Source organism: Mustela lutreola, chromosome 1 (assembly GCF_030435805.1).
Source record: "Mustela lutreola isolate mMusLut2 chromosome 1, mMusLut2.pri, whole genome shotgun sequence".
NCBI lineage: Eukaryota > Metazoa > Chordata > Mammalia > Carnivora > Mustelidae > Mustela > Mustela lutreola.
Window position 1 is genome coordinate 91,036,972 of NC_081290.1, and position 262,436 is coordinate 91,299,407.

Sequence of the window (262,436 nt, forward strand, 5' to 3'; positions counted from 1 at the left end):
AACTAGTCTCATTGTGCTTCTCTTCTTCACTTTTTTTTCTATGAGTGACTACAATATTATAGAGACAGTTTACATAACTTCATGTCCTTTTCTTTCTTTCTTTTTGTATATATATAATAGTTTATGCCTTTGTTTTATTTTATGTGAAATAAGTTTTGATTACTTTATGTTTTCAATCCCTCTATTTCCCTGGTATTTTGAACAGCTTGAAATAACAGAAGCTGATTTTACTTCCCAAAGACTCATACACATAAAACCTGTGAAAAACAATGACTGGTTTTATTTATTTCTGAAAACATGGGTCCCCACATGCTCTACTTCTGGCTGTTTCCAGCATGATCCTGAGTCATGCTTTAAGAAGAATGTTTCGTGCTCAGCAACCCAGAGTTCAGTCTGGCATTGTTTATGTTGGGATGTAGCATGTTTTTAAAACAACAGATTCCTGTCTCCACTGCACTCCTACGAAATCCGAGCCTCCATTTGTGGGGGTCAGAGAATGCAGTTTTACAAAACTTAAGTTTTAGCTTTTGGGACAAACTTCTCTGGAAACAGCTGAAAGAATTAATCACTTGGCTGAAAATGGATGAAATGTTGAAAAAGACTTTGTAGAAGATATGTGTGTGTGTGTGTGTGTGTGTGTGTATATACACACACATATATATACATATATATATATATATATATATGTATATATATATATATATATATTTGCCCTTGAAGGACACATCAAATATTTGCCTGATGAGGAAGACTGGGGCAGGATATTTTGGTCAGAAGGAGTAGCATGAGTCGAGTGAGACTCTGTGGCCATCTTTGAGGACTGTGAATGGTCTAGTGTGACCAGGCTGATCCTCAATATAAGAGGTGGAAGTGAAAGAAGATGGGTCAGAAAAGTATAGTAGAACTAAATTGTGAATAGTCTTGAATGATAAGGAATTGCATGTTATTTCATAGGCAACAAAAGTCCCCAAAAGATTCATAAACATGACAACAACGTAGCAAGATTTTCTTTTGATTATATAATCATGGCAACAATATGGAGGGTGAATCCAAGGGAAAAGAAATTGGTGAGGGTGAGACCAATTACAGATTATTAGAGTAGATTAGAAGAATGATTATAAGGCAGCAGCCAAAAACAGGGAGAAGTGGGGCATAGATTTGAGATTATTCATTTACTCAGTAAATATTTGTTGACTATTTATGTGGTAGGCCCTGTGCTAGCTGCTAGAAAAATAAACAAAACAAACCAAACTATGACTGTTCTAAGACAAATAAAAAATATGTAGTGTGGGTGTGTGCATGTGAGTGTGTGCATATATGTATATGAATAGAAGAGCTATTTTTAAAATAATGGCATTTTCTTTGTGGAAGAAATAGAAACAATTTTGTTTTTGTTACACATTATTGAATTTTTGGAGGTGCCTACAATGACAATGAATTACATTTTTTAAGTGTTATAATTTTTTAAAAAATGTATATATTAGTTTGCCTCCCAGAATAGTGTGAGAAGATAGATGTGTGAACAAACAATTCTATAGCTCTAAGATAATTGTTATAATAGAGAGATGTTGACAAATTAACTGAAAGCATGTGAGCACTAGCATCGAAGTGTGCCGTCAAGAGACAGGAAGTCTTCCTGAAGGAGGAAGCATTTCAAGTGAAGCTTTTAAGATCTGTGGGAGTCCCAGAGAAGAGATACTCCACACCACGGAAATAGCACTGGAAGATTAATCTGAGTGAATTGGAAAAAGTGTTTTTGCAAAGTGTTCAGAATTGATCTTATACAGTATTATGAAAATGGAAGCAGGAAAAAGACGCAAATGTTCAAGCCACGAATGTCATTCAGGCCGCAGTATGGAAGTTAGGTTGAGGTGATGTAGACTGTGGGATGAAATTAGAGGCAGGCAGAAAAATCAGTAACAAGACACTTGTGATAGTTTAGGTGATAATTAAGAGGCAGTAGTGATTTAACTGGTTAAATAGTGTGTGGGTTGGGGGGGTGTTATGCATGACGCTTGTTTGGTGAGTAGATGATCAAAGGAGCAGAAAAAACTTATGAAGTCTATCAGATTACTTTTTTCCTCCAATGAGGGGAAAATGGTGTTATTCACCATAATAGGATAAATATGATTAAGAGACTGGTGGGAAATTATGGTGATTAAGATGCATGTGGGATATCCAACTGGAGAATTTTAGTAGGCAGATGTAGATATGAATATAGACCTCATGAAAGAAATGAAGAGGTAAAAAAAATCTATAAGATGTGATGCTTATATGCAATCGAGGGGGTGGTTGTAAGACTGCCATCAGTCAAGTTTTTGAAATTTAATTTTTAGTTGTTCAGAAATAAAAGATAAAACAAAGAACAAACTTTTAGTTGTTTCTCAAGACAGGGTTCTGTTGTGTCCATCATGACCATGAGGCTCTCTTGTTCTCTTCCAGGTATGGTAGATTATTTTGGATTTCCAGGTGGGGTAGTTGGAAGACACCTTTCTCATTGAAGTCCATCATCACTTCCTTTTTCTTATGGTTAAGCAATGCAGACCCAGAGGTGAGCCACCAAAGGGAAGTGGACGCCTGGAATATGACACTGTTTAGCCATATCCTCTCAGTTGCTATGAGTCATATTGGTTATATCTTTTAGTTTCTTAAGAAAAAATGCAAGGAAATGAGCAGTTCAGCTCTCAAAGTTTTCTTGATCTTGTGTTCTTAGATACAGGAGATGAGTGGATTTTAAGAGAGACAGTTGGATAAATGTTTAAGGTGTTTTTTTTTTTTCTGAAATAATAAATGAATCATATGCTCTGATTATTTATTTATTTATCTTTTTAAAAGATATTATTTATTTACTTGTGTAAGAGAGAGAGAACACAAGCAGAGGGAGTGGTAGGCAGAGATAGAAGCAGGCTCCCTGCTGAGCAAGGAGCTTGATGAGGAACTCGATTCCAGGAACTTGGGATCATGACCTGAGCCAAAGGCAGACACTTAACTGACTGAGCCACGCAGGGGGTCCCTGGTCTGATTATTTAAATACCTGTCTCTGGTAATGATAAAATTGCCAGCTGACTCACATATCTTTTCAGATTCTTATTCTTAGAACTAATATTTATGATTGTCTATTCTTTAGGAGTCATGGTTCTAGGTTCTTTGCATATTTTAATGAATTTAATGTGCCCAACAGCTCCAAAGATGAGGTAGGTACTCTTACTGCATACCATTTTATTGATTAAAACATTGAGAAATAGATAAAGCAATTTGTTCTAGTAAGTGGCAATCTGACTCAAAACTTTATGAACTTAATCCTGATACTCTGGTGTGTATTAATTACTTCAAAAGAATTAATGAAAAATCATGATAAGGACTATAGATGCATTTTTTTGGGTTATAAGTATATTTTTAAAGAGTTTGTCTCATTATATATCTTTAGTAAAGGGCATACAAATTCATTACAATTTTTATAAAAGTATTTTACATGTCATTTGATATTCCCAACACCCTTATGGGTAAAGCAGAGAACAATCCTTTTGTCCCCATTTTCTTTTTTTTTTGTCCCCATTTTCAAATGAGAAAATGAGGTTCAACAAGATTAAATGACTTACCGAAGGTTGCATGGCAAATAGTAAAGTTGGGGCAAGAATTTACATTTATCCAGTCTTTTTCCTTTCAAGCCATCTTCCTACTTTCATAAACAGTAATCCCCTGGCACCTTTGCAGGGTAGAGGAAGTGTGGAGTAAAATGTGACGTTTTTTGAAATGGTTGTTTTGCTGAATCATAGAAAAGTGCAAAGTAAGGTAAACATCTACTATTGGTACAGTATTTATTTATTTTCTTTTTTTTTCAAGATTTTATTTATTCATTTGCCATAGAGAAAGATCACAAGTAGGCAGAGAGACAGGCAGAGAGAGAGAGGGGGGAAGCAGGCTCCCCACTGAGCAGAGAGCCCCCATGTGGGGCTCGATCCCAGGACCCTGGGACCATGACCCGAGCCAAAGACAGAGGCTTAACCCACTGAGCCACCCAGGCGCCCCTTGGTACAGTATTTAATACCAAATCTGAATTTCAAGTGAAGAATAGCTAAATCATTTCATTCATTTATCTAAATATTTATCATCTATATATCTATCTACCTATCAGAACTACAAAATCCAATCTTACCAATCCAGTTTTAGAAATGACAGTTTCTCAAAATGAATATTTTAGGAATTAGGCTATCTTCATAGTCCATTGGTCTTTTAAATATCTTTTCTTATATAAATTTAAAGTGTTGCTGAGAAGAATCAAAAATTTTATTTGATCTTATTTAAGGTTTTTCTAAAAACCAATCTCTCAATGTTATTATTCACTGAAAGGAGTTTTGAAATAATTAGTTGTGATTGTATTATAGATTGGTACAGTTTATCCCTACTGATTTTTTATTTGTTTTTAAAATTCACAATATCTTTTGGCGGTTCATCACTTTGCTCTGCTACACATTTTGCATTAATAAAATCATATGTTTAGAACATTCTAGAGCCATCCTTTCCAAGTTGCTACTTCAGTTCAGTAAACCATGTTTCCTTCCAGGCATAGTGACTTTCTGGAACTTACTCTGAGAGCAAGAACAACAGAAATTGTTTGTTACAAATCTAAGAAATAACTATAGGAGGAAATTTAGAAATGAGATATATAGGAAAACAAATTAAGGGAATGAAGGAAAGTAGAGAGGGAGGTGGTGGCATAGCTGAAAAGTCAGGACAACTTTTTTCTGTTCTTACTCTTCCTACAGAAAACGTCTAATCACTATGCTTTCAAACAATTTAAGAATAAGCCTTTTGGTTAGCAGCCATGTGGTGGAAACATTTGTTGCTCATCATCCTTGAGTTAAATTTTGTGTACAGTGAAACAGACCAGATAATGAAGGAAAGGCTGGTTAATGAAGTCACATAAAGTTGGTCTACTTGTTTTTTTGTTTCAATTATGCCAAAGTTATTCCCGGTATACCGAGAATCAGAATGGTTTTACAGGAAATAAAGCCTTGGGTATGAAGTATGGAGCCACATTCAGTCATGTAGACAATGCTAGGCATTGCAGCACATGGAAATAAAAGGTAATAGTGGCTTTTTTTTTTCTTTTTAAGATTTTATTTATTTATTTATTTACATGAGAGAGAGCACATGTGCACACAGGCTGGTCTGGCGCATGACAGGGGTGGGAGAGGAACAAGCTGAGCCCAACAAGGGGTTTCGTCTCACCACCCTGAGGTCATGACCTGAGCCGAAATCAAGAGTCGAACGCTTAACCCATGAGCCACCCACTTGCCTTGTGACAGTGGATTTTTAAGTTGGCACTCTAGTGTCCATGTATATAATCACCCCATAGATTCCCTCACTTTGTATCATGAATGGGAAAATCCTCTTTTTCGCATATACTTCTCAGCATGCAATCTTTCTTATTCTGATGGCTATTTTTTTCTCTTGACTCTATCTCCCGTACCAAAACTGTGGTTGTTAACAGGTGGGGAAGATGAGATAGTACAGCTGCTGGTAATGGAAAATCCACCCTTCCTTGTCCCTGCCCTTCTATAGATAGTCTTATATATGTCTTCCTAGAAGCCAAGGAAATTTTCCATTTTCTTATATTATATTTAATTTTCTCTTTCTCCTCTATGTTCTTACAGCATTTAACTCATGCTTCTGATATGTAATCTGCTATCTAATATATATGTTTTATATTTGTCTCTACTGCTTGATAATAGCAATCATATTATATTCATCTTGTATTGTTCTGTAACACCCAGCAAAATTATTCCTTGTACATTGTAGACATTTAACAATTTTAAAATAAATCAATGAAATCACTATTTCCATATATTTTCTCTGCTTTTATTTTTTTTTGCAATGCATAAGATATGTTTTTTTTTTTTTAAAGATTTCATTTATTTATCAGAGAGGGGGGGCGGAGAGCGAGCACAGGCAGACAGACTGGCAGGCAGAGGCAGAGGGAGAAGCAGGCTCCCTGCTGAGCAAGGAGCCTGATGTGGGACTCGATCCCAGGACGCTGGGATCATGACCTGAGCCGAAGGCAGCTGCTTAACCAACTGAGCCACCCAGGCGTCCCAAGATATGTTTTTATATCTTACCTCTTTAAGAAAGAAAATTAGATTTTGTAATTTGAAGAATGTGCTAAATCCTAGATAATTCCTTTCTTGATGATCAGGTTAATAGTCAGCCAGCAGCAAGCTCCTGAGAGATTTTTAGAATCATACCAGAAGCAGATACCAGTGAATCCAGATGTACATTAGGAAGAAAAGTCATCATTAGTTGATGGTCACTTTTGGCACAAGGTTTGTCCTGGTCCTGTTCTTGTAAGGTCCTGTAAGCCCTGTTCTTGACTGGCACGTTGGTTAGCCTTCATGCTGTGGCTATGGAACAGGGATAGTTACTCATGGTGACAATGATAGCTATGATAGCTATGGACATACTAGCACTGTACTCCCCACATGCATTATTACATTGAATTCTATGGTGCAGACACAGAGAAGATAAGTGATTATCCTAATATCACACATTAGTGAGTAAGGGAGCCTGGCATCCAAGCCCCCACAGTTTGCCTCTAGCCCTTAGACTTAATCACAACATACTCTGTTCCTGTCAAGTTTCCCTTTCTGAAAAAAGAAAATGAATTGAAATAATAAATGGAAAATTGAATTTTCTCATGAAAAAAAAATAGTATAGGGTATTATTTCCTATGTATATTCAATGACCCTTGACCAGATTTTTAATAGAAGTGACTATGAATGTATCTAATCTGTTGATGCAAGTAACAATATATGTATGAGAATTACACAGGGCAACTAAGTAATGAAACATTGTAAATTACAATAAATGTGAACTGTTTCATTATACTGTTTGGAAGAGTTCTTATCTTCTTAATCTGTGTCTTATTTTCTACAAATCAGAAGAGGAAGTTTTTATTGTAACTGTGTAATTCAGAAAGAATTTGGAGAGATATTTATAGACATTCTCAAGGAGGATTTTGTGAATACTGAGTCACTTCATAGATTTTTGCAGTTTTCCTTTTCATTCAACAAAGCTTCCTACAGAAAGAACAAACAGAAGATAAAATTCTTCTTTATTATATATCTTTCAAAATGAAGATATTTCTACTTTTATTATTTTTTAAAATCTTTCTGCTCTTGATCTGTTATTTCATTGTGATTCATAACTTTATCTTGGAACCCTAGCTGAAATTTGAATTATTTAATTCTTTACCACAATTTCACAATACAGTTGACCTTTGAATATCTTGGGAGTTAGGGGCACCAAACCCCATGCTGTCAAAAATCCCTGTATAATTTTTGACTTCCTCAGAACTTAATTGTTAATAGCTTACTGTTGACCAGAAGCCTTACCAATAACATAAACAGTCAATACATATTTTGTATCTTATATGCATTGTATGCTGTATTCTTATAATAAAGTCAGCTAGAGAAAAGAAAGTTATCAGGAAAATCACGAGGAAAAGAAAATACATTATACCACTGCACTGTAAAAAATCTGCCTATAAGTGGACGTGCACAGTCCAAACCTGTGTTGCTCAAGGGTCAGCTCTACAATGACCCTGAAATCTGTGTGGTTAATGGTGTTCAAACTGAAACAATTCAGACTGAATCTGAACCCAGAAACATGAAACTCTTGATCTTGCTTTCAAATCCTACATTTTTTTTTCCTGATTGTATATAATACTAGTTTTCAATGGGTAATTTTGCCTCCCCAGGGAACATTTGACAGTGTCTGGAGATATTTAATTGTCAGGACATGGGGTGCTACTGGCATTTAGTGAATAGAGGCCAGATTTGGCTGATGATCCTGTAATCCACAGGACACCTCCACCCAAGCTATCCCATCCAAAATGCCAAGAATGGTGAGGGTAAAAAAACAAAAGAAAACCTAGTTTATTGAAAACCTTACTGAGTGCATTGCTTTGCTACCTTTTCAGGTACAGTAAAGGATTTTTAGGCTCTGTATGGAAGAGTTAATAGGTCTGATTTATAAGGGAACTTACACATTCAAACAAAAGTTTTGCTTCAAAGTCAAAGAGACATAAGACAACAATGAGAACCAGACCTTAGCTTGAGGAGCTTGGGTTTTTTGTTTGTTTGTTTGTTTGTTTGTTTTTTGTTTTGTTTTTCCCAGGAGAAGGGAGGTTTTCCCCTAATGAAAGCAGGAAAGAAGGAAACAATGGTTGAAGGGAATTTTAAAGATGTGGAGATATAAATTTCCAGATGTTTGTATCAAATGTCTTCTGAGATAAGAGGTGAGATCATCTGTTGGGAGAGAGAGAGAGCAGCAGTAGCTGAAGACCTTTAAGAAATAAAAGTTGAAATAGCCACTGTAGAGAATGGGCAGTGGCTTTGTTTGAAGTTAAAAGGACAGGTGCATCATGATTCAGAGAGCTCATAAAGTTTGTGTGGTAAATAACCAGGGCGCATTTCTTGCTGAGTGGAGAGTTCTAGTCGCAGCATGGGACTTCAGAAACCAGTAGAAAACTAAGGAGAAGCACAGTTAAAATGGCTGGACAAAAACAATGATAATTAAGGGAAACAATTGTATCTTGATGGGAACAGGATTATGGTGCAAGATCGATTCTTAGTCCCAGCTGCAGATGGGACTCGTTAATGTTTCAAACATTAGCTCCACAATTCCTAAAATAAAGCCTAGCATGTTGTGGATGCTTAATCCACAATTCAATATTTGAATGAATAAAAGCCACATACTTTACTAGGCACTGAAGATATATACATTGTGGAAGAAAATGGTCTTTTCTTGTATAAGCTGGTTTGATTCATATTTGTTGGTGTTTTGAGACCGAAAGATATACATGATACAAGAAACAAGCACAGTGTTCTCTAGGACCCAAAGGAGGGTCATCTAACTCAGTCTTGAGAGCTCAGAGACCTGTTCCCAGAGGGAGTGAGCTTTGTCTAACATGTCAAAGATGAGGCAGAATCATTTTTTGTAAGAATGGGTCTACGTGGGTTCAAGCAGAACTGACATGGAGAAATTCACCCCTTTCCCTAAATTCCTTTACCTTCCCCACCAGAGAAAAGTTGTTGCCAGGAAAATACAACAGAAGCTTCTAGTCCAAGGAAGCCTCATGCTCATTTCAATCCTTACCTTATGTACTTAACCAAGTACCGTATGTATACATTCCAAAGTCAAAAATCAAAGACAGTGGATTGAAGATAGGTGAAAGTCCTGAAATCTGGGGAGGAAGACAAGGAATATAAGTTTGGGGTCATCACTTGAGTAATGTTACTAACCGTTGTTGGAGAATTGTTAAATATTGCTACCTCGGTTTCCTTTTAGGTAGCAAGAAATTTGTATTGTCTCTCATGTGATATTAATCAGTACCAAAAAAAGGGGGGGTTCAGAATTCTCTGAGCAAGGAGTTCTCAGAAAGTTTATCTTCTTATTCAAGATACATATTCAGCTATATTTACCAGAGAACACATTTCTTTGTACTAATCCATAATTTAGGTATTAGGTTATAGAACAAAACCAGCTGTATTTTTCTGATGGAATAAAATAAAGTTTTCCTCCTTCAGGCTTACGTTTTAAATTACTGGACCTAATTCTGGCTAATGTGCCTTTTTTACATTAGATGCAGTGTACATGCTACAAATAACCTGATAGTTATTCAGCTATTTCCCAAGAATCTGATGCAAAAAATGGGGCTGAGGGAAAGACAGTCCTTTGTTCATTTGTACCAGATTCCAGAAATCTACTAGTTCTGAGGAAAAAAACAAAATGTATTTCTAAGTTGTTTTATGTTTTTCAAGATACTTTATCATATATTAATTTAACAATTCCACACAACAGGGGCACCTGAGTGCTCAGTGAGTTAAGCCTCTGCCTTCAGCTTGGGTCATGATCTCAGAGTCCTGGGATTGAGCCCTGCATCAGGCTCCCTGCTCAGCAGGAAGGCTGCTTTCCCCCCTTTCTCTCTGCCTGCCTTTCTACCTACTTGTGATCTCTCTATCAAATAAATAAATAAAAATTAAAAAAAAATAATAATTCCACACAACAATTCTGTGAGTAAAGTATTATAATTTTACCCACTCTATACTTTGAGAAAATAAGGATGTTAAAGAGCTTGACCTAAGACCCAAGAGTTACTGGGGTAGTCAGGCCACTGGGGCTGCCTCACTCGCAGAATTGGTGTCTGTGCTAGCTACTTTCTTATGGAAAACTGCTTCTCGACCCTCACCTCTGATGTGTGTTCTGTCTGGGAGCTGCCTCATCTTGTGACCTCAGTCCCCTGGGCAACACTAACTGACCTTGGAGTAGTCACTTGACCTAAACTACTCTAATAATAACCCTCCCGTCCCAGTTCATGAATACATGAAGGGAGCCTAGGCAATTAGAATTTTTCCTCACATTTTTTTTTTTTTTAAACCTGGATGAAGAGAGGGATGGAGGAAAATGAGGGAGGTGATGTGGAGAGAGATCCTCTTCTCTGGCTGGGCAGCTGTTCCTAAGGGAGCTAGAAGAAGCCGCTGGAAGTTGTCATCGTAGGCACATCGAGAGTGCCGGTCCAAGAGAAGGAAGCTGACCTGGCAGGACTCATGTGCCTGATCCAGTTCTCCCTCATGACAACTGTTTTTAACCTGCTGCCTGTCTGGTTTCCTGAGCCAATAAATACCTCCTTTTCCTTTGACTAAGCTAGTTCTAGTTGGGTTTTTGCAACTTCCCACAAGGGTCCTGACTCACACAACTATGAAGAGGCAGAACCAGAATCATAATGGGTTTTTTTACAGCCATCTCCACGCTATTTCCACCAAACTATAATATCTATCATGCCTTTGTTCTGGGGTTCTCAGGTTCTTCTGGATTTGACATTCATTTATATTGATAAGACTAGATAGGTACGTTGTGCCAGGTGCAAGTTTCTGACTTTCTCTCTTGGCTCTTATGATTTATGCTTCCTGAACATTCCAGAGTGGTATTTCTGGTAAGAAAAGCTAAATAGCCAGGGTGACGCAGGAGAAGCTAAGTTCTGGGCTGAAGGATGTTGTTCAGATTTTGTACATTTAAAACTGCCTGGAATTCTTTGCTATTAGGTCTCTAATCCCATTTTCCCTGTTTCAATAATAAAAGCCAAAAAAAGTGAAATGTGAGGGGATTTTTTAAAATCCAATGTGGATGGTGATGGTCTCCCAGAAGAATTAGTTTTAGAACTATAGCCAGATAATTTGGTATAACTATAGCTTTTGCTCACCATATTCACTAGAATAAGATGGCCTTTCTTCCTGAATGATAGGAAGTAGTTCTTTACTCTTCTGAATTCATTATGTATGTTACCATTGCATATGCCAACATCATTTGAAATCTTTTTCTAATCCATTCCACTTGCTTTTTTTCTTAAATAAAGATTTCATTTATTTATTTAAGAGAGAGAGAGAATGAGCAGGGAGGGAGTGGCAGAGGGAGAAAGAGGAGCAGACTCCACACTGAGCAGGGAGTCTGACGTGGGGCGAGATCCCAAGACCCTGGGATTGGACCTGAGCCAAGACAGCTGCTTAACCATCTGAACCACCCAGGCGCTCCTCCCTTTCACTTGTTTTATGGAAAATCTTGGCTATTTGGATGTCATGGAATCCTTGACCCAGATTCTTATTATCAAATAACATAAATATAGATTTACACTAAAAAGCCATGTGCATTTATATACATATAATGCATGCATTATATATGTAATAATATAGAATTTATCATTAACAAATTATAAGATTTTTTGGCATAGAAGTAGGATACTCAATTAAATGATTTTTTCAAGCCTCATAGTTCTTATATCTTTTATAATAACTCTCCATGATCAATAAGTCTTTTTAAATTTAATTCAAGTTAGCAGTGAAGAAATTCATGTAAAAGGATCACATCATGTTCTCGATAGTCATAAATTAATATATTCATAGGATATATAATTTATGACAAGAGAATGGCTCTGCTTAGTTGTCCTTGACCATTTGGATAGGGCCATTTTCATGGAACTAATTGGCATGATAGCGATGACTACAGTAACAACGATAAATATTGAGTCAACAGAAATATTCAATGAAGAATATGAAAGACAAAACCAACCTGCGAGCCATAATTTAATTAAGAGAGTGACCAAGATTACAGCGGAGGAAAAAAAAATATTACAGTGGAGAGTTATAGAAGGTCAAGTCAAATTCTGCTCGTGTTCTCACTGACCTGCAATGCTGTGTGACAGGACTCAGTGCCAAGTCAGTTTTAGCTGTCTCTCTTTTCTCCTTACCACGCTCACGGCTTCTACTGCCATCAGTAGAGGTAATAAAAGGCAATAGAAGCCAGAGGAGATAACAATAAAAGGGAGGCAGACCCTTGCTTGTTTCCAAGTTACTCGTCATCCTGGTTTATGGACTTACCATGAATATGGATGTGATTTCTTTTTCATTGTCAAGTCACCTGATGTCTCAAGTCCTGGCGGAGGAAATGAGATGGTCAGGGAGGCCTGCCATTGGCTCCCAGAAAACTGTTTGTTACAAGTGCCGTTTGTTGTTACATTCTTACTGGACAAAGTATAATGTGCCATGTAATTACAAGGCTTGATTGTTTAGACTCTGAGGTTAAAGAAGGTAAAGATTAGTGTTTCTATTTTTTTAATACCCATTTTTCCTATAGCAGTCCTGCTTTGCTACATTCTTACATTCCAAGATATGATCTGCCAGAGCAATGACCAACATTTTGATGTCTGATGCACAAATAACCTCTCCAGAATAACTGGAAATTTTAATATTTGGGGGATCTGAAATAATACATAGAGGTAAGTTATAGAATTTGGAGTAGAGAGGAAAAACACTAAGTGTGATACCTACTTTAAATTTGGTAGATGATTTTGAAGAATTTAGGAAATCACTTCTTCCTAAATAATTTGTTAAAGGCTCTGAGTAGCTGAAAAGTCAACAATAAAATTACTCTCAACTACTACATTACGTGGCTCCACGTTTTCCTCACTTACAAAAACCAAGTTGAATTTATACATCAGATATATAAAAAAAGATATTTGCATTAATTGCTATATATGTAATTTTTATATGTATTTTACTTGTTGAAACTTCACAGCAATATGCATGGATTACGCATAACTACCCCCATTTTGCAAATGAGAAGTGGGACTACGCAATTAAGTAGCCTTCCCTCACCTACAGCAAGACTACATACTTAACCCTTACGTTACACTCTTTCCTTTTTGGGGGCTTATTAAAAATAACAATAAAACAAATTTTAAAATTTACATTCTAAAATATTGTGGAAAGGAGATCTGCTTGGAGCCCTAATTCTTCCTCATCACTAATTTGCATCTTAGTGAGGGCATTCTTCCCGAACTAGAGCTCTGAACGTATGCTGGTTTTATTTTGTGAGAGTTCTTTAATTAACTAGGATTTAAATTCATGAATATACTGTAGTAATTCAAAAACAGACCCTGGCACAGCTACTCCCACCTAGATAAAGAGCCACAGTTTGAAAACCTGTTTATGTGGACATCATTGAACCCCATCTCTTGAATTAACTATTACAGTGCCTGTGTTAGAATAGCTCAAAAAGAATGTTTCTAGAGGACATATTTGTAATGTGGTGGTAGAGATATTCTGATAATGAGTGAATTACTTTTGCCTTATGGATAGTTTCTTTTTTTTTCTTCCTTAGTAGTAGTCACCTACTACTATTAGCTGCTGGTAATTATAAGTGAGAAATTGTTTTGTCTCATATTTTTAGGATTTCTTTGTATCAGATCATTGTTTCTAGATAGAAGGAAGTTGAGTGTTTGGAACTTAAGTGACTTACTCAAGATTTCAACAGAGTCAGCCAAAAGAGAATAAGAAACTTCCTGGTTATAAGTGTTAGATACTTATCTGCCTTTTTGCCAATGTGCCACCTTCAAACCCATGGGCTTTTCATGCAGGGCAAATAGGCTTGTTCTGACCACCACTGCTGCTCTCTGAAGTGACATCACCTTGAATGAGGGTTTATTTCATATGGTTGGCATGTAAACCTCTTGGTTTTATTATGAGATGTCAAATCTAAAAGTGAAGGTTCATTGTCAGTTGCTAATTTCTTTGGACAAACTTTGCCTGAAGAGTAGATTGCTCCTGAAGAACAAAGGTTTTAAACTTCAGGCAGTCTTGAATCAAGCTATAAGTAAGCATAAGGAATGAGGCATCATGACCCATTGTTCTCTTATTTAGAAACATAGTTTTCTCCCCCAGGATATCTACCTGCTATGATGTAATGTTTCAGGAAGGGCACTGTTAGCGCTGACTCACATAAGTATCACTGTTGTCTGGGCATGAGTGATTTCTAGAATTCATTTATCGTGAAATTATAGATATTAATTCTGTGTGTGTACTGATTATTCTTAATCATCCAGTTGATTTTTCTCTGTCTGTTCCCAATTCTCTATTATCATATTATTCCCTGTCTTTATCGTAATTTTTCTCATGAGCTTTAATTGCATAAAATTTGCTTTGTTGGCTTATAGTTTGAAATGGGGCAAGCCAGAGAGGGCACCAATGGAGCTGGAAGGGCAGGCCTCTTTGTTGGTTTCTCTTAGGACAGCAGGCATTGATAGTTTCACTTTCCTGAAATATCACCTTTTACTTCCCCTTTCACAGAACACTGCAGGGTCTCCATGGAGTGACAATATTGCTGATGAAATAAAATTTAAACTTCTAAGAATGTTTCTAAAACTCATTTGGTCACTTCTTACCTTCTTTGGGTGACAACGCTCACCTCACACCAGCATACATGTTCCCTCTGACTCCTGCATCCAGGTCACATGGCATTTCTCAAAGCTGTTGCACCATCCACTAGTCATTCCTCTGCTCCTTTAAAAATGCTATAAAATGTCCTTCTGTAAATTTCTTATTTACTCTCTATAGTTACTGAACTTACTGTCTTCAGCAGGTAGCGAACAAAAATAAGAGGTGGTAAGTGTGCTAAGTGTGACCCTACTTACCAACTTCCATCAGTGATCAGAAAAAACACCAGTATTCCCCCAACCATATATGTCAAGTTACTGCTTCTGCAATGTTAAATTTTGCCTTCTTTCCTATTATAAGAGATTCTTTGTCCACACTCCTGTTTAGTGTCAAGCCCTCCACTGGAGCCCTGGATCCCATCCTGTCCAACAGCTTTGCTTCATTCAGGTTTTCTGCTTTGTTGTCATGAAAAAGACTTTTTCTAACCATCTAGAATAGCAGCTCCTCCTCACCATTATCTTCTATCCCCTTGGCCTGTTCTACTTTTCTTCAAGCCATTTATAATGACCTGAGATGATATTCTACATTTATCTGTTTCCTCCACTTAGAACAGAGGTTGGCGAACTATGGCCTGTGGGCCAAATCAGTCTGCCATCTGTTTGAATAAATAAAGATTTTTTGGAACACAAACATGGCCACTTGTATGTCTTTCGATGACAGCTTTCCCACATATGAGTTGAGTAGCTGTGACAGAGACTATGAGGCCCACAAAGCCTAAAATATGTGTTATCTGGAACTTTATAGAAGATGTTGGCCAACCTCTGTGGTTGTGGGAATATAAATCCCACAAAAGAAAGTATTTTGTTCTGTTCCCTGTCTTAACCCCCGTGCCTAGAAGAATGGCTGGCACATAACAAGAGTCTCAATAAATATTTGTGGAAGAGAGAATGAATAGATGGATCCTCTCTGGCTCCATCTTATCCTTCACCCTCTCTGATTCAGTCTTCTGTTTTTTATTATCCTTCCTCCATTTTCTGTAAACTCAGTCCTCTGATTTGTTTCTTCCATTAACCTTTTTCTTCATATTCAACAAATTTCCATTTGGAGGAAAAGTCCTAAAAAAAAGCTCAAAAAATTTTGGAAATAAAGGTTAGCTTAAAGGAATTTTTCTTTGGCAATACTACCAAAAATGTGTCCACTGTTTCTTTCCTAGCATCTGTATCATTGTGTTCATTTTGGAGGAGAAACTCTGTCAGCAAGAAGCAGTATTTCTTTTATTAGTTATTTTTCACAAATAGTTACCTAGTATACTGCTCAATACTCTTGGTAATGTTTGCTAATAATGTTGACATTCTTTACCATTCTTTTATTTCATATCCTATGGAGTTCAATTTCTGTAGAGTAACCCCCTTTTATATTTTGTTGACTGAGCATTTTACTTGTTACTATTAATTTGTATTATGCTTACCCTGTCTTAGGTTTTTGTTCATGAGGCTTTATCCAAAAAGTAAACACTCCCGATACATGCAATTCTTTTGATTTCACAACTTATCCATGCCAGAGATACTTTCCATACAAACTTTGATTTCTTGCAGATGTGGAATAAAACCCATACTAAATAAATGAACTTTCTGTGTCTATTCTTAAAACAAAAGAAAACAAACAAAAATCTCTGCTGGATCTGATTTCTCTTAGGTGACTAAAAATTCTGTGAACCTGTGGAGACTGGAATGTACTGGCAGCAAAGAGCCTGAGTTATCTATTAGAATCTTGGATTGTGTTTTGAAATAGGAAGTTAAAATGCTAATGTGTCCAAAAATAATGTCAAGTGTATGTTATTATTGTTCCCTTAGAGAGAAATTCACAATTGCATAATATCTTAGAAAAGTAAAAATGTGACTCTCAATATGCAATCATTCATGTGTTATGAGTAGATGCATCAAATCTGATGCATCAGAGCTGTCCTGATGTGATCATTGCTGTGATGGGGTTCTAATGCCCAAGAGACTTTCATGGTATGTCAGTCAAGGTGATTTGCTGCTGTCTTATTATGAGTAGTGATGATCCTTGTCTCTGTGTCAACCTCTGACCTCATTTAGTTAATTGAGTTTTGAGATTTACTCTGGGTAGGTCTCCAGTTCACATTCAATCTCACCTGTAGCTCTAGTTTCTTGGCTATAATTTATATGTCTTTTAAATTGTGATAATGCCAGAGAAGCCTCATGAAAGATACTTAAAATACTTATTTCTAAATATGTAAATGAATTTCTGTTTATTTCAAAATGTAACATATGTAAATAATAAGAGTTTTATCTTTAATAATGATGGCATCTCCAAGTAAAGTTGACGTATGCTAGTTTTCTACATACTGAACTAGCAAGGACAACCTGGAAAATAAAAAGATTAGCCTATCCGATGCAGTGGAAAGGTTTTTTAAGCTGTTGTTTTTCATTGAGTATTTGAGTTCCAGTAGATTGTTTTTGTTTTTCACAAATCTCTGTTAGGAGGTGTGCAAAATAAACGAAATCTATAAAATCTACCAAGTTTATTGTGCATGTTTCTCATTTTCTGGTAAAACAGAAACTACATAGTATATGACAGCATGGTAGAGTTGAATCAGTTCCTAGGAATCAGGAGACCCAGTCCTGAAATAGTTTCTATTGTGTGATGTTCAACAGGTCACATAACTGCTCTGGGATTTGGTTTCCTCATCAGTAATGGAAGAGGGTTGAGTTAGTTGATCCTCTCCCCCCTCCCAGATTAGTAGTCTCACCCTCTATTTTAGGGCCTCTGGAAAGGCTTTGTGTTGTGGGGGGAAAAAAAAAATTCACAAACTGGAATCCGGGTATATATTCCTACTTCCATTTTTTATTACCTATTTTCAATATTTCCTTCAAAATGAGGGTAAATTTTAATTTATTTAGCATTTTCGTCTTTTGTTCTTCCAAAGGCACACCCGATCATGGGATCAGTGAGAAAATGTTCAAACATTTGTAAACAATCAACTTTGCTAATGTGAAGGCCAACCCTCTGGAATCTTAAACAGGGCAAGGCAATGAAAACAGTCTAAGCCCTGGCTTGGACTCCTTTAAGGGCTCCAAAATCCAGGCTCTTTGTTAACTATATCTTCTTCAACACGGTTTCTTCTACAACCATGTTTTGTTGCTTCAGGCAAAAAGAGTAGAAAAAGACAACACACCTGATTCATTGAAATGTAAATCTTACCATAAAGATTTAAACACTGTGATGCTGTATTAGGCTAATCACCAAGCAGGATCATCAGGTGACCTGATTCATTATTAGACTGCACAAGCTGTGAAGGACAACCTGGTGTTTTGGATGCCCAGACTGAGCCTGTTGCTAAAAACGACTCACAACGTCAGTTGACAAAAAGCCTTGATTGTATTCACAAGCTGGAATACTCGGGCTGTGAATTAAATGAAGGTGGGAATGAATCCAGAGAGGTGAGCAAAGGACATCATTTGAGGGCTTTTCCTGACCTGGATGAACCTCAGGGTTAATTTTTGATTCTTTGCAGTTTTATGGGGATAGGAAAGGAAGCTGAGGGCTTGCCTAACCTGGGAAGCTTAGTAAGAGGCACCCCCCCACTCCATAAAACTGGAACACCAAAGGATTGTACTCTAATTAAAAGGGCGAACCAGAAATAAACTTGCATGTACCATGCACGCTGCCCCTCCCTAGGTATTTCAAGAAAAAGTACCTGTATTAAACCTTGACGATAAGCTGAATTTAAAAAAAAAAAGTCTCCCGAGAATTTCTAACCATAAACTAACCTTTATATGTTTTTTCATATGTTTGAAGACAGAACTCCCACTACCAGTGGTGGCCTGAAACATCTTAAGTCAAGTTAGTTTCAAGTGATCCAAGACTAGTAGTGCTAAGGCACTTGGCAGAAACAGGTGGGAGTTTCTTTCAGACACACCTTAAAGAGTACCCACTGATAAAGGCCCAAGGGATAGGAGCTTCTCATTAAAAAACAACAAAACACGTAAGGAAACAAAATACCAGGAGTGAGAGCTGACAATCAAGAGGCAGAGATGTCTGAGAATATTTTGCAGTTAATAGACACATATCTTATAAGAAGTATGAATTATAGATTTTAAGGCATAAAAAAGAAGAGTTTTTAAATTAGAAGTAAAAAGCAAGCACTCATTGAATTAAAACAGAATCTAATCAACCAGAGCCTACAAAAATAAAACATATGAGTGAAGTGAAAAATTAAATGGGTTAGACACAGTTCACAAGAGAATTAATACGCTAGACCTGAAGATATTGTCAGTTCAGTGAGTGAATGAGAAGGAAGGGAAAAAGGAGAGGATGAGAGAAATGGAGGTTGATATACCTAAATATATCACAATGAAATGCTAAGATTTAAAAAAAATTCTTAATAGCAGCTCTGGGCATGGGTAATGTTGGCGGGAAGGATGGGGCAGCAGAGAATCATAAATTGCAAATAGCAAAAGGTACAGAAAAATCCAGTCGTGAGCATTTTGAGGCTTTTGAACTTCTGGGGTAGAGTAATAATGTGACTTATGGGAAAGGGGTGAGTAGGGAAGTTTAACAGGTTTCCTATTTACCAAAGCTCTGCTATGAACCAGGAGGGTTTAGTTGTACCACTTAATTCTCTGACAGTCTTATGATGTAGATATAGATATCTTCATCTTATAATAAGAAAAATGAAACTGAAAGACATCAATTTTTCAAGATTATAAAGCCAGTGAGTGGTGAAAGTGAGTTTCATACCCATGTCCATTTGCCTCCAGAGCTTATACGTTGGGGGTGGGGGTTGCTTTATGGTTATGAAGGACAAGAGAAAGAATGGAATAAATTCACAGTGGCATCTTCTATGGCTCCCCGGCAGAGTCACTGGGAAGAAGAGAATTCTGAAGTTAACCGTGACTTGGATGAACTTTATAAAAGCACAGTGAGTGGATCCTTAGCCCTAACAGATCTGGCATTCCAGTTTTCTGACACCTGAGACTGGCCACGAAGTCCATGACATCTATGACTTTATAATGAGGAGAGTCAATACTAAAACCTTTGTTGATCATTCATTCCTTAATTCAACGAATAGATACTGAGCTCCTAACTGGGTCAAGAACTGTGTGGGGGGTTAGGGAGGCAGCAGCCCCAACCCCAGTTCTCACAGAACTTAGGTTCTCCTAGAGGACATGCAAAATAGGAACCGTCAATGGACTATGTTGAGTGACAGGTGAAGTCATGTGGTGGTGCTAAAGAAAACAGGCGGGAAGCAGAGGGTTTTGTGGAGTGTGGGAGGCGGGAAAGAAGGATCACAACAGTTTGAAACCTGAAGGACCGTGATGAAACTTAAATGCACTTGGCAAAACCCTGAGTTGTCAATAGCAAAGTTGCTTTGGAGGGTTAAGATGGGAAGAAAATAGACCAGCATTTTTGTTTCAGCGATGGTTAAAGCTTCGTCCCCGCTAGTCATCTCGGGCGGAAGGAGAGCTGGCCTGTCTGGAGGCTATTTCATGAGAGGCTGAGGGGCCTGTTGGTGCAGGGTTGATTCTGAAGGGCTGGTCCTTCTTCCCTTTCGCTACATAAAAGCAGATGGTAGACAAAGGGCACCCAGTGACAAAGCTTTGGTCGTAATGGGCCAGTGGGTGTTTTGAATATGAAGTCACATCTGTGACTTGTGTAATAGGAATTTTTGTTGGTGTTTGTAACGCCCACCATCTTCCAGGGAGGAAGGGTACTGGTAATGGAAGAGAGGTACAGTGAGGCTGGGCGCTGCCGGGAGGGGAACTTTTGCTAGTTACCTGGTCAGAAAAGGGAAATCTAGAGAAGAGAAATGGAAAAATGTCAACTAGGAATTTTCAAGCAGTCAGCTGTAGAGTATGTGCTACTCCTTCCCTCCTCCTTTTTTCCCCCATAAAATCTTGTATAAATTCCACAGTTCTCAACAGTATTTTGGGGGAGAGTGGATTCATTAATTTTTGGGGTGGAGGAGGAGGTTGGGGAACTCAAAGAGAAAGACCAGGGAACAGAGGAAATTTGGGTTACATTTGCGTACGATCTCTTAATTTAAGCCCCTAAGGATACTTTTTCAACCAGAGAGGAGAGGGTGGGGAAGACAGAATGGGCTCTGAGTAAAAACTAAAAAGGCTGCTTTCTCTAAAAAAAACTCAGAATGGCATTAGGGTAGTATGGCTTAACCCACATGCCAGAGTAAGACACAAACCAGAGAGAGAATCTTCCTTCCCTCTTGGGCCAAAGTCTAGGCCTGAGCTGTGGAGCCAGCTTGCAGCAGTCTCTCTGAGCCCACCATCTCTGCTCCTGAGCAGGTGCACGAGCCCATCACAAAAGTCACACCAATAACCCAGGCATGTCGGGAGACCCTATGGGCATAAGGCCTTGCTATTGTGAGCCTGGTTTTAAAGACAGGAAATCATAGGACAGAGAACTTGGGAAACTTGCTCAAGGTCCCCAAGCAAGGAAACAACAGAACTGAGATTTGAACCTGAACTGTGTAACTGCAGAGTCATGCTCCTCACCAGCATGCTAGATTGTGATTGAGAGGGGAGGTTCTAGAAACCAAACATGTGGGCTGATCCCAGGCCCCACCACCACGGAAGTAAACTGGACAAGGTAAGGAGTCTATCTGCTTTGCTCATCACTGTACACTCAACAGCTGTTAAATGGTAGGTATTCCGTAAATATTTTAAGACTGAGTAAAATCAGATGTATCACTGCATACACAGGATGTCCTCTCTCATCCAGACTAGAACTCTCTACTCTGTGCAAGTCATTAGGATACACAAGCCAGAGCAGAAATATTTTAACTTTTTTTTTTTTTTTTTGAAAGATTAAAGAGAACTCCAAGGGACTCAGGAATTAAAGGAACATGACATACCAACTTCATAGATGAGTAATCAGACCCAGAGTGGTGAGGGACTCTCCCAAGGTCACACCATCAATAAGGTCCAGGATGGTGTTAGAATAGGCAAAACCAACACAAAACAGGGAAGGAGAAAGTCTGGCTGTACTCAGCATGTCCAAAATGTGAAGATCCCAGAATCTAGAAAAATAGCATAATTTCAGCATACAGGTAACTTACGTGTCACTTAAAAACATTAATATGAATTACAGAATGAGAGCCATGGTGGCCCCATAGTCCTCTCTGTGCTTGGGCCTCGCAGTGTGAATCCTGCTCAGGCCAGACCAACAGCTGGACTCAGATCCCCACCCCCAGCTACCAGTCTGCGTCTTACTCTTCCTATTGCCACACGGAGCTATTGTGCCAGGGCCTGACTTTCCTGCTTCTGCAGGAAATGCTGAAGGAGGGGTGGGGTAGGGAGAAGGAATGCGTAGGATGGGTCCCAGCCCATTATTCCTTTCTCCATGCTCAGGGAAGCCACAAGTGGCCCAAGGAAGAATGGGGCTCATTAGTCACATTCTTCGCCTTTGTCACATGTCCTTCCTCTCTTTTCCTCTTGCCTCCAACTTCCCTCGTCCCTTTGCTTCCCAGCCACAACAAACATGTTTTATTCTGAAACGATAGTCACGCCACAGGATCCTTATAAACCTGATAACACTGAGTAAGCTGGAGTGATACCTTTTCTGTTAGTAGCTCAGAACCATGGTTTTCTCCTATTTTTGAAGTATTTATTTTTTTTTCTTTTTTTAAAAATATTTTATTTATTTGTTTTTGAGAGAGAAAGAGAGAACACAAGTGGGGGAGAGAGGCAGAAGGAGAAGTAGACTCTCCGCTGAGCAGGAAGACAGATGTGGTACTGGATCCTAGGACCCTGAGATCATGACCTGAGCAGAAGGCAGACACTTAACCAACTGAGCCACCCAGGTGCCCTGTTATATTTCTTTTTTCCCCTTGTTCTCTAATTCACTCCTCTTTTATGGATGGTGGGAGGTAGAAGGGGAGGGAGACTGTAGAAGACTCTGTCAGAGGTCGGTCACCATCCTGCTTCACTCCAAGGGACTCTGACGGGGAGGCTTTGAGTCACTCCCAAACACTCAGGACCAGCCCAAGAGAAAACCTGTTCCACCACCCACCAACCCTCCCCAAATCACTATTGACTATTCTTTAAGCTTTGTTTCCAAAAATTTCTGACCACAGTCCTGGAACCAGGGATGGATACATATTGTGGGGGACCTAAAATGCATACAATTTGGGGTATCCTTTAAGAAAAAATGGCCTAAAATTTAAAAAATAAAATTAGTACAGGATAAAAGAGACTTCTAAAAATCAGGTCCCTTAAACTAGCTAAAAGTATATTAGCTTCAAGGTAAATCCTGGGAGAACTTTGGGACTAAAAGGTTTTATTTTATGGCCATAAATAAATTATGAAGGCAAAAATTGTTTTATTTGCCTTTTCCACTTCTCCAACATTTGGCCACAGCCCTACTCATGGTGGATAGTAAGCGTTGGTCAATGAATTGTGTTTGTGTTGAGGAAACAATCGTGCCAGAGCGATGGGACGAGGCATCGTGCCAGACTGATGGGATCACCAGAACAAAAGCGCGCTGGAAACGGTCTGCCCTGGAAGCAGTGGGAACAGAAAGAAGGAAAAGGTCAGTTCTATTTGGGGCAGAGGCACAGTGATCCCAAAACGCTTCAGAGACAGGTCTGTCTGTGAATTGAGACTGGAAAGGTGAGTCAAGTCACTTTAAGCCGAGAGCAGCGTGAGCCGAAGCAGGGGGGTTTGAAGCCACATTGGAATTGTAAGTAGTCTGGTACGGCGGGAGTGTGAAGTGCAGGAAGAGGAACTGTTAGCAAGAGGAAGGATTGAAAGGCAGGAAAGTAGGAAATACTGGAGGCATACACAGGAGTTTGGACTTTAGCCTGAGAACCAGAGGGGCCATTGATGGCTTTAAAGGCAGTAACACGATATGCATTTTTGTACTGTTCTTTTGACACTTGAATGAAGAACAGATTGAGGATGTAGGACCATACTGCAGTCATCAAAGTATAAGGTCACGAGCGCCTGAGCAGATGCTGCGACGGGCTCCAGGGAGGGCCAGGCGGGTAATGAGAGATGCTGTGAAGAGGGGGGTTTCACAGTTTCATGATCGAGGTGTCGCATAAGGGTTCAGGTGAGGAAAAAAACGAGGGCAGTGCGTCCAGTCCCACCGTAAGCAGTCAGTGGGGTGGCTGGTGGCACCAGGGAGGGAGGAGAGGAAGCCGACTCGGAGCAGGAAGGGAGCGAGGTCTCTTCTGCAAGTGTTTAATCAGGGGTGTCCTGGAACCCCTCAAACAGTGAACTCTAATGAGCAAATAGACTCAGGGATGGAGCCAAAGAGATCATTCAAGTCAGGTTTGGATACAGACTGTCCCCCGTGTGGAAGTGCCAATGACTTAGGTGGTTGTCTGTTGGATCACCAGGAGAGGACCTTCAGGGAGACAGAAGAGCGGGCGGCCTGGGATGGAGCATGGACGTTCACAACAGGCATAGGCCACTTCCCCATCTGCTGCGTTGCAAGTTTTGCAAACCTGCTACCTGTGCCCAATGGGACAAATACTCCTGCACCATTTCCACCGTGCCCTACCTGCTGCTTCACTTCTCAGGCTAAGAAATGTTGAGCTGCTTCCTGGTTTAATTCTACCTCCATTTTCAAGTTTACCCTTAAATCTGATTTCGTCTAGAGGATTGGGTGCTCCTGCCTGTATCACAGTTATTTTCATTGGTGGATTGACTGACTGACTCGTTTTTGCCTCCCTCTCCAGTCAGAAGCTCTCTGAAGTCAGAGTCATAGTCCCATAGTTACTCCAGTCCCTGACTCATAACAGACGGTTGGTAAATAGTTTCTCAAGTGACAACTATGGATGTCAGAGGGTGTCTGCAGGTGATTGCCTCCAGGCAAGAAAGCTAGATGGGGAGCCAGTTAACTCCACTGGGAGAAGTCATTGCTGATTGATTGCTGCTGGGTCCTACACCATAATGTCATTTCTATAAGGGCATCCATGATAAGAAATGCTATTCAGCAACAAAACTGTCATTTCTTAAAATCGGTGTTTAATAAATCTTCTCATGTAATATGTGGAGAGTTGTGTTCGCTTCCTGTTTGGTCTTACTCAGAAATAAGTACAATTTCCTGACTCTGGGTCATTTGTTTTGTTGTTGTTGTTGTTCTGTTTTTGTTTTTTGATGCAGAGAATAAAAGCCCAGGCTCTGAAGTCAGACTTCCTAGATTTAAATCCTGAATCTCCCACTTACAAATGTGAGATCTTGAGGGTGTAACTCGACCTTTCTATACTTTGCTTTAGTTGTCTATAAAATGCAAGTCGCTGTAGTAACTTCCTTGTAGGTGATCGCGGAGACTATATAACTTAATATGTAAACCAAGTCTGGGACTGAGATGCCTAAATTATAACCATTACCGCTATTTCTGCTTCTGTACCTTCGCTTGCTAACCCATGAGGAGATGGAAAAATACCAGCAGACTTTCTATAGGCACTCTGTAACCACACAGCCCCCGCCCAGAATTGAACCTGGCAGAGTGGCTGCTCCGGGACCCCCACCCGGCTCTGGGCTGAGAGGTAACAGTCATCTGGCACCAGAGAAACCCCCACCCAGAATTGGACGTGACAAAATGACTGCTCCAGGACCCCCCCACCCAGCTCTGGGTGCAAGAGATAATAACCATCTGGCACCCCGCGGCTTGACAGGGAGACCCCGGCCAATCCTGAGATGACACATACCCTAGCGGTGCCAACCAAGCAGTTTGAAGAACGACAGCCCTTTGACCTAACCAATAATCTGTTCCCCGGCTTTTCCCGCTCTGTAGTGCGCCAGTCATATTATAGAGTTCCTTTTTGATTTTCCCACAGTATGTGGCGATTTGCTACAAGATACTATGATGTGTGATAAGTCCCTGCCTCCCCAAAAATAGTGTATAAAAAGTGTTGTGATCCTGAGCTCCGGACCTCTTAGCATCACCGGCAACGAGTGCAAGGAGGTTCGGATTCGAACTCGTAATAAACGACCCTTGCTGTTTCGCTTTGACTCTGGACTCTGGTAGTCGTCTTTGGGGGGGGTCTCGGAATTTGGGCACAACAGGACATGTTGAGCAATCCCAACGGCTCTTAGCTATTATTACTGTCATCTGGTGACTCTTTTACTTTAAGAACAGTTTTCCACAGGAAAGCTTAAAATGTCCAGACTTAATATCATATCAATATGTCCAAATATAGAACTTTTAATTTTCCCTCCTAAATTTCCCACTTTAATCTTCTTCATCTCAGTAAAACATAATGCCATCCATGCAATGGTTCAAACCATAAAATCTAAAAATAAGCTGTAACACCTCCCTTTCTTTTACTGCCCACATCCAAGATGTTTCCAAGACCTGGTGAGCCTATCTCCCAAATAAAATTAGAATCGGTCTGTGTTTTTTTCCATCTCCAGTGACTCCACTTTAACCACTGTTTGCCTGGACTTCTGTAAGAGCTTGCTGGCTGGGCTTCCTGCTTTTATCCTTGACCTTCAATCCATGTTACTCATTTTTAAAGGCATTAGGTGTTAGGCTAGAAGGTGAGCAAGTCATTTTCTCTTTGTTCTTTCTCCTTTTTCTTCTTCTTCTTCTTCTTTTTCTTCTTCTCCTTCTAAGATTTTATTTATTTATTTGACACACACAGAGAGAAAGAGAGAGAGAAAGAGAAGGAGAGACAGCGAGAAAGATAACAGAAGCAGGGGTAGTAGGAGAGGGAGAAGCAGGCTTCCTGCAGAGCAGGGAGCCTGATGCAGGCCCCCAGTCCCAGGACCCCAGGATCACGACCTGAGCCAAAAGACAGATGCTTAACGAATGAGCCACCCAGGCGCCCCAGTCATTTTCTCTAATATTGAGTATAAGTGAAGGATTATGGAAATGCAGAGGAGGGAGTGACTAGTAATTTGTAGAATGAAATGCTTAAATGAGTGATATCTGAGCTGCTTCTGGAAGGATGAACAGGTTTATAGGCTAGAAAAGATGGGTATTTTAGACAAAGGGAAGGGCATGCTCAGACACATAAGGAAAGGATCATGACCAGCCAGACTGTGGGAAAGAATTGCTGAGCAGCCAGAGCGGCGGTGGGAAGCAGAGCTAGAAGGATAGATTGGTGCTTGATGAGGCAGAGCTGGGCCTTCAGGGAGAAGGTAGGGAAAAGTATTTTGAAGAGTTAAAGTCATTCAACATTACCACACACGAGTTTTAGAAATATAATTGGGTAGAAAAAAGATGGAACTGGAGGCGGAGAAACGTGGTCGGACATTATTTTAATAGTTCAGGTGACAGGGGATGAGGACCTGGACTTGGAGAGTGGCACAGGGACAAAGTACTTCTATACTGCATTGGGGGACCTTGGCCATTTGGTCCTAGCTAAGTCTCAGTTTCCTTCCTAGAAAATGACAGTTTGGCTAGATAATCTCTATGCTCACATTCAGCATGATGATCCCATACATGCCTTACGATGTTTCTTTTGTTATAAATGTATCGGTCTAGTTTCCCAAACGTGGAGATACCAGGCCATCTATATCTTTTTTATCATGTGTATACAGACAAATCTATATAGAATGGACTGTAGAACAAGTCAATTCACACCCCAGATCTATACTTTCTAGTGGTGTGACTGTTATTTATGCATTCTGTGTCTCAGTTTCTTCATCTCTGAAATGGGGAATAATAACAGTATCGACTGCCAAAAAGGTGAAAAATTAAATGAGACAATGGAGTTGAAGTATTTAGTATAGGGTTTTGGTACACTGTGAGTACCTACAAAAGTGGCTATGACCACCATCATCACCATTATCATCATCATTCTTACTACTAGTGGATTGCTTGCTACCTAAAAAGCATGTAATACATTCTTGATTAGTGATTGGATAAATGCAGTAAATGAGAATACCAGTTCGGGTAAATTACTTCAAATAAATCTCTGCTTAAGTTTTTCCTTGATTACGTAAATTAGATTTGTGATAATTCTATGAATGTAGATTAGCAACAATTAAGTCTCCTGTGCAAATCTTTACCTTGTTATATTTAGGAAGCTTCATTTGGGGAGGTGTATATGATGAAGTCATAATAGGTCAGAAGATTATGTAGCAGAATTGTCTGTTTTTTAATTTTTTTATTTTTATTTTTTAAGAATTGTTGGTTTTGGGAACCTGGGTGGCTCAATGGGTTAAGCCTCTGCCTTCGGCTCAGGTCATGATCTCAGGGTCCTGAGATCAAGTCCCACATCAGGCTCTCTGCTCAGTGGGGAGCCTGCTTCCATCTCATTCTCTGCCCGCCTCTCTGCCTACTTGTGATCTCTTTCTGTCAAATAAATAAATAAAATCTTTTTTTAAAAAAGTTTTTTAAAAATTTTAAAATTAAAAAAAATTGTTGGTTTTCATGACATTCTAAGATTTTTTTCTGTTTTTGAAAATCAACAATCACTACATTTTTACAAATTTCTATTTGTCATAATTTTTTCACATATCATCCTGTTAAAAGATTTTCACATCATTCTTGAGCTTGAACTATTTGTGTGGGTATAATAGCCTGGCAATTTGCAGATTACATAGCTGCTTTAGTTAGAATGAGTTGCTATTGTAGTCAACTCTGGCTTATTCTGCTTTACTCTTTTAGAAGTACATATTATTATACATCTTCCATTACTATGTTCTTCTTCACTTTATGGTTCTACATTTTGGATGGATTTCAGAACAGAGATAATGACATAGTGCCACATAAAACTATCCCATCAATTGCCAATGACATCACCTCTGTCTGTAAAACAGGAAGGGAGGGGGGGATGTTGACATGGGCCATGTCTGGAACAACATAACATTGGCTCAAGTCTATAAACATCAAGTGCCTTAAGACCTTAAAATGAAATTACTAATACAACAACATTAACATTTGAAAATGGCATTGCACTGAAGGTAAGATAATATTGCCATCTTAAATCTAGCAGATATTGGGTTAAAAAAGCTCTGTAATCAGTTCTTTGAAGAAAGAACACAGCATCAAAGGAAAAGAGAACCTGGCACTTGTTTTGGCTTTTTAAAATCCCTCCTGTATTTCATCACACAGTCACTAGGTCCCCTTCCAATTTTAATGGTCTGTGAGTGAACGAACAGGACTGATGCCATGTTGGAAAATCTGCCATGAAGACTTACCTGATGACCTGAAGCCTTGAGCACAGTCCTTCTCCCCCACTAACACACACACACATGCTTTTTGTTTAACCACAGTCTTAAGTACATCCTTGGGGTATAACGTCCTCAGTGTGCTCTGGAGATGTGACTGTGACATATGACTCTTCTCAAACATCTCCTCCCAGGTGGTCTACCAGGACATACCCCCAGCCTCCAGGGCTATACAAGTGCATCTTATGGGAGTGGATTTGCTGAGATCTGGGATTGTGGAGATCTACTGGTCTTGCAGCCACCCAAGACAAGTTTCTGTCCACAAATCCCCTTCATAAACCGTTTCTTGTCAAGCTGGATTTACCAGCCTTTTTCTTTGGTCCTATGGCTCTTTCAACCTTTGGAGGTATTTTGCATAGACCTCCCTTTCACAGAAGAGCGAATTTTGACAACCTCCCTAAGATATTCCTATTTTACTTAGTTCTTAATCTCTTGAAAATTATTTTCCATTTCAGGACATTTTTGTGACACGTTTGATTTTAAATGCTTTGAAATCCAGATTATTTAGCAAGGGATGAAATCTTCAATCATGCTACAGGAAAAGAAGCTAATCATTTTGGTTTTCTGAGATGGCATCAGTTCAACTGTCAAATACAAACAAACAAACAAAAGGCTATTATGGCTGTCAACAAGAAAATAACTGTTGTGAAGATTGTGACCACATCTGTAACACATATTGATGGCTTCCAGGAATTGGGCCATCCTAGCACTCACTCAGCCATCACCATCTTCCCAGAAATTAGGGAAGTGGGTTGCTGGGAGTCACTCTTTCCACACAGTTCCCTCTTGTTTGCTCGGTTGGAAGAATTTGAAGGAGGAGGCCAACTGGCAGCCACAATGTGTGCTTGGGACATGGGTGGGAGGAGGAGGCACGGTGACAAAGAGAAGGACAGGTAGCCATAAGGGAGGGAAGGGACTCCTCGGGGTGGTTTAGAGTTGATGAGTCATTGTAGTGTGCTCCAGCAGGCAAACCCTGCCTGCCTTTTCACACAAGAAGATTAGACAGCTCTGGGTCCTCCTTTCCCTTTGTCCTGCCCTCTCAGCTCTATCTTCCCCAGTGCTGCCAGAATAAACTTCCTACCAAGAAGGCTAGGTCATGCCAGTTCCTTGTTTAAAATCCTTCAATAGTGCCCCATTGTTGCCCTACAGCAGGAATCAGCAAATGACCGCTGAGGGCCTAAATTTGGCCTGACACCTATTTTTGCACAAACAGTGAACTACAAACAGTTTTTCTATTTTTAACGACTTGAAAAAAAAATTTTAAGAATATTTCATGACTTGTGAAAATTATATTGAAGTCCAATGACAATGTCCACAAAAAACGTTTTATTAAGCCATGCTCATTCGTTTCATATTAGCCACGGCTGCTTTTGCAGAGTTAAGTTGAAATTGTATGGTTCTGTAAGCCTAAAGTATTACCAAGTGGCCTTTTACCAAAGAAAGTTTAACCTTCCCAGTAAGATAAAACCCACCTTATTATTCAGGGATAACAAAGAACTGCCGAGTATACCCCTCGGTCTGAAATGGCCTCTCTTGGCTGCACTCAGTTACTCCCACTCAGCCTTAAGATTCAAGTCTGCCATAAGCTCTTCCAGAAAGCCTTCTGTGAGGACCCTCCCACACTCAGGGTTGCATTATTTTTGTTCTTCTCATAATACTCTGTATAATCCTATCATTGTTCTTGTCTCCTTACACTATCCCCTCCCTTAGAACTATCAGCTTCCTGGCAACAGAGGCCATGTTTTATTCAATAATATATCCCACATCAAACACTGGGTATGGCACAGTGATAAAGGATAAAGGATTATTTGTTTGATAAATGAATGAATCCATCTCCCCTTAATAGTAATTTCTGGAGCTGCCAATAGAAGGGCTGTATGTGCCTCTGTCAAAAGTAGTGCATTCTAGAAGAATTACTAAGGGTCTACCGATCGAGACATACCGCTCTCCATTCTAGGACTTTATTGTCAAACTGCGAAGAGTCTATAGCTATAGACTGTGGTGAGCCTATTTATGTTAGCTCTCCACGTAGGGAGAGTATTTGAGTTTGCTGTCACTTTAAATCCAATTCTAGGTATATTCATTGTGCCAAGAAAAAAAGTCCAGGGCAGGAACTGAAATGCCATTCAATGTTAATTAAACCTACTAGCTGCTCACACTGATAAAATCTAATATTTCCCCTTGTCAGAGAAATTAAAAATCAGAACAAGCATTACCTGCTGACTTTAATTCTGATGTCTTCATGAAAGTCCCAATGTTGTCATTGCTAACTTCAAATAATAATAACTAAGGGAAAATGGGTAATCAAATGCCTAAAGGGAGAGTTCTCTTTTTTTTTTTAAGATTTTATTTATTTATTTGAGAGAGAGAGTGAGAGAGAGAGCACAAGCAGGGAGAGGGGCAGAAGGAAGAGGGAGAGGGACAAGCAGACTCCCCACTGAGTGGGGAGCCTGACAGTTATCAGACTTGATCCCAGGACCCTAAGACCATGACCTGAGCCAGAGTATATGATGCTTAACTGATTGAGCCACTGAGGTGCCCCCTAAAGAGAGATTTCTTAAAATGAATGCAATGCACATGTTTTATGGAAAGATTTGTGTCATAAATGTCAATGTTGGGGCACCTGGGTCACTCAGGGGGTTAAGCCTCTGCCTTCTACTCAGGTCATGATCTCAGGGTCCTGGGATCGAGCCCTGCATGGGGCTCTCTGCTCAGCCTGCTTCCTCCTCTCGCTCTCTCTGCCTGCCTCTCTGCCTACTTCTGATCTCTGTCAAATAAATAAATTTTTTAAAAAATTAAAAATAATTTTAAAAAATGTCAATGTCTTCATGGTAGTAAAAATATCTGTTTTATACTTATGGATAAAATTCACACACATACCCCCTTTTTTTATCTTGGAATGGACCTCTTTTAATGTGCTTTGTTTCAAGAATAATTTTATAGCAGAGCAATGGTGAAATAAAAATGTGTAATCAATTCTTCTGAAAGTTCCTCAGCCAAAATATGTATAAAATGCATTCCTACCTCTGATTTTTTCCTCCATGATAGCATTTTAGACCTGGAACAGTATTTCTTTTTCTTTCTTTCTTTTTTTTTTTTTTTCTTAATGTCTTCTCTGTTATACAAATGAGAAACCCAAATACTTTGCTTATTCAAACATATTGTAGAAGAACCAGTTGAGTCTCCACAAAGAATGATTTTCAGACACCGCCACTGGTGAATATTACAAGACATGAAACCTCTCCCCTCTTTTTTGGTTATTTTCTATTTCAAATTCATGCTGGACATGGAGCTTGGCTTAGCTGAGAACTGAAGTTTGGCTGTTTTATCACAAAATCAGGTTCTTTTTCCTCTTCCCAGCTCTCCAGTAATTATCAACTTCAATAACTTATAGGCACTTTGTATTGCTAATGATCAGAGCTGTAGTTGTTGTAGTTAGAAACCAGAGAAAGATCATCTGAATTCAAGGATAAAGAGACATTTAAATGACATAAGGGCCCAAATAATACCAAGTTATGAAGAAATATACAACCCTCTACCCCTTTTTTTAATTTTAAAAATTTTATTCTTTGTCTTTGTTAGGTCCCCCCCAAAAATGGGTCCGTGATTAAAGGAGCGAGACTGATATAAAGCTAAGGTCAAACAAAGCTTTGTTCCGCGCCAAGCATCAAGAATCAGACCGAACGTTCGGGGACGTACCTCTTACAAGAGAGGGTACCTCTTACAAGCTGCACAGTGATGCTAGGTGAATTATAATTTACCCTATCGTAGACATTTGACCCAGCCTATCACCTTGGTTAGAATTGGCGCCCAAAAGGCTCCCAAAGGGTGGGGCCCATACTCCTTGGTAGCTAGGGAGGCAGTATGCATCCCCCCACTGATCGGATGTCTCCACCTGGCCTGACCCACCCTTGTATCTGGGCTTTGTTACCTGAGGTTGATTTCCGGGACTTGTTTTTAAGTAAGTCCCGTGGGGGAAGGGGAGCAGGGATAGTTTAAGGGTTAAACACCGCTATTGTTTTAACCTTGATGGAAGCCTCTGACTAAATAGGTCCTTACAGTCTTATGTATTGGTCTGGCAGAAAGCTGTGGTATGAATATCATGTAGATCAACAGGAAAAACAACCAAGCCAATCTCTTGAAATGAGGTTAGTCCTGATAGGTCACGGATTAACCCCAGGAGCTGCAAAAGTTCTGCTGACTTCCGTTTTGGTTCTCTTTTTCTTTTTTTCTTTTCTTTCTTTCTTTCTTTCTTTCTTTCTTTCTTTCTTTCTTTCCTTCCTTCTTTCTTTCTTTCTTTTAACATTTTATTTATTTATTTGACAGAGACATAGACAAAGGCAGAGAGCACAAGCAGAGAGAATGAAAGAGGGAGAAGGAGAAGCATACTGCACTGAGCCCAACGTGAGGCACCATTCCAGGACTCTGGGATCATGACCTGAGCCAAAGGCTTTACCGTCTGAGCCACCCACGCACCCCTGGTTTGGTTTTCTACACTGCGTTGGAAATGGGTTGCTTCATAGAAGTGGTAATAGGCAGTGCAGTGTCCCTTCTCTAGTTTAAGGATGGCTTTTTACTTTCCAACACATGCCGTACACCTTGTTGAGGAAATATCCCTGCAGAATACACCTATAGCTCAATTGTCTAAATAAATAATTTTTTCTAGAAAAAGCGGTGTTGAAGAAAGGCTAAGGAGGGTCTTATCTCTACTTCTAAATGTTCATAGAAAGGTAGACAGGATTCTTCAAAGGCAATTTGAGCTTGGATAAGATTTTGCCTTTGTCTATGTTGTCAGGGAGGAAAAACTTTTCCCTGCCCTTTAAAGTCCTAATTGGACTAAGAATCGAAATGACATGAGACCTATTAGGAGGAGAAAATCAAATTTAATTTCATACATGAGAGAAATTCACACAAGCATGAAATTCCAAAGACAGGAAAAATGAAGTATTTTGTCATTCCTACTTTAAGAGATGGGATTAGGGATTTGGGACTTCTAAAGGAAGAAATGAAATTCACAGGAAGATGAAAAAGAGTAAACTTTTGGTAAATAAAGTTCACTGGGCCACACAGAAACAATGGGACACATTTGCTAAATTCCTCCATGTTTACCACCCACTCGGTTCATATCATAATGTCGTTAACTGTGGTGATCAGTCTCTTCCTGGAGTGGGCCCCCTACCTCCATTATCTCTAGGCAGTTGAAGAGGAGGTAAAGAACTTGTTCTGAATCTGCTGGTTTTGTTTGCTTTTAACTTAAAATAATCTTCATGCCAAAGTGGCCCATCATGAGGGTGGCCTGCCCTTAGTTCTTACAACACACCCCATTATAATTTCTTTGGTAATTTAGGGGAAACCTCACACATATTCAAATCATCATGGTTTGGCAGTCATGCTTTATAAAAGCTTTTTTAGACTCTTAAGTAAGAAATATAAATCATGATGTGATGAGCCCTGGATGTTACGTGTAAGTGATGAAGCATTAAATTCTACACAGGAATTTTACCAGATATATATATATTCACTAACTAGAATTTAAACAAAAACTTGACATAAGAAAAAGAAGTATAAATCTTAAAATCCTTGAAAACGTGAATGAAGCTTTTTCCTCTTGGGGAAAGTGGAAGTAAAGGAAAATTCATGAACGCTGGTGACAGAAAAGTAAAGGAGAAAGAAGTTACAATATAACAAAGCTTCAGTACGACTTTAGAGAGAAAAAAATACTGTAAGGACCTATTTAGCCAGAGCAGCTCCATCCGGTTAAACAGTGATTTTGTAGTTTATGCAGTAAAACTTAAACTGACCCTGCCCACCCCCCTCAGGGAACTTACTTAAAAGTAAGTCCAGGAAACTAGTTCCAGGTAACAAAGCCCAAATACAAGGGCGGGTCAGGCGAGGTGGAGACATCGATCAGTAGGGTGCGCATACTGTCTCCCTAGCTACCAAGGAGTGTGGGTCCCGCCTTTTGGGCACCGATTCTGACCAAGGTGATAGGCTAGTTCAAATATCGACTAGGGTAAATTATAATTCAATTGGCCACCCACGTGTGACCTAGCATGACTGTGCAGCTTTCTCTGTGTTTTACAATCTCATTGGCCACCTGTGCGTGGCCAGGCCCGACCACATGGCCTTTGTCCTTAAAAGCTAGTCTGTAAGGTAGGGAGGGGTCGCCTCTTTGCAAGAGACGGCGCTGAACAGTTGGTTTGATTCTCGATGCTTGGCACGAAATAAAGCTTTGCCTGACCTTCACTTTGTATCAGTCTCGTTCCTTTGATCATGGACCCAACGAATACCACAGCAAGATTCATTGGAGGCCATTTCCTCTTTAAAGGCCCTTTTTTTATAATTACTTGATTTTTATAGCTAGATTGCCAGATCCTTCCTAGAAATATAAACTGTCACATTTTATAAAGCTGTAAATAACAAAATGCCCCTTCATGGAAAATACTGTCTTATTAAATTTGAGAAGTCACAAATTGTGTTGTTTTCCAGAACCTCTGAGGAAAAAGGAGTTGTTTGTACTAAGTATTTTTGGTAGTAAGTAGACCGGAGAAAACTGGCTAGTTTTAAAGCAGCTCTGTTGTGTTCTTCCTAATAAGGAGCCAGGGAAGTGAACTCCCCTTGCCTCGGGCTGTCTGTCCGCTCCATGTGGAAATGATATTACCTACTTCTCAGTTTGTTTTGAAATTTACCGTCACTAAGCACTAGGAATTCCTCAGAGAAAATGGGATTCTTCCAGGGCAGTAGCATCTTAAGACAGTATAGTGTTAGTACTCTTAGGTCATCTTCATCTTTAAAAAAGTCCTCATTTTTGAAATATGTTTCCAGTGCTTGCCCTTTAAAAAATATGTATATATATTTTTTCAGAATACCAAAAATAACCATTCTATTCAGAATTTATGAAACAAAGCAAAACAAAAACCGGTGTCACAAAGCTGTACTATATGATACCAACTAACCAGGGAGCTTGAGTTCCAGCTGATAGTTTTAATATCATGCAGGAGGAGCCAAAGTCATTTTTGGAATCACAAACATGACTGATTCTCTGAATCATTCCCAACAGCTTCAGAATTACAACCAAGATGTTATCAAGTCATATTGCCACTGGTTATTCTTAGGCTTAGGAGTAATTTCCAATATACTATGAAGGAAAATATTAATTTATGTTTGGACCCCAAATGTCTTAACTTACATGTCAAAATAATCATATTTTTAGTTTTTTCTAAAGTTTTTAAATGTGACAGTTAAAATGTTGCCAATCAGCATGAAATTCTTTTGATGTGTCTGGAAGCTAATATTATAGAAACTAAAATTCAAAAATATGTAATAGATAAGTTTAATAATCTAATATATCATACTTAATAATATAATGTATATAATAATATACATCAACTTCTGGATTTGGAGTATATCAAATCCCAGTTCTTTGGGGTAAAAACTAATTCAAAATAATATTTTACAAGGAAAAATGAAAACACTCTTTAAGTTGATTTCCAAGTTACTTTTTATTACTAATACAAATTTGGTTTTTAATATGCATCTTTCAAATACAGTCTTTTGGGATAAACACAGTCAGAAATGTCAACCTAACTAGCTGGAGAACATAGTCATTTTTAATAGAAAAGTGTGGCCAGAGTAAATACTTCTACTTTGAACAGAAATCAAATGTGAAAATCTACTTTCTCTTAAAAAACAAACATTTCTACAAATTCTCTCTAATTATAATAACTGAGCCTATCTAATACAATCTGTTATCCAAAGTTCCAATTCATTAATACATATATATGCTTGAGCCCTAATAAGGTAGCCCTTTCCAATGTGAGTGATGGTGCCAAAACATAAAAGAGACATATTCAGAAATAAATGGACTAGAATCCATGCATTTATAAAACTTAAAATTCCAACTCTACATCATTTTAATAGGGAACACTTCACACACATGTAATGATGTGATATTTAAACTCAAGATGGAGGAAAGGTGACAAATTAGTGTCCCTGTGACTGGCATACTGTAACATTTTAGGGCATGCTTTTTAATCCACGGTGAAACAGGAACTCTGTCTACCTATGTGATTGCTACTAGTAGAAAAAAGTCTTCACGAATGTGGGATATATTTACAAGCAACAGTCCTTCTAAAAATGCTGATTTTATCTTACAGATAGAAGGTATTCTCACCCATAGAAATCAGATCTCAGCGTGACAAGTCTCCTGTCTCAAACAGTAGCTTGAATGCAAACAATCTAACTTTGCTCATTTTTAAGTAAACTGGAGATTCTATATCCTCAATATGTTTTGTGATGATTGACGTTGGCACTCCTGCTTTTCAAATTATATCTGCAATGTATGACTTTTGAGAACATCAATTTCTAATAAAACTGTGAGATGTTCATTTCTTTGTGGGTGAAAAATGTACAACTTTCCTGCCATGTATTGTCTTTCTCTTGATGTCTAGAATCAATTCAAACAAGTTCACATGAATGATAATTTTGTTCTAGTAATGCAAAGGAGATGGCTGTTTTATTATTACAATATTTAAGTTTACAATATCTGCATTTTAAATTTTGAGTCCAGTGAAAGTTTTAGTGAATAATCTAATATATATCAATTTCTAGAGTTGGAGTATATTAAATCCTAGGAGTAAGGAAAACCACTACTAGCATTTATCAAAGAAAGCCACAAAATAGGATCTGGTCCTGTCAGGCAGTCTTTCCTGCTAAATCACCCTTATCTTAAGACACTGACATCTAGAATTATTTAGGCAATATAGTAAAGTTTGAAGCACGTAAGACTTTAATGCAGGGGATTCCTGAGAATTTGCTGACGTACTAATCAATATACAAGACATTGTTTTTTAAGATTCCATAGAAAGTGTTTGGAGTCAATGTTTATATTTTATAATTTGAGAGAATTAAGAGTATATAAATTTAAGGGAATTTAACCATGTAACTTTAGAAGTATTTATCTTTTCTTTTCTTTATAACTAAATATTAGTAACTGGTTGGGTCCATCAATGAGAACTTCTTGGGATTTCTTCACATTTTTGATCTTCTACTTCCAAGATAAGGGATCATTTAGGCCCTGGAATTTTTTTCTTTTTTAAGTTTTATTCTGTGAAAGATATCATTATAATGATAAATTCAAGAGTTACAGAGTAAAACAGAGCAAAAGAGTCACATTTAAACATCTAAGAAAGTTTTGAACACTCAAAATGTTTTTTTTTAAGATGCTCTCAGTTCTTATTTATGATGTTAAATGCTTTGAATTTTCTTGTACTGAGTACTTTGTGGGTATAGTAGTCAGGAGCATGATTGTCTCATGGTCGTGCTAACAAGGCATGGGTCATGAAATTGACCAAGCATCTGTTCAGCTTCCTTTGAACATCCTAATGATGGCTTTGTTTTCTGTAACTAAATAAATGGTCATAACTTACAGTTGCATAATAACAGACACATTCATCTACCACTTCCTTAAATCCATTAACAGTTTTATTTTTTCTCCACATCAACCCTCCCTTCATGTAACACATAGCACAAAACCTGTCTCCCAACAATTCCTTTTGGACCTTTAATTATACATGTAGTGACACTGATGACCTAACCCACTCCTAAATTAACCCTGCGTTTATATCATGAGCAACAAAAATGAATAATGCACCAAAGGTCATTCTACCAATGAAAGAATCTCAGAATATCAGAGCTATTGAGGATATAAGAGATTAAATAATCTGATCTTCTCATTTGACAAATGAGAATACCTGAACCCAGAATCCATTCCTGTCTCAGGCTGCTGGCTTTAAATAGATTAAAAATATATTCTATGCCTAAATCTTTCTATTCCCCATACATTACACAATTTGCCTCAAAAGTCCTTCTGAATTGTATAATTATCTTTCTGCCGAATATTTCTTTCTTTCTGAGAACACCTGTATTTTCAATTCTAAAAAACTGAATTTCATTGGATTTTTGATAATGTTTCAGAGAAATGCTTAAAATAACACCAAGGAAATCCTTTTTTATATAATTATTGTTCAATGGCATGCTTTCATGGAAAACTTCTCCCATGTTCTATTCCTTGCTATTATTGCTAATGACAATTAGCACATCATATTTCTTTAATTCCTTCCTGGACTAAGACACTTAGAAGAAAATACTTAATTTCACTTTAAATGAGCAGTGTTTAGTTGCTCAGACTACCTCATATTAATGGAATAAATGGAATTAAGATTATGAATTAGATATAAGTGCCAACACATCAATGCAGAAAATGAATTTTTTCCTCAAAGAAATTCTCTATCATGAGCAGATAAGAAAGAGATCTGTCACGTGTGCGCACACACACACTCAAATAAATGACTTCTGAGAATAAGCCAAGACCAAAAGTGAATCAAAATCTACTGGAAAAGTGAAATGCCTTACAAAGGAACATTTTAACAATGACTATTGTAGATGGCACATGATCAGTTTTTCTAACATTCATGTTTGGCGTCTCCATCCTCTTGGGTGTGGGTTGTAGTTGTAATCAGCTGTTGAAAGACAGTAATCGGACCTAGTTTCCATGGACATTATTTCAGAATCATTTCTGGAAGGCTGCCTATAATATGCGTATGGCAACTGTGAACCATACTGGGAGTTGGTAGACATATTATTATTAGGTAAAGATGCAACATTATACTCTTGCCTTGCAAATGAGCTCACATTGGCCTTCTGGGCCTGAGGAACATAGGACAGTCTCTCATTCCAATCCTCTGAGCACCCTGGAAGCACCTTCCTCCTAGCTGCTGAGACCACATTTGCCACAATGGATTCCTGGATGTTTCTGGGTTTAAACGCATCATCCACTAGACCCAGAGGAGACTTCGTTGCTGCTTCCCAAGGAGTTAGTCTCTTGTTTGCCTTCTCTAGCTCATCACTTGGTTTGCTAGAGTAGTTATAAGCAGGCTGGAATACCCAAGGAGATGTTGTGGAGATAGTGGGTGGGGCTGGTCTTCCAGGAAGAGAAAGGGAGTGTCCAATCTGCTAGAAACAATGAAAATGTTAGTATATCTCATTCATTTTTGTTGTGCCGATTGACTGTTATTCCAAAGTGATCTTGGCAACATTACTGAGCGCTGTAAAAATGAAACCCCCAAAATACTTAGTGCTAAAGCCAACACAGGCTGCCTTTATCTGGTGTATTGTTAGCTCTGGCCTGGGACTTGCTCCTCACTTAGGACTTTCTTATTGCTCTCCCTCTCTGAACCCATAGTTCCAATCACTACCATCTCTCTTGGGCACAACTACCGCTGCTAGGACTCTGTTATCACTGGGAGCCACCCTCACTTATCTGCCCTCCACATATTCATATCCATATCTACAGCCCACGCTCATTCAGGTCCTGTTTTTGTGATACAAAATAAACAAAACATCGACTATCCCAGAAACAGACCATGAGCTACTGGGCTTTTTACTTTTCCCAAGTGACTTCCAACATGTTATCTTATTTTGGTCCACTGAATATAGCAAAATATTAAAAATAAAAAAATAATAAAAAATCCAAGAGCTATTTAGATGTATTTAATTTTGCTGATCTGATGGAGTGGGTGGACTTTTTCTTTTCAAAACCTATTTATAATCACTGCAGATCATGTGGCTCTTCACTTCCTAAGCAGAGGACATTGCCCGTGTCTCAGATAAATACTCCTGCCCTTTGTTTCATTTGAGATTTGCTTCTTTTTATATGTATTACATTCTTTACTTTTTTGAGATTTTGTGTCCTTGTAATCCTCTTCCGTGTACGTGAACTGTTTGGTTTGTCAGTATGCAGAAACATAATTTATTGAACGCTCTTGTATTCTCTCTCCTTCGCCCCTTTTTATTTCCAGGAACCCAGAAGACTCGTTATCCACATCACGTCTTCACACTTTACCAGCAACATGAAACTCTCTTAGACAAACTTCTGGCAAAAAGTAGCAAATGTACACCTAGGGGAAATAAGTCAACTTTGAAAGTATTAGAACATTGTGTGTCTCTGGAACAAAAAGCATTGCCACACTTAAAAATGCATCCACATTTTATAAACGGTTCCAACAGCTTTTCTTTCTTAAGTAAGTCCTTAAATTTAAAGTGAATACCAACACCTGGATTTGACAAACTATCTTAGGTTCAGATGTTTTGTTTTGTTTTTTTTTGTTTTCCATTAAACACACAAAGAGGGTAGGTGGTCCATGCTTGGCTTGCATATCAAGAATTAGGTCAATATACTGAATCTTGCCTCTTTCTTTGTTATCATTACAATTTCAGTAATACCGGTTGAGTCCTAAGAAATCTTGTTTTCATTAATCTCTTTATCCTAACCTAGATCTAATAATAAGTTCTCTGGTCTATATAATCAGAGAGGGGAGAAAAGCCTAATTTTAGTTACCGTTTTGGACTTGATTTCTATTTCATGTTATTTATGTGCTGGTTTCATTCATTTAACAAAAATTTTATTGAACACCTGCTACTTCCCAGGCACACTCATCAGAGTCTAGACATACAAAGATGATTTACATGAAGTCCTTGCCCTCAAGAAACATGTAACACAGTACTGCTATTAACTTTGCAGTGGTAAGTTAGTCAGTCATGGAAGGTCACTTTAGAGACTCGACCTATCTTGACAGGATCAATAGGGAACTTTCCAAATTGTGAGAAGTATTAACATTCAATATGATAAAGAAATACTCAGCTCTTGTTTCCCATAGTATATATCCATGTTTTCCTTTGGTCCTTACTAATGGAGGAGAGAGGACGTATTGGTCTATAGAGTCCTTGGGCAGTTTGCCAATTCCCATGAAACCTGCCTTATGTGGTCTTTGATCAGATCTAGCACCTCAGAGGGCTATTTCAGTCAGGTCTTTAAAATATCAAAAACTTGAAGAGATGTTAATAAAGGGATCTAGGCCTCTACAGAAACACGGGACGTGATCTTAAATACACATACAGGTGATTAACATCACTGGCTAGCAACTGGGAAAAGAAATAATTATGAATTTATTTGGAAGAATTAAGTGCAATGTGAATGCATACACTTCAGTGGTAGGGTGTCCAAACACTAGATGAAAGTGAAAATTTTATTTTCCATTTTTTCCTCTCCCCTTCTTCGCTTAAAAATCTCCAGAAGAATAGAGACTTAACAGAAATTAGCTCAAAAGCATTGCTGAATGATATTCTATTAATGAAGAGATCAGAGATTTTATTTAGCTAAGCCATAAATGTTAATCAGTTGAATATGCGAGCAAAAAAAAATTATGAAGTATAATATTGAAAGATTAAGTCTCTCTGAGGGAAAAAATTGTTTTGAGGAAAAATTTTAAATAGCATCAAAGTTTTAAAAAAATCTCCCATAGAATACAAATTTGCCAAATATAGTAGCAGTACTGGCTGTGAAGGAAGAGAGCAATTACCTCAGTGGACAAAATGACTATTGCTCTCCTACGGATTCCTCAGTCCACCAAACAAGCCTTCATATTCCTTTAAGTGCTAACAATAGAACATAAAGGTACAAACTGTCAGAGGCAAGAGATGCAAATGTGGTATAAATAAATACTTCTCTAGGTACATTGTTGTTACTGTTTGTGCCCAAAATATTGCAGGCCTCTGGTCCCTGCCTGCACCCAAACCTCTAATTTTAATGTATTTCCCCAAAGCAATTTTCGCATCTTGTTCTTTGGTGCTATTTCCTTCTGTCAGTCTCTGTCCCAAGGCTCATGCTGTTCTTCGCTTGGCCAGCGAGAGGAAGCCACGTGATACACCCCGAGCCAGAAATGACCAAAGGGACCTGAAAATAACAGAGGTGTTTCTTCTATTTTGGAGTTTGAATGTCTGATGGTAGAATCCTAGCATAACATGGGTTGGATCCTTGGTTGCTGTTTTTCCACCGTGGGTTGTATTATTATCTAAAGAATTTAAATTTCTGATATATGAGCACTTAACTGTAACCCATATGTTAAATTAGCGATACATAACAATGTGTCATCAAATTGCTTCTTTCTTTTTGTCTCCTGAAACCCTTTCATTTTTTTAATGAAAGAAGTTTTTTCCACCGTCACTAGATGAAAACAGAGCAGGTCCTGTGGTACTCTGCTTTCTTTTAGGAATAGTCCTGTGGTCACTTTAAGTTTCCCAACCTAGTTCATTTCAAAATAGAATATTCTATCCCTTGCAGTAACAAGAATTAAATCTCTTCTCCCCGGGGCCTGTTTCAGGAAGACTGTCTCCCTTCAGGGAAGGCACTGTAGTTGGCTTCTTCTTGCTCTCTCTCTTCTCTTCCCTCAACTTGCTAACTGGGACTTCACGCTCCCTGGACTTAGAGAACAAGAATGGAGAAGAGACAAAAAGCAGAGGGGAATTTTTACTTGATTTGGTAACATCATATTCTGGCTTTTCACACTCAGAGCCAGGTAGGCCCAGACAAGAGAGCTTTTCACAGGATCTTTGGAGATTCCTATCACTGGGGACATTTTGCTTGTAGCCCTCAATTCATGCCAAGTCATCCCTATTCTAACAGGTTACTTGTGACTCATTCTTTACTCCCGAGGAAGCTGAAGCTACAAGAGGGTCCTTTTGAAGAGACCTCAAGACAACCCCATCCAGCTCTCCTTTGCTCCTGGCCTGCTGGGGACCACACAGAACACTCATCATTTGCCTTTGGGATGACAGCAGCAGATTTCCTAGTGTTTTGCCAAAACAATTTGTGAGCCCATGTCTCACCTTCCAGATTTCTTGGGAGAGTGTCAGATCCCAATCTACTCTGCCTTCTTATCCATTCTCATGCAGACATCTCATAACAAGCTCTCTAAGAAGCCACTTTTTAAAAAAAAAAATTTTTTTTTGAGACAGAGAAAGTGTGAGCAGGGGGAGGGGCAGAGGGAGAGGGAGAATCTTATGCGGATTCCACACCTAGCACAGAGCCTATGATGTGGGGTTCAATTGCATGACTCTGAGATCATGACCTGAGCCAATATTAAGAGTCGGGTACTGAACCAACTGAGCTACCCAGGTCCCCCTCTAAGAAGCTCTTCTCTCACACGGGTGGGGGCGAGGGGGTAGGACCTCCCCCTACTCCAAACCCACACCCCAAGATCTATGGCATCCAAATTCTTCCTCAAGAAATCCTCTTTCCTTGCCATTCTCTGATCCCTTTTAATAACCTAGACCTGACCGGAGGGTTCTGGCGGGAGTGGCTCCTGCTGTGCTCTTCGTAGAGTCTGTAGTTTCATCTGAAATCAGAGGACAACATCTCCAATATTAGAGGGCCTCGGGGGAACTTTTGTTTTTATACCCTGTCATGTAACATTACCATTTTCAGTAGTACACTAAGCCTTTCTCTCTTTATTCTTTTAACATTGAAATATAGGCTAAAAATAGAATGAAAAAATTTTTCTAAGGATTAATTTCAAGAAATTCAAATAGTGTTAAGAGTTGAAACCTCATACTTCACTCAGGCCTTGCTCTAGAGAAGGGGCTCACATGTTTTCAGGGCATCTTGGTCTATCCTTGGGCTTTAACTGTTGAGAACATCCTCCTTACATTGAACCAACTTTCGCCTCCCATAACTTTTACCCCTTATACCTGCTTCCTCTTCTGTATGTCTTTCCTTCACATATTCCTAGTTGCTTCCACCCTCTTTGAACACCTTCACCATCCTATTTCTATCCCTCATTTTCTGACGAGGGAGAAATAACATCAATGGTGGTCATTCTCTCAAGTCTGCATCCTTCTGTCTCAGTTTGTTTGGTAAGGTTAATGCAGACACACGATCCTAATCTTCCTGAGTAGAGGTATATCCAAAAACACAGACCCCGAAAGCATACCAATGAAGACGTCAATCAAATTGATGGAGGGAACTTGTCATCTGGCAGATGGCACAGTACATACGCATGTAGAACATTCGGTCTGTGTGTATTTAGGATGGTGCATTCTTTAAGTGTTCAGTGCAAGAAAGGACATGCTACTTTTTCACCAGTCCAATATAATGCCTACAGCAAAGGATGCAAAGATTCCCCCGAACTCACGAATCACCTGATGTTAGATATTCTCACCGAAGGCTAAGCATAAACATTTTCCTACCTCTGCCTTTAATAATAGCCAACACTACCAGCTCATACCATGTGCCAAGAGGTGGCTACTAGTCGCCTCACATAGAGTATTTCACATAATCCTCAAAACAAGCCCATGAAGCAGGCCCTATTATTGTCCCTATTTTCAAGGACAAAGACAAGGAGAGTGAGACTTAAAGGGGGCAAGTAGCAATAGATAAATAAATAAATAAATAAATAACTTCCCTAAGGGCAGAAATCTTGTAAGTGCTGGAGTGCAGAAGTTGGTCCCACACAGTTTCACACCAGAGTTCTCAGTCAAGTAGTAGACTATGCTTGGTCATGAAATCGCTTTGTGAAAATGTCTTTTGTTGTTTGTTTTTTTTAAGATTCAAATCCAAGCAAACTAAATGAAATGAGATCTTAGAAATTTTGGAAAGACTCATTTAAATTTTGACTACGTTAGGATTAATTACTGCTGCCATCTTGCTATTTGTCACAAGGAGGAGTCAGTGGCGGGTTCTAGGGCACCTCTCACATTTAGAAGTGCTCGCTCCCTTTCTGTGAAGGTGAGACACACATGGGGCTCTGCTCTCAAGTCCCCTGTAAAGCTCAGAGGAGCAGAGAGCCTTTCCCAGCTTACCTTAACCGACCAGCTATGTCAGTTCAATGCTGACTTACCCACAGAAAGCAGTTAATGAAGCAGCTTAGTTAGTTAGCTTCCTTGCTAAACTTCTGGGGAATCGATTTAACTGGCCGGAAACACTTGACATTTAAAAAGGAAGTGAAGTCTGAGGTTTACACAGGACAATGAAGTGAATTCCAAAGCAATGCAAATAGCCCTAGAAGCCAAAGAAGTTTAATAGGCTGTATTCTGAAGTTCAAACTATTTCATACCATAAACCTGGAAAGCCAAAAACATTCTCTTAACTCAATCCCTGCTTAAACTGCTGTAGTCGTGGAAGTGTCCTCAACAAATGTTGTTTCCAATGTTATTTCAGCTCCTTCAAATGATATTTGGACTCCTTCGACAACTTTCTCTCTTAAACACATGACCAGTAAATATTCATCACAAATATATATTTTGTCATAAGCAGATTCCAACAGAGACAAACAGAAATAAAGGACATTTCATTTGCCTTTTAAGTCATTCATAAGAATTTCTAAAAAGCAGAGGGCTATGAAGAGGCACATGAATGGAAAAAAAACGCCAGGCGTTCTCCAGCTTCCCATCTGTTCAGGTCAGAATCTTGAAAGTCATTGTTGACTCTTCCCTGTCCCTCGCACGCCACCTGATCTGTCAACGCTGATTTTAAAATGTATCCAGTCTGTCACCATTTTCCATGCCTCCACTGCTGCCACCCTAAGGTAAAGCAGCATAATCTTGCATGGATTATTGTTACGGTCTCCTAATTGATTTTCCTGGTCCCACCCTTACTGCTCTAGTCTACTCTCAAATGGTAACCAAAATTACCCTGTTAAAACCTAAGTCAGATTATGTCACTTAGTTCTCTGTTTAAAATCCTTCCTTGGCTTCTCATTTCAAAAAAGAAAAATCAATGTCCTTTCATTGACCCTCGAGGCCCTGTAAAATCTGCTTGCCCACCTTAGTCTCTGATTTCATCACCTTCTGCTCTTTCCCTTTCACTTGGATCTAGCCACACCAGCCTCTGCTATTTTTGAATACACCAGACATACTCATGCCTCAGGACCTTTACACTTGCTGATCCTTCTGCCTGGAACACAATACTCCAGATATCAGCACGATTCCTGTTTCTTTTCCTTCATGCCTTATTCAAATATCATATGATCACTATCTGACTATTGTCTATCTATCTGTCTGGATCTCTCTCTTTCTCTGTCGAAATTACCCATTCTTTGTTTTAATCTCCCTTTAAGCTTATGTCTATTTAACATAATAAATATTTTATTTACTTTGTTCATGTGCTTCTTCCCACTAGAATTTAGCTCCATGTAAGAGTAAGAGTTATTGTTTCATTCTGTTTTTTTCATTAAGACATCTCTAGATGAAAAACAGTTCCTGGCAAGTAGATGCTTAGTAAATATTTGTTGGCTGAATGAATAATTAGGAAATACCTGTTGGTTGAATGAATAATTAGTAAATATTTGTTAGCTGAATGAATAATTTCTATATCAGACTGCTATAATCAGGAATCTTGGTTAGCTTCACTAAAATTTTTCATCATGCCTCAAGATGTACGTAGCCCTTCTCACAACACTTACATGTAGTGAGGGACTCACACAAAGAGACTTATCCCACTGCCCTCACTCTACACACACCAATCTGCACACCAACCCATGTTTGTCAAAATAAAGAGGATGAATCAATATTTACATTCAAATCAACTTTTCTAAGCCAGTAGAAGATTTTAATGTGCAAGTAAAATCATTTGCATTTTTAGGGCAGTGCAAGTGTGAGGGCTTCAAGCTGTTCTGAATCCCCAAATGAGAAAAGTCCTAGACTTATGTATGAATCCTAAAGAGAGCCTAAAATATATTTGCAAGAGTGGAAAAAAAAAAAAATAAGACCTAAGAAGAAAAAGATAATGGATCTGTACCCCCATGGCGCTAATAATACATTATATGTTTATTAAAAAAATTATTTAAAAAAAGGATAACAGACATTGGGATTAGTTAGATTTGCAGAAGAAGGGGTGCCTGGGTGGCATAGTCCATTAAGAGTCTGAGTCTTGCTTTCGGCTCAGGTCTGATCTCAGGGTCCTGAGATTGAGCCCCATGTCGGACTCCACGCTTAGTGGGGAGTATGCTTGGGACTCTTTCTCCCTCTTCCTCTGCCCCTCCCCACTGTGCGCTCTCTCTCACTTTCTAAAATAAATAAATCTTAAAAAAAAAATTTGCAGAAGGGAAAGCTGAAAGCTGATTTACCATTTATCATGAGACTGCAATCAGGTGTAGGAAATGACCTTTTCTACTAATTTATCTCTTGGGGCCACTCCCATTTTCTTGAGTCTTGGATTAATTTTCCTGATAGGGAAGCAGGTTAACAGGAAAGATAATTCTCCATGGAGATGCAGAACGCTTATATCTACAGATCCTTAAATGTGGGATAAATGTTCCTTTGAGGTGAATCACATACAGTCAAGCTTGACATCAAGGAATAAGGAGAATTTTAAGGTCCTTTTGTCCTAGTCTCTTAATAAAATAGTGTCTATCTCCTATTTTCTGTGATCTGCCTTCCTAAAGTGAATCTTAAGTTTTCCCCACCTGCAGAGTTTTTGGAAATCCTGTGGTAACACTCTCCTAACAAAATGGAGGAGGGTGTCCTTCTTTTCAGACAGCAATGTGCAGCACTGGGCGGCTCATCAAGAATAGTGCAGAGAGTCAGGACCAATCAGTCCTACTGTTGACTAGGGAAGTAGCCAAGTAACCATACATTGCTTCCATACGTGAAATAAACATACTTGGGCCTCAGAAAAAGAGATACCATCTTGTGGCTAGTGCTTCTCATCTGGGCTCTGCCCCTGCTATTCATCTGTATTCACTTTAGATTAACTTTTAGATTAAATTTGGGTTCTAGAACAATGCACGCTTTAAAAGCTTATCTTATTGTTTGAAGGCAATTCCTTGGCGAGAAAGGGTAAGGGTTATAAATGACAATGGAAGCGAGCGTGATATGCTGGGAAGAATAACTGGGATGTCACACTGACCCGGGGAGTCCTGCCTTTGCCTCTGGTGACCCGTGTGCGTCCACGTCTCCAGCCCTATTTTCCTTGCTAGTCAAATGGTAACAATGCCGGCTACCGTTTCAGGAGCAGGGTTAGAGAGGAGATTTCGTTTAGAAATCAAACGCCCCACAGCAAAACAAGTGGTGATTATGCTTGTTTTGGGAGAAGAGACTGTGAGGTCTTAGAAGGTGTCAGAGACCTGGCAGAACCTTTTGTTCAAGAGGCAACTGCACCGGCAGGCTGCCGACCCAGGATAAAAATAGGAGGGAGCCTTGCCTTTGAAGTGGCATTAGCACCACAGGCCTCAGATACCGCAGCGTGGCTTCCCACCCTCAGAACGTCAGAACCCAGGCAGCAGCACTGGCCAGAAACACGCACTGACCTCACCTCTCTGCTAGCTCCGCGGTGGGTGTGGGAGTGGGGGGGGGGGGGCTGCAGATTTCTTCATCTTTCTTAACCCTCTGTTATAAAGAAAAGAACAAAAGTAACCACATTCAATGTAAGATTATGAAGCCTGACGTTACGAGGAATCTGCATATACTTCTGCCGTCCCTTTTCACCTTAGATAACAAAGATAGCAAGACCTAAAACGTATAGAATTTTTACTGTGTACTAATCACAGCACTGAGCAAGTTTTTCTGTTAACTCACTGAATCCTCTCAACAACCCTATAATCCCAATCTTGCAAATCAGGAAACTGGAGCATAAAAATGAGGTAATTTACACTAGGTCGCACAGCTGGCATGTGTCTGTATAGGGAAATTTAAAAATTAAAGTCACAGGTAATAAAATTGAATCTAAATCATTTTAAGGCACTGAATCTATTAATGAAGAGAGATTAACAACACAGCAATATTTTACCCTCTCACCTCCCTTAATCCTCAAAAAGGTATGCCATTCTAAAAACTATAGCCTATGAAAATACTCCTATTATATACTGTATTTTAGGGGTGCTTGGGTGGCTCAGTGGCTTGGTGGTGCCTAGCTCAGGTCATGATCCCAGGGTCCTGGGATCAAGCCCCACATAGGGCTCTTTGCTCAGCAGGGAGCCTGCTCCCCCCTCTTTCTGTCTGACTCTCTGTCTACTTGGGATCTCTCTCTCCGTCAAATAAATAAAAATCTTAAAAATATATATATACCGTGTTTTATTTAAAAAGCTGGAATTGCCATTTAAATTTTTTGTATTTCTTGGGGAAAGGCCTAAAATACATTTGATAGACAAAGATTACAAATAGTCAAAGAGGCAGGCAGGGAGAATGGAAGAAGCAGGCTCCCTGCTGAGCAGAGAGCCTGATGCGGGGCTTGATCCCAAGACCCTGGGATCAAGAGGCTTTAACCCACTGAACCACCCAGGCACCCCCTAAAATACATTTTTATAAAAATCTACATTATTTGGCTTGAACGTAAAAACAAAATTTTAAACACAATTCAAAATATTTTCTGAAGAGAAAGTTCTCTCGTCTTTGAAGATTTAAGCAGTAAAAGTCATATGGATTTCCATGATAGAAAAAAAATGAATAGCATATTAAAAGTTCCAATTTCATCAGTTTCTATAGAAAAAAACAAAGAAACTTTCACAATAAACAAAGGTTGATGATCCTATATGAAATAAATGAACTGTTGAACTTTTGAAAGACTTTTGTAAAGAAAGCTGTTAGTGTCTGGTATGTAGTAAGTACTTAAAAAAAAAGGGGACTCATCATTACTAGTATAAAATTATTACCTACACGGTAAAGCCTACTTAAAATGTATTTCACTATCTGAATATAGCTGTAGCTGTGCATTATATCCTCAATACTTTTTCCCTCATTCACAAAAAAGAAAAGTCACCACGAATGTACACTTATTCCTAGGGAAAAAGTGGAGCAAAGAGAGGTGTGTTTTAAATATATTTTACAGATTATGTGCCTGCTATTTGACATAGAGCTAATACCCCTTAAGCAAACTCACTTCCCAAGTAGAATGGCTTTGATTTTCCCAGAGGAAAATTTTATCAGATAAGAGGTTAAGAAAAGGAATTCTTAAGAAATGTGTACATAGGGGCGCCTGGGTGGCTCAGTGGGTTGGGCCACTGCTTTCGGCTCAGGTCATGATCTCCCGGTCCTGGGATCGAGCCCCGCGTCGGGCTCTCTGCTCGGCAGGGAGCCTGCTTCCTCCTCTCTCTCTCTCTGCCTGCCTCTCTGCCTACTTGTGACCTCTCTCTGTCAAATAAATAAATAAAATCTTTAAAAAAAAAAAAGAAAGAAATGTGTACATAGCATGCAACAACCTTGATTGGGCCTTTGACATGAAAACATTCTACAAATTTCTCCCCGGGATGTTTTTAAGTCATTCTTCTATCACAACTCTTAATTACATTAAAAAGCTGACAAACCAACGCTGGTTAATGGTAATGACAAGGACACATCAACAACTAAACATGTGACAATATTATTTCACAAGAATGTGGAAAACACAGTATGAGAAAAATGACTTATTTGGTCTTTGTAACTGTTTTTCTGTCCATTACGTTTTCTAAGCTTATGAAATAGATCCTTTGATTCATTTCCTGGTCCCTGGGGAAAATGTTTAACCTACTGTTCCTGGGAAATTTAAGATTTACTGCCAAAATCATATTTATGTTTCCTTCGTCAAAATCATGGCCCCAGAGTGATGTTTAAAATTAGGAATAAAAAAATATAACTCTTCATCCGGGAAGTAACCAACAACGTATTTTCTTAAGCACAGAATAGGAAAAAATTTTGTTTAACTGCCTTACCACATCTCTCTGGTGCAAGTGGTAATTTTTATTTCATATCTTTCTTGTCTGAGGGATTTATGTAGTAATTCCACGTATGTCATTTCATTTTATAGACACGAGGATGCCATAAAGTAATGAGAGTTTTCAAAGGAATGATTGTTTTTCTGAAATAGATAAAAAAGGCCCCTCAGGGGGAAATATAGATTAAAGCAGAGTATAGGGTGATAGTCATGATGGGGTACTTTTCAAATACAAATGGAGAACATGAAACATCTTTTTATCAGTAGTGTCCCAGGAACATATCTTCAAAATGCGAAGCATTTACTTCATTTGAAAATACTAACCACAGGTGTATCTGTAATCCAATTAATGGTTCAAGGAGGTATCTCAGGAGGCATTAGTATGCTTTAATTTTCCCCTCTTGTTAGCTATTATTACAGCTTTTCCTATTGCTATAGCTTTCTTAATGTTCTCACAAAACTCCAATGTCTAATTTCTTAGACATGATATTGGATATTAACACTATAGCAAATTTTGCGATGTGGGCCACACATTTATTCAAAGGATCTCATTCCTTATCATCCCCTGACTACTCCTGTTTCCCAAGTTCACCTTCATATTGATATGTTAGGTAGTTTTAACTATCAATTGCCAAACGACTTTTTCCTTTTTCAATATTGATTCATGCAGATAACACAGGTGAGTTAACAAAGCCCTGTGAATTAGCTACAAACACTTCAACTCTCTAAGCCACATTGGCTGTGTAGTCTTAGCCCAAGATAAAAGATAAATTCTTCTGGAGGTACTAAAATGTCTAGATCCTTATAAATAGGCATTTGAGATGGAGAGTAGGGACCCTTCTGTTAATATGTATGCCTGAAGTTCTTAAGCAACTATCCACTAAAAAAAACAAAAAATGAAAAACTCTGGGGAAGGGATAGAAAAAGGAATGTCTAGAGCTTATCTCTTTGTAAAAAGATTCCTAAGTTAAACCCATCAAAAATTTCCTCTCTTTGTTCTGATCTAGTTCTTACACATGATGAGACACTTTCTGATAGTGATGTGCAGACTTTTCAGTTGCATCCTTATCCTTAACTTGGCCTGTTTTGAAATTGTTACTTCTAAGGCAGTTAAGTTCTTTCCAAACTTTAAATCATAGGCCAGCAATCACTGGCCATTTGGAATCACACATGGCTGTGACCTAGGCTAGAGCTTTTGTGTGTGTTTAAGCTGGGAGGAAAGTTATCTCCAAATTCTTTCATTTAAAGGGCCTGAAGGAGGTGGGCGGGGAGACAATGGCTTACAATTTATCACCATTGGTCAGGTATTCTCAGGTGAAATGCAACTTTGATGCTATAACAAGTTGCTAAATGAAGTTCACTCTAGATCAGTACTTTTTTTTTTCTTTTTGCAAAAATTTGAAGTCTACATGAGACCAGATGAAGTCTGACGATGCAGTCATCCCCAACAATACACTGATAATTAAAATTTATGCATCATTCATAAGATAGGATTTTCACTTTGACCATGGTTGACAGTGCTAGGTAGACTATTACAGAAGTTTAAAAAAACAAAGCAGAAGGACAACAAAACAGAGGTTGAATACTGAAAGCAAAGAAGATAAATGCCGAATGGTTTTTTTCTTATAGAAGATTGCTTTCTGTATGAATGCATGGTACATCTGATATAATTCTGTACAATGGAACATGGGTGTTTTGACAGGGAAGTGTGGAGATCTCGTGATGCAGGTGAAATGACAAGGAAAGGGAACTGGAAATTCTACTTTATAGCATTGCCAGCTGTTTCTCACCCACCTCGTGGCTCCCCGAGGCCTAGCACTTCCTCTGAGCTTCACAATGCTCCCGCTTCTCAAGGAGTATCTGTGTGTGTTTCAAGAATAGTCAGAAGGCATTATAATCATACTTACAGACACTATAACTGAAGGAAATCATTCTACTCATGGCTTGAAGAAAAGAAAAAAAAAATTCTCCCCTAAGCTCTGTTTTTTTCTTATTAGAAAAAATGATTATTTAATTTTAAGATGTGTTTTCTACAAATATCCTGGAATTGAAGGGATAAGGAACAAACAAATTTTGTCTTGTCAGGTATTAATCTGACCTTGCTTTTTAAAAAGTATTGAACTACACCAAAATACAAAACTTTTTAACCCGAAATTTTTTTAGAAGACACATATATAGCAAATTATAAAATCTCAGAGGTGGATGAGATTCGAGATCTGTAATCAGGTTTCAAGTAGGTGCAGGAGTGTCTTTTACAACACACCTGATAGGCATTGTAGTGAGAAAAAGCACAGGCTATGAAAACAGATAAACTCAGTTGGCAGGTCTCCCACCTTAGGACTAGCTGTGTGACTTTGGGCACTTTTCTTAACCTCTCTGAGCTCCAGTTTCTTATCAATTAAAAAAATGATAGTTTTCCACCAAATAAGGTTGTTATGAGAACTAAATACATGTATTAAAGCTCTTAACACCTTTTGTGTGTCCAACATATATGTTAATTCCTTCTCCATCTCTTCCCCACAAGATTTTGAAGTTTTATGTTAAACTGAAACTTACTGTTTTGTAACTTCTGTTGATTACTCCAAACCTTTCTTTTTCATCAATAGATACATTTACTCCCTCATTCACAATATTTCACAAATATCTAACTCTCCTATCTCTTGTTGGTCTCTTCTCCTCCCACTGGTAAATGTACAAACATTCATCTCATATTACAGAACTTCCAGACATCACCATCCTTTTTGTTTTAGCAATAAACTTTAGTGCGTCAAAGATCTGAAAACAATGGTCTTGCTGGGATCAAAGCTGCTACTCAGTGGGTCTACCTGTCCCTTTGTTCTGTACATTCTCCTAGTATTTAAGCAGCCCCTGACTGATTGCAGTTTGTCTATCTATCACACCATATGATCATCATAATGGAAAGGCACAACAAAAACACTGGGATCTCCCCCAGTGATCCTTAAAGTACATGAATTTGGGTGTTTTTTAGATCTGAAAATTTTACAGTCATACTTGTTTTCCCTTTAAGAGGCTAATTAGCACTCAAAGTGCTCCAAAATTCTCCTTAAGCCTAGATCCCAAAATAAAAATGTTTTGATTACTGCCAGAGAGATTTAAGTTAGTTATTAGTAAGAACATTTTTGATCAGAGATAACAGACTCTATTGCCCTACAGCCAAGGGAAGTCATACAATCCCTTTCCCCAGAGATAAGAAAAGACGGCCAAGGAACTCTGTAGAGTCCCTTCTTCAGATGATAAAACTGTATCATTCTCTTCCTAGAAGTATTTCTTCTCGTCCTTGCTTAGAAGCAGGAGGCCCTACAAAATCACATCTGAAGGCCCTCTTTATTCTCCTATTTTCAAAAATAAAGAAAAAGAATGTTCCGAGAAAATTATTCCCAAGTTTGAGAGAGGCTGCCTGCGAAGCCCTTTTGGAGCGGAAAGAGGGTTTGCTGCCCCCTGGTGGACCTCTGAGATCATGCCCGCAAAATCCGCGCACCCCCGCCGATCACTGCTGACAAGGCCTCCAAACAGTGGAAAACAGGTGCAGTTTACAAGTCTGGCTGTGCCTGACTGGACAAACTGGAAAACTATTTATGGGTTTTAAAGAATAAGGTTGACCTAAGTGTTTTTTTGTGTTAGAAAAGTGTTTTACAAAGTGTGGTGCACAGCCATTAGCATCAGAATCACCTGGGTTGTATGTTACAAGAACAAATCCCTGGGCCCCACCCAGACCTACTAAGTCAGAATTTCCACGGTGGGGCCAGGAGTGGGGATGGGGGGAAGGTCTTAATTTCCCTCTGTGAACAAAAGTTGGAAAACGGTGTGTTAGAACCCTCCGAAGACAATGGTTGGCTAAAACTAAAGTGCTCTACGTAAAGGAAATCTTGTTAATTGGTAAACTTAAATGCAAAATTAAAACAAAAAATTCTAAGTGATCTCTTTTGCTTTGCTTTTTATTTCAATAATAGCACCCACCCTGAGTTGTAACATTTCGCTGGCTGTTTCATAATGGAGAATTCAAAATCTAGTTAGTTTATTTTGGTTTATATGAAGAATGATAATTGACACCATCTGATAAGCATTAACAAGCAGTCAGTGGACCAGACCACCAATTAACTCTTGAGTGTGATATAAAGGGGAAAAAAAAAAAACTAACAATGGAAGGATTGGTATGACACTTAGCACTTCATTTATATTAGTCCAGCTTATTCTTTGGTGATATTGAGCTCTAGAGGACAGTTTTGTGAATATTTCTTTACCAATCTGAGACATGTCAGAAGAAAACAAAACTAAGGGGTATGCCATTCAAGAAAAAGATCTAGTTGGTTTTTTTACTTTCCAAAAAAAAAAAAAAAAAAAAGTAATTAGATGGTACAAAAGGAAAAGGAAAACAGAACTAAATCAATTTAAATGTATTTAAAGCAAAAGCGATTTGGGACTCCGATAAAATTTTCAGCCTCTCAGGTTGTTTTGATTTTTTTTTTAATTTCTCTTCAAGGTTGGTCCCAACTTCTGCTTCTGACTCAGTAAGATTCTAGAGGCACACCAGGAAACCCACAAAAATTCCCTGGGTTTGAAAGGCAGCTGGAATTCTAGGTTCCTCCCTACACCAGGCACTCAAATTCTGAGAATTGTTTTTCATCCCTTGCTCTGTGAACTGGAAGTTTGCTCTGTTCAGAGAGAGGGTTCACCCTGTTTTTGGAAACCGCTCATGCTTCTCAGGCAAGGGGATCAATTACTCTAAAAAGGCCAGGTTGCTGACCCTTTGTCCTGGGACAGCGCTGGGAAGGAGGGGTAAGAACAGCTGTCTGCAGCACCTTCCGGGGTCAGCCAGGTTCTGTCAGAGCCCCAACTGTTGCAGTCTGAATTGGGGTGGCCTAGGCAATCAGGTGGCCAGCTGTTTTATTTTCTGTGGGATAGGCCTATTTAAACTTCAACCATCCCACCAGAACCCTCCTCAGGAGACCAACCACCCAAATTTGAGACTATATTTAATTTACAAGCATCCCCCTCGTAAGAATTCTCTGTATATTGCTAAGGTCCCCAAACTTGTTTTACTAACATTGATACTTTGAATTGAACACAGTCCCTTTATAGTGGAGTCTCAAAGCTGATGTTAAGGAGTTTTTTGTTTGTTCGTTTGTTTGTTTTAAATATTGTACCATCTCTTTGAATCCTAGTCTCATTTTGTATACCATTACAATGCTAAGAAAGTAGACAAAGAAAAAGAAGAAAGAAATTGTCTAACAGGCTGAAGAGAGAGGAACATAGACATAAAGTTTCAGTAAGAAGAAAACAGAAGAAACAATGACTTCTCAGTACAAGCCTCTTGAGAAGAGATTGCTTGTGTCAGTAGATTTATACAGACATTGTTTCTGCTTTTTCTATTTTTGTTGTGTTTGATCCCTAAAACTGGGATGCACATTCACAGAAAAAAGCAAAAGAACTTGTCTAATGGTTGTGTGTGTGTTTTCCTCCTTGGAAGTTTTTGAAATAGTAGCTATGGTTTGTTAAGTAACCTTTGCGATAATACTAGCAGGTAACACCTGTCGAATGCTTGCTATGTGTCAGGCACTGTTCTATACACCTAACACCATGGACTTATCTAACCTGCACAAGCTGTGAGGTGCACCCAGGATTGTCCTCATGTCACAGGGAGGGACACTGAGGCTTGAAAAGGTGGAAGCATCTACCTAGAGCCTCTTTACAAGCCAGAGGTGGGTCTGGAGGCAGTTGTAGACCCCTCAGCCCAGGTACACATTTGCCCATTGCAAAATGTGCCTCTGTACACTTGGGGTTCGCGTGCAGGTTCTCACCTAATCATAGATGAGTTTCATTTAAGAAATGGTTACCTTTTGCCTCCCCTAAACCAAATCATGACTTTTAAATTTAGAAGTTGGGTGAGGGGGGCAGTATTTTTCTGCATATTGTTCTTAAAATTTGAGAAATTTTTCTTCATCGCTCTTTTTTTCCTTAATTTACCTGGTGTAAATTAAGAGAGCCCTAGAAGTAATATATGATGCTAGTTGGCTGGAAGTGGGTGTTTGAGGAGTTTGGTCTAGTGCAAATTCTGGTCAATGATAACTAGCAAAACGTTAGGCTCCCCCCTTCCATGTATTGAGTTATAAGCAAATAGGCCGACAGAAAACTACAGCGTTTCTTTTTGCCTTGTACCTGCTTACAAGTATCTATCATTTGGGCCTACCAAACTTTAAGTCCTTTTAATATTTCCTACTTTGATGTAGATGATTTAAAGTAACTTTTGAGGTATTTCTGTGACCGGTAAAGCTTATCGCTCTGGCAGACAAGTTCTTTCAACTGTGACCTTTGTCTTGTGATCAAGAGAGGTAATGTAGACTTGTGGATAGTCAATGGCTCTGGTATTTGACTGTCAGGTTTTGAGCCTTATCCTCACCTCCTTAGAAAAGTTCTTTAACTTTTTTTCACCTCTGTTTCTCATCTGTAAAATGGGATGATCATAATATCTACTTTATAGTCATTTTGTGATGACTGAAAGTCAATGTTTGTTAGGTATGCATCTAGCATATAGTAAGTCCTTATGATTATAAGTCACCTTATTAGTGGCTCTATGATTTTTAAATTAAGGCAGTGGAGCTCTGCAAATATAATGGGGTGGGGCTTACAATGAACTTAGAAGTTCATATCTTCTCTCCCTTAAGTTAGTGATGGGAATGTTCAAATTCCTGTTTAGAATCCATTAAACCAGTTCCTCAGGAGATGTTTACAAAATAACGAGACATTGCTGACGAAAAGAAAAAAAAACTACTGGAAAAACATAAGGTGTAAAAATGTCCTTGTTGGGAAGACTTTGACAGAAATAACTGTTGAGAAATCCTCCACTGAGGACACTGTGGCTAGAAAGTTCTTCTGCCTTGGGCATATCCAGGAGAGACTTTATGGAATTCTAAGATTCCAGTGACAACTATTTTTTAGATTTGAAACACTGAAAGCCCGTGACTCTCTCATTATTATTCTGTTTAGGATTATTCTTGTTGAAATGTCTTAAATTATGGATGTAGTAATAAGCCAAGCTGGGTACCATTTCACTATTTAACAAGAACATTTTCTCAATCACGTGTAGTCAGAATGACGTGAAGCCCAGAGGAACACTTCCTTTTATGTAGAGATTCCGATTTTGCTTTATTTAATTTTTTTAAGTGACATTCCTCCCCAATCTCAGCCCATAAATATCACCTATTCATCCTGAAATAAGAAAATAAGAGAATTTGGGTTACTAGTACAAAATCACTGTCAAATTCACCTTTTTAAACTTATAAGACAGATGCTTCTTTCTCAGAGACTGGCTTTCTCTTCCAACATACTATCAAAGCATCTGATTTTCTAATGTCATCAACATGGTCAAAGTCACCTATAAAGTCTATCCAGAGCAGGTTCTTGCTAAATAGTTTGGAGAACACACAATTAATGGGTCTCAGAGGGTAGTATTCGGGGGTCTAATGAGACTGTGGAAACCATGCAGTATGGAAGACAGGGTTCAGGCTGGGATATCAGAAAAAGACCTAGTTTCAAGCCTAGCCTACAACTCATAAGCTTAATGACTGTCCGACAAGTGGTTTAGCATCTCTGAAGTTCAGACACCTCGCCTATAAATTGGGGATAATACCTTCTTTTCAGCGTCATACAGAGGAGTAAATGAATTCACAGTATAATCAGTTAGGAGTGCAAGCCCACATTGAATCCAGAGTCCACTAATTAACACTGTGTGACCTTGGGCAAGTTATTTAGCCTCTTTGTGCCTCTGAATCCCAACTATAATCTATTTACTGGGGATAATGATACTATCTATTCTGTAAGGACTACTGATTAAAAGATACAATCTGTGGTGATCACCTATGGGAATGGAGGGAGGTGTGGCAGAAATGAGTGAAGGTAGTCAAAAGGTACAAACTCCCAATTTTACAATAAAGAGTGTAAGTCTGGAGAATATAATGTACAGTATGGTGACTATAGTTAATAATGCTATATTGTATATATGAAAGTTGCTAAGAGAGTAGATCTTAAAAATTCTCATAAGAAAACAATTTGTAACTGTGTGGTGATGGATGTTAACTATGCTTATTGTGGTGATCATTTCATAATAAATAAGAAATACCAAATCCTTATGTTGTAAACCTGAAACTAACATAATGTTATATGTGGATTATATCTCAATAAAAGAAAAGAGATAATCTATGAAAGATACTTGCCACAATTCAGGGCCCAAAATTTGTGCTCAGTTAATGTTAGCTATTTATATAACTTATGGGAAGCGTTTAACACTGTTCTTGGCACATAGTAGAAACATAATGCATGAATGCCACCCCACCCCCGCCCCCCACACCCGCTTTTTCCTCGGGCCTCACGAGGTTGTTGGAGTGGCTGCCCAGCTTCCATCCCCGTCCATGTAATCCTGCATTGGATCACAATACTTGAGTCCAGGTCTTTGTGTTGTCTTGAAAACAGATTATTGCATCAGGTAAAGATATCAAAGATTCCCTGACTTCTAAAATGTCTTCTAAATAACAAAACACTTAGGTGTTTGATATTTACTTCCAAGAAGAAAAATTTTCTGTTTATTCCTAGATCATGCACTACTTTTCAACTCAGAGCTCGCTTCAATCCTTTGTTTTTTTGTTTTTTGTTTTCCATGAATGAATCATTAACAGTTATCAAGGAGCTCAAGAAGTGGAGGCTGTGAAAGCAGGATTCATTCATGGCACATATGAATGTTATTATTTTGAGTATTATTAGTGTTATCAAGTAGAGGAAGGAAGACAGGCTGAAAAGTGGATCCTTGGAACTATTTTTATTAGGGACCCTGAATGTATATTTCAGCAGTCATAAAACACACATAATTTAGATAAACATGCCAAGAATGAGGTAATGGGGTAAAAGAAATTCTATGTATTAATAACAAAAAATGATTTAAACCATAAGACCCCAAAATAAGCCTAACTTTCTTTATACTTGAAATATACTGTATTAGCTAGCAAACTTATATAAAATCAGGAGTCTGAGAAATGTCTGACAGGATTTGGTATTTTCAATTTAATTTTTTTTTTCATTCATTTGCCTCTGAGTAGTAAGCTCTGTGATTTCCAAGTGCCAAGAGGTAATCTAGAGTACAGATATACATACCATAGAAACATATTAATTTTTTGAAAATTTAATAAACTGGCTATACCTGATAATGTTAAGGAAAGAATAAGTGTGCTTTGGGGGCTCTTCCAGAAACTGATTTTTATTGGCCTGTTGCTCCATAGAATAGACTATAATATTTGTACTTTTTTTTTTTTTTAACCATAGAGAAGAACCAGAGATTGGCCTCTTGCAGTGATTTTGCCTGGTGTTTGGGTCCTGTGGGAATTTGCGAGTTTGCTTTATGGCCTTTGGCCAGAGCTGGTGGGAAGTCTAGAGAAGAATTCAATTCTGCTTTTTCCCAGAATACTTGTTGACGAACTTAGTAGCACTGAAGTGTTACTTGAGTCTTTGTGTCCCCCAGAGTCCAGCAATAAGGGGACATGCGACCAGTAAGGGTCAGTGTGTCTGGGAATATAATGTTGGTTCTTAGCTTTTATATATCTTTCTCATGAACTCTTAGCAATCTTTAAAACAAACTCAAAACTCTGATTTTAGGAGGGAGTGAGCATGCTCGCTGCCCACTGTTTCCCTCTGGAAGCATTTTAAGCATTTAGCTGTTCAGAAAACAATCACGTCTTTTTGATAACCATGACTTCAAATACCCTTCCTGCCAGGCCGGTTGTGACTCATAAAACAGCAGTGGATTTCAGGAACTCACCCTTAGAATACGGGTCCTTGCCACTTCTCAACTTTGTAAGTGGATAAAATGATACTCAGCAAGGGCTTTTGTCAGAAAGGTTAACTCCACACTCAGACACTAACAGCCCTGTGTCTTCCCAGGCTCTTAAGAGGCTGGAGTTGCCACGCAGTGCCTGTACTGGATACGCCTGTCAGCCGCACAAGGACCTTCAAAGTTCTCTAACCTAGAAGCTGTAAACAGGACAACGGTCCCACTTTTGCGAGTCCACACCCTTTAAATGCAGATCATTTGTTTTTGACATCTCAGATGTGACTCTCGCTGCCAGGCTAGAATTTAGGCTGCGTGAAAATACTCAGCAGCCCTGTCAAGAAGCCCTCTTCTCGAAAGGGGTCAGTGTGATCTGGAAGAATTGAAGAACCCTGGCTTGCTCGAAAGAACTATGTGTAACTTGGATCGGTTTTCCTGTACTTAGATGAGCTGGTTCATATGCGGATTAAATGAGATATCTAACCATTAACAGTCATGCTGGATAGATTTTGAAGTACAAACTTTTACGTGCTCCACAATGACAACCCCAATGTGTCTTATAAGACGTATTCCTAAAAACGTATGCTTTATGCTACCAATGAGCAGTCAAAATGCAGAAACAGTGTGATTCTTCCTCTCTCAAAACAGAATGTTTATTATCGAAATATTAGCAACAAAATCGTAAAGGTTTTAAGGTGGAAGTGGCCATGCTCAGATTCCCAGTCTCACCAGTTCTGTGATTCAGTCTATTCTCTGACGAGACGGAGAGGCTCATGCTGTGTTTAGGTTCACATGGGCCTCTCTTCCTAGAATATCTAGTGTTGTGCATACTCCTCCCGGCACAACGGTCCAGGAAGAGAGGTTTGAGACCTTGTTAAGGGGAAACTCGTGGGGGAAAAAAACTGCATGAGATCCTGCAGCAAGTCAGTGACTGTGACTACATTTTATTTTATATCTCAGTGCCTGTAAACCATGCGGTGGATTCCCTGGGATAAGATACATAAGGCACCGAACACAGGTGCTCAGTAAATGATCACTGCTATGGTGTTGACGATGACAACTGGACTTCATAGGTGCTCTGCCCAGTAACTAAGCTAACAAAGGACAAGAGAAAAGGCAAGGTGCTAAAAAAGAAACAAAACCTGCCTCCTCATACCCCACAACCAACCAATCCAACGTCTGCTACCACAACAAAGCCAACAATACCCAGATTGCAAAGGGAGTCTCGTGGGTGGGGAGCTGAGGTCACAAGTACCCAAGGCTCCCACCTGCCACACTGATGTCATTCCTGTAACTCCAACCTGGAAGGTGGTACTTTCAGCTTATTCTGCATGCAAGTTCTCAGGAGGCTGTCTGGTTGAGGAGAAGAGTCAAAGGGAATCCCTCTTCCTCCAGGGTGCTGGCTCAGTCCTCTTCCCTCCCACTCCCCCATCCTCATGGTGTGGTGACGCTCTGTCACAGACACAGTTTGGGAGGGTACCCGGGGTACCCACCCATCCTCCATAACATAGGACCATCCATACGGTTCGAGATGAGACCAATGCTTCCACTCCCAGTCGAGGTTGGTGGATGCTTTGATTGAATGCCTCGCATGTTTCTGAGAAGCTTTTTGGGAACCTTATGACACGCCCAGTTATGCTAGTGGTGTGTTTAGTCATTGACTCCAAATAGTAGCTCTGCTAAGATTGCCACCTGTCCTACAGGAAATGGACTGAAAACACTTCTCATTCCTACATACCACAAACCACTGGACAACTGGGAATACTTGTGGGTCATTACCAGCCCAAGCTACATTTGAACTGGTGATCTCAAATTAACTACCCTGTGTTCCATTATCTTTCCTCTACTTCATACCATTCTTTAAATGTTATGTCAAGAACGCAAAGTTATAAAAATGATCTCCTTTCCTGCTTCACCTTAAGAAGCCTTTTTTGGTTGTCCTATTAGAAAAGAATGCAAAATGCACAGCCTTTGACAGACTTCCTTTGCAGGGAACAAGTAATACAAACAATAGTGTTATATAATGGATAGAGTGCTTTTTCCTTTACCCTGTATTAATCTTCCTAATTGATTTCCAAAAAAGGCAAATGAGGGACTGAGCGGCATCCTGTGGTTGTAACCTCTAGGTAAACTATTATCAAAGTCAATGGAAGATTTTCCAGGAAAAAAAAAAAAAAAGGCAAAAGAAACAGCCCCATTGTCCTGTAGCTGACCTAATTCTTTTTGTGTGTTCTTAGAGTTTTGCAGCGTGCAGACAAATGAATATGCTCACAAAAGGAAATTCAGAGGTTTTTGGAGCAACAGAAGAGAAATATCAGAGATATTACTTAGGTCAGAACAGTCCTACAGGGTAAGATTACTTTTTAAAATATGTACATTAGACAGATAAAGAAGGAAATGATATTTTAATAGGATAGTGAAAAATATCGCAGATTGACAGTGACGGCATTAAAAGAACAGGAATACAGACATTTTCAGAGGGTGAAAGTGGTACCATGTACCCTCAAAGTAGGCAAGTTTTTATAAGTGGTCTCTAAATGTGTCTCCTGTGCTAAGTAGATGGTTCTCCTCGGAGCTGTCAAAAATGCTCTGCGGTTCTCTCTACATTAATTCCTGTTGAATATTTTCCATGGTTGGTCAGATTGGACTTAAAATAGATATGAGAAAGGTCTTCAGGTTTACTGTCAGTAACATTTTTAACTTCATTGCCAGCTGGATGACGGCATGGTGTGTGACCAATCCAAATTTACAAGGTAACCTTGCCTGAATCCTCCTGGTCCATCACACAAAAATCACAAAGTGAAGCTGAGAGAATCAAATTGCAAGGAACAGTGGGGGAAACAGTGGGCGGAAAGCAAAACAAACACAAGGAAAGCCATCTGTGAGGTCACTCAGAAATGATGCTAGTAATTGTGTGTTCTCACCCTATGGCCTCCACACACGCGGGGTTCCTCGTGCTTCACAATCAGCCCCTGCAGTCGGAAACCCTTCACGCCTCAATCGCGTGCTTTCCCAAGGGAAAATAATAATCCTAGCTACCTTTATCTGCAACCTGCTCACCCTTTTTTATGTTATTCCTTTATACTGTGCTCTACCACTTGCCCTGGCTGAGGAACACAAACTTACACTTTTCAGGGGCAATCGGAGATAACACTTGCTTTGTTTCTTAAGTAATTGGGAAGAGAAGATGGAAATCGGTCTCTAAGGATAATTAGCCTTCTTGCCCTGTCTCATTTACTTTAAGGGAGTCTTCTGAAATGAGTTAATACATAGAAAACATCTGGTGGAGAACCCAATACATAATTAGTGCTCAGTTATCACTGACACCCTCTTCCTTACCCTTCTTACTAAATATGTACATTTCAGCAATCCCCAGAGTCGTCCTCTGCACTATCAAACAGGTGGCTGAGGTTGACAGACCAGAGCTGATCCCTGTCCTCAATAAATGTTTTATCTCTTCACACCCGTTATAGAGATAAAGCACTACCTAAAAAGGAACTCAGTCGATACATGTATCTTCTTCCTGCATCTGAACCTCTTCACCACAGGAGCACAGTAGCTGATACGCTACACAAAGGCTGTGTGCACTGTCTGCTAACACTAATCACTGTCTTTCTTGGGACTAAAGCGTAAATCCTAAGCATCCTGCTTACTTAATATAATGGCACATGTCGATTTTGGGGTGCTCCCCTATTTTTGCGAAAAAGCTAAATATGTTTTAAGTCAATCTGAGTTAGATTTTTGACTCATTAAAAATATTACGCTCCTTGGACCCAGATTGGGAAGTGACATCTGAAATTCTAAGTAAGTTGAGGACTCGCTAGGCATTCTCCGGGACTGGAGCAACACTGCAAACAGCTTGTTTCAAACAAAGTGGACACTCAGCTTCGGCTACAAGATTACTCTTCCGCGATAGATGGTTTCCACACCTGAACTGGGACACCACTTTTCTTGGCTGAGAACTTCGGCCTCGGCGCCACAAAGTAAGACGCAGAGGCTGATTCTTGCTTCGGGGAGGCGGGAATGCCCACGGGCACTGGGGACGCGCTGATGGGTGAGGCTGCCTCTGCAAAGAAGGCGGGCTGAGAGCTGTAGGCCGGCGCCGAGTACACAGAAGACGCCTGCGCAGTAGTGGGCGAGCCAGGGTTCAAGGGCCGGGGAGGGAGAGCTTGCTTCATGCCCGGCACCGGGCTGACCTTGGCGGATGACTTTTGGGGGAGGCCATCCTTCGCATCTGGAGGTTGGAAAGTAAACAAGGATGCGTTTAGCTGATACGGTTGGTGCTTCATGACGTCCAAAGCATTGAGGGGTTTTTTGCCCTTTTTCTTGCTTGTCTTGGACGCCTGTGGGGCTGATGGCTGAGACTTGAGAGCGGCCAGAGGGTAGGAGGGGGAGTGGATAGGATTGTAGGCCACAGGAGGAGGGGCTCGGACGTTGGAGGAGTACTTCCAGCCGGCCGGTAGAGACGGTGTGGGAGACTGGGCGCGAGCGGCATGGGCCTGCACCGTGTCTGAATCCACCACGTACTTCTCCATCCTCGACTGCCTCTTAGCAAAGAGCTGGGCTCCTTTCCCACTCATTCCTGGAAGCTCATTAGATGGTCCCGCTGCAGCAGCGTGAGCAGCGTTTACTGGTGGTGTGGGAGCCGCTGGCTTGGGTGTGTAGTTGGGACTGGCTACCGCTGCTTGTGGTCCTCTGAAGGGACCGGCCAGGGTCAGAGCACTCGCGGGCCGAGCCGGAGCGTAGGAAGGCTGGGCTATTTTGATGGAGGAGACAACGGTGCCCTGCGACGGGCTGGACGCGGGGAAGGCAGGAGGTTGGGTTGGAGCCGCTCCTGGGGACCAGACCGGAGAGACTGGAGTTACCGGTTGGGAGGGCGAGGACTTGACTGCCGGCTTCGGAGCCACCGGAGGCGGAGTCTTGTGTTTCGCAGAGGAGCTCTGCATGAAATTACAGGCCTCGGCCCCTAAACTGAGGTAGTCTTCTTCGGGTCCGGAATCGCCTCCAGCTCCCGTGCCCTTTTTGCCCTCCGAATTTTGAAGAAGGGACAAGAGTTCGGGATTTGGGCTTACTTTGGGCTCTTTGAAGGTGAACATGGGCTTCGTCGTGCTTCTCCTTTTGGCCTCCTGCAGTATCCCCGTTCTCTTGGCCGGCACCGCGATCCTTTCATCCCGGGAAGCTATGCGCTCCGAGGCGTCTTGGAAGGCCGGCTGGGCCCACGGGGCGGGCTGGGGCCACGGAGGAGGCTGCGCGGGGCCCGCTGGGGGACTTGACATGGCTCTGGAGAAGGCTTCAGGCGGAGGCGTGACCGCGGAATAGGGCGGAGGCGCCGGGAAGTCCGCCATGGGACTTGCCACGTTCCGGGTTGGGGAGAAGGGGGTCGCCAGCTGGTTCGCAGACCCCGGGAAGGGTTTGGCTGTTCTGTTCATAGGAATCATCCTCGGTGCGTCTGCGGTTTCACACGCCCCACTGAAGCCGTTCTGTTGGGGCACGTGGCCATGACCGTGGCTCACCTCGATGTAGCTTCTGCTCACGGAGCTCTGCGTTCGGACCGATTCTTCCTCCTTCCTTTGGTAGGAAGCCACGGTTCTCAGGCCGTCCGTCTGCGCAGCTTCGGGTTCTCTGCCGGGCATTCCCCCCACCCTCTCCTCCTCTTTTTGGGCCGCGATCTGATCCATTCGCTCCCTCCTCTTGGCAAACATGAGGGCGCCCTTGCCTGAGGTGTCCGGCAACATCTCCATCTTGTCCCCTCTGTTCAGCTTCTTTTCGATGTCCACGAGTCCCGAATCCCAGTCAAAGTTCACCACTTGTGCGCTGTCGTCAACGTCAGACGATAACTCTTCATCCACCTCCGATTCGCTCGTGCCCAGAAATGCTACTTCGCAAGTATCTTCTCTGTCCCCTTCTTCCTCCTCGTCGGCCTCGCGCTCAAGTTCGCCAGTGCCGTAGCTGACTAGGGTGTACTTCTTGGCCCGCCTACGGCGCTTCTTAAACATCAACACCCCCTTGGAGTTGGGGTTGGGGGCGTCTGTAAGAAGGAGCGCAATGCTTTTGCATTTAGATTTCGCTTCTTTCACCTGCTTTTCTGATAGGCTTTCACTCCTCCTGAGCCCTAGGGAAAGTACAGAAATTATACTGAGTTGATGAATTCCAAGAAGCCCTCATAGCAGCCCAGAAATCAATTCTCCTGGGGGAAAGTAAATATGGAAAAAACATGTTTACAATCAGCCACTAAGTTTTGAAGCAATCGAACTCATTTCTCCTTCTTATTTCTTTTAAAATGTATACTTTTATGATGATCTACAAGATATATATAATTCTACACAATGCTTCTGTTTCACTTGGTCATATAAATACATTTTTATGTATGGTGATTGGACTATATGTAGCACATGGATCTTAATACCTTAACAATAAGCGCTAGCTAGTAAATGTCAGTCAATACGATATAATCAAAACCAAAAAGGAAATAATTTGAGGACAGAGTATTTTCTGAAAAACAAGGTAAGACATACCTTGTACTTCCGTATTTAAATAATAAAATATCAATATAAAACTGTATCCAAGCATTTTTTAAAAGTGGGAGGGGGGCAAGAAATTCTAAGTGTTTCTGTGTAATGAATTTAAATAATTAAGTTTTCTTCTTTTCTTAAACTTTGACATCTCCCCAAAGTCCTTGTATTCATGGTGACTGGATCAATATAAATTCAAAAAAACTGAATGAATAATAATTGAAGGCACTGAATCAGTGATTGCTAATGATTTAGAACACTGGATCATTGTGAATACATGTAAGAAATTCAATCTACAAAGCTGTCTACATAAATTTGTTTGAAATGGATTGCTATTTTGAAATATAAGTACTTCAGTCACAGCAAGAATAAATGTAAATCTTGGGGATATTTAAAAATGATGAGACTAGTGACCTCTTAACTGTGGGTAAAAGCTGATGCAGAACTTAAGTCATTTAAAATGAGAGTTTGACAGTTTTAAAGTAACATGCATATTTAATTTTTTCCTTTATCATTATTGTTACAAGAAAACAAATTGGTGGCAAACTAATGTATAGCATTAGCTAATTGTCATCATATATTTAATGATAATGAACATGATTCACAAGCAAGTTTCGAATTCTTCAAAATAGTTAACTGGAAATTTCAGAAAAACTTCTTGAATATTTCATGATTGAAAATTAGGGGGGGGGTTTTGTCCCTGGGAAAAAAATCGGACTCATGATTCTGTTTTTTTTTTTTTTTTTTTTAAATAAAATAGAATCAGAGTGAATGACTTTATGACAAAATTAGATATTCCCTGGCATTTGGATTTTATTTAGAGGAAACAGTTAAAAGCAAATTCATTATTGAATGTAACTCCTTTTTTTTGACTAGTGTTATACAACTTACTATTAAATTGACAGTCACAGTTGCACAGTTGTTGCTTACTTCACAGCCAACATGTAAAGTATGTGAGTTAATACTTAATACACTTAATATGCCATAAATGTGAAGGTGGGTACAGATGCTTCAAGTATAAGGACGATTAACAGCACTTGCCAATAAAACTATAAATGCTTCTGCTAAAAATATGCTTGGAAGGGAATAATGAGAGGTTAGAAGAATTAATATAGTACTTTGAGTTCATTACCGTTGTATATCATTCCTACCTTCAAGTGTTTTTGCTAGTCAGCTTCTACCTCCTCAAATGAAATTCTAAAATTTGTTTTAAAAAGGAAAAAAAAGAGAGAGAGAACGAGAAAAGAACAAAAATCATGCAACCTAACTGACATCCTTATCTTCATTCTCCTTTCTCTAGTCACTCCCCTAGAGAAAACAAAACACCATAAAGAGCCTTGAATGTAAATATATTTTACATTTGGGGACACTTAAATGCCTCCACAGGGTCTGGGAGACTGACCCGTGTGTCTAGAAGGTAGATGAAATGCTTTGCAGTCGAGTGAAGACATACAAAGCCGAGAGGATCATGTAACTGCTCAGTATTCCACATGTCCTTGTCTGTCAAACTCACTTCTGCAAGCATCATCAAGCTGCACAATGATTTTTTTTTTTTTCCAAAATGAAGATCTGCTTTTAGTGTCAGTAGTGGAGCCTGTATTTTCAAGACACCTCTCAGCAGCACACTCAACCGTTTTTGACATTTAAACTCGGGAGTCCACCCGACTTCAAATACTCTTTTCTGCAATTTTACCTGAAATCTGACAACATTCTGAGACAAGTCAAAGGGACACATTAACCATATCATTTTCTTGAACAGCTCCTGTGCCTCTGGGGATCAAAGAAAATGCCTTAAATACCTTCAAATCTACGACAAACTTCAAACTTATTGCCTCCATTTCAGAAATTGGTGTTCTCCACAATTTCCCATTTGTTATTCTGTGCATTAATTAATTTCTTTTTAACCACAGAGAAAGACATAAGAAAAGTCTTAAAAAGAAAAAAAGAAAAAAAAAAACCATGTAAATGAAGCAGCAGCGAAATGCCCTTTAAGCTCTCAGGCCCCTTCCAATAGCCCAGCAGTGGCCCTGGGCAGGACTTACGTGCGTGGCGCGCTCGGTGCTTGTGAGGTCTGCTGTGATCCCTTTCCGAGCGTGGATCTTCTCCCTGCTCTGTGCCTTCTGATGAGACTGCAAAGGATACCAGAGAAGGAGGTGCTTCTGACTGCCCTCCTTCCACTGGAGAATCCACACACCCCTTTCCTGCCTGAAGCCTGCACCCTTCCGTCTTCTGCCTGTCCAAGCAGTCGAGTATCACTTCCACTTGGGGCAGCCCCACGTCTCCTGCTTCACATCCCCGGGTCACTTTTAACTCTTTGCCACTGGAGAGCTGGATTATCTTGCTGGACCTCAGAGAAGGCTCCCCTTTCTCCCTCGTGGGGACTGAATTTATGTGGACAATTCCGCAGTGTTGTACATGAGGATCTGGGTCAGGAGACTTGGATTTTTCAGCTCCCAGGAGAGCCACCACGGGGACATTCGTGACCTTGTGTCTCTCTTGTGAAAGGGACAGTTGTAGTTCAACCACAGGGCCTGGCTGCCCGACTTCTGGCTTCTCCCTTAAGATGATCTCCTCTGCTAAGTGTCCTGTTTGGGAGTCAGGCATATGGGGAGCGACATGGTAGCTCAGGCCTGTTTCTTCTTGTATGCTCCCAGAAAAACCAGGACCACTCCCTTGGTCCCCAGCTAGAGGAGCCCCACTCCTGACCGAGGCAACGTACAGCTCTCTGTTCTGGTTCTTTGTGGCTGGTTGAATTTGCAGGATGGTACTTTCCACGGGCCCCTCATGGGTGAGATGCTCAGGGGTTTTGTTTTCCGTTTCAGAGATGGAACTCTCATTTACTCCACTGGATGGTCTGCGCACAGGAAAATCAGTCCAGAAGGTTAAATCAGAGTGTTACACCTGCCAAAGAACTTTCTGACACTTTTAGGATACATGATACAGTCAAAATATTTCCTCTTAAATGTCAAGTGCAACATATTTGAGAACAGAAGTTGGCAGCATGTTGATATTATTATTTAAAGATCTTCCAAATAAACTTTTTTTTTTTTTTAAAGCAAAGCAAAAATGCTTACAAAAGATTATGGAACCTAAATCTACCCTAAATTCAGCTTTGATTTTTTAAAAGCACAGGTTGTAGCTACATGGATGTCCTTTATCTGTAATTATTTGGGTGTTTTCAAATAGCCATGTTTGTTCTAATATGACAAAGCATTTCAATGTCTTACTGATGAAGTATAGGTCTGAACATTGTAAAGTCATGTAAACATATTCAGCAACTTCAGAGTAATATTAATATACAGATAATTCAAGTAGTCCTTTTAGAGGCTGTGCTTTCTTGAAAGGAATGAAATAGAAGCTGTTTTTCAAGCTCCAGGGAGCATGTGTTTTGTAATAAATGGACCCCAGCCCAGTACTCTTGTGTAAAGAGAAATCCTTTCCATGCTGCAATGAATCATTGAGTCATGGGGTATTTATAATTGGAGATGTCTCCCCTTCTCCCATTTGAACCTGTCTCTTGGAGCATTTCCTTATAGGATCTCTGAAGTCATACCATTCCTTTATCTGTCAACTAAGAAGCCCAGCTCTGCTCACTACCATCCTTTGCTTTTGACCTTAGCCATTGCCAGCTGGTTTTGCAAACCTGGGTTTGCAAGAAGCAATGCCAGTTTAAGTGTCAAACAACTTCTTGCTAAAGCTCTAATTTAAACTCAAACTGCTTTTAGAAGAGAAGCATCACTTGCAGAACAGCTGTAGGAGATGCCTTCATGTCTCACATGTGTAAGTTTTTTTTTTTTTTTAAAGCAGCAGTGTCTATCTCTGCCCCTTTCCTCCTCCTCAGAATGCCCCCTGATTAATGCCAGATTATCATTTGATGAGAGTGAATGAACCCTACTCAAGGGGCTACCCCAAGGAATATACCTTAGAATCTGTCTGATGGCATTTCTGACAAATGTTCAAAATAATCGCTCCTAACTTTGCTTTTGTCTGCAATTAGTAAAGCAAAACTAAGCAAAACAATAAGAAAAAAACTAATAGTCAAATGAAATGCAGCTTTCTCTAAGGAAGTAATCTGTAAAGCTTCCTGATAATTAAAAAATATTATAGCATTTTAAAAACATGATGATAGCAAATTAGATCTTTCTTATATAGGAAATGATTAATACACTCTATGCAACCAAATTTGATGGCACCAAAAGGTCAGAGAGTTTTAATTTAGGAAGGCCTCAGATGGAAGTAGATTAAATCACTTTGAATTATGTTAGCAATCAATTATGAAGCTGAGAAGAGAGTCATTTGAACTTTTTCCAGTCTTACAGAGTGTAATACAGGCAAATGGATCATATAAATGTTAACATTTACTGGTAGCAGAAGTAAAACAGATATACAGGAATACAAATCATAAAAGCTCTAAAGGTTAGAGAGTTGTATCTTAAAATGCTCATTTCCTTTCAGTCTACATAGGTACAATGTTCAGATACCCAGAATGGTGATGGTAGTGGTGATGATGATGGTCTTTCGGCTAATTTTAATTTGAGATTCCATTTCAATCTCATCCATTAATTATTTATTTTGCAAAAGTCCAAATACTTAAGAGAAAATCATCATCATCATATCTCCAGTTATTGAAAGTAACAGAGAGCTAGTTCATTTATTTCTGAAAGTAAACATGTACCTAACATTCAGCTTTAAATCACCAAGGATTTTCCCAGTGATAGTCATTGTAATCAAAACAAGAACTAGCAGGGAATGTCCCAGACCACAAGTACGTTCCTAAGAAATTGGCCTCGTTAAAAGAGTAAAGACACTAAGAAGGGAATAAATTAGAAAAGGTTTTCCCCCTTTTGGGGATGTGATTAAACCTTTAACAAAGATGGAAGTCTTCAAATACCTCAGAGATTTATGCACGATAATGGCAAACACCCCGTCCACACTTGGCAAGACTCCTGTTAGTTTGCTTTTAAAAGCAAATGGCGGCTTCTTAATGAAGTAGGATCCTGAAGGCTTAAACATTGGGCTTGATGGGTAAATATTTAGATGGGAGAGTCTAAGAATAGTGCTACATTTCTTTTATTTTCACAAGATCATGGCCATGTCGAGTTCATGTGTGAAATGGAATCAATAGTGAATGATTATCAGAGGGGTGATGCTGCACATCGTTCAACCACAGAGTTAAGACAAAACCTGGAGGGCTTTCAATTCTGTGTGAGATTGTCCTCTGGCATCCTCCCGAAGGCTGCTCTCCAGGAAGCCAGAACTTTCCTTTCTGGATTCATTACAGTGTCATGGTCAGAGGCTCACTCGCAAAGTCAGTATGGGTTTGTACAGGGTCCTGTGATTTGCACAGGGCTGTAAAAATGTGGATGCTGTCGCATTTTTGTGATTGCCCTTGTTGTTTTCTTTTGTTTTAATGTTTAAAGTTTACTACTGCATTTTTAAGCAATTAGGTAGGGAGGGTGGTATTTGGGGAGATCGAATTAACAATGATTTCCATTAGTAGTCCAAAACCTATATTCTATCCGTCTGCTTTTTTCCATACACAAATGATTTTGCTAGAGGTCCTGACAAGCAGAAATCGAGCTGCTTTTAGGGTTTTATGTGGTTCTTTTCCTTCTCTAGGCATTCTCTTTCTATAAAAAAAAAATTATTGTACAGGGTAATAGTTTAACACTTAAACATTTTGTAATGGAATTGATTGCTGTTCTTTTTTAAATTTTTAATTCCAGTACAGTTAACATGCAGTGTAATATTAGTTTCAGGTGTACAAAACAGTGATTCAACACTTCCATACACAGCCAGTGCTCAGCACGACAAGTGCACTCCTCAATCCTCATCACCCATCTCCCCCTCCACCACCACCCACTACCATCCCCCCACTGGTAACCTTCAGTCTGTTCTCTGAAGTTAAATTAAACATTTTTAACTCATCGGTGAATAAGGTAGTGATCCTGATGCACCGCAAAATCTTGACCTAGAAGTATTAAATTATGTCCAACATAATGAGCTTTCTAAGGCACTTGTCTAAAATACTTGAGATTTTCAACAAAGCTCATGATACAAAAATTTTCAAATTAATTCTCAATTAACCAGAAAATTAACTGCCATTTCTCAAACACGGTGGTTCTTCTGTTTAACTATACTAACCTTCCACAGAGCAACCCCAATTTCCCCATAAATGACAAATGATACATTTAGTAAAAGCTATAGTCATTCCTATCTAAAAGATAGGGATCTATTTTTTCTCTTTCAAAAGAAAATATATACCCCAACAAATCTTCTGTACCTTTTGATAAGCATTTGGAGAGAGTCCCTTATGCTCTCCATGAGCTTGATGACTTGGGGGTAGGTGAGGTCCGCACAGGGGTTGCCATTGATGGAGATGACTTCATCTCCCTCACAGAGCCCAGACCCAGAGGCTTTGCTTTGGCTTCGGATCTGAGTGGAGTGAAAAAAGAAAGGAAGACTTAGAATCATATCATTTGTAAAAACAAAAACAAAACACAAAAAACCATACCACCATCTCTGAGAAACATTTATTTGGGAGTTAAATAGTTCTGTAATCTATAAAATCAGCCCTGATTTTTAATCCAACCGTTGACCTAGAAGACCACTTAAACCCCTCTTACCCCTCTCACACACACAGTGTATAATGCACCATCATGTCAACATTTAATTCATAGCATTGTAGGTGAATGGAAAAGGAAAGCAAATCTATAGTAAATGAACTGGAATCAAAGAAATAAAGAATAGAGAAAAGTGAGGGCTGACATGTTAAAATAATGATGTTTACATTGAAAATAACTGTCACACTGTGAAGGATGACCCCAGTCAGAGAGTGACCTCTCACATTCAAAAAAGTGTGAAAAGCCTTTCCTATTGAGGAGATGGGCTGAACACTGGCTGTAAGAAGGAGCTGTAAGGCAGGACAATGTAAGGAAAGAGATGTACAGCTAAATGAACTAGTGAAAGCCATCCCAGCGTAATGGGGAAGTTAGGCAGCAGGATACTAAGAATTATGTCAAAGAGAAAAATCCTGTATTGAAATCAACTATTCAAGTCTTGGTACAAAGCAATGTTTAGCAAAAAGGGAAGGAAAAAAGGGATGATTTTGCAAATAACAAAAACATCCCTGCTATAACCATTGCCTCATATTCTTGCCCAGAATGATATGGAACAAAAACTGAATAAAAACCTAACAGAGAACTTTCAGAACCTGGAAAAGAGAAATTCAGAGGAGTAGAATAATGGCAGAGAGTTCTCACCAGCTCCTTAGTGAGGAACACTTGGAGGTTTATATCCCATATAATTCGGAATATGGCAAAATGTTATGCTGATTATTCTCCCTGTGCCCTTCCAGGTTCATTCTCCTCCCTCCTCGGTGCTGCATTGTGCCAGTGGGGGACTGGCTCCTAGAGACTGCATTGGAGGACCTCCCTGTGCACTATTCCTGACTGGATTTGGTCAACAGGAAGGCCCAAGAAGAGATCAAAGAGCAAGAAGAATAAGACATCAGGTAGACAGATGTTCTCCTGACTGAATGTGCTGGGTCATGGTTTGGCAACGGTTCTGTTCCTCCATCTCGAGAGTCACAGCTCCTGTCCGTCTGCCCCTCTCTTTTGCCTTCAGTCTTTTTATATTCCAGTAACACATACCATCTTCTTGCCTCTTCAGGACTAACAGTAATAATAGCTTCCCACTTTCTATCTCCAGGTACTTCATTATCATTTGTTGGTTCACCTAAACCTGTCTTTAGTCCCTACATTCTAACATCTTTAATTACTCCTTTGAGCATGCCACCAATTTCCTGCTGGGACCCTAAGTGATACTAATGTGTTTAGATGTCATTTTATGGTGTGAGTCTAATAGTTCCCCATGAACCATGTAACATGTCATACAATCTGAAACTTAACATACTTTAAGATCCTATTCTAGATATTTTCCACCAAGATGATCCCTTTCTGACTATTAAAATCAAGATTCTGAGTTCAGAGAGATTAAAGCCTGGTCAGCAATACTTCCTGAAGAATGTTTTCATAGCCAGACTCATTTCTGACTGGGCATGAAATGTATGTCAACTTACCTCCAACAGCGGCCCACTACTCAATAATCGACAAGTTGGCTAATACAAGTTAAAGTTTCTATTTCCAGGTGCATTTACAGGTTAAGTGGCACTCTTGAAAGTAGAGTGCCAAAATGATGACACTAGGGAAATTTAAAGTGATTCAGTTAATTTTGCTCTGGGAAGGTCTGTCCTTTGACTGTCAGAAATTATAATTTACAGTGGTTTCCCATTTTCTGACAAAACTATCTCATTTTTATTTGTTTTGGAAGAACATACTAGTTCATTGCAAAATATTTGCATGGCTATAAGAAGCAATAAAAGTAATGAGAAAGAGAATATGCACCCAATTTTGAAAAATATCTATTTACCTGCCAAATATATTTGTTTCATTTTGTCTTGCATATAATTAAGATAAAGAATCACAAGAGAGTTGTTAATAAGTCAGAATAAAATGATATGCAACAATGAACATTTAAGCTACGGTTAGAGTTAAGTCACATTTCAGTGACTTAAATTTATTTATTTACTTTTTTATAAGGTAAGATGAGGTGGATGATAAAGCATTATTTAAAGCATAAACCCATTCATTCAATTGAGTCAGATGTACTAGAACACAGACAGGAAATTTATCCTTTGAAGGATCAAAGAGGTTTTATGTTTGTAAGACAGCTGTGTCATTATACCCTGTAGCGCTCAAGGCCCAATCTCAGCGGTGGGGAGAGGGGGATTCCCTTTTATCGGCAGTACATTGTGTGAATTTTAAACAGCTTCATGGGTTTGTGGAACAAGATGAAAAATTGATCCTTGGATGAGAAATAAACTCCAATTTAACAGACCTGTCTCTCATGTAAACATGTGTTGCTTGATGGGAAGCAACACAAGTCAAGTGGAACTTTTAATGGTATCCGGATAAGCATACTCATGAGAGGAGTAGTTAGCATCTCCTCAGAGCACACATTCTGAAGCGAACGTTCAGAATCAATTGCGGCAGAATTGCAATTCCTGAACAGCAGGAAATAATTTCCTCAAGAACCATGTTAAATGTGGTGATATTGTTCCTGCCACAGAGGTTTTTCTGAAGGACTACTCTTCCTCCATTTCTAATAGGACGACCAAAACAAACAGGATGGTATGACAGTGTTCCTTATGCTCAGACATATCCTTTGCAATCACCAACTTTACCAATATGGTTCATTTATTAGCGTACAAAAGATCCTCACTTTACATTATACGTAATCAGGTATTTTAAAATGTATATATTTGTGTATTACTACGTATGTGAGTAAAAATTCCAATTCCTGAAAACATTCTTATTTGTGAAAATGAAATACTACTGTCAGTAATAAGTCTAGATATGCAGATCACTAGCATTGACAATGCTAAATCTCAGTAAATTTTTTAAAAAAGATTTTTATTTATTTATTTGACACAGAGAGAGAGAGAGGCAGGCAGAGGGGGAGGGGGAGGCAGGCTCCCCGCTAGGCAGAAAGCAGGATGTGGGGCTCGATCCCAGGACTCTGGGATCATGACCTAAGTGGAAGGCAGAGGCTTTAACCCACTGAGCCACCCAGGTGCCCCTCAGTGAATTTATCAACCAGTCTTCCTCTTAGGCCATTAGTCCTCGATTCATAAAATACACAGTGGGAGAGAATGGCAACTCGGAAGAAAGAGAGGTTTCAATTGTGTGGCTCCAATGATTACTAGCTGACTGAACTTAGGTAAGTCATATTACATCTTTGAGTTTTAGTTTTCTCAAGTGTAAAATAGAGCTAATGAATTTTATTTCTCTAGATGGTTAAAAAAGATTAGAAATAATATGTACTAAGTTCCATTACCCACATACAGCTCCTACATGTGCACGAGAAGGGGCAAATGGATAAAAATGAGTGGGTTTCCCATACATGTGTGCACACACACACACGAAATGAACATGCCAAGTAAAAAGAAAAGCTATAAAATGGTGGTGCTTTGTCTATGAGATGTTTTAAAACATCCGGATTTATTTTCAGTTTTTATGCCTATATTTGGCATCAATTCATCATAATCTAAAGATAAATGTTGTATATGTCTTTTCCTCAGTAAGTACACATTTTATAACTGAAAGGCGGAAGAAGACAATCCTATTTATTGTTTCCTGGTAGAAATAACAATACAAATATTTAAAAACTAGTAGCTTATCTTCACTGAGCACTTACTATGCTAAGCCCTCTACATGCTTATACCATGTATTCCCATAGAACTTCAATAAGAATATGTACACTTCCATTTGTGAATGTTCAGATGGACTACCTTACTTCCATTTTATAGATAAGAAGACAGTGACTCAGAAAATTAGGTACTTTGCCTTAAATCACACAGCAAGAATCAGAATTTCAACCCAGGGAATCTGACTTGAGAGCGTGTGTTTTTAACCATTACACACATTGACTCTGTAGTTAATAGTCTGAATTCTCTACCATGAATCTTTTAAAAAAAAAAAATTCATTTGAGAGGGGAATGGGGCAGAGGGAGAGGGGCAGAGAAACCCAAGCTGACTCCAAGCTAAGCATGGAGCCCCACACCGGGCTTGACCCCACAACCCCGAGATCAGACCTGAGCCAAAACCAAGATATGGACGCTTAACCAACTGTCCACCCAGGCACCCCTACCATGTATCTTAAAGAGAGAGTGGAGTGTAGCAACAATTAGCAGAGGCTGTAAAGAAAGTCAGGGAGGAAATAAGAACTTGCCAAGTCAGTCCATAACTCGGGAAAGACAGATTTTGCTTTATTTGACTTTGTTTTGTCTTCTTTTCTTTTAATATTTATATTTAAGATATTCTTTAAAGATTGGAAAATACTCGATATTATAACCCAATATGTTAAAAATTCGAACAAGTATAATTATCTTTTGCAAACTGTGATTTGACACAACATACATATATGCGCGTGTAATGCATAGCCTTTTTCTAGAGAACATTCCCTTAGACATTTCATTCCACATCTAATACATTAGACAGATAGGAAGTTTCTATCCATAAAACACTGTATGCCCTATTAGCAGTCTAATCAGTCTAATCAGACCACAGAACTAAGAGTACTGGTAATGTAAATATTTACCAAAGACTGTATTTTTTTGCTTTCTGCAAGAAAAGCAGAAAAAAGCTTTCTTGATCCATAGGAAGAGAGATTTATTTTATTACAACCAAGTGAACATGGAAAGTTAGAGCTTCTCTGGGAAATTCAACATTATTTTCATTTCATAGAATAAATCTGAGAAGTTTCAATAATGCTAATTTGGTTTTAGGAATTAATAATTCCCTGGCAAAATGCAGAAAGTTTCTTTTTCTATTCTTTTATTATCACTTCGTTTCCAAGTCTTCCAGAACTGACTAGAAAGCGGGTATCAGATTTGAATTCACACAGAACTTTGTAGTTAAACTATTCTGTCTTGTGTAAATAGCGTATCAGTTGTGTCAGCTTGCTGTCGGTGAAACTAAATCTTGTCTCAGGGATTGCCTTTTCATGTGTAACTCATTGACAAGTCCTGTTGGAACATGTCACAGTAAGTGGCAGAACCAAGACAATCTCTTCCTTAGATTCCACTACTCCATTTATTACAATATATTAGAAAGAAAGAGGAAATTAGCATAAGTCTAACCTATCACATGTGGGCTATTCTCAATCCGTAACATGGAGTCTCAGGGACCTGGAGAAAACTAAAAGAGGATGAGGGAGATGGTCTCAGACAAGTAAAATTTCAGAAATTAAAACATTTTGATGGAAATTGGAAAGTAGTCTATGATCTAGCAGCTCTTGCTGAAGCTCCAATCTCTCCTCAGTTCTCCCCCTTCAGGCCTTCAACAAAACCCTCCTTGTATCTCTGAGACGAGACTCAATAAACATTCCCTCACCCCTGTCACACTACAGCCCTAGGCAGGTGTGTATTCCTCAGCTGACCAGAGAAACGGTCAGAATGGTCACTGGGAGACGCAGCAAGGGCGGAGATGATCATAGATTAAGCTTTAGAAATTAAGGAGCTAATCCAACTTTTAAAAGGATTTGCTCTCCACATTCTGAACTCCAAACCTCCATCTTTGGTGGTGAGTTGCCTAGCACCAAAGATGAGGTCACGAGATGTCAGGAATTCATGTTTAGGTGGTACCGTATTTCTGGAAATCAATAGCAAATAGCAATATATTTTCAGGATGACAAGGCAAAAGAAAACAAGGAGCAGAATACAATGGAATAAAAGCAGTAAGAACCCCAGGAAAATCTTTATCGTGGGAAGCAAAAGGCATCCTGGAACTTAGTGCAAAAATTGAAACAGTAAAATGGAGGGGAAAAGAAAAGACTAGCAAAAATCCCTAGAATGTGGTAAATAAATACAAACTGTAACTAATAACTGAGTAAATCAAAAGTCAGTGGAGAAGACCGTGGCAGTACTGGATGGACTGCTCAACTTGTGTCCCAAGCTCATTTGTGTCTGCCTCGAATGTCACAGAGGCTGAGAAGGTAACAGCATATCCCAGATTCTCCTGCAGCCAGGGCTCAGGGTGTGATGGAGTTCTAACCCAGTGGGTGCAGCTGCAAGAAAACTTGTATTGAGGATTGAGTATGGTGGAGAGGTATGTTAAGACTATGAGACACCCATTTTGCTGGTGCAGATCTGAGAGACGATTTTACTCTGGATACAACATATTTTGCTGGCAGCTTCTCATCCCAGATCATGGCTGAGGTGTGTGACCCCAGACCCAGAGCCAGGACCTGGACTCCGCTGCTTCTATATTGTGGCAAATGTTGCCAGTCCCTTGGGTAGCCAGATGTGCCAAGTTGTTTGAAGTCATTCCTGGAGGCCCTTCTTCAAGCCTGCCTTTCCAGATCTTTCAACAATTCTTCAAGTACTTATTGATTTCTGACTAAAACAACTGGAGAGATTTCTATTTTCTGAGAATGAACCCAGAACCGATGCAGAATTTTAGAATTAAGGGCAGACACAGAAGGTTAAGAGAGGAGGGGTGGGTGCCTGGGTGGCTCAGTGGATTGAGCCTCTCTGCCTTTGGCTCAGGTCATGATCTCAGTGTCCTGGGATCAAGGCCCACATCGGGCTCTCTGCTTAGCAGGGAGCCTGCTTCCCCCACGTCTCTCTGCCCACTTGTGATCTCTCTCTGTGTGTCAAATAAATAAATAAAATCTTTAAAAAAGAGAGAGAGAAGAGGGGTGACTAGCCAAATACAGATAAGAAAAAAAAATGGATACAGCCTCCAATATTCAAGACAGAAGAAATGATGCAGAAACATATACCAGATAAATGGCATGAGGCCACCATCTGCTAAGAATAAAGGAGGAAGGGCAGGCCAAGGAGACGAAAACTTGAGGACAAAGAAGGCAGTTCAGAAAAGCAATTATAGAGTACATACTAGGAAATCAACGCAAGAGAAATAAGAAGTCTGTGAAGAATTTTTAAGGAAAAAAGGGAGATGATTATCAACATGCACAGTTATCTCAGGCAAATGTTCTGAAAGGACAGTACTTGATTTCTGAAAGGAAATGAGACTTTTCTTCAAGTGCATAAAGAATTGAATAAGGCACTCACTTTACAAAGTGTTTGTCTAAATAGTGACAATAAATCTTAAACTATATTCACATCACACCACAAGTGCAAATGCAAACAGACACTAGAATTTTTCAGTTATTCTATCCTCAGTACCTCAACTCAAGCTCAATAACCCATTTTCATGTTGAGTTTTGGTTTGAAGGCTATGAACTTCACTGCTCAGGTCACTAATATATGTACAGACACTGGGCAGGAAGTTTTCCTTTTGGATGACTGTCTTTACCCTTAGGGACCAAGTCTCCATAAAAGTAAAAAGCATTCCTGGTAGCAACCTTGGAAAGATTCCCGGAGTAAATAACTATCTTTGACAGCAATGAGGGCCCTAATCCATGGGCTGCATACTTCAGAATCTGCATACCAATGTGATTTCACAGGCAGAAACGAGGCTGTTTAACCGCTGTGAGCTCTTACTGAGCAGCCACCATGATGCTAGAAAACCAACAAGTACAAATATGGAATGGTATTCTCTGCTCTTCTTTTCTTCCGAAGAATGTAAACAATCTAACTCTTTCAGGAAAATACTGATGGACCAGAGCCTATGCGAACATGTCCCTGTCTACTTTTTTGTTGGATTCAATGTGAAAAACTGGAAGAAGACTTTTGACCCATAAGGATCATGCCTTCTATAAGCATTTATACAGAATTTTTTTTAAGATTTTATTTATTTATTTGACAGAGAGAGATCACAAGTAGTCAGAGAGAGTGAGAGGGAAGCAGGCTCCCTGCCGAGCAGAGAGCCCGATGCGGGACTCAATCCCAGGACCCTGAGATCATGACCTGAGCCGAAGGCAACAGCTTAAACCACTGAGCCACCCAGGTGCCCCTATATAGAATATTTTTAAAGACACTTTTTAAAGAATTCATTAAAAACCTATGTGAAATCTAAGACTAGATAAATATGTAATCAGTAGAAGCAAACTTACTCAGAAAAGGCAACAGAACTAGAACTCACTACTTTCATATATCTGTTTATTTTTAGGATTTTTTTTAACTGTACACATGACTATTAGCTAAATAATTATTATGCTTTAATACCTCACCTAATACGAATTTAGTGTCATCTAAAGAACCTATAAGGGACCCATGGGTGGCTTGGTCTGTTAAGGGTCTGCCTTCGGCTCAGGTCATGATCCCAGGTTCCTGGGACAGAGTCCCACATCAGCCTCCTTGCTCAATGGGGAGTCTGCTTCTCCCTCTGCCCTCCCCGCCACCATGCACATACATACTCTCTCTCTTTCTAAAATAAATAAATAAAATCTTTAAAAAAAAACAACCTATAAGTAAGCTCAACAGTCTTTTAAGTGGTCAAAATACAGTAATAAATAAAGCTCACTAAGACTTCTGTGCATCACTGTAAGTGTCTGGGGCCCTTTCTCTATTTGTTCAAGTTTATACATTTCTTTTCTTTTTTATTTTTTTTTAAGATTTTATTTATTTATTTGACTGACAGAGATCACAAGTAGGCAGAGAGGCAGGCAGAGCGAGAGGGAAGCAGGCTCCCTGTAGAACAGAGAGCCCGATGCGGGCCTCAATCCCAGGACCCTGAGATCATAACCTGAGCTAAAAGCAGAGGCTTTACCCACTGAGCCACCCAGGCACCCCATCAAGTTTATACATTTCTAATAAGGTTTTTCATTTGGTTTACAGAAAATTAGAAGTAGAGAGACAAACACGTTTCCTGCATAGAGGTAGATGCTATAGTTAATACAATGTCAAAGCAAGAAGGTAAAAGCCAAAAAAACCCATCAAAATCTTAAAAAAAAAAAAAAAAGACTCCAGATACAGGATCATTTAAAGAAGGTGTAAAAACTCTCATATGTTCAATGGGACTCAATGGGACAATATTGTATTTGAGTAAAAGAGGGGACATTAATTATAGTGCTCTCAAGTTATTTAAAATGTTCAAGTCACCTTTACTAGATTGATGAGATGCAGAAAAATATACCTTTCAGAGAGTACCATCCCAAATAGCTAAAATAAAAGATCTACTATTTAAAGGCTTAACTGGATCTGAGGCATCACCTCATTAGATACCGGATTAGAGTTCATAATCTGAGGTCCTAACTACTTTTCTTGTATTGGTGTTTTTACTGAAATGGTTTAGTTTTAGACACTGAGTATGTCTCACATATCCAGAAAATGTATCTTTTGGGAATGCCTTGTTTCTCCACAGCTCTACAGCCCTCTGCAGTTTTATTTGACTAAAATATAGCAATTTTTTCTTCAGGTTACACATACATAAAACTACAGATAAAGAAGGCAGACATTACATGAAAAATATCCTCCTCGTGACAAGGGTGCAGATTTTTTTAAAATGTATAAATTCTATTATTTTGCTCTAGTAGCAAACAGGAGATCGTACCTTAATTAAGCAACCAAATCATTCCACAAGGCATTTAGGGTCTCAGGTACTCGATTTCCTTTCAGGACAACAAAAGAATCCCCCCCAGATCACTAATTCTATGCATTGTTGAACTGCAGTACACACCTACACACATTACACATACATGCATACATACATATAAGATATCATGGTGCTTCTCCTTTTGGAAAGAATCGTGTAAAATTGTTGAGGAGGTTTTAATTAAAGAACTGTGAACCGTACAAATTTATAAATATTTTGCATAGTAATCCAAGAGCGTCACTGATTGCACTGAACATTCACTTCAGTAGGAAAGTGGGGTAAAAGACAATGCTAATACTGTCTTCACATAATTGGAATACTTGCCACCACCCCAGCCACACGAAACGCTGAGCCATCTGGCTGCAAAAAGGAAAAGTTAGCTAATTCAGAAGCCAGGGGTAAGTTAATCAAGGATTGTGCCCTTGTTTGAAGAGCCTGGGTTAAATGATCACCTTCAGAGCTTTGGTTTAACTGGAATTTCATTTAGCCTGGCATTAGTATTTAAGAGTGTGTGACCTAGAGCAACAATTCTCAAACCTTTTGGTCTTAAGACCCATTTGCAATCTAATAAATGATAGCAAACTTTAAAAATATTTTGTTTTTGGGGTTCTGTTGATATTTACCATGTTAGAAATAAAAAGTGAGACACTTAACACATTGTGTTCATTAATTAATTATAACATATAATAACTGGTCTGTTAACGTAAGCAATATGTTTTTATGAAAAAATCCATGCTTTTTAACACTCAGATAATTCAGTGAGAATATGACAATGTTTTCCATTTCTGTAAATCTCTTTAGTATCTGAGCTTAACAGAAGACAGACAGTCACATTACGTTATGTTGACTGAAGTGTATGAAGATCTAGCCTCACACAGATACATGTATGTATACGTATGTACGTATGTAGTTTGAAAAAGGAAGAGTATTTTTATAGCTTTTTGATAATTTGGGGTATTTTTCTTTGATACTACATTAAACTCAACAACTTGTAGTTTCTAAAGTTGCAATGTGAAATTTAAAATCATAGCAATGAACTTTCCATACTTGGTTACATTAAAATCCGTTGCTGTATTTTGCGTTTTGAATGGACTTTTTCCTCACTGTTAACCACACATTGTCATTTGGAAAATACGGTTTCACTGAGTTATGCAGATCTTCCAACACTTCATTATACAAATATGCAAAATAACCTCCTTAATAGAATCAATGTTCTTATCAGAGAGGTCTTTAAGTATTGAGAAGCTGTCAAATTCACAGTGGCAGATGAAACTTAATTTTCCCTTGAAAAGTTTTCCCTTGAAAGCGAAATTTCAAGGGAAATTTTCCCTTGAAAGTTCAAATACTGGCAGTGTTTTCCTTGAAGTTACAGGTTCATTTTGCTCCTTTTTTAGAAGGTACCTACTGAATACCCAGTCTGACTAACCCCAGTGGGTCTGTGAGTTATTCTTTAAAGTAAAAATGGTGTTCAGAAGAAAAATGGCTAATAAATCTTGCAACTGAAAGGACTGTCCAAGTGCTTCCTCAGGACAAACATTGTTCTTCAGTATTCACAGCACTTTATATGTGTTTTCATTTTGTCACATAGAATATTAAAAAGATGTGTGCTCAAGACAATAAAATGCAAGCTTTGGGGCACTGGGGTAGCTCAGTCGATCAAGTGTCCAACTCTTCATTTTGGCTCAGGTCATGATCTCGGGTCTTGAGATTGAGCCCCATGTCGGGGCTCAGCGCGGGGTCTGCTTAGGATTCTCTCTCACCTGCTTTCCCTCCCCGCACTCACACTCTAAATAAATAAATATATACAATCTTTTTTTAAAAAAAATGCAAGCTTTTACTGCCTTATCAAGAATATCCTTATATGAAACAGAATCTTATTTCTTACGTCACCTGGTGACAGTGAGGAATACAATGACTCCTAGTACAGGTCAGAGTCACGGCCCTGAATGCTAAGCTGTAAGTGGCTTCACCCACCTTTGCTTTTTGCATCATTGGTGCAAGTGTCAACACAGTGAAAAAGACAAGCAACAATCTTGGTGTAATTATGAAAGTCAATTTGAACTCAGGGCTCCCCTAAAAGCATCTCAGAGCCCCCCAGAGGACTGCAGACTACACTTTGATAGCTACTGATCTAAAGGGACAGACATATGTGATATCCATCTTCGGCATCCTGGGTCTCTGAGCTGGAGAGGAGGAAATTCTATCAAAGGCAATGCAAGGGCAAACAGCCAAGGGAGGAAAAGGCAGACAGAAACCAGGAAAGGATGCCTTTTGAAAACCCTGCACCAAGAGAGCACACCTGAAACCAACCATGAATTTTGACTGAAGGCAACTCTGTTGACCTAGGGAAATGAAGAAGCTCATTGTTTGGCCCAGTTCTAGAGATTCAAAGTCTACTGTCTGTGGGAGGAGAGACAGAGGGAAGAAGAGGGGCTTCACTGCATTGGAAATAACCAATGCAGTGCTAGAACTGCATTGGAAATAACCCTCATCCAGTTTCCAAACTAGCAGCTAGATGAAATTCATTGAGCACTGTGATCGTAATACAAAGATCCTTGTATGTTTACAACCCCAAGCATGTCTTGCACACAGCAAGTGTGCCTAATAAATGACAATATAAGGAAGCTAAATTTTACTCCGATATCTGTCTCATTTCCCTCAGTACTAGGGCCAACAGTCACTCCCAAACCCATTATGTACTTTGTACTTTCTAGTCTCTTTCAGGTATGAGATTACAACAAAGGTCTCCAGTGAGAAATGGGGAATTCCGGGTGTCCGGGGGAAATGAAGCGGTCCTATCGAATACAGCACATCAGAGAGGACGGAGCTTCCCCCCACAGAGGAAATAGTCGCATCTAGACTCCATAAAACAACTCTGCAGCTGCTCCTGCCAATCACTCCATTTCGCCATCATCTCTCTGGCCCCAGAAGAGGTAAAGTCACAAGGCAATCAGTAAAACCTAAACCTTTCCTAAGTATGGGCTCGGCTGCAATTTATGGAGAAAAGCACATGAGCAGAGGCAGCCTGAGGTGCCAGAGCTGAGGCAATGCGGCAGGTGCCTCCGCCGCTCAGATGTGCTCCGTCTGCCTTGGCAGGTCCGGGGGAGCGCGCCGGCGCTGGGGGAGTGTTTTCCAAATCCCCTACTTCAAGAAGGGAAATCGGGGTCATGCCACATGCTCTGTGTGTCCACGTAAGTGTTCTGTTCATGCATTTGAGAGCCAGTCATGGCCCCGCTGTGATTGACTAATTCTTCTCCTATTTATTTCTGATTGAGGAGAGCCTAGGTGAATGTCGCCATCTTGCCAAAAAGTCTTGGGCCAGAGCCAGCTGGGACAAGAAGGAGCCCTCAGATAACTCTCTCTTCACCTAGCCAGAGGTCTTTCTTGAGTTTATGTAAGAAAAATGGAGTCGGAGCTTTGTTTTTGTTACCTCGATTGATTAATTAGTTAAGTAGGTAATTATGCTACATATTTACTGATTGTCTTTTCTGGGACTGACAGTGTTCTGGGTTCTGAAGTCAGTAAAGAATACTGACCGCAATTGCTTTTTATTCCTTCGGGGCCTGGGTGGCTCAGTCGGTTGATCGTCTTGATACTTGGTTTCAGGGGTTGTGGGATCAAGCCCTGCCTGGGCTCTGTGCTCAGCCGGGAGTCTGCCTGAAGATTCTCTCCCTTGGTCCCTCTCCGGACACTCTCTCTCCGTCTCTAAAATAAATATATACATCTTTTTTTTTTTTTTAAACCTTTATATTCTAAGATAAATAAATTAGTAGGTAACTGTAGCCCCCACATAACTGCTATCATTCAAGTCAACAGAGTACGTAATGAGAGCACACCCAGGACAGTACTGACAAAGGATTCTTGGAGAAAAAACCTTGGACAAAGGTTTCCTGAAGGACAAATAATGGTCAGCCTTATAAGGAGGGGCAAGGGAGATCTGAGATGCCCAGACATAACACCTAGGACACAGCAAGTACTCAGGGAGAACTGTTGTAGGGACTATCCTTTCACAACACAATTTGGCCTCCAATCAATACTATAATATCTCCTGGAGTATTTCAAAGCAAATGCCTGTTAGCTTGCCTACAAAAGGGCTATAAAAGTCCCATCTTTGCGAACCTCAAAGTGAGGTTCTTAGGCCAGTAGCTATGGGATCATCCCAGAACTTGTTAGAACCACTGAATTGCAGATCCCAGATGGATCAATTGCATCTAACAAGATCATCTATGATTCATATACATGTTAGGGTTGGTGACATGCTGTACTGAAGGCTCATCAACCAGTGATGGCTTACTAGACTAGTATTTGTAAGCTTTGGTGAACATCAGATCTCTGGGTAGGACTTTGAAAATGCAGAAACCCAGTTTTTATTCCCTCCCTATCCTCCATGGAAACCAAATCTCAGAGTCTGGGATGTGTGTATCTGCATTTTTAACAGGCTTCACGGGGGCCCCTGAAGCAGGTGTTATTTTCTATAAAATGCTGTAGGGAAATACGTGGGGAGGAGGCAACATTTCGTGTTTTGTGTGTGTGTGTGTGAGAGAGAGAGACAAATAGGCAGATCTGTACTGAGGAACTTTCTTTTGAGGACCATCTCATTAACTTTATTAAGCTTTGGGGTGCCTGTGTGGCTCAGTTGGTTAAGTGTCTGCCTTCAGCTTGGGTCATAATCTTGGGGTCCTGGGATTGAGTCCTGCATCAAGCTCCCTGCTCAGTGGGGAGTCTGCTTCTCCCTCTCCCTCTGCTCCTCCCCTGCTCGTGCTCGCTCTCTTGCTCTCTTGCTCACTCTCAAAGAAATTAATAAAATCTTAAGAAAAAACTCTATTAAGCTTCAAATAATGATACTTTTAAGGAGACTGGAAGATGAGTTTGTGATCATGATTATGAGATTTTTTGGCATATTCTTTTAAGTATACAACTTTTACTATTCTGAAACAAAGATGTTCCAAAGCAACACTGTCTGCGTTAGAAGTAGTAAATATAATGTGAGTCAGGGTGCTGCTAAAGACTGCTTACATGGAAGCATCATTAGCTAAATTTTATCCATAAGAAGTTCATGCAGACAAATAACTAGTTCTTCAAAAATGTCTTATGTAGCCTCCAGCCATACAAAAACTCCAAGTACCATCTGACAATATTTGAGCTAAATGTATAATGCAAATATGACACAACAAGTTCAAATTTTGCCTTACCCTAACTATGATGTTTATTCTCTAGCTGGTCACAAAATCTAACATGCTAAAGACGATGGGTTTCCATGTGTTCTTGATTTTCATTTAAAACTAAATATGAGGAAATTTCAATTTCCTCTCTATTAAGACATAAATCTGAAGCGAAGAAATGGAATTACCAAGTGCTTGTTTTATAGGAAAAACTGTCTCCACATTAATTACATTAGTTGTGCATAATATTTGGAGGAAATGGAATAGTCAGGTGGCAGATAAATATATTAAAGTAATTTAATGAATTAAAGTTCAGTATATAAACATTTGAGATAACTCAAGCAAACTGTGTAACAGCCTATATGAATGATAATTTAAAGGAAAAAAATAAACTGTACAAGTTTTTTGAGACAAAGACTTTCCTAATTTACAAATTATAAAAGAAATTTTATGAAATACTGAGTTTTCTCCTCTAACTATGAAACAATTTGGATTTCAAAGAAAACATCAAATCTTTTCAAATTTTTTTCAAATGAATGGGTTGGTACCCATCATTCACAATACAACAACATAATCTCCATCACTGTTTAATCTCATTTATATTTGCTAAGACATGATTTCTTTCATTCAGAGTTTGTTTTACACAGAAATAAAAAGCCAGTGAAAATTAGACCAATGTGCTTGCAAGTTTCCACAGCTCATTTCACCTCACTCCTGAGGGCAAACATTCATCTACCAACTACTGAATGTGTCCAGCAGCATGTGGACACATGTGTCTAGACTTGTCTTCAAGGTTAGCCCCGGAGACTAGGAAGAACTTGGCAACTGGATCTCCCTCTTAAAAGGCTAGTTTTCTGACATGCCGTGATAACCACAGATAATTACCAGGACCCATAGTGAGAGGGGCAGCTAACCCTATACGAAGTGTTGTAATCCACTGACAAATATGTAACGTTGTTTCATTTATTTGTTCATCCCTCCCCAACCCCTTCCCTGTTCTCTCTCTCTAATAATGGTGTCTTACAAATGTTTCATATAATTATAGTTGACAGACTCAATTTGCTTGTCATTTTCAAGTGTGTAAAGAATGGTTTCTTGTGCCTGGTTCTATATCTCACAGATTCTTTTATTAGCACATTTACATTTGACATGTTAATATTCCTTGAAACAAAGGCAAAAGTATGAGATGATGTTGTTGGCCTTTAAGTGTATAAACCAGATGTTCTGTCTGTTCCCCAAAATTAGTGTTAAAAAATTTGAAATCCATATCAAAATGGGAAAGAGTGCAATTAGAAGAAATATAGTTTGACGCTCCTGCATTAATTTTCTTTGATGTTTGATTTATTAAAATAAATTTACTAGATGATTTGTATTCTAGTAAAAGACCTTCTGTTCCTAAGAGTGTTAGTTGTGTCTCCTTTGGATGGATGAACACTCTGACTCCATCTTGAATAAGTCCTTCATCAAAATCTCCTTTTGTCTTCATATATTATAAAGTGTAAAAAGGACGATGGTTAGGACATCAACTTTCACACCGCCAGGTTCAGGCTTATCTTTAAGAAGTTTTGTATTGTTTATTGCTTATGGTGTCAAGGTGAGTGTGGCCTGGGTAGGTTGTTGCTTCCCCTTTCCCTCACTCACAGCTTCTTCTTGCCAGGGAAGGTGACATCTTTGCCTTTCTGGCACCCCAGGGCTTCTGCCTAAAGTTCGGAGGATACCCTAGCTTCTCTCCATGGACATACTGTGGGCCAATACATTTCCTTTTTACTATCAAACTATCTATTCTCTTTGCAGAATATAATAGTCATGGTTGCTGAACGTTCCAAGCTTGGTGTTAATGCTATTTCGAAACAATTGTTTAAAGGTTCCCAATAATGCTATTTGCCCATATTGTTTCCCCAAAGTAGATACTTATTTGCCATTTTAAAACTTTCCTCTGTTATAAAAAACAAAGGTAATTTTTAGCTGTTCCTACAAAATTCCCATGTGAGGAAAGGGAAAAAAAACAAAAAGCAACACAATGTGCTCTGTAGAACTCCCTCAAGACTCAGGAATTTGTGGGAATAGCTCCCTCTTGATGTAAGGATGATGGTAGGGATGAAAACAGGAAGATTAAGAAGACATTAGAACCCCCAATACCATTTCCTAATCCCACTCAACCAAGCAAATGTCCTCTGTTATCCCTGTAGGACACCAGGCGCAGTTGAAGGTGGATGCGCCATATTTAAAAGGTCTTAAGTGAAAGAGTAATTACTGGATACCGAGACAACCCCCCCTCCCCCAAGTCTGGGCTCCCAGAACTCTGGCAGCTGGACTTCATACCCTTCTGGAAGGAGACTGAAAGATTCTGATTAGCTAATTAATAAAAATAGAGATGTTAGGACTTCACCAAGAAATGTCTCAGTGTGATCTTTCTACAGTAAGCAGATAGCCAAGGAAATCTATCTACTAATCTAAAGGAAAACTTCTATAATCCAAAATAAACAAACAAACAAAACAACAAAACAAAGAAACAAACAAACAAAAAAACCCTTCTGTTAAAAAAAGGCCAAAATATGCAAAAAGCAAACATAAAAACTGCTGGGAGAGGAAAACACCAAAAGACATTGTCACTAATACCTTCAGAGTGACATGAAATTCATGAAGCAGAAGGATATAGAAAAGAATGAGAAAGACTCTCAGAGGTTAAAAATATCTCAGCAGAAATGAATAGCTCAACAGAGTTTAGAAGATGATGTTGAGGAAATACTCTAGAATCTCCTAGAAACTACAGGTTTAAATATCGGGATAAAGAGATGAGAATAGAAGGGAAAAGTTTAAAAAATTCAAGGATGGATACAAATGGTCCAAAGTCTGAATAACAGAAATTTCAGGTGAGAAGACAAAAGAAATAAATCATCAAATAAGTAATTCAAGAAAACATCCTAAAATTGAAGGGCCCATATGATAGAATAAAATATATATGAACCAAAGCACATCATCATGAATTTCACAAAAAGATCTTTTAAGATTCCATAAGGAAAAGTTAACATACAGAAGGGATCAAGAATCAGAATTGCTTTAGGTGTTTTCTTGTTTTTGTTTTGTTTTGTTTTAGAATTGCTTTGGACTTCTCAACAGCAACACTGAAGCACAGACTAATATCGTCAGAATTCTGAAAAGGTTTTTCCAGGCTAAAATGCTATTCCCAGAGAAATTATCAATTAAGTGTAAGGACAGAATAAAGATGCCATCAATAGTTGAGGTCGCAGAAAACTTAGCTCTCATCACCCTTTCTTAAAATGAGGAATATTTTCTTAAAATAATGACATAAAAATGAGGAAAACCAAGAAAAAAAGGAGATGCGGGATCTAGGACGTAGGGATCAGCTCAAGATAGAGGAAAAGAGGAATCTCCAGGATGAATACAAGAAAGATTCCAGGAAACAGACATGCACCTTGCAAAGGGAGTTACCAGTCCAAATTAGAGCAGGTCAGGAGACTCTAGCGTCCCAAACAGATGATATTGATAGAGTTCCTGATGTGACTTAAAATATGAGAAGAATTATTTAGACAGATGGACAGAGTTTGGGGGTGAATTGTTTGATGAAGAGTTTGGGGACAAACAGAACACTAAAAAGGAAAGACAGCTGTTAATTCTAAGGAGAGAAACATTTGCGTAAGAAAGGAAAAAGTAATCACAGTATAGAGCTTAGCTTTATAATCTAAGCATTGCATATTGATCCAGACAAAATATGATATAGTTATACTGGAAGGGTGGAGTAGGGGCCAAGGGGAATTATGTGAGCTTGGGGTTGGAGTAGGGAGGCATGGCAGAACTACAGCTTCAGCTTCCATTTTGGTAAGCCAATGGGTAACACTTACAAGGGAAAGAAAGAAGGAAGGATGGAGGGAGGGAGGAGGAAGAGAAGAAGGGAGGAAAGGAGTGAGGATACAAATAAGTGTGTAATTTGAAAATAAGGAAAACAGTCAAAGGTTAAAAAAAAAAAAAAACGAGGGAGGGAGGGGTAGAAGGAAGAAGAAAGCACAATACACAGACCTTCTGTGCAAATGATAAAACTGAATTCTAAAAAGTGGAATTAAATGTTTAATTTGTTCAACCTGCCTATTTTGCTTCCTGTCCCTCCTGTCTACCTCCCTTCCCCTTTCTCCTGGAATCCAGCCCTGGCAACTCAGACCATGATGAAGTCATAGGCTCCAAAATATGGCCATGGTATGAAGGCAGCAGCACAAATTTTTAAAGAGCATTTCGGCACCACACCACAGTGCCGAGAAGGGAACCTTGTGTAATGTGAACAACTATGAGCTTGTGCTATTTTATTAATCCAGGGTGGTGATCCCTGGGTGTTACATTACGTGTGTGTGTGAGTGTGTGAGTGTGTGTGTGTGTGTGTGTGTATTTCTATGTATGTGTTTCTTCTGCAGTCTCCAATTTAGATGGCAGTCATCAAGAAGTCTTCCTCTCCTTGAACATGGCAAAGGAGGGAGAAAACTCAGTATTAACACTAACACTGGGGTTCTCACCTATTAGCAAGTTCTTTAACATTAAAAGCAAAGAAACGTTCAAATGGGAATGACCTTCTCTGATATCCCCTTCTTCTGACTCCGGCTCTGCATGTGTCAGTTTCTTGCTCCTTATCACCTCATTAAGTCACCAAACATTGCTACCTGGGAGGAAAGATTGATGGAGTGATAACTGGCAGCTCTCCTGTGACCTGCAGCTAGTTCATTTCCATTTGCTTATTAAAAAGAGTCTTGCTTTTTCCCCAAATAGACCCATATTTTGAAATTCCTTTCTGTTTAAGGAGCCATTTCCAAAGCTCTTTCACTTTTCCTTTGCCAGATCCTCCAGAGAAAATACAACTTCTTGGGCCAGAACATGTTGGTATTTAACATCTCTACTTGAAAACCTTTTATAAATGTCAGGCAACAGTGCAAACCTTGAAGAGAGTAGTAGATTAAAAGAAAATTCTCTGTGTTTGGAATCCATCCTGTATTTCCCAGAATGTTCATCCTGTCTTGAAATATGATTTCCCCTTCAGATTCCATATTAAATGGCTGTTCTCCCTGAAGCTCTTCCTTTCATTATCCCCCTCTGCCCTCCAGAGAGAAATATTTGCAGTGTATGAACTCATTGAAAATCACTTTGAGTTTCTCCTGTGGCACTTTATAACTTATATTTTAATTATTAGAAAACATGATATCTGCACTCCTAAATTGTATCTTCATGAAAACAGGAACCTCATTTTAATCTCCTTATCATTTGACACGGTCAATTAGTAATAGCAAGAACCACAGCTAAACCATTTGCTATGTACACACGATCTCTAATCCTCACGACAGCCCTGAGAGGCAAGGAGTTATTAAGTTCACTTTGCAGAAGAAGAAACTAAGTCTCTGAGATGTGAAGTCGCTTGCCTAAGATCACACTTGCAGTGAGCGTTGGGTATTTCAGGAACCCATTATTTCAACTAGAATATGTCCTCCTCATTCTCTGTTATAAGACAGAAAGGGAGGAAAGAAGGAAGGAGGGAGGGAGGAAAGAAAAAGTTTAAAATCTCAGGCTTTGATCCATTGGAATAATGCTTCACAAATTCCCAGAGTTGTAGAGTTGTGAGAGATTGAAGAAATGAACACAACCTGTCCTCTGCTTTTTACACAGAGAGCCACTAAGACCAGAGAGGTTAAGAACCCTGTTCAAGGTTGCATAAGCAATGACACAGCTAGGACTAATGCAGACCTCAAGGATCCCTGACTCTTACTCCAAAGTTCTTTCCTATGTAAATTCTGAACCAGACACTAACACATCAAGACATTCAAAACAGGATAGCAATTAATAGATATATAAGCTTGTTTTTTTTGTTTAAACTTTGTTTACTAAAGTCCTCTGGATGCTAAGAAGCAAGAATTACAATTTCTAAAAGTCTTTTCATGAATGGTTTTCTCATTTGCCAAATATATAGGGTGATATCTAAGTATACAAGATAAAATAATTATCTTTTCTTGGTTCACCAAAAAGGACATGTTTTGCCTTTAAAATGTGCTTTGCCACTTAGAGTCATTACAGCACAAATAGTGAATGCTTCATCTGTCAGCAACCTACCACATTCATACTTTTGAAGAGCACAAAGGTCGCAAAGTTTAAAATATGACCAAGCCAGTGAGGTGAGTATGTACATTCAGGGCCAAGTTCAGGGCCTTGTCATTTTCCTCAATTAACGGATACATACTTTCATAAAAATGTGATAAGCAAGCAAGAACAATTATTAACCAAGTCCTAGATGACTTCCCAATGCAAAACTCTGGGCTTTCCGAACTCCATGCCAATGCCCCACCCCACCCTGCCCTGAATCTTCACATCTCCTCCAGGAAGCCTCTTTCCTCTTCTTCCTCAGTGCCTTCCTCCTCCCCCATCCCCAGCAAATGCACTGTGGCAGGAATCAAGGACATCTAACATCTTGGAAATAAAAAAAGGGGGTTGTATGTGAGAGTTAACTCTGAGGTCAACAGTAATGAATGAGAACAGAATTTTCAAATTAACTTTAGATAAATGGACTGAGCACTGTGCAAAGCAGCCTAATGGAAGGTATTACTATATCAAAAGAAAGAATGTGTCGGGGCACCTGGGTGGCTCAGTGGGTTAAAGCCTCTGCCTTCGGCTCGGGTCATGATCCCGGGGTTCTGGGATCGAGCCCCACATCGGGCTCTCTGCTCAGCAGGGAGCCTTCTTCCTCCTCTCTCTCTGCCTGCCTCTCTGCCTACTTGTGATCACTGCCTGTTAAATAAATAAATAAAGTCTTTAAAAAAAAAAAAAAAAAAAAAGAGAATGTGTCTTTCTGAATGAGTTGTCCACAATTAGAAATTAGAAAAGAGTAGGAGACAAAGCAGTGCCTGTAAAAGTACTGCCCCGAAGAGAAGGTCTCCAGACCAAGGGCCTGACGTGCCCAGTATCAGGGGTTTTCCAACCGTGGTGGGGAGCAGGGCAGGCACCTGCCATTGAAGCCTTCAGCTTACATACTCTGTTCTGATTCCACACTCACAAATTCTGGATTTACATAATAATTTGGTTTCTAAGGGAAGACAGGCCCTGGCCAGAAGATGCAAGTATTCGGTCTTCTTGTCATTATGTTTTTTCCCTCTCTCTAAAGAAAGGAATCAAAATTCTAGCTTAACCTTAGTCTTCTCTGTCTTCAGTAGCAAGAGTTAGGATCCCCAGATTGGGTTACTGTCTGAACAATGACAAGATTGCTATAGAAGCTGCCTAACTGAGAGTCAGGCCCTAGACCATCTTAAATTTATAAAAGGCCACCTCTGAAAGACCTTTCCTCAGTCAGTCAGTAAAGTTTGTCCTACCTCATCATACCTTCTTCCAAATTTCAGTCAAAATTAGTCGACTTCTCTTCCCACAAATAGATATTCATCGACCTCTCTCTCATACACACACAAGGCACAGTTTATGCCTTGTGTTATTTTTATCTTACAGAAGCACAACCCTCCTTTTGAGAGCAGGTTGTTTTATTTTAGTTTAGCTTAGTTTAGTTTTATTTTATTCAGTCACTACTTTTTGAAAGCAAAATAGAAATGAGTAAGATACAGTCATGTCCGCTATAGACTCAGGTTAGCAGGGGGTGACAGATACAAAAATAAGTTATACAAGTGGAAAGGCAGTAATAAAAGTATAAAGGACAAGAGTATTGCAAAAGAGGGGACAATGAACCTTGCTGGGAAGCCTCCCTAGAGGAGGTCATGTCTGAGTTAGATTTTGGAAAATAAATAAAACTTCACCAAGAAAACCAGAAAGAAGAGTATTCACAACAAAGGGGAAACATGTGCAAAGGCAAAGAGTTGTGAAATGACCTGGGAACCAAAATACAGTTCAGAACTGCCAAAATGTGAAGTACAAGGAAGAGAGTCATGCAAGATATGAGGCTAGCCAGGTGGAGAGAGGATAATAAGTTGGGGTGTGCCCCAGATGCAGTTTGGACTTTCCATTGTAGGTGACCACTGAAGCTAGCAGAGGCTTTTAATTACAAAAAGATACTGGACCAGGGAGGGGATGTGCTATGGTGAGTGCTGTGAAGTGTGTAAACCTGGCGATTCACAGACCTGTACCCCTGGGGGCTAATAATACATTATATGTTTATTAAAAATATTAAAAAGTTAAAAATAAAAAGAGACTGGACCAGATTTGTGTTCAGGAAGATGTATTTAATATTACTATAAACAAGGGAATAGAGAAAGGTAAGACAGAAAAAAGTAGGGTTAGCTACATGGATGACTAGATACATAGAAAGATAACGAAAGAAAGCATTTGGAAATATCTAGAACGGCACTAGTCAGTACAAATATAATAGGAACAACAAATATAAGCCACATGTATAATTTTAAATTTTCTAGTAGCCATGTAAAAACATAAAAATAAACAAGAAAAATTAATTTAAATATATATATTTGATACACCTGGGTGGCTCAGTTGGTTAAACATCTGCCTTCAGCTTAGGTCATGATCCCAGGGTTCTGGCATCAAGATCCACATTGGGCTCCTCTTTCTCCCTCTGACAATGCCTCCCACCCCCGCCACTGCTTGTGCTCATTCATGCTCTCTCTCAAATAAATAAAATCTGTGTGTGTGTGTGTGTGTGTGTGTGTGTATTCCAAAATATCCAAATTGTTTTTCTTTCAACATGCAAGCAATAAAAAAAGTCATTAATGAAATAGGTTACATTATTTTTTTGGTTCTAAGTCTTTAAACCCTCTTGTGTATTTTATACTTACAATGCATCACAATTCAAATTAGCCACAATGCAAGTGTTAAATAGCCACACATGGCTGGTGGCTACCATATTGGATAGCAAAGGTCCAGACAATAAATGATGAGGCAGTGACTCATGCAGAAATGGGAAGGATGGGAAATGTTTATAAAGGATTTACAAGATGAATTTGACAGAAATTAGGAACTGATTTATATCAATAACGATATACTAGTTGAATATAAAGTTTTCTAGCACAGGAAACCTGCAGATGACAGTTGCTCAGCCAAACCAGGGAAACGAGTCTAGGGGAAATAAGAGAATGAATGTGTTTGGGACATGCTGAATTTGAGGCGTGTGGGGCCGCCATGACTGGGGGGTACAATAATGCACACACTAGATGTGAACAGCATATACTATATAATGCCTCTACGTATCAAGGTCTGTTCTGTTGTTTGTATATGAACACATTTAATCCTCAAAACACTACAAGATGGCTTTTACTACTAACCCCCATTTTAACAAATGAGAAGAAAATCAGTCCTTTGGCCCAGGTCTCATGGCAGAGCGAAGACTGAAACCCAGTCTGGCCTTAGAGGCAAAGCTTCCAACCACACATTGTACTGCCCCTCAAAAGCAGGGCCTCTGGAATCACACAAACCTACGTCCAAATAACTCCTCCTTCACTTACTAATTGTGTGACTTTGAGCAAGTTAATCACTGAACTTTAGTTTTCTCATCTATAAAATGGGAATCAGATGCCTGTCATAACCATGGTTGTTGAAAGGAATGACTGACTGTCCCACGTGATGTATATAAAATGTTCATCAGAGTAGTAGGTACACAACAAATAGTGAACAGTAGCTGCTGTGATTATTGCTGGGCTTGGAACTCAATATAGAACTCCAAATTGGGCTATATATTTCTCTTCAAATACCTAAGACACTAACTGGTCTGAGTTTTCTTCTGAAGAAATGGCTTTGGCTCATTACAAAGATATTTATTAAAAGAACTTCACAGATGAGAGCTATAGGCGGGGGTCATTCTGCATAAAAGCTAAAATAATGATGGGCATTTAGACCCTGAGACAGCAGCTCTGAGCGTTCACGGCCCTTGGACATGGTGGAGAATTGTGCTGGAAGTAAAACCTTGTCCTTACCTTCGAGGAGTCTGCAAGAACAGACTGAATACATCATGAGAACACATTTGTTTGTGTGCACTTTTATTAATTAGTGATTAAAAAAGCAAATAAAAATATTTATCAAACAGAGATCTACGGTTATTTGGTTAAAGTCCAAGAAAATTTAATCATAAGCTCTAGGGTTATCACATTTCCCCCACAGATAATCTCATTCTTGTATGGGCAGGCATTTGGATACGAAAACAAAAGACAAATTAAATAAAATAAATAACCAAAAACCATAAACAGAGGACATCTTGCTCTGCGATCCCTGGCATTTGTAACTTTAGACTTCCAACATGTTAATGTTAATTACATACCATTTCCTGCCAAGCTTATGGTCATGTGATCTAAATTTGCATTGTGATTAGCTTTGCCTTTCATAAAATACTCTGCCTTTTTCTAGATGAAGGGATGCTAGGTGCAGAACCTCTTAAACAGCCTTCAAGAAGACCTCAGCAGCCAGCTACCACTCAAACTCTTCTAAGCCCCCAGTCCATAGGTTGAATTAATAAGAATTCCATTGAGCCATCCAGTCCAATTGTCATTCCTTCCCTCAACACTTTAATTCCATTTAGGTGGTAGGTCTCCTCTTTCAAATCAAGGCTAAGCTAATCACCCACTTAATGCTGGGAATGCCGAGCTCATTTGATTCTTCTCATCTCAGATTCCGTCAGGAAGCCTGCCTAGGAAACCTCTCCTCTGCAAGATGTTCAACTGGGCCACATACCTGGCTTGCCCAACAGGGACAGCAGATGAGTAACAAATGTGTTTATAGATTTTTCGGTGCTCCAGCTGTCGCTGATGTCAGTGTTTTCTGCTAAAATTGGTGTATTTTTTGCTGTCTGCCTCATCCCCTGGGCAGTTCAAGCATCACCAGCCAGGCCCAGTGGTTTGAGAAGGCCTTGCTCCAGAAAAAGAGAGCAGATTATCAGTAGAAATAAGACTACTCCCCAGAATGTTGCCTAATATAGTGGCAATGACTGAGCCAGAGGCCTCCTAGAATGTTCAACCAAATGTTCAACAAGAATAAAGGATTATTAATTAGTTCAAGGACAGTGCAAGAGACTATATAGATCATCCAGCTAGGCTTTAGCCCAACATGATGGGTTCTAAGACTAGGAGTAGCATTAAATCACTCTATGCTTCCATTATTGGAACTCTAGGGATTAAATCTGTTAATAGAATACATTTTCAACCCATCTGAATATAAACAAACATTCACTTGAGACTCTTCTACAATCTGGAAGATTCAAAATAATATATCAAAAGCAAAAATCATGTTATATATATTGAGAAGAAAAGTGTGGGGAGGGAGAAAAGACCCAGGAATAGTTAAACAGGTTCTCAAACAGACTTCTAGAAACACCTTACTAAGCTGTAGGTTATGCAAGGAAAAACCTATGTCATGAGAGTCTGTAGGCTAAGAATTTTGTATGCTAAGAGAATCATGCTGGTAGAGCAAAATGGAGGAGGGAGGGAGGTTGTTGGCTCATACAGAAGCATTTGGTAAGAGGATGGACCCACGAATTGAGTGTTGAATTATTAGAAGACCTTTGAAATTCATGCAGACATATTAACAAGCTGCACTTGACAATTTGATCCGATGGAATAGTTTTTTTTCCTCTGAATTTTAAACCAAACTAAATCAAGAAAGGGTGTTAAAACAAGGTAAATTTGTCTGAAGGCAAAGGTTTCCAAATAAATGTCAATTCTCTAAAACTGGATTTCTCTACAATGGCCAATCCCACATACTATCAGCTTTGCTGTTTCAGTTCCACATGGTAAAGGCTTTTTCCTTTAAAAAAGCGTGCGCGCACACACACACACACACACACACACACACTACACATCTGGCTTTCTGCTTTTAGTCTCTTCCTTCTTTAATGAATTTTGTAAATCAGTGTCAAATAGATTAATAAATATTTCTCTCATGTTGCTTTCCTACTCAAGGATTAATGCGGGCTTCCCGCTCTCAGCTCTCCTCTGCTTTCAGTGGTCTTCTTAAGAAGGTGAACCTATCTCTGTCTGGAAGGTGAACCTATCTGTGGTTGGAATGAGACATCCTCAACAACAGAAGATGTCTGAGCAGCAAGACAAGTTGAAGCCATGCAGAGGAGTAAGGATCCAAAACTTGGAAGACAATTAAGAAGCACCATCAATGGGAGGGCTTCACGACAGGCTTGGAAGTTTAGGCCAGGGGTGCTGCTCCAGTATAGGAGTTCCAAACCTAAAGGCCAGAGCAAGCCAGAGAGAAAATAATTGCAGGTCACGTGCATTTATGAGGTTGCTGAAGGTGAGCAGTTCATAAAGAGAGGTGAGGGTTGGGGAAGGGGGGGTCCCAGATAACTGCCTAGAACAGTAAGTCTCAAAGTATGGTTCAAGGACCCTTGGAGGTCCCTGATACCCTTTCGGAGGGAGGGTCTGTGAGGTAAAGACGATTTTGTAGTAATAGTAAGGTAGTTTTTGCCCTTTTCACTCTAAAGAACATGCAAGGGAATTTTCCAGAAGCTGTATGTTATATGTGACACTGGCTAATGGAAAGTGTGCCTCCCAAGCTGGAAGCCTCACTGTTACCCCAACTCTTCCATGTCCTCAACTCCACATCTTATCATATCCTGTTGCTTCTACCGCAGATCATCTCTTGAATCTGGTCCTCCCCACCACTGCCTTACTTCAGTCCTTCCCCGGACTGTTTTGACAGCCTGCCATCTGACGGCCACCTTTAAAATCTTTTCATTTTGAATTCATTCTCCAGGGACGCCTGGGTGACTCAGTTGGTTAAGAGACTGCCTTTGACACAGGTCATGATTCCGGGGTCCTGGGATCAAGTCCTGCACCGGGCTCTTTGCTCAGCTGGGAGCCTGCTTCTCCTCTGCCTGCTTCTCCCTGTGCTTGTGCTATGTCTCTCTCTGACAAATAAATAAACAAAATTTTTTAAAAATAAATAAATAGATCCATTCTCCACAATCAAGTCCTACATCCACACTCCCTTGTACAAATCTGTGCAGTCTTATTATGAACAGAACTAGATCTAGACATATTCACATCACACAAGAGAGATCTTTCACGATCACCCCATCTGCCTTCCTCACTCCATCTCCTGCCCCCCTTCCCCCTCCCTCCCCTCCTTCCTCCAGCCTCAACTGCAGCCGCGATGAAGTTCTCCAGATTCTTAGAACATGCCAGATTCTTCAGTGACTCTTTTTCACATGTGAACTCTCCTGAATCTTTCATTGTTGAACTTTATTACGTACTATCCTCCCCCCCTTTTAATTCTCTTCTTTCACTTGCTCAGTCCTGCCCTTCCCTGCTTCAGAGCAAATAAACACGTTATTTCTGCTTAGAATGTTCTTCCCTTCGCTTCTTTCATGATTTGGTCCTTCTCTTCCTTTGGTTCTTGGTTGATAACGGGCCAGATATCATGCCAGCCCTTTCCCCAATAAATGCAGATGTTAAAGGTACATGAGCTTCACATGTGGTTCTGCCCAAGCACCATCCGGTCAATGCAAAATGTCAGTGGCAAAGATGTATCTCTCTCTTTCTCTCCCTCTCCAACCCCTTTCTTTTCCATTTCTTGTCTGTCTCCTAAAGTCTGATCACTTCAGTCTTAAGGATCTCCGAGCTTTGACAGAAGGCTCGAGTTTGATGAAAATTTCTCTAGAAGAACACTCAAGTGGCACTGATGATGAAGAGGTCAGGCAGTTCTCATCCTTATTAATTTTAAAAGGTTTTATTTATTTCTTTGACAGAGGGAGACACATCAGGAGAGGGAACACAAGCAGCAGGAGTGGGAGTGGGGAAGCAGGCTTCCTGCTGAGCAGGGAGCCTGATGTGATGCAGGGCTCCATCCCAGGACCCTGGGATCATGACCTAAACTGAAGGCAGATGCTTAAGGACTGAGCCACCCAATTCCCATCTTTAATTAAAAAAAAAAAAAAGAATAAGATGTGCTGAGTAAATGACTAGACACAGGACTGACTTACTCTTCAGGATCAAACAAAAATGTCATTTCCTAGGTGGAGGTTCCTCTCAAGCACCCATGGGTTCCTGTCCCCGAGCACCCATCACACTGCATATTCTGTGGTTATGGAGCATGGGATCAAATGTTTCCTGATGGTCTGTCATATGCAGTGTGGTGCTATGATTTTTTTTCTAATTTTATTTATTCATCAGAGAGAGAGAGCGCGCACACAGACAGGTGGATGGGCAGAGGCAGAGGGAGAAGCAGGCTCCCTGCTGAGCAGGGAATCTCATATGGGGCTCGATCCCGGGACCGTGGAATCATGACCTGAGCTGAAGGGAGACGCTTAACCGCCCAGGTATCCCATGGTGCTATGATTTATGTGTTTCTCATTTTTTAAAAAATATTTTATTTATTTATTTGACAGACAGAGATCACAAGTAGGCAGAAAGGCAGGCAGAGAGAGAGGAGGGGAAGCAGCCTCCCTGCTGAGCAGAGAGCCCATTGCGGGGCTCAATCCCAGGACCCTGGGATCATGACCTGAGCTGGAGGCAGAGGCTTTAATCCACTGGGCCACCCAGGTGTCCCTGTGTTTCTCATTTTATTCTTTCAACAATCCTAAGAGACAGATATTACTTTCCAAATTACAGACTGAGGAAACAGACTCAAAATACCCAAGTCATTCTATCAATCATAGCTAGCAAAGCCTGTATCCAAAACTAGCTCCATTTCCCTCTTTTGCAAAATTCCTTTTCATTAAACCATGCTGCTATATGGTATTTAGCTTGAGGTCATAATGTATTGGTTTCCAGTTAGTCTCACCTCTGGACACGGGGACCATGTACAGTCATCTTTGTGTTCCTAGCACTGGGCATGGTGTCTGCCGTCCAACCGTTAACATCTGAATTAAAGAATACATGAAGGAATGATGCGGGTCTGTCTACCGCTGGACAGTGGAGTTGGCAGCCTCAAGGTCTCAAGTTTTGCTTTCAAGGGCTGTTGGTATTGACCATGCACCCCCTGGAGAGCTGCTGCTGAGGTCTCTGCCTGGAAACAACTCAGGTGTCCTCCAGATCCCAAAACCCTTAACCCGACCACCTGTTTTTTCTGTCTCTGCCACAAGATTCTCAGATACTGAGTGCAGTTCATCTATTTATGCCTCATGGGGTATTTCTATCTTGGTGATCAATCTATTACCACAGAGGCATGACTACATGACACATTTTTTTTTTAAGATTTTATTTATTTATTCGAGAAAGACAGCATCAGAGCACAAGTGGGGTGGGGGCAGAGGGAGAAACAGACCCCCTCTACTGACCAAACCCGACAAAGGGGTCATCATGACCTGAGCTGAGGGCAGATGCTTAACCTGCTGAGCCACCCAGGCACCCCAACATGACACATTCTTTTATCACTTGGAACATAAACTGCTTTTCTTTATTTGCGGTTGAAGTCACTGCTACCAGAGACTGTCAGCCAACAAGGTGAGCCCATGACTCTGACAGAATTTGGGGGAATTCAAAAATAGCATAGTCTCTGTCTTCTGATGCTTTCAGGATTGCAAGGAACATATGAGCACACATGAGACAATTAGAGAATGATACAAACAAGTTTAGAGTCATATGCCAATTTGAGTCACAGTTTGAGGAACTGGCTCTCGGTCTCAAGCTTGCCAAAGCCTTAGCACTCTCAGTTGCTCTCCAGAAATCTCTGCAATGCTGTTCACACCCCTAGAGGCTGACAAGTCTCTTCCCCAGCAATGGGCACAGGGTCTCAAAGGCATAATTATGACCCAGGGTCTGACGCTTTCAAGTATTTTCAGAGGCTTCTGGTGAGAGCACCAGGTTAACACAGCCAGTGTGATTCATCCCAGACCAGGCTGAGATGCTTTTCCTAATCAACTCCTCTGTATGTAAGCATGAAATTATGCAGCCAAGATCACTGGTTCCAGGGTTTCATATGCATTTCCAAAGACCAGTTCTGGCTAATTCAATGACTGCTTTTTTGTGTGACCATCCTATTGTGTTTTTTTGGGGTTTTTTTTGTTTGTTTGTTTGTTTGTTTTGTTTTTTTAAGAGAGAGCACACGAGGTGGGGAGAGGGAGAGAAAATCTGAAGCAGACACTGTGCTGAGCCCAGAGCCCAATGTGGGGCTGCAATCTCACGACCCTGAATCACACCTGAGCCAAAACCAAGAGTCACCTGCTTAACTGACTGCGCCACCCAGGTGCCTCCTTTTTTAATCAAAGAAGGGAACTAACTGCTTGAGTAGCTGCTCATCATTAATACCACCTGAGTGTTCTTCTAGAGAAGTTTCAATCAAAGTTGAGCCTTCTGTCAAAATTTGGAAACTTAAGATCAAAGGGATTAGACTTTGGGAAAGAAAGTTTTAAAAAATGGAGAAAGGAGGAGAGAGTGAAAAGGAAAGAAAGAGAGGAGGGGTGTATGTTGCCTACTGAGGCTCCTTAACTATTGACTTTTGCAGAAAAGCCCAAAGGGCGCTTGGGCAGAGCCTAATGTGAGCTTCATGTAGCTGGAACGGGGCTGGGAGGGAAAGAGGCTGGAGGTCTGAGCTCTAACTCCTCATTATAACGTAAATCGAATCCTTTCTTCTCTCGAAATGAAAGCGAAGGCCACTTATTAATTTACAAATAAAAGTCCAAATTCTTACAGAATTTCTTCAGAATAACTTATAGACTCACTGGAGTTCTTCTAAAGGAAATGTTGATTGTACTTTCCAAAATGTCAGTTCGAAATAAAACAGAATCCAAATGTCCCACCTCGCGGTGTCCAAGCAAGTCCTATTTTTAGGATGAGGTGTCACTCAACCTGCTTAAAAGGCCATGCTAGGAGCCCTCTGCTTTTAGGGAAGTTCGCAGCTCTTCTTGGAGCGGGCCTGTTTCATTTCACACATATAGGCCTCTTGATTAATATACCTTCTTCCCATTCCCCAGGGTGGGGGGAGGCTTCACTCCCAAGTCTAAAAGTTTTCTTAAACACATGACAATGTACAATATAAAGACCTAAAAACAAAACCAAAACACAACAAATAAGACAAGAAGACACACAGATGTACATGCACATAAATTAACGTTAATGAGATATGGACAGATATAGTTTATGTAATATTTGCTCTAGCTGGTCATATAAACAAGATTAGAATAAGTTTGCCCATAAAATCAAGTGTGAAAATTGAGGCAGTGTGAGACCAGTGGCAAAAGCATGCTGTTATATTTGACTTCGAATCCATACTCTTGCATGTATTAACTGTGTAGTAACTGTGTCACCATGGGAAAAATAATGATTATTTTAACTAATGTTGACTGAGAAGTTGTTACATGTCAGGCACCGAGCTCATTAATTCACATTGCATAAATTGATGGAGTCATTTTCCTTTTCTGCAGAGTAACAAGGATAAGCTGTACTTAATACATCATTGTGAAGAACAGAGAAAATGCATATAAAACACCTAAACATGGAGTGACTATAAAAATGGGTATTTGAAAAATAAAAATAGCCCTACTCGGATATTTAAACCACAATCTAATTTTTTCTTCTCTGAGATCCATCAGTCATAAGTAAAAGAAATCTAGAAGCAGCAATTCTGGTGCCTAATAGGAGTTTTAATCAGTGAAGGAAATAAAATTTAAAATAATTAAAGCCACATTATCTTTAAATCAAAGTGAAATTCTAAAGATTTAAATTATTCAATTTCTCTTTCATGTTATTTGTATGAGATATTCCACGTTATAAGAGAAACTGTATTATATTATGGACTTAGAAGAAAATTATTAGGCCTTAGTTCTTGGTCTGTTCTAACTTTATTTAAAGTCATTCTATGAACTTGATCTAGTAAATCAACTTTTTCCCATGCTCATTTGGATATCTATAATCAACTCATTATAGATGTTTCTTATTTGTAATTTCACCTTAACAATGGCAGGAGAATGACATATCTAAAGAAGTCTTGGTCTTGGTATAATTCAGGAAAACTGCGGTAGTTTTATTGCGACATATAACACGTTTGCAACACACATGAATGGACAAAAGCAACCCACCGGAATCTTCTGGCCCTGTCAGTGATGTTGAGAGGGGAAGTTGTTGGAAGCTTTAGGGGGCAATATCAATAGCTCACTGAGTAACATTCTGTTTCCTGGTTCCTCTGATCCAGCCAGGGCATTTATTTAATGGCTGCATGAGATGGAAAAAGGAAGAACATGTTCCAACATTAAGCCTGAAATAGAATGTCGAACAATGTGGAGGTAAAATTACTGGCCCCAATCTCTCTCAGCAAAGGACCAGACTCTCTGTCAACCCAAGGTGATTTGGATTAATTCTAAATCCAGCCCACTTACAGACCAGAGAGAAAGGAAATGGCCACAGGTGTCTTTTATCACCTCTCAAACCTGGGGTGGGCCAGCGATGCTCCCTGTAGATACCTCTGGGGCCACAAATAGTAACTGAAATCAGGGTCAAGTTTTGGGGCTACTTTAAAAACAATATGAAATCTAAGAAAAAAAGAAGACCAAATTTTTTTTCAGTTCTTAGCCATGGGAGTTTTATCCAGATACGGATTCCTTCCGGGTAGTCTGTGACAGTTGAATTCTGATTTTCAGCAGCCAGCACAACCTGTATGCTAACCTACAGGACACTGCGCATAGACAGCCCAGTTTGAGTAGGCATTTTTAAAAATGTAGTTGAACTAATTTTCTATCTTTCATTCGTAAAAAAAAAAGTAAACTGGCTAAAAAAGCAAACTGGGTTTGTACACACATGGTTATGGTTTCCACTGTGACTGTTAGAAAATAAATAAAAATACTTGAGTCAGTAAATGTGGCCTGTGGCACAAAAATATTCTTTCTGTCTATTGGTTTTAGGAAGAGGTATAGTGTTGGGGGTCATAGGGTGGAAGTAAATAATCATCCTCACATATCAAAGGATTTTAGACTGTGAAAATGAATGCCATTTATGCTGAGGACAGAGGTTTTGAGTATACGTGGATAGAAAGCATAAAAGGAAAAGATTTCTTTCAGAGAGTCACATACTTGTGTACAGAATTTTTAAAGATTTTATTTATTTATTTGACAGAGAGAGAGCACAAGCAGGGGGAGCGGCATGCGGGGACAAAAGGAGAAAGCAGGCTTCCCGCTGAGCAGGGAGCCCGATGTGGGGCTCGAGCCCAGGACCCCAAGATCATGACCTGAGCTGAAGGCAGCCACTTAACCGACTGAGTCACCCAGGCGCCCTTGTCTGCAGAATTTCTTTAATTCAACGGAAGTCCAAGGAAAACCAAACATTGTGAGAGCCACAGTGTCAAGCTAAGATCACCAAATAGCCAGTCACGCTGGAGGAGCTGGCCAAGCCCTATTCCTCTTAACTTCGTTAAGGGCTACAGAATTATGTAATATACGGTGGTATTGATGTGAAATAGAGCTCAGCAACCTGGCATGACCACAAAGGCAGCAAACTGTGGACAGCATGGCACACAGGGATGATATAAGGTCACTGAACCAAGTTCTGTCCCAGCCAGCAGTTGTTAAATCAGACACTTCTGGACGCCTATTTGGCATTCAGTAAATACTTGTTGATTAACTGATTGACTTACTGATTGACAAAATGGCCACTGGGAATGCCAAGCTGGATGACAGGGCTTTTGACATTAACTCTATTAATATGTCAGAGTCTTAGGCAAGTCTCAACATTCTCCTGCCTCGGGATCCCCATGTCTACAACGCAGGGATAATCACTTGCCCACAGCAGTTACAGGAAAAGAGAGAAAAGTGAAAAAAGACGAGATTATTTTTGACGGCTGAGGCACTCCGTCGGCAGGGTGCCAGCACCAGCTTCTGCAAGGAATCAGAGCTTGACGGCTCGGCTGTCAACCTCCCGAAAGGAGAGACAGAGGGCAAGTCCTGTTCCAGGAGCAAGAAGCACAGCCAGGGACACGGAGCAGGCTGGGCCGCGGGGTGGAACGGCTGGCAGAGGCCGAGGAACACCGAGCACACAGGCAGGGTTGCGCTGAAGAAACCTCAGGGATTCTCTCCACTCAAACCTTCCCCCTAAACCCTGCCAAAGCCTACGACAGCAAAGGCTCTCAAAACCCAGTGTAAGGATCACCCGAGGTGCATGCTTAAATTACAGATTGCCAAAATGCACTCCCAGAGATGCCGAACCAGCAGGTCTCAGTTGGAGCCAAGCAATTTACATTTTAGTGAGCTCTCCAGGTGCTTCTGCGGCAGGTGGTGTGGGACCAGATTTGAGGAAGCACTGACCACGGAGGGAATCATCAACATTTGTATTTCCTGAGAGCAATGACAAACACCAGCGAAGACACAAAGGGCTCCCTCTCCAAACAGTTTTCATTTTGGTGGTGTCTGCGGCCAGCAACCTTCAGAAACCATTACTGGAGAACCCATCATGCAAAGAGCATTGAACTAAGGGGTGCAAAACACACACAGATAAGAACAGTCACGTGCATGGGCATAGGCTGGCTCCGACAGAACCAAGAGCACAGTCCAGGAACCTACGGAAGAGGAGTGGTTTTACATGCTGGGGTCCGGGAAAGCACTTCGGAACTGGTGACATCAGAGGGCAAGCTGGAAGGAAGGAAGGACAGTGTCTGGTATGAAGCAGGACGCCTCAGGCAGATGGGATGGTTTGAACAAGGGCATGGAAGGCTTGGAATCCAGAGTAATGGCATGTGACTGGGCTGTGCAGTGGGGACAGCAGAGAGAAAGAGCAGACTAGAAGGATGGGTGTGGCCAGACCTAAGGAAGCTTTCAATGATGGGATGAAGTCTGGTTTGGTTTTGAAGTCAATGCATGCAGGATTTTGAGCAGAAGAATAACTGAAAAAAAAAAGTTTATTTTTCTAAACTTAGTTGGCAATACCTGTTTAACTTAAACATTATTTTTGTTTTAATTGTTTTTTTTTAAGCAGGCTCCATACCAGGTCCACATGGAATCCAACATGGGGTTTGAACTCAGGACCCTGAAATCAAGACCTGAGTTGAGACCAAGAATTGGTGGCCTAACCAGCTGAGCCACCCAGGCACCCCTAAACATTGTTAATACCCAATATATTCACGGGGCACAGAATTTTAAAGGAATAAGATGGTATATAAGTGTAAATGTCCCCTCCCTTCCACTCTTGTTCCCCAGCCATTTATTTTGGAAGCAACTAATGTTACCCGTTTCTTTTGCATTGCGGAGACTGTTGGGAAATAGCTAATGGCCAAATATTGATTGGGCTGGAACAAGGAAGAAAGAGATGAATGACAGAGACAACAGTTTGGTGATGGTTTCAATTCCAGGTGATGGTGGCTTGAAGTGCAGCACTGTCACTTGAATACAAGGGAGATTCTGCAAAATCATTTCCTAATCCCTTAAGCTCATGTCCAATCAATTTACAAATGGCACAGAAGGAGTCGATGATGACTGAAATTTTGTCTTGAGACTTGAGGGCTAGTAGGATGGGAGAATGAGTTTGGGACAGAGAGAGGGGGAGGCTGTGCAGCAAAGTGAGATACGGGACATGTGGACATGACAGCTGTTCCATTGGAAGGTGAGGTACACAGCTTGGCAGATAAATGCATATGGGACACCAAGGGCAAGGAAGTGGTAGTTAAAGCTGTAGGTATAGATAAGCTCAGGAAAAGAGGACCCAGAAGATCAAGGGGATGAGTACTGAAAAAATCCCTACATGTAAGAGGGAAGGAGAAGAAATGGGGCCAACAGAGACTGAGGAGAAAAGGTCAGAGAGCTAGTATGTGGCTTCCCTGAAGCCAAGGGAAGAAAGAAATTCAAAGAGAGAAGTGGGGGAACTGTCATTGACGCCACCACGGTGATAGGTGTGTGATGTTGTAAAGAGAAGAGCGGGAAGAAATCACTGGCCACCTGGTGATGAGCAGATTACTAATGAACTTTAAAGGGTGGTTTGTGAAGAGTGGGAGTGAGGTGAATAGCGTAAAGGCACTGAGGGATGTGGTGGCCCAGCGTAGACCTTTCTTTCAAGAATCTGCCACAGATGGAGGGAGAAAGGATTAGAGCTGGAAAGGTGAATAAGGTGGAGAAAGAACTTTTCCTCAAGTGTGGGAGAAAAGAGTGGGGTTAGGGACATATTTGATGGAACAAGATCATGGAAGAGATTGAAGGAGAAAAAACTAAGTGAAGAGAGGAAAGCCAGGGAGTTCGCACCCAATCGCCTTGGCCATCTCAGCAAAGTAGCGGAGGTCACCTCCGTGCCCCAGGGAGAAAGAGTTTGGTTTTGGAGGTTTGCCAAAAAATACAGAAAGGAATTTGACAGCATATGGACTTGAGATGAAAGAAGGGATTTTCAAAAGGCACTGAAGGTCCAGCTGAGGTCATACTAAAGAAGCTCCTCTAGGAGTTGTTTCCAGATCTTTCCTCCAGTTCCTCGCCACAATCACAACCTTGAAAAAACAAAAACAAAACAAACAAACAAAAAACCCCATGTATCAAGTTAAGATTTTGCTTCTTCAGAAATCCACATCTTCCACATCTGAGAAATGTATTCAAGAACTACCATGTTCTTTCTATGGCCCGTACAGAGAAGCAGAGGAAGGAATACAGAGTGCCTTCCAGACAGGTTTCTGGGAGTCAGTTATCTGTCTCTTCTTTAGATAGCTTATGCAGTGATATGTGGAAAGAGAACATCAATATCTCAGGCTGATCAAGTGCAATTTCTTAATTAATGTCATGTGAAAACTACCGAAAGGTAGGGTGCCTGGGTGGCTCAGTTGGTTAAGCAACTGCCTTTGGCTCAGATTGTAATCCTGGAGTCCCGGTATTGAGTCCCGCATCAAGCTCCCTGCTTGGTGGGGAGTTTGCTTTTCCTGCTGACCTCTCTCCTCTCATGTTCTCTCTCTCTCTCCCTCAAATAAATAAATTAAAAATCTAAAAACAACAACAACAACAACAAAAAACTATCAAACGGTATTTACAAACAATATATTGGCGAGGGCTGGAGATGAATGAAGTTAATATAGTTCCCTATGACTTGGGTCAATGTAGACATTTCCCTACAAATCACTGCTCGTGATTCTCCAAAGACAGGGTGCGATGCTTTTCTACTTTTCTTTCCCTCTAAACTTCCCCTTTTTCTCTTCTCTTGCCCATCCTGGATTGACTCCCAAGATACAGAATAAAGGCAGAGAGGCAGTTTTCCTCCTTAGTGTCAATCTGTCCACCACTGCATCGCCAGATCCCAGGAGAGCGTGGAAGGGAAAGTGCAGGTGTCCGTCTTCAAGTCTGGGTGTATCCTCGGCTGGGAGTCCCCACTGTCCCTCTACAACGAGAGCTGGTGAGCATGAACATGCAGAGCGATTATGAGCCAATCAATGCCACTGGGTTCATAGATATCAACTCCCTTGGGCTGAAGAACTACAGTCACCTCCAGAGCAAGGTCACTACCAAACAGACGACTGACAATGAGGAGCTGGGCCTCCTCATTTGCCCATCTCCCAAGTACAGGCACGAATTGTGATAATTTGTAATTGTGACTTGTTCTCCCAGGCTGTAGCCTGCCGAAGTGGTCATCGGAGGGAAGGGTAGGAGAAGCTGCAGTGAGGAGATGTAAAATGACAATTAAAAAAAAGATACATGAGGGAAAAAATCGAGGTAGTAAGAGGGACATGTTAGTCGTGAAAAACCATGTCCTAGGAGAAACATAAGGACTTGCAAACATATCCAGGATTGTATTCCCAGGTCAGTTGTTCAGTATATTTCATTTAAGATATTTTATTTATTTGACAGAGAGAGAAAGAGAGAGCATAAGCAGAGGGAGCAGTTGCAGAGGGAGAGGGAGTAGCTGTTTGGCAGGGAGCCTGATGTGGGACTCGATATCCGGACACTGAGATCCTGACCTGAGCCGAAGGCAGACGCCCAACCGACTGAGCCACCAGGCACCCCTATGGGGTATATCTTAGTTTAGTCTTTTTTGTTTGTTTGTTTGTTTTTCTGTCTGGAACCCCCTTATTTTGATGAGATCACTTGGTTTTACGCATTTTATTTTTTAACTAAAAAAATGTTTTAAGTTTTTACCTTAATTCCAGTTAGTTAACATAAAGTGTTTTATTATTTTCAGGTATATAATATAGTGATTCAGAACTTCCATACAGCAAACACCCTGTGTTCACCGCAAGTGCATTCCTCAGTCTGCATCACCTATTCCATCCATCGCCCCCATCCTCCTCTCCTCTGTACCCTCTGTTTGTTCTCTGTAATTAAGAATCTGCTTCTAGATTTGCGGCTCTCTCTTGTTTTTTTTTTCACTTTGCTTGTTTGTTTCTTAAACACATGAATGAAAGCATATATTTGTCTTTCTTTGACTGATTTATTTCACTTAGCATTACATTCTAGACCCATCCATGTCCTTGCAAAGATTTCCTTCCTTTTTTATGGCTGAATAATGGAATAATATTCCATTATCTATCTAATCACTCTATCTATACCACTTCTTCCCTTGCTATTCAGTGTTTCTTCAGTGAACACATGGGGAGCTTCTTCCTTGGCTATTGTAAATAATGCTGCTACAAACACTGGGGGTGGGGGGGGCAAGTATCCCTTTGAATTAGTGCTTTGTATTCTTTGGGTAAATACCCGGTAGTGCGATTGCTGGATTGTAAGGTAATTCAGTTTTTACCTTTTTGAGGAAGTTTTCCACAGTGGCTGCACCAGTATGCATTTTCACCAACAGGAGAGCCCTCGCTTTTAAATCTTTTTCATGCAAATGGTTTATATTGTGCCTGACTGCAAGCAACTATGTTATGTAAGAACATGATGTAGGTACTTTTAAAATTAGACATGTATTCCTTCATCCTTAAATTTGAAATGACTTCCAGGGAGTGTTTTCTCATTATTTGTGGTTTATTCCCTGAATTACAGCGATATGTATATGAAAGTCACAGCGCTGAGTTCCTCCTTGTGCTACGGGAATCAGGCGCTCAAAAAACATGTTCCCAAGGCTATGCTGCCCTCAAGTGGTCGAATTAGAGAATAACCAACAACCAACTGTGTGTGCGTGTGTGTGCGTGTGCGTGTGCGTGCGTGTGTGTGTGTGTGTGTGTGTGTGTGTGTGTGTGTTTCTGGATGGAAATTCCAATCTGACCTGTTATGATTTAAGCATTAGCTCCTGACAAAGAAGGAAAAATGGATAGGATAGGATAGGATAGGATAGGATAGGAAAGGAAGAAAGATGGGAGAGAGGGAAGGTGGGAGGGAGAAAGATTATTATGTGCCAAATCTGAGGGGCATGAAAAGGAAGATTTTAGGTCTCAATATTCCTCTAAAAGGTATAGGAGTAAAAAGTACAATCACAATCACAACAGCCACAAGCTAGTTTGGGTTAATGATAGGGTAATTGTCTGCATGCATGTGGCCATGGGGTGGCAGCTGTGCGACAGAAGTTGAATTGGCTCTTTTAGGCCTTTGGGGCCAATCCTCAGCTGTTCTAGAGCAACCCCCTCATCAGAACTCATGACATCATCTTCCATAACTAAGGACTTACGGTTGTTTGGACACAATGCACTCAGGGAAAACTCTTGCTCTTGTGGCCATGACCTCAGAAGGGAGGCCAGTAATTATTGTTATTACATTAACCATAAGGAAGGCTGTGGAGGATGGTATTAATGTGGATGGCTTCTAATGGTAGCTCTGGGGGACTCTGTGCTAACTGGCCACCTTCGAGGCCCTCTAATGTGTGGTTAGCTTCCCGGGTTGCTGATGGAGAAAGGAGACCACCCATCAAAGTAACCAGCAGACTCAGGGCTTGCTGGGCAGTTCTGGGCTGAACTTACGAAGCAGGTGGGTTGCCAGGCTGTAGGGAAAGCACAGCATGGAACAGGTGGGCCAGCTAAAAATGGACAATGGGCTGTCCCTTGTGGTTTGTCACACTGTTGCTGGTACTTTGGTGATTTCATTGAATTGTGAATCTCCTTCAATAACAAAAGATATGTAACAAGGAAAACACTAGTTCTCATACACTGCTCTTGGGCACAGAGAGGAACTGTGCTAGTCCAGTGAGTAGAAACGAACTCCTTATTTAGCAGTATTTGTGGTTAAAGTGCTGGAAAGGACTCTGTGCTTCATAAGCTGGGATCTCAAATCAACTCTGTCACAAACTCATTACATGACCATGAGGGAGTCACCTAATATTTCTGGGCTTAGTTTCTTCATCGGTAAATTGTAACATTTAGTTCAAATTAGTGGTTTACAGGGCGCCTGGGTGGCTTAGTGGGTTAAACCGCTGCCTTCAGCTCAGGTCATGATCCCAGGGTCCTGGGATCGAGTGGGAACGAGCCCCGCATCGGGCTCTCTGCTCAGCAGGGAGCCTGCTTCCTCCCCTCTCTCTGCCTGCCTCTCTGCCTGCTTGTCATCTCTCTCTGTCAAATAAATAAACAAATAATCTTTAAAAAATTTAAAAAAAAAAATTAGTGGTTTACGGACCGGTGTGTGGATTCTGATGATAGCTTCTTGGGCTATCACCAGGCTCATGGTCCCTTCTTCCCTCCCTCTTCACTCAACCAGGCCCACTTGATCCATTTTATAAATGAGACTTTGAAAACCAATGGATTAGGGGGTCTATATATCTTTCCTTTCCAGCTATACTACATTGTGATAGGAAAAGACGCTCGAAATGGTGATGGTGACACTTATTGATGAAGTTCTTTTTCTTTTTTTAGTGAAACTTTTAAAAAATTATTGAGGTATAATTTACATACAGTGTGATATTAATTTCAGGTGTACAATATAGTGATTCAATACTTCCATACATTTCTTAGTGCTCATCATGACAAGTGCACTCTTTTTTTTTTAAATATTTTTTTAGTAATCTCTACACCGAACATGGGGCCTGAACTAATGACCCCAAGATCAAGAGTCACATGTTCTTCTGACTGAGCCAGCCAGACACCCTCTTAATACCCCCTTATCTGTTTCAGCCATCCCCTCGGGCAACCACCAGTTTGTTCTCTATTAGAGAGTCTGGGGTTTTTTTTTCCTTTTTGTTTATTTGTTTTGTTTCCTAAAGTTTGATTTGAGTAAAATCATGTGGTATTTGTCCTTCTCAACTGACTTATTTCACTTAGCATAATACCCTCTAGTCCATCCATGTTGTTGCAAATGGCAAGAATTTAATCTCCTTTTTTAATGGCTGAGTAATATCCCATTGTGTGTGTGTGTGTGTGTGTGTGTGTGTGTGTGTGTATAACATCTTCTTTATCTCTTCACCTATCAATGGATATTTGGGTTGCTTCCATATCTTGCCTATTGTAAAAAATGTTGCAAAAACCATAAAGGTGCATATATCTTTTTTTTTCATTATTTTTTAAATTTAATTTATTTTCAGTGTAACAGAATTCATTGTCTATGCACACCCAGTGCTCCATGCAACACGTGCCCTCCACAATACCCACCACCTGGCTCGCCAAACCTCCCACCCCCCACCCCTTCAAAACCCCCAGATTGTTTTTCAGAGTCCATTGTTTCTCATGGTTCATCTCCCCTTCCAATTTCCCTCAACTCCCTTCTCCTCTCCATCTCCCTATGTCCTCCATGTTATTTGTTATGCTCCACAAATAAGTGAAACCATATGATAATTTACTCTCTCTGCTTGACTTACTTCACTCAGCATAATCTCTTCCAGTCCCGTCCATGTTAATACAAAAGCTGGGTATTCATCCTTTCTGATGGAGCTATAATATTCCATAGTGTATATGGGCCATATCTTCTTTATCCATTCATCAGTTGAAGGGCATCTTGGTTCTTTCCACAGTTTGACAATTGTGGCCATTGCTGCTATGAACATTGGGGTACAGATGGCCCTTCTTTTCACTACATCTGTATCTTTGGGGTAAATACCCAGTAGAAGGTGCATATATCTTTTCAAATTAGTGTTTTCAAATTAGTGTTTTCTTTGGTAAATATCCAGTAGTGTAATTACTGGATCATACAGTAATTCCACTTTTCATTTTTTGAGGAACTTACATACTGTTTTCCACAGTGGCTGCACCAATTTGTTTTCTGCTGACAGCCATATAGGTTCCTTTTTCTCCACATCCTCACCAACACTTGTTATTTCTTTTTTAAAAATCTTAAATGAAATCACATATGGCTCTAAATCCAAACACTTTCTCATGAAATGAGTCCAAACTGACTCTCGAATGATTCACATGTATGTGCTGGAAGAGAAGAGAAGAAGGAAGGAGTATGAACCACTGTGCTCCCACAGCAAACTGAAGGACACAGGCCGAGGAAGGAACTAGCTAGAACTTACCAAGCAAACACCACACAGTTCTAGGAGTGTGGGAATGTGTATAATTATGGTTATACCCTGACAGGAAAGCCAGCCAGAAAATGGTCATGGCTGAGGGATGGTCTGAAAAAAGTAGAGCACAGGCAGAACAGTATCTCTTGTCACTGTGTACCTCAAGAATATATATTATAAGGTCTTATATGTTACAAAGAAAAATATACTAAAAAATTGAAAAATCAATATTTCTAGAAAATAGAGAAAACAGTTCTACTACACTGTACATGGGCATATGTATCACTATTAGTAGCAGCCTTCATTAATAAAATTAACATGATTTGTTTTCATCTAAGAAATTCTCCTCTTAAGTTATTTAAAAACAGGATACAATATAAAATGTGTACAACTTTATTTCTTAAACACTAAGAGTGTCTTTTCCTCTGAAGTGTTTAATTCAGGGTGATATAAGTGTGGATGAGTGATAGCTGGGCTCGTCTCCTCTCTCAGTAACATGGGATACAAATTAAGCAACAGACAAGGAACTCAGAATCATGAAATATCCAATGTTTTAGTTCAGGTCTCCTGAGCAACTGCAGAAAAAAATGTCTGTCCTCTCAGTGGTTTCATATCTCTTGATATACTTATCAAGAGATTGTGATTTATGAAAGTAATTGCCCAAACTATAGTTCATAGATACATGAATTTCTGAGGTTTGATTTGCATACCCTCCATTGATGCCTCTACTGATATCCCTTTATTGTGTTAAAAATGTAGCATAGATAAATAGAATACTCATTCAGTGAACAAATATTTATTGCACACACATTATGGGAAAGGCATTGAAGTAAATAATATGGGTATACAAAGTTGGACCAGGCATAGTCCTTGCCCACCAAGTGCATATAGGCTAGTAAAAAGCGTTGTGTGTGAGCAACTATAAAATAAGGCAGTATATGGTTACTATTAGAAACACGGGTTAATAATATGTGCTTCTGATAGAAAGCTGAGGGTAGGATTTTAAGTAATTTGCTCAGGAAATGAATTATGAAGTAAATTGCATTTGGTCTGGGCCTTGAAGCATACATAAAATTTTGTAGGTAAAGATGGGAAGAGAGAACGTGCCAGGCAGGAATGGCATGAGCAAAGCTGTGGCCGTAGGAAAGCCTGGCCCATGTTCAAGGGACTGCCAGGATGGTGGAGGGGTGCAGAGGGAGTGGGAGGGACAGGAAAGGAGGAGAAGGCACGTCTGGACAGGTAGGTCAGGATTATATTATAGATCTATGTGTATTTTGTGCCGAGAGGATATGAGGCGTTATTGGGCTGTAAGCATGGAAACAAGGTACAGAATGATTTAAAAGGTATGTGACAATCCAAGAATGCCTCTAGAAGTCCATCATGTTAGTCCAGCTGTACAAATGATAAAGGTGTGAGCTAGAGTGGATAGCATTGGAAATGGTATGTGACTGTGTGTGTTCGTGACAGGGGCAGTGTTATTGAAAAATGGAATTGAACTCAAGGCCACTACAGAGAGTAAAACAGATGGGATAAGAGGGAAGAGGTTAGAGTCCTCCACATAAAAGGTTACAGCCATTTTCAACAAATGGGCTAAATACATGTGTGTGTGTTAAAAATAATTAGTATGACATATACAGGTATGTTTGTACCCACAATTAGCCAGAAAATCTTGGCACCTTTTTCCAAAGTAAAGAGCATTTTTTAAAAATGAAAGCAAAAAAAGTAACAATAATCGGGGAGCGGGGAGATGTGATTGGATACTAATAAGCATTTCTATGCAAATGAGGTTGAGTACTTTTCCATTTTAGCAAATCACAAGAACAAGTGGAAAATCCACTGGAATACAGATCTCCAGTCCATAAACAGAACAAGATACTATAAATCACCCTGATTTCTGGTGACAAGAATTATGTGTAGCCAAAATTTCCCTGTAAATGGCTTGTCCTGCTTTTCTTACCAAAAAAATTGAGTATTAGACTCACCTCCTTTGTGTTTTAATTCCCTTTCTATTATGTTAGTGAAAATGTTGTATTTTACTTCAGATGTAACTAAGCAATTGAAGAAAATGACCATCTAGAATTCCCCAAACTAAACAAAATGGTAACAAGACATAGTCACTGAATCAATCACCAATTGCAGGTTGATTGCTCACTCTGAAGGGAACTTTGGGCTAAATTTGGAGGAAATCATGTGAAAAAAGAGACTCGGCTCAATCACAGAGAGGCTTGAAATTTGGTTAAACAAAACTGGCTAGAGTACAAAAGGCAACTAAAAATCAATAATTATAATATTGTAGACCATTGACATCACCAAGGATTTCATCCAGAGAACTTAAAAAATTCCCAATCCTCATTCCAAAATAGGATATAATTCTCCCCACAAAATGTTCAGGCATCAACAAATTGGTATCATCAAAATTGTGCTGGACTATGACGGGGGCCAACTTACTGGGTTCACTCACTCGGCTCGTTCCGCAGAACTTCTCCGGAAGTCATATCTTTGCAACATTACAGATGGCCATGCCATGAACCCTAGGGATTACTTGAAAGAAGCCGAAATTGGGATTGCTAATATTATACATGGTCAAGTAATTAGCAAAATGCCAGTTCAAAAGGGGCCAAAAGAATAGAGGAATCTCAAGAACAGAGTTGATGCTTCCCAGAAGAGGGGCAGTTGTGCTGACAACGAGTCGTGTTCAGGACTGATAGAGGTAAGAGGATGGAGCAATGAGGAGGGAGAAAGAAGAGGAAGGCAGGCAGGCGTCCCCGTGAGGGAGGACTCAGGACAGGCCTGACCACCTGCCTCTGGACTCTTCTCTGCCTCATTATACAAGTGGAACGGCGGGTTCCCACCCACAGGCTTAGCACCACCTCAGCCGCGAGGGTCAATCCTTTTCTCGGGTAGGAGAGATTTCAGAAGTCTGGCAAAGAGCAGGAAGCCTATTACTAAATGGCATGTGTCATAGCAGGCACTTTATTTAATCATCATACCAAATCTATACAATACGCGCTTTCCTCATTTTTATATATAAAGAAATCAAGGCTCACAAAAATTAAGAACCTTGCGCACGATCATACAGTCAGTGGCAGGAAGATTTAATTCAAGACCAAAGGCATTTACGGTGGTAGATTCCCTTCCAGCCTCTAGAATGCAAATTCTTAGCCCTATGGTTTTTGGGGGCATGGGACTGAGTCATTTGATGCCAGTTGGTGCTGAGGTGATCTAGTTTCCACAAGCTTCTGTATTGTTCTAGGGAGCAAATCCTGTAACCATCTTTCTGTTTGTCTTACTCTTTGTGATTTAATCATGGCTTTGATGATCCCAGCTCTTCTAGGATGGGAGTCTTTTCTTGCCTTGTCATATCTCCTCATCCTCCCAGGGATAAAAGCCCTACTCCTGGGGGGCACCTGGGTGGCTCAGTGGGTTAAGCCTCTGCCTTCGGCTCAGCTCATGATCTCAGGGTTCTGAGATCGAGCCCCACATCAGGCTCTCTGCTCAGCAGGGAGCCTGCTTCCTCCTCTCTCTCTGCCTGCCTGTCTGCCTACCTGTGATCTCCATCTGTCAAATAAATAAATAAAATCTTAAAAAAAAAAAAAAAGTCCTACTCCTGGACTTCACCAAGAATTACTGGACTCTATTACCACCTGTAAGGAGATATTCCAGATGCTGTTGTCTGTATGCCTAGATGTCTCCGAATGGCTGTCCTGGATCCTTCATTTCTGTCTGCCATCCATATACTAGTCCATTCTCACTCTTGAAGTTTGGCTTTTTCTCAGAGAAACCGCTTGCCCGGACTGCCCCAAATTTTCTGCTGTCATACTTGTCCAAAGCCCTATTCTATTTGTTAGACTTGTCTTCTCACTAGTACTGGTACTAGCTAGATTTGGGAACCTGTCTCCCAAATTATTTATCATTCTATGTGCAGGTCCTTGTCCAGCTCCTTTAACCATGAAACCACGCTGTGTGTGACCCATAATGTAAACATGGCAGGACAAGGATGGGGAAAAGCAGAGTGTGTTCTGGAAAGGTGGAGAGCTGACCGAAGAAGGATGGGAGGGTGTGTGTGACAGGTCATTGAGAGTAAAGATGGATTAGTGAGGTGGAAGTACATTAAAAACAGTTTTAGATGCCAGATGAGACACTCGAAATGACCCAGTAGTGATGAGCAATTATTCTTGGCTCTTAAGCCCCCCTAGAGAGATTAGTCAGTGTGCAGGGTAGACTAGAGAGCAGAAGACTGAAGACAGAGAAAGGAGGAAACCATTAAAGTTGTGCAAACAGGAAGTGATGAGAGCCTGGATTGGAGTTTATTCTGTTATAACCCACAGGAAAAAGATAAGAGACAAACTTTGAAGCCAAAACTACAGACTCAGGAAGAGAACAGATTTATAGGGGAGTGGAAATCAAGAATGACTGCAAATTTGTAATTATGGAGGTGTTATTGGTAAAAGCAAGGGAATCTCAGAAGGGGCTCTAATATTGGAAAATAAAAATAAAACTCAAGCTCTCTAAGAGGTTTCATTAATAACACTGATTACACATGAGAGCTTTGCTAGCAAGTATTCAAGCAGAGGGATGTGTTAGAATCAGTTGAACTGCTGAAATGAGACTAGAAGGCAAATGAGAGATCAGGGCTAAACACATCAATTTGGCAGTGGAAGTCATAAATGTGGATGAGGGAACTGTAAGGGAAGGGAATTAAAACCTAATTTGTCAAAAATCCCACAGTTTGACACAATATTCTGGGCCTGGGCCTCTTCTAGGCTGCTGGCCAAGAACAGGCAAAGGAGTTACAGATGGACTGAACATGCATAAATAAGAAAATCTGTTGTATAATGTGGCTCTTAAAAAAAAAATCCACCTCTCTACCTACACATGATATTTCTAGAGCATGAGAACTCATGATATCATGACTATGTGAACATTTCTTATCTCATCCCACTGAGAAAAGCTGCACCTGCCACTCAAGCCTTGATTCCCTTCGGGTGCTAAAATGTACTCTACCACCAGAAAGGTCCACATGCCTCTTTTCTTAGCTCAAATGCAATAATTGCCCGAGTTTAACCCTCAGCTGTTTCTTTCTTATTCTTCATTCTCCTTTCCAAATTCCTATCATCTGACCATGATAAGCAAGTCATTGACTGTTAGTGTCCTCATCTGTAAAATGGAAACATTAAGATCTAATTTCCTTTTTGATGAAGAAAGGGATCTTAAAACAAGTCAACACAGAATGGACAATTTTAACAAGATGTTCTGAGGGACCCAGATAGCTCATTTTGGCACGGTTCTTTTAGTTTGTATGTTTAAAGACTAGTGGCCTATGTAGCCCATATAACTTTTATGTAACTTCAGAACCAAACTAGGCTTCTTTTAGTTCTGGTCCTGATTAATACAAAAAATGAAAGGAAGAGAGAGGAAAAAAGTGGAACTTTATGGTGGGTTCTTTTGTGGGGAGGGAACTCTGGATATAAACTGGCATTTGCCCAACAGTATTCTGAGTTCAGTAAATAACTCAACACACATGGACTGAATTTCCAATGAAAAACATGAAGCTTACAAAGTAAATGGAAAATACTTGGCAAGATGCATATTTACATTTGATGAAGGGAAATCTAGGAGGGGGTGGGGGGGTTGTTGGCCAAACTGACAGGCACAGAGGGATTAACCCATCCTCACTCATCACCGTAACAGAAATTGCCAGTTATCACTGGCCCTGGGCCATCCATAGACTTTCTCAAAGAAATCGCACTCCCCTCCCCACAAAAGGAAGCTAGCTTCCATGGGAGCTGTGTGTGTGTTTGTGTACAAATATAGTGCACAGGTATACCTTACAAGTGAATCAGCCACTGAAGAAATGAAGACTTCATATACTATATAAACCACTTTCTAAAATGCAGGACAAAATCTGATATTTGCTGTGTGTACTACGAGTCTCCACTTTAAGATAGAAGTCTGAATACGGGTCTCTTTTCTCATTAACATTTTTAGCCCAGTAAGAGAATGAGACCCTTTAGCTGATTTATCCAAAGTCACACAGCTAATAAATGATACAACAGAAATTCAAACCCATGGCTGTTTCATTCCAAGTTCACATTTTCCCACTGCATTTACTGCCTGCAAATAATAAAAATTTTTTAAAAATGGTGTGAGTGGGGAGACAAAGCAGGAGGCTGGTGGGTACACCCAGCTTATAAAATATATACTGCTGATTCTGCATCTAATTCATTTCTAAGATTCAGAGGAAAGGCACGAAAATTAGTAAGCCCTCACCCTGCGATGACAGATTGTAGTGGCTTGCCCAAGGTCACAGAGCTAGTACAGGAGGGAACCAGGATTCCAACCCAGAGACCCATAACTTTAACTGTTAGGTAAGGGCAAAACGTTTTCACCTATGACACCACTTTAAAGCCAACAACAATCCCAGGAGAAACGTGTCGGAAATGACACAAAGAAATTGGAGTCAGCATGTAAGAGGCAGATTTGCTAGACTTTCTTGTGGGTTACTTCAGACAAATAAGCCCCTGCATTTTGGAAGGAGGGGGAGGTGGAAAGGAAAATATATATAAAACATTTTATTTTCCCAAATGGGAAACATGAGGGTACAGATTTTGCTTGCAGGCTCAGATTTCTTTTTGTATGTATGGTAAATATTATTCTGTCTTCTTTCTATTATGTTCTGACAAGGGTGTCCATGAGAAGAAGTTAGGTTAACTCCTTGAGTGTCTACAGAGATGAAATAGAGTTCTACATGTCAATCTGTAGTGGAGTTCAGGACAGTGAGGGTCACCAGGACTACCCAGGGTGGTCTACCCTGTGGAATAAATCAGTGTTGGGGAGATCATTATTTCCCTCTTCATACTTTCTCCACAAAGGGGAAATTCCATTCTTCCCACAGATGGGACCATATACTTCTAGATGTCTCCTGTCACTTCTCCCGTGGGAGGAGTAGCTAATTTGATGAGTAGAGAGTGTGAACACCATTGAACCAGGATTTTTCCAAATACTATAGTTATTGAATGGAAAAGTTTGTGATGGCCAGTCCTTTCTCTCACTCTCTTATACCGGCTGAGGGAGTGGGCAGTGGACTCACTTGTCCTTCAGAATCCACGTTCCCCAGGAAGGCCCAGCTAGGCTTCTGTTCTCCCTGTCAGCTTTCCCGTCTTGTCTGTGAATGCGTGAGGCAGGCAGGCCCATCACCAGAGGCCAAATAACCTTAATAAATGTTAATTCCCTGAAAGGAAGCGCTCGTTTAGCCTCAAGTCCAAGTCCCATGGCCCAGTCCACCTTCACTGTGAGTAAAATTGATAATTTGAAGTTAAGACCTGAAAGGAAGGTGGGATATGTGAATGTTACTCTAAGCCTAGAACACTCGGGACCTTTGAGGCAGGCATTCACTCCTCTGCTGTCATAAAAACATTGGCATAGCATAATCATCAGCAGGATCCCTGGCTGTCCTTTTTTTAATTTTTTTTTTAAGATTTTATTTATTTATTTGAGGAAGAGGGAGAGAGAGAGAGAAAGCATGAGCCGGGGGGAAGGGGTAAAGGGAGAAGCAGGCTCCCCACTGGGCAGGGAGCCTGATGCCGCGCTCAATCCCAGGACCCTGAGATCATGCCCCGAGTCCAAGGCAGACACTTAACCAACTGAGCCACCCTGGCGCCCCTGGCTTCCCATTCTTAAGAGTTGTTCTGTTCTCTTTGCTTTCTACATAAAAGATCATAATAAATATCTGTTGATTGACTAAAGTTGCTAAACAACAACTGGTGTTTAAATTAATCCCACTTGAGCCAAAACAGCTGGCCTAAAGCACTGAGCAAATCTCTGAAATCAAACACACTCATCTTCACATCAGAGAACATGTTGTATTTTCAGATGAAGGGGAAAGAGAAAGAGGAAAAGGTGCTGATGGGACCTCTCACTGGCACCAGAAAGTGCTCAGTCCGAAAGCCACTCCAGCTTTCTGCCACCTGAGAGCAGCTGGGTAGGTCCAAAGAGGCAACTGGTCATGGAGTCAAAACAAATGAAAAGATTTCCTGTACTCTGGAATTGATATTGACATTCCCCTGAGGAAAAAAAGCAGAAGCAACCTTTGTGATTGATTGGTTCATTCATCCATGCATTGACTAGGAGTTATAAAGCACCTACAATTATAGGTAGAAGTTTTCTCTACACATGCAAATGCTTCCAGGGGGGGGGGAAAGGTGTTTTGTTTTTGTTTTGTGGGAAGACTGATGTGGTCACAGGTCAAACCATACTCTCCAAGTCAAGTTTACCAATAATAAGGCAGATTTTTTTTTTTTAGCTCCATCTCTCTAACTCTGGTTTATTTCTTAATTGGTTCTAAAATTCTAAAATGTTACAACATGTTTATTGGATAAAAACAATTTATGGAACTTTTTCTTAAAATATTTCTTAATGTGGACAGGTTTCCATCAACCACATTTTTTCGGTAACTACTGATGGGTAGTAGTGCGTTCCTGGGGTGCTAGTCAGCTGAAGAACCACAATGACCACAGGATGGGGGAGACTAAAGCTGTCCAAACAGAAGGCCACTCTGCATTCTCACGGAGGGGACCACTAGAGGCAGGCTGGGCTTGGTTAAGGTGCTCAAGAAGAAGTTCAAGGTTTCCATTCAGGGCTCATATATGTGGAAAGATGGTCAAAGGTCCCAAATGCACACCATACAGTATGATTTTAATGCCTTAACCCTAGAAAACTTCTGAGGCAAGTATAACTGAATGATTTCCTTCACCATAACAAAATGCGAAGCTTTATCAAAGCTTTTAACTTTGAGCAGTCCCTCCCCATGCATTCCTTATATGGTATTTGAGGACTTGAAACAAAGCCCTTTGTGTATTCCTTGTGTTTTCAAAACATACTCTTGGTAACCAAATAAACTTGCTAAAGAGGATTAGTGATTCCGAGCCAGTTAAATGTCAGAATCATCCACCAAAAAATACCACTTTGGTTCTGGAGTGTTGGATCAATAGCTTTCTGTTTTGGCAGTAATTGGATATAACAGAACCATTTTCTATTACAGTCCCTTCAGAGTCATAAAAATAAAATAAGGTTATCTGCACTTGAAAGTATATTTATCTTTCTATTGTTTACAATCACATTTGTGATTGGAGAGGAAGTGGGGTGGTTAGGGTAGATACAGCCGTTTTGTCCAAGGAAGGTATCAAGTTATTAAAAGGTATATAGTAAAAAAAAAAGAAAGAGAGATTTGCAAAACCCATTCCTGTTTTTCTTAGTGAGCACTGAAGAGTACTACAAGCAAAATTAGTCACTAGTAACTGTGTCATAGGTCCTGATCAAAACAATCAGACTCCTGGGGCTCTTGACTGGCACAAATGGGAGCATGACCTTTGGAGATCTCTTTTTTTCCTCCCTCCTGCCCCTGGAAATTTCTCTATAACACATGTTTATTTATATTTTGCACCCATTAAATTGTGAGCATCTTAGGTCAGAAAGGCAGTTTATATTCATCTATAAATTTGTGCCTGATACTTAATAGGCATTTGACACATTGTTGTTAAGTGAATAAAATCTGTTGATAATTTATAATTCAGGAGTAAAACAGATTTCAGGTAAAACTTTTGCTAGGTCAATAATGAATATTTATAACAAGCATATCTCCAAGAATTTCATGAGTAAGTTAGTAATTTTCACTATTATTATTAAACAGAAGCCCTAGAGACTAGACTGACATGGCACTTAATGTTGATTAAAAGTAGATGAAGTATAATGAAATTATGAAAATACTCAATCTTTTTCTTATGTTAAGCACCCAATATTTAAATGCAAATAACAGAACAGTCCCACAAAGCAATTCTATTAAGCTTCATTCCACTTTTTAAAGAGCAAAGGTTCTCATCTAATCAGTTTTATTGCCATTTCTATTAATTTTTCATGTTTTAAAAAAATAACAGGTATTGGAAGGTCTGGCTGGCTCAGTCAGTGAAGCACGTGATGCTTGTTTTCAGGGTTGTGGGTTCGAGCCCTTTGTTGGGCCTAGAGATTACTCAAAAATTTAAATCTTTAAAAATAATAATAAGGTATTAAAAACCTTTGTAATCAACTTCTAAATAAATAGCTATTTCCATGTATATTAGTGATCTTATAGACAGAACACCTGGAATTTAATAAAACCCCAGAAAATCCTGACTCACAAGAACATAGTGTTTATTTGGTTTTGGGTCATTGGCTGCTTCATTGTTGAGATTTTCCAAGTCAGATAGTGTTACCCTTGGAATATGCCAGCGGGCATCAATAACTGACCATAAATGAAAAGTTGGCTGTCCCCAATCAGATGTAAGACTCAGCTTTCCAAATCCAATGTTCTCGTTAAGGCAGCAGAGGGCAGTGAAAGCACTGTTAATTGATCGTGTAAACCTTTTATTACAATCTGGAGAGAAATATTGTATTTCCTTATGACTGCATTTTCCATTTTAAACATCATATATGTAAGTGGTTTGAAAGACAATACATTTTTAGTCTCAGATGCATTTTTGAAACCAAAAAGAACATTTACAAAATGCAATGAAATACCTATCTAGCATTTCGGGGATTTAGAGTTCACTTGAGTATTAACAGAAGAATGTCTTAGAGGATAATACTACTTTGTGACCTTGGTCTAAACTTTACCTACATGGTGTAAGAGACACTAGAACTGTGGAAACCTATCAGAGTGTTGTGCTTACATTAGCAGAGAATTTAAGAGTTTCCAGGAGCCCTTACAGTCAACTGACAATCATGGAAAGGTTACTAGATTCTCTCCACTGGACGAGGCTGAGTGTATAATCAGAACAGAGGTCTTCTTGCTCCTTTCACTTTAAAGCCTTATTTTGCCACATCATATTTCATAATATTTAACAGTAAGACTTGGGACTTCTGATGTGCTTCTCAGGGTTCAAACATCTTAGGAAACCTCACTTGAAAAATGCAGTTGTAGGGGGCACCTGGGCGGCTCAGTCTGTTAAGTGTCTGCCTTTGGCTCAGGTCATGATCCCAGTGTCCTGGGATCAAGCCCGGCATCAGGCTCCTTGCTCTGTGGGGAGCCTGCTTCTCCCTCTCCCTCTGTCTACCGCTCTGCCTACTTGACCATGTGTGCGCGCTCTCTCTGTCAAAGAAATAAAATCTTAAAAAAAAAAATAAGAGGGGCGCCTGGGTGGCTCAGTGGGTTAAAGCCTCTGTCTTCGGCTCAGGTAATGATCCCAGGGTCCTGGGATCAAGCCCCGCATTGGGCTCTCTGCTCAGAAGGAAGCTTGCTTCCCTTCCTCTCTCTCTGCCTGCCTCTCTGCCTGCTTGTGGTCTCTGTCTGTCAAATAAATAAATAAAATCTTTAAAAAAAAATAAGAAAAGAAAAATGCAGTAGTGTTCACATTCTATTTCTACAAAAGTTCTCAAGAGGTAAGGAGAAAATATACCCAGTAATGTTATACATTTTAATCAATATGTATTTCACAATTTTCAAAAATAAGACCTTGTCACTCCCTGACCCCAACTCCAACCCCAACTAAGAAGAAGACGTTGTTCTTTTCACCTCGGCCAACACATGCACTATCTACTCCCCTTTGCGACGTGCCCCAGCACTGTATCATAATTAGAAATTTTACTAAACGGGACTGGACCTGGCTATGGATACTTTCTTAGCTGTAAACTTCCAAAGCCTGTGCTTCATTCTGGAAGATCTACCACTAGCTTTCCCTACTGAGTTAGGTATGTCAACATCAGGGGAAAGGGTTAAATGACTAAAGATAAAATAACAGCCTCTTGGAGAGAGGACATCTCAAGGAAGCCAGGACACTGCTGTAACAGTTACAATGAAACATTTTTGCCTCTGGACTTTGTTGATCTGCCTGGAGCACAGGATGTCTGACTGGCATTCACAAGTTCTAGGGCTGCCAGTGACATTCCCCTGACCCTGAAGGAGTTCTTCCTTCCTCAAAGAACACACACTAAGCCTCGAGCCCAGGACCTCTTACTTTCGTTTTCGCTCGTTGGCTTCTCCGCCTGCTTACTCTCAGTCTGCAGTCTTCCAGCGAGTTGAGGGCCAGGCTGAAATCCCACAGCAAATTCCTCCAAAACCAAACAAGGAAATGTTCAACGAGTCTTTGGAAACCAATACTGAGAGCACCAGGTTATCTTATTTGGAAGTTACTATATTGGCTGCTGTACATTTTTCACCAAAATTAGACATTTTCGGGATTACTATGCAGCTTCACTATACCATGGTCTCTAACCAAGATTAAAGGTGCATGAATAGATCCATGTTTCAAGTAAGACTCTACGTTTTTTTAGAGTATAAAGGTTTTTCAAAGCCAGGTCAAGGGGAGTACTACTATTGTGGCCCCAGATTTTAACTACAAATTTTGATTAAAATGTTGTGTATCTTATGACTTTTTGAGGAGATAGCTAATACTTAAGGGAATTATCCTGAGGTGTGCCAAAAACATAAAGGAAACATGGAGACTCTTTGTAGAGAAACTATCAGGTAGTATTCTATATCACTTTTCTCTGCATGGCAAAGAGAAACAACCATGGATGGGGTTTCTCCATTGTGCCTTTGGCTGGTCTGGCCAGAAAAGCCACAGAACCTCCTGCCAAGAGCTAAGTGGACCTGTGTTTCTTGTGTGCTGACAGGTCACCACCCAGCGAGGATTAGGCTCTGGGCATGACTGCTGGTCTGGAAACCTGAAGCCAGGATTTTCAGCATCCCGGGCTCTTCAGCATACCCCAAACAACAAAGGGAAGCTCTTTGTTGGGAAAGCCCAGTCTCAGGGCCAGTTGGAACTCAGAGGTCACCTGAAGAGTTACCAGGGAGCCTAATGCATACCTTTTTTACCTGGGTCCTCTGCAAGGATTTGTTTCCATGGGGCAAGGAGAGAGGGAGGAGAGATAAAGGAGGAACACAGGGGAAAAAAGAAAATTGGCAGTTTAGAGTGGGAGTTAAAACGGGCTCTAAGTTCAAACACACTCACTAGCTGAGCTCAACCCCCTAAGCCTCAGTTTCCTCAAACATTAAATGGAACTGATGATATGTAAGTCATGGGATTATTATAAGAATTCGTGGAGGTAATCTCTGTAAACTACTTAGTGCAGTGCCTGGAGCATGTCAAGTATGCCCAATAAAGGTTAGCCAATTACTTTAAAGTAATTGGGTAAGAAGAAGGGAAAAGATATCCTGATTGTGATGTGGGGTTCCTTAAACGCTGCCATTTTATTAGCTAATCATTCAGAGCCTTGTGAGGAAAGACCTACAGTTTGAGAATACCCATGGATTCGGGTACTATAAGAACTTCATCGATCTCTTCAGACTACATTTTCTAGAATCTGGTCAACCGGGGACAAAGTGGATCCCCATTCTTTCAGGCTGCACGCCGGCAGAGGGTGTACCCTGGCCACGGGTTGCATCATCCCAGAAGAAGTGGCAGAGTTGTTTTGTTTCGTCTTGTTTTATCTTTCAGTTTTGCATAAGTGTTCATATGAATTAACAGCCCTAGGACCCAATTCCAAACTCCACAGCTCTTAGGAGATGACCAAACCTCCAATCATACCCTGACTTCCATTCTCCAAGACAAGATTGCAGAGAAGCTCCTTCCCTAAGATCTACCTGGGTGTGGAGAGAGCTGTGCTCCAGGGCCCAGCCTCTGGGAAAGAGAAACCAATTCCAGTAAGACTCTCAGACCCTTGACGTCACCCTGAAACTGAAAAGGGTGGGAGGTTGTGCCCTCTCTTCCTCACTAGAGAGCTCATACCTCAACTCTGCCCAAAAGCTATCGCTTGAGGATTGAGGTTTGGGAGCTAGAGGGAGAAATAATGGAAATAACCCACAATTTGTTTCCCTCTTCATTCCAGCAGCTCGAATGAATGGTGGAGAACTTCAGTGCCAACTTTTGTCATTGAGACTCTGTGTCTAAAATATCCTCTGAGTGACCTACATTAATCCTGCTTGACCTGTCAGACTTAGCTCTCCATGATGTGCAGTCCTATCCCAGAATGAGGTGGGGCCTTTCTACTTCTTCTTAGCATCTTGTACATTCTTCCTGGAATGTAAATCCACAAGGACAGGACCTGTGTCCATCTCATACACAGTTTTAACCTTAGCACGTGGAGTGGTACCTGATCCATAATGGACATCCAAAAAATATCGTTGAATGTGTGTATAAGTGAGTTACTACAGATAAAGGAGAGGAGAAAACAGTATGCAGCCGCACTGCCTTCTATGCAAAGAATAGAAAGAGGATTCTAGAACATGAAAGCCCCATTGCCTGAGCACCAGGAAGGATTTGGGTATGAACAAGATGGGCCTGCACTTTAATTTTGGAGTACATGAAAAGGAGAGGCTTACTCTGGACAGTAGAGTGCAAGAATATTCCAGAACTGGAGTGTGGGGGAAGAGGCAGAATACAGTGCAGGAGGGATGGCATGTGGAAGAGAATCAGGAGGCAGAAGAGAAGACGGGAGGACATCTGAGTGCTCTGTGAGGTGAAGCAGACACTGAGAAGGCCCTGGTGACGGGTACCAGACAGACCCCACAACAAGAATGTGCCCTACGTCATTTGAAGTTTACCGCTGTGCTCTCTCATGACCCCCAAACTCTCAGTTCAAGTTCTGAAACATAGAATCGGTATCATAACTTTGTTTTGGTGATTGCTTTGTGTGGGAGGAGAAGAGGCCCACCCGGGTGTGGGAGGGAACAGAAGAGAAGGAGTCGTCCCCACCCTGGGTTTATGTCAGAACAGAAATAAAAGAACGGCTCCAAGATGCAGAGAGCATCAGAAAGCAGGAAATCAGAGCAAAGCTGACTGTGAATTTAACAGGGATATTGGGGACATGGTTTGGCCTTCAAAGAGACACAAAATGGGAGTTTTGTGCTGCTCATCTTTGCCAGGTCCCAGAGGGCCAGGAGGTCCCAGCTAATACCTGGGACACATTACACATCCTGCCAGAAAGGTCATTTTTCTTGTCTGTGATGGCTTTTGGATCACGAGTTCCTTGAAGACAGGAGTTTTCTTATTTGCAAAAGCATCAGTATCTCTAGCACACTGTCTAACACAGAGTAGTTACTATCTGTTGAATGAAGAGATGAATGGCTTTATCACAGAGTTCTTCATCAAGAACCACCTACAATTAATGAAAGAATCCAATGAGAGAGAAGGAGGCAGGAAGAGAGAAATAGAAATAGAGGCAGAGAGAGACAGACAGAGGGAGGGAGGGAGAGAATGAGAACACAATCCTAATATAAAAACCCAAATGTTTCCTCAGGCGATGTTTTTTTGGCTTTTGTTTTGTTTTTTCCTTTATCTCTGGTTTACCTCTTAGCCTCTAAAACCTCCCTGGGCATCTGCTCCATATTCTAGAATTAGGTTCAATGGTGCCCAAAGCCTGGTGGATGGTCATTATAAGGTGATCTTCCTCTTATGCCAAAACCAAGCACACCCTGCTAGGCTGCACCCTGTCTTGGTGAAAAGCATGCATGGCCTGGCCAGCCCTTGATTAGAAGTAGTCACATTTCAAGGACAGGATGTACCCAGGACAGCTCTGGCCTCTAAGCTTCTAAGATTGCCTAGAGCCAGTACTTAACTGGGAAATAGAGGTTTCCCAGAACTTAATGCAAATAACTTAATGCAAGTTCTTGGGTCAGAAGATAAGGAAGGTTTTACAGAATGAATCCTAACAACATTTCAGAACACGTATTTTAAAAAGCCAATGGATCCTCATTTCCCTGTGTTTCTGATCAATTGACAGAAAGAATAAGTAAAATCTAACGTTTTTTAAAAAGTTAAAGATAACAAACCTTAAAAATAATTGTTGGGACTGGGTCTAAATATATGAAGATTCCAGTGTCTTAAGTTTCTCTTATTGTTGAAGAGATATTACACATTGAAACAGCAGTTACTGGTAATATGGATCATTAAGGCAGGCAAAATGATTTCTGAGTCTGGGGGCCTGTACACCCTTAACCCGAACTAACTCACCTCTGAGATTGTGGATAGGATTGAAGTTTAGTTTCTCCTGGATGAAAACATGCTGAAACAGGACAGAAGGAACTGTTTGCATCCTCCCTGGGATCATCTAAAGGAATAGATGTCTGGCCAGGACGCCCCCTTCAAAGTATCTGACTTTGTATACATTGAATTCAACAATGTATTCTCTCCCTAAAAGTGTTGCAGAAGTGATTCCTTCTTAGAATAAAATGTAGTAATTGAGTTCGTTACCAGGTAAGTTTAACTCTCCGTATCAACCCACGTTTCAAAAACAACCTCTCCTTCCCTACTCTCTTTCTACGATGGGACAAAATCCACCTCTACAGGCAAGCGCAGCAATGCTTGGTGGCCATGCGGTTAGTCCTTACACAATGGCCGCACCCACATTTTCACTTGGTCCTTGGTTTATTTGCCCACAGATTCTGGACATGACAGACGGTTTGCATTCCCCAAGGCCAGGATCATGGCTAGTGGGTGGCAGAAAGAAAAGTGCCTGTCATCCTGCAAAGATATGACCTGCCAACAAAGTGTGGATAAGCTCAAGAAACCATTTCCAAACATGGAAATGGGACTGGATCAGTTTGGGGCAGATGGAAGCTTTTGCCAGTTCTTAATTTTGCCAATCTCCCTCGGTGATTTCTCAACCACTCAACACACGGTGAAAGGGAACAGAGTAACTTCTATTTCCAACACTTTGAAGCTATTAGAAATTATCAGACTTTTTCCTAGTAAGTAAAATAGATACTAGAAAAATTGGCGGTCTGAGGACTATCCCCAAACCCTTTAGGATTACAGGAATTTCATAGCAGGGTTAACATTTTTTAGAAAGTAAGAAATGAATATTTTCATTATCTTCTCTGTTTCTAGGTACTTCTTTATAGCTAAATTTATTTTTGCTTTGCCAAAAACTTTTCAGCTATTCACTGATTAATGGAAGGAACATGTATCCCCAACACAAAAGCACAAAATTCCAAAAATGCATCAGCAATGCTTCTTTTATTTATTTTTTATGGGGGAGGGGGACACTGGCAGAGACATTTGAGGCTTTATTTGGGAAAAGACACTTGAATTGGTTTTTAGTTGGGGTCATGGGCGAGAGGTTTTACCCAGGGCGGTAGACTCCCCTCAAGAGCAGGCTGAGGATGGGGGCTGAGCCTTAGGTGTCTCCCTATTCCCGATGCTCCTCAGCACAGCTCTTTCCCCAAGGCTGTATGGCAGCTACAGGAGTTGGGAGGCTGGGGGTGGTGGGGGGGACTACAGTGCTTGTTCACTTGGTCAGGACATGAGACCGCTCGGACACCAGCTTCCCATCATGGTCTCAATCTTCTTCACAACCACACACTCATTGGGGTTCACATGGCTAAAGGAGCTGGAACCCCTGCCGAGCTGAAACTAGGTTGGAAGGAACTGAGGCCATAGTTGAGGCCAGGACTGGTGAGGCTTTCGTAGGCCCAGCTCAGTCCACCGGAGTAGCCACTGGTGGTCTTGGTATGGATGGATACTCATGTTCAGTGGCGATCTCAATGTCCAGGGCCAGCTTGACTCTGAGGAGCTCCCAGTACTCACACAGTTGTGGCGCCATGTCCTGCTTGACTCTCTATAGGGCAGCCTCCAGCTCGGCCAGCTTGGCTTTGGCATCCTTAACAGCCAGCTCCCAGAGTTGTTTACAGCCTCCAGGGAAGCCCTCTGGCCTTTACGGTCCCTGATCTCAGCCTGGGGTTGGCTGATACTTGTTTCATCTCTGAAATCTGTCTTCATGTGATAGAGGTCATTCCAGCCAATGTCTACAGCTCCTCATACTTGATCTGGTACATGATCTGACCTCAGCTTGGCTGTAGTTGGCAATGCCCTTGTACAGGGCTTTGACCTTGGCAATGATGTTATCAAGGTTCAGGGAGCAACTGTTGTCCATGGACAATACCGCAAACGTGTCAGAGATCTGAGATTGCATCTCACAAATTTCCCCTGCTATAGCTGCCTTAAGAAGCGGATCTTGTCGGTCAGGCCTTCCAGGAGGGACTCCAGCTCTACTTCATTCATGAAAGCTTTATCCACATCCTTCTTGATGAGGACAAATTCATTCTCCATGTCTGCGTGCTCTTTGATCTCCTCCTTGTACTCATTCCTGAAGTCCTCCACCAGCCCATGAATGTTGCCAAGCTCCACCTCCAGATGAAGCTTCTCCTGGCCCTGTGTGTCCGGTTGCCCTGGAAGGTGGTTGATGGAGCTCTCGAACGCTCTGCCCATGTTGCTCTGAGCTGTCTTCTGCTGCTGTAGGAGGCTTCACTTGGTCTCCAGAATTTTGTTCTGCTGCTCCAGGTGCTGCATCTTGTCGATGAAGGAAGCAAACTCGTTGGGGGTCTTTATCTCCTCCATCTCCGGGGTGTCACAGCTTGAACGTTGGGGTATACCCCCAGCTTAAGGGGTCTCAGCAGTCTCAGATTCAGAGACAGCTATACCCCATACCCCCACCCTGCCATAACCCCCAATCACACTCGTGCTGGTGCCAAGGCCACCCCAGTAGCTCCTTCTGCTGCCCACATAAAGTAAAGAAGCTGATGTGGGTGCCAGGAATGCTTGTGTCAGAGTGGCTGCTGAAGGCCCTGGGGGCCAGAGGTGGACAACTTGTAGGACTTCTCGGCCACCCTGATGGTGGAGGCTGGAAAGGAAGCCAATAGGCTGAAGCTAACAGAGGATCAAGAGGGAGGTGAGAATCAGCTTCTAGGAGGGCTAACAATGCTTCTTTTATAAATTAACTGTCTTCTATCACTCCATGACTCAGGGCTTCAGAGACTTTGCTTTGTTTTGTTTTCCTATTACTTTTCTAACCAGTTTTCTCTATTTCCTTTGACTCTTCTTTTTCTCTGTTCCAAATGGTAAGTTCTTTCAGAGAAAATTCTTGGTTTTTCTCTCCAAAAGCAATCCCTCAGTGGACCTGTCTGCTCTCAGGGACTCATCTGTTACTTCTGTGTGCATGCTTCAAACTCCACAACCATATTATCAACTGGTTACCAGCTGTCTACTACCTGAAAACCTACATTATCTTCAGAACAACAGAGTCACAGGCAAAATTACATCTTTTCTACAAACAAGGTAGGCTTAACATCCCAACCACTCCTTTGGTCAGTGGAGTTAAGTCCTTAATGGAGGTAATACCCAGAGCCATTCACTAGAAATTAACAAGAGCTAGAAATAAACCTGCCTTCCTGGTGATTCACCGCATCACTTTTAGCACCAAACATTTGATGAGTTATTTAATCATCCTCTATTGCTTTACATTTGTACCCAGTGATTTGACAAATATTCACTGAGCACTTACTCTGTGCCAAGTATGGCTGCAGGTGCAGATGGCAAAGAGCTTGGAAGACCTTAGGGGACCTTAAATCTTTGAGCAAAGAAGCCAACAGTAAACAAACACCAATATAATTGAGTTAAAGTACTAAGAGTTGGGGGAAATTGGAAGGGGAGGTGAACCATGAGAGACATGGACTCTGAAAAACAATCTGAGGGGTTTGAAACAGCGGGGGGTGGGAGGTTGGGGGAACCAAGTGGTTGGTATTAGAGAGGGCACAGATTGCATGGAGCACTGGCTGTGGTGCAAAAATAATGAATACTGTTATGCTGAAAATAAAAAAAATAATAAAGTACTAATAAGATCAATATTACAGAAAGTAAAAAGAGACTAATGTGATAGAGCAACTTGGGGCAGGATGGTGAAGGCCACTAGAGATGGCAAATGTCTCTCTGAGGAGGTAATATTTGAGCTCACACCTAAATAATGAAGATACAGAGTTGCAAAGAGCTAGGAAAATATGTTTCAACCCAAAGTCTATGCAAAAGCTCTGAAATGTGGACAAGCTCGGCATATTTGAGGAAGAGTAGAAGGAAATGAGACAACAGAAGGCAGATATCAATCAGTTCCTGCAGCCTCCACAGGCTAGGATTTCTCAACCTTAGCACTACTGACATTTAGGGCCAGATAATTCTTTACCATGTGAGGCTGTTCTGTGCAGTGTGGGATGTTTAGCAGCATTCCTGACCTCTACCCACTAGGTGCCAGTAGGCTCTTCCTAGTAACAATCAAAGAACCTAAGCAACTGTGATTACCAAATGGAGATTACCAAATGGGCACCAAAGTAATAAATGAGAAGCCAAAAAGCTCCAGTTGAGAACCATTATTTTAGACCAAGGTAAGAAATTTGGATATTATTCTAACAGGAACAGAAAGCTATTAAAACATCTTTGGCAGAGGGCGCCTGGGTGGCTCAGTCGGTTAAGTGTCTGCCTTTGGCTCAGGTCATGATCCCAGGGCAGTAGGATCGAGTCCCACAATGGGCTCTCTGCTCAGTAGGGAGCCTGCTTCTGCCTCTGCCTCCTTCTCTCTATTTCTCTGTCTGTCATGAATAAATGAAGGAAATTTAAAAAAATAAAGTAAAATAAAACTCCTGAGTTTGGAGGAAAAAAAATCTTTGGCAGAGAGTAATAGGATCTGAGTCACACTGTAGGAAGTTTATTCTGGCTTTAGTGGAGCCGGATGAGAGAAGAAGCAGAGAATCAGAAGTCTGTAACAGAAACCTGAGTCAGAGAAGATGGACTAAGATAGTAGCTAAGAAGGATCCATCTAGGAATTAGGCGGCAGGTATTGAGAACAAGAAGAGAATCAAGCATGATGTTTAGGTTCTTTGCAAGAGCCATGAAGTAGTTGCAACGAGCCCTAAACCTGAGATAGCAGTGCCATTTATTGATGGGGAACACTTGGAAGTAGATTTGTGAGTGTAAATGTTGGAAATTAAGAGTTCCCTTAGCCATATTGTTTGCGATATCTCTTGATATCAAATGGAGAGGTCCAGTAAGCGAGTTAGATGTATGCTGGGTATGGCAAACCTGAGGGGAGGTCAGGTTTGAAAATTGAATTCTATGGATGGGATAGGAAGATGAGAGATTAGATGGGATCACTAGTGTATGAGTTTCTTGTGGATGCTGTAACAAATAGCTACAAACTGGTGACTTAACACAAGAGAAACTTATTCTCTTATAGTCTGGAGCCAGAAGTTCAAAATCAAGGTGTCTATAGGGGCTGCACTCCCTCTGGAAACTCTAGGGAAGAATGCATATTTTCATTCTTTTAGCTTCTGTGGCTCTCAGCAATCCTTGACTTGTGGCCTAATGTGACCATATCACTCCAAACTCTACCTCTTTGGTCACATATCCTTCTCCCCTTCTGTCTGTCAAATCTCCCCTGTGTGTGTGTCTCTCCCTTTTTTAAAGATTTTATTCATTTATTTGAGAGAGAGAGCACAAGTGGGGGGCAAGGGTGGGGGAGGGGGGAGAAGCAGGTTCCCACTGAGCAGGGAGCCTGATATGGGCCTTGATCCCAGGACTCTGAGATCATGACCTAAGCTAAAGGCAGATGCTTAATCGACTGAGCCACCCAGGTCCCCCTCTCCTGTGTGTCTCTTACAAGGACAGTTATTAGATTTAGGTTCTACCTGAATAATTCAGCATGATCTCTTCATCTCAAATTCCTTAACATAATTACATCTGCAAAGACCCCTTTTCCCAAGTAAGGTAACATTCACTAACATTCACAAGTTCTGGGAATTCAGGTGTGAACATATCTCTTTGGGGACCACCATTCAGCCCACTATACATAGGGAAAGAGTGCAGAGAAGACAAAAGGTTCCTCCAAGGTGGACACTCCAAGTAGGGCCCTAAGACTCCACCATATAGAAACTGGTAGAGGAGGGGGAACTAGGAAAGAAAGGCGGGGCGGCATGGTGGTCAGGGACAACAAGAGAGGGCCTGGGGGTCATGTTTCTTCTGTACCTCTCATGTCTCTTTATAACCAGATTTGCCCCAGAGTGAGTTTAAAAGATACTCCTTGAATTGAAATTAATGTTTATAGTGAGCTTCTAAAAAAGCCCATTGCCTATGCCATTAAACTGCCTTGAGATTATTGGAAAATCTCAGGGGCAATCACCCACACATTTATTGCTTTAGCTGAGTACAACTTGGAAAGAGAGAGAGAGAGAGGGAAAACCTGTTTCATTCTGTGCCAAGTTTTTATTGCAACTGTAATCACCGCTCCTCTTTTAATTCTTCATTCCCAAGCCCACAAAGTGCTAACATTTGAAACCTATTTAGGAAATTCTTTGGAACTTGCAGCAAACTTCCAAAGTTAAATTTAGGGTTCAAGCCTCCATGATTAGCTTGCGAAGTGAAAAGGATGGAGAGTGATTATTTGAGGGAGCTGCTTTCCTTTGATGCTTGATGTGGGGATGGGCTATACATCTCGGGGCTGCAATGAATTCCTTGCTTCCAAGGAAAATATACTCCTTGTCTTTTTATAAAAATAAGAAATTCTGTGTTACCCACAACTTTATTGTCAATACATCTCAGTTTTATTTACTAATGAACAAACATATCCTGAAATCTCTGAATAGAAATATATCACATAGGGTCAAAATGTCATCTGTCCTGGAACATAAAAATTGGTGCCTTGGGGAAAACATATCTTTTAAATTAAAGTAAAATTGACCTCAAAATGCAGGAATACTGGTCCTTTTTTTTTTTTTTTTCTTTTCCCAAGTGTATCTCCCTTGGGGGCTGGCAGATCATTCTATGACTTAACCCTCAAAAATTTGAGGGGAGCACATTGAGGGAAAATTTCAACTATTCTTCTAATAAAACCATCTTGCTTCTAGAAGAGAAATGATGACTAAAGCAGTCTGAGATTGTCGAAGACTGCCAGAGGAGATATGGAGAATTTTCTATAGTTTCCCTCCACTTGTGCAACGACGGACAAGTTGCAGAACAGAGCTCTTTGGGATCCTGATCTCACTGGAGATGGATTCAGAAATGTCAGTCTACTTTTGACCCTCTCTCTTCCTTCTCCCACCCCCTTTCCTACCAGCCACAAGGTCCTAAGAGGTAGACAAAGTTACCTAAGACTGAAACCTGCTTCTCTAGAATCTTATACCTCGCAAGCAAGTACAAAATTTTATTAAATAATGGACTGGGAGCACTGATGGCTCAGTTGGTTAGGCGACGACTTTTGGTTTTGGTCATGATCCTGGGGTCCTGGGATCCAGTCCCGTATCGGGCTCCCTGCTTAATGGAGTATCTGCTTCTGCTTCTCCCTCCCCATCTGCCCTTCCTCGACCCCCACTCATGCTCACTCTATCTCAAATAAATAAATAAAATCTTTTTAAAAAATGGACCAGTCAATTCATTAACTTGATGTACACAGTTGAAGAAAAGCATATTTTATATTCAAAATCAAAGGATTTAAAGTAATATGACGTATCTCAAAATCTTTGAGATTAATTTCACTTGCATTTTCCTCATGTTAATTAACACACACACCCCTCCATACACACACCACATGTATCCAAACCAACATTCTGATTTGAATATTTGGATAGGTAATGTGGACTTAGAGGGAACATAGTCATACATTTCTTTGAGATGTGAAAAAAAAAAAAAAAGAAACCAATGCCTACTATTCAAGAATGCTAAGAGTAGGGGCGCCTGGGTGGTTCAGTGGGTTAATCCTCTGCTTTCGGCTCAGGTCATGATCTCAGGGTCCTGGGATCGAGCCCCACATCGGGCTCTCTGCTCAGCGGGAAGCCTGCTTCCCCCTCCCTCTCTGCCTGCCTCTCTGTCTACTTGTGATCTCCCTCTCTGTTACATGAAGAAATAAAAAATCTTAAAAAAAAAAAAAAAAAAAAGAATGCTAAGAGTAAATTTAAAAGTGCCTTGAAAACTAAAAGTTAAAGTAGAAAGAATACCAAGGAACTGCTGAGGCTAAGACTTGCCAAAAGTCAAAAGTTCAACAAGCAGGTCTTTGATGTGACTAGAGCTCATTTCTGCACTGTGTTCACTACATAAGTAGAGGGGTATTTTCACAGGGAAAGTGGCGGCAGGCTTTTTCCCATCAGGCTCTGACAGGAGTGAGCAGCCCTGGGTTCCAGGTCAGGCTCTGTGACCTCGTTTTAGGATTGAAACAACACTTTGCCCCTTTCTGAAGATCCTCTCCATCTGCAAAAAGGAGGAACAACAAACACACTGACTCACTCACAGGTCTGTTGTGAGAATAACATGTATTAGTGGGCACAGAAGGGCTATGAAAAGGTTCAGATATGCAAGCCATTTTGTTATGTAGTAAAAGAATCAGGATTGAGACCTGACAATACTCAGTCCTCATAATCCAGTAGGATAAGCACCATTCTTCCTATTAACCTCCTTACATAAGAAAGTAGATCTCATGTATTTAGTGTGTCACATGGGGTGGCTGGGTGGCTCAGCTGGTTAAGCACCTGACTCTTGATTTCTGCCCAGGTCATGATCTTAAGCTTGTAGGATGGACCCCATGTTGGCCTCCGTGCTGAGTGTGGAGCCTGCTTAGGGTTCTCTCTCCCTCTCCCTCTGCCCCTCCCCTCCAAGCATGCTCACTCACTCTCTCTTATAAAGTAAAATAAAATAAAAACATTGTGCCACATGAACATAGCATTTAACAATAATCATTGATATGGGGTTATTACTGCCATCTTTACAGATGATAAATGGGATTAAATGGCTTTCTGCATCATAGTTTTGATAAATGGAGGAGCTGGGGATTGAATCCAGACCTGATTCCCAAGCACATATTCTTATACACTAGGTTATATGGGCCAAAGGCCAGAAAGATAGAACTGGCCGCTGATTTCCTAGGTGGGTGTGTTGATGGGTCCCCGCCTACCTCCTACTTCTCTCCACAGATTCTCAAGAACCTTTCAGATCAGAAGCACCCAGGAGGGCCCTGCCATGGAAGATCACAGTAAACTTCCCTTGGGGGGAACCTCCCATGTTCTGGGGGCGTTGGGTTTTCTAAATAAAGACCATAGTTCAAAAATCCATTACAGAGGGGCACCTAGGTGGCTCAGTGGGTTAAAGCCTCTGCCTTCGGCTCAGGTCATGGTCTCAGGGTCCTGGGATCAGGCCCACATCAGGATCTCTGAGCCTGCTTCCCTACACCCCCGCCCCCGCCTATCTCTCTGCTTACTGGTTATCTCTGTCTGTCAAATAAATAAAACCTTAAAAAAAAAAAATCCGAAGGGAGTTGGGGGAAACTGGAAGGGGAGGTGAACCATGAGAGACTATGGACTCTGAAAAACAATCTGAGGGTTTTAAAGGTGGGGGGGAGGTCGGGGTACCAGGTGGTGGATATTACAGAGGGCACGGATTGCATGGAGCACTGGGTGTGGTGCAAAAATAATGAATACTGTTATGCTGAAAATAAATAAAAAATAAGTTTAAAAAAATTTAAAAAAAAATTCATTACAGAGATGAAAGTTGCCAGGACACTCCCAGGATCTCTTGTGTGAGTGAGTCCATCAGCTTGTTTTCACCACGTCACCCTCCTACATGCATCCTCCATGTACCAAAAGAAAAGAAGTCAGAGCTAAGATCACCCAAGCTCTACGGTTTATTTCACTGGGAGTTACACTTGCCTCCTTCTCTCCCACCAAGCTTCCTTCCTCCTCTGTTCTGAATTCCAGTGCTCAGGAAGAATTACCAATTGACTGGCTGGACGAGTAAGAACTAACTTACCCAATCAGGAATAATTTTGATGATGACAAAATACGATAATCTCTCTTCTCATTTCAGGGCGTATCTTCTCCCACGGACTCCATCTTACTTTGTGTTACTCACCTTTAAAATCTTTGAAATAATCTTTGATGTTTTTCCCTTGGGGTTCCTTAACCCTTCAGACCATTCCTACTGATATTTTCTCAGGATTATTTCCAGATTTATGCCTTCCTTCCTTTTTATTTATTTAAAACATACCTATTGAATTACGGGCCCTCGTCTTGAAAAATATACAAATTTTCAAGTAGGGCCCTTTTTCCCTTTTGTTATCCTGTCCATTCATCTTGCACATGGTTGCCAGATTAATATTCCCCAAATCCTGTTTTTTCACTTTTCCATTCTTGATCTTGACCTCTTAAGACACCACCACTTTATCTATTAAACGAAGCCCAAATTCTTTGCCTGACAGTCACATCCTTGTAACATCTGGATTTAAGCAACCTTTCTTTCTTTTTTTTTTTTTTTAAAGTTTATCACCTTTACTGTCGTAAAGGCTTTTATTTTATTTATTTATTTATATTTTTTATAGACATATATTTTTATCCCCGGAGGTACAGGTCTGTGAATCGCCAAGTTTACACACTTCACAGCACTCACCATAGCACATACCCTCCCCAATGTCCATAACCCCACCCCCCTTCTCCCAGCCCCCCTCCCCCCAGCAACCCTCAGTTTGTTTTGTGAGATTAAGAGTCACTTATGGTTTGTCTCCCTCCCAATCCCATCTTGTTTCATTGATTCTTCTCCTACTCTCTTAACCCCCCATGTTGCATCTCCACTTCCTCATATCAGGGAGATCATATGATAGTTGTCTTTCTCCAATAGGATTTAAGAAACCTTTCTAAACAAGTCTCCTGTCTTTCTCTGCTTGACCCTGTTGCTCCAGGCAGACTGGCCTTCCTACTGCTCCTCTTTGAGTAACGCTTTGTGCTTTTTGGTCTCTGAACAGTGGCAAGTCCTTTTCCCACCTTAGAATGCTTTTTGTTCTCTGCTTCTCTCAACCAGTTCTTCCACTGAAGAAGGCCCAATTCCATTCTTGCCTTCCCAAGAAGCGTCCCTTGCTTATCTCAGTCCATAGTAAGATCGATGGGAAACAGACCCTGCTGATCTGCCACTGGCCCTGCCGCAGGGCCCAGCGCTATCTAAGGACACCCTGTTGTGGGACGCTTTGTGTCATGGAATGGAGGCATTTCACGTTTCCTATGCGACTATTTAAATTTGCTGTTATGTTACACCTCCTCTGAGGATGGAGGCAGTTTGGACTGGCGGAAAAGACTAGAGCCAGATTGTTTGGGTTCAAGTCATCCCTTTACTACCTGTGTGATCTTGGGCAACGTTATTTGCTTACACATCAATTTCCTCATCTGTAAAACTGACAACGTCATACTTCCCACGTAGATTTATTGTGAGCCTGAAACGAGTTTAATAAACGTAAGGTGTTTAGACAATACCAGGCACATGGTATGTACTTTGGAAGTGTGAGCTATTCTTCTTCTTTGCATATTTCCCAGGGTATAGATATAGATACATATGGAGAGAGAGATACAGACACACACATACTGACTTACCTATACACATACACCTATATTCTTATCTATATCTATATATGGAAAGACAATGGATCAACTAACCAATTTATATATATATATATATATATATATATATATATATATATATACTCACCTCTAGCTCAGTTTTATGCCTAAGGTTGCTTCAGCTTCATTCTCTTCCTGAATGCATATAAGTGTTCTTCTGGCTTACTTTCAGACGAGACTTTCATTAGCAGAGAAATGCCAGTTTTAGTTGAATATACTTTCACCTTTGAGATATACATATTCTCTACATGGCAATAATAAGTCGATATAAAACGGTGTTTTGAATTATAATTTGTGTTTAGTTTGGGAATAGGGTCTAGGACTTTCCCCATAAATAATCTTCCTGAAGTTTAAAAAAAAAAAAAAAGGCAGAAAGAAACTGGGGGGAAGACCCTACTGTTGAACAATGAAGACATCTAAGTATATCTGTAAGCAAAGTATAAGTTTTTAAAAATCTTTTTTTGTTTTAAAGATATGTACATGGACACCTGGGTGACTTAGTTGGTTAAGCAAATGCCTTCAGTTCAAGTTATGATCCCAGAATCCCTGCATCGAGTCCCTCATCAGGCTCCCAGCTCCGTGAGCACTGTGCTTCTCCCTCTGACCTTCTTCCCTCTCATGCTCTGTCTCTCTCTCACTCTCAAATAAATAAATAAATAAAATCTTTATTTTAAAAAAAAAAAGATATGTACAGACTATAGGATATGGTTACATGAAAATCCATATATTTAAATATTTTTAAAAAGTAAATAAAACTGTGATTTTACTAGCAAATAAAGCCTGTATGAGAAGAGCATACATAATTGGTAACGCCGAAGAGAAGGCAGGTACAGGATCTAAAGAGAGCAGCAGTCTGTGTGAAGACAGACACAGGCTGTGTGTCAGGAGGGACGAGCACCTGGTAGGAATCCTGGCTTTCTGGGAGGAGTGAGAGGGAAAGGAGGCCAGTGAGAGGATTCCACTCTACCTTGTCACACTCTGATCCATTCCTCACCAAGCCCAGAGGCATCCAGTTTTGTTAGAGGACAATTCACTGGAAAGGACCAAGGGAGGTCAGTTTCCCTGATTCTCTGTGGAGCTCATTAGCACTCAACCTCAGGCTTGCTTATGATCTTTACTTTGGTGACCCTTGGCACTTTCTATTAATACCCAGGAATCTATAATAAGCATGGTGGTTTTGCAGTTATACATGAAACTGTGGAAACATAATAACATTCTATATGGTACAAAGTGTTGAAAGCCTCATGAAACATACTAATATGAGCAATTTTTAATTTTCAAAAAGAACTTCTGTCGTTGGAGGAAGGTTGGGTCCTGCAGAGTCTCTCCTTTTCTTGCCTGAATTTGATACCTCTACCACTCATTTCTAAGAACCCTATGCCTTTAATCATTAATTAGCACACCCAAATAGTCTGTGAATATTTAATGAGCACCTACCCTGTTCCAAGTGTGATGAAGCCATAAGAATAGAGAAGTACAAGATACTATAGAACCTTAAATCAATGGTGTGCCCATTAAAAGCTTCAAATTAAAATCAATGCAAACAAACAAACAAAAAAACCCTTGTTTCAAATTTCCCTAAACTTTCAACACAGTTTGGATAACCAACCAAACATCTTAGCTGAAAATAAATAATGTGTTTAAAATAATATGTGAGGGTTTAAAAAGGCTGTCTTCCAATCCCTCGTTATACTTCCACTAAGTGAAGTTCCAAGGTCACTTCTGTTAGTTACACTAATGGAACCACAACATTATTTCCTCTCTTTTCACATGAGATTTTTTTCCCAGGGGAGGCCAAGGATATACTTAAAGGGGAGAATGTGGGCTTTGTTGGATTCTGAGTTATGATTCTGACTTTACAACTTTCAATCTGTAGAACTTTGGGGAAGTTACTTGATCTCTTTGACCTTCAGTTTTCTCCTTTATAGGATTGGGATAATAATAATTCCTTCTAGAGTGGGTAAACAATTAGGAATAAAGCTTTATAAAGCATCTGGCACAAGGCCTGGCAGACAAAGCACTTAATAAACAGTCTGTCTTAGTATCCTTGTTAGAAAAGTTCTCATTTGCTGGTGGCCTGTACATGTAATAATGAAGAATGTGCTAATTTGTTCTATGAGGAAAGATGAATTAAACACCTACCATCCAAAGTGAGCAATTAAAATACTAACAAGAATAATGGAATGGTACAATTTAATACTCATGTTTACGGATTGCTATTACATTATTTCTGGCATTTTCACCAATCTGCGGTCTTACTGGAATGGAATTTGAGAATCATATGAGGTAATTCAGAGTACATAATTACAAGTAAATTGGATTCAGACAGTACATCCCCTTTTCTCATGAATTAAAAAACTTACTCTTGGGTATCATGAAAGAAAAAAAAAAGACCAAAAATGACAGTCATTTCACTGAATTTCAACTTTCCACTTAACATGCTTACTTTCTGGCTAGGCATCTTGCATATTTTATCTATAATCTATCTTCATAATAATCCTCGAAGTAGTGAAGGGGGATTTCCAGCCCCCACTTGTACTTTTTCCAGAGCAGAGACGTGGGGACCTACTGTCTCCTCTCTCACTCCTCCTCACTTGTTCTTCAAGCGGGGACATGTGCGCCTGCCCTCCCTGATTCTTGAGACTGGGAGGAGGTACTGAACAAGCCTACAAGAAATCAGCCTCCTCTGGCTATTCCCACCCCAGAACCCTTCCTCAGGATGCATTCTTTAGTTAGTCCTTGGATAAGTTTGAAAGAATGGGCTCTCTCCAGCTTTGCATGAGACTGGGTGGGGAAGTTTAATTCTGGGGTGAAATACTAAACAAGCTCATTATGGCTGCACATCTTAGCCATATCCTCAGATTCACCTTACTCTAGTTTGTTTGGTTATATTTACATCTTCTTCTGTTTCCTATGTTTTGTTTCTCGGTTGTTTCCAATCTCAAGAACAGATATAATTTGCATTTTGGGATGAAAAAAACCCAAGTCCATGGGGCACTTGGTTGGCTCAGGTCTGACTTCAGCTCAGGCCATGATCTCAGGTCCTGGGATCGAGTCCCACATTGGGCTTCCCACTCAGCAGGGAGTCTGCTTGTCTCTCTCCTGCTCCCTCTGTCCCTCTCCCTGCTCATGGTGTCTCTCTGTCTCTCACTCAAACAAACATATAAATAAATAAAATCTTGAAAAGAAAAGAAGAAAAGAGAAGAGAACCCAATTCCAGAAAAGTAACATCTGTAGTCCAAGATTATGCAGCTAGTGAAGAGTTGACTTAGAATTTAAGTGCTGGCTTAACTTCACTACACAGCACAGTTTCTTTTCAGGACCCAGTGCAGCCTTCTTCCTGTTGAACGGTAAAGAGAACCACTACCTACTTACAGCAATAATGAAAATCCTGAGCCTAGCCTGTGGATTTTCACAGTTGGGTCCCAACAAACTTGCTGTCTTTTCATGTATTGCTACTGTCTGGTAACAGACAGCATCTTCTCTGAGCTTCCATCAGTATACACTGTGTCGGCACAAGCCAAGCACACAGGGAATAAGACAGGCCATAGAGTTATCCAGGCCACAATGCCAGTCAACTCCGCCTGCCATCTGCTTCCTCCTGCCAACTTGATTTATGTATACAATATCAGGAAGATTTGAACATCTGCATTCTTGGTTAAAGCTTTCTCTTGTACAGAAATAGACCAGAAGACTTAATAGCATCTGGGTACATTATTTTTTCAACATTCAAATGTCTTCCTCCTTTTCCACAACCAAGTTAGTTTATAGCTTTGCGTTTCTGGAGACAACTTTGTAGTAACTATATTTAACTACATTAACTATATTTTTAAATTTTCTGTTTTCCTGACACTCTGACATCTGAGGTTTTACCAACTAGCATAGGCTGCCTTTCCCAGGTTAGCTAATTCCCAGACAGTGTCAACAACTTGCTCTGCCTTTGAGCAGCCCTTTGATGTACAAACCAACCAATCCAGAGTCCAAAAATCCTCTTCCTCCTCTATCTAGCACTCCAGGAAGGAACATTCTTTTGCTCTAATCATCTTGAGGCCAAGTACCAGACAACAGGGACCACTCCTCTTCCCCTCCCACCACAGTCCACAGCACACGGATTATTCAAACTACCCAACTCTAAACCTGCTCACCTTGCCCATTCCTAACCTGAGAAACCACACCTAAGGTTTTCACCCATGCCCTCCCCTGTCTCCTTCTACCTCCTGACCAACCCCCCTTCTTCCCCTGTGGCCCTTCATGGCTCAGCTGCTCCCCTCCTCTTGGGAACTGTTTTTACAGTCATGGCAACTGTAACTGTTGTCACTGTTATGGTGATCATCTCCTGATTTGTTGGCCTCATCCCACCCAAATAACAAAATCTTGGGTACCTTTTAAAACTATCTGGTACCCTTGCAAATAGCAAAAGAGCATATGCAACCACAGGTATTTTAAATGTTTGCCTATTTTATGGCAAGTTATACTCTAAAAACAACCATAGTAGTACAAATTAATGAAGTGACAATTTTCTAGACTTCTTTAGAAAAATAACACTATCGAGATGAGGGTATGGGGATTCCTTGCTTTTGCCATTTCTTCTAATGGAATGTTATGTTTTCCAAAAGGGATTAAACATATTTAGTCATTGTTTAGAGTGAAAGCAATCTGAAGCCACCTGGTTGCCTCCCAGCTTCCAATGGAACATTTCGCTAAGCCTCACGAAGACAGTAATTATTTTCATTATAAAATACTTTGAAAATGGAGTGAAGCCAGAATCAAGCAAAACTTAATATAATTTGATGTATATTCTACAGGAAAAATACAGGGCAATGAGGATTACCTCAATAATATATGTAAACGTACCTCACTAGATGATCAGCAGGTAATAGAATTAAAAAAATTTTTTTTTCGTACCAGTGTGTCTGCAAGAGCACTCAACCAGATTCATGGTGCATTTCAGAAGCCAGATACATTACCAAAAACTCACAGCAGTCTTTCAGGGTTAGGGCAGTATTTCTCAACCTGTTTCCATGATCACTTCCTAAAGAATCTTCTCCTACTTTGTTCCATCCCCATGAAACGCTAATACTACAGATCTACTATACACCTGTGTTATACTGTGGCCCTTTGGGGGTCCACAAACCATTATAATACCTAAGATATATTTTTGTACCCCCCCCCCCCGCAAAGAGCTAATTTTTACCCCTGTGAGGGTGATCACCCCACTGATAACCAGTGAGAAGGCATGGTCTGGTTACCACTGGTCTGAACCCTGGCTGCACATAAGAACTATCCCAAATGCTTTTAATTGCCAAGCCCCCACTTAGCGATTTTTACATCATATGATTATATGTCTGAGATGGGACCCAGGCTTTGTTATTTTAAAGCTTTCTGGGACACAGGGTGGATCAAAAAGATCCTTCAACTGCTAAGCAGAGAGGACAAGCCTGAGCACTCACTCCATGTGTTAAGCTGTGACAAGCTAACTGAGGACATGGTATGTTTATGATCTACCTTGATTATAAATGTACATGTATTAAATATTTCACACTGTAATAAAAAAAACTTGTATATTTCTTATGGATTCCCCATGTACAGTCAGGAAAAGGATATAATGGAGAAAATACTTCTGGAATGAAAAGAGGAGGTGACCCATGATCACAATTCAAAGAACATGGCATTCGAGGTCCATATACACTATGGAGTATTATGCCTCCATCAGAAAGGACGAATACCCAACTTTTGTAGCAACATGGACAGGACTGGAAGAGATTATGCTGAGTGAAATAAGTCAAGCAGAGAGAGTCAATTATCATATGGTTTCACTTATTTGTGGAGCATAACAAATATCATGGAGGACAAGGGGTGTTAGAGAGGAGAAGGGAGTTGGGGTAAATTGGAAGGGGAGGTAAATCATGAGAGACTATGGACTCTGAAAAACAATCTGAGGGGTTAGAAATGGCGGAGGGGTGGGAGGCTGGTGTACCAGGTGGTGGGTATTATAGAGGGCACGGATTGCATGGAGCACTGGGTGTGGTGAAAAAATAATGAACACTGTTTTTCTGAAAATAAATAAATAAATTAAAAAAAAAAAAAAAAAGAACATGGCGTTCAAAGGAGAAAATCTCCCCCCTTCCATTTTGGGGTCAGCACAGGGTCAGCACTGGGCCTAAGAGAACTGGCAGGAGAGAATTGTTTTCAAAGTGTAGACCTTGAACTTATTAGAAATGCCAATTATCAGACCTTACCCCAGAGCTAGTGAATCAGAAATTTGGGTGGGTATGGGGATCTGTGGTTTAAGAAGCCTACCAGGTCATTGCAACACACTCTGGAGTTTGAGAATCACTGTGATAAAACCTGACTCTCAAGCACTTTATGTCCTTTTTTATTTTTTATTTTTTATTTTTTAAGATTTATTTATTTATTTGAAAGAGAGAAAGAGATCTGGGGCAGGGGAAGGAGCAGACAGAGAGGGACAAGTAGACTCCCCGCTGAGTGTAGAGCCAGACTTGGAGCTCCACCCAGGACACTAGGATCATGACCTGAGCCTAAATCAAGAGTCTAACACTTAACCAACTAAGCCACCTGGAACCCCCTACCTCCCAACCACTGCTTTTCTTCTCAAGAAAATTGACCTTTCATTACTACTGCTAATTTTTATCCTGTGCTTCATTAATTTGTTCTTAATTCTTGTGAACAAGGATCTTAACAACCTGGATCATATTAGTACCCTCAACTAACTTTAAAAGTTCCATCCTTTGTAAACCACAGTTGGTTATATTAAACCAGACAGAGCTCTAAACCAACCATTTTGAATCTCTCTTTAAACAAATTCTACAGGGAAGAAGGGGAGAAAAGAGGTTTTTTGATTGTTTGTTTGCTTGTTTGTTTTTTTGCTTTTGCTTATAGGGTTAACTAACCAAAGAAGTTTCCTTTTGGACCATTATAGACATGTAAAATTCTTTATGTTTTGCTAGAAATACCAAATATTAATCAGATCCCCAAACCCAGGGTGACATCAAACAAAAAGAAATTTGGACTATGGTGATAATGGTATCCTGTCTCTTGGTATTATTTAATCATGCCAATTCCTAACCTACATTGTCCTTCTAAAGCCATACACACACACACACACACACACACACACACACACACACACACACACAATGCTATGGTAGCACTTCCTTCTAGAACTTAAAATATATCCCACATGCTAGAAGTAAACTTTTCCATCCCCTTAAGCTGTTTTCATTATTGTTTTAATTTTATAGAGAGTTCAAAATTGCCCTCTAACACAGGAATAACTTTGAAATCAGAGGTGTGATGATTACTCCTTCAGGGAAGGGACTTATTAATATAAACTGGTTCAGTCCTTACAGGGGAGAGAATGCTGAAGACCACAGAGGATAAAAAGCAGAATGAGAGACAATAAACTTATTTCAGGTGGCTTTAATCAAACTTATGAGAACTGGGACTGAAAGCCATCCTCCTCTCTGTACTTCAAGAGGAAATGCTGCAAAAATAAGGCTCAGGTTGTTGACGTGAATGAGCTTAGAAACTAAGATCATATGGGAATCCAGGCATAAAAACAAAGTGCTGTGTCAGATTTGCTATGTAGCTTAAAAGAGAAGGCTGCAACACATTGTCTCCCTGACCATAAAAGGTAATACAACTCCGCTTGTGACCTTATTGTTCAAATATACATTGTGCTTGATGTAAACCCATCAGGTTGTAAAAGACAAAATACAGAGATGATGGAGTTTATCACCAGAGACTCTGAAGTTCATAGAATTAAGTCAATCTGCTTAAAGATGAATTACACTGACTGGAAGCCTAGTACATACGTGATTTTTTTTTTTTAACCTGAAACACAAAGTTTTAAACAGAAAAAAAAAAATCATCTTGATAGAAGAGATGGTAGAAGTGTATTTGTTCAAACTTTTTAGTTACACAAGAGCAAGACAATCAATTCAGTAAAAAAAATTGGTCAGCTTGAAGTACTTGACCCAAAAGTCCTAGCCTAAATGGATTTCCTTTAATTATACTGATTTTCACAGAAACATTAAAGACTTTCATTGATTTTATTCTTGAAATACTCATAGATAGGGTGCCTGGATGGCTCAGTGGGTTAAGGCCTCTGCCTTCGGCTCAGGTCATGATGCCAGGGTCCTAGAATTGAGCCCCTCATTGGGCTTGCTGCTCAGCAGAAAGCCTGCTTCCCTTCCTCTCTCTTTGCCTGCCTCTCTGCTTACTTGTGATCTCTGTCTGTCAAACAAATAAAATCTTTAAAAAAAAGAAATACTCAGAGAATTCTCTCTATACTTTATATAAATGATTTAGAAATGAGAACATGCTAAATTGTATCATAATGCATGTGCAACATTAGAGTGAAATTAGGAGACTAACATATTTTAGTGTAATTTTCTAGGATTTTGCAATCTACAACAACATTAATGAAGACATACAATGCACTGTAGCAATTCAAATAAAGTTTAAAGAATATAAAAGGAGGTACCAATTACTATTTTAATTTTGTAGTTAGAATGCAACAGAGAGTGAGCAATGATATATAGGGCTCACAGAGGAAGGCAGAGCCTAAGCTGGGACCTGATTGCCAGACTGTGACAGTCTTTGATAGCTGTTCTCTTCTTTTTGGGTGGCAGTTGTCTAAAACTGGGTCACAAAAAGAATGAGAAAGTCAGTGACCTCTCTTAATCATCTGTCAGCTGTTTTCAAAATAGCATTGGAATTTACCAAATAGCACATCTTGACCACTCACTCACTTGGTGAGAAAGTGTTGTTTCTGCTTGATGTCTTACCTTTCTTTCTAATGTCAGGTCTCACACAGAAAATAAAACCCATATACACTGCAGCAGAACACATATTTTTAAGTTTATGGCATCTGGACCTACTTATGGTATTTTATGTAGGGAACGTTCTGGATGGAAGTTGCTTTGTGTGCCTACCCTTCCTTTTCCTTTTCTTTTTTTTTTTAAAAAAGATTTTATTTAATTTGACAGACAGAGAGCACAAGCAGGCAGAGAGGCAGAGGGAGAGAGAGAGAAGGAGAGGCAGGCTCCCCATTGAACAGGAAGCCCAATATGGGGCTTGATGTGGGGCTTGAATCCAGGACCCTGGGATCATGACCTGAGCCAAAGGCGGCCATGGCCCCTTAACTGACTGGGGCCCCATTCTTCCCTTTCCTTTCCCTTCAGTCTGCCTCTGATTATCTTGGTAGATGACTACATGATCTCAACCTACCTTTATTTACAATGCCCTACAACAGACACATCTTGCTTTCTCCGGGGATTTTCCCATTAGTATTTAAACTATTCAAGTAGCCACTTTCAAACTAGCTATAAGAGAAATCTGGGAGAGAAAAATTGTGGATTATTTTGATTCCATATATGTAACACTCTAATTTTGAACTCAATATATCAAGGAACTTTGGAAAATAGCTAAATAGGAGAATTTTGGACATATCATCTTACTTTTTAAAACCAGTGTAGTCGGGCACGTGGGTGGTTCAGTTGGTTAAACATCTGCCTCTGGCTCAGGTTACGATCCCAGGGTCCTAGAATCAAGCCCCATATCAGGCTCCTTGCTCAGTGGGGAGCCTGATTCTTCTTCTCCCTCTGCCCCTCCCCCTGCTTGCATGCTCTCTCAAATAAATAAATAAAATAGAATTAAATAAAATAGAATTAAATCAAATAACCTGTGTAGCAACTACCTTGGAATGTCATGTCTTGGTTTCTAACATCTTTAGCTTAATAGATATGAATAACAGATCTTTATTTTCTTGTCCCAAGTAACATAAGTTTTGATGTAGTCTGCCTTGAAAGATAAACTAAAGATATACATAAAGTCACTGTAAGGTATACATGAGAGTAGTTCAAGTCTTTTTTTTTCTTTTAATTGTGCAGGTTTCGTTTTTAGAATTTCTTTTTTTTCTTTAACTCATCTTGTTTTGGAGACTGCAAAGAGTTTTACGTCATGGGTGATTTATTTCTATTAATATTCTCCTATAGTAACACTACTCTGATTTTGGAACCTAGACTGATAAGTAGTAAGACATTTTTTATCAGAATTCTCTGTGCTCTTTGTGTATTTTAAAAACATGATCCTTCTGCAGAGCAATGGATAGGAAATTAGAAATTAAAGACACAGCATGACTCTAGAATATAGTCAGAATACTACTCACAAAACTTCTGATAGGTGCCAATAATAATGGCTCCTATTTCTTGAATACCTTCTATGTGCTGGGCACAACTTGAGTATTACATATTCATTATCATTTAATAAACAGCAATTCCAGGAGACCGGTACCATAATTGTCCCTATTGTTTGTTTTACGAGGAACCTGAAGTTTAGAGTAACAAATTCAAAGTTACACACTGGTCAATGGCAAGGCAAAATACAAAAGCAGCTCCTCATGACTTCAGTGCTCTATCTCCTATCTGTAGAGCCCTAAATTCTCCCTCAATAATGTATATCTTTAATGTTAACTCAAACTCCACTATAATTTATTTTTCACACATCATGGATAATTGTTAGATCTACTTACAAAGACTTTGAAGAACCAAATAAGCCAATTATTTCCTTGCCCAACGATATAACTTGTCAAAATATCTCTACTCAAGAACCACAACAAATACAGTAAGCATGATAGGTAAAATGTAAACGATTGTATTACTATCTCTGTATTGTTGCTGTTATTGAAGTAGAACTTGACTTCAGTTGAATCAGCATAAAAGATAGTGATTAGCCCAACCTACTTTCAGCTAAGCTATGCTGCTGTTTGAGTTCAGTTGCTGTGCGAACTCCAAGATGTATGTGCCCTGTCCTTTGTTTACGATTGAGTCATTGTTTTGTTTTCACTGCAAATAGTCCAAAAAGAATGGAGGAGCTAGCTAAGACAATGGCAGTGGGTAACTGTCTTGATTTGCCCAGGACTGACAGGTTTCCCAGAAAACTTTCAGGTTTAAAATCTGGACAGTCTTAGGCTAACGGTGATGCATCAGTATTAGGAGCAGACTTGTAATTTCATCAATTCGTCCACTACAACACCAATCTATCCTCAATTACCCTAAACATGCTCTTGATTTGACACTGAAAAGCTGTTCTAGATCAGGCCTAAATGTCCAAAGTAAAGCTAACATCTGAGGAAAAAACTTCAAAGATAAATAACCTTCTTGCCTATAGTAGAAATTTCAATTTTGAAATGTGGGATCAAAGCTTAAAAATTAAACTTTAACACATAAAAAGTGCAATAAGACCCATCCTAAACATTCTTGCTCTATCAGAAATCCAGTCATACACAAACTTGGTGCTACTTCCACACATCTGTGGTACTGAAAGCCACATGACCATCAAGTAATGCTTCGAGACATGCACATCGCAATGTAAGCATTTCTCCTGAAAACTCACTCCAGTGATGTTGACATAGCTCAAAACATTTCTAAACTCCTTTTGGAATTGCCTTTAGAGTCAGATTTATTGAATTTATAGCCCATCCTCAATTTTTATGAACATGGCTTTAGGAACAAGGATTATTTTCCTTATTTGCTGTATGCAGTTTCGAATCACTTGATTCTTTTCCCCCTAAAATCAAGCTACCTGCTTTAGACGACAATGTTTGCAACTCCTGATGTTATTCAAAAGAACATGACACAAGCTCTGAAGACAGTTCTGAAATGGTGTGACATCATGTCTTTGATCAAGAGCAGCATGTAGTCTTGAGAAGACAACTCCAATATAAAGAGAACAATTTTGGAGTTACAAGCTCTAAATGAACTTAAAGTCATATATATATATATATATATATATATATATATATATTTTTTTTTTTTTAAGATTTTATTTACTTATTCAACAGAGAGAGGGAGAGAGAGAGAGAGAGAGAGAGCACAAGCAGGGAGGGCAGCAGACAGAGGAAGAGGGAGAAGCAAGCTCCCCACAGAGCAAGGAACCTGACAGGGTTTGATCCCAGGACTCCAGAATCATGACCTGAGCTGAAGGCAGATGCTTAACTGACTGAGCCACCCAGGTGCCTCCAGGTAGTAGGTTTTATTTTTTTATTTTTTATTTTTTTTTAAAGATTTTATTTATTTATTTGACAGACAGAGATCACAAGTAGGTAGAGAGGCAGGCAGAGAAAGAGGAGGAAGCAGGCTCCCTGCAGAGCAGAGAGCCCAATGCGGGGCTCGATCCCAGGACCCTGAGATCATGACCTGAGCCGAAGGCAGAGGCTTTAACCCACTGAGCCACCCAGGCGCCCCTAGGTTTTAAAAGCAATGTAGGAGAAGATTGATAGTTTCCTGAGTGAAACTGGTGATTGGGAATGAACAGAAGTTGATAAATTAAAAAGATGTTCAAGATGAAGACCCGAACAGCATTGCTGAATTAAAAGAAAGGAGCAAGGAAGAAGCCAAGATTTCTGACTTAAAGAACTGGTTAGATGGGTCTAGTAGTCCTTTCAGTGAGGTAAATGACCCAGGGGGAGATTCAGATTTAGGGGGGTTTTGAACTTGAGATGTCTATCAGACATAAAAATAGATGTCCGGGGAGCACCTGGGTGGCTCAGAGGTTAAGCCTCTGCCTTCAGCTCAGGTCATGATCTTGGGGTCCGGGGATCGAGCCCCACATCGGGCTCTCTGCTCCACAGGGGGCCTGCATCCTCCTCTCTCTCTGCCTACTTGTGATCTCTGTCTGTCAAATAAATAAATAAATAATCTTAAAAAAAAATAGATGTCCGGAATTCATTTGGATATGATGGTCTGGAACGAGAAGAGAGATGATGCTCTAGAGATAGAACACTTAAAAATAATGTCTAAACAATTGAAAAATCACCTCCAAGAAATGGAAATGGTAGCTATGAATGATGCTGGAAAAATGAGTTGAATGACAGGAAAAGAGTTCAGTCAGAAGCAAGAGAAACATCCACATTAATCAACAAGAAGAAGAGGAGCCATCAGGGAAGACTGAGACGGAGTGACAGGAGAGGTAGGAGGGCAAACTTTTGCCTGGAATTCTCACTTCTCCATCTCCTTCCACCTCCCCGCCCCCCGCATCACTACCTTATTCATCTGAAAAACTATTCTGTCAGGCTTCTTTGCTGAAAACTCACTTTGAACCACTGTCTCTTTTGTAGTGCTTTCTTTGACAATCCCCAGGTAGGAATAAGTGTCCCTCCTCTGTTACAGCATGAGTCTCGGCAGATGCATGTCCCCCCGATGGCAGACACCATTCTCACCACGGTGTCCCCAGTCCAATAATGAGCACAAAGTAGACATTCAATTTGTCTTTGTTGAATCAAAGAAGAAAAGTAAGTTATCATGCTTGATGCATAGAGTGGTCCTTATGCAATCACTTGAAGCCAATTTACTCTTGTTTTGGAAATAATTCTAATACATTTTCTAACCCACCAGTGGTTAAAAAACAGACGGGAGATGGAACTAGAGGCACACATACTCTCACAGAGAACTTAAAATGAAAGAGAAGAAGCTAAAAAGCTTTGTATATGGCAGTCTAGTGTCCCTCGGTGTAAGTGCCGACATGTTCACAAACTTTAACACAGTACAAATCAGAAAGTGATGTCCCTGTGAGAACATGGAGTCTACAAGGAGGCTAAATTAAAACAGATAGAACTCTCAGTAAGCCAAGAGAATATGTGGACATTTTTGATAGATTTATAGTACAACGGAAATTATTTTTGGTTTTTAGCTTTTACACCAAAGGTTATATAAATGTTAGAAAGATTCAAAATGTAAAGTAATTATGCATTTCAGCTGAACTTCTGGCTATCTGGAATATGTGCATTCTGGGGAGCAGCTCGTTCTCTAACAATGGGCGTCCCATACAAACAAGCTGCTGCCATATGTGGATATGCATTACTCAGAACTACAGAATGGAATCTCTTGCCTTTCTCACTTATAAACTCATGAAGACAGTGTTTATTACAAAAGCATATTAAACAGAACACAACATTTCCAAGTGGCTGTCCCATCGTTACTGATGTCTTCTATGTCAAGATGTACAAGAATGCACGAGTTTTACAATGCGAGGGCCTTCTCAGTCCTTCATGGACGAGCACAGAAATGTATTCTCTTGACTTTTGCAGAGACTGAGCTTCCCTGCCACCAACTTACGACTGTGTTCTTGGACATTAAAATAAAGCTCACTCAAAAAATATTCCTAAATAGGGCACAATGATTAAACTGGCAATGCTATAAATATTATGGGACCAAAGTATATTTTTGTCTTTATTTCTCTCTGCCAGACACTGTTAAACCAACTGTTAATACACAAACGTTTTTTTTGTTGTTGTTGTCAAGGAGAGTATGCGGCTTCTTTAGGGCTATTTTAAATTCTGTGCCTCATTTCATACAAATATTTACCCAAAGAAAGGTGTCTGACAGAGAAAATCTATACACTGTCATAATCCTTTTACACTAACTGGTATTTTTCCTCTATAGATCTCACCAAAGGTATAAAAGTCTCCCCCATGAAAATCCCATGATGAAGAGAAGGAAAGAAACAAAGGAAAAATTGCCATTATTCTCCAAAAGCTGAAGTTTTTAAAAACAAAACATTTCTTTGTCAAGAGACCCAACCAGTTTCCCCTGCATTTAAAACCTACTGAACTGGGGCACCTGGGGTGGCTCAGTGGGCTAAGTGTCTAACTCTTGATTTCTGCTCAGGTCATGATCTCGGGGTCTTGGGATCAAGCCCTATATTGGCCTCTGTGCTCAGTCCAGAGTCCACTTGACATTCTCTCTCTCCCTCTCCCTCTGCCCCTTCCCACCCATCCCCCAGACCCACTCACACTCTTAATTAATTAATTAATTAATTAATTAATTCTTTTAAAAAATCTGCTAAACTAAGAAATCTCAATGGAAAAATAAAAAGTAGCAATGGATTATTTTTCTAAGCATCTGAAAATAAGTGTTATATAATCTGCACATTAAAAAAACCCAACATATTTGAAAACCTCTGAAACAGGTTAAATTATGTTTTAGCATTGCTAAGCTGAAATATTAGACAATTATAAATGAACAGGGAAGCTATCAGTTAAAAAACATGTATTTTGGGGCACCTGGGTTGCTCAGTAGTTTAAGCCTCTGCCTTCAGCTCGGGTCATGGTCCCAGGGTCCTGGGATCGAGCCCCGCATTGGGCTCTCTGCTTAGCAGGTAGCCTGCTTCCCTGTCTCTCTGCCTGCTTGTGCTCTCTTTCTCTCTGTCAAATAAACAAAATCTTAAAAAAAAAAAAAAAAAAGTATTTTAGTGCTATTCTAACTTGTAGAATTATTAAACTATTTATTTAATTTTTAAAATTATTCAAGAAACTTTTAAAAATTATTCAAGAAACTAAAACAATTTCCTAGCAGCTTTTGCTGACAATAATATATCCTAAAAGCAATAATATAGTAATAACCAATATAGACTGAATACCTATTACGTGCCAGGTACTCTATATAGCACTTTACATGGAATTTGTAGTTTGATCCTTGCAATACTCCTGTAAAAAATATATTACTATATTTTCTATTGCACAGGTGAAGAAACTGAGGCTGAGTATTCATGGTAGAGTTGCCATGTCAGGGCACAAGGATTCAAACCCATGTAGCTCGACCACATCTTGGAAATCCAATAGTGAGCCAACCTACTCCGCCTGCAACCTGTGGTCTACTAGCTGAGGTGAACTTCAGACATTCAAACAATACATACATAGGTGCTCTGAAAGATAGGTAGAGGATATTGTTAGAGAATAAAACACAGGGTCTGAAGTGGGGCTGTCAGGGAAGAAAGGAGAGTTAAGAACCCTTGGGGTAAGAGCTAATGATTAGTAGGATGTAGAGAGGCAAAGAATTGGGGAGTGTTCTAAGCAGCAAAGAGGGCATATGCAAGAGCCCTGAGGCAGAAAAGAGTTTATTTCAGTAATGGAACTAAAAGAAAGTAAGTATATCTGGAATGTACTGAACAACTGAGAGAATGGAGAGAAATGCGCTTGGACGAGTAGGCAGAACCTCAAAGACTGGTGAAGGATTTTCTATCATCCCAAGTACAATGAAAAGCAACTCAAGACCTTTATATGAGTAAAGAGAGACATGATACTATTTGCATTTTAAATTTGTCTGGCTACTGTTTGGACAATGGACTGGAGGATGGGAAGAGACTAGGCTGGAGGCCATGGCAGGAGTCCCAAATGGTTGGGATGATGCTTGGGCTAGTGGTGGCAGTGAAGCTGGAAGAGAGAGAGCATGCCCACAGTGTATTGTATAAGTAAGGTTACAGGAGCTGGTGGCAGACCAGATGAAAAAGAAGGCATGCCAAAACCTCATCAGAGGTGTTCCTTAAATCAGTGCTCAACTCCTTCCCACTTTCCTGTGTCTGAGTGGGACCAGTGCTTTCTTAGAATTAATACCATTATAAATTTTTCATGATACTCAAGTGCTTCAAGTTGTGGCTCCTGGGAGGCTGTCACTGTGCTGGAGAACGTTTACATGAAGAAGAGAACTGAGAGTTCTCTCATGACAAATGACCACACATCTTGATGTACTACTTCCTATTTCATTTTTATAAGACAAAATAAAGAGAATTATTTAAAAAAACAAAATAGAATATATATATTTATATTTGAATATATATACATTATATATACAATATATACACAAATATCTATATATTATTATATATAGATATCATATATATTAGGTACTTATTTATCAAAATACTAATAATTCATAATGTTTTACAAATTATATATCAAAACTCCAACAAAAAAAAAATCAGTAATTAAACCCAATGTTAATGGTTAAAGATTTGAGGAATCATATCCCAAAACATATTTTCTGAACACATTCTAGCTACAGATAATTTAATTTAAGTAACTAGTCCTGAGACTGGCTTCTTCTATAGATTGCTGTTCAAGTTATTCTCCATGAGATTTGGCCTCCTTGGAGTACCTAGGTGGCTCAATCAGTTAAGCATCTGCCTTTGGCTCATATCTTTGTCCCAGGGTCCTGGGATTGCTTGATGAAGAGTCTGCTTCTCCCTCTGCCCCTCCCCCACTACTCATTTTCTCTTTCTCACTCTCTTGCTCTTTCTCTCTCACTCTCTCTCATAAATAAATAAAATCTTTTTAAAAAATTGTTTCAAGAGATTTAGCCTCCTTTTCCTCAATATCTTTCTGCTCACACATATGGCAATAAACCACTTTTCAATAGCCACATTGGGAGTCTTTCTTTCAGTATATGGAAGAGTGTGTCTGAGTTTGGAATTAATTAGCCAGAATTCATAAATAGAAGAGAGGCCAAAAGAGTGAGGCTATTTTAAACCTTTCAACATCAATAACAGATGAGATCATGGGGATGTTGAGCCTGGAGAGGAAAGAATAAGGATGACTATCTTAACTATCTTCAATTTATACAAAAAGTCTACATTGAAGAAGAATTGAATTTACTTTTTGTGGCCACAAATAGCAAAACGGGGTCCAACTGATGAAGGACAAGGGGCTTTTGCTCAAGGTAAAGAAAGCCTTTCCTAATACAACTGTTCAAAAATCAAACAAGCTAGAGTGACTCACTGTCATTAGTGATACCCACAGAGACTAAATGACCATTTTACTTTTTTTGTAAAGATTGATCAATCAGAAAGGCATTTAGCTAAAGATTCTAAACTCTCCTTCTATTTCTAAAATTCACCATGTAATGATTTTCTCTAGCATTCATTCTTCTTACAGATAACTCTAACAGTCATAAATTTCCATTGGATGACTTGTGTAGTTCACCGGCATCACATTGGAAATTGTGGGGGAGCGGTTAGACTAAGTAATTAGTGCATTCCATTTCTCTGGCCATGATGATTGGTTTAGGGGTGACCATGTGATTTAATCCAATCTGATTTCTTAGGAATGTGGGACAGATATGTTTTATTTCCACCACAGGGAAAAGAGATAGAGAAGCCGTAATAATTGGTAGACATCTTGGGACCACACAGGAATGATGTGAACAAAGACAACAGGCAAAGACCTGGACCTTTCATGTCATGGACACCAGCAGATCAAGCCCTGCCTAAAGCCAGTTCTCCCAATGGCCTTTTCCATTACATGACCCAGTGAAGTCTCTTAAGCCGTTTGTGTTTTCCACACATGAAAACAATGGATTCCTAACTCTGATTCTTACCCAAATATGTGTAAAGTGACCCATTCTCAGAAAGAAAGTGAAAAGGAAACCAGTTACATGGTGCATCAAGAGATCCACTTAGCAACCAAGAGATTTCTCTAATATTGGTCCCTGAGAATCATAAAAATCTCCATTTGGGTCTCAGGACCATTAGTATCTCTTTCAGAATAAAGCATGTTTGCCGAAATTTCAACTAAAAAATTACTAAGCATTTAAAACAGATTCAAGCAGTTTTATAGAAAACTTTTCATTCCACATGCACAAACTCAATTCGTCTCTCTCCATCCCCCGCAGGGTTACTGTCAACAGAAGAAAAAAAAGCAGCTATAATCAATTCATAAATCCTGCAGTGTTAATGCCTTTGTGAGTTGACTATATTAAATGCTTATATAATTTCTCAATTTGTTTAAAGTTTTGATAACTTTGCAACACTAAAACTATAAGAACCATAAAGTACTTTGCATGCTACATCTCAATATTTCATATTTTGATTCTATAGAATGGTTTTTGACCCACATCCAGGTTCAAATTTTACTAGTCTTTACTCATCTATGCCTATATATAAATTTTAAAATAAATAGTGAAATTCAAAGACTTATACTAAAACCAAATATTAGCATTAATTTTGCCTGCTGGCTTGTGGCCCATGAGTATGTTGAAAAAAAAAATTTTTTTTTTTCAGTCCTCAGGAGAGTTGGGTAGGACTCCAGGTAGACCAAGACCATATATCAGGAGTGTCTGGCCAGGAGCAGCTTATCTGTTACCCAAAATGCAACAGAAATATTTTCATTTTCTCCGTGTAGCATTGCAACAAAAATTCTAGGATGTGCTACCCTATGTAACATTACTTAAAGGTTATACCTGGTTCTTATTTTAGTGAATCTCATAGATTCCAGCTCTAGAAACCTGTGATAAATATTGTTTTGCCAGAATATCCCTAAAACCAAGTAAGGCTTTCCTTTCAGTTGAATTCAAAGAATTCAAGACAATTCAAAACTTTTCTTTTTCAGTGCCAAGATAAAATAGTTTCACTTGTTCCTTTCCCTTAAAATTTATTTTTATGTCCTTTTACTCAGTTCTCCTCTTAGAAAAATGGATTTCAGCAAGTTCTGGCTTAAAAATAAAATTGTAGCTTTTCAGGGTAGAGCATGTTCTAGTACATTTCTTCACATGATTGCTGTTTGCAGAAGACTCCTACAGCCAGACACAGAGGAATGGGAAATGTTGCAGAGACCACCCAACAGGGTGCTTGGAAAATGTGTAAGAAACACTCTAGAAAGGTGGGTTCTTGTTCTGATATGATAATGCCTATGTACTGTCAAGCATTTGTCTATCAATTTCATTAACAATGGTTATTTAATATTTCTGGTTTTAAATCGCAGAAAAGAAGTTCTTACCTTTCAACCTCATGTTCACACAGAAAGCACCATTTTGGGGTAAATCCCAGCCTTAAATAGGTTCTGTGCCCAATTCCCATGAAAGTTTCTTATTCAGCCAGAATAAAATTATCTGTAGTGCATGAAATCTAGATATTGTTGGCTACAGTAAGCAAGAATCATTCAAAGGAATTGAAATTTTATAAGTAGTAGGAGATAAATTACTTCAAAATGCTCACTTTTATAGATGATTTTTTTTAAATTAACAATAACCCATCACAGTGACACCTGGGTGGTTCAGTCAGTTAGGCATCTGTCTGCTTTGGCTCAGGGCATGATCTCAGGGTCCTGGGATCAAGCCTGGCATTGGGTTCCCTGCTCAGTGGGGAGCCTGCTTCTCCCTCTCCCTCTGCCCCTCCTCCCCGCTCATTCTCTCTCTCTCTGTCTCTCTCTCTCTCTCTCTCACACACACACACACACACACTATCTCTCAAATAAATAAAATTTTTAAAAAAACCTATCACATATAAACAAGTATATTTACAACTTCAGAACTCTCGGCTCTATATTTTTGACAGCATGTATGAGAAGCTTTTGAGAGCACTTCTTCTCCTAAGCCAGAATCTTCTTTGAATCTCACTCTAAATGCTACCTTATCCCTTAGGGGTCAATGCTGCCTCTATCTCTGAATACAGATATGTCAAAAAGAAAAAAAAAAAAAACCACTCTTATCTATTTTTGAACATTCTGAGGTCTTGGAAGTGAAAAGTCTTATAAATAGTTGGAAGCATATTATTAGAAGTCTGCTTGGAAGCCATTTGGGTCAGGAAAAAAGATAACCCACAGAGGGAAAAGATTACAAGGCTGTGGGTAACCACAAAATCAAGTGATGGTTAGCCCCTGGCACACTTACTTAACGTTCCACTATGCAAGATTCACCTTCTAAAATGAGGACCTATAGACACGTTGAACAGAGAAGTGTTTAATTCAAGGGAGGGATAAAGAGCCCCTGTACCTCAATAAATTGAAATTAATGACTGATAGAGTAAGGAGTTTTTACCCCAAAATATAAACAACTATTTGCTGATTTTTTTTTTTTTAATGATGTGTAAGACTGGTCCTATAGTAGGCATTCTATAAACATCTGGAGCATGCATTGGGAATCCCAATCCAAGATGCACTGAACCACAGGAATGGAAAGAGACTACTGTATCCAGGTGAGTAGTTATAGACTGGGTGTAGACCTGGTTCTGGAGAATCTGCGATTCCACTGATTTGCTTAGATCATTTTCTATCCCTCACTTACTCTGGACTTTTTCTGATCTGTGCAGCAGAGCTAGATCATTGCACAGTTTAGCACAGAGAAAACAAGTGGTATGGATATATGGATATATGGATTCATATAGAATTGCTTTTTCTTTTCCCCCTTTTAGGGAGCGTCAAATTTCTTGGGAGTACAGGACAGATGTATAAAATTTTTCACAATGGAACCTACCATTTTGTGAATGTTCAATAAGTATTGTCGGGGACTGCCTCCGGCCAGGAAAGTCCCTGCCATTACAAGATGGTGCCTGGCTCACTGCCAGCAAAATACGCTGCAAGTAAACAACAAAAGTTCTGGTGAAGCCCACCTAAAGGAGGACATAGTCATTGGCTGTTTCAAATTTAATCAGCATAGTAACAGGACTCTCATTGGCTCTCCCCATTGCTTGGCCCCTTATTGGTCACCCTGCTGCATATAAGCTAAGGAAGTTGACGAAATAAAGGGGGGATGAAGCATTAAACAAAGGAATGAAGCATTAACACCGAACCAGGCTTCTTGTCGTCCTTGTGGGTCGAGGGCGACAAGTATTAAAAAAAAAAAAAAAAAAGAATAGCCTAATCACCCTGGATATGGTGGTATTAAGTATGCTCATAAATGGAAATGTCAGCTGTGAAATATTTTACTTATCATGGCAAGAACTCAAACTAGGAGTCAGAAGACCTATATTCTCATTCCAGCTCTGCCACTTACAGGTCTGTGAATGCCGACAAGACAAATTCTACGAGGGTCCATGTTCCTTACCTCTGAGTTTCTAATTTCTCAAGTTTATTCTGAGAACACAACAATGTTCTTTTTAAATTGGAAGGTCTTGTAATACCTTCTTTTTAAATTGGAAGGTATTACAGGTACCCTTTTGAAAATATGCATCAGATGTGGCAGTATTCTCATATCTTAGTTAATACAACATAATAACACTCATTTTAACCCTTATTTAACTCAGTAACTATTCATTTGAGTCATCACCATGGGTAAGGAATTTATAAGTCAGATACATCTTTATCCTTGAGGTAGTCCTGATCTAATGAAGGAGATAAACCCAAATACAACTGCTCATTTCTTGCCAAATATTTATGAAATTCTTATTAAATGGCAGGTGCTATGCTAGGAGACTCTTTCCTACCAATATGAAAAAGACCTATACCATGACTTCAAAGAACTAGTGTTCTAATGAGAAAAACAAATTGGGGGGGGTTGGTTTTTTGTTTGTTTTAAAGGTTTTATTTATTCATGTCAGAGAGAGAGAATTTACAAGCAGGGGGAACAGCAGGCAGAGGGAGAAGCAAGCTCCTTGCTCAGGGAGCCTGATGTGGAGTCTGATCCTAAGACCCTGAGATCATGATTGGAGCCAAAGGCAGAGGCTTATAACTGACTGAGCCACCCAAGCATCCCAAGACAAAGTATTTTTTTTTAAGATGCAAACTCTGTCCATATAATACATAATAAATATGGTAACAGGGGCACCTGTTTGACTCAGTTAGTTGAGCCGCCAACTCTTGATTTTGGCTCAACTCTTGATTTTATGATCTGGGGGTCCTGGGGTGGGACCACATGACGGGTTCTGCTTGGGATTCTCTCCCTCTTTCTCCCTCTGCTCCTCCTCCACATCTGCGTGCACGCTCACGCTCTCTCTCTCTCTCTAATAAATAAATAAATCTTTTAAAAAAATAAATGAATGCGATACCAAAAGTATGCACAACATAGATCAAGAGCAGGGGTGGGAAGGAAATAATGGGGAAGATGGTAAGAAAGTTCTAAAATAACATAACCAGAGCAACAGAGAAAAATCCAGGACCAAGTTTGTGTTAAAATCCTAGCTAGGCAATCTCCTCCAAGTTACTTGTTTCATTACTTGCTGGATGTGTAATACTGGAAAAAAAATATTATCTTCCTCCTGTGATATTTGTGTGGATTAAATGAGGCAACACAGATAAAGCTTTAGCATTACACCTGGCACATAACACATCCTTAATAAATGTCCAGTTGTTAGCACATACACGCTTCTGCCTGAGTACCTAATGCAATGTTACACACATAACGGGCTCTCTATAAATTTTTTTTCTAAAATTTTATTTATTTATTTGAGAGAGAGCATGAGAGAGAGAGAGATAGAGCATGAGAGGGGGAGGGTTAAAAGGAAAATCAGACTCCCCACCAAGCAGGGAGCCCGATGAGGGACTTGATCCCAGGACTCCAGGATCATGAACTGAGCTGAAGGTAGTTGCCCAACCAACTGAGCCACCCAGACACCCCTGTAAATTCTTAGTCACATTCTAATAGGTCAGTATGAATGCTAATCTAAAGGATTATCATCGTAAGCATCTATTCCAACAATATACTATTGAATATACAGTTTTTGCTTACTAAACTAATGCTATCTACTTGTTTTCTTAGTTCTTTACCTTTTTCTTTTAAATGCAGAATGTAGAAAATAAATAAATCCAAAACAAAATATACACACCCATGATAAATCAGTTGACTGAGGGTTCTAATTAATGGAATTTTACTTAATCTATATCAATCTAGCTACAAGTTACAATAATCACTATATATTTTTGTTTTACAAAGTACACATGTACTTTCAGGAACATTCCATCAGAGTTAACCTACTGAAAATTTTTCAGTTTTGCAGGGTCTTGGGAGATCTTGAAGGACTCTATTTGTGTAAATAACAACAAAAAATGAGGATTAAAAGAAATCATTAGGCTAAAGTGAGGGATAGGATTCAACTGAACAAGAAATGAAGTATAAATTATTTTATTAAAAATTAAAAGCCAGTTATTCTCTACTTGGGAAAATGCAACCAAATGTATTTTTTTTTTTCTGCGTAATTAGCTAAAACAAAGGATGCCTGGCTGGCTCAGTCCTTGGGCTTGGGTGTCTGCCTCTGGCTCAGATCATGATCCCAGAATCCAGGGATTGAGCCTCAGATCACTGTGTCTCTCTCTGTCAAATAAATAAATAGAATCTTTTTTTAAAAAATTAGCTGAAACAAGATTATAAACCTCTTGATTTTTAAAACTTTGAGAGGGTACCTGATTTTCTCAAAGGACATACTGAAGTCTTTATGTTGATATAAATTTTAAGATATAAATAACTCAGTTTCTGATAACAAACATTCAGAAGAAAACATTCATCTGAATTTTTTTTAGAAAATATTTTATTTATTCATTTGACAGACAGAGATCACAAGTAGGCAGAGAAGCAGGCAGAGAGAAAGGAGGAAGCAGGTTCCCCACTGAGCAGAGAGCCCGATGCAGGGCTCAATCCCAGGACCTTGGGATCATGACCTGAGCTGAAGGCAGAGGCTTTAACCCACTGAGCCACCGAGGTGCCCGTCATCTGAATTTTTTAAAGGTCCAAAGAATTGGCCAGTTCCTTATTTTAACTGTGAATATGAAACAGGGGCACCTGGGTGGCTCAGTGGGTTAAGCCTCTGCCTCCGGCTCAGGTCATGATCTCAGGGTCCTCGGTTCGAGCCCCGCATCAGGCTCCCTGCTTAGCAGGGGAGCCTGCTTCCCCATCTCTCTCTCTCTGCCTGCCTCTCTACCTACTTGTGATCTCTCTCTCTCTCTCTCTCTCTCTCTTTCTGTCAAATAAATAAAGAAATAAATCTTTTTAAAAAAGAAAAGAAAAAGAGCCACTCAGCTAGCTTTATTATCTTTAAATTTTATTTATTTGTTTGCTTGTTTATTTTAGGAAGGGGGGCAGAGGAACAGAGGGAGAAGGACAAGTAGACTTGGGGTTTGATCTCCTGACCCTGAAATCATGACCTGAGCTGAAATCAAGATTCACATGCTTAACTGACGGAGCCACCGAGGTGCACCTCAGCTAGCTTTATTTTTGTTTCTGTTCTCCTTTCTTCTTCTTTCCCTTTCTCCTTCCTCTTTCTCTCCTTCCAGGCCTCCCTCCTTCTCTCCCTTTCTTTTTCTTCCTTCCTTCCTCTCTCTCTCTCTTTCTTTCTTTCGGTTTCTTTCCTTTCTCTTTCTTACCTCTGCTTTTTTCTCTGTGTGACCACAGACCAGAAACTTTGCTAAGTTCTGGCAAAGAAACAGAATAAAACAATTCCTCCCTCACAGAGCTTACAATCTTCTATGGAAAATGGTTAATTAAACAGGTATTGTTTATGACAACATGATAAATGCTATCATCAGGGAAGTACAGTGGAGGACAAGAGCACATTGCTGTGGAATGTGGCTTAGTTCACGAACAAGAAACAAGTCATTACCCAGGGTTTTTGAAGTTGCTTTACATCTTACTATGTATTTATATGCAAGTATATAAACACCAAAATACAACATAGTCAAACTTTGCTGACAGTATCCCGGGGTAACTAGGTGTAGGCATTGTGGTTCCCTCTAATAAGTGGGCTAATCCCCTTCACCAGACATGTATAAAATAAAGGAACAAATAATGGAGGCTTTCTTGAAAACCTCTTTTCTTAATGATCTGAGACTTTCTGAGTAATGTCTAATCTTGCTAAAGAAATGTCACTGCAAACATTTTTGGACATTGCTGGAACTGGTCTGGATTTTCAAGTCTCAGAGTATCAGTTATGACCTAATAAGACCTATGCCATCTGTTTTTTTTTTTTTCCTTTGCTCAGAGAAGCTTTTTTAAAGTTTACTATAGAAGGACATATTTTAAATATATTTCTTCCCACACAAATTTATATGCAGGTTGGCAAACTTTCTCAAAGATCAACACTTCTGACTTCATCAGAAGGGTTTTTTCCTACAGTGTAATCACAGAAGACTGTTTTCCAAACGCTTTTTATAAGTTTTGATCCTGACCAATTAGCTAATAAACCCCTACATGGACTGATTAGTTCTGCACAAACAAACCTGTTGCTATAAAATATCAACACTTCTTAAAGGGTAACACGTCAGCCATTATGGTCAGTTCTAATTTACAGCGTCTACTTGCCTTCCTAGAGGATGGCAGCAGGCCAGGCAGGAATATCTAAGCTGGTTTGAAAACCTGCTCTGGTTGCCTAGCAAACCTACCATCATGGGAGCCAGGCAGCCCAGCCTCTCAGATCTCCAGCTGCAGACACCCTCTTCCTCCCAGGATGTAGTGCAGTAAGTATGCACAAAAGCTTTTTTTTTTTTTTTTTAAAGAGAATATTCATGTCTGCCATCAACCCATGTACATATTTAATAAAGAACGTTATAAAGGTGAAATGGGGGAGAAGTTTAGTATTTCTAGATCAACACAGTCTCCTGACCAATTTCTATACAATACCATATACAAGCAGAATGCTTTTTTCCCCAAGAATGACAGCACAGCTTAAAGTTTCCAAAAATCCAAGTATACCAATAGAGTATATACATAAAGCCAGTAACAACTACTAAGTACCAAGAGCAGCAACAGCCCTCACAAATTCTGCATTCATCCACAGGCCGGTAAACATCCATCATCCCCAAAGTTCTCTTATAGCTGTAAATCCTCAATCACTTTTAGGAAAAAAACAAGGTCTAGAATAGCATCATTAAATGCAACCCTACATAACAAATGTAGTCACCACTACATATCAAAAAGCAGGTACAAGTTCCTACATTCACAAGAGGCATAATGTAGGGGCCTGGGTAGCTCAGTCGGTTGAGCGTCTGCCTTCGGCTCAGATCATGATCCTAGGGTCCTGGGATCGGGCCCTACGTCGGGCTCCCTGCTCAGCGGGAAGCCTGCTTCTCCCTCTGCCCCTGCTCCTGGTCCCTCTTTCACTATCTGTATCTCTCTCTCTCTCTCTCAAAATAAATAAATAAAATCTTAAAAAAAAAAAAAAAAAAAAGAGGCATAATGTAATGCTATCTTAAAGCTACGCTACTGGACTATACAATTCAAATGCCATTTTTTGAAAATTCTACTTTTCCAGCCCGGCAGGGAGGGCTAATGTCTTTAAACCTAGGAGACACACCTCTTTCCCTTTTCCTCTCTTCCTCTCACTTGTTTTCTCTCTCTGCCTCTCTTTCATTCTACCTCTCCAACTCCCTTTCTCTCTCTCCCCAATGCAATTTCAAAAAAAAGCTCTGGGAAGCAGAAAGGTAATGTTTGAGAATGACTGTGCTTAGGTCTAGACTTGGCCCAGACACTACCTGGTTGTAGAGTTTAGTCAACTCACAATTTACTTTACAATCACGGGCCTCATTTTCCTCATCTGTAAAAGGATGATAGCGTTGGTCAACGTACTCTTCACGGTCCTTCCTGATTCCAACATTTTATGTCTTGTTAATAACGTAAAATCAAGAGAATCTGGCAGTCACTATGAGTTAGGAAAATGAGAGCAAATATCTGAATAATGTCGAATTTCAGATTTTTTTTTTAACGCAGAAAATACCCATGGCAGGAATTTCAACTTGCTTCTGCACCCGTCAGTTGCTAGGGTCCAGGCAAGACTAGGAATGTCTGGCAAATTGGTGAGACAGGACCAAGAGGAGTTCATTCGCATGTGAGAGTGCAGGTCTTGTTTTTTGCTAAAGGGGAAAGGGACAGAAGACTCCAGAGAGTGAGAGCAAACATGATGGAGGACAGCTGGTGTGTCCCTAAGGATGCCTCGATCTATGGACGGGGACAGTCCTGGCAGGGGCGGAAAAAGGGAGCATCAGTGCTGCTTCTGCATGGGCTCACAGAGCCAGGACTCTGGGGGGCGGAGAGCATGCTCTCTTTATGGAACCCCCCGGGCTCTGCCAGACTTAGGAGAGCTGGGGGACAGAACCCTGGCTCCTCTACAGCCTAAAGCATTTTTAACTACAACAGTAGTAATTTACATTCATTACACTTATGCCTTATAGCACTTCTGCATTTTTCTTTTATTACACCTTTTGCTATCGTGACTCTTTAACTAGCTATAATTTTCTCTTTAATTTCTAGAGACTTTGGGGCCCCAACTGCAGCCTGGCTGTCAGGGTTCTCCACATCATACAGGTTTGCCAACACCATTTAATCAAGGCAGAAAGAAATATTCCTTTAATCACCCTTATTATTCTTTCCTCTTACTTCCAACTGATCATCAAGACCTTTCCACTGCATTACCTAAACATTTCTTAACTGCGTCCCGTTCTCCTCAGTGCACCCCCCACCCCCAATGCCGCCACAGTTCATGTCCTCACCATAGTCCATGGTTGCAATAGCTTCCCAACAGCTCCATATGTATATCAAAAAGCAAAAGATTATTTCGTCTCCATGAGAACCTGAGAATTATGTGAGTAAATTTCACTCTTGCTAATAGCGCCCTATCACACACTCAAAGGACAAAACCCCAAATCCACACAACAGTTTACAAAGGCTTTTCTAATCTGGCCCCCACCTACCTCCCCAGTTTACTTCCTATGATCCCCAGCTCTGTTTTGCATTCACATGGGTGGAAACACAGCACACCATGCCATGCCTCCTTGCCACTGAAAATATTGTCCCGTCTGCTCCAGTTGTATTTTCCCTCATCTGCCTGGTAAAAATCTGCTAGCTTCTCCCAGACTGGACTGTGTGCAGGATCTGTGCCTAATTTATCTTTGTTTTTCCCAGTACCTAGCAAAAAGCTTGGCACTTCTTAGACCTTTTTAAAATATCTTGGAAATTGGCACATGAGCTTTCGGAGCACCAATTCCCGATCAGCCTACTTGGGCAGAGAAGTATAATTACACATCCCACCCCTATTTCTACTCTCTTAGGGGCCATGTTATTATGAACAGTTAACTCAGAATGTTCATGGCTTTGTTCCATTCCAAATGATAGCACCAAAAAGCAATGCCAAATTCAAAGATGTTCTATTTCTCATTAGTCATGCCACAAGATCCTTTCCTGCCAATTTCCAATCAAGAAGAATAGGAAAAGAAGGAGGAAGGGGAAGAAAAAGAAGGGAGAGGAGCAGAAGGAGCAGCGCCTGGGTGGCTAATTGGTTAAGCACCTGCCTTCAGCTCAGGTCATGATCCTGGGGCCCTGGGATAGAGCCCCACGGTGGGCTTTCTGCTCAGCAGGAAGTCAGCCTGTCCCTCTCCCTCTGACCCTCGCCCCATACCCCACACATTTCCTCCCTCTCTCTCTCTCAAATAAATAAATAAAATCTTTAAAAAGAGAAAGAAGAAGAATAGGCAGCGGCAAAGATTTCCTGCAGACCTGTATGGTCCTGGAGTATGGGAATACCTGTACCAGAAGGGATGGTTTTGATATGTCTCTAACTCTTGATGATCTGTTGGTCCTTCATCCCCTGGGGAATGCTGCACACCCACACAAAGCCCCTGGGTACTACCTCTCACATTTAAGGCTTTGATTCACTGACAGATGTGTAGAATCTGACATATCTAGACAGCTCCTGTCAACTACATGTGTACCGAAACACAAACAACCCAGAAGTGCAGACTATTCCAGCTGAGATCAGCATTAACTGAAACTTAGTATAACAATCCCCTCAAGGCTTTCTGGAAAAACTTGTGGCCACATGAACTCAGTTGTGTTGTTGTTATTGTTTTAGTGCTCCCTGTTGGGACGCTGTCCTTCCTCATGCAAGGATTTTTCCAACAGGAATGGTTCAAGATGCTGAGGAGAAGCCACTGTGTTATGGAGGAGCACAAGTTTACCGTACTGTGAAGAGGCAGCATTCTCTCCAACTGGGTGCCGTGTGTGGTGTTTCCTGGGCTGCACTCAACAGTCCACGTCTGCGCGCCGCGAGGGATGACATAGGTCAGTTAACCATCATGTTTGTACTCAGAGCTAGGAAGCAACCTCCAAGGTCAGTATTTGGATTTTCTCAGACTACACATTATGTGTGAAATTTAGCTAAAACACCAATATTCCGAAGTGGCCACCATACTGTATGTATGGCAGAGAAAACTTTTTTCCCCAAAATATATACAAGGAACCCAGATGTCCCAGTTTCTTTAATGCATATCCAGGGAATTCCTCATGTTATTTAAAAGATTTACCTGGTGCTGTTATTAGCACAGGTATATAATTAAAGATATATACATAGCAGGGGAGCCTGGGTGGCTCAGCAGGCTAAGCCTCTGCCTTCGGCCCAGGTCATGATCTCAGGGTCCTGGGATCGAGCCCCGAATCCGGCTCTCTGCTGAGCGGAGAGCCTGCTTCCCCTTCTGCCTGCCTCTATGCCTGCTTGTGATCTATCTCTCTCTCTGTGTCAAATAAATAAAATCTTGAAAAAAAAAAAAGATATATGCATAGCAAAGACCAGCCAATCCAAATATGACTAAACTATACTATGGGGATGATACTTCTGGTAAAACAAACAAACAAACAAACAAACACTTATTTCTTCTTGACAGACTGAGCTTATTAGCTGTCTGAGATCTCTAAATATACTGAGATTCCTGCAGAACACTTTTCCTTGGAATTTAAAATGTGAGCTAGCAGTATGTCTTTCTATCCTATTATAATAGTCTCATATTCACACCTGACAGAAATTTTAAAATGCCAGGAGTTAATATACACAGAAAAGGCTGTTAGATTTCATAAATAAATATGGTATGTGTCTCTCTGTATGAACATGTAGGTTCCAGTAGAATATACAGTTAGAAAATATGTACGTCCCATGCATCTATATGTCAAAGAGAGTTAAGAGCAAAATTGACTGACCATCCTGTCAATCAGGACTGGAGTTTCTTCAGGGAATTCTCTAGAGGATAAAATCAGGAGCACCACAAATATAGCACGTTTTTACTTCTAGAGGAGACCGTTTACATATGGGTCTTGGAACAGAGAGCCAATCTTTTTTCTCTAACATGGAACAATTTCTTGAGAGAATGAAACAGCTTTGCCCATGAGACAGACGTATGTGTACTTCAGGCAATATCTAATGGGAACCCAATTATTAGAACTGGTGACAAAAAAACATTTGACAGTAAACAAATCTGTACACAGTTAACTGGAATTAGTCAGTAGCTAAGACAATATACTGAAATACAAAGACCCATCTTCCATGTGAGTTTGACTTTGACCTTCACTCCTTCCTCATTTATTTTACCATTCTACAAGCACACAGTAGACACCAAACATACAAGATGAATAAGATACAGTATCTACCCACAGGGTGCTCCCAGAGTAGTGAGGGAAAAAGTCATAGAAACAGATAATTGTGAAACATGTGTTAAGTGACAACAACATGCACAGAATATTATGAAGACACTGAGATGAGGTAATTAATTCAAGGCCAAGCCAGGCTATGGTGGGGAAGTAACAGAAGTTAGGTAAAGGACAGAGAACTGCATATTGAAGGAAAAGAATGAAGACAGGATAGCAAAATAAGTATATTATACATAAATAAACAAATTCCTATGAAAAATAACTATAAGCTGTTGGTATTGCTTGAGTTTATAGCTCAAGTAGTTTGAAAAGATATAAGGCTGGAGCATTAGAACATCATTAACAAAAGATCTTGCCTTCCCAAATTGAAGAGCTTTGGCTTTAGCTTGGAAGGGAAGAGGGTTTTTTTCTTGATTATTTTTATTAATATATAATGTATTATTTGCCCCAGGGGTACAGGTATGTGAATCATCAGGCTTACACACTTCACAGCACTCACCATATCACATACTCTCCCCAATGTCCATAACCCAACCACCCTTTCCCTAATCCCACCACCCCCCCACCGGCAACCCTCAGTTTATTTTGTGAGATTAAGAGTCTCTTATGGTTTGTCTCCCTCCTGATCCCATCTTGTTTCATTTTTTGGTAAGAGTTTTAATCAGAAAAGGACATGGGCCATGTGTTTCAGACATTAGCCTGGCAGTTGTGTAGACGACAGACTGGAAGGTAAGATCTCTGCTAGAGATAGCAATGTAGCCATAAACATGATGATGACAGTAGAACCTCTGAGAATGGTATTAGCATGCAAGGCATAGTGCACACAGTGAGAAGGCTGGAGGCTGACCACAAAGCCTTACAAAAACCCAACCTTTAAAGGCTAGATAAGTCCCAAAATTTCATTTTCATTTTTGTTTCCCTTGCCTTTGGAGGCATGTCTTGAAGAAGCTGTTGTGGCCGATGCAAAGTGGTTCCTGCCTATGTTCTCTAGAATTTTAATGGATTCCTGTCTCACATTGAGGTCTTTCATCCATTTTGAGTTTATCTTTGTGTATGGTTTAAGAGAATGGTCGAGTTCCATTCTTCTGTTTGGGACTTCATCAAGATCAAAAGCTTGTGCACAGCAAAGGAAACAGTCACCAAAACAAAGAGGCAACCCACAGAACGGGAGAAGATATTTGTAAATGACACTATAGACAAAGGGCTGATATCCAAGATCTATAAAGAACTTCTCAAACTCAACATCCAAAAAACAAATAATCAAGTCAAACAATGGGCAGAAGACATAAACAGATATCTCCAAAGAAGACATACAAATGGCTAACAGACACATGGAAAAATGTTCATCATCATTGGCCATCAGAGAAATTCAAATCAAAACCACAGTGAGATACCACCTTACACCAGTTAGAATGGCAAAAATTGACAAGGCAAGAAACAACAAACATTGGAGAAGTTGTGCAGAAAGGGAACCCTCTTACACTGTCAGTGGGAACGCAAGTTGGTGCAGCCACTTTGGAAAACAGTGTGGAAGTTCCTCAAAAAATTAAAAATAGAGCTTCCCTATGACCCTGCAATTTCACTACTGGGTATTTACCCCAAAGATACAGATGTAGTGAAAAGAAGGGCCATGTGCACCCCAATGTTCATAGCAGCAATGTCCATAACAGCCAAATTGTGGAAAGAGCAGAGATGCCCTTCAACTGATGAATGGATAAAGAAGATGTGGTCCACATACATAATGGAATATTACTCAGCCTTCAGAAAGGATGAATACCCAAATTTTGTACCCACATGGATGGGACTGGAGGATATTATATTAAGTGAAATAAGTCAAGCAGAGAAAGTCAATTACCATATGGTTTCACTTACTTGTGGAACATAGGGAATAGCATGGAGGACATTAAGAGAAAGAAGGGGGAAATTAAGGAGGGGAAATTGGAGTAGGAGACAAACCATGAGAGACTATAGACTCCAGGAAACAAACTGAGGGTTTTAGAGATGGGACGGGTTAGGCTAATGATGGGTATTAACAAGGGCACGTACTGCATGGAGCACTGGTGTTATATGCAAACAATGAATCATGGAACACTACCTCAAAAATTAATGATGTACTGTATGGTGACTAACATAACATAATAAAAAAAATAAATAAATAAAGGCTAGGTAAGGAACTTAAGGGAATCTTAATAACAATCTCCCTTGGCCAGAAGAAATTATTTTTGATCAGGCCAGCGTGCCCACCTTTGACCTGGTTATTTCATGATTAGACTGGTGTCCAAAAAAGAAATGGTTTCATATGTGTATTATGAAAATGTTCATTTGATTTAAGATTTATTTCACCCTCAGCAAAATTGTTCCAGTATGCAGTCAGAACACAGTTGGAATATGAAATATATATTTCTTATTATAGCAAATTAATACTACAAGAATTTTTTTGATACTTAAATTTCTTCTCAGTTTTGAAAGAGAATGCCTAAGGAAGTGATTCCTTTTCCTTTGTTCCATGCTGGAATATTTTGTTCTTAGAGCCCAGGGTCCAAGACAGAACAAGTACCTGGTGGTGTGCCCACTGTGGGTGCCAAGTATTGCTGTATCTACTTTAATATGTGTGAAGCTGGAGCACTTAGATAAAAGTTGTTTTTCATGACGTGGGTGATCTCACCCACTCCAATGACTTCAACCACCAGCTGTACACAGATGAATTCCAAATCCTTCCCTTTCTCCTGAGCTCTGGATCCTTATCCATAATTACTGACAAGGCACTGTGGATGGTTTCCAGGAACCTCAGATTTCAAATGCATAAAAGTAAACTCATCTTCTTGTATACCTGTTCTTTCTCCTATAGTTACTATCTCCAAGAATGATGCTAACATTTGCTCAGTCACCCAAGTCATACCAGTTTCCTTTCTCCTTCAGTGTTTTCCACGTCCCTTCAACCACCTTATCTCACAGAATCGAATTATTTTGATCAGTGATAACCATCTCCTCTTTTCTACCCTTCATCTTTTGTCCCATATTAGTAGGACAATAATCTTATAACTGCTCAACTAGCTTTCAGTCTTTGATCCAACCAATCCTCTCTCCAGGGGTCAACCATATCATTCCTTAAATGCATAAAACGTTTTTAATGGGATTCCCATTGCCTTTTGGGGCCACGAATCCCTCCATGATATGCCTCTTGCCTAATTCCCCAACTAAATCTTTTGTAGGCTGATCTCTTCCCCCAGCCTACCCTACAGAGTTAGTTACACACAGAAGCCCCCGGCTGTCACCAGCTCCAGCACTCATAGACTCTTACCAGGCCATGCTGGTTTATGCCTCATGGCTGTTCTTAGAATACTTTGTGTGACCACCCTCTGCTCCATCCTGATAGACATCTTGAATTTCAAGCTAAAGCTTGTGTATTCCATCTTCTAATGTTCTGATCATCTCTCTCTATCCCCCTTCCTGCCTCCACTGTTCCCGATTCCACCTTCTACAACACTTACAAAATCTTATTACACTGATTGTATCACATATTTGACTCCCACTACTATAGTGCAAGCTTTCTGAAGACATGAACCTTACAGAATTCATCCTTGTGTTCCTGGGAAAGAGTTTGACTCAGGGTGAGGAGTTGATGTTTATGGACATGAATAAATACATCAAAACAGTGTTGAAAAATTGATATTTACATGAATGCATTCTTCTCTCTCTCTCTCTCTCTCTTTTAAGTGGGCTTTACACTCAAGCATAGAGCCCAGGGGAGGACTGGAACTCATGACCCTGAGATCACAACCTGAGGTGAGATCCACAGTCAGGTGCTTAACTGACTGAGCACCCAGAAGCCCCACATTCTTCTCTTTTAATTGAATTACTTTGGTACATAAAAATAGCCAAAATATGAGGGGGAGAGGGCTAAGTATGGTGATTGCAAAGAGGTTTTGGCTCAAAGTCCAACTCTAATCAACTGCAAATGGCTGGTAAAGCACAAATCTGAGGGACAGAGAGGTCCAACTGAGGCACTGAGGAATGAGTATAATGATCTATTAGCACTTTCCGTCATATTTGTGCCTTATATTTGCTCCCTTTCACTTAATGCAAATGTTCAACAAGCAGGTCTTTTTAAATAAGTATTCAGTAAACATTTTTAAAGATCTCACTTTGTGCAAGTGAGGAAAGCAGTTCTATGTTCTATGCATGTATCACACTGGGAACACCACTAAAACTGGCTATTCGATACTGCTGTTTGATACTGTTATCGAACTCTTAAATGTATATTTAATTTTATAATAGCCTTAATCTTGGCCTGTGTAATCTGGTTGGTACAATCTTTTTATGTAACTCGATGGATTTATAAATCTAAAATAGTCATTGCATTACCTCTGAATTATTTAGGAATTAAATTATCACTACCTAATATAACTATGCAGCATGACTTTTGTCAAATACGAAAACTAGATCTATTGAGTTAAAAAGGCAAATGAAAATTTTATTCCAATGTTTAGATTAAGTCATTAAAAAAAGGAACAATTTATTCTACCTACAAAGTACATTTAAGAAAATGCAATCCCTAAGGTTTCTTTTTGAAAATTATTGTCTTGTTCTGTACAGTCTAATTAGGGTCTGTTTCATTATAATTTCATCTGAACTCTATATGCTTTAGCACTGCTCTGCAAATGAGTCAGAGGATCACTATTCCCAGTTTGTAGCCAATTCTCCAGAGAAGCAAAGGAAAAAAGAAACAACTGCCTTTTATGGAAATCAAACCTGTTTCTAGAGATAAACCTCTTTCTGTTTCTATTTGAACATAGTCTCAACAACGGAGAACAAGAATCCTACAAAATACATGAACTACTGGAGGAGCCGCCTGGCCAAATACATCTGTAGGTTTGTTTAATGCTCGTCCCATTCCATAATCTATTACATAAACACGTTACATAAAGAAAGGCACCTGGGCATACATGAGATGGTAAAATAAAAGGACATTTTTGTTTCTCTAAATATTAAGACACCTGGTTGCAGTTTGGAATTATAGTTTGGCTACTCTTTTAAAGAAATTTGTTTTTCAAAGTGAAAAAAGAGAACTCCCAGTTTCTAGGAAATTTACAAAGGCATTTGTATGGTGAAGAGTTTGCATAGAAAGCTAAATGGGAAATATTGTTAAAAGAAGGCTTCGGGACGCCTGGGTGACTCAGTTGGTTAAGCGGCTGCCTTTGGCTCAAACCATGATCCCAGCATCTTGGGATCAAGTCCCACATCAGGCTCCTTGCTCAGCAGGGAGCCTGCTTCTCCCTCTGCTTCTGCCTGCCACTCTGTCTGCCTGTGCTCACTCTCTCTGACCAAAAAAAAAAAAAAAAAAAAAAAAATGCTTCATGGGGGCACCTGGGTGTCTCAGTAGGTTAACCATCTGCCTTTGGCTCAGGTCATGATCTCAGGGTCCTGGGACTAAGTCTCACATCAGGCTGCCTGCTCAGTGGGGAGTCTGCTTCTCCCTCTCCCTCTGCCTCCTGCTTGTGCTATCTCTCTCAAATAAAATTATAAAAGTCTTAAAAAAAAAAAGGCTTTGTGCAGCAGGCACCATTTAACTAACCTCCTCTTTAACTAATTAACTGTCACTTCAGTTTGGACTTCCCCGTAACTCCTCTCATTCTCTGAACATGAATTGAGAGAATATAAAATTGAAGTAAATGATGGCTAGATCTTTAGATATTTTTCCAAAATTTTGCAATTATTTTATTCTCTTTACATTATACCAAAGTATTTTTTTTTAAAGATTTTGTTTATTTATGTGAGAGAGAGAAAGTGAGAAAGAGAGCATAAGAGGGGAGAGGGTCAGAGGGAGAAGCAGACTCCCTGCTAAACAGGGAGCCTGATGCGGGACTTGATCCCAGGACTCCAGGATCATGACCTGGCAGTTGCTTAACAAGCTGAGCCACCTAGCACCCCCAAAGTATTTCTAACACCAATCTTTTTTTTGCCAGTGTCTTAAAATAGACTAGAAAATGACTCCTGGCATAATGAAATTCTTCTTTTAAAAGTAATTAATGTTGAGGCACCTGGGTGGCTCAGTTGTCAAGTGTCTGTCTTTGGCTCAGGTCATGATCCCAGGGTCCTGGGATCAAGCCCCACATCGGGTTCCCTGCTCAGTGGGAGTCTGCTTTTCCCTCTCCCACTCCCCCTGTTCCTCTTCCCTCTCTCACTGTGTCTTTCTGTCAAATAAGTAAATAAAATCTTTAAAAAATAAAAAAAAAATTAAAAATAAGAGTAATTAATGTTTATCCAGTAACACAAAATCATTCCTACAGATTTAAATATTTTATTAGTTTCATCACCTGGAAGTCATATATAATAAGGAATATACATCTACATGTATGTACACATAGCTACGTAATATAAAACTGGGATTTTTTTAAACTAAATTCTTTCTACTGTTAGCTGAACAACTAAGCCACAGCTGAAAAGAATTCAAAAATTAAAATACTTGATTTCCGGATGCCTGGGTGGTTCAGTGGGTTAAAGCCTCTGCCTTCGGCTCAGGTCATGATCTCAGGGTCCTGGGATCAAGTCCCGCATCGGGCTCTCTGCTCAGCGGGGAGCCTGCTTCCTCCTCTCTCTCTGCCTGCCTCTCTGCCTACTTGTGATCTGTCTGTCAAATAAATAAATAAATAAAAATCTTTTAAAAAAATAAAAAAGTTAAAAAAAATATAAAATACTTGATTTCCATCTACTAAGTCACAATATCCTGATATCATTATTCAGTCAGGGATTTATAAGGGCTGAATTGTCTGAATCTAAGAAGTATTTTTGTTGTTGTTTTTAACCAAATTACTTTTAACCTCCAAAATGATTAAAACTTTTGAAAGCAACAAAAGGCTCTTTAATTTAAAGAACAGCATTATCTAAGAGAAATAAAAAGTTATTTTTAAAAACATATCTGGCAGGGACGCTTGGGTGGTTCAGTCGGTTAAGTGTCTGACTCTTAATTTCAGCTCAGGTCATGATCTCAGGGCAGGGGATCTAGCCTCCTGTTTAGAGCCTGCTCAAGATTCTCTCAATCCCTCTCCCTCTACCCCTCTCCACTTTCCCCTCCTTGGGTGCACACTCTCTTTATATAAATAAATAAATAAATAAATAAAATATCTGGTAAAATATCATGAAAAACACATTCTAAAATAATAGTTTAAAAACTTAAGATCTTATAGAAAATATAAGTGTATGTTTCCTAGACCATGGAAGAGGTAAAAGATTTTTCTAACAAGACCCCAAAAATATTAATTGCAAAAGAAAATCATTTATGTTTGATTATATTAAAATTTTTAATCATCAAGAGAAACCTTAAATAACATGAAAAGACAGGTTATAACGTTGGAGGTTATTCACCATACATAAAACTGACAAGGTTTAATGTGAAGAAGGTGTAAAGTACTTACAGCAGCCAAATGAAAAGCACAAATAACCTGTTAAGAAATATTCTAAAGATATGAACAGGCAATTAACAGAAAAGAAAAAAGATATAGCCAATAAGCAAATGAAGAGATAGTCAATCTGCCTGATGGTGAAAGAAATACAAATCAGGACCATAATAAGATACCATTTCACAACCAGAAGAAGAACAAAATTAAAAACTCTGATTATATCAAATATTGGAGAAGATGTATAGCCACAGAAAGCCTTATACATCATGGATGAAAATATAAAATCATGCCTCATTTGAAAAAGAGTGGCATTTTCTAAACCTGATCACGCACAAGTACAGCCCAGTAATTCCACTCCCGGATATATAACTAAAAATGGATTTGCTTGTGTGCAACAGGAGACATATTCATTAGCATCATTCACAATAGCAAAAACATGGAGCAACCCACATACCCATGGACAAAAAGTGGTGAGGAAACTATGGATTATTCACACAATGGAGTTATACATCAGGCAAAACAAATGAACCAGAATTGCAGCCATATGAATATATCCTAGTGATGATGTCTTAAGTGGAAAAAAAAAAAAAAAGGCTCCAAGGCTACATAAAACATGATACCCTTTTATTAAACAGCTCAAGTAAAAATACCGACTTCTTAAGTATGCATAAATATTCAATAAAACCATATAAAAAGAAAAACAAGTAATGATGAATACAGAACTCAGGATGATGATTACCTCAGGTGGGGAGAGGCAGAGTGATTTGCGGAGGAGGGGGGCACATGATGTTAGATGCAGGCTATTGTTCTAGTTTGGTTTTTGTGTGTTTTTTTTTTTTAAGATTTTACTTATTTATTTGAGAGAGAGACAGTGTGAGAGAGCATGAAAGGGGAGAAGGTCAGAGGGAGAAGCAGAGTCCTGTGGAGCTAGGAGTGCAAAGCAGGACTCGACCCCAGGACTCAGAGATCATGACCTGAACCAAAGGCAGTTGCTTAACCAACTGAGCCACCCAGGTGCCCCTATTGTTCTAGTTTTTGTTTTTCTAAACAAAAACTAGGGGGGGGGGGGCTGTCACATGTGCTTATGATATTATTAGAAACAACTCAAGAAAATTGCTATGAACTAAGCAGACAGTATACTTATTCTAATTCTGGGCTCATGTTGTACAAAGTATAAAAAAAAGTTTAATTTAAATAAATAAATAAAATTCATATAAGTTAAAAAAGTAAAAGTTGAGTCCATGACTCAGACACTCTAGAAAGATTTCAGATAAAGATGTTACTTATTTTTCTTTTCTTTTATAGGACTTCTTAACATTTAATATTTCTTATTATATACAAAACACTTCCAACTTTTAAAATGAAATAAATAAAATTTCAACATATTTAGCACTAAGTTCAATGGATTTAATACCTTCCAGCTCCTCTGATCTTGCCATAAGAGTAACTACTTGTCTTATATTCTTTTTCTCTCTTTTTGGTTTCAGTGTTCTGAAAAACGCTTTCCTGGACCATCTTTTCCCTTCAATAGATGGCATCTGCACTCCTGTTTTCTCACCTACTTGCTCACATCCTATTTGCTATCTTTCCTTCACTGCTTTAAATACTTTAAATACAACGTCTATGCTCATGATCTCCACATACTATTTGCTATGCAACGTCTATGCTCATTATTTCCACACACTACTTGCTATCTTTCCTTCACTGCTTTAAATACTTTAAATACAACGTCCATGCTCATTATCTCCACATGCCCTCCTCGAATTCCTGTTCAATCCCCAGCCAGCTTCGGTGTGGCTTCCATCCCCACCATTCTAGTGAGAGACAATCACCAAAAGCCTCCCAGGTATCAAAGGTCTGCATGGTCCTATAGTCCTCTTCCTTGAGGTCTGAAATACTTGTCACTGATAACCCATTCCTTGAAAGTCTTTCTTAACTTACCAGAAATACTTCTGTTCTACCTCTCCAGAGACCTCTTTTAACTTCTCTCACTGTCTCCTCTTTTGCTGTTCATACTTTATATGTTAGTGTTTCCATATCCCTGCCCTCTGTTAGCTGCTTCTCACTTCCTGTTTCAACTGTTAACCCCAGATTTCCTCTAGCACTGGCCACTCTCCTGAGCCCAGACTGAATCTCTTAGTTCTTCATGCTATAATGCCTTCTGTTTGTCCCACAGAGAACTCAAATTCAAAATATTCAAAATTAAATTGATTTTCTTTTCCCCATAACTCCTCCTCCTCTTCCCCCATAACTGTCCCTCCTACACATTTCAATAAATGCCACATCCATCCTCCAATTTATTGCCCGCTTTTCCCATATTCTTGCTAATCACATTCTGCATCTTTCCGATAGGTCTGCTGCTTCTTTTCCAACCCAGTGCTTTAGCCAAATCTAGTCTCATTATCTGTCACTGGAGTATTATAGTCTCTGCCTCACCGATCTCCATCCTCCAAGCTCTGTCCTTCAATATCCAGCAATACCCCGCCATTAAGTCATCTTTCTGAGCACACACCAGATCTTATGATACCCCTGATTAAAAATATTTAATGAGAATTTGAGAGAGTTTGTAGTGAATAAGATGATGAGTTGAAAGGAAGAAGACAGGGGTGCCTGGCTGGCTCAGTGGGTTGAGCCACTGCCTTTGGCTCAGGTCATGATCTCGGGGTCCCAGGATTGAGTCCCACATCAGGGTCTCTGCTCAGCAGGGAGCCTGCTTCCCCACCCCCCTGCCTGCCTCTCTGCCTACTTGTGATCTCTGTCTCTGTCAAATAAATAAATAAAATCTTTTTAAAAAGAGAAAAGAAAGAGGGCGCCTGGGTGGCTCAGTGGGTTAAGCCGCTGCCTTCGGCTCAGGTCATGATCTCAGGGTCCTGGGATCGAGTCCCGCATCGGGCTCTCTGCTCAGCAGGGAGCCTGCTTCCTCCTCTCTCTCTCTGCCTGCCTCTCTGCCTACTTGTGATCTCTCTCTGTCAAATAAATAAATAAAATCTTTAAAAAAAAAAAAAAAAAGAGAGAGAGAGAGAGAAGAAAGAAAGGAAGAAGACAGTGACTTTTAATCCCCGGTTCTTCTCAACTTCTGAGATAACAAATTATAAGAGGTTCTAAATTTAGTATCTTTTAACTCTTTCCATGATGGTGAGCTGACAAGATCTCCATTATGGCTTTCCTCATGAAGAGTTCTCTGTTGATTGTGACACAAAGATTTCAGGCAAACTATGGAAAATGAGTATAGACTTTTGAACGTTACCATAAGAACATCCCAGTGAGCTTTTATGCATGCACAAAGGAAATAAAACAATAAAGGAAAGAAGGCTCAGGCATCAGAGAGGAACATTTTGAATCCTATCTAGTTGCATTCTATTATACATAATTCATCAAGATTTATCCAATACTCATAAAAGAGATCACCACAGCCCCAGAACTGCATAATATCTCAGTTCTGGTCTCTGCAGCTGCTTGTCATTCACTGAACAGGCCCTACTCTTACCGGCTCTTATGTCCTTGTTGAATGGCTCCCAAGGCCAGGAATGTCATTGTCCAAGACAGAGTCCGGTTGGACTGGTGACTCCTCGGCAGTGCTCCCTGATGCTACCATACAGAAAGAGGTTATTCGTGGTTTTTATTTTATATTATTTATTTCTCTTTAAAGACTTATCACCCTGTATAGTAATTATAAATCTGCCTCTTCCATGGAAGTTGAAGTTTCTTAAGAGCAAGGACAATGTCTTATTCACCTAAGAATCGAGCATAGTTGTGGTATAATTAGAAATATAGTTAGCTTTTGTCCTTGCTACCTGGCATGAAGCTCCTGAATACTTGGAATTTCCTGAGTGATAGGAATGTTTTTAGTTACTCATAAGGAGTCTTTGTGAACATACCTGAGTTTATTTAATGAAGCAACTTAGACTGGGATCCCTGAATAGGCTTGGAATGGGGCAGTCACCAGAAAGACTGAAGGATTGGAGGATGGCAGCTTTCAGCCCCATCCACCAAGCTCTGGGTAGAAGGGGGCACTGCAGATTAAGCTCTAGAAAAACGCATGTATAACAAGATTTGATGAGCTTCCAGGCTGGTAAATGCATCCACTTGCCAACAGAGTTGTATGTCCCCATTCCACGGGGACCGAAGCTGCTGCATGCAGGACCCTTCTTGACCTTGCCTTGTGTACCTTTCATCTGGCTGCTCATATCTATCTTTTACAATAGCTTTTATGATAAACTAGTAAGTGTAAGTAAATGTTTCTCTCAGTTCTTTGAGGCCCCCCTACATATTAACCCAACCCAAGGAGGAGTCTCCTATTTACAGCCAGTTGGTCACAAGCACCGAAAACAATCTGCATGTGACTGGAGCCTGAAGACATGACAGTCTTGTAGGACTGAGCCCTCAACCTATGGGATCTGATTCTATAGAATCAGGTAGATAGGATCAGAATTGAGTCAAATCTGTAGGACACACAGTGTCTGCTGAGACATGGAGAAATGTTTCTTGATATTGGAAAAACAAATTGGAACAGTACTTTTCATAAAGCAAGTGGTGAAAATGCTTGTTGAATTAAGACAAACAGCCAAAGCAGAAGGTAAAAATTAGATGGAATCTATAAATCTGGAAAATGTGGTTGATTTACCCTGAAATAGCAACCCTACTAATGATTATAGATGCAACTTAGAACATTACATGAAAAAAATACTACAAAGCTGAAGCTATAAACATAAATAATAACCATGCGTTTAGCTCAACATTTTCTTCATTATTGATGCCTGAGACTATTTTACAACTGTGGAATCTCAGTGTTAATTAATAGTGAGCTTAGCCAACCAAAAAAAGTAAAAACAAAAACAAAAACAAAAAACGATGGTAGAGCTAAAGCTGTGAGGTAGATATGTTCCATTACAAGGATAAATAACAGGGAAGGAATGATTGACGTTTCTGGAAGTCTTTATTTGAACAGCTGTCGTAGGAAGGAGTGGACGTAGTCTATATTGCACTGAAGGCAGAGTTAGAATCAATGAGCAAGAGTCACAAGGAAGATTTCATCATAAAATAAAGAAAATTTTTCTTTGAGTAATGGTGACCACAATAATTTAGATTTCATTGGTCCCATCATCAGAACTATTTTTTTAAAGGCTGGTTGTTTATCAGTGGTGGTTTAAAAAGAAGTCCTCCATCAAGAGGCAAGCTGTATCAAATAAGAGGTCTCTTTCAACTCTAAGGTTTCATGATCCCATTAATACTTTCCATATTTTTCAGTTGTTGCCATTCTGCAACCGATCTTCTTTTGTATGTAAACTCGTTCCCATCAATTGGTATAACCTGTTAATTCATGTCTGTGCCTCAAGGAAAATTTCTCTTTGTAAAATAAGTCTGTGTTCTCATTGTATATAATCTATTATAAAGGGAGAAAAAAGATCTCTGGATAAAAATGAGACTTGTAAACAAAATGATTTTTAGTACATGTCTCATCTCAACTCCCAGAAATAATGATCACAAGAGCTTCTAAATGTTAGTATTTCTTAAGTCTTCCATGATGGTGAAATGGCAAGACCATCATTATGACCTCTCATGCAAAAAGCTTTCCTTGGGCTTTCACACAGAAATGTCATGCAAACTATATAAAGTGCAAAGTTTTTAATGTTATCAGTGGAGCATGCCCAAAAAAACTTTTATGCATGCACAAAGAAAATAAAACAATAAAAGAAAGAACAAAGGATTAGGCATCCGAGAACATAATGATATTTCCATTCCAGCTGCTTGAAAGGTGACTATCTTCAGTAAAAAAACAAATGGTGATGGGGGGAAAACAAAGATCGAATTAATCTCAGACATACATCTGGAATTTATAAGAGAGAAGCAGAGAAGTCTGCGTGACTGATGCATACTAATGGATACACAAGAAAGTTCATGTAGGTATAACACATGCAGTTCCCAATTATCTATCCATGATATTGGAACTAAGGATAGCTGAAGATTATTTCAATCTCAATAATTCAAAGATATATTTACTTCAAAATTCTACCCACATATCCATTTTCTTAAGTCAAAATATTTTCTTATTTTTATACATATGACAGTAAAAATGGTACTTAGCAATAAAGGAACTAAAGATTAGATGATGAATAGAAAAATCCAGAATAGATCTTTTGGATATTTATTGAGGTTTCTTATGTGTAAGAAACCATGAGAAAAAAGAAATATAAAATATACTCCCTGCTTTTAAAGGACTTAGCGTTGGGGGTAGGGAGATGGGAAACCACACACTTGTGAAAAATCAAATAAATTAACAGTACATGATCAAGCACCAAATGCACAGGCTTTGACAAGATACAGCATTGATGGTTTTAGCAAAAAAGTACTCTTATTTTGTTTGGAAGGATTCACTAAAACAACTGGGCGAAACTAAATTTTAAAAGATTATGGGGGGCGGGGATGGCTGCATAAAATAAGAAAGAAAGATTTGTTCTTGCCGTGTTCCTTTAATGTATCTTAAAATAAACTATTAGATTGGAGTCTTCCCACCCCCACAAGCATCCACCCACACACCAAGCTTTAAACAATGTAGCTGATTTATGAAATGTTTACAGGTAGTGGGCCAAAGTCCCCTAAAGCCACTTAAGTCCCTGAAGCCACTCTTCCCTTTTTTTGGAGATCAATGCACCAGTGTTCCTCTCTATCTTATCAATGAGTTAAAAAGGGCAATTCTTTAAAAACCCATATTTATTTCCCATAAACACATGAGCAAACACCAAGTTAAACAAGTCATTTCTAAGCATTTGTGCTCATGAAGATTGATTCTGGATGCTGTGAAACTGGAAATCCCCGGGGCAGTGCTCCTCTTTTAGATACGAGTATAGGCATGTTCTGCAAGGTCAAAAGCAAATGAAGGGACAGAGGGCAAAACAAAGTCCCAACACAGAAAAGGCGAAGTCAGCGTTTTTGTCTGCATTCTCCACTGACATCCTGTTTCAAAGCGCCCTCCTATTCCAAGAAGGGACGGGTTCCAAGGAAAAACTTTTGAGGATACCATGTCCAGGTCTCTCTCTGTGTGCAGAGCAACCTTTAGTAACAACATGTTTGCTGTAAAGACAGAATCGAAGATTAAAAGCAGCAACACAGAAGGGATTGCTGAGCCTTCAATACTGTAGCTAGATTAATGATTTTGGGGTCACTGCAGAACACACACTGATAATGGAAAAAAAAACTGGGAGGGGGGGTATCATGCTCAGTTTGTCTGTTTTCAACACAGGGAGAGACCAAGAACATACTGAGAGTGATCTGTACATGGCATTATGCAATTGCTGTGTCATCTCATTTCTAATTATTTTAGCTTACAGATGGCATGTGGATACCAACATACCTTTTGGTATGTGGATACCAACTTCTGGGAAGAGTCAGAGATGTGAACCCAGGCCATCTGTATGTACTCTGGGAATCACACAGATCTAAGTGCAATCACCATGCCCTCAGGGACACTAATAATTGGAAGTTTACTAGCTCCTCCTCTGTCCTCAGGTAGAGTTCACTCACATCCTTCTGCTCCCACCTTCCCACAGATGGGTATGGTACTCCATCCATCCATGGCTACCTCTACCAACCACTCTTTCTAGAAGCCTCCATGACAAAGCACCTTTCTGCTAGAAGAGTTGTGGTTCCTGTGTAGAAAGCTGCAAAGCCCTCAAGAAGATAAACTGCAATGTCTTCAGCCCTTGCCATCTCCTCCGTCTGTCCCAACCTCACCACGCATGAGAAGAAAGAAATGGCCAGAACACCCCGCTCCACAGTGCTGTGTCACACGCCGTCATCTGGACGCTGGCACAGCCAAGACCCAGAATTTCACAGAAAATAGTTCCTTTGCTTCCACCTAATCTCTCTCTACTGGAATGAGGTTGTCCCTGGGGAAGGCTGGGGAACAAGCCTTTCCCTTTCCCACAAGCTCTCCTCCCCTCCCATGCACCCAAACACATCAACTCCTGTAGGTCAAGACCCTCACCAGCACATTTTTGGCTTGGGCTGACTCAGAACCACTCTGTCACTCTGTCATTAAGCTAAGGGAGAAAAAAAATTAAACTAAACATGTAAACAGAATAGATGGTCTGCATGTACGTAAGTTCCCATTCTATCGATGTTTCCAAGAAAGGAGATTTATCTTTCATACTGTGTTTCCTCAAAGTGAATTTACCATCACTGGTACTGTTTGTTAAGGTCTGAAGGATGTTCGAGAGAACACATGAGTTTTGTTCTCATCTCTCAGCGCGAAGTCATTCCTGGGGACCTGGGCTCCAGGCCAGGTTGCTGGGCCTGTCTAGGGGCCCCTCGGCTGTTACAGGGAATTGAACAGGGGACCAGAGATGGTCATTCCTCCATGCTTTACATTATGCAGGCCCAATCTTCTACAAAATAAATTCTCTTTTTCTAAGAACCACACATATTAGAAATCTTTAAACCCTATTAAGGCAAAATTATATAAATTGTATGAAAAACTAAACAGAGGTTTTGCAATACTTTTATAAATTAAAACAAAAAATGAATTCCAAGGCCTAAATTCCAATGCTGGTGTTTCTTATACAGAAATATTTCCCTTGAAACTGCCTCCGTAACTTTAGGAAAACAATACTGCAATGACATTTATTACAATACTTTTTTTATATGGCTTTATCATATATACAACTTATTTTCATATCTTTCTCAAAAGAGAAATATCATCCTTCTGGAACTTCCCTTATCTTTACTTCTGCAAACCCCAAGGTATATAATCATGCACTCCTCATAATCCCAGAGCAGCAAGGAGCAGTGACCACAGACAGCTCTTTCTGCCCACAAGTTCTGTCCTCACCCTTTAATAAAACCGCCATTTTGCTCTGGATAAAAAAGAAAGAGAAAGATCAGAGTTTAATTATTTCTTTAGGACAGGTTGGGATGTTATCTGTTGTTTTGGGTTTGTTGTTATTGTTTAGAGAGGGAGAGAGGGGAGAGGTGAGGCAGAAGGAGGGACAGAATATTAAAAGAGGCTCCAAGCCCAGTGCCAAGCCCAACATGAGGCTTGATCCCACGACCCTGAAATCATGTCCTGAGCCTAGATCAAGAGTTGGACACCTAACCAACTGAGCCACCCAGGGACCCCTACAAGAGTTCTTTTTAAAAATCTGATTTATCTGATTATCCTTTCTTGATAATTCCATGGAAAGCTGCTAACCCTGATTCCCTGGGTATTAATACTGTTTTTTTAAATATATAACTACCTTATTTCTATACATTCTTTCAAAATATATACTGATTTGCTTTGTTTTGTTTTGTGTGGGTTTTTTTAAAAGATTTTATTTATTTATTTGACAGACAAAGATCACAAGTAGGCAGAGAGGCAGGCAGAGAGAGATAGAGGAGGAAGCAGGCTCCCCACTGAGCAGAGAGCCTGATGTGGGGCTCAATCCCAGGACCCTGGGATCATGACCTGAGCCGAAGGCAGAGGCTTTAACCCACTGAGCCACCCAGGTGCCCCTTGTTTTGTGTTTTTAAGGTAATCATGAGAAACAGTATTTATTTTTCATTCCCATATTTCATGGACAGATTTATTTTTGTACTTCTGAAGACACTTAGGATATTCTGCTTATTTTTCATAAGACTGTCAAGGTACAGGATCTCTGTGGGCCTGAAAGTAGAGCATTTCAATCTTGAAACTCAAACCCATCCGCTCTAAGTATCTTCCAGTATTTATTTTATTTTCTCCCATCCATTTTCTCTGTTCTCTTCTTTTGGGGCTTCTATTAGATACTGCATCTTCTGGGTGGTTTCTGTATAAGTTTTTGTCTTTTTATCTGTATACCAGAAGACTAGCTCAACTTTGCTTTCCATATTTTCTATTCCTTCATGTTATTTGTGTTTAATTTACCAATTTAAATCATTCTTTTTGTTTTATGGTTATAAGTCTTGTTGAATCTTGTTGGCTATATTAGGCATCTTGTCTTTTTTTAAAGTTTCTAGTCTCTAAATTGTCTGTTTCCCCTAGGGTCATGTTTTCTACTTGTGTATTTTGTTCTTTCCCTTATATCTTGCTAACGCTCTTCATATTCTTTTGAACAGTTTTTGACTAAGAACTCTCTGTGTGGTTTGGGGAAGAGTCCAGTGTCAGGCTTTAGACAACCCATTTCCTCCTGTGCCAGAATGAGAAGGGTTTCATTCTTGGGTACTATTTTCCACACAAAATGCCTTCATGTTCCCCACACATATTTTCAATGTCTTTAGAGAAAATCCAGGCTTTTCCTGGAAAAATACTGTATTACAGAGTGCCCTTCAATGGGAACAGCAGGCAGGGAGGTGCGGTGATACAGACTGCCAATAAATTATCTTGTTTGAACTTCTCCCTCCTTCTCCCCCCCCCCTTCCTCCTTCTCCTTCTTCTTCTTTTTTTTTTCTTCTGTCTTTTAAATAGCCTTATCTAGGTATCATTGATATAGGCATTAATACCTTTGTCCATTACTTTTAAGACACTAATCTTCTTGCAAAATTTTTATCCCCGAACAATCTGAAAATTTAATAGAACTGAAACAAGTGGGAATTTTTCCCCCTCTCAAAAACTTTTTTTCTTCCAAGATATTTAAGTTACAAATAAGTACCAATATTTTTAAATGTTTAGAGATGAAAGTATGCTACATAGCTTATTTGAGTTTCTATTTACTTATTTCATCAGCTAAAAACAATTATACTTGCTAGTGTAATAATGAGTAATGCATGCATAATAAGAAAATGTCTCTTTATAATAGTTGCCCTTGAATTTATTCAGATAGTCTTCATTTCCAACAAATATATATATATATATATATATATATATATATATATATATATATGTAGCATGCCCTCAAACTTGTAATTCTAGTTTTAGAGATTTATTCTACAGGTATGATCAGACCAGTGCACAAATGTATTTTATATACAGAAGTATTCATCTCAGCACTATTTTTAATGTTGAAACAGTAGAAATAACTTACATGTTCAAGAGGCGATGGGTTATATAAATTGTGGCAAGTCCACACAATTCGATAATATGAATCCATTAAAAATTACAATGTACATCAGTATTCACTGACACGGGATGGTGTTCCTGCTGTGTTACTTAATAAGGAAGTATATTTAGTACCATTCATTTGACATAAAACTGAATGCAAGTGTGATTGTAAGTTAGCACATTTGCCGGGAGAGGGGTTTAACAACTTGTTCACTGAAATGTTAATAATGTGTCATTTCTGGGTTGTATGATTTTTACTTTATTTTTATCCTTTTCTGTAATGTTTGAATCTTTTTTTTTTGTAAGAACAATGTGTCATCTTTTATAATCCAAAAATAAAAGCTATCTTCAATTCTAGCTATTTTCTTTAAAAAAAAAAAAAAACAAAAAAACTGTGAGCAATCCATTTGTGGGATAGAGACATGATTTGATTAAAAATCCTGCACTTTGGCCACTCTGGAAAACAGCATGGAGGTTCCTCAAAATGTTGAAAATAGAACTGCCCTATGACCCAGCAATTGCACTATTGGGTATTTACCCTAAAGATACAAATGTAGTGATCCAAAGGGGCACATGCACCCGAATGTTTATAGCAGCAATGTCCACAATAGCCAAACTATGGAAAGAACCTAGATGTCCATCAACAGATGAATGGATCAAGAAGATGTGGTATATATACACAATGGAATACTATGCAGCCATCAAAAGAAATGAAATCTTGCCATTTGCAACAACATGGATGGAACTAGAGCGTATCATGCTTAGCGAAATAAGTCAAGCAGAGAAAGACAACTATCATATGATCTCCCTGATATGAGGAAGTGGTGATGCAACATGGAGGCTTAAGTGGGTAGAAGAAGAAGAAATGAAACAAGATGGGATTGGGAGGGAGACAAACCATAAGTGACTCTTAATCTCACAAAACAAACTGAGGGTTGCCGGGGGGAGGGGGTTTGGGAGAAGGGGTTGGGATTATGGACATTGGGGAGGGCATGTGATTTGGTGAGTGCTGTGAAGTGTGTAAACCTGGTGATTCACAGACCTGTACCCCTGGGGATAAAAATATATGTTTATAAAAAATAAAAAAATTAAAAAAAAAAAAAAATCCTGCACTTTGGTAAGCCTAGGTGGCTTAGTCCATTAAGCATCTGCCTTCAGCTCAGGTCACATTGCCAGGGTCCTGGGATCAAGTCCTACATATGGTTCCTTGTTCAGCAGGGAGCCTTCTGCTCCCCTGCTGTGCTCTCTCTCTCTCTCTGACAAATAAATAAATGAAATCTTAAAAAAAAAAAAATCCTGCACTTTAATATGAGGAACTAAACTAATCAAGTCCAAGTAAGCTAAAAATTCTCTCCTTTTTTTGGACACATTTTTCCCAAATGAGAGAGGTTTAAGGAATAGATGATGAATATTAAATATATTCCCTCTTCTCCATCTAATTAGAATACCTCATAGAAGTGAACAGCTAGGTCAGAATGATTGGTTTTACTTGATGAGATGGTCCATACCCACTATCTCTCTGGGGTTTCTAGTAAAGTAAGGAGAACAAAACTTAAAAGTATAAATTATGTCAGATCCAGAATCTGAGTGAAGAAGTTAGATTTCTAAAAACATCAATTATGTTTAAATCCACAAATTCTTAATGATATTTTAAAAACACATTGGTTACATTAGCATATGCTAGGGAACTAATTATTCAGAAAAATATAAAGAAAAGGAATCAAGTATTTACCAAAAAAAGCAAAAGAAAATGCAGTGGTAATTCACTGTAATACAATTTTAAGCATAAAAAAGGAAAATTCTGTAAGAGAATACATTAAATTGATACCATTTTGAGAATTATTTTGTTTTTTTAAACAAATATGTCTTATAAATTATAATTTGGAGAAAGGCAAATCAAATTCCCATAAAATGCTACATAAAAAATTGTCATTTCTGAAAGCCTGGGTGGCTTAGTCGGTTAAGCAACAGACTTTTGACTTCAGCTCAGGTCATGATCTCAGGGTCCTGGGATCAAGCTCCACATCGGGCTCCTTGCTCAGTGGGGAGCTGCTGGAAATTCTTGCACTTCCTTTCCCTCAGCCTCCCCCCCAGATAAATAAATAAATCTTAAAAAATTAATAATAATTGTCCTTTCCAAAAAATACTACTGTATTTTTCAAGTTAACAAGAGAAAATATGACCATTCACGGACATTTTGTTTCACCTATTATATTATTGATTCAAAACAGACTCTAGCTGCAAGGAACTTTAAAATCATCTATTCTGAAACTTTCATTTTATAAATAGAGAGATTGGGAGCCAAATAGTTTTCGTAACATCTCAGTTAAAGGCCACAGAGTAAAGTCAAGTTAGAACCATGCCCAAAATTCAGGCTTCCTGACCCCTAGTTCAGTTCAGTACTTTCACTGCACCCTTTGGATTGGTGTCTTGTTACTACAAAATCTCAAATAAAAATATGTCTTAACACACACACATGAAACATATACAGTATTATTCTAATTTCTCTAAATACATTGCTCATTTAAAAAAGCATCAGATAAAGCTTTAGTGACATCAGGCTTTTTAGTGGTTGCCATTCTCATGCTAAAGAATAACAGATGTCCATCCAGTTATTCATTTATTTATTCAACTTATTTCAATAAGTAGAGAAGTGTGCCTTAAGCATGTAGTTAGTTACATATATATGTAACACACATGTATATCATCGCCCCTGAAGAGCACTATTTTAGAAGATGCCAATACCTATGGTCTTGCTTTCAAAGAGCCAAGGTGCCAACAGAAGTGTAGGAAAATGCAAATCTTTTAACTAGAAATACTAATGAGAAACATCTACAGCAAAACAGTAATATTTGCTTGTTTAAGGGCAAAACGGGAAGGTGTACCATACACCAACACCACTCTTTGCCACCTTGGCTCCAGGACACTGGGCTCGGAGTAAGGGTTCTAGTCTAGCCGTATTATGAACACCGAAAGCAAGGATCTCCTTGTTTCACATTGCATCACAAACCTTAGTCCCTGCCATCCCTGTGCCTTTCGTCTGTCCCAGCCCTCCGTCCTTTTCTTCAGTCCCAAAGCATAGCTGTCTTCACGCTCCCACTTGCCTTTGAGGCAGACTGTGAACTTCAACTCAGGTTTTCATCCTTAAAGGTTCTGGTGAAGTTTATAAACTTCCCCACATAGTAAGTATTTATTTTTGACTGAATGCAGTTTTTATCACTTGGTAATTTACAAAAAGGAGTCTGGATGAACCAATCAGTTAAAAAGTAACGGTCCTTATTACATACCTACTGGGTGCTTGGGAGAAATAAACAGGAAAACATTCTATTTCAAAAAAGATCATGGGCAGTTACAGAGGACTGTGGGAAGAATACAGGTGTCATGTTGGGAGAAAATGAGAACAGGAAGAAGCAGGCGGCTCAACCAGAAGCCAAGAAAGGAGGTGAAGGGCCTTTAAAAAAACCTTAAAAAGGAGTCTCTATGAGTGAAATGCTGAACTTTGGAAAACACATGCCTGGAAAATGCTTATAAAGACAACATAACTCTCCATTATTGTTCATTTCATGCCTGAATCAAAAAAATCCAGTATGTTGCTACCTTCCCATGAAAATCAGTTAAGAGACTTATGCAGAACTTCCTGTTTATTCTACCTCTCTCCCTCTCTCTCCCTCTCTGTCTGTCTCTCTCAATCTCTCTCTCTCTCTCTCTCTCTCTCTCTCACACACACACACACACACACACGCACACACACAGTACCTCTCCTCTTTCCTCTGCAGATAAAATGTCAGATTACTTTGCTTAGAAATTTGCTTAGAAAGCTCTCTGGGAAATAAGAGACAAAAAGAATGAGATAAAGGACGCGAGTGAAGAGCACCAGGGCAATGAAGATGGAGAAGCAGGAATTTCTCAAATAAGAAAGAGAAGCAAAGGATCAGGCTAGTGAAGGTAATAAAGAACAGAATGGAATAAATATCATAATGGGATCTTTAATTGAATTCATGTCTCCTCTCAGCCCTGAAGGAACCCTGGTAACTCACTCAGCATGAAGCCCCAGGGTCATCTGGGCAGAGAGGAAGCATACAGCCATGTGCTTCCTCTCCTGATCGCAGCTCCACCTCAGGATGAAATCCTTCTGATCAACATTTCCCCATCTGGCAGGCAGGCAGCCAGAAGACTGGAGACCCCAAAATGGATCACTGCATTTGGACAGCCAATAAACGTAATATAATATTCACACAACTCAATCTAGTATCAGTCATGCTAAGCACCATCCGGGAGAAATGTTGTTTTTCCACAAAAGAAATAAAATAAAGGTGAGTTCTATGGCCGTATCCAACTCTCAAGGCCTGAGCCTTTCACAAATTTTGTTTCTCATTTTAGCTCGATCTTGACTGATGAAAATAACTCACCACTGTTTGGAAAGTTGGAAACACCAAGAGCTTAATGTATCATCATTACTTAGAAAAAGCAGCCTTATATAGTAATAACTTCTACTAATTTAGAAGACAAGAGTGCGGGGGTGTCGGTGGAGGAAGGAATGAAATGCTCATTAGCCCTTCACCAAAGGCCCTGGCATAGAGTTTTCCTAACTGCAGAGATCAGTGTCCTATATTTACTTACCAGGGACAATTTATTTTCTTTTATATTTTCAAAGCCCTTGAAATGATTCCTTTTCTTTGTGATGATTTCCATATGCTGTTTCCAAGGAAAGGGGCATGGCTTACTCAGTGAATGTACGGCCACATTCTGAAACCATTAAATGCCATCTCACAGGGAGGGATCCCAAGGACTGCAGGGGCCCTTCCAGTGACATTGAGATCTGGATCTCAAAAGGCATTGTGTGGAAGACAGCAGATATTCCTTCAATTTCATGAAAGTTGGTTAAATAAAAGTAAAGTAACCAGAAAGGTGCTACTCGTAATTTTTTTAAACCATTGAATGTTTCCTATGTGCTAAGTGACTTATATTTATAATTTTTAACCCTGAAAATGATCCTTAGAGGTAAGTTCTAACACTATCTTCATTTTACAATTGAGGAAACTGAGGCACAAAGACTAATATGACTGAAAGAGTCAGCATCCACTCACTCTAAACAGAGCTCAGCATAATGATTGCAATTAATTCTTTATAGCTTAAAGTGTTTTCCTTTAAAAAAAAAAAAATCTGGGGATGCCTAGGTGGCTCAGTCAGTTGGGGGACCAACTCTTGGTTTTGGCTCAGGTCATGATCTCATGAGTCATGGGTTCAAACTCTGCCTCAAGCTCCACGCTCAGCGTGAAGTCTGCTTGAAGATTCTCTCCCTCTGTTCCTTCCTACATTATACGTGCATGCTCTCTCTCTCCCTCTCCATCTATCTAAAATACATAAATAAAATATTTTTTTTAATCTGTACTATTTTTAAGAAAATCATTTAACTTTATTTGGCCTTGTATAATGCATAGCGTTAGAATCCATTGCCTTAAACTAATTAAACGACATAACAACGAAATCTTGGTTAGTCCTTGATACTGCAAACATTTTGTGAAAAGTTGCATTTAATAAAAAATGAAAACTGACACTGGGAGAAAGAAATATCACATGTTCTATTTTCCTTTCATGCTCTTAACTTCCATTTGTATATCAGAAGTACAAGGAATTGGTTTAGTGCTTTCTTAATTTCTGAAGAAAAAGAAACTTGTATAGAAGATAGTTACTTCTTCTAATTAGAATAATGATGATGATGACATGATTACTACGTGTCAGGTGATATTTGAATACACAATACTTACAAAGTATAGTAAGCTCAGATTCACATGTCAAACTGGTTCCACTTTTTAATCTACAAAAATAGCAATTTCATTACACAGCACTCCATTTTACAGATGAGTAAACAAGTTCAGAAAAAAAAATGTGTTTAAAGTCACATAGAAATGGTAGCCAGCTTTAAAATGCTTTTGTCCTTTCAAGGGTCAGTTCCCAAGAAATATCTAAATAGGATTATCTCTTTTTTGAAGGAGAAAGAAAATGAAGACACACTAGAAAATATAAAACTCTTCTTTACCCTCAGTCTGACACCAAGGTCAAAATAAACAGGATCTATGTATCAAATTCTCCTTGACACTCCTTAAATTCTTCTTCTCTCACTGGGAGAATCAATTTCAGAGGAAGAGAAAGATTAGTTTAATATAATTTCTAACCAAACTTCTACATAAGAGGCAGTGGCAATTATTCATTTAAATAAAGTGTTCCAGACACTGGTCGGTAGGCGCTCCATTATGAAAAGCTGAAATGGATGACGAGGAAATACGAAGAGGACAGTTCAGAGTTGTTTTAGTAGGGTCAGTATGTTAATCACTTAGTGATGGGAAAATAACCACATGCTCAGGATTCCCAGGAGAGAGTTTTTCATTTTTATCACTGTGAAGACTGGACTTCTACAGCAATTTCTCATGGAAATACATGCCAGCTACACTGGCATCTTTAGGTTTCCTTGAACTTGCCAAGGGTGATTCTGTCCCAGGGCCCTTTTATACTGTAGTGTACTGTGCCTGAAAGACCTACCCACCAATAATTGGCTAAGCTAGTTGGAACGCCTAAGGACACTTATTTTCATCCAAGAAATGAGAAGAAGGGATCCCAAGTGGCATAGTCATTAAGCGTCTGCCTTTGGCTCAGGTCACGATCCAGGGTCATAGGGTCAAGTCCCACATCAGGCCCCTTGCTCAGCAAGGAGCCTGCTTCTCCCTCTGCCTCTCCCCCTGCTTGTGCGAGCTCTCTCTCTCTCTGACAAATAATTAAATAAAATCTTTAAAAAAAGAAACGAAAAAAGAAATGAGAAGGACATTAAGTACCAAGTAATGTTTAACCTACATTAACATAAAGGCTAACATAGGTACCCTGGGCCAGTCTGACCTAAGCAGTTAAGAATTTCATACAGTATATAAGGTGATCCCACTGAACTGAGGTCAACCCAACATAGCAGAAGGGAAACACGCTTCTTCACATGTTCATTCTCTCTCAGTATATTGCAATATATCATGTTTTACAGTGCTTCATTAAGTTAATTTCCATGTTATTGTCAAGTTTTAACTCCCACAAAACGACACAAGTTTTAAAATATTCCTGAAAGGAAGCTATTAAATAAAGATAAGGAATACATTTTAAGCACAAAAGAACAAGAATATGGCAGAGCTGGGATGCTTGGGTGGCTCATTTGGTTGGTGTCTGCCTTTGGCTCAGATCATAATCCCAGGGTCCTGGAATCAAGCCCCACATCAGGCTCCCTGCTCAGCAGACAGCCTGCTTCTCGCTCTCTCTCTGCCTGCCGCTCTGCCTACTTGTGCTCTCTCTCTCTGTGTCAAATAAATAAGTTTTTTTAAAAATCTTTAAAAAAAAAAAAAAAGAATATGGCACAGTTAACCCTTCTCTATAATCCTAAAGAAGTCTAAATCAGCCATATTGTGAGGTTAAAAACCATTACTGCCTAATCATATGATTAGGTAGACAAAACATCCCAAACAGGTAGACAAAACATCCCAAATTCCCCAAAAGACTATCTGGAATATGAATTCATATTCACTGTTGTTAGAAAGGAACTTTTACATTATTATGCTGAATGATATTAGCCACTGTTAGAGTGAAGTAATCAGTTAAGAAGATATTTAATAACAAAGTGCCCAGAACACAAAAAAATTCTAGGCTTATTTTTCCAACAATGGTTCAAGTCAGGCAATACTCAGTTTTAAACTACACAATTTAAACCAAATGATAGTTTAGAAAATTCTTCATGGATGCAATTAAAAATGGCTAACATAGCATAACTGGCAACAAACTAAGATGTATTTTTTGTTATCAAATATTGTTGAAGATGCAACCTCCTCCCACAAGAAATTGGTAGAAATAATATTAGTACAAAGTAGTGTTGGAGGAGGCCTGTTGTAAAATTAAAAGAATATGTTTCTGGTATGTCCCAACATATGGTACCTTCAAGATTCAATTTTGATATTTTCATAGATGAACTATTCCTTTGAATAACCAATAAGAAAGATCATGGATATAAGTTCTCAAAAGTAAATTAATAATTTAATTTTTAAAAAGTCAATGTTTTGGGTGGCTCAGTCAGTTAAGCCTCTGCCTTCGGCTCAGGTCATGATCTCAAGGTTCTGGGATGGAACCCCAGGCCAGGCTCAGGCTCCCTGTTCAGAGAGGAGTCTGCTTCCCCTTCTCCCGCTGCCCTGCCCTCTGCTTGTGCATAAGCACTCTCTCTCTCTCTCTCTCATATGCTTTATCTCAAATAAGTAAATAAAATCTTTTTTTAAAAAGTCAATGTTTCATGGGAAAAAATGTACATAAAACCACTGAGAAAGTAGCTGCTTGAACAGGGATTAATAAAGAAAATATTCTATGGTAAGGTTATGAAAGTGTCTCCCATAAAATTCATTCAGTGCATAATTTGAAGGCAAATTCATGTTTGGGTAAGTTGAAGACAGAGTGCACAAGTGCTACAGATGTCATCAATAGTTCTAACTTTATAAAAGCTCACACTTAAAATATACCAGAATCTTTAAAATCTGTTGCAGTGATGTAGGGAGTGACCACAAAAGTTTTTATGTCACAGAAATTTGTATCACTGCGGTTCGGTGGTATCTCTTGCAAATCTTTCTAAGAGTTACAGAACCTAAGGATGTTTCACAGTTTTATTTAACAGATAAATTAATATTTCAACTTTGTTAACCTTTTCTGGAATAAGGGCTCTTAGTTATTGGTTACCTGGCCTATATTTTAGATAAATAAATACAATATGTTCCCTAACAATCAATTGCTTTGAGAAAAACTTTTCAAAAACGTAAGTAGATGAAACAGAGAAGATTTTGAAGAGTACTTAAAAATGTTCCTATGATTATGCAATTTTTCTAGTTGAAAATTATTTAAGTGTGTTATTCTTTAAAATGTCTTATCTGCACCCTTAACTAGAAAAAAAGAATTTCTGGGATGCCTGGGTGGCTTAGTTGGTTAAGTGTCTATCTTCAGCTTAGGTCATGATCCGAGAGTCCATAGATCAAGTCCTGTATCACATCAGGCTCCTTGCTCAGTGGGGAGCCTGCTTCTCCCTGTGCCTGCTGCTCTCCCTGCTTGTGCTCTCTCTCTGACAAATAAATAAATAACATCTTAAAAAAAAATAATTTCTAACAGGTTTTCAATCTTCCAAGTAAAAAGTGCCAGTGAGTGAGATTTTAACACTAAAATATTGAAATATAGCCTATTCTCATTAGTTTGTAAGAACAAAGTATGGTTATCAAGGAAGATGGAAATCTACCCATCAAATTACAACAAAAACATTTGCATTATGAGTTGAGAATGAAAAATAATTTCCAGTTAGTGCTTCATTTCTTCAATATGGATCTACCTGTATTAAGGGGCTATCTTTTTCAGCCATGATAGTCTTCAGAATCAAGTACTGAAATGAATTAAAATTTCACTAGATCTCTTAACTATACCTCATGGGGTCACATAAGTTTTCAAAATCAGAGAGTCCATCAAACACATCATTCTCACTAAAAAAAAAAATAACTTCTGGTCAATGATAGTGAGAAGACTTATTGTGCTATTACAGTAAAATAAAAATTAGTTTAAAAAATATTGCTGATTTTATCTTCATTTTATTCTTTAAAATTTTTTTGATATATTATACACTGTACATAAAATATTGGCATAGTATTACATATGTATATATATATATATATATATATATATATATATATATATCTTGCTTATATAGCCCATATATACACACACATCATTTATATGTATATGAGGTACAAATGGGCTACCCTCAAAACTGTTTTACTTAAGGAGATATAATCAAAAAAAAACATTTTGAATGCCACTGCTCTCATAGGAGAAACAAACATGTGAACAAAAATTGCTACAGGCAGCAAAGTGTACAAAAGCATGAGGTGAAACCTTTATGTGATAAAGGGACCACCACAGAGCAAATGTTTACCTACCTCTGACCAGAAAATTGAGTCAGATCTCCAAGAGAACTGACTGTGAACTGAGTTGCCCAAAGTGAGTAAAATTTCTCCAAGTGTATTAGGGTAGGTGTCAGAGGAAGGGGTACACACAGCAGGGATGAATCTTGGTGGCAGGAAAGGCAGAGTGTTTTGGGAGAACTGCCATATTTTCAAACAGCTAAGTGTACCTTGAGGGGAGTCCCAGGTGATGGGGCTGGAAATTATAGCAGAGATGGGATCGTGGAGGGTTATGGGTGCCTCCATAACATGGAGTTACAGCCAGTGAACAAGGCATGGTACAGGCAGCAGCTCAGACTATGGGCTTTGACATTAAACTGGACTTGGTCCTGGACCTGCCATTTACCAGCTGTGTGATCTTAAATTATTTAGTTAACTTCTCTAACTCTCAGCCTCCTCATCCACAAATAAAATAAATAAATAGATAGATAGATAGATAGATAGATAGATAAAGTAAAGCTGTTGTGTATGATGTAATTCATTAAGTACTTGATTGTACGTTATAAGATTTTTTTAATGTTATGGTTCTTTTGATGACTACGATGAGGAGACTTTGAAGTATTTTAAGCAATGACATAATGGGTGATTTAGAAAAATCTCTCTGGCAGCTCTCTGTAGCACAAATCTTAGGAATGTGAAACCTCAACATGGGAGACAGTTAAAAGGCTTATAGTTATCTAAAAGACAAAGAGTAAGGGCCTGGGCTAAAGACCTAAGCGAAAGCACCCAGGGCAAGAAACAGACTAAGAGCTAGAGGAGGTAGTAAGTCAGTACCCAGTTACCATCTAAATTCATTGTCTTTATATGCTTTTGTGAAAATGAATGAAGAAAACCACATTAGACCCACAAGAGTTGTGTGGGTACAATACAAACCCTGGAGCCAAACTCTCTAGGTATGAACCCCAGGTCTAACCCTAACTACCTATATGACCTGGGCATCACTTAACCTCTGTGTGCTTCTGTAATAGGGATCTCAAACAATGATAACCTCACAGACTTTTCTCATAATATTTAAAAAGTGGTTTAAAGAAGTGCCTGGCATTCAGGAAACATTACACATGAGTTTCTTAAATAAAGTTAATCTCCACAAAATACTGCTAAAGGCAGTAGGATGTTTGGGGAAAATGACATTGGCTGTTATTATAAATTCCTTAGGGAAAAAATAATCTTATCTTAAAATGGTGAAATTCAAGCCAGGTAAATTTTAATAAAGGGACTGAAGGAAGAGCAGTAAGAAAGGCATACTGCCTAGGCAAAATTAGATCATAAACCTGTAGTTCTTTACAGGAAAATTCATCCACCCCATTGTTTTATCAATCTGGTACCCACACTGTTTCCAAATAAAAGTGGAAAAGATAGCCATGGATGAGCAGGATTATAAAAATCCAAGACCAAGGTTAGGAAAACTATTGTTTCATAATCAAGTGACAGGAGATTTTACACAATGTTTCAAATGGCAAATCCACTGTATTTTTTAGTATATTTATCTGAAACACACTAGATTTAAAGGCCAGGTAAGGAAAACAAAATCCAGACAATCATAACACCAAACTATAACTACTATTTCCATTATTTCCCACATACCAATGGATTCACAAAGACATGGAAGACAATTTGTTGAAACCTGGCCAACTATACTCCTTTATAATGATTTTTAAAAATAGTAAATACTTTAAAAAAATACCTAAGGTAATTCAATACTATAAATATGTTCTCATTGAGGTGGTCAAACAATGAAATATCCACCAAACCACAAATAATATTTTGCTTCTCATATAAGGCTTTTTGCTTCATGAAGTTGTTTGCTCTTAAAAGATTGAGTGTACATGCATTAATGGGGGAGGGAGAGGGAAAGAATCTTCAAGCAGATTCCCACTGAACAGGGAGCCAGGCACAGGGTTTCATCCCACCACCCCAAGATCATGATCCCAGCAGAAACCAAGAGTCAGACGCCCAACCAACTGACCCATCCGGTTTAAGGACTGTTTAATGAAGCTGAGGCAGGAATTCTCCATTTCCTTTTCCAAAAGTCTTATGGCATTCATCATGAATTTATTAGCATAGATACAGTAAAATTCTTGAAATCCATGTATTTTTTAGGTTTATTTATAAGTTAACTGGTTCACTTTCCAGTCTTGTCTCTCATTGCATATGACCTTGGAGATGCATTTCCCATAATCCTTTTTCTTGATCTCACTGAAAGAAGAAATTGTTATAAATGTTTTTAACTATTAAATCTTAGATGGTGACTTACTATTTCATACAAACTCTAAATCAAATTTATGGCAGTTTTCAGCATTACTAAATGACGAACTGTTCTCTTTATTGAAACTGATGTAGAGAGATGTGTGATGTCCCTGCCATAGGGGAAAGAATTATATTTGATTTTGGACTTCTTTATATAAACTTTTTGCAAATAATTTTTTTTTCAGAATCAGTTTTTTCATCTATAAACTGAGAATAATAAAACTATATACTCAACTGGTATCAAATGAGATAACATATGTTAACATACCTGGACAATTGTAAGATATACTCATGTAAAGTATTTTAGCTAAATATATAAATTAGCTTATATTTCTGGACACTTATTAACTGACAGAGGAAGGTTAAATTATTTTGGAAGCCACTACCATGAGAAATACACAAATATTATTCAGTTAGATATAATATGTGTGTCACAATGATATTACATACTAACTTTTGGAATCTGCAATCTTTAAAAACAACAGTCACCTTAGATTAAGGCACCTTAGATAAAAATTCAGAGTACTTATTTCTAAATGAAAAGTTCTGGACCCTGATAGTAATGCTCTAGAAACACTTTTTTAAACTAACTGAAAGTATGTGCCCATCTAATAGCAAAAAGCATACCAGATTATTAAAGTGCTGTTTCATATTCAAAAAAAGAAAAAGAAAAGAGAAAAGAAGTAACTTACATTTCTTGTTTAGGCCAAAGCCAGATTTTCATTCATTCAACCTAGATAAAATAGCTTCAACATGATCATCTCTGGAAGTCGTATGAGTTGGTGGTAAGTTTTCAAGCTAACATACATCAAATACATGTGATTAATAGTATAAACCTGCTTGTTGGAACTATTTTTGAGGAGAGTCAACTCCTTCAATTATAAACATGGAACTTTCTTCCAGCAACTGCTTTCAAGTATGGGAAAGCCAGATCCCTCCCTTAATAATGCTTTGGTCAGATCCCATGCATTTCTGTTGGATTTCAGTTATTAAAATAGTCTAGTCCAATTACAGCTTCAATCTAATATCTGTCCCTTGGCTCTCTCCCTAAGCACTGTGGTGGGCTTGTGGCTCTGGGTCTTGGCTCCCCTAGGTGGATGTTGTCTGCTCTCTTCCTACCTCCCTCTAGCTCCTCCCAGGTTGAAGGCAGGAAGACTGGGGAAGGAGCAGGGATGGTAGTTATATGTACTCATAACTGAATGAGGTGGTATTTCTCTCTGGTTGCTGCTCTTCTCTGATTAATGCTGAGTGGCCATCTCTGTCCTCTCTTTAGCCAGTGTCCAGATGCTAGGGCACTTGTATGGTTTCTTCAAGGAGCCCTAGAGAGCTTTACCACAGCACGGTTCCTTAGCATGGAAATAGGGCTCCTGCCCAGCTCCCTTCCAAACCCCCAATAGTTCCTCAGGATGCCAGCTTGTGCCTGGTGGTCTCTAGCTAAGAGCACGCCTATCTGGGCAGGGTACCGGCAAGGTAGTTCAAATCCCTCCACTTTCTGTGCCAGTCATTCACCGCTGGGAAATGCAAGGATCCTTCCTTGCCTTATCAAATAGTTAAGTTCCTACTCATCTCTCATTCTCTCTCTCTGTCTCATCTCTTTTTCTCTCCCTCCTCTTACATCTTTCTCTGGTTTTATTCCCCCACCCATCCCTCCCTACCCTTTTTAAATAATTTAAATTCAGTTAATTAACATGGAATGTATTATTTGTTTCAGGGGTCCAGGTGTGTAACTCAGCAGACTTACACAATACACAGAGCTCACCACAACACATACCCTCCCCAATGTCCATCACCCAGCCCTCCAACCCCCCATCCCTCTCCCCTCCAGCAACCCTCAGTTCGTTTCCCAAGATTAAGACTCTTATGGTTTTTCTTCCTCTCTGGTTTCATTTTTTCCTCTCTTCCCCTATGATTCTCTGCCTTGTTTCTCAACTTCCACAGATCAGTAAGATCATACAATAATTATCTCTCTCTGACCTCTTATCTCCCCATTTACCTAGGCACTAGGCAGGCCAGCGATTCTATTGACAAAGAAGACATCCTGCTAGGGAATATATTGTCAGGTGCCCCTCTTGCAGGTACCTCCAATCCTTACAATGAGCATTTTTAAGCTTCCCAGCACCTCCTTGCCTCCCAGCAATGCAGAGATCTTGGCTTCAGAAAGGGGAAACTCTCCCACTACTAATGATGACTTCATCCCAATGTTAAGGACCCCCATAATTCTTGCATCTCTCTGTTCCTCTTCTTATATCAGCTGGGAAAGGGGCAGAGGGGATGTGCCAGAACATGTCACACAACCCTTCAGGAAGCCCCGTGGCAACATATCTGGCCTCAACTTGGGGATCCCTTGGCCAATTAAATCACATTTCAATAAAGAGCACGTTATTTTTTACAAGCTTCCTTTTGGGGACCACCTTAGCCTCCCTTTATTCTATCAGTCACCTGTTTCTACCAGTTCAGAAGAAGAATTTAGATTTGCAAACAAATCCCACCATTTTTTATAGCTTAACCTTTGGAAAGTAACTTAGACTTTCTGTGCCTGAATTTCTTCATCTCTAAAGTAAGTATATTTTTCAAACTACTTCTTAGGTTACAGGGGATCATTTAAAGAAAAAACACCTTCAAAGAAAATACTGCAAGGAATATTTTTCTGAAAAGAGCTTGATAAAAGTCATTATCTTGTGCAACGTAGGGGACTTGGGGGGTAGGAAAAGAATAAATGAAACAAGATGGGATCGGGAGGGAGACAAACCATCAGAGACTCTTAATCTCACAAAGCAAACTGAGGGCTGCTGGGGGGAGAGGGGTCGGGAGAGGGTGGTGAGGTTATGGACATTGGGGAGGATATGTGCTATGGTGAGTGCTGTGAAGTGTATAAACCTGGCGATTCACAGACCTGTACCCCTGGGGCTAAAAATACATTATATGTTTATAAAAAATAAAAATTCAAAAAAATTTTAAAAAGTCACTATCTTAGCTTGTCTTTCAACAAACCAAGATCTGCCTTAAAACACACAATTCCAAAACAAAGATTTTAAATAACATATGCTTAATAGGTTTGCCTAGTGTGTAAGCATACCTGTTTTTAGAATTCCATAAGCATATCTGTTTTTAGAATTTCTGGAAAGCCCTCAAAAACTCAATAAAACATGAAGTCATCAATCATATTTTCTAATAAAGATGTTAGTAGCTTTCCATATGTAGTAAGGAGTATTTATCCTCAAATACACATATTCAAACACATTTAAAATATTTCTTTTTTTTTTCCATTTAGAAATAGCTATGTTTCTGGAATTACTTTATTTGAAACATTTTAGAGACCTCACTGATGGCACTAATGGATAAGACTGTTATCTGATTGTGCTTGACTAACATATCTTTATTTAAAATTTTGAAGAGAGGACATACAGAACCATTAAATCCACTTCTGCCTCATAAAATACATGATTGTAATTTGTTATGTCAATTTTAATAAAAGTTACTTGAAACTTTGAACTGAAATTCAGGGGCACCTGGATGGCTCAACAGATTAAATGACAAGCTCTTGATTTTGGCTCAGCTCACGATCTCAAGGTCATGAAATCAAGCCCTGCATCAGGCTCCACACTGAGTATAGAGCCTGCTTAAGATTCCCTCTCCTTTTTCTCTGCCTTTCCCCCAACCCCTCTTCCTCTCTCCCTCTTTAAAAAAAAATTTGGCCCCCATAAGCATCACTTTGAAAAAAAAATAAAAGAAATTCAATAAGAGAATAATAAATACCGTGGTGGTCTATATATTTTGAAGAAAGCTTAAAGTTCTAAACATTCAACATATAAGGATACAGTGTGAACATTCTTTGCTCATTATTTTCAAAATGTGAGTTATTACTCAATTTTTCATAAGATTTGTTTGTAAAACAAAATTTCTCCCCACTTTTTTAAATGAAGATTTTCCATAGTTATCTGTCCAGAGGCATAGCCATGTAAGTCCATATTCGAAAAAGGAATTCTGTAGATTAAAAGTGCTAACACAGTTTTTCTAAGAATATTTGCACACATACAATGGCATTTTATGTTGTAAATATGCCTCAATAAATTTGTTTCTATGAATGTCTCCTGGAAATATACTTATGACTCTGTATTAGAAACGTTTGCCTTCCATCACATGTATTAGAACATAAATTAAAAGATATATAAGCATTCAAAAACCAGACAACCGTTACTGATTATTTGACTCTTTTAAAAATTCAATTTATTCTTGAAAACAAAACCGAATTTTGTGGCCTTGAGCTTCAATATCAATGAAAATTTGATTATTAATATTTCTGTTAGTGATCTTTAAAAGCTGGACCAGCCAAATACTAAAAATGCTTGAACATCTCTCAAAAGTGACTAAATGTGCCACTAGAAGGATATTTACTAAAATTATAAAGCTATTCAATTTCCAATCATCGTTAATAACATAAGGCTGGGGGTCCCCCTGTTTATTTCAGCTTGTTCAATTTTCTTTTTTCTTTTTTTAAGATTTTATTTATTTACTTGGGTGAGAGAGAGAGCATGAGAGGGGAGAGGGTCAGAGGGAGAAGCAGACTCCCTGCTGAGCAGGGAGCTCAATACGGGACTCCATCCCAAGACTCCAGGATCATGACCTGAGCTGAAGGCAGCAACTTAACCAACTGAGCCACCCAGGGACCCCTCAATTTTCATTCTACACAGAATTATGAAAAACCTGAACACGAGATATTTTATAACAAGGCAAAAAATTGTTGTTATCTACAGAACTGCTCTAGTGTTTCCCTTTTAAGGGGGCATGATTCAAGCACTGTCTAAAATTTCCTTTTCTTTGTTAGTATATATTTTCTTTAATTCCCAAATTCGTCCTCCATGTTCTTCAAAACCGTGAGCACTGTGTTTGCTAGCAACATCCCTACCCAGGCTCTCTGCCCTGTTCCTCTCCATCTTCCTTTTTGGGGTTAACTTGGCCCCTATAAGCATCACCTTGAAAGAGGAGGAAGTCTAGGCTATGCAATGTTCACTTCACCTCGAGCTGAGGGACCATTACTAGAATTGAGTTGACTTGATGTTTTAAATGAAAAACAGTGATCCCAGTGAGGCCATGGCACATAGAAAGTGACAAGCACTTTGCTCCAAGGGTTTTCTAGAACAAATAACGCTAGTATCAGAAATTAAATTTAAGTTTGAATTAAGGGGGAAAAAATAGACCAACAAAAGTAGCCATTGCCATACTAACTTATAAATTTTATCTTCTTTAGAAGGCTCTCTAGTTACTTTTTATATATGGGGAAACTAGACTGTAAACTGTAGTGTACCCCCACACACACACACACACAAATTAAGACAAACATCCAGATGCCTTCATAATGATATTTTAGAATTAATAATAAATTATACTATCATAAACTAGAAAATTAAAACAAACATCCAAATACTTTAATAATGTCTTTTAAAAATCACAAATATATTTCCAGGGTATTTTAAGAAATCTGATTTTGGGGGAAGAGCTGGATTGAATTTTTTGACACTCACATACACAATAGCCTCTCTGAATCCTGTTGATAGAGATGTAATCAGCAGAGAAATGCTCCCAAAGCACCCTTCACTAGCTATTAGCTTAATTCTTTAAAAAAAAAAATCACCACATAATAGTTCTGCTTTGCAGTAAGCACATTGAGGACTCAGGAGAAACTCAATACCTACCCTATTCTTAAGGTCTGGCCACAAAAGAACTAACAGGGAATAACACCATCCAGCCACCTTTGTCCCCACATTCTAAATGGTAGGCAATGTTTCTAAAGTTGTATACTAATAGGACAGTAAAATACTCTAGCAATATAGAATCTCACTAATGGTAGAATACAATTTCCAATTTACTTTCTCCTTTCCTTTCTCACTCAAAATGTTTGTCTCTTTCTCTCTCTCTCTCTCTCTACACACACACACACACACCACCTCACAACAGATGACTCAGAAAGGGTGAGAGATTTGTCTCATGCCTGGCTACAAGTTAGATCAGAGCTGGAATTAGAACCCAAATCTCAGTAACTGGAGCCAGCCAACTGCTATTCTAGACCCAGAACAAATCCAGTTCAGCCTCATGAATTGTGCGTACTCCGAATTAGGCATCACTGTTCTGTCTGATGTTTCCGGCCACGGATTCCTAAAGCAACACAATGAAACCACCTTTTCAGATTCTTCGATCACTGCTAGTTTGGAGCAGAGGAAAGTTACTTAAACTCTCTGGGCTCTTTCCTCATCTAAAATCCACAGGTTGAACCAGAGGTCTCAGAAACTTTCCAGTTCTAAAAATTTTGCTTTAACCTTCTGTTTTATGCTTCGTTTTTGATGTTTGAAATTTTCACTAGGTGGCAGGATTCCACCATCGCATTATGAAAGGATTTTCCTATGGAAGCCTAGTTGCAGGAAATTTCAAAGAAACTCCTTCCTCACAGTGAACATTAAATATAAAAAAAATTTTTTAAAGCCAAAGCCAAGAGAAAAAATAACTATAAAGCCCAGAAGTCCACATACTTCATAAGGATCTAAATCCATTTTTAATATAAAAGTGGAAATTAATCAAACATGTTCCTCTCTACAATACTACAATTTAGTATCCAATTCAGGTAAGAGTCTGCTTAAATTTCATGCATTTTAGAATATATTTTAGCTGAATCTCAATTTAGATCATATCAGATCCCCTCTAGCAAACTGGTAGCAAGAAACAAGCAATACAATGGAAACAAAATCATCGAAAGCATTTAAAGTCATTATTAGGTGCATTTCAAAGTTTCTTATAAGCTACTTAAGAATGTATTTCCAGTGTCTTCGAATTTTATTTTGAGCACTTAACTAGATGAGTACACATGATGGAATGGAGTAGATTTTTGCATTTATTTGTCAAATCCTTAAAAGAATATTCTTTCAAATAGATTTTCTGACATTTTCATCATGTATCTAAAAGTATTGCCCAAAATTGGACTTTTCATAAATGCTGCGTTGTAAATGTCACTACCAAGGCCTTACAAAAGTCCCCAAAAGCCATGCCAATTGGTTAAGCTGGGCTGAGCATTTCTCTGTGGAGAAACATAACGTGAAACAGTAACTGCGTATTCTAATACTGCCTGGAAGAAAGTTCCCAGGTGTTTGCTGGTTGTCAGAAAAGCTGATTAACTAGCCTTTTCTTCAGTTGATAAACACGGCACTCTTTTTTTTTCCCTATCAATTACTGGTAATTATTCTTTTCGAAACACGAACAAACCCGCATCCTAGAAAAATTTAACATCGGCGCCAAAATCAAACTAATAACATGAAGTCCTGAAACACAACTTGAAAAAAACCATCAACAGGTTGCTCTCATTCCCTCCCAGTACAGAGCGGTGATAGCACCTCTTCGGTGGTCCTACCTTAGCCACTTGTAAGGGCTGCTTCTGCTCCTTGCCACCTTGCAGTCTGAACCCCCAGGGAGCCCCTCCGGTCATAGAAATGCAGATAAAATCCCCCGTGCCCATTTTCTTCTTTTAGTTGGGTAGCATGTAGAGCTTGAAAAGGCAGAGGAGGCTTCAGTGCGGCTGAGATGTGTACTGAACTCGCGGCGCCTGCCCAGGAGGCACTACTGGGGAACCGAGAGCCTCAGCAGCTGCTGCGGCCGTTGGCCGCGTTCACTAGGAGGCGGAGGCGCTCCCAGCATCAAAGACACCGCCCACTTTTGCGTCACGCTCCTTTGCTCCGCCCACTTTAGGCAAAGAAAAGAGACTCCTCTTGGGAGAAGGTCCGCATTTGGGGCCAGATGGGAGCGGGGAAGCGAAAGTTCTCTAGCGCTAACGGATTTAAATGCCAGCACTTAAAAGAAAGAATGATTGAAAAACTTCCGTTTAATAATCCTGTGACTGGCGGAGAACACGTAAAGGTTTTAATCTTTGGGCCGCGAGTGACATCCTAATATACGAGCCCCGAGAACTCAACCACTAGACAATTTGATTCTCTCAAATAAATGTTTTGAGAATGACCACAGTGATGATTGAAACAGACCAAAGGGAGATCAAGAGGATGAAATTATTACCATTTTTTCTAAGAGTCTACTGTCTAATTACATAAGAGGAAATAAAAGAAAGCAAACCATTTGTTGTTGTTTTTTTAACCTCCTACTCTGAAAGATACTTTTTTTGAACTATGAAATAGGTGTATGTATTTTAGAGTTGAGGACGGGGAGAAGAGGGAGAAGGAAGAGGAGAAGAAAAGAATTTCCCTGCTGGAAACTACTTTCTTTTAACTATGTCTCTTGCATGGTTTGGAGTATTTTAAATTTAAATAAGTGTTTCATTTTCTGCTTTCCTTAGCTGGAAAGAAACTTCTTAAACCAAAATAATCAGCCAACTACATACAATGTCATCTACAAGTTTCTTATTTTTATAGTCCCTCATCACAGTGTTCTGAGTCTGGGTGGTCCAAAATAAAAGTCGACTTTATATGTGGTAGAAAATATTTTAATGTTTTAAATCTGAATACAATCTATCACAAATTGTGCAAATGGAACATTTTTATTTTCCCATATTTTTATTTTCCATGACATTCATCCATATAAAAACATACCAAATAAAGAAAAGTTTGGGAAAGTTAATTCGTGTTACATGTGGTACCAGATAAAACTTCTAGACACTCTGCCCGTTTCAGTACTAGGAAGCTCTCTGCAGTGAACCTTCACACAGCCTCGCTGCCCAGAAGCCAAAGGTGTCGAGTGATTTTGTTTGTGCCTTCTCACTGAGGTAAGAGACGGTCACTCAGATACCAGCAGAACTCAAAGAGATCCTTTGATGGGCATGAAGATGAAACATGCATCTCAAGTTTGGTTCTCTCCTGATAAGTGAATTGCATTTACCTCCCAAATCTTTCTTTGAGGGAAAAAAAAAAAAAAAAAAAAAAAAAGAATTTTATAAGTAACAACTTAAAGTATGAACTCAGAAAAAAAGAAAAAGAACTTCAGGGACCCCTGGGTGGCTCAATCAGTTAAGTGTCTGACTTTGGCTCTGGTCATGATCTCAGGGTCCTGGAATTGAGTCTCACAAGGGGCTCCCTGCTTTGTGGGGAGTCTGCTTCTTCCTCTGCCTGCCACTCCCTCTGCTTGTGCTCTCTCTGACAAATAAATAAAGAAAACCTTAAAATAAAATAAGAAAAAAAAAAAACATTTTACATTTGTTCTTTCCACTCCCGCCTATTTTTGTGCTTTTCAACCCGGTGGAGTCTAGCTTTCATCCCCACAGTGGGAAAAGCACTCTACAAGGTAATTTATTACCTCCTTGCTTTTGTGAGCACTTAAGATTATTGACCATGTCCTCCTTCGATTGCCTTCTCTCCAAGGCTTCGATTCTAGGATACAAAACATGCTCTCTCCTCTTTTCTTTCTAGCCACTCTTCTCTCGCCTTTGGCAGTCCTGAGCTTCTACTCGTTCTTTATATGTGTGTGTTCTCCTCCAGGGCTATGTCCTGGTCTACTTACTTTTCTCACCTTACACCCTTTCTATGGGTTCTCTCATTCATCCCACAGAATTTAACCTTCCTCCTCAATCTCAAATATCATTCCTTAACTCCAGGCCAATATATTCAACTGCTCATTAAACCTGTTTCTATGTGAACACATATAAAACTTGAAATTCAGTATATTCAAAATCAAGTTCATTATATTTCCTCCAACTTCTGCTTCTACTCCTGTGTTTCCCATCTCAGGATAATTGACAAACGTATGGCCTTTTTCTTGTGCCTGGTTCTCCTCAGTCCTGCCTTAAATGTAAATATGATGCTGGAGGCTGAAACTGGGGTAGTCAAATTGTGACCATGAGATAAAGACAAAGATCACAGCAAAGACTCCTGTTCTGATTGAATTATTGCCAATAGCTTTCCACCTCCAGTCTCCTTATTGTGCAAGAAAAATAACCCATATTCACTTAAATCCCATATTCGCTTAAACTGCTGTCAGTCCAGTTTATTTTACTTACAGCAACACACTTCCATCTGCTATACTCAAGGAATTGCTACTCCAACCAAACAGTTCCTCCAGAGCACCAGGGACTCAAATACTGCTTAATTTACTGAAGATTTATAGTATTTTATTTATCCTCAAAGTAACCATGCTAGGTACTTAGTTATTAGTGTCTGCCTTTTACTGGTAATTAGCTCAGCCTTAGATTCTAAGTGGTAGAAATTTGAATGTTTGCCTGCCTAAATGTAATATATCTGTTCATATCATTGCCATCCTGTCTCCAGGACTTATGCACTCCCTAGTGCAGTTCTCCTGTGTCCAGTTACTCATTAAGAGGTATAGATCCAGAAGCACTGGGGCGGCTCAGCTAGTTAAGCATATGCCTTCGGCTCAGGTCATGATCCCAGGGTCTTGGGATTGAGCCCCATGTTGGGTTCCCTACTTCTCCTTCTCTGCCTCTCCCTCCTGCTCCTGCTCTCATTGTCTCTCTCTCTCTCTCTCTCAAATAGATAAATAAAACCTTTAAAAAAAAGAAAAAGATGTATGGATCTAACTTCTAAACAGATCACAAATCTGCCCCTTCACTCTATTCCACAAGTGTGATTAATTCTATCTCTGGCCTGGATTTCAACAATCTCCCAACTCATCTCTCCCAGCTTTGTTTCTACCCTTAATTCATTTTTGACTCTACAGCCAGGGTGAAATTTCTAAAATGAAATCACTATCTTACTAATGTTTCCCTCTGTTTCAAGTATTTAAGGGCTTTCAGAATTATCAAAACCCCTTTACTTAGAGAATATGTTCTGCCTCTCACTCTCATTTTTTCTCCAACCTCATCCCACCTTGAATTTTATGATTCATCACACAAAGCTGCTTTTAGTTTCTTTAACCTGCTTTGCTGCCCCAGCGGCTAGGTCATGCTTCCAAGCGATCTCATCCTCCTCACACATAGATCACCTGATAATTCCTACTCATCCTTCTGGTCTCAGATTACACATCATATTCTCCAGGAAGCCCTTCCTAACCATCCTGCCCTGCCCCTGTGTCCAAGTCAGGTGTTCCTTCCATGTGCTGCCATCACCTTGCCGTTTCTCTCTCATTCAAATGGTCTCTTAAATTGTCTGAATCCAACACTAGATGATTAGCCCTGTGAGATTAGCAGATGTTTTCAATTTATTTGAACTTGTATTCCCAGGTCTAATAGAATTCTTGACCACTAATGGGTGCTCAATTAATATGAGTAGAATGAAAGACTAGATAAGCTTTCCCGAATAAAAGTATAGAAAAGAGAGCCAAAGAGTTCTAATTTCTTTTCTTTTTCTCACTTCATTTGACTTGGGCAAATCTGCAATAAAGCAAAGTTCTTCAGTTATATCACTTAAAGACCATGTGGAATATTTAGTGAAAGTCTCCCTAACACTTTGCCCCTTCCCTATTGGGCAGGAACTACTGGGTTAGGTACAAATTAATCCTCCCACCCCAACAGCATGGATAAGTTGGTTAATCTAAGACAGTAAGAGTAATATTTCCTCCTTAACAGAGAGATTAGTTCAGGAATGACTAGGCCTAAGTCAAGGACATTACCCCAGCTCCAGTGATTAATTCATATATGGTCCAACCAGGACATCTTGAGACTCTTCCAGAGAGCTGTCAGGGACAATATTGTTTGCCCCATGGATATTGATAACAGCCAATAGGGGAAGCCAGGGTGAAGGTGACACCACCACAAGGTATATTGGGGGAGAGAGTCCTCCGTGGGTCTCTAGTGCTCCTAGGTGTCTTTCTGGATGTGTCAGAATTCAAGGTCATAATGCTTTTTCTCCTGAGCTGTTTCTCAGGCTTGAGTTTATAGCAGGCAACCTTGATGGATATGGTAATATCTCAATGTGGGGAAAAGAGTAAGTTTGCTAGCTGATTGCAAGCAAAAAATAAAAATGAACTAAAAGTAATGGATTCACTAGACTTAGGGTCCCTTAGCTGTTACGGACATCCACTACGTATGTAGCATCCATCTGGGTAACATCTTATAAACCCAATGGAGTTTGAGGCTAGATAAACGTGTAAATGTGCTGATATACATGCTGCTTGCTGTACCTTGTATAAGAAAGTTCTTTGTCTCTGACCAAAGAATCTCGTGTCTTCTCCCAGCTTCCGTGAAACAGGAGCAAGCTAACTTAATAGCTTGCAAGGAGGGTGAAATCAAGTATCAGACCCAACAAAATGAAACTGAGACACAAGTAGAGAAATGGAACCAGAGCCCTGTGCAAACAGCACACAGCCTGCTCTTTATTTGGAATTTGAGAATTAAGACAAGAATAAAAATTCACTTTCTTAAAGAAAAAAAGTGATTTGAGTGGTTTTGAAAATGACCTCTTTGATGGTAGCTACACTTGTGGTGAGCATAGCATAACAAGCACACTTGTCAAATCACTGTGTCGTATACCTGAAACTAACCTTAACATTGTACACCTGACATAATGCAAGAATGTCAACTATACCTCAGTTAAAAAAAAATGATGTTCTTAAACTATCTCTACTTCTAAGTCATTTAAAGGATATAACAATGTACCAGATGTTCTGTTTTATAATACCATCCATCCATTCATTCACTTGATCATTCTGGAAATAATACCTATATTATCCTTCCCAATTTTGACAGCACAGTAAGATTTCTGAGCCTAACATGAATTGGGAAACCACATTATAAAACAAAAATATTCCTGTAGGAATTACTTATTCTACAATAATTTCACATTAGCCACCTATGCTGGATCATGCTTCTTTGTTATTTTTCTAATTCAATTTTTTACTAAAAAATAAGTGAGAGTGGGAGTGGAGAGTGTATCCTACACCATCAACAAGCAATTCTCAGGACATGAGGAGGATATCCAAAAATTCAACTCAATTTTGACACTCTCTGCCTAGAGATAGCATTAGATCCCATAAGTAAGAGCTTAGTCCCACAAAATGTACCTCCTCCCCCGCAACACACATACATATACTTCAGATCCCAGTCACAAGTCCAGGTTCTCACCTGGGCTTTTGACCAACTGGCTATAGATCAGAGGTTCCAAAGATTCCCTCCCTGGATTTGATTAATTTGCTAGAGGACTCAAGGAAATACTTACTTGCATTTAACTGTTTAACTGTTGGGGCGCCTGGGTGGCTCAGAGGGTTAACTGTTTAACTGTTTATTAAAAGACATGGTAAAAGATACAGAGAACATCCAGCTGGAAGGTAGGGCAAGGAATATGGGAAAAGATGACGAATTTCCATACCCTCTCCAGACACACCACTCTCCCAGCACCACGCATTCACCAATAAAGAAACTCTACAAACCCTGTACTTTTGGAATTGTATAGACGCTCATCATATAAGCATGATGGCTCCATTACTCTTCTCAACAATATGAGTGGCAAAGCTGAAAATTTCAAGCTTCTGATCTTGGCTTGGTCTTTCCAATAGCCAGCCCTCATCCAAAAGCCTACCCAGAATCACCTCATAAGGAAAAAAAAAGACACTCCCACCATCCAGAAAATCACAAGGATTTCAGGAGTTCTGTATCAGGAACAAAAAGTCAAAGACCAACATTAAAACAAGAGAGGCTCCTAGTGTGCCAGGAACTGGGGTCACAGACCAATATACACTTTCTACTATCTCACAACATTATTGAAATTTAGAAAAACCAAAATTGTAATAATACACCATGATTTCAGTATCTATATCCTTCCTTTTGGACAACTAAATCTTGATGCTTATCAAATGTCTTTTTTTTGGGGGGGAGGGGGCTGGTCCAGAGTGGTCATCTTGCACTCAATTTAATTTAAATTTAATTAGCCATCATTAGTTTCTGACATAGTGGTCAAGGATTCATTAGGTGTATATATCACCAAGTACTCATCACATCATGTGCCTTCCTTAATACCCATACATACCCCAGTAACCCCATCCTGCAACCCCCTCACCTTCTGTAACCCTCAGTTTGTTTTCCAGAGTCAGCAGTCTCTCATGGTTTGTCCCCCTCTCTTATTTCTTCCCATTCAGTTTTCCCTCCCTTCCCCTATAATCCTCAGTGCTATTTCTTATAGTTCACATATGAAACTATATAATAATTTTCTTTGTTTGCTTGACATTTCACTTAGCATAATCCCCTCCAGTTCCATCCATGTCAATGCAAATGGTAGGTATCCATCCTTTCTGGTGGGTGAATAAGATTCTGTTATGTAGATGAACCCCATCTTCTTTATCCATCTGGATTCCTTCCACAATTTGGCTATTATGGACATTGCTGTTATGAAGATTGGGGTGCATGTGCCCCTTCTCAAAAGGCCTTTAAAAAATTATTTTTATATGTATTATTTATTTATTTTTTTTCATCGAGACAGAGAGAGGGAACACAAGCTGGGGGAGCAGTAGACAGAGAGAAGCAGGCTCCCCGCTGAGAAAAGAGCCCGATGTAAACTCAATCCCAGGACCCTGAGATCCTGACCTGAGCTGAAGGCAGACACTTAACTGACTGAGCCACCCAGGCATCTCTACCAAAAAGCCCTAAACACACACATACATACACACACACACACACACACACCTAGAAACAGAAACCTAGTAGGCATCTTACAACATTAGCTAATATATTTATGTGAGCTAAATTTGAATGAATCACCAAATGAAACCACAGGGATTAAAGTCCCCATAGGATACACACACATTAAAAGTTTCAGTTTCAAAAAGCATATTTTATAAAAGTACAGGTGTGTGTGTGTGTGTGTGTGTGTGTGTGTGTGTATACATTTTAGGACAATGAAAATGGAATTAAGTAAACTTGTTAGAAAAAATAGGTTTAGGCGTTTTCTCCAAAAGGCTGGAAGGCATTTGTCTGTATGTCAAAAAATAAACTGAAACCATGATTCATGATGTCTCCTGACAATATCATTTTGCTACTTTTTTATTATTAAATATTGCATGTTTTGTATTTCAGATAGTATTACTTGAAAGATCAGAAGGAGTAAAAATAATTTTTAAGGAAAAATTTAAGGTAATACCAATGAATTATTAAAGATCTAAATGATAGCATCTGTATTTTTAAATGCACAAGAGCACTTTTTCCATGGGCTACAATCATTATTTGGAACTGTCACTAAATTATACCTTCCCAAATCAGGGTCAAAATTTAGAGCTTTAAGACAATGTATTTTTTTTTTACTTTTAATTTTTTTATTTTTTATAAACATATATTTTTATCCCCAGGGGTACAGGTCTGTGAATCACCAGGTTTACACACTTCACAGCACTCACCAAAGCACATACCCTCCCCAATGTCCATAATCCCCCCCTTCTCCCAAGCCCCCTCCCCCCAGCAACCCTCAGTTTGTTTTGTGAGATTAAGAGTCACTTATGGTTTGTCTCCCTCCCAATCCCATCTTGTTTCATTTATTCTTCTCGTACCCACTTAAGCCCCCATGTTGCATCACCACTTCCTCATATCAGGGAGATCATATGATAGTTGTCTTTCACTGCTTGACTTATTTCGCTAAGCATGATATGCTCTAGTTCCATCCATGTTGTCGCAAATGGCAAGATTTCATTTCTTTTGATGGCTGCATAGTATTCCATTGTGTATATATACCACATCTTCTTGATCCATTCATCTGTTGATGGACATCTAGGTTCTTTCCATAGTTTGGCTATTGTGGACATTGCTGCTACAAACATTCGGGTGCACGTGCCCCTTTGGATCACTACGTTTGTATCTTTAGGGTAAATACCCAATAGTGCAATTGCTGGGTCATAGGGCAGTTCTATTTTCAACATTTTGAGGAACCTCCATGCATCAGCTTGCATTCCCACCAACAGTGTAGGAGGGTTCCCCTTTCTCTGCATCCTCGCCAGCATCTGTCATTTCCTGACTTGTCAAGACAATGTATTTTTTTATTACTGTTTGTTTTAATTTTTCTTTCTGCAAAAAAAGGACTGACAACAAGTAGACATAAAATTGCGCCTATGGAAAGAAATTAATATCTCAGACAAAGACAAGATCTTTTTAAATGATTGTTCTTAACATCTGGCTGGAATTAATTACAGATAAGAGAACTTCAACCTAAGTGTTAAAAAAATACATAGATAATCCACATGATGGATAAACATTTGTGAACTCATGTTAAACAGTGAGGCAACTCTCTGACTATTGGAGAATCAGTCATTTAGTATCTGCTGACCCCACGAGGGCCTGTTGTGACTCGAGTATTTGAGCTGTTTCCTGGAATGCATGTGCGTGAAATGCCCTCCGAGCAGGTGGTGATGTGTTCTGGCGCATTCCAGGGCAAGAGAGAAGGGGCAGTGTGAAAGAAGACACCCTGCAACCGTCTGTTAGGTTTCCCTAACATTTTTCCTGCTCATCCGCGTGCTCTCTCTTGCTCTGAGGCTGTATGTAGTTTGGGGAGAAACTACCACGGTTGCTGGTGGTGGTTTAAAATCCCATCATTGGGGCTTGCAGAGCAAAGGAGATGCAGGCCAGCGACTCTTACTTTTACCCAAAGCCCAGAGGGGCTGTCCTGCCTAGCATCACAGCATGAGGGAGCATATTAATTTGCTGGGCATCCCAGCACACCATAGACAGGGTAGCTTAAAGAAGAGACACTTGTTGTCTCACAATTCTTAAGGCTGGAAACGTGAGGTCAAGTTGTCTTGAGGCCGACTTCCTTGGCCTGTAGATGGCTGTCTTCTTCTCCAAGTGCCTTCACATCATCTTCTCTCTGCACCTGTCTCTCCAACCTCCTCTTTTTATAATGACACCTGTAATACTGGATTAAGGCCCGCCTCTGATGACCTCATTTTAACTTAATGCCCTTGAAAGACCTTATCTCCAAATACAGTTACGTTCTGAGATACTGCAGAGTAAGACTTCAACATGTAATTTGGGGGATAAATTTCAGCCCGTAATAGAGAGACAGAGCATAGAGACAGCCAAAGTACCATTTGGTTTCCTTTTCAATATACAAAAATATATAAAAGGTATGTGACAGGATAATTTTTGAGATTTTGATAATTTTGTTCACTCTTCAGATTTCTGCCTTCTTCCTCTTCCAAGGAAGTAGACCTCCTCACTTCCTTAACTCAGGGACTTCTGCTGAGCAAGAATGAAAGGTGGTAATAGTGATTCCCAGTTTTGTAAGGTCTAAATTCCATGAAATGATTTTGCAAGGTGTCCCAAGTGCAGAGAAAAGCAAGAAAAGTGCCCTTGAGAAAAGCAAGAGAGGGACTTAGCCCTAACTAGGAGTGTCTGGCCATCTGGGGGTCTCCCAAGTAGTGCCGACCACCATGCTGCTGCCAGAGAAATAATAGTAAGATGGAAACAGCTACCGGGTATCTGGAGGGAGGCCAGACACCAAAAGCAGGGCTCCCAACCTTTGCCAACACTCTTCAGCCACATGCATATCACAGAGGCTGCCGTTGGGAACCTGGCTGCTGGTCAAGACGGTGGAGGTTCAGCGACCAGTGAAGGCAGATGAATGAGGACCTGCTGCTCTGCTGACTCCCAACAACTTCACAAGTCCTGCACAGGAAGTAGCTCTAAGGATACTTGAGACTGGCAGTCCCACCAATCCAGATCCAGTGAGATGGGGGACTTGAGTTGGAGTAAACTTATTAAAATTATAAAATAATATTCTTGAGCTAATTAAAAAGATACTTACATTTAAACTTATAGTTCATTCATTCACTCATTCAAATGATTTTTGGGGGGTGCTTAGGTGGCTCAATCAGTCAAGCATCTGCCTTCAGCTCAAGTCATAATTCCGGGGTCCTGGGATTGAACCTCACATTGGGTTCTCTTCTCAGCAGGGAGTCTGCTTCTCTTTCTCCCTCTACCCCTCCCCCCTACTTATGTGCACTTGTTCTCTCTCTCTCTCTCTCTCAAACAAATAAAATCTTTTTCAAAAAAATATTTTGTGTGAGTGTCCTAGGCAGCATTCCTGCTCTCGTGGAGCCTGAATTTTACCAGAAAAGGAAGACAATAAGTATGCACACAATGGGGGCTAAAAAGAGAGAGGAACAGGGTGATCCCGCAGGGAGTAATGGGACTGATACATACAGGAGATCAGAAAAACTTCCCTGAGGTGAGACACAAATTATAATGATTTGATTTGAAAGGCAGGAAGAATAGCAAAATATGCTTTGTCAATACAGAAAAGATATGAAGGTTAGGGTCTCTGAAGTGTAGTAGATTAGATTAGATTAGATTCTCCCCTTCCTGGAGAATCTAATAGGAAGTTAGTGAAGCTAAAGCTCAGGACCCTTCCTTCTGGGATCCCCTACAAGGCTCTGGAAGGAACACCAACAGTGTGTTTACATGTGCATATGCCGTTGTTGTAAAATCTGCAGAAGTAAAATACTTCAACCGAATTTGGTTAAGATGGTTGTCTTTTTCATCCAGCTTCCCCTGCAAGTGATGGTGGAGTACCCACGAGGCTTTCTGGAATCCAGCCAAGGGGAGGACGAGGTAGGGATTTGTTCAGCTTGGGTTTCATGAAATATGCTCCTGTGGTTCACAACCGCATTCATGAACCGTTGTTGCCAGCTGCCCAGCACAGGAATGAAGAGCTTCCAGGCAGACGCTTCCCATGTGTTGTGTCCATTTGCCTCGTGCAAAAACATTAAAGGGCAGGGCCAGAGGTCCTATCATAGCATCAACCCATTCTGAGGTGCTGACGCTGTATGTATTTGTGTAAGAGAGGACAGCAGAGTTTGAAATGTGAGGCACCACAGACCAGTCTGTGGACTATTCTTCTAATGGCAAAATACAAAAACCACCTGTGAAGAATTTGTTTCTTATTGATGCCTAGTCAAAAATGCAAAGGTGCCTCCCTTCAGGTATATGCCAGAAAATGTAGCACATACTCACAAATGCACCATACATTCTTAATGGCTATTATAAAAAATAAAATGTACTGGAATTCTTACTTTATAGGCACAAACGCATAGCCATGTTACACTGGTTGGTTGTTGAAAGAAAGAGGAAAGTAGGGGTGCCTGGGTGGCTCAGTGGGTTAAAGCCTCTGCCTTTGGCTCAGGTCATGATCTCAGGGTCCTGGGATTGAGTCCAGCATCAGGCTCCTTGCTCCGCAGGGAGCCTGCTTCTCTCTCTGCCTTTGTCTGTTTCTGTGCGCTCTCTCACTCTCTCTCTCTGACAAATAAATAAATGAAATCTTTTTTTTTAAAAAAATAGATACATTTAAATTTATAATGTCAAAATGTCTAAAAGTTGCAATAGTACTGTTAAAAGTACCTAACAAATAAAATAAATAATGCTGATGAGGTTGCTAAGTGAAAGTTTATATTGGAGTCAAATTCTAGATGTGGGTAGCTGCTTAAGTCAGGAATCACTTTTAACCTATTAAGCAAAAATACGATTCAGATTGCTGCATTTTCTTGTATCAGAGTAATCTTTTCCAGACTAAACCATCCTCTACTACCCTGTGTCATGCTTGCTATCCATCCTGGGTTTTAAAAACCTGCCTTAATTTATTCATTCATGTAACCAGTGTTTATTATTTATTTCGGTCACTGTTTTAGGCATGAGGGACATGGAAATTAACAAGTCAGACAAAGGCTTATTTCCCCTGGAGTCTCATATTCCTGTAGGTGGGGAAGGCAATGAAGATAACTCTGTATTTTGTCAGACGGTGGCAAAGCTTCTAGTAGGAGGAGGTGATGTTTGAATAGAAACCTAGTCCATGCTGTTGAAGTGATGAAATGATGGTGGTTACCACTGTTGATTTAAATAATAAAATCAGGGGCACCTGGGTGGCTTCATTTTAAGGTCTGCCTTCAGCCCAACTCATGATCCCAGAGTCCTGGGATCAAGTCCCACATCAGGCTCCCTGCTTAGCAGGAAGCCTGCTTCTCCCTCTTCCTCTGCCTGCTGTTGCACCTGCTTATGCACTCTCTCTCTGTGTCAAATTAATAAAATCCTAAAAAAAAATCATAAACTCATAAAAATATTTTGGCCAAACAAGACACTGTAAGTGTATCCTTTTCAGAGGCGGCACAGGTAATGGGAAGAGTCAGGGGCTTGATGTGAATTCAAACCACCCCCCATTTTGCTGCTATTTTCCGCACGGCCTTGAGTGCATCAATTGTCTTCTCGGAACCTCAATATTCTCTTTCGAAGTTGCTCTAAGCAATAAGTGAAATATTTTAAAATATTTTTTAAACAAGTGCCTGGCATGTAGCAACTGCTTCATAAATCTTCCCTTTAACTTTTCCCTTTGCTATCTTATCTAAAATGGATCTTCCTGGCATTAATGGAGAGTTTTTGGAAGGAAATACTTTTTCATTGCAGGTCGGTGCAACAGGCTTCCCACAAAAGTGAGGAATTTCCTAGAAAACTGCTAATCCCTTGCAAGGCAGCCAGCAATAACTGAGAAAAGAGAAAGTAAAAATCCCCACCCCCGACCGTGTCCAAGGAGCATACGTACAGCGGACCAGAATTTGTTACTCTTCACACCTCTTTGAAATTAGACAGACCTGGGTTTGTGTCCTGGCTCTGCCCCCCACCTCCACCCCACTAGCTGGTTACTGGGGCTCCTATGCCTCAGTTTCCTCATGTGTGGAAAAGGAAGAGCTATTGTAAGGAATTGATGAGGTTAATTGATGCTCAGCACTGTGCTGGAACGTAGGAGGCACTTGGGGTTTTTTTTGGTTGTTGTTGTAATTAGTAGTGATTTATTAATTTTGGACTCAGGACACTTTCCCAATTCACTATCTTGCAGGTTTCTCAGAAGATCATGTAGTAGAAGTATTAGAAATATTACTAGATCCTTCAGCAGAACTGCGAACTGAGCCCTTGAGAAAGCAACTGGTTTCATCTATGACTGGGATTCCACTGCAGTTCTCGTAATTCCCTAGCATCTCAAATAGTATATTCGATGGGTTGTATATCTGATAGCATATATGATGGATTGACTATACGTTCTTCCACTGTGCATCACATCCAGATTTAATGAAATTGCTAAACTAGATAGGGCTTTGGGAGATTCTTTTTCTGCTCTGCAAGCAAGAGAACCCCTTGGCCTTCCAACATGTTCAATGAATCAAGTTCTATGGGTCCAAGATTTTGAGTTTTCTGAAGGCAATAGTAGCTTCTCAGCAAATACACATGGAATAAAATTGCATAGACTCACGCTGAATGCAATGGAAACATTGTAAATGTAGTCAAACTAACATATTTAACTTGGTTTGGACTTCAATTCCAGGTTTCAACTTTTGTGAATTAGCAAGTAGAGTGACAAAGAATAATGTTACAGGATTTCTTCTCCTGTAGTGCCCCCAGTTCTTGATCACGCTGCTTGGAAGGATGAAGAGGTAGACCAAACCCAAGAGTGGTGGGAAATGAAGCAAATTTTATTGAGTGATAGCCAAGTGATAGTACAAAGTTCCCAAAGAGGAAAAGGACCCAAGAGGGTTGCCACCAGAGCTTCTAAGTCTAGGGGTTTTAATCTGATTAACTCTCCCTGAGCCTGTTATCCAACCAGGTTTTTGTCATCTATAAATCACATGGGATAAGGTGAAGGGCTCCTTCCAGGGTGGTATAAAATCCTTTTAAGGGTGGTTTCCTCTTAGGGTGGGGACCCCTTGAATTCAACTCTACTTTTCTTCTAACTATCCTTCATCAATTATATTTTTTCCATCATGATAAAATTCTCTTTGAAATCCTGAAGTGGATACAAACATTAAGGGGCCCATCTAGTAAGCATCACTCTCGAAACTTCTTAGAGAGAGGGAAACCTGGCAGTCAGATCAAGTAAATTGCTTTAGATCTCACTGGAATCAGTGAGAGCAAACCAAGCTCCAGAGCCCTCTTCCCACATCAGTGGTACACAGAAAAAAGTTACATGGAAGTCACTTAGGCCATTGCCCTGAGAACACATTCTGGGGGTTTTCCTGAATTTTGTTTATTAGCGCTTTGCCAGATCTGGCCTTAAATATCTCTAATAATAGCACTTCCTTCCATTTTTCTTCTTTTCAACTTGGTAATTATGCCAGCGGCCAAGAGCTCTGATTTCCAGGAAAAATTTGTTATTTGAAATATAACGTCCAGCTCTCTTTTCATATTTCTAGTTCTATTCTTCCTATTATTATCTTTTGCTTCCTTTCTAGTGCTGATACTAGTGATGATTTGGATTATTGAGAATAAGATCAGTATATATGAAAATTATTTCTCTGCAAGAATTTTAAACGTCTTTGAAAATCTTTCTTTCCATCTTTAATTCAAAAATAGTTTTTAGGGGCACCAGTGTGGCTCAGTCAGTTAAGCATCAGACTCTCAGTTTCAGCTCAGGTCATGATCTCATGAATCATGAGATCAAACCCCATGTTGGGCTCCACCCTCAGTGGAGAGTTTGCTTTTGAAGATTATCTCCCTCTGCTCCTCCCCTAATTTGCATGTGCCCACACACACACTCTCTCCCTCTCTCTAAAATAAATAAATAAATCTTTAAATGTGTTGAAGAACTTAAAACCTAAGCTTAATATCTTCAATATAAGGTATAAAAAACTTTTTTGAGAACATCATCTGCCAAGTATATGCAGAATTTCAAGAAAATGTAAGAGAAGTTTTTTGAAAGGCACACATAAATATGCATGAACATTTGCATAGATTAACAATTAAAAAGTTATGTTATCATTATAGGAAAATTCAATGCACACATAAGATCCTTCAAACACATTTTTTCTTATGTATCTCATTTTTTAATGCATTTTGAAAATCCAAGAATCACCCAAATTTAGATAATCATTTTGAAAAGCTGTAAAATCCAGAGTAAGTATACTGTACTTTTGGAGGAATTAAGTTTTTTAACAAATGCAGGCAATTAAAAAAAATATATATGTGAGCTCTAACAGAGCCATTGCACAGATATTTCAAGTAAGATTATGTCTTTTACTCCAAAAATTTTCATTAAGTAGTTTTTTGAAGTCTGAGGGAGAATAGGGGTGGATTAGGTCACTGCAACATTTATTCCTGTGAAGTGCACATTCAAAGTTAAAAATGACAGAGCCTGACTTGCAGGGAAATTTTCAGCCCAAAATTAAGATAATGATCATTAAAACTGATTTCACTTCATTCTTTCCAAATCCATCTTATCCTGCTTTAGCAATAAATGAAATCCAGATGTCAGAATGATGCAAGATACTTTGTTTTAAGCCCTGTGAAACAGAGGCATGCTTCCCAGTTAGTATCACCATTCATTTAAAAAACAAACCCTTTAGTTTCTTACCAAAACTGTTTTGGCTAAGGAAACCCTGGGATGTAAATCATTAAGGGTTACCAATAGCCTTCAAGAGATGAGTAAATAAATCATAAATACTATCCAGGTATACCCCAAAGTCATAAGATAACTGTCTCAGAGTTTTAAGCCACTTTTGTTCAAAGACTGATAAGATTTATAGTATGGTAAACTTGCTTTGGTCACTGAATTAATGGAATGACAAACACACAGATGTTAATATTCAAGATGCAAAAAGAATTCAGGATAACATCCAACTAACAATATTCATCATTAAAGATTAGTAGAACAAATCTTTAATAAGAATTATAAGATTTTAAAGGAGAAGCATTCAGGTCACAACTATCCATACAACAACACAAATATTATTTTGGTCTAATCTCAAAAACCTTGAGCTAGGGGCAGCTGGGTTGCTCGGAGGGTTAAGCCTCTGCCCTCGACTTAGGTCATGATCTCAGGGTCCTGGAATCAAGCCCCACATTGGGCTCTCTGCCAGCAGGGTGCCTGCTTCCCCCTCTCTCTTTGCCGGCCTCTTTGCCTATTTGTGATCTCTCTCTTTCTCTCTGTCAAATAAATAAATAAAATCTTAAAAAAACAAAACAAAAAACTTTGAGCCTGTAAATCATTTCCTTTCTTTGGTTTATGAGTCCATTTGTGAGCTACTTACCTCTGCTTCATTTGTTTGTGAAAGAAGTGAAAAATGTAACTGTTTCAAAGGCTATCTGCTCTTGAGGGAAATTACATGGACGGCATTCTTATTCAATAATACATTATCAAATATATCAAATATAAATTATAATTTTCAGATAAACTTCAAGGAAAACATGTACAATGAATTATATAAATACATATGGGGAACTATTCTAGTAACAGAAAGATGAAGTAAATGACCACCTTTAATAAATGTACTTTTTAAGAAAAATCTGTAGCAGCGCCTGTATGGCTCCGTCAGTAAAGCTGCTAACTCTTGGTTTTAGCTCAGGTCATGATCTCAGAGTCCTGGGATCAAGCCTCGGGTCAGGCTCTACATTCTACATTGGCTTGAGAATTTCTCTTTCTCTCCCTCTGCCCCTCCCCCACTTACTCTCTAAAAAATAAATAAGTCTTTTTAAAAAAATCTGTAGGAATGACTGACTTATACTGAAGCATTTGCTTTGCCCATTTTCCCTGTAACAAATAATATATATTTTTTGCAACACAGTTGCAACACAGATAATTTATGACTGAAAAAAAAAAAGCAACAGATACAATCAGGAATCTGCTCTCTACTCTTAAAATAAACCTTTGGTGGGGCATCAGGGTGGCTCAGTCTGTTAAGTGGCAGACTCTTGATTTCAGCTCAGGTAATGATCTCGGGGTGTTAAGATCAAGCCCCACCTCAGAACCTGCGCTGGGCATGGAGCATGCTTAAAATTCTCTCTCCCTCTCCCTCTAACCCTCTCCACAAAAATAAACAAATAAACATTTTGTCATTGTTCTTTAACCAATGATGCCATTTAACCTAATTTACACATAATAATGTAGGCAAATACACTAATATCTTTTGTTGCCTTTGGATGTTTAAAAGAAGATGATTGAGTTCAATGTATATTTTTGGATAAACTTAAGAAAATTAATATACGCAGTCATTCAGCTATAATATATTAGACACTGGAGATACAAACTCTTGGCTCCTACCTTCATGGTATCCAAGATCTAGAGCAAGGCTTGGCAAACTGTGAAATGAGTGTCTTACCTCTCTGGGACAACCACTCTGCATTCTTTTTTTTCTTTTTTTCTTTTTTTTTTTTTAAAGATTTTATTTATTTACTTGAAAGAAAGAGAGAGTGAGAGAGCATGAGAGGGGAGAGGGTCAGAGGGAGAAGTAGACTCCCCGCTAAGCAGGGAGCCCAATGTGGGACTCAGTTCCAGGACTCCAGGATCATGACCCAAGCCAAAGGCAGTCGCTTAACTAACTGAGCCACTCAGGCACCCCCCAGTCTTCGGTCTTAGTGCAAAATGAGCCAGAGACAATCTGGAACTGATAGTGTGACTATGTTGTAATAAAACTTTACTTCTAAAACAGGCCAGAGCAGATCTGGCCTGTGAGCCAAAGCTTGTTGATCAGTGGTTAGAATAAAGGAAAAACAATATATTAACCAACAATATCATAACATTAAAAGATAATTCTTTGGAGCTGTGTTTCTGAATATTAGGTGATATCCTTCAGCAGAACAAAATGGCCACAGAGACTGCTAGTAAAGCCAAACATATTTTTTAAGACATCTATTTAAACACATCAAAAGTGGGATGCCTGGGCATCTCAGTCAGTTGAGTGTTCGACTCTTGATTTCGACTCAGGTCATGACCTCAGGGTCCTGAGACAGAACCCCACGTCAAGCTCAGTCCTCAGGGTGGAGTTTGCTGGACATTCTCTCCCTCTCCTTCTGCCTCTCTCCCAACATGTGCGCACGCATGTGCTTGCTCTCTCTCTCTCTCAAAATAAATTAATTAGTTAAAAAAAAAAAAAAAAGACATCAGTGGTGCCGGGGTTAATCAGTCGGTTAAACATCTGCCTTCAGCTTAGATTCTGGGATCAAGTTCCGCATCAAGCTCCCTGCTCTGTGGGGAGCCTGCTTTTCCCTCTGCCTCTGTGTGTGTGTCTCTCTCTCTGTTTCTCATGAATAAATAAATTAAATAATTTTTTTAAAAAAAGACATCAGAAGTGCTGAACCAACCAGAATTAGGAGATATCAAGATTCCAGAGAAGGACAAGAAGCTGAGAATATACATTTTGCCAAGCGTGCACTGAAACCAGAAGCCAACAAATCAGCAGAGGCTTTGTTGATCTCTTGGAGCAGTGCAGTGGTTCTCAGGGGTAACTTGCCTCCAGCAGATATCTGACAGTGTCTGAAGACAGTTCTTGATTGTCATGATGTTGGGGAGGGGATGGTTTGCTTTGGGCATCCAGTTTGTAGCAATGAGGGATGCCACTGAACACCTTATAAAGCACACGACAACCCCCATTCCCAATGAAAATTTTCTAGCTCCAAATGTCAATAACACCTAATTTGAAGAACCCTGGGCTACAGAAACAAAAGGGAGGGTTTGGAAACTTACACACACACACTCACTCCAACTGTATATAATTCTTAATCCTGATTTGGTTAGAGATTTTCTAGAAATCACTGTGCCTGATTCTTACAATCTCAGATCTGGACTATTCCTGCCCCTATTAAATGCCACACATGAAGTGTTCTGAATTGTCTTCATTCTTTAATAAGTTATTTCTATTTTTTTATGCTATTCTACCTCCTTCCTTTTGTAGTTATTGAAAAAGGAGTCAACATATATTGTGTCCACTTTATTATAATCTAGTGCCTGTTTCAGTGACTCCACACATAGCTTCTTAACCAAATTACAGTTGTGAAACCAGTGGTCTTCCTTCAGCCACAATACTTAAAACTGCTAAAAGCCTCTTATCTCCTTCTCTGACATTCACCAAGCTGATTCTCCTTCTATCATCTTTTTTTCCTTTCACCACCCCATCCACTAAATACGCCCTCACGCCCGCGCGCTCAGTATATGTCAGTTATTATACTGTGCCTCTGGGCTTCAAATCCACCCTTCCACATTCCAACGGCTGACGCTTGAACTTGAGCTGGACTCTCAAATTCTTTCGGCTTTGCCTGGCCGCTCCTTACTAAGCCTGCCAATAGGGGGCGGTGGAGGGAGCGCGCAACGCCCGGAGAAGGCAGAAGCCGCTTCCGACCTGATCGGTTTCCAACTCCGACCTCAGTCAGTTCCCGCGCCGCCCTTGATTCCAGTTAGTAGCTATTCCAACAGCACCAGACAAGGAGCAACCCCTCCTCAGAGGTCTAGGCCGGCCCCACGAAGTTCTACCTTCAAACTTCATGTTTTAGTAATTCCAGTTTCTTCCCTTTATTCCCTTAGACCTATCCCGCGCGGCCGGGGCAGAACTGCCTCTTACCATTGCTACAGGCATAATACCCTGGTGTTCTTACTTGCCTTTTCAGTTAATACTAGAGCCAGTAACCCATGGAATAGTCGCTATTATAGCCATCATCATCTTGTTTATTCATCAGGGTGGTAATGTAACACACTTTTTTTTTTTTAAAGATTTTATTTATTAATTTGACAGAGAGAAATCACAAGTAGATGGAGAGGCAGGCAGAGAGAGAGAGAGAGAGGGAAGCAGGCTCCCTGCTGAGCAGAGAGCCCGATGCGGGACTTGATCCCAGGACCCTGAGATCATGACCTGAGCCGAAGGCAGCGGCTTAACCCACTGAGCCACCCAGGTGCCCCAATGTAACACACTTTTATGTTAGAACACTTTGAGTTTACTTTTCTCCTGAGAGGAAGGAGATATAAAATTTTGATGTTCATTGAAATTGATATTAATCACAGGAAAAAGTTTGGCCTCTAGGGCTTAACTCATGGCCAAGGTCACCCTTTCATTGAACCTCCAGACCAGGCCTCCATAACTTGTTATGGGATGAGGGTGGTGATAGTGCAGGCAAAAGATAGACCTGAAACTGGAAATTAGAAACACTGAGGAAGGGCAGGGGTGGGGGTGGGGGTTCTTGGCAACATACATAAACCTTGATGAAATGAGAACCCTTGGGCTAAGCTAAGGACATGGGTAACACAGGCTTCATGATGCATCAGGCAATAAGGGCTATTGAGACTGAAGATCCAGGCATGCAGGATTATTTATTGTATCATCCCCAAAACACCCAAGAAGCATTACTCTTCGAAGAAAGGTTGTCGATGTGGTAACATCATAGGACAGCATGCTTTAAGTTGACTTGTGAGGCCACCGAGAAGCGAGTCAAGGCTGAAAGGCCCTGAAATGTATACCCCAAAGTAACTCGGACATATACCTATCGTTTGCACCTGCAAGCTTATGTAACTGGAAATACAGGCCTTTATAGAGAAAGGGATCTGTGGGCTTGGAAACAGGAAATACATAATACTTTGCAGCAAAAATAACAGAGTAGGACAAGAGTCCCGAGAGTTTCTAGGCCTCCCCATATCAGGAAGTTTTGAGGAGATAGTATGCATTAAAATGTTATAAGTTTGGTGGCACGGCTTATATGGGAACTCTCTGAGCCTTCCTTGTGTGAAACAGCTCTAAAAAACAATAAAGTCATTTTAAAAAATGTCGTAAGTTTTCTTTTTTTTTTTTTTTTTAGAAAGGGCTTGAAAGCAGGGAGAGGGGCAGGCAGAGGGCAAGGGAGAGAGAGAATCTTTTTTTTTTTTTTTTTTTAATTTTATTTATTTGACAAACAGATCACAAGTAGGCAGAGAGGCAGGCAGAGACAGAGAAAGAGAAGCAGCTCCCCACCGAGCAGAGAGCCCAACATGGGGCTTGATCCCAGGACCCTGGGATCATGACCTGAGCCAAAGGCAGAGGCTTTAACCCACTGAGCCACCCAGGCGTCATGCCGTTGTTAAGTTTTCTTAAATGTTGTGATTTTTAGTCCCATTATTTTTATCAAGATGCACTGTCCCACAGTGAATAACAGTAAAATTCTTAACTGAAAAGTGTCCCTATGCTTGTTTTTAGGGAAGTAGGAAGTGGAAAGGTGATATCCTCATTACAGAGCCAGCGAAGACTAGAGAAGATGCTAATGAATTGTGGATAAGGCTGATGCCCTTGGGTCTGTATAGCAGGAAAGAAATGAGCACAAGGAAAATAACCTAGCATCAAGAACTGACCTGGAGAAATTAATGGTCTGGAACCCCTATGGTTTTCAATTATGCTGAAGTATAAACTTGGAAGAAAGCAAGAGAAATGAAGGTAAATGAGAAATGCCACTACTTGATTCCTACAGTTGTACTACATTATTGTGTTTTCTCAAGATTACAGTTAAGGTATAAGTCAAGACACTCAAAAAAAGTCTTTGTAAAAAATAAAAATACTCTAAATGTATCATAGTTATGATATAAAGATCAATATTATACAAATAAATGATTTTAGAAAAATCTGTGTGACTGTTAGTATAAAAGCATTCTACTCAACTGGAAATTAAATACAATCTTAAACTTTACACTGGCTCTTCAGAGATTTTTTAAAAGTAATTTTCATGCTGAATTTGAAGAAATTCAAAATTTTAGTAATTTCACAGATTATTTAAGGCATTTGATTTTTCCTTCTTTTTATTTTTTTTAAGAATTTATTTGAGAAAGAGAGAGCAAAGGAAGAGGGGTTGAGGGATAGGAGAGGCAGAGGGAGAAGCAGATTCCCCGCTGAGCGGGGGAGCCCGATGCAGGGCTCAATCCTAGCACCCTGGGACCATAACCTGAGCTGAAGGCATACGCCCAACTGACTGAGCCACCCAGGTGCCCTAGGATTTGATTTTTCACAAAAATATAAAGTATCCTGTTTTGGGCACCTGGGTGGCTCAGTGGATTAAAGCCTCTGCCTTCGGCTCAGGTTTTGATCCCAGGGTCCTGGAATCGAGGCCCACATCAGGCTCTCTGCTCAGCGGGGAGTCTGCTTCCCCTTCTCTCTCTCTGCCTGCCTCTCCATCTACTTGTGATCTCTGTCTGTCAAATAAATAAATAAAATCTTTAAAAAAATAAAAGTATCCTGTTTCGATGAACCATATGCTCTGTGCAGTTTTCTATTGGCAAATCCAGAAATTTTCCATCAAAGTCTTTCTGCTGACAAATGAAATCCAAACTGCTATTAATTTATTGTGTTTTGGCTGGCCTTTGGAGTTATCATTTTCTTATTTATTATGCACCATGCACACCTATCATATTTCATCATGCTCTGTGCTTAATATGATTATCATTTGAGTTTCCTGGGGAATTGGGCTCCTCTCTCTGGCTCTTACTTATGCCTTCTTATGAGTAATTCCTTGAAAGGAAGTATTTTCTCACATTTAGTATTTCTTTTGCACTGCTTTGTTAAATTACCCCAGTGCCTTTAATGGAGAAAGTCAAAGAAATACTTATCTGTATTTTGTTCCATTAATGTTTAAAAAAGAATGAAGACAAGTTCTATAAAGATTGCCACAGTTTAATGCAATAGAATCATAGAAATAGCTTAATTATATTTATTTATTAATTATTTTGAAGCCAACAAAACACTATTTTATGTAAATATATAAATGTACTATATATATTTGAAATACTGCATGATCTGGAATGATTTCTCTGCATCTCAATATAAACTGTGGCTTAATATGAAGCTTTGCTATAGAGAAGGCCTTGATTATCCTTTGGTAGGTTTTATAATCCTCCATAATAAATCCATAGGCATCTCAGAATTAGAGCTATACTAATGCCAAAGAACAAGAAAATACAGATTACTCATTTCAAAAATTACTTATGGAGAGCCATCAATGTGTTTGACCCTATTAGATGGCCCAATAAATAGAGAAATCATTTCACAGGACATTTTTTGAGTGCCTACTGTGTATCTTGCACAAAGTGCTAGGTGCTGGACATAAAGATGAGTAAAACATGGCCCCTACACACAAACAACTCACTAGTTAGCTGGGGAACTAGGTAGAAATGCAAATCACAATATACGATATGACATATGCTACAGTAGAGGTTTACTATGTTATGGTATCTCAGAAGAAAATAAAATAATTTTGCTGGTGATGAAAGGGTCTTATGGGACACTGCCAAGAGAAAAACTGAGCTGGAATTTTGTAGACACAAAGAGATGGGAAGGGAGGGGACGTGGAGAGAAAAAGAGCAAGTAGAAGTGAGGTAGAATGTAAGGAGGTGGGCCAGGAGGGAAGCAGAGAGCTTGAAAAACAAAAAGAGAGCAAGGAAGCCTGCTGGCAGAACAAAATCCTAACAAGGATGGAGACACAAGTGGATACGAATGTTTAAGGACTCACCAAGTGACACAACTGGAGAATAAAGGTTGGAACAGTGAGTGCTGTCCCCAATGCTAGTGCCTAGGTTGGAAGAGTTGACTGGGATCAGATTAAATGGTTCTTGATGCCATGGGGGACTTTGAACTTTATTTTAAAGCCATTAAGAGCTAACAAATGTTTCTAAACAAATAAGTAAGAAATTGATGGGGTGTTTTTGTGTGTGTGTGTGTGTGGCTATTGTGTTTTGTCATGTTTGGGATGGTGCTGTTTATATGCATGTCTTAAGAAGTTACCTTGGGAGTAGTGTGAGAGGTAGAGTATGTTCTATAGCGCCTCTTCTATCAATAGCAATGAGTCAGATATTGAAAAGTAACTGTCCAGAGAGGATTTAAATTACATCAGTGACAGTAGAAAATGGAAAATAATTGTCAGCTATTGCCTCGAGAGGTGATGTAATGTGGTGGCAAACACTGGGACAAGCAGCTTAGATTGGATTCCTTGACTTCCGGTTATTGATGGCATAAATTTTTGCTAGTTCCTTGAGTTCTCTACAATTCAGTTTCTTTATCTGTATAAAGGTAATAAAAATAATATCTACCTAAGGTTGTTAGGAGCATTAAATGTGTTAACATATTTAAAGTACTTAGAATAAATAGTACCTGGCATGTAGTGATTGTTCATGTGTTCATGATTATTAATATCATCTGTTCAGAGAAGAAATAAATCTCTTACTATTGGAATGGAGGAAGAAGAGAGCATTTAATTTGAAATGCAAAGTGCAGGAAAAATGCCAAAAGGCAAAGACTACAAGAATTCAGAGGGAACTCTAGGTGGAGGGGATAGCAAGAGCAGAGGCTCAGAAAGGATATATGTTCAGTTTCTAGCAAAAGGTTCAGAGGGTCATGTTTCAACAGAAAGAAAAAGTTCTTTTTCTTTATCTGAGGGCCTAAAAGCAACCAAGAACCAACCTTGCCCTTAACTCAACAGCTTCCCTACGTATTAATAAAGAACCACTAAATGGGGCACCTGGGTGGCTCAGTTCATTAAGTTTCTGCTTTTGGCTCAGGTCATATCTCCAGGTCCTAGAACCAAGTTGCACAACTGGCTTCCTGCTCAGCAGGGAGTCTGCTGCTCCCTCCCTCTCTACCCCTCACCCCTACTCAGATGCACTATCTCTCTCTCTCTCTCAAATGAAATCTTTAAGGGACATATTGCATGGAGCACTAGGTGTTCTGGGCAAACAGTGAATCATGGAACACTACCATCAAAAACTAATGGGGCAGGGGGGCGCCTGGATGGCTCAAGGGGTTAAAGCCTCTACCTTCGGCTCCGGTTGTGGTCCCAGGTTGGGATCAAGCCCCACATTGGGATCTCTGCTCAGTGGGGAGCCTGCTTCCCCCTCTCTCTCTGCCTGCCTCTCTGCCTACTTGTGATCTCTGTCTGTCAAATAAATAAATAAAATCTTAAAAAAAAAAAAAAAAACTAATGAGGGGAGCCTGGGTGGCTCAGTGGGTTAAAGACTCTGCCTTCAGCTCAGGTCATGATCCCAGGGTCCTGTGATTGAGCCCCACATCAGGCTTTCTGCTCAGTGGGTAGCCTGCTTCCTCCTCTCTCTGCCTGACTCTCTGCCTACTTGTGATCTCTGTCTGTCAAATAAATAAAATCTTAAAAAAAAAAAAATCTGACAAGAATGCCTTAGGAAAAAGAAAAAAAAAACTAATGATATACTGTATGACAACTAACATAACATAATAAAAAAAATTTTTTTAAATCTTTAAAAAAAAAAAAGGATGGCTAAAATTTATCACCCATCTGTGACACCTCTAAGAACTAAAAGAACAGTAAAAATGATGATAATCAAATTCATTAATATTTATTTTAATATATTTTTAATACTTAACGTATTTATGTATTGACCAAAAGTGTTTTTTTTTTAAGAATTTATTTATTTATTTATTTGACAGACAGAGATCACAAGTAGGCAGAAAGGCAGGCAGAGAGAGAGGAGGAAGCAGGCTCCCTGCTGAGCAGAGAGCCTGATGTGGGGCTTGATCCCAGGACCCTGAGATCATGACCTGAGCCGGAAGGCAGAGGCTTTAACTCACTGAGCCACCCAGGCACCTCGACCAAAAGTGTTTTATTCCAAAACTATTTTCAAATATTTTCTTAGAAAAAAACAATATGTATTAATACATTAAAAGAAATTTTAAAATTTTTGTATTGATATCTGAACATTTAAATATTATTAAACACAATTATAACCAAAAAATTATAGATTATTATCTCTATGGGCATAGATGCAAAAGGTCCTGTATAATATATGAGCAAATTTAATACAGGACACATAAAAAGGATAATATATCAAGACCAACTGAGGTTTATTCCGGAAATGTAAGACTGTTTAACATTTAAAATTCAGTCATTGCAGTCCACTAGAAAAGAACATATAGTTATCTCAAAAGACGTGGGTACGATCAAGAAAAAAAAAATCTCTCAACAAACTAAAGTGGACCTTTGAACAGTGCAGAGGTTAGGGGACCCAACCTCCTGTGTATTCAGAAATCCTCATATAACCTTTGACTTACCATATACTTAACTACTAATAGCCTACAGTTAACCAGAAGCTTTACCAAAAACGTACAGTTTATTAGTACCATTTTGTGTATTATATATATTATATTTTGTATTCTTACAATAAAGCAAGCTAGAGAAAAGTAAATGTGATTAAGAAAAAAAGAAAGAGAAAATATATTTGTAATACTGTACTGTAGTTATAAAAGAATCTGTGTATAGATGGATTCATGTAGTTCAAACCCATGTTGTTAAAGGATCAACTGCAGGAAAAGAACTACCTTTTTTAAAAAAAACATTTATTTATTTATTTATGAGAAATAGAACACAAGCAGGGGACATGGCAGGCAGAGGGAGAAGCAGACTCCCTGCTGATCAGGGAGCCCCATTCAGGACTCAATCCCAGGACCCCAGGGTCATGACTTAAGTTGAAGGCAGAAGTTTAACTGACTGAACTACCCAGAAGCCCCAAGAACTACCTTAATTTCTTTTTTTATTTTTTAAGATTTTATTTATTTATTTGTCAGAGTTAGAAAAAGAGAGAAAGCAAGCACAAGCAGGGGGAGCAGTAGGCAGAAGGAGAGGCGGGCTCCCGGCTGAACAAGAAGCCCCATGTGGGACTCGATCCCAGCACCTTGGGCTCTTGACCTGAACTGAAGGCAGACACTTAACTGATTGAGCCATTCAGGCATCTCAAGAGTTACCTTAACTTCATCAAGAGGATCTTTTTTAAAAAATCAGCAACTACATTTTACTTAATAGTGAAGTTTGAATATTTGCTTCTTGAGTTGGAATTAAAACAGGAATGATCACTATCACCACTTCTGTTCTACATTTGTACTGGAGGTACTAGTCAGTGCTATAAGGCAAGAAGAATAAAAGAAACAAAAGGTCGAAGAAAAAGTGAAAATACTTTTTTTGGAAAAAAAAGTAAAGTAGTCATTATTTGCAGGTAAATAATTATGTATGTAAAATATCCAAATGAATGTACAAACTATTAGGATTATAAGCACAGTTACTGGAAACAATCTCAATGTCTTTTGTCTCCTTGCAGAGTATAGTTTTTCAATAAATGTTTTACTAAAACAAAGTTCATCAAGTTTTCTCTCTCTGTTATTCTTTTGAATGTTTTGCCAAATTTAAATTCTTTTCAATTTCTTTCTATTTCAACAGAAATAATTATTTTCTCCTAATACAAAAACAAACAAAAAACAACAAAACAAAACAACCCTTCAAGATATTCCAAAGATCTATTATTTCATTTGAAAATCAACTCAGGTTGCCTGGGTGGCTCAGTGGGTTAGGCTTCTGCCTTGGGCTCAGGTCATGATCTCAGGGTCCTGGAATCAAGCTCCACATCAGTCTCTCTGCTCAGCAGGGAGCCTGCTTCCCCCTCTCCCTCTGCCTGCCTCTCTGCCTACTTGTAATCTCTCTCTTTGTCAAGTAAATAAAAAAAATCTTTAAAAAAATTTTTAAAAATCAACTCTTGTACATCATTTGAGCTTTTATTTAATATGTTTAATTCTTTTGTTTTAGTAAAAATAAATTGCAAAGTCATCTGCCTACAAGTATAACAGATCATTGGACAATGCAGGGGTTAAGTGTGCCAACACCCCTGCACAGTCAAAAATCTCTCTTTTTTTTTTTTTAAAAGACTTTATTTATTTGTCAGAGAGAAAGAGAGATAGCAGGGGAAGCTGCAGGCAGAGGGAGAAGCGGGCTTCCCGCTGAACAAGGAGCCCAATAAGGGACTCAATCTCAGGACCATGGGATCATGACCTGAGCCAACGGCCGACACTTAACTGACGTAGCCACCCAGGCACTTCAACTACCCCCAAAATTAACTGCTATTAGTCTGCTATTGACCAGAAGCCTTACTGATAACCTAAATAGTCAATTAACACATATTTTATAGGTTGTTTATATTACATACCATATTCACACAATAAAAGTAAGCTGGAGAAAAGAAAATGTTATTAAGAAAATGAGGGGGGCACCTGGGTGGCTCAGTGGGTTAAAGCCTCTGCCTTCGGCTCAGGTTATGATCCCAGGGTCCTGGAATCAAACCCCGCATCGGGCTCTCTGCTCAGTGGGGAGCCTGCTTCCTCCTCTCTCTGCCTGCCTCTCTGCCTACTTGTGATCTGTCTGTCAAACTAAAAAAAAAAAAGAAAAAGAAAATGAGGAAGAGAAAATACATTCACAGTGCTGTTCTGTATTTATTGAAAAGAATCTGCATGTAAGTAGACCCATGCTGTTCAAACCCCTGTTGCTCAAGTCTCAACTTTGTTTTTAATAACTGCAATTTGCTAAACACTTCAAAAGGTGTACTTCTGGGGACTCTATTTATTGATTACTTTGTTTTCATATTTCCGAGTAATTTTGAACACTTACAAGTGAGTTCAATATTATCGTATTGCACTTTGGTTTACAAAGAACTTCTTTAACAGTTCAAACATTTCTAAACTTTGATGAGTGGCAAAGAGAAAAAGCACCTACTTCTACATTGAATCTGAATTATTTTTCATTTCAACAATAAGCTGTAAAATATAAAATATATATGTACATATGGCTCAGTTACTCTAACTGCATGTATGTATAAAATATTTATAAAATTTGACAACTGTGGCTTCCATTTCAGTTATTTGATCATCGTAGCCCTTTTTTAAAAATTTTTTTAATTTTTAATTTTTTATAAACATATAATATATTTTTATCCCCAGGGATACAGGTCTGTGAATCGCCAGGTTTACACACTTCACATCACTCACCATAGCACATACCCTCCCCAATGTCTGTAATCCCACCCCCTTCACCCAACCCCCCTCCCCCTCAGTTTGTTTTATGAGATTAAGAGTCATTTATGGTTTGCCTCCATCATAGCCCTCTTAAGATGCATTTATGAATTTCATAGGTACCACAACCAATACAAAAGGCATATTTATTCAATATATATTTCCTAATTTGGTGGAACATTATTTTTATCATGTTTTTACAAGGCTCTCATCACAATTTGAATTCATTTTGTTCCTCTATAAAACAACTGATTTTATCTCAATGTTGAACTTGAGAAACAGAAACTCAATAATTTTTCATAAAATGGTCTGGGCTTTTAGCTCATTATGGCCAAAAAAATTTATTGTGATTTTCTTTAAAAGCATTGATAATAAAATTAACAGAATTTTGAAGATTTATGCCATAGGATACCGACAAAACTCTGGGAGCAAGAGTATTCAATCATCACAATACTCTTACATAATGGTAACGAGCTTCTATTTCTTGCATGTATCTCATAGACATCTAAACTGTAATTAAAGATTCTCTGATTAGCAACCTGGAAATTTATTACATCTTGGAAACTGCAGCATGGGCCATGGTGTAATTGGCGAGAATACCAAAGAGACTGCAGGTGCAGCTGTGTTGGATACTTATTCCTCACCCCCAAAACTAGAAAGATTTAACTGTTGTAGCCACTTGAATCCAAGTGCATGTCATTTTATCAGTTATCCAAGGCCCCCTGGCAGGACCTAGCCGGGCAGGATCGGTTCTTCACAGCACTCAAGGTCGTCAACCTGGGTATTCCAACCTTATTATATGGACTTGGCTCCTGGTTATTTGCTAGAATCACAGAGACTGTACAGACCAGTTATGGACCAGTAACAGTTTATTTTCTAAATAAAGAAGATGAAGGTGCCATGTATTGAAGGTGTGCCTTGGAGAACATAAATATCAATGGATTTTCTCTTGTGTGTATGTGCAATGTTTATTTTTGACCCTTTAAAATAAAACTTTACTGTTCTGAACAGCTATTCTTATTTTGCATTTTAAAAGATTTTGGAGGAGAAAGATAAGGTTCTCTCTCATTGTTTTTATATGTGTTAAGGTGAGAATTCTTTTTCCTGCATACTAGTCTCACACTTCTACATGAAACTATAGTAGAAACTGCAAGCACAAAATAAAGGCCCATCATATTGATTATAACTTACTCTAATACAATACTTAATACTACTTGTTTAAATAAAAAAAAAATCCAAATGGGGATTGCTTCAAAGCAAAGTGGGCTATATGGAAATCATACAGCAGTTCAAATTCATGGTGAAAATAAATTCAGTTCAAAAGGTACTTGTTGATGACCTACTAACCCCAAGAACCTTTGCTATCAGCTGAAAGGAAATACAAATAGGAATTAAGCCAATTCCTTCCTCTTACCTTTAGAAAGGACATATATGCAAAGAATTTATATCAGAGTAGAATGGTATGACATTTTCCGGAAAATTATGGAAGCGAGACTCCTACATTGAAGAAAATAACTGATGGTATTTATTTCCAATGATAAAACTTGAGATTTTAAGTCAAAATGAGAATTGGGAAAGTTGTTATTCACTACTGTACGTTTGACAGTTTCCCAATATTTAAGGGCTTTTCTGATGAGATTGATGGTGATCATAAAATATGTCAGCATTCCAAATAACTGCATAACTCAGTGAATCATTATTTTCCAAATGACAAATGTGTAAGCAATGCTACAAAATCATGCATGGCCTTTCACATTGCAAATCAGACCAATGGATTTTAATATAACAGTTTGAACATTTTATTGATAAGGTTTCTAATTCCATATTACAACTAATCTTTAATAACAACACCATGCTAATTTGTGGTTTAGTATACAAAAAATAAAGACTATCCAGAGTCTTCTGAAAAGATTACCACAACGTGCCCTTCTTTTTCCAACTATATATCTGCGTAAGGCTGGATTTTCTTGCTGTACTTTACCCAAAATAACTAAACACAACAGAATGAGCACAAAACAGGTTATGATAATCCAGCTGTCTTCTCTTAAATCAGGCATTAAGAAGATTTGCAAAAATGTGAGCCAATGTCACTTTTCTCACAAATTGCTCTATTTTAGAATTTTTTTCATTAAAATGTTATTTACATTGACATGTATTATTTCTGTTTTTAAAGAAATTAATAAATAAAGATTGCCTTAAATAATACAATTGGATTCAATTTCCTAACACTGAGGCTTTTTGAGAAAATGGGGAAAATTATAGCAGTAAAGATGGGGAAAGTTTTTCACAAAAGACTTGGTATTCCAGGTAGACTCTGAGAAGTGGCTTGGATTTTAATAGGAAGTGTTTTTAAAAGAGTGAAAGGTCATAAGTAAAGGTGTAGAAACAGAAAAGCACTTGATAGCCTCAGGTAATAATGAGTTGTGAGCTCTATTTGCTAAAATATAAGGAATACACCATTCCTTCTTGCTTCTCTTTTTATCTCTCTAACCTTTGCTTTTGTCTCTTTTTCATCTTTTCTTCCTTCTCATTCCATAAATATTGAACTTCCAATGGTCTTGTCCTTGGATCTCTCTTCTCACTCTGTGTCTTTCACCAATCATACCGATCCTCAAGACTGGAACTTCACTTCTTGGCTTCAAATACCAGATACTCATCTCACCTTTCCTCCCGAGCTCCAGAGCTATACATTCTGGACATCTTCAAGGCAACAGAACTCATACAGAATAAATGTCTTCCTTAAAAATCCACTGACTCTTCCACATCCCCTTTCTTGGCATATTTCATTCAGGAGTAGCTGAGGTCAAAAGAGTAGAATGCCCCTAGTCTCCACTCTCACCTTCCTCCCCCATTCAATTCCATCCCACCATCTCACCTTTTTCTTTTTATCTGATTGCACTATTTTCCTTCTCCTTTTTATGTTAAGATATTAAGGACATGCATTATATTAATTCAGGTGTATAACGTAGTGATTTGATATTTGCATATATTGTAAAATGACCACCACTATAACTCTAGTTAACATCCATCACTACACACAATCACAAATCTTTTTCTTAGTGATGAGAACGTTTAAGATCTACTCTCTTAGCAACTCTCAAATACAGAATTGTTAAATACAGTTACCACACCGTGCATTACACCCATGACTTATTTATTTTATAACTAGACGTTTGTACCTTTTAGTTATTTTCTTAGTTCTGTCACTAGTCTTTTGGTCTTTCATTCCACCCTCCAAATTTTTGCCAAAATATAATACACTCTTGTAATACACATATAGAAACACATATAATACACTCTTGTTGTTTCCTTTTTTTCTTTTTTAAGTCTTTTTGTGGCCCCTCCAGGAACTCTTAGCATCTTGGTGGAACATAAAACGCCAACCATTATCTCACCCTTGATTACTTTTCCATCCTTAATGCTTGGCAAGGATTCTCCTTACCAACATATTCCTTCCTAACTTATTCTTTGCTCCTGCCATATCGAAGAGCTTGCAGTTCTGCAAATCTATCCAGGTTGTTTTGCTTTGCCATGTACTTTCTCTTCCAAGAATGACCTTCCCTGCTCCACCAACAAAGACTAGCAATTCACCTTTTATTATTGTTCTCATGATTTCTTTTAAGAATTGTTCTCTTTACATTGGGTTAAATAATTTTATTTAGTCTCTCTTTTAATAATAACATTCTTTAAATGATTGTTAGAATTTAAAATGTTTTTGAAATTACTCTTACTTGACTTTCCCTCTCTACAGCAAAAAACTACCACTGTATGAAACACTTTGCATAAGCTCATGTTGTTTTACATAAGAAGCAAAGAAAATTTCAATATTTAGTGGAAAGAAGCCAAGTAGGCCTTTTTTTCTAACATTCCAACATATAAACTGACAAACAAAGAGCTAAAATTTATAAAACACACGTCCAATATCCAAATATATATTGTGTCCCTTAAAAGCGTGTTTCACAAATGATTTTGTGAAAATCATTTTGTGAATTCCTTGAATATGCAAATTTAACTTTTGATAGATTTGACGTTCTTCTATATCCAGAAGATATTTTGTTTTGAGAAGTTTTTTTTTCCTTAAGCAGAGCTAAATTTCTAGTCTTTCATATTAACACAGCTATTCATTCACAGTTCACTTTAAAAAGGATTAAAATTCTTAAGCAGCAACATGATAGCTGTATTTGCCATCCCCTGAATTCAAGTGATATTAGAGGTACAGATAAGCCTGCCAGAGACTTGGTTCGTCATTGGGCTCAAGTCCCCCAAATCAGTGCGCCCTTGTAGCTTTCTGTGAAAAATCAAAAACTTGAAAGGGTGTTTCATGAAGTCAATTTGAAAAAAATGAAACATGCTTAGTTTTACACAGTGTCTTCAGTTGAATGGTTCAGCTACATCTAACACAGCGTATGAACTCCTAATTATCTGAAATTTTGAACTTCATTAAGACATTTCCAATTCTACCACTAAAAAATTATCTAATAGTAAGAATTTTATCAAAAGCAACTGATAATAAGTGATACCAGCAAGGATCTTGTTCTTACATCCTTGTTGTGCTTTGCTTTTTTGGTCTTGAAGGCAGAATGTTGGCACAATACTCTTAATAAGATGCCTAGGGACTAGGCGTAATTTAAAAATTGCCTAAACACAGAGCTAGAAATAACTTGTTAAGGATTTTAAAAAACAAAATTCAACTGAGTAAATGTTAAAGATCTTATTGGCTTTCTTCAGTGATTCATGAGTCAGGCAGCCTCCAATCTAGCAGATAGAAAGGAGCCCTGAAGAGCTGAACAAAATGAAAGACTTTCATAGACAGAAAAGAAGAGAAACAAGGAAGTTATACTAGGCCAAAACTAGTTTGATTATTGCAAGAATATTTTCCTTTACGGGATGGTAGGGATCTATCAGGCATATTACCTGACTAATGCTGATCTGGTAACTTCTGGCTGACTGGTTGAAGATTTTGTTTTTGAGAAACTTAAAACTAAATTATGTCTGGTGACATGGGGTTTAGCATGAGCAACTCCATTTTGAGTGTGTTGTCCTGTTTTTAACAAAATAAATTTGGATGGAAATATATATATATATACACACACACACACATACATATATACATATATATATATATATAAAATTATCTCAGGAGATGCAGAATGTACACAGCTTTTATACTTAATTATGTCAAGAAGAAATTACCCCAGTTACAGAAATGACATGTCTCACGTCTCACATTTACTTACCAGTATAGACTTCTGGGTCGACCACATTCGTTTTAAGAGCAGAAATAATCACCCTAAGGGCAGGGGACACATCACTTATTTGCTATTCGGTGATTCACTGACAGAGATTTTTCATAGGTTTACAATGCTGGCGATGCTTTTCAGTGCCTTCTTGGTACATAATGCATGAAAGCAAGATGGTAGTTTTTTGGTTTTTATTTTATTTTTTTTTTTTTTTAGGACTTAAAGAGGAGGACAAGAAATAAGTGATGGATTCGAGAAAGCTAGAATTAAAAAAGAATAAAGCAGATGTGAAAACCACCTAAGAAATTATCCAGCATTTGTGGAAGGAATATAGGAATATAGAAGTTAGGGTCCCTAATGCTGAGAACGAGAATAATCAAGAATTAATGAAGCAAAAGTTTATGACAGAGTAATGAGATCTTTGACAAATCAGATTTTTCCCCATTGATTTTTCTGTTTAAAAGATTTCCTTTCATTGAAGCTGTGTGGTCAGTTTAGGTGGGTAACACATTTGGAGACTATGCTAGGGATGGGGGAGCAAATGGCAATGGTAATACAGTAGTTCCCCCCTTATCCACAAAGGACACGTTCCAGACTCCTGGTAGATGCCTGAGTGCTGAACCCTATAAAAACTATGTTTTTACGGACAAATTGATAAGGAAGATGGTCCATACACGCTGTGGAGTATTATGCCTCCATCAGAAAGGACGAATACCCAACTTTTGTAGCAACATGGATGGGACTGGAAGAGATTATGCTGAGTGAAATAAGTCAAGCAGAGAGATTCAATGATCATAAGGTTTCACTTATTTGTAGAGCAGAACAAATATCATGGAGGACAAGGGGAGTTAGAGAGAAGGGAGTTGAGGGAAATTGGAAGGGGAAGTGAACCATGAAAGACTATGGACTCTGAAAAACAATCTGAGGGTTTTGAAGGGGCGGGGCGTGGGAGGTTGGGAAAACCAGGTGGTGGGTCTTGGAGAGGGCACGGATTGCATGGAGCACTGGGTGTGGTGCAAAAACAATGAATACTGTTACGCTGAAAATAAATTTAAAAAAATTTTTTAAAACTATGTTTTTCTCCTATACATACCTATCTGTGATAAATTCTAATTTATAAATTAAGCACAGCAAGAGATTAACAACAATAAATCATAATAAAATAGAACAATGATAGCAACATACTGTAGTAAAAGTTGTATGAAAGTGGTTTCTCTATCTCACAATATCTTACTAAACTGTACTCAACCTTCTTCCTGTGATGTGAGATGATAAAATGCCTATGTGATGATATGAAGTGAATGACACAGACATCGTGAGGTAGAGTCAGGCTGCTACTGTCTGACCATTTGTCAGCAGGAGCATCTTTCGCTTTGGGACTGTGGTTGACTGTGGGTAGCTGTGGGTAACTGCAATTGTGGAAAGCTCAATGTAGATGGGGGGGGGGGTACAAGTGTACTTTTAAACAGGACAGAAAGCTCTTCGCTTCAGAAACAAAAGGGAGGAGGCTGTCCCATTTCTCTGAGAGAATAGATGCAAGACTGTTCTGAAGAGATTTTTAGTTTCAACCTTCTGCTCCCCCGTTAGAGACACGTCGTGCCTGCTTTATGTAAAGATGACATCTTAAAGCTGAAATTTGGAGGCAGAAGAACTGGCTTTATAGTTAAAACATCATGCTACAAAAGCGGATTTACACCTTCTTTTGGATGGCTTGGAAACTGTCGGCGCAAGCCATGGAAAAGAGGCATAGCGCCTAGAAAGACGGAGGCTAAGAGCCAAATTCCAGGAAATCAAGGACTGTGTACAGTGTTGGGTTAAAGGGAGCCATAAATGGAAGACTCTCCTCTCCCCACCACCCCCCATCTCCCTCTCCTCCCTCCTCTCTCCGTTTTATGTGTGGAGGTGGGAATGGGGAGCATGTGTCTGCATGCACACAGATATCTTAATGCACTTACATATTTTAGGAGCTGATTCCTTTTTTTAAAAGTTTGCTTCTAAGTATCCTCTTGAAATGTAGTTATAATTCAGTTTGCTTAACTCTTAAAATAGGCTTTATAATGAACGTACAGCAAATGTGGAGAGAGTTTGCAATCGTGGAAAAGGCACTGGAGTGCAGGTCAAAAGATCTGGGTTCTAGTCCCAGCTTTCCAAAATCCACGTGACCGTTAGCTTGACTATCTGAACCTCAGGTTTCACCTCTGGGGAATGAAAGAATTGGACTTGAATGGCCTCTAAGTCTTCTTCCAACTCTTATATTTGATTATTCTGTGAAGTCTGGGTTAAGCAGAGAGCCATCTTTTGTATAGGATGTTAACATCTGGTAGAGGCTTACCCAAAGGGTGAGAGCAGGAAGGGACAAAACCAACTTCTGAAATATTGAAATTGCCTCCTCAACAAATGAGTAGCTTGTTTTGTAACAAAGTAGGAACAAGAAGGTTCACATTAATATCCCCACGTAGTGTTTTTTACAAGTGAGCAGGGATGAAAGAAGCAAAGCCAAAGCACACACACCTAAGGTCACCAAAAGACAAATACCAACATATATGCAACTCTGCTCTTATTAAATCTTTCAGATGAAATAGATAATGCAAATAAACCTTAGATATCAAATAATGCAATTATAACACAGTAATAAACCTAATGAGAAGCAAACAATAGAACAGTATTGTCAGATCTGGTGGTGTGTATTTACTTGGCTTGATCACTTACTGGCAATGTGTACTTGGGGAAGTTAATTATGTGTTTATTGTGGAAAACTTGGAAAATGTTAAAGAATGAAAAAAGTTTTAATGCACAAAATTCTGGAAAATGTGGTTTTAGCTTTCCAACCTTTATGGTAAAGGAAAATAAACCAAAACAGGTGCGTCTATATTTGCCATGTTTATTGCCTTTACCTAAAACACCAACCTAAACACATATGCTAAAGACATTTCCTCTAAGAGCACAAACAGACAGAAACATTCACACCAGGTTTATTAATCAATATTATTTTGGAAGTTCCACTGAAGGCAATTAAAAAGTTAAATGATTACTTATAACACCACTGGAATAGAAAAAATGTAAGGCTGATGGTACAGTTGTACATTTAACTCCCTCCCAAATTGCAGCTTTAAAGTAATAAAATAAAAAAAAATAGTTTGATAATTAGATCAGTTACTCAGATAGATATATATTTAAAAATCGATAGCTTTTTCTTTATTGGTCATAAATAGACATGCAAATGGAAAAAAGTATACACACATAAAACAGATAAAAGAAGAGAATTAAGTTAAACAGGAAAATACAGAACTAAAATGTTAAAAAAAACCCAATCCCCCCCAAATCTATACTAACTTATTAATGGCCCAAAGGCAAAACAAATAACAAAGCATGTTCTGGGTTAGAAAATTTTAATACCACAAAAAATCAAGTCTCTAGAAAAAGTAGTAAATTCAATGAAAAAAATTTAACAGGCTTTATTGAGGTGTAATTGAAATACAATAAACTGTGCATATTTAAATATGCAACTCGAAATGCATACACATGGCCATACACCTATAAACCTATTAGTACAATTATCTTGATAATCAACATATCCATCACTATCAGTAATATCCTCTTGCCTCTTTGTAGTCCTGCCCTCCCTTTTCCAGGCACTTACTGATCTCCTTTCTGTTACTAGGGATTAGTTTGCATTTTCTCAATATTTATATAAATGGAAACTTATAATGCATTCTCCTTTTTGTTTGGCTTCCCTCACTCAACATAATTATTTTGAAATTCATCTATTGCATAGATATACTATAATTTATTTATCTTTTCACCTGTTCATAGAAATCTGGGCTAATTTCAGTTTTGAGCTTTTACAAATAAAGCTGTCAGGAACATTTGTGTATGAGACTTTGTATGGACGTGTTCTGTTTTTGGAAATTGAAAGTCATCAGAAGAAAACAGGAGAAAAATCTATGTGAACTTGATTTTAAAGTTTTGGATTTTTCATTTAGGGGTATATGCTATCTTGAATTCTCTTATATGATATGAGATAAGTGGTAGGAATTGAAGTTCATTTTTAAAAATTATTTATTTATTTGTCAGAGAGAGAGAGAGCACAAGCAGTGGGGGACAGCAGGCTGAGGGAGAGGCAGGCTCCCCACTAAGCAAGAAGGCCAATGCAGGACTTGATCCCAGGACCCTGAGATCATGACCTGAGCCGAAGGTAGATGCTTAACTGACTGAGCCGGCCAGGCGGCACTGAAGTTCATTTTTTGCATATGGGTATCTAATTGTTGCAGCACCATTTGTTGAAAAGACAATAAAGTCAGTCCTTTTTTTGCACATGTGTTGAAAATCAATTGACTATATATCTTTAAATATATTTTCGAAATCTCCAATTTGTTTCTTTAGTGGTTTTGTCTATTTTGATGCTGATATCATACTGATCTGATTATTGTCACTTTGCAATCAATCTTAAAGTCCAGTAGTGTAAGACTCAACTTTGTTCTTTTTCAAAGTTGTTTTGATTCATATAGGTTTTTTGTATTTCCATGTTTATTTCTTTTTAAAGATTTTATTTATTTATTTATCAGAGAGAGAGAGAGAGAGAGAGCGCACAAGCAGGCAGAGTGGCAGGCAGAGGCAAAGAGAGAAGCAGGCTCCCTGACAAGCAAGGAGCCCAATGCGGGACTCAATCCCAGGATCATGACCTGAGCCGAAGACAGCAGCTTAACCAACTGAGCCACTCAGGCGTCCCTCCATATTTATTTTTGAATAGCTAGTCATTGTCTCAAAAAAAAACCTTGCTGGTATATTGACTGGAGTTGCATGGAATTTATAAATCAATTTGGAAAGCAGTGAAAATACTAAGCCGCCTATGTATCAATACAGTATATCTCACTTATTTAAATTATTAACTAATTTTGAATCTCCTATAGTTTCTCTCAGCACTGTTTTGAGGTTTTCTGGATATAAGGCTTGCACATACTCTGTCAGACTTTTCTCTGAAATTCATATTTTGATTCTAACATAAATGGCATTGCTGTATTAAAATTTATTATAATTTCAATTTCTAATTGTTTGTTGCTGCTATATAGAAATACCATTGATTTTCAAATATTGATCATGTAATCTTCAATCTGGCTAAATTTGTGTATTAGTTCTAGTAGCTTTTTTTTTTTAATAGACTCCATTGAATTTTTTTACATAAAGTATTATGTGGCATTCAAATAAGGGTTTTTATTTCTTCCTTCCAAACAAGAATGACTTTTTTCCCCTTGCCTTATTGTCCAAGCTAGAACCTCTAGTACAATGTTGATTAGAGATAATATGAGCCAATATTCTTTTATTGTTTCTCATTTCTGGAGAAAGTAATTCAATTTTTCATCATTAAATATGATGTTAGCTGTAAGCTTTTTGAAAATGTCTATTATCAGGGCAAAGAAGTTCATTTTCATTCCTAGTTCACTGAGAATTTAAGTCAGTATGGATGTTGGATTTTTGTCACAGGCCTTTTACTGTGTTTGCTCAGATAATCATATGGTTTTTCTTTCTAATCTCTTTATATGGTGAAATACATTGATTTTTGAATGCTAAATTCAAATTTCTGGCATTCCTGGAATAAACCCCACTTGGTCAAAATATATTATCCTTTTACACATTTTTTTCATTTCATTTGCTAATATTTTGTTAATCTTTGTATCTATACTTATGAGCAATACTGATTTATATATTTTTCCCTTTTAATGACTTTATCTGGTTTTGGTACCAGGTAATGCTAATTGTAGAATTACTTGGGAATTATTCCATCCTCTTCAATTTTTTTGAATAATTTTTATAGAATTCAGTTTTTTTCTTCCTTAAATGTTTGGTAGAATTTACTTATGAGGACATCTGAGCCTAGAATATATCTGCCAGGAAGTTTTAAATTTCAATTTCAACTTCCTAGATGTAGGACTATTCAGGTTATCCATTTCTTCTTCAGTAAACTTTGCTATTTAAGCTATAAAATTCATTGGCATAAAGTCATTCGTAATATGTTCTCTCTATTTAAATATTGGTAGAATTTGTAGTGACTTACCTCTCATTCCTGATATGGTAATTTGTGTTTTCTCTCTTTCCCCCATTTCCTCTCCCCCTCTATCTTTCTTTCCTTCCTGGTCTGAGGATTATCAACTTTATTGTCTCAAAAAACTGTCTTTGGATTTTCAATGATTTTATCAATTATTTTCTGTTTTCCATCTGACCAGATTCGCTACTCTGATATTTATTATATTTATTATTTCCTTTTTCAGTTTATTTTGGGTCTCATTTGTTCTTTTTTTTAGTACCTTGTGATGTAAAGCTGGTGTCATTAATGCAGTGATCTTTCTTCTTTTTTAATACAGCATTTTAGTGCTATAGATTTTTTCCCCTCTAAATAATGCTTTTGCCTCATCCCACAAAGTTTGACATGTCACATTTTCATTTAGTTTTTCATTATTGGAAATAATTTTTAATTTCCCTCTTGAGTTCTTACTGACTCATGGGTATGTAGAAATATAATATTTAGTTTTTAAATATCTGGGATTGTCCCAGATTGTAATTTTTTTTCTAATTAAATTCAATTAAGATCAGAGAATAAATTTTGTATGACATAAATCATTTTAAATTTATTGGGATTTGTTTCATGGCCCAGAATAATCTATCTTCATAAATTAACTTTAAATGGATCACAGACAAATGAAAAACCTAAAATTATAAGACTTATAGAAGAAAAACATAGGAAATGTCTTGGCAATCTTGAATTAGATAAAGATTTCTTAGATACAATCCAAAACCTTGATTTATAAAAGAAAAATAAGTAAACTGAATTTTATCTGCATTAAGAACTTCTCTTCAAAAGACACAAAGAATAAAAAATCCAAGTCACTGTCTGAGGAAAAATATTTGCAAACTGCATATCTGATAAAGGATTTGTGAAGAAATATGTGAAGAAATCCTCAAAACTCAGAAATAAGAAATCAAACAACTCAATAAAGATGGGCAAAATATTTGAACAGATACTTTATCAAGTAGGATATACAGGTAGATGACAAATAAACATATGAAAAGATGCTTGACGACCTTAGCTATTGGACAAATGCAAATTAACACTACCTTGAAATACTACTACACAATTATGAGACTCTATAATCAAAAACACTCACCATATCAAGTGCTGGAGAGGATATGGAGCAACTATAATTCTCATTCACTGTTGGTGGTAAAGTGAAATGGTACTCTATTTTGGAAAAGAATCTGGTAATATCTTAAAAAATTAAATATACATCCACCATGTGACCCAACCATTCCACTCCTAGGTATTTGTCTGAAACAAATGAAAGGATATGTCCATAGAAAGATGTGTACATAAATGGTTATATTAGCTTTATTTGTAAAAGTCTCAAATCGGATAATCCAAAGTCCATCAGTTGATGATTGATAACCAAATTTTGATATATCCATTCAATGGAAAACTACTCAACAATAAAGAGGAGTGAAATACCAGTGCACACACACAAAATAGATGAATCTCTGAATAATTAAGAAAGCCAGACTCCTTCCCCAAAACAGTACACGCAATATGATTCCACTTCTTTTATTTTTTTTAAGATTTTATTTATTTATTTGACAGAGAGAGAGAGATCACAAGTAGGCAGAGAAGCAGGCACAGAGAGATGGGGAGGCAGGCTCCCTGCTGAGCAGAGAGCCCAATTTGGGGCTCAATCCCAGGACCCTTCGACCATGACCTTAGCCGAAGGCAGAGGCTTAACCCACTGAGCCACCCAGGCGCCCCAATATGATTCCACTTCTATAAAATTCTAGACAATGCAAGCGAATCTTTGACAGAAAGCAGATCAGTGATTACTTGGGAGTGGGAGTAGGAAGAGGAAAGACGAAGTGACTACAAAGGAGCACAAGAAAACTTTTATTTTTTATTTATTTATTTTTAAAAAGATTTTATTTATTTATTTGGCAGACAGAGATCAGAAGTAGGCAGAGAGGCAGGCAGAGAGAGATGAAGAAGCAGGCTCCCTGCTGAGCAGAGAGACCGATGCGGGGCTCGATCCCAGGACCCTGGGATCATGACCTGAGCTGAAGGCAGAGGCTTTAACCCGCTGAGTCACCCAGGCGCCCAAGGTTTGATGTTTTTGACATATATTCACCCATGAAATCATCATGATTAAAAAAAAATCCACCACATCTAAAAGTTTCTTTGTGGGGTGCCTGGGTGGCTCAGCGGGTTAAAGCCTCTGCCTTCACCTCAGGTCATGATCCCAAGGTCCTGGGATCCAGCCCCGCATTGGGCTCTCTGCTCAGCAGGGAGCCTGCTTCCTCCTCTCTCTGACTGCCTCTCTGCCTACTTGTAATCTTTGTCTGTCAAATAAATAAATAAAATCTTCAAAAAAAAAGAAAAAAAACATCAAACCAAATACTTGAAGTATGTGTAGCTCGTTGTATGCCAATTATATGTCAACAAAAATGTTAAAAATTAATACAGGTGCTACATCTAAAGTTCAATACTGGCAACGTGAATTTAATATTCATTATCTTATAAGTTATCCTTTAGGTGTTGTTTCAATTCCAGAAACCATTAATTTAGTCAAAACTTTATTCTCTGAACAATGGCATTTTTATATGAAAGCATTCATTAAAATTGGCTTTCTGACATGAAATAAAAGACCCCAAATATTACAAAGTTATAAATTTGTTTTCATCCCTAATATTCATATAATATATCTAAAATTATAACCAGTTAAAAAATGAACCATTGAATGAATTATTTAAACTATGAACAATTCACTATTGTACTCTGAATTAAAGCCTAAACCTTTAATCAGTCTAAGCTAAGATGCATGCATTTTATTTCACCTCAAAATACTCTTCAAATAGTAACATTTTAAATTAGCCATTTAATTAATTAATATCAATTTTTAATAAAAATTCAATACAAGTGCACTTTAAAGGCCAAGAAGTAAAAAAAAAAAAAAAAAAATGCAAAACAAGTCTAATTTTCTGCCTTCAGAAAACAACTTTTGCTTTTGCTTTACCGAAATGATACTGTCTTAGAACAACTTCTATGCATCTACTCAGCTGACTCTGCTTTGACATCACTCTTAAATGTTGGCATACCCAGGGATGCATTCTTTATCAACTGCTCGATTCTTTCCTAAACTCCAGATCTGTGTATCTAGTCACTTCAATGTGAAATAAACTAGATATTCCATGATCCTAAACTAGATTTGTTAAATATTACAGGCAGAACTTTCTATTCAAGATGATTATTCCCACAGTTTGGGAATAGACCAGACTTCACCTCTGAAATATTGAAATGTTCCAACTTATACCTATTTTTTGATACCTATTATTTTGATATACCTATTATTTGATATCTCATATGTACTCAAATATAACTTGTCCCAACCTAAACCCAATTCCCTACCCTCATCGCCCCCCACATAGTTTTCCCCATTTCAGTAAAGTGTACTATTGCTCAAATGAGTTACCTATAAATCCGCAGCAGATAGATAGTAGTTCCAAAGAAAGATTATAGGTAATTATTATGTTCCTTTATGATGTCTGTTAAAATAATGAACATAAAATAATGCCCTCATATTAGTTCTTCAGCAAAGACATTACTTCAGCATTTTTAGCCATTTAAAATCAATGCCACTTTTCCCAATTTCTGAGGGAATTCACAACCCCCATATCATTCTACAGTTATACCAGGTGAAAAAACTCTCAAGTTATAAATAAGTCTTGAAAACCTTAGTCTTAAAAGAAGGTGTTTGCCTAGGAGGCAATATTACTTGTTAGTGAAATAAACACATAAGTTGTTGGTTCATTCCTGGTAGAGTACACAGAGGGCAAGGAGAGACTGAAGAAAGAGTGGCCAGTCCAAATTGGGAATTGGTGGGTTTAATAAGCAAGGGAACTTACTTTCAAAGCTTATCTTCAGCGGCAGCTAGAAGAATAGATCTCTGCATTCACTGACAGAATCTTTAAAGGTTATATAGAGACCTTCATGGGGTTTAGTCACATATACCATCCAGATAGTTCAACAACAGCCTCTTGCAAGGCTGCGTTCTTGAAAATTGATCCCATGGTGGTAATGGTGGACAGAACGTACATGTAAGGATGGGGGTGGGAATGGGGAACTTCCCATTGCCCATATTCTAGCCCCAGGGTCAACTGGCCGTCACGTCCTCTGGATGACCTTCTCCAAAGTAATTATATATGTGTATATAAAAATCTTAGAAGCCTGTGATTACAATATAAAGTTATACTTTAAAAAAAAACCCAATTTATTATGGGGTGAGACACCAGTTCACTAAATTCAGTCCCCATTCAGGGTGTTGCAGATGTTCCTGAAGTCTCCTCATGGTGATGATATTCCATGAGCTTCTGAACTCAGTCCTCAGAGTCTTCCACTCTGACTGGGCCTTGTCGCCTCCACTCTTCAGATCTAAAGTGAAAAAGAACCCTGCCTCCTCACTTCTAAACAATGGCTCTTGGCTCATGTTTGTGGAGACAGAAGTCAGAAGGCCTCGTGGGAGGGTGAAGAGTGCTCCAGAGGAAACAGACTCACTCTCACTGTTGCCATCAGCCCAGAACCTTTGTGAGGTCAGGATGAGCTCTTTAGACCTATTCTCAGATCAATTAGCATATTTGTAGAGTTCTCTCTAAGTTTAGAAAGAACTCTTAGATCTAGGAAGAAGGAGAAAGTCCAAAAAGTCACCTTAGTTCTTGGCTAGTGAAACCCTATTCATTTTGGTGAACAATAGAAACATTGGTTCCTTTCAAAAGAAAATTCCACCCTACCCATGAGGGTAAGTTTTTAATGTGAAGTTCCATTAAAACAAAAGAATTGCTAAACTATCTACCTGCTTGCTCCTCAGTGGTTAAATCATTCTTATTTCTAGTCCTTTTGTTATTCTAGTCTATATGCTGTTCTTCTTGTTGGCTATGGTAGATTTACTCTGATAAGTAAAATTTACAAGTATTTTAGTAAAATACTAAGCCAAGGTTAGTAAGCTTAGAAAGTGTCCTCATTGCAGAATTCCCTGGGGTTTCGTCCTTTATCTCCTTAATTCCATTGTCAAGATAATGCTGTTAATAATAATTATGATGATGGCACCATAACAACATTGTTGAGCATTTATTATGTGCCAAACTGTACAAAGTACCTTACCTGCATTATTTTATTTAATCCCCACAAATTTTTGTGATTACGATTTTAATTACTGCCATTTTTATTGGTGAGGATAATTGAAGGGTAGAGAGGGAACAAACAGCTTGTTAAGTGACAGAAACAGAAATCATGACTTGGTCTGACTGCAGAGCCCTATCTCTGTCTGCCAGACTGAGTTCTGGAGGGAAAAATTCATCAATTCAATACTTTGCTTTAAAGTTTTCATTGCCTCTCCAGTGCCTTTGAGAGACCCCAAGAGCTAGCTTAGCCACTTGCCTGGTCTCATTCCTCTCCTCACTCCTCTGGAACTCCACCTTTGAGCTGTACGGGACCACCTCACATCTGAATGCTTCAGATTCCTTGTCTTCCCTCTTCCACTCCTGCTATTATTGCTATCCCTCGCTCCTTTTTTTGCCCAACTTATTATCTTCGGGGACTCAGTTCAGATGCCCCCTCCACCAGAAATATCTCTCCCACTTTCCAAGTATGGGTCCAATGTCTCTTCTTAGATTTTCCCATGGCAACCTGGTCTTCTCACCAAATGTTAATCCACTGGACTGTACTTGAAGCTCCTACCAGACCAAGTGTTGGCAAACTTTTTCTGTAAAGGGCCAGGTAGTATATGTTTGAGGTTTTTGAGCCTCATGGCCAATGTCACGACTACTCAGCTGTGCTGGTGTAGTGCAGAAGCTACCACAGAGAGTATGATAATGAAGAGCATGGCTGTGTTGCAATAAAACTTTATTTATGGACACTGAAATTTGAATCTTATAGAATTTTTATGCGTCACGAAACATTATTCTTCTTTTGATTTTCCCACCATCCAAAAATATAAAAACCATTCTCAGCTTGTAGGATCTACAAAAACAGGCAGGTGAGTCAGATTTTGCAGTTTGCCAATCCCTGTACTCTTCCATGAACTCTCTACAGCCACAGAAGTGTCTCCTCCAACTATATGTCCACAGTGCCTAGTACATCACCCAGCTTATAGTGAGTCTTTAATAAACACCTGTTAAATAGTAAAACTCATATACCTAGTAGTGAGTGAGAGTGTCAGGATTCCAACCTGAGTCAACTTCACCTGGCGTGTGATATCACACTGCTCAATCTGTGGCTAAATTAACCATAAGTGATATACTACAGTCAGAGCAAAATATTCAAAATACTTAAAAGAGTAATTTATTACTTTATTAATATTTTTATATTTAAAAATTTAAATATTTTCTATACTTAAATATTTTTAATTTAAATATTAAAGCGTGGTGTTGTAACTTTATATTTAACTTTAAAAAATTTCTCCTAGAATTGGTTTTGGTAAGTTACGCTGTCACCAGAGATTTCAGTTTTAGTTAGTTTGTTGTTGTCTTTTGGGGGTAGGTAACATTGCCTATTTTATTTTAAAAATAAAATCTCATACAGAGTGGCAACATTGCCTAATTGCTAAGAGCACAGTCTTTGTAACCACACTGTTTTTTTTTTTTTTGACATCACATTGCTTATTTGAAATTCCCAAGAAAAATAAAAACATATATCTAAACAAGAATTTGAACATGAATGTTCATGGCAACATTGTTCATAACAGCTCAAAAGGGGAAGCAACCTAACTGCCCATCAAATGATGAATGGATAATGAAATGTGCTATATCCCTACAATGATTATTGCTTGGCAATAAGAAGTACTGATACATACTGCATCATGGGTGAACCTTGAAAATATTATGTTAAGTGAAAGGATAATCACAAAGGATTACATATTGTAGGATTCCATTTAAATGAAGTATCCAGAATAGGAAACCTGTACAGATAAAGAGTAGACCTAGGTCTACTAGGTTGCCTAGGACTGTAGGATGGGAGAGTAGGGGAGAAAGGGGAGTGATTCCTAATGGGCAGGATCTATCCCGGGAGGGATGAAAATATTCTAAAATTGATTGTGGTGATGGCTATATAGCTCTGCAAACATACTAAAAATCAGTGGATCATATACTTTAAATGGATGAATTTATTAATAATGTCTCAATAAAGCTGTTATTTTTTAAAAAAAGAGAGAGAAAAAAGTAATTCCAGAAACACCTTGTGTAGGGCCTTGTACACCTTGGTGTAGAGGCTTGTTGAACACTTGAACTGTATTATTACTGTTATTGTTTTTTTCTCAACTTAGTCTACCATATACCCTTTTCCCCACCACCATTTAACTTGGTCTTATTTACTGTGCTTTCAGATATTTAACATAGTCCAAGTCTTGGTTATTTCAATTTTTTAAAAGATTTTATTCATTTATTTGACAGACAGAGATCACAGGTAGGCAGAGAGGCAGGCAGAGAGAAAGGAAGGGAAGCAGGCTCCCCACTGAGCAGAGATTCCCAACGTGGGGCTTGATCCCAGGACCCTGGGATCATGACCTGAGCCGAAGGCAGAAGCTTTAACCCACTGAGCCACCCAGGCGCCCCGGGTATTTCAATTATTTAAAATATAAACCCTCTTGGGGCACCTGGGTGGCTCAGTGGGTTAAAGCCTCTGCTTTCAGTTCAGATCACGATCTCATGGTCCTGGGATCAAGCCCCGCATTGGGCTCTCTGCTCAGTGAGGGGCCTGCTTCCCTCTCTCTCTCTGCCTGCCTCTCTGCCTACTTGTGATCTCTGTCTGTCAAATAAATAAATAAAATCTCATATCAGGGAGATCATATGATAGTTGTCTTTCTCTGCTTGACTTATTTCGCTAAGCATGATACGCTCTAGTTCCATCCATGTTGTCGCAAATGGCAAGATTTCATTTCTTTTGATGGCTGCATAGTATTCCATTGTGTATATATACCACATCTTCTTGATCCATTCATCTGTTGATGGACATCTAGGTTCTTTCCATAGTTTGGCTATTGTGGACATTGCTGCTATAAACATTCGGGTGCACGTGCCCCTTTGGATCACTACGTTTGTATCTTTAGGGTAAATACCCAATAGTGCAATTGCTGGGTCATAGGGCAGTTCTATTTTCAACATTTTGAGGAACCTCCATGCTGTTTTCCAGAGTGGCTGCACCAGCTTGCATTCCCACCAACAGTGTAGGAGGGTTCCCCTTTCTCCGCATCCTCGCCAGCATCTGTCATTTCCTGACTTGTTGATTTTAGCCATTCTGACTGGTGTGAGGTGATATCTCATTGTGGTTTTGATTTGTATTTCCCTGATGCCGAGTGATATGGAGCACTTTTTCATGTGTCTGTTGGCCATCTGGATGTCTTTTTTGCAGAAATGTCTGTTCATGTCCTCTGCCCATTTCTTGATTGGATTATTTGTTCTTTGGGGCTTAAGTGGGTAGGAGAAGAATCAATGAAACAAGATGGGATTGGGAGGGAGACAAACCATAAGTGACTCTTAATCTCACAAAACAAACTGAAGGTTGCTGGGGGGAGGGGGTTTGGGAGAAGGGGGTGGGATTATGGACATTGGGGAGGATATGTGCTTTGGTGAGTGCTGTGAAGTGTGTAAACCTGGTGATTCACAGACCTGTACCCCTGGGGATAAAAATATATGTTTATAAAAAATAAAAAATGAAAAATGAAAAAATAAATAAATAAATACTTTAAAAAAAAATA

The 262,436-nt window shown here is 39.4% G+C and overlaps 1 protein-coding gene, 1 long non-coding RNA gene and 1 pseudogene across 4 annotated transcripts; 1 reads left to right on the forward strand and 2 right to left on the reverse strand.

Moving 5' to 3' along the window:
• The first annotated feature begins 23,296 nt into the window (after positions 1-23,296).
• On the forward strand, positions 23,297-24,799 carry LOC131819546 (uncharacterized). The gene is made up of 2 exons (XR_009349229.1): positions 23,297-23,486; positions 24,148-24,799. It is a non-coding gene; the product is annotated as an uncharacterized LOC131819546 (long non-coding RNA).
• An 11,620-nt stretch (positions 24,800-36,419) lies between these two features.
• SYNPO2 (synaptopodin 2) lies at positions 36,420-213,644 on the reverse strand. Of its 3 annotated transcripts, none has more exons than XM_059169558.1 (5): positions 213,363-213,634; positions 74,083-74,234; positions 69,842-70,653; positions 65,217-67,399; positions 36,420-39,946 (listed from the first exon to the last, which is right to left on the reverse strand). In XM_059169558.1, exons 1-5 carry the CDS (start codon positions 213,465-213,467, stop codon positions 39,407-39,409), a joined length of 3,792 nt encoding a protein of 1,263 aa, XP_059025541.1. In that variant the 5' UTR covers positions 213,468-213,634; the 3' UTR covers positions 36,420-39,406. The 3 variants fall into 3 exon arrangements, with proteins under 3 accessions (XP_059025541.1, XP_059025548.1, XP_059025554.1); XM_059169565.1 differs by lacking the exon at positions 213,363-213,634 and adding an exon at positions 165,459-165,542; XM_059169571.1 differs by lacking the exons at positions 65,217-67,399; positions 69,842-70,653 and having other exon boundaries at positions 39,808-39,946; positions 213,363-213,644.
• Positions 134,225-143,111, reverse strand: LOC131818650 (keratin, type II cytoskeletal 8-like; annotated as a pseudogene).
• Positions 213,645-262,436: the final 48,792 nt, after the last annotated feature.

Bases quoted from the DNA above. Each gene is read 5' to 3' on its own strand.
- SYNPO2 (XM_059169558.1), bottom strand. From the start codon at position 213,467: ATGGGCACGGGGGATTTTATCTGCATTTCTATGACCGGAGGGGCTCCC. The intron at 74,235-213,362 runs GTAGGACCACCG...CACTCCACTCAG, and splicing joins AGCCCTTACAAGTGGCTAAG to ATCCGAAGCCAAAGCAAAGC. The intron at 67,400-69,841 runs GTAAGTCCTGCC...TACTTTCCCTAG, and splicing joins GCACCGAGCGCGCCACGCAC to GGCTCAGGAGGAGTGAAAGC.